We start from the raw sequence: 258114 nt of genomic DNA, 5'->3' as shown, positions 1-258114 counted from the left end.
AGAAGATGACATTTTAGCCAGACTCGAAGGAAGGGGAAGTATTCCGGGCCGCGGGGAGAGCCGGAACAACTTCGAGATGAAGTGTGTTGCGGAGGACGTCAAGGCAACATGTGGCCGAAAGGATAGAACTCTGACTTACGTCGCTCCTGACATTGTACAAATAAACAGAGGACCAAAAAGGAGAGAATAATTTGTGGAAGATCACCTTAGTAGCAGAGCCAGGACTCATTCATTCAGTAGATGTTTATCAAGCACTTCCTATGTGCCCAGCTTAGCACACTGTTAAAGTGAGCTGAGGATCCAAAGAAAGGTGGAGAAAAAACCCAGTCCCTGCTCTGAAGAAGTTCAGTCTAATGGGATAGAACATTAAAGCAACTCTGCACAAAATGAATGTAGAATGATTTGGACCAGAAAGAATGTAATAGAATTTAAAGGGTTAATTTTAATTAATTTTATTTTAGATTCATAAATTTGTATTTTATATTATAATATATTTGATGATACATATAAAATTATAATTATTAATTAACTTAATTAAAATGAAAAAAACCTTGTAGAAGGTCGGATTTTAGCTGGGAAGGAAGCTTTGAAGGAAGTCAAAGAAACCATAAGGCAGAGATGGGGAGATAGAACATTCCAGGAATTGGGCACAGCCGTGGAAGATGCATGGAGTCAGAGCACGGATGTCTTGTGAGAGATAGAGCCAGGAAGCCCCAGATCACTGGATTCACTTAGTGGGAATAAGGAATATAGTAGTGTAAGATGTAAGAATACTGGAAAAGGAGACATGGGAGCTCTAGGAGGCTGTGAAGGGCTTTGTATGACAAACAGATGGTTTTAAATTTTATCCTGAAGGTGTAATAAGGGACCCACTCAAGTAGGGGATGATATGGCTAGGGTAGCACTTTAGAAAGACCATAATGAATTGTTGTTGTTTGTCCCAACGTTAGGGAGGTTATGTTATGGCATGCAAGTGAATTGGATTTAAGTGAAAGTGGGCTGTGCAAAGTCACCTGCCTCACTTTTTCCTCTAGAGTTATCTGGCCCAGTGGCCAAGACAGAAATCAGAGGAACTGGAGTTGGTGGGGAGAAATTTGTGGAAGACAGACCACAAATTTGTGCTCTGACAAACTTTTAATTTGCACTCATATATCATCCACACTCATATAAATACCTTTGAGATTAAGTTTTTTCCTTTATGTCTCACCTATTCTTCATATTCAGGATCCATTGCAGAGTCTTCATTTGCAAGGAGGGGAGCTGTACATACAAAGTTGGGCAACTATCTTGGTGCCAGACAGTTTTCAGGGGTCACAGCTGCTGCTTTCCCCTCTCATTCTCACAGATTTTCCAGATATTCTGATATTCTGAATTGATCTGGAATTTCATGTTTTATTCCATTTCCAATAGGGCTACCTGTCCTCAAAATATCTCCCTCATTCACTTGTCACAATGCCCGAAATTCTATTATAAAAAGTGACATTACAGTATCACTGTTTCATTTCTCTTGGAATCTAAGACATCTGGAGTTTTCTTCAGGAGAAATAGAATAGAAGACACCATAAAAAGTGAACTTATCTAGTACAAAGAAAGGTCAGGGAAACTTCACTCTCTAAACTGTGCTTTAGCACCTGAAGCCATGCTAGAAAATAGAGTGAGTCTAGCCCAGTCAAATCAACAAACATTAAGCACTTCATTTGTACAAGGAAGGAAATGGCAAATCAATCCAGTATCTTTGCCCAGAAAACACCAAATGCAGTCATAAATAATCCGATGCAACAGAACAACAACACATGCAAAGCACATGTTCTAGGAATACAAAAAAAAAAAAAAAAAAAAAAAAAGCAAAAACAATCCCTGCTCTCAAGAACTTTTCAATCTATTTTTAAAAAAAATTTTAATAGCTTTTTATTTACAGGTTATATGCATGGGTAATTTTATAGCACTGACAATTGCTAAACCTTTTGTTCTAATTTTTCCCCTTCTTCCTCCCCCTCCCCCCAGATGGCAGGATGACCAATACATGTTAAATATATTAAAGTATAAATTAAATACAAAATAAGTATACATGTCCAAACCGTTAATTTGCTGTACAAAAAGAATCGGACTCTGAAATATTGTATAATTAGCCTGTGAAGGAAATCAAAAATGCAGGCGGGCAAAAATATAGGGATTGGGAATTCTATGTAATATAGTTCATAGTCATCTCCTAGAGTTCTTTTGCTGGGTGTAGTAGGTTCAGTTCATTATTGCTCCATTAGAACTGATTTGGTTCATCTCATTGCTGGAGATGGCCAGGTCCATCAGAATTGATCATACAGTATTGTTGTTGAAGTGTATAATGATCTCCTGGTTCTACTCATTTCACTCAGCATCAGTTCATGTAAGTCTCTCCAGGCCTTTCTGAAATCATCTTGTTGGTCATTCTTACCAAACAATAATATTCCATAATATTCATATACCACAATTTATTCAGCCATTCTCCAATTGATGGGCATCTACTCAGTTTCCAGTTTCTGGCCACTACAAAGAGGGCTGCCACAAACATTCATGCACATACAGGTCCCTTTCCCTTATTTATTTATTTATTTATTTATTTTATTTTATTTTATTTTTTATTTAATAGCCTTTTATTTACAGGATATATACATGGGTAACTTTACAGCATTAACAATTGCTAAACCTCTTGTTCCAATTTTTCCCCTTCTTCCTCCCCCTCCCCCCAGATGGCAGGATGACCAATACATGTTAAATATATTAAAGTATAAATTAAATACAAAATAAGTATACATGTCCAAACCGTTAATTTGCTGTACAAAAAGAATCGGACTCTGAAATATTGTATAATTAGCCTGTGAAGGAAATCAAAAATGCAGGCGGGCAAAAATATAGGGATTGGGAATTCTATGTAATATAGTTCATAGTCATCTCCTAGAGTTCTTTTGCTGGGTGTAGTAGGTTCAGTTCATTATTGCTCCATTAGAACTGATTTGGTTCATCTCATTGCTGGAGATGGCCAGGTCCATCAGAATTGATCATACAGTATTGTTGTTGAAGTGTATAATGATCTCCTGGTTCTACTCATTTCACTCAGCATCAGTTCATGTAAGTCTCTCCAGGCCTTTCTGAAATCATCTTGTTGGTCATTCTTACCAAACAATAATATTCCATAATATTCATATACCACAATTTATTCAGCCATTCTCCAATTGATGGGCATCTACTCAGTTTCCAGTTTCTGGCCACTACAAAGAGGGCTGCCACAAACATTCGTGCACATACAGGTCCCTTCTTTATAATCTCTTTGGGATATAATCCCAGTAGTAACACTGCTGGATCAAAGGGTATGCACAGTTTGATAACTTTTTGAGCATATTGAAGAACTTTTCAATTTAATTTGTAGAGACAATTATGTACAAACAAGACATAAAGAATAAATTGGAGAAAAGAGGTGAGTTAAGAAAGGCTTCTTGAGGAAAGTAGGATTTTAGCTGAGACGAGATGGAGAAATAGATGAAGAGGGAAAAGATTCCAAAAATGGGGAACAATTAGTGAAAATGCACTAGTAAATTTATGTTCAATGAGTGACAATGAATAGAAAATTAGTGAAAAAAAGGGTCAGAGAAACTGGAAAGTCAATGGATGCCCACTAATTGGATAAATTGTGGTATATGAATGTTATAGAATATTATTGTTCTGTAAGAAATGGCCAGAAGGATAATACAGAGAGGTTTGGAGAAACATGAATTGATGCTAAGTGCTTCCACTCTTTCTGTTATTGTTTGCTTGCATTTTTGTTTTCTTACTCAGGTTTTTTCTTTCTTTCCAGATCCGATTTTTCTTGTGCAGCAAGATAACTATAAGTATGTATACATATATTGGATTTAACATATACTTTAACATATTTAACATGTTCTGGATTACCTGCCATCTAGGGGAAGGGGTGGGGAGGAGGGGAAAAGTTGAAACAGAAGATTTTGCAAGGGTCAATGTTGAAAAATTACCCATGCATATGTTTTGTAAATAAAAAGCTATAATAAAAAAAAGAAAGAAAAAAGAGGTCAGGAAGTGAAGTGTCATGTTTGAGGAATAGCAAACAGACCAGTCACTGGATTGTCCTGGAGAATTATTTCATAAAAAGGATTAGCTGGTGCTTCTTTTTTTCAGCCTCTGATCTTGAGGTTCAGGGTTTTTGATTGCCATGAGAGTCTTTAATAAATAGTGGTTGATGTTGGAATCATATTTTCTGATAGCCAGATAGGTGAACTGAAGCTGACTTTGCATACTTCTAGGCTGCCATATTGACATGACAAGAGCTGACAGTAACACTACTGCATATTTTACCACAATTGGTTTCCTTTTCAGTCCTATGTATTTTATTTTATGTGGTTAGAGACAGGCAAGCCAGTATCATGTTAGTTCAGATTAAAAATAGGGATAAAATGAGACTTTTGAATCATTAACAAAAGGAAGTTTACTTATCTCTAACCTAGAAAGGATATTCAAAAAAGCCAATCACTCCCTGATGTCATGGTCATCTGAGAAAAATGGACAAGCAACAACATTACTTAGGGTAGATGAAGCTCCCCTCCCAACCTCCACTCCCCTTGCCTCCATATGGAAATAGGCTTGGATATCAAAGAAGAATGTGGTTATATACCAGCCCTGAAGGGTTCCAATTCCATGTAGATTTTTTTTATATCCTTGGACAACCAGGAAACCAGTATCAATATGGCCAGAAGTTATCAGGAAGCTACAAGTCATATGTACCTTAAATGTCACTAACTTAAATCTCACTTTATCCCCAAGCAAATCAAATCCCAGTCCTGCATCCTTTTGTAAGCTAACTCATGTTGTGGGGGTTTGGTGTGGATAGGAGAGTCTTTGTAGATATTGGACTTATTGTATATGTATTTAAAAACATTCTGGGAAGTGGTTCATAGTCTTTATCAAAATGCCAAAGGAGTTTCTGACACAAAAAAGGCTAAGAATCTCTTCTCTAGAGGGATATAAGGGCTTTGAAGATCAGGGCTGTCTTACTTCTGTGTTTCTATCCATATCATTAAGCATAGAGTCTGTTATTTAATAAGTACTTAATGTGGAGATTAAAATTATCCCATCTACAATAAGAGTGACTGAGGAAGGGGTCTGAGCCAATGGCACTTCATTAAAGGGTCCATGGTCTCCTCTAATAAAGTGGGCCTCAGATCTTCCTCACAATCTAAGATGTACTTCCAGGGCCCTATTTTTCTTTTTTTCTTTTTCTTTTTTTTTTTTTTTTATTAAAGCTTTTTATTTTCAAAATATATGCATGGATAGTTTTTCAACACTGATTCTTGCAAAACCTTGTGTTCCAAAATTTTCCCTCCTTCCCCCCATTCCCCTCCCTTAGATGACAAATAACCCAATATATGTTAAACATGTTAAAATATGTTAAATCCAATATATGTACACATAGTTATATAATAATCAGGCTGCACAAGAAAAATCAGATCAAAAAGAAAAAAATGAGAAAGAAAACAAAATGCAAGCAAACAATAACAAAAGGAGAGAGAATGTTATGTTATGATCTACATTCAGTTCCCACAGTCCTCTTTTTGGGTGTAGAAGGCTCTTTTCATCACAAGATCATTGGAACTGGCCTCAATATCTCATTGTTGGAAAGAGTCACAAACATTAGAATTAATCATTGTATAATATTGCTGTTGCAGAGCCCTATTTTTCTTGGGCTAGGTATCCAGTCATTCTGGAAAAGCAATACCAAATACAGAATAATTCCATTGAATAAATAAAAATGTCAGCAGGGTTACAAGTTGGGTTAAGCAAGAATGTCTCCATATAAGATGGATAAGCTTCTCCTTACTTTGGGCAGAATGAAATGGTAAAAGTTATCACAGTCAGTGGCCTAAGTGGACATAAATGGTCATCTGCTTTGAAATAACAATCTTTATAAAGGAGTTACTCAAAATAAAAAAAGCATCTTTGGAAAGGAAATGCATCAAAAATAATTTGCTTTGCTTCCTATTTTTTCTTCTTCTATGGATTGGAAGCAATTTCCTGCTCTAATAAAGTAACGTTTCTTCCTAGAGTAGAAGATTAACTCTCTCCAGAGCAGGTAAACCGCTAAGTCATTACCAGAGTCCCTTTAATCTTAATTCCTTTACATTATCTAATGCGTTGGTTCTTTCAACTCATTTCTGCTGCCTCTTCTTTTGTTTAGCTCTTTCCTTCGTGAGAGTAAGGGTGAGAGAAATTAGGATCCCTTCTCTTCCCCAGCAACCCTTCTCATCAACTGGCCATTCCTCAGAATCCAACATTTGGTCCAAGATCTTGACACAAAGAACTCTGAGAAACAGGTAGTTACTCAGCAGTTCTGAAGGAAACAAAAGATAAATTGCTTGTCTGACAGGACAAAGTCCAGCCCTAAATTCTCAGACAGAAACTATCTCTGCTTTCAACTGCTAATGGTGAATCTGAAAATGGGAAGTCTGTATTCCCATTGTTACAGAGTCCTCACTCTATATTCCCCCTCACCCTAGTCATCATTGTGTACTGATATTCCTGAGTTCACCTGTACTAGATTTTGGTTTGAATTTAGATTTTTCACATTCCCTCTTTGGAAAAGAGACATTGTTGACTGGAGGCTTGAGGGGATAGGAAAGAGAGGTGGATGATGGGCTTCCAGAGAGAATAAGTCCAGGAGGGATAAGGACATGAAAATAAACTTTAACTCAGTTTAGGGAAGAATCCTCAGCCAGAGAGGTCTCTGATTGACCAGCCCAGAAATCTTAGGGAAAAAGAAGGGGATGAAGATGGGGGGCTGAGAATCAAAGCTCAGGAAGAGCTTTGAGTTGAAGCAAAATCTTATGGGAGAAAACAAGCACAGAGTGAGACTAGAGAGAGGCAGCTCAGCTTCTTAAAAATTTCAGCCTTTGATCTTTTCCTGACTGGGACATTTCTTTAGGGAATTTCTGGAGGCAGAGGATGGATTCTGGACTTTTCCTTCCATTTTCTCAGGAGACCCCAGGGAAATGTCTTTACTAGAACAATTCATATGGCACTGGTTTTTAGAGTAACTCTGGTCATCATTGCACCAATAAAGACTATTGATCTGGAAGAGGCCAAAGTCTATGCTGCCATGAGCATTTTCATATTTCTTCATTGTCTTTAACTGGATTTCTATATATGCCAGACACATCCCTTAGATTGAGAAGTGTCAGGAATCAGAGAGGACTCAGCCAAGAGAACAAGGAAGAGAAGAAAGAGAGAAATGTGGAAAGAAGAGATGGATTAAAGAACCATAAAATAAGAGATAGAAAAGATGAGCCATCTTTGGAAAATCACAAAGAATAAAAAACAAGGGGATGTCACTTACAGTCCAAAGCCCATATACCCATCCAACTGTGCTTTATGCATCTCTTGGGGCAGTTCATAGTGTTTGAAGATTTTGGTGTGGTTTGCTACAGTGAGACATTTGATAAAAAAGAGATATAGAATACTCTTCACATAATTTAAGGGACTTGGTTGGAAGCTCCCAAAGATTCACAAAGCAGTTTGTGAATCTCCTGCTATTATTAGCTCAAAGATTGAATAGCCTAGAGAAAAGAGACCAAAATATCATGATCTAGATTAGAGAAACTCCTCCCCCCCATTTGGCCATCTCTATACTTTCTTTATCCAATCATGTTCAATGAGAATACCTAACTATAGAGGATTCTTAATCATCAGTTAGAAATCAGAATTGGTGCTGAGAGAGCAGATGGTGTAGAATGTTGGTCTGGAGTTCTGGCAAGTACATTTGTTTTAGTTTCAGTCTGGCTGGGGGAATCTGGATGACTCTCCAAGGATTTAGAAATCCAGATGGTTTCTGGGATAGGGGACAGTCAAGGTCAAATTTTCATCTTCTCAACATTTTATATCCTCCAACTTCTCAATTATTGACTTAGCATTTCCAATTCTTTCCTTCTCTTCTTTCAAGAAAGACCCAGGCAGAAAGTGTCTCTTTTCTTCCATGGTATATGGAAATTTCCCTTGATCTCTAAACAGGTACCTGAATGTTTAGAAGGCTATAGGATGGGTATCTTTGAGGCATATCTAAAGACTCCCCTCCTACTAGACAATTAATGTTGTGTGTGCTGTCAAAAGATAACTGAGTTTGAGTCCTGCATCTGATATATGCTACATATATGACCATGGGCAACTCACTTAACCAGCTTCAAATAACACCTCCAAGGCAGGAGTTATTTACTTTGTGTGTGTGTGTGTGTGTGTGTGTGTGTGTGTGTGTGTGTGATGGCTTAGTGAAGCCTATGGATGCCTTCTCAAAATAATGTTTTTCCCTCAATTATTTTTCCCCAATTACATATAAAAAGTTTTGCACATTTGTGTTTTTTAAAATTGAGTTCCAAATTTTATTCTTCCCTCTTTCTCTCCCCTCTCATTGAAAAGGCAAGTAATTTGAAATAGGTTATCCCTGTGCAGTTATGAAAAACATAGAATCATATTTTTAAATACACAAAATAAAACACATAGAATTACAAGGAAATCAGTTACTATATATGAAATGTGGTTATTAAAATATAAAAAAAAAACTAAGTTCATGGATCCCAGATAAAGAATTGTTCAGTCATTTCAGGCATGTCCAACTTTTTACAACCTTGTTTGAGGTTTTCTCAGTAAATATACTGAAATGGTTTGGCATTTCTTTCTCTAGCTCAATTTATAGAGGAGGAAACTGAGGCAAGCAGGGTTAAGTTAATTACCCAGGGTCACAGATTTAGTATGTAGACTATATATGTAGACTATAGCCTAAAGTCTTCCTCTTGCTCAGAATCATATTCATCTTCAAAACAACTGTTCTGAACACTCATTACTGACCAGTAACTAAATGAAGAAAATAGAGACCCAGGATCTATCTTACCCATCACCACTCTTCAGCCTATGTGGAGAAAGATACCAAGTTCCAGAACATTCAAGTCTTCACATCCTGTAGCAAGCTGCTTTCACTCCTTCTCTTTGTAATTATTCCTAGAGCAGAATTATCTTCTGAAATTCAACACTGCTCGAGTCTGGGGGTGGGTAGAGGGGCAGGTGCCTTTTTCCTGTGTCTGAAGTCTCCTCTGTCAGACTCCACTTGCCTTTCCCTCTTTCCAGACGGTACCACACTAGCTGGAGTCAAGGACCTGAATTCAAATATTAATTTTGCTGAGTGTTATCTTTGTGAACTTAGACAAGTCACTCAAACTTTCTTAACTGGACCTTAGTTTCCACTATTTATAAAATGAGGGGGTTGGACTAGATGATTTCTAAGGTCTCTTCTAACTTTAGATCTATGATAATGTGTTAGGAAGCAGAACGTTCCTTCTTGGCTTCCCCTTTTTCCCTTTTATTATTCCCCCACTTTTGTTATTCAATCATGTGGTTGTGATACCATTTGGGGTTTTCTTGGCAAAGATCAGACAACTGCTTTTTTTGCTTATAAAGCTAAAACAGCAATTCTATCAAAATGCATCTTTCTAGACCATACATTCTTCCTCTTGGACTGATTCTTCTTACTTGCTTCCTCTAATCTCTCTCTATCCTTCTCTCCAGATTGTGATGGAAGACTAGAACATTTCAAAGAAAGCATTTCCTCTAAAAATAATCTGGCAGTTGCTGTATGGGCTCATCTTAAATTAACATCTATACCCAGGGCCAGATCAGAGTTCTCCCTATTCCAAAAGCAGAAGCACCAAACTATCCTGGCCTTCTGGAATCCCCAGGGACTCTGTGACATCCCTTTTGGAAAGAAATATTTCTAAACCTGAGTAATTGTTAAGTCTGAATCTAATTCTGAAATATTAGAAAGATACAAGAGGTGTGGCAGGTGAAAGATGAAATAATTGAGGAAACAAAGGTTTGAGCTTCCTAGCTATCAATTTGTGAAGCAATGCATATCAATTGCATAACAAATAGTTATAGACCTTCCTCAGCTTTGGCACTTGGTCCTGAATATAGGGAGGAGACAGATTTTTATACATTAAAAACCAATCAAATAAGACCAATTAATTTATTTTTATTTTTATTTATTTATTTTTTATTTAATAGCCTTTTATTTACAGGATATATACATGGGTAACTTTACAGCATTAACAATTGCCAAACCTCTTGTTCCAATTTTTCACCTCTTACCCCCCCCCCACCCCCTCCCCTAAATGGCAGGATGACCAGTAGATGTTAAATATATTAAAATATAACTTAGATACACAATAAGTATACATGACCAAAACATTATTTTGCTGTACAAAAAGAATCAGACTCTGAATTATTGTACAATTAGCTTGTGAAGGAAATCAAAGATGCAGGTGTGCATAAATATAGGGATTGGGAATTCAATGTAATGGTTTTTTAGTCATCTCCCAGAGTTCTTTTTCTGGGTATAGCTAGTTCAGTTCATTACTGCTCCATTAGAAATGATTTGGTTGATCTCGTTGCTGAGGATGGCCTGATCCATCAGAACTAGACCAATTAATTTAAAGAAAACAATGAGTGTTTGAACATCCACAGCTTCAACACAACTTCATAACAGAGACTTAACAGAATAATGCTGACAGATGCATATGAACAGTTGAAAGCGGCTAAATTTAACAGAGATCATGGAAACTGTGACACCCCAACTCTATCCTTGACCCCGTAAAATTCAATTCAACAAATATTTGTCTACTAATTGCAAAGTCCTAGGGATTTAAAGAGAAAAATAAAATAAAGCTTCCCCTCAAAAAGCTTATGTGTATATACAAAGTAGATGTAGAGTAAATTCCAGGAAGGAGAGAACACTAGAAACAGAAACAAGAAAATTCTACTGTAGAAGATGATATTGGAGATGAATATTAAAGGAAGTTTAGTTTCTAAGAGGTGTGTGCAGACAAAAAAAATGCATTCTAGGAATGGGGTACAACTAGGCACAACCACGAGTTGGAAAATGAGCTATAGGTCAATTTTGGAGCAAAAAGAATAAGCCTCTGTGTGTGTATGTGTGTGTGAGTGTGTGTGTGTGTGAACATTTATTGACAAACAACAATGACTAAGGATGATACCATATTACAACTAAAATAATTAAATATCCTTAATTATTTTTCATTAATGTACTTTCAACTACAGTAGATATTAATCACCATATATATCCTTGAGAACACATACAAAAGAAATGGAGAAAAAGAGGGTTGAGGTGAAATCTTTGAATAGGGTGTTGGCTATATGTCTTTCTCTTTCTCATCTTCTACTTCTATAATAAAGAACTTCAACATACACTTTGACCCACACTTAATACGGTATACCAAGATAAGGTCAAAATGGATTCATGATCCAGACACTTAATCACAAGAAAACGCCTGGTTGTAGTTTGGCCATAAGCCACTAGAGGGAAACCCTAACACACTGGAACATCAGTTCCTTGCTCAGCCTTTTCAACAGCACAGTAGGAAGACTTATAAATACCTTGTGGTACAGCAGTCTTTGCCATTGATTTCATACTTACCCTTCTCATTTGTATATTCATAGTAGGTCTGTTCTGAATTGCGGAGGTGACTGAAAATGTCTGCTTTGCACCCAAACCTGTAATTGTCATTATCGTCATCACCATGGACATACTTATGCTATATGTGTGTATAAATGTCATATATAATATATTATTATATGTTATAATATCTACATATTATATAATATAATGCAATTATGTCATAATACAATACAATTATACAATAAACAATTATATTATGTAATACAATATTTCATATTTATTTATGTTTATGGATGAGTATGTGTGTACATATTATATTTCTGTTATTTAGTCATTTTCAGTCTGACTCTTCTTGACTCCATTTGAAGTTTTCTTGGCAATTATATTGGGGTACATTTTCTTCTCCAACTCACTTTACAGATAAGGAAATTGAGGAAAATAGTTAAATAACTTATCCAGGATCATACAGATTTGGACTCAGGAAGATGAGTCTTCCTGACTTCAGGCCCAACACTATTAACTGTGCTAATTAGTTGTCATCATCATCATTGTCATCATCGCTGACTTTATGTAGCATTTAAAAATTAAAAAAAAATGTTTTACTTCGAACTTACCCCTAAAAAGAATTTCTTCACAAGCTAGGGCAGGTAATAAGCATTTATTAAATGCCTACAATTGTATTAAGTCCTGGGTATACAAAGAAAGGCAATAGATAGTCCCTGCCTTTAGGATTCGTTATCTAATGGGAGAGGTAACGTGCTAGCCACTATGTACAAGCAAATTATATACAGAGTAAATTGGAAATAATCAACTGAGTCAAGGTTCTAGGATTAAAGGGGATTAAGAAAGTCTTCCTGTAAAAAGCAGGTTTTAGTTGGGAAGGAAATCAGGGAAGCTTAGGAGGATATGGGAAGGAAAAGAATTCCAGGTATGGAGGACAGCTGGTAAAAAAGCTGAGTTAGGAGATAGAGGATCTTATTCAAGGAGGCCATTAGATTGTAGTGTAGGAGTGAGCCAAATTATAAAGAGCTTTGGATGCCAAACAGAGGGTTTTATATATTTGTTTTTCAGTCAATAGGGAGAAACTGAAAGTGATTGAATGGGGTGAGGGAAGGAAGGTCTGCATGGTCTGTATTAGAAAGATCAAGTTGATATCTAAGTAGAGTGCACATTGGAGTGAGGAGAGACATGAGGCAGGGTAAGATACTGCAATGGTCCAGGTGAGGTGATGAGAGCTTGCACCAAGGATAGTAGCAGTGTGAGAGAAAAGAAGGGATCTATGAGTTAATTGGATCATGGTTTCATAAGTTACAAAAGTAAAACCAACAGATCTTGGCAATAGATTGTCTATGGGGGTATGGTGGGGAGAGAAAGTGAGGAGTCAAGAATGATATCCAAGCTGTAGATCTAGGTGATTAGGAAGGTGAAGGTATTTTTGACAGCAGTAGAGAATTTTTTAAAATTGTAATTTAGAAATTAAATTTTAAAATCTATTTTTTTTTAGAATTTAGGAGAATTATAATGAGTTTGAGATGTCTCATAAGCAGTAGGAAATACACATCTGGATGTTAAGAGAATTAGGGCTGCATAACTAGATCTGAGAATCATCAGCATGGAAATGGTCATTAAATCCATGGAAGCTAATTCACCATGTGAAATGGTGTAAAGGAAGAAGAGAAGAAAAAGAGTCCAGGATGTATTGATAAATAGTGAATAAATAGTTCTTTGGGAAAAAATGTACCACTGTCATATTTAAACTTAATTTGTTTTATTAACATTTTCTCAATACTTCCTCAACTTTCCTCAATACTTCAATACTTAAAAAAAATTCCATTGGACAACTAAGAGATCATTGGTAATTTTGGAAAGTTCGGTTTTTATTGAATAATAAGCTCAGAAGACATACTATAAAGTTAAGGAACTGGAGGCACCTATTGTAGATGACAAAAGGGAGAAGAAATATGTAATAATTGCTACTGAAAATAGATGAATCAAATGACTTTTTTTTTTTTTGAAAAATAGGGGAAGCTTGGGTCCATTTGTAGGCAATAGAGAATCAGTCACCAGACAGGGAGAGGTTGAAGACAAGTGAGAGAGTTGGAATAATAAAGGATATCATCTCCTGGAGAAGATAGGATGGAATGGGATGGCTTATATATCCAGAGGGGTCTGCCTTGGCAAGAGAAGGATTACTTCTGCATGTGAGACAGGTGAAAAGAAAAAACAGAGGCAGAAGACATCTGGGTGGCATGAAATGAATAAGAAGAGAGAACAGGGAGCTCTCAGTGAATGACTTCAATTTTGCCAGTTAAATATGAATCAGTGTTCTCAGCTGCGAAAGTGGAAGTCTTGAAAGATTGAAGAGGAGTGAAAAGGTTTGGAAGGTAAGGGAAATTAGGTTAATTGAGTGGTAGGGATTGCCTTGTAGCAGTGAGAGCCCAGTTGAGATTGTTTTACATAACAGTTCCTATAGGGTGGGCCATAAAACAATTACTGGGAACTAGAATAAGTGTTGTAACCCTCTCGTCTCAATATTCCATCCATTGTAACTTAATTTAGACTCTCACTGACTTTTTAAAAAAATTATTTTTTCATTGGAATTCCTTTCATTCTCTTTCAGTGTCTAATTCATCTTTCATATATCTGCTAAAATATTTTTCCTAAAGAGATATGAGAAAGTGCCTCTCTTCACTCCTTTGCAGAGATGAATGGTCCATGTATGTGTGGAATATTGCACATAATATTAGATTTTTTTCACTATATTGATTGGTTTGCTGATTTTCTTTCACTTCCTATTTTTCTTTAATAATTTTTTTTTTTTTTTGTTATAAGGGATGGCTCTTTGGGCTGGGGAAGGAAAGACAGAGAAAATCTTAGAAAATATAAAAACCCAAAATATATCAATAAAATTTTATTTAAAAATATTCATTCTCCTAAAGTGGAGGTCTGACCACATTGTTATTGTTGAGTCTGACTCTTTGTGACTCCATCTTGGAGTTTTCTTGGCAAAGATTCTGGAGTGTTTTGGCATTTCCTTCTCTAGTTCATTTTACAGATGAGGAAACTGAAGCAAAGTTAAGTAACTTTTCCAGGCTCACACAACAAGTTAATGTTTGAGATCAGGTTTGAAATGAGAAATATGAGTCTTCCTGACTCCAGGACCAGCACTCTGTGCATTATGGCTCCATGTAGCCCTCAATCCTGCTCAATCCTGCTTACTATCCTGCTCACAAATCTTCAGTAGATTCCCATTACTTCTAGGATCACTTACAATATCCTTATCTTGGTATTTAGGTAGTGTTGTAGACTGGACACATATAGTCAGGAAGACCTGGATATTCAGAGCACTGGACATCCAGTCAGGAAGACTTGAGTTAAAAATCTGATCTCAAATTTTTATCAGTCTTAGGCAAATCACTTATGCTTCATCTGCTTCATTTTGCTAGCTGTCAAAAGGGAATTATAACAGTAGAGCAGCAAATGGGGTGATATGCCATGAGAAGGAAGTCCTGAGTTCTCAGATATTTACTAGTTGTGTGACACTGGGCAACTCCATTTGTACTTTAGTTTCCTAATCTGCACAATGGGAACAATAATAGCATCTCTCTCCCAGAATTGTTGTGAGGATCAAATGAAATAATAACTGTAAAGCATTTAGCACAGTGCGTGGCCCAGAATAAGCCCTATATAAATGTTAACTATTGTTACAATAATAATTTTCATTGTTAAAGAATAATAATAATAATTATTTCCCCCATGATAATGAAAGTCCTCTGGAGAAATTCTAGAGCACATATATGGACATTTTGTAATTCCAATCTGCTAATCATCTAGTGAATAGTAACTTCTCTGATTGTCTAAACAGCTTTTCAAAAATCACTCATTGTCTGCTTTCTCTTGGTAGAATTTTGCTCTTGGTTTAATTTCTTTGCTGACAGTGTTCAATGAGAAACAATATAGTAAGATAGAGGTCCTTTCCATGGTTTGGCCCTATGAAAACAGATCCTGGTCCTTTGTATCAGCATTTATTCTTTCATTTAAGTGAAGAGATTGATCCTAGGATTTTGTGAATTTCAAAAGGTGTTGAGAGTTAATTGTTCAGGACTTCAGGTGTCTAGGAGTAGTGAATACAGTGCTGATAGAAAAGTCCATGCTGTGTTTTGTAGTCACCTCATTAATGAACCAAAGATGTAATCACCATCTTGATCCCTGGTAAGAAGAGGGATCAGACAAGGAAAATGGCTGAGGTTCTAGTCAGTTAGTGCCTTTTGAAGGCACTTTCAAATTCCTGCTCCTTAGCTGATCAAAGAGGCTGTCATTCACCAAGTGAATAGCAGATTGGAATCAGTCACAGAATGTCTAGACATGCTTAAAATTTATCCAAAGCACGTTTGTTACCCATCATCAAGATTCTCCCAGAAGCAGGCTCTACATCCTTTTCCATGTCTAGAGTATAGGGTGTTGAAGGAGGGATAGCATCTCTAGAGTGAGGGCTTGCTGAGACCTCTACAGGATTACTCATTCACCTTTGGTGTATACCTGGTATCTAACTCTCACCTGTGGCTCCAAGAATCTGTAGCATGTACAGCCACTATAGCCTGGCAAATTATTTTGGCAGATGGGTTAAACCAGATTGAATGTAATCTACAGGTTTCAAACACATCAGTGAGTTAGGGGGATGTCTACCCCAAGTATGTGAAGATTTTCTTTGGTGACATGAGATGAGAACAGTTTATTCCAATGACCATGAAAACAGCTGAAGGCAAACTAAAACATTGGGGAGTACTTTAGAGTTTGGTCAAGTATCAAAGGAAGCACAGTTATCCACTGCATCTGTCTTACTTTTGTCCTGTCACAGGGTTTTGATGACTGGAAAAGAGAGTGAGATTGATAACTTTGAGTAACTCTGCCCATTCCCAATTCACTAAAAAGCCAACACATCATCCATTACCCACTACTTAACCCCAGCATTGTGATGTCATTGGTCCTCTTTGAAATGAAGGATGAACAACAGTTACAGTCCCCATTACAATGGGACCATATTATTGTTATTCACCCTTTGTTTTGGAAGAGGACCAATGAATGATATCACAAAGTAATGTCTTGACTTGTGTGTGAATTGGATTTAAGGGAATAATCAGAAATTCAGTCCCAGAAGGGGCCTCCTCAGGATCTTTCAAGTACAAACCCTTTATTTATAGATGAAGAAACAGAAATATAGAAAAGTGATTTGAATTACCCACGGTCTCTCAGTTATCACATCACAGGCAAGATTTGTCTCACATTTTCCCACATCTTATGCACTATTGCCTGCTGCCTTTCTAGTCATCAGAGGAAGTCTTTAGACTTTTTCAGACTATGAATTGTAAAAACACTCAGATGGATTAAGAGCTTAAACCAAAATATCTTTCAGGAATATCAAGGTGAAAATCACATGATTTCTTACTTAGAAGTAAATATTATCATTCTATATATTTAGAACACCTCCTCTAGTCTCAGCCTCTTTAAAGCATGCATCAGAATATCTGTACTAAAATGTCTTTGCTCAAAACAGCCAGACCTATTCCAGATGGAGCCTTTCTTTCCATAGCCATAAAGATGCAGACACGTATCTTCAGCAGTGGATAAAAATAATTATCCAGGATGGGTGACAGATGGGCTGTGTTCCAACTCCTCCCAGAAGAGCTGTGACATCAACATCCCAGCATCCCAGCATCTTTTATAGTGGGTGCTGATATGAGGGTAACTCATTCCTCTAAGAAGAGTTTGGTGATCTGTGGTATAGGAACTTCTGGATGGCACCTGCTAGCCCTAGATCCTGTCCTCATATAGAATTTTCAGTTCAACAAAGCTGTCGAAGGAGACACTAAAATAAAAATGACACAGTCCCTTCAATCCAGAAACTACTGTCAAATAGGGGGAAAATGTAATCAGTCAATCAATGTATTTATCAAGGATTGGGTACAAATATAATTAACTATAATATATGATAAAATAATAATTCATGAGAAGTTAGAATGTACCACACTTGCAATTCCAGGTATGCATCTCTTTGCTTTCTCAACTGGGTATCTTTGTTTACCTCAATCCCTGGACCAAAATATCCTCCCCTCCCTCTCTGCCTATTGAAATCCTGCTTAACCTTCAGAGTCAATCCCCAATATCAGCTCTTATATTAAGCTTTCCTTAAGATAATGCTGTGCTGCAGGGTCTTAAATGACTTTTCTACTTAGCCTTCTATGTAGCATCTTTGCTTTTCCTATGTCTGCTGTTTATTGCTGTCAACTTTAAGACCTAACACTTACTTCTTTATTGTTTTCGGTCACCAATTAATGAATTTCCATTCCGACCAGCAAAATTTCTATCCCCAACTATATTTGTTCTTAGCATATGGGATAATCCTGAGCTGATATTACTGTTTGATTTGTGTATTTGTTAGGTCTTCTTGGATTTTTTCCAGAGAAGCTGTGGGTTATGGATCTAGATGAGCAAATCTACAAATATTATTTAAGAGTTTATTATGTACAAACTTTTAGGAATTAAAAAAGAGAAGCCCTGCCTTTAAGGGATTAATATTCTAACTGGCAACATTAGACAAAAATGGAAACTGAAATGGGGGAAGGGAAGGAGAAAATACCATAGGGTATAGATGGAGAAAGTCTGGAACCAGAAATTAATAAAGATTTTAAAATGGAGATTCCAGGAGGAAAACAAGCAATCAGAGCCAGCCCCTTTGTCTTCAAGGTTGATTGAAAGATTCATAGGTGTGGATTAAGTGATTCTAATTACAGAAAAATCTGTGTCCTACTTGAAACCAGATTTCTACTTCATGGAATTTCCTCTCCTTGTATCTTAGACAGGGAACCTGGCAGTAGAACAGTGTTGAGTATCATTTTGAAGCCCATTTGTACCCAATAGTTACTGAATTCTCTCTGTGGGCAGAATCTTGGACTGTGTTTAGGGAGATTCTGAGTTCTAAATGCTAAAGAAAGAAACCCTACACCAAAAGCCTTACATTTGAGACATTTCAAAGGCATTTCTCTTCTATAAATGTGAGAGAAAACATGTGGAGTTATGAGAGGGCCTTGAAATCTAGAAAAGTTGAGTGCAAGTTTAATGGCTTAATACATGCTGGCTGTGTGAACTAGGCAAGTCACTTAGAAGTGCCTGTATCATGCTGGGATTGTATTTACAAATAGGCAGAACTCAATCTCTGAACTCTGATACTTTAAATTCTCTGTCAGCTCTTTCTCCTCTCTATCCCCTGGCTCCCACTGGCTTGTCCTGTTGCCCAACTAATGTGGTCCCCAGTTGGGTGTGTGGAGGAGTCAAAAACCCAATGCCTTGATATTCCCTTATTCTTGATCTTTTGGGACCTCATGAGGGATTTCCAAGGTGCAGGTTGGAGCTTCTTGGGCCTGAGTAATAAGGAGAATTCTTTAAGGGAAGTTTCTGTATTAAAGAAGGGCCTGAAGCATTAGATTTGACATCGGGAATCAGAATTGGTTCCTTGAAATTTGGGCTACTGAACTGAGGGGGTCGAAAAGGAGTTGTTTGGATCAGAAGCAGGGGTCAGTCTAAGGAATGGAATCAGAGATGAAGAGATATGGTTTGGGTAGGGATGGCCATTTGGAAATTTATAACATCATTCATGGGTCATACAAACCTATCAGCTTAAAACCTCAAATAGTAGGAGATTGTACCAAACTTTCAGCTCATCAGTGACTGAGATTACCTTGGGAGGTTCTGACCAAAAGATTCTATGGGCTGGAATTCTTCATCCCTGATTTAGGGACTGGCTTAAAGATTTGTCACCAGGAGAATAAAGAAGATCTGAGTTCCACATAGAGCAAACACAATTTGCAGAACTGGATGGGTGCTCATGGTCAATTGAATGAGAACAATTCAATTTTCAGTTTAAATAATCTCAACTTCAGTAAATTAATTGGGACTAAATAGCTGCCTGCTGTTAACAATATTTTTTTTCCTCTAGGGACACAGCCATCTCTAAGAAGGAGTGAGTACAAAAACCTTACCTGCTTTGTTGTGAAACATAGCTCTTACCGTTACTTGGGGCAGAAGTTGTATGTGTTGTCATAGTATTTCATACAGATAGGATTAACGTTCAAGATTTTCCTAGTGAGGATGAGGAAGAGGGCTATGTCACAACATCTGGACAACAACTCTGGAGAAGTGAGGAATACATTAATAATAATAAAGTAATAAATAAGTAAATAAAAATAATAATTAATAAATAAGAATATTTCCATATATAAAGAACTTAAAAGGAAATTTATATGAAACTTGGAATTCTTTATGTATAACATTATTTTAAGATATGTGTGTATATTTGTATGCATATATATTTGTGTATATAAGCACTTGTATGTATGTGTATTAGAGTATCAAAATTCAATACTGTCTAGTCTGTCTGTGCCCCATTCTGGATTTCCTTTTGTTCTCTGTATTTTAAAAATATTTCATTATTTCTCTTTTTTTCTCCTCTTCTCTCTCTTCTTTCACTTTCTCACTCTTTTTCTCTTCTCTTCCTTACTTCCCTTTTCCTTTCCTTCTCTTCCCATAAGTATAATTTAATATAACCAATATGCCCATATTGATGTGAATTTGAAAAACCTATTTCTCATTCTGCACCTATAGACTATAATCTCCCTGTTGAGATTTAGAAAGCATCAGTCTTATGGAATTTAAATTAGTCATTGTATTGATAAGAGTTCATAGTTCCAAATTGCTTTCCAGAATAGTTAAGTCAATTCACAACTCCACTAGCACTAGTGGACTTTTCTGGAAGTCAGATCTTAATGGGCAAAAGTTGAGGGTAGAATGTTGTTTAAACCCAGAAGCAGTTTGCCTTTTGGGCAAAGTGCAGCTGATCTTGTTTCCAGGATAGGCTGAAATGTCAACTCAGGGACGCTGCTTAGTCACTAAATTTTTTGCTGATAGTTGTGCTAGATTTTAGGATGCTTAGGATACATTTTTGTGAGCTCGATAACTATATATCAATGAGTTTTTATTTTCTGTGAACTCATTTTATTATTTCTATTTTATTTTATTTACGTGAGAGTCAATGTGGTATTGATGAAGAGTTGGCCTTGGAATTAGGATGAATTGGGTTTATGTCTCACTTTTGGTGCATGCATACTGAGTGACCTTGGGCAAGTCAATTAACTTCTTAGTATTCCTGACAATTCTCTTTGACTATTAGTTGAAAAGAACTTGCTGATTTGCATTAGAAAAGGAAATTTTCTTACCAGAGAGTTCCCTAAACCTTTGAAATCACAGATCCAGTCCTTAATTCCTTTTCCCTTTATTTCCAGTAAAAAAAATTTTTATGCTTATTTTTTAACATTTGAAAAGTATTCCAAGCCAAAATTCTGTTTGGTTTAAAAATGTGAACCATTAAAATTTCTTTTTCTTGGCATAACTGCATTTGATTATTTATAACACGATGTTTTATAAAAAACAAATTTTCATATGCAAAATCTTATTATACATTAATGGCTATATTTAATAGATTAACTGTATAAAAGGATAATTGTACAATTGGTATAAAAAAGTTGCTAGGCCACAGAGTTTTGACAATTATAAAATTCCTTCCTAAGCATTTTCTTTACTAATTATATACTTTTCTATATGTATAAAATTACCAGGACAAGTCTCTTTAAGAAACCCAAACTTCATTTTCTGGGTGAGCAAGAAACAGTAGAAAGTGACTACATTGGACAACATATCCTCTAGTAGCATATCTAGTAAGGAGAGTTCAAAAAGAGATTACACCCCAAGAGCTTTGAGGAGTGTCTGCCAGAAATGTTAATGCTGATGAATAAATAATAAAAGAAATGGAAAATCTTGGAGAGATTCAGGATTTAGTTCTCTCTCCTTTCTGCTAACAACAGCAGCCACTTTATTCAATTCAGTTTAATCCACTTTTAATTCATTTTGATTCAATTTAATTTTTAAAAATGCACAAAGTTCAGAAATGTGCTGAGCAGGTTGCAAGGTTGATTGTTAAATTTTCAGCATTAGCATTTACATTTCAGAAACCAGCATGCCATACAAATCAGGCTTAATTTGTTTTTTTTGTTGATTATCCAGACTTAGAAAGTGATGGAGGAAATGTTAAAAATACATACTAAATTTACAAGTGTGTGATGTGTACATTTTTTTTGGAGGAGGTGAGAGCCTGTTGTTAAACATTAACCAGTGCATCACTGACTGTGCCTATTATATTGACATTTTTCTGAGCATTGGAAATAAAAGATAAAATAAGTCACAGCTCCTGAGCTAAAGGAAGTGCTAGTTTACTTGAGCTAGGGGTAAAGAGGATAGTAATGTACATAAATAAATATGACACAAGGTAGACAGAGATATTGAGATGGTCTAACATGATCTTATTGCATTATGGTAATCTGATGCTTGGGGCAGTTAAGTGGCAAAGTGGATAGAGTGCCAGGTCTAAAATCAGAAAGCCTGAGTTAAAAATCTGGCTTCAGATACCTATGCCTGTGTGATTCTGGGCAAGTCATTTGCCTCAGATTCCTCCTTTGTAAAATGAGCTAGAGAAGGAAATGGTAAACCCCTCCAGGATCTTTGCCAAGAAAACCCCCAAATGGGGTCTTTAAGAATCAGACACAACTGAACAGCAACAATCTAAGCAATCCTGGACAAATCATTGGACCTCAAGTTTCTTTGTCTTTAAAATTAGGGATTTGGAAAAGAGGAATTCTGAGATCAGCTATAGCTCTAGATTTAAGATGTCATGAGATTATAGTATATTAGATCTAGACAAAATGTATCCTGAATAATTTAAGTATGGAGGAGTTGAATTTTTTACCCAATGTGGCAATGGGAAGAAGATAGGTTGATGAATGTTTTACTGGGAAGGGGATTTCTGAGCTGAGTCATTTATATCTCATTCTCATAATTTAAATTTGGCATCAGTGAGATGGTGGGTGAAATTGGATGAATGTGTTATTTTTCCCACAAAACTATTTGACATGCCTTCTGGAAACCAGACCTTATGGAAAGGAGTTGAGTTTGAGGTATTTTAGAAGTCAGGAAGACTTCTAAATTTATCTGCACTACCCAACACACACACTCTGTGTGTGTGTGTGTGTATGTATTTGGCATAAAGCCTAAGGCTATTCTCTTAAATCACTAGTAATAGTAAAACATTCATTTTGATCTGGAATTTTGGACATGGTGAGAGGGTGGGAGCAGTTTAGAAGAAAGCAGAAGGTAAACTCCTTGAGCGAAGGGGATGTTTCTGTTTTGTCTTTATACTTCCCCCTTCCTCTCCACCCCCTCATACTCCCACCTCTAACCTCCAGTACCTAGTACAATGTCTTTATCAACTATGTTCTGGGCTCACTTTCTCAAAATAAGATTGGCTATATTCTACTTTTAGGGCTCTTGAGTGACCCTTGAGGTATTGGGCTATCTTCATCAATGCTATCAACTTTAGTCTTCATTCCTATATATATAGCCTTTATTCCTTCATCCCTATATATACAGTCCTTCATTCTTATATTCCTTTTTCTAGATAGTCTCCAGTGTCCAGCGCCCCAGCTCCATTTAACCAACTATTTTCTGTATTTGGTCACTCCTTTGGAGGCTTGTTGTAGGTCTGGTTTGATTCAGTTGAGTCAAATCCAGAGAAGTTTAAGTTCAAGAATGAAAAAAAATGTGGCAGTCATAGGCCATCTAGTAGTTAATTTATTTAGCCATTTAAAATTTGTTTAACCATTATAGAAAAGATACTCAGCAGGATATAGTATTGATTCAGTTGACTGGAGTTTCCTACTTCTGATGTTGATCAAGCTGGTATGTCAATCAAACATAAACAAGGAATTCTAGACTCCTTGACAGTAATTCTCTGCCATCTCTGCTTATCATTGGGTATGATCTTCTTGGATCTTTCTATTCTTGTTGTTTAGTCATTTTTAGTCATGTCTGATACTTCATGACCCATTTGGGGTTTTCTTGGCAAAGATTCTAGAGTGGTTTGCCATTTCCTTCTCTGGTTCATTTTATGGACAAGGTTATCTAGGCAAACAGGATTAAGTGACTTGCCCAGGATCACACAATAACTGAAAAAGTATCTGAGGCAAGATTTGAATTCAGGAAGATGAGTCTTCCTGATTCCAGGTCCAGCACTCTATCCACTGTGTCACCTAGTTGCCCACAGACCTGATAGCCATCTTTATAGATGATATTTTAACCGGGAACTGGTGAAATCACTCTCTCACATACAGAGAAACAAAAACAAAGATGGAAAGAAAAAGAAAAAGAGAGACTTGGGGAAAACAATCCCCAACCCCCACAGAGGAAATTCTTAATGAATTAGAGTCTGAAATAACTGAATAAAGTTTATTGTTGTTCAAGTAGACAGATTTCTAGAGTATATACATGTAGGTAGTCTTCAAGACACAAGGAATGCTTCTGTCAGTTCTTTCTTTATATAGGTAACGGAGTATATCAAACAATCCCCAGAAAAAAATCACTCAGATTAATAACAGACACTTTGTTTGGGAGTTGAGGTTGATGTACAAAGTGGATGTGTATTATTAGTTCACATCATCAGTTTGTATCATTAGTTCTGACTGAGCAATCTAAAGTTTGGAAGAACAATCCATTTTGCTCTAACATGAATTTATTACATGTGTCAAGTCTTTGGGGGGAACTGTGATATATTAAACAACTATGTCCTAGGATTACACGTATTACTTATTATTATTCAACAAAGAGAAGGATACACAGAGAGAGAGAGTGGAGAGAAGAGAGCTAAGGAACAGTAGTACAGCCCCCAAAGGGGTATGAAGAGAGTGTGGATCTATAGGAGTGGCCAGATATGTAAGGAGGAGATTCACGATGTCATGGAAAGCCAGAATATTGAGTACCAGGGAGAAGAGAGTAGTCAAAAATGTTGCTATTTAAGAAAGATCAAGAAGGTTGAAGATTGAGGAAAGGCCATGAGATTTGACAATTAAGAGATAATTGCTAGACAATGATTTTAGTTGAGTGAGTAAATTAAAGGGAGCAGTAAGTTGAGTGAGGTAATAAGAAATTGAAGGCAAGGAATGTAGGCAGCTTTTATTAAAAATCTGGCAAGAAAGAGAGGAAAGATATGGGATGATTGAGGGCATCATAAGTGAAAGGGTCTTAAGGATGAGAAAATATGGGCATGTTTTTAAGCAGACTGAAAAGATTCATTGGTTTTGGTTGGAAGTTTCAGACTTTTTAGCCCGGAATACATTTTTATTCAGATCTACGAATGCCTGAATGAAGATGGGTATGAAGTAGTTGCTCTGTCAACAAAAGACTGAAGATGAATTAGACTTTAGAGGAGGAGCGATTTTGGTTAGATTTAATTAAAACCTTAATTGTTAAGGATGGATCAAGCACTAGAGTAGCATAGGATGGAGAGCAGCTCAGGCCCGGGAGATCTTCTTGGAAGGAACAGGATGATTTAGACTTTCTCCTTCCCGAAGGCAGGGGGACAGAACCAGATGATCTCTCTAGGTCCTTCCCAATTTTAAGACTGTTTTCTTGATTCTCAGATGCCAAGCCGACGTCCCCTAGAGACCCAGCTGGCCGCCAGCGCGGGGAGGGGGAAATAGCTGTTGCTAGGTTGGGTGCGCGTTGTGTTGGGTGACAGTGGGGAGGTGGACGACGGACGGCTCTCTGAGGAGAGGGGCGGGGAGGGGAGCTACAGTCTGGGTGACTATTTCTCCGGCTCCAATTCCAGCTTGTCCCCGCGGCGGGAGGCACGGAACGTTCCAGCCTGTTGCTCGCATTCTCTGGGGCCACCCCCGCGGCTCCGTCCTGGGTAGGAGACAGAAATGTGAGCCAGTTCTCCTCCCATTTCTTTTCTCTTCACCCACCCCTAGAGCTGCTCTCCGCCTCAGTGTCCCGGCTAGCCTCCCCGCCCCCACTCCCTCAGCCTTCAAGTCTTCCCCAGCTCTCGGCGCCTCAGCGGGTCCCTCCAGAACCCGGACTTGGGCCCCGCGGGGCGGCCGATGGGAGAGGGGACACGGAAGAAACTGTCTGCTGGAGGTGGGGACCGCGCGCGGCTGAGTCCGGATCCGTTGGTCGGTTGACTGGGAGCACTAAGGAGCCAGATGAACTGGACCTTCTTGAATCAGAGCGCCCTGGAACCGGGAGGCAGCGGAGGCGGAGGAGGCGCCTACGGCAACCAGAGCCAAGGGCTGGACACGTGGCTGGGCTGCTGTCCCGGAACCCCCCCGCTGGTGGCGAGCGACGGGATCCCGGCGGGTCTGGCCCCTGACGAGCGGAGCCTGTGGGTGTCTCGAGTGGCGCAGATCGCAGTCCTCTGCGTGCTCTCCCTCACGGTGATCTTCGGCATCTTCTTCCTGGGCTGCAACCTACTCATCAAGTCGGAAAGCATGATTAACTTTCTAGTGCAAGAGAGGAGACCCTCCAAGGACGTGGGTGCGGCCATCATGGGGCTCTACTGAGGGCGCCCCGGGGACCCTGGGGCTAATCCTTCCCTCCTGGTCCGAGGGTCCCGCGTGGGCTGGCTCGGGCACCTATGAAGTCCGAAAAGATTGCTTGTTTGAGGGTGGAAGAGCAGCAGCAACCGGGCGGTGGGAACATCTTGGCTGAGGGGACCCGAACTCCCTGCAGGGCTGAAAGAGCACATCCTTCAGGTGGTCGTTTGGGAGTGTCTGGGTGCGCTCCATCCCTGCTGTGGATACTATGTGACTTGTTCTGTGCTAAACAGTCCATTGGGAATGTAGTCTTGTAAAGTCCTATTTGCTTTAGTAGCTTGGGGGAACGTTTGTAACAATTGTTATTTTAAAAATAAAAGGAGGGGGAAGAAGGCCGGGGGTGATGGGAATAGAGAAGAACCTAGCAACTGTCTTGCCTCGTTGGAGGGGAAGGTGTTTTGTTTGCTGAGGGGAGATAGGGTGGGAATTTGGGTGAGGGGTTGTAAAGGTATCTGGGTTCATAATTTTTCCATTTGCAAAGAAATCGTTTAATAAAACTCTCCCCATAACGGGGCTCTCAAGTTAGCCTTCTCCTGTGCATTCGTGTCAGTAAACTCACTCACTCTCTCTGTCTCTGTCTCTGTCTCTCTCTCTGTGTCTCTGTCTCTCTCTGTCTCTCTCTGTCTCTCTCTGTCTCTCTCTCTGTCTCTCTCTCTCTGTCTCTCTCTCTGTCTCTCTCTCTCTCTCTCTCTCTGTATGTGCGTGTGTGTGCGTTTCGGTTTCTCTCATATTTTGGAATTGGTCCTTGTGTAATCGTCTGGGGAAAACTCTGCTACCAGAGCTGATTAGGGCAGCCATCCGGGAATGGGAGAAGGCACTTGGAGTAGCAGAGATCTGAATGAGCTGTGCTGGAGTGGCTCTGCGCAGGAGGGTGAGGAAGGGGAGATGAAAAAATGATCGCTTTCCCCTGAAATCAGGAACAGCTGGTTGAATCAATCGGTTTTGAGAGCGGGGAATCGGTCAAATGAGGCAAGGAGGAGGAATTCTCCAGACTGTTTGAGGAGTTGCAATTTCACTTTTCTGGTGGTAGTTGTGATTTTGCCTTCCGAATTATATGGTCCTCGAATTGCGCCTGTTTTTAAATGAAGAAAAAGTGCCTATGATTTTTTTTTCCCCCGTAGGGAAGAGGAGCTGAATTCGATTTCTGGTTCCTCCCCTAACCTCTTTGTCTCAGTGATGTAAAGGCATGCTGGTAGAATGTGCTAGGGGGTTTACAGCATCTGTAGTTTCTCCTCTCCGGCCTTGGCTAGATATTTGTCAAGTAGAGCTGGAGAAGAATTTCCTCCCCAGAGGTCTTACTGAAATTTTAAAATTTGCCGATTAATTGATGGGTTGAAACTGGGTTTCCCTATCTCGTCCAAGCTGGAAGCCAGGGACCACTGATGGTAATCTCACCACTGATTTACAGGGAAGATTGGACAGCTCCATTTCAGATCTGACCAGTTTACCCCTCTTTAGGCAGCCTGGTCACACTCCACTGCCTCTCCCTAACATTGGTGCCGCATTTAATGGGGACACTCGATCTGCTTTAGCTCTACTGCAGCTCAAGCAATCTGCCAGCATCAGCTTCCTCCAGCACCAAGGATTGATTACAGGTGTGCATCACCGTAAGGTTAACTTGACTTTAAAAGAAAAAAAATGAAAACAAAGATGCTTCCAGGCTGTCAGTACTAGTGCCCAGCTATTCTTTGTATGGAGGGGTTATCCATCTGTGGGGGAGGAGAGGTTGTTTCTCCAAGGTGGGGATAGAATTGAATTAGATTTTCCCCAGGCCCCCTGATGAATGGTGGCAAGTATATGTGCAAAATAACTGTCTTGAATTGGGAGTGAAGACTGTAACCTTAGAAGAATAGGAGTGGAAAATTGAAAAACTGAATTCTTGGTTTTGAATATTGTGTGTGATTTTAGGTAAATTACAACCCTTTGAGCCTCAATTTCCTCATCTGTAAAATGAAAAGTTTGGACAAGATGATCTCTATGGTCTCTTTCAGGTCTCACAGCTAAATATTTTGGCTCATTTTACTGAGAAAATGGAAACCATTATGATGAACTCTGTTTTCTCTTCCTCTCACAACCCATTGACACCAGTTATTCTTCTCTCCTTTACTTCAATATTTGATGAAAAGTCCTTTCTACTTGGCAAATCCAACACCTCTAGATGTACCCTTGACAACATCCCTTCCCATCTTCTTAAGCAGATTGTCTCCATTATTTTTCTTTCCAATTTTCAATCTTTCCTTCTTTCCTGGTTCTTCCCCTGCTTCCTAAAAACACATGTGCCTCTCCATCCCTAAAAAAATTGTCACTAGAATTTACCATTCCTACAAGCTATCATTCTATATTTCTCTCTCCTCCTTCCTAGGCCAAATTCCTTGAAATGGCTGTTTGTACTCATTACCTACACATCTTTACCCACCCCCCTAATTTTCCTAAACTAGGATTTCATCACTCAACTTAAATTTCCCTTTCCAAAGTCACCAATGAGCTCTTAATCGCCAAATCGGTTTGCTTCTTTAAAAAAAATGTAGTACTACATCTTTTTGTGGCTTATGATGCTCTAAAATTTGTTTTAGAGGCATTATTCAAAAGTATTTGGAGGAGTCTGGGGGAGAACTTGGGTGAGTCCCTACCTTCATTCCACCATCTTGACTCTGTCTCCGCGATAGCTTTTTCTTAATCCATATCTTTGTTGACCTTTCTGTAGTATATGATACTGTTGACCACTTTCTCTTTTCCTGAATACTTTCCCCCCTCTTTTGTTTCTCCATTTGTCTAACTGTTTATTCTTGGTTTTCTTTGCTAGTTTATCATTCATATCTTAATCGCCAACTTTGATGTACTTCAGAGCTCTGTTTTGGACCCTTTCTTTATTTAACCTCATCAACTACCAGGATTTTGGCTAATGGCTTGCATGTCAATATTTCTAACATTGGTCTCTACTGAGTTCCTGTCCCATATCAACAATTATCTCCATTTCAATTCCAATGTCTATTGACACTGGAAATTCAGATCATACAAAACAGAACCCATCTTTATCTCCAAATTTGCCTTCCTGTTTCTGTGAAGGTCACTACTATCCTTCTAATCACACAGGTTTGCCAGTATCTTGATATTGCCTTTGATTTCTTTTTCTCTTATCTTACAATTTCAATTGTAAAATCTTGTCATTTGTATTTCCACACTATCTTTTTTCATTAGTCTCCCTTTCTCTATTTCCACAATAACCAGTTTAGTTCAGGTCCTTACATCTCTCACTTGGGCTACTGCAGTAAGCTGCTTATTGATTTCTGTATCTTGTCTATCCACTTCCAATCCATTCTACACACAGTTGCCAGATTTCCCTAAAGCTCAAATGTGACTATATCACTCCTCTGCTCAATAATTTCTACTGTTTCACTATTATCTCTAAGATCAAAAGTAAACAGTTAAAGTCCTTTTCAATCTACTTTTCTGGTCTTATTTCCTATTATCCCTCTCTACACTGCAGTACAGCTTAAGCACCCTTTTAGCTGCTCCTCATATATAGTATTCTATCTTACATCTCCATGCCTGTGCATTGGTTGTTCCTCATGTTGCAACCCCCTTTCATTACCTTGTCTCAAAATCCCTAGTATCTTTCAAGCCTCAGCTCAAGTACCACTTTTACATAAGGCCTTTCTTGATTCCCCCAGCTGCCATTGTCCTTCTATCACCTTGTATCTATTTTGCATACACCTATATTTGTATGTATTGTCTCTCTACTCTTTCCTTCAATGGTAAATTCATTAAGTTCTGGAAATGTTTTTGTTTTGCATATTATTTTTCCCCCATCCCTTGTCATCCCCCTCATTAGATTTTAAGGGACTCTCTTTTGCCTCTTTTTGTATCCTCCGCTTTTAACACAGTGACTGGCACATAGTAAGTGCTAAATAAATAATAGTTGTTTAACTGCTTAACTTAGAGATTTGAAATGATCATTTTGTCATGAGTCTAAATGTATTATTTCCCAATCAATGGGTCAAATTTTTTTTAGGTGGCTAACATACCCTGGGAGGAAAGTAGTCTCTACATCTTATATTTTCTAAGGGATATTAGTATTGTGTAGTGGCAGTTCCTTGGATTTAGGGTTTTAAAAATCTACTACTTGGGTTCAAATACCTATTCTTTTAATTTATTTCAGTTATCTTGGACAAGTCACCTAACTTCTCTGGGTCTCAATTCCTCATCTATTAAATGGGGTGGTGGGGAGTTGGACCAGATAACCTCAAAAGTCCCTACCTAAGTTAAATTCTCAGCTTGTCAATTTTTGACAAGAGATGGAAGTGGAGCTAAAAGTTATGAAGACAGAATATGTTACTTGAACAATAAGCTTTGGAAATAGAACTGTTAACTGAAACACATTAAGTAACATTAACAATTATTCTTCCCTAATGCAGACATTAATCATGACAATCATTTGAGTTCTGCAAGTGTGTGTATATGTTTATGTAAAGCTTATGTATATGTGTATCTGCATATAGTTTGCATGAATAGACAGGTGGTTCAGAGGGTAGGGAAGGTTCTATCCTCACTCTCTTCCTTACTATTCTAACAATTTAGCAGATGTACTGCCTCCAAAAGTTATGAAAATATTTATTAACTGGTATCCACATGCTTTTAGTCAATATTCATTAATCATCACAACTCCACTTCATCCTTCCACATCCTAGACTTGTGAGAGGTATAATAATAGGAATTATATAGTACTTTTAAGGTCTGCAAAATGCCTTGCAAATATATCATTACATCTTCACTGTAACCCTGGGAATATATGGAGTGCAGGGTTTAGGGAGGACCAGTACCTCTGGTGTGAGGGCTTGCTGAGCCCTTTTCAGGACTGCTCATCCATCTTTGATGCTACCCAATTCTCATCAGTGGCTGCAAGAAGCATACACGCTCTTCCCCCAGTAAAAACACCCCAGCATACTGGTTAAAACAGACTGAGGGTAATCAACAGGCCTCAAATCCCTCAGTGAGTTAGGGGGATGTCTACCCCAATTATGTAAAGATTTCTCCTGGCAGAATGGGTGGGTGGAAAAAATGTTCCAATGGCCATGAAGGCAGCTAAAGCAGATGCTTCCGAGCATTTAGAGCTTAATCAGGCATCTAAGAAGCCAAGGTCATCCAATTCATCCTAGTGACTTTTTTCTTGCCACTGGACTTTAATGCTCTGGAAGAGAGAATGAGTCTGAGAACTTTGTGTAACTCTGTCTCATTTAAATCCAATTCATGACAAATCAAGACATAACCCCATGATATTATTGCTCTTCTTTGAAAATGAAAGACAACAACTCTGGGAAGTAGGTGCTATTATCCCCATTTTTCTGATAAGGCAAATGAGGCAGATAGAAGTTAAATGATTTGCTCTAGATCACATAGCTAATAAGTATCAAAGGTCATACTTGAAGTCAAGCCTTCTCCAGGATCAGTGCTTGTTGTGCCACAGTTCTCTTATTATCCTGACTCAGTTTCCCTAATTTTCCTGATTCAGTTTTCCTAATTGGTTCTGCCTCAGTTTCCTTAACTGCTTGTTCTGCCTCAATTCCCTTAGTTGCAAAACCCCCCTCCAGTTCATTAAGACTGAGGGCCACTTGCTCTAAGGTTATAAATTGTTAATGTAAGACTCAAGATAAGGGGGAGTTCAGACTTCCTGGCTCCTAACTCCTTCTGTCCTCAAGAATTTATGGCACTACCCCCTCTAAATATTCCAAGAGGTAAGACTATCTGGGATACCTCATTGACATCTTTACTTCTGTTTATTCAGACATCCTGACTCTGGCTTCCTAGTTTCCTGCCCTTGTCAGAACCAGATTGATAATCCTTTTCCACTCTCAATGTTCTGACTCCGCCCCTGCCTTGGTCTACCCCCGTAGCTGAGCCATGTGCGTATATGTCATTGAGAACTCATATTCACCACTGGATACTTTGAGACGAGAGTCCTGTCCAGTCAATCATACTCTCCAATTAATAAAATATTAAAAACTCTCTAATCTCTATCTTGCCTCAGTTTCTCTGGCATTACATGCTCTCTTTCCATACCTGACTCTGTGTATGTTTTAGCTGAAATGTATAGGAAGCAGTACCACCTCCACCCCACCAAGGAGAGGACTTTTGGTAGAGTGATAGGTCATGCTGGTGAAGCATTCCTTATACTTTGTGTGATTACAACTCCATGCTTTTCTTCCAGTGTTATTCTTGTCCATACCTTTCTACAAATCATAGGATAATTTATTCTTAGAGACTAAAGACAACTTAAATATTAACTAATCTAATTTATTTTATAGGTGAGGAGAATCGTAATGTGTAAATTGTTCTTCCATAGAAAATCTTTTTAATGCATTTTAGACTTTTCTCTGATTCTTTCATTATCTCAGGGAGTACTCATTTAACACCTGGGCTCTTCTTTTGTCTCATTTTTGCCAAATGATAATAACAATAACCAGCATTTCTATAGCACTTATTATGAGCCAGACAGTTTGCTAAGAACTTTAAAAATATTATCAAATTTGATCCTCACAACCTCCCTGAGAGGTAGGTACTATTACTATTTTTTTTTATAATTGAGTAAACTGAAGAAAGCAGATTTTAAATAACTTTTACCAAGGTTAACCACTTGGTAAATGGATGATGCCAAATTTGAATTTAGGTCTTCTTGACTCCAGACCTAGTACTCTATCCGCTATGAAATGTAGCTGCCTCAGATCAGCTTACCTCCTCTTTCTCTTCCTCCTCTTTTTCCTCCTTCTTCTCCTCTTCCATTCCTCCTCCTCCTTTTTCTTTTCCTTCTCTTCCTCTTCCTTTTCTCCTCCTCCCCTTGTTTTTCAACTCCTCCCCCTTCTTCTCATTCCTTCTCCACCTCTTCCTCTTTTTCTTTATGATGTATTTTTGGTCACTTCTCCCATATAAATTACCATAGATCCTATGTTGCAGTCTGCTTATAGCTACCACTTGTCTCTATTGCCTTTTAGGTTACTTGAAATTTTAACTCATACAAAATAGTACTGTTCAATGACAGTTATAGAGCCTCACCAGGAGAATATTAATATCAAAGAAATGAATTTTTGAGTAGCAGATAATGGTATCATTGAAAGCATTTTACATTTCCTAAATTTGATCAAAATTGGTTTGTTCCTCATATATTTCTGGGTCTAGTTCATTGTCTATCTTCAATGCCTATCTGGTATATTCATATAGATGAATTAAAATTTCAGGTTATCTATCTACCTGCATACCATAATCAGGGTAATTTGCATTTTTCGTCCACTTTTTCTTCAGTTTAGACGGAAGTGTCTATATGATACTAAATATTGAAGATTAGTTTATCTGTAATATAAAAAATGCTTCAACCTTATGATAATAATCTGGATTGACAACTGATCTGAAAACCAGAGATTTCTGATTTATGGAGATATCAGTTATCAGTTCAGCCAAAACTCCAGTCAAACTGGATATTTGGTCTCATGTAGATAAAATGCCATATGCCTGAGCATCTGTTTGAACTGAACAGATGTTTGATGTGAAGGGGACATTGCTTTAGAAAACTTCAAAAAAGTATGCTTGATTCAGCTGAGAAATGAAGTATCCAGCATAGGTTTTAGCTTTATCACAGTGTATACATATACCTCTGTAGCTCAATAGGATACATATGAACATGCTGACACATGAAATGCATCCATGTATAAACTGCCATAATTCAGTATGACACATGTAAACCCACAGACACATGTAGAGACATGCAGATGTATACTCACACACTCACTCTTGTGGATTGTTATACATATAAACACAATGATACCCATATACATGTACATACATGTTCATAACATACAAACCTCACTAATCTTAACAAAATCAAGAAAATTGTTTTTGAATGAGGTCACTGGACTGGCTGAAGGATGAGAGCACTCCAGTATAGTTAGAAAAATATGAATTAAAGAGTCAGGAGATCCAGGTTCTGGTCTCAATTATGTCCCTAATGAACTGGGTGACATTGGAAAAATCATTCCTCTTCTTCATTCTTCAGTTTCCTCTGTTGTGTGTGTGTGTGTGTGTGTGTGTGTGTGCCATTATATAATCTCTAGAATTCCCTCGATAAGAGTCATAGGATAATAAGTTTAGAGTTGCAAGAAACCTTAAAGGTTATCAATTCCAACACTCTTATTTTATAGATGAAATTACTTGCCTCAGGGCACATAGATAAAGCAGGTGAACTCAGATTTTTCTCACTCCATGTACTGTCTGCTCTTAGCACTAAGGTTTCCAGCTGCCATTCTGGGTCTATGATTGGAGATGTAGGGGCAAGAATTGTCACTACATGAAAGGCAGGAGAGACTGCCAAAGTTGTAAGTGATTAGTCTTGTCTCCCTAATTCAGTGGCTCCTGATGGAGTGTGGGTGTGTTTGCACCAGTCTTAAATAAACTTGAGTGTGTGGGAGTTCTACATCACATAAAGGCCAAGAAAGAATTTCTCAGTAGAAGGTAGTCTTCATCTTCTCTGGGAGAAGCAGTGTTAAGCCATTATCTAGCTTTCTCTTTCCTGACTTTCCAGGCAGCTTATTATTATAACATATATTCCCTTTATACTTGGAGGGGAGAGGTGTCAAGCTCTTAAAAGCTCCTTTCCTTTTATAGCCTCACCCTTATGGGAGCTCTCTTCACTAATGTCTTTTTTCATTTTTCACTAGTTACTAGTTTCATTTTCCAGACTCCAAGTTGCTTTTGGAGTCCTGTGAAGTCCCTTTTCTGGAAAACAATAGGTATATAAGGTCACAGTCTTGGAAGGAAAAGATGAATTCAGGAGTCATGGGACCTGGGATAAAATCCTGGATTAGGTATTAGATCTGTGCCATCTCTAGTCATTCAAAATCTCTCTACCTCAGGTTTCTTATCTGTAAAATAGATTGAGTGTGGGATATGGATTAGATGATCTCTAAGGTCCTGTACAGATGTTCTGAGATTCTGTGTTTGGGATCTTATAGAAACACGTGAATATCAGTCCTTTTGGTTTCAAATTAATTAATGTATGTGAAGAATTTTAAAAATCTTACAGGGTTATATCAATGTTTACTATTATGATAATAATGATGAAGATGTCATCAAAAGTATCTATTAAATCTTTACTTAACACAGGCACTAGGTTAAGCATTCAGAATATAAAGAAAGGCAAAAACAGTTTCCACCCTCAAGATGTTTCCATTTTGAGAGATTGCTACTTCTATTAGAATATTTTAGGTTGATCACAAAAAAAGCCTTTCCTGATTGTTTTCTATGTACTTACTGCCTTTTCCTCTGTGGTTAGTGCTTTTGGGGATATAAAGAAGTCTAGGAAATCTCATTTTAGCCCTGAGGCATCTGACAATATAGCTCAGGAGATGAGACTAGCATACATTAAACAAGGAACATATAAGGGAGTATGAGAGGATGCAGTTGGAATTGTCTACATAAGTGTCAAGGAGAAGGAAGATAAATAAATTTCCAAATGTGTAGCAGAAAAATCTGGGAGGTCTGAGAGGAAATATGAAGTGGCAGAAAAAAAGTGGGAAGGGGATAACGTACAAGAAAGGTCAGGAGGCTCACCAGTTCTAGAAGTCAAGACGTCAGAGTAACAAAACTAGAGAAATAATGATCATGATCAGCTGGGAGTAGAATTGAAATGACAGATAGAGGAGTTTGAATCTGATCCCATGTGACTACTGCAGGTCCTAGAGCAGAAGAGTAACAGAGTATTTTAGGATAATGAAAACTATTTGAGGAGGATTAACTCTTTACTGGTCATGATTTCTTTAAATAGAAAAGATGATTTCATAGATTTAGAGCTAGAAAGGAACCTTAGAGGTCATTGAACACAACACAATCATTTTAAAGGTGAAGAAAATGACATGTTGACTGGCTTGGCTAGAATCCTACAGCTAATAAATGCTTGAATCACGATTTGATAGCAGGTCTTCTTAATTCTTAAATTTAGCAATATATCCATTACACCTCCCCTAATTGCCTTAACTCCTATAGCTGTTCTGCCTGATTATCACAAATATTGCCAATAACATTTATTAGGAATGTCTTATGTTCCAGGTACTATTCTAAGGGCTGGGGATTTGATAAAAGCAAAGTAAATCAATCAGTAAACATGTATTAAGCACCTACTATATTCTAGGCATTGGGCTAAGTGCCTGTTCTCAAGGAGATAATAATTTAATGGTCAAAACAATACCCTCCCCTGGTATGGGGATGTGAAGATCTGCAGCCAGAAATGATGAGACAGCAGTCTGAGTCCTCTCTTTAAGTAGTTCAGGGTCTTACCTAAACCTAAATATGAACGCACCAAAAGTAAAACTTTGGTGGTTGATCCCTGGGTGTGTTGCAGTTGGGATTTTTTTAAATATACATATTTCATTAAATATTTCTCATTGTAAAAAATTTCATATTCATTTAAAAAAATTTTGAACTCCAAATTTACTTTCAAGAAGGCAAACAATAATATATTGATTATACATGTGAAGCCATAGCATCATCTGTTCTTGATGAAGCAAGTCATTCAGCCTTTTTATGATCACTACTTCCCTTTCTAAAATATTAAACCATGGGATTAAATCATGGGATTCTTTTCAAGCATTGTTTGAGTTAGTGACCAGTGAAATCCTTTCCAATGTGAAGTTCTGTTTTACATTTAGAGACAGATATATCTCTCTAAATGGTGTTATTTCTGGTGCCTAATGGGTTCCTTTTTTTTTTTTTTTTTTAAAGAAAAAAGTCAACATGAATTGAATACAGGAGATAGGGCTTACATCATACCATCCACACTCTTTGCTCCATGTCCTTCTGGCCTAAATAAGACTATATTTGGTTGCTGGAAGTTGCCTCTTCCTGAGCTGCACTATAGAAACGAGGCTGGTGGTAGTGTCTAATCAGCAGCTGTGATCTCAGCTTTTTACCTGTCAGGTGATGCTCATTGAGTAGGTACTGAAGTACAACAGGTACAAACTCAGTGCTAGGTTGAATAGCAGACCTTTAAGTAAAGGGGATGATATAGTGGGAAAAGATGGTGCTTAAGAAAAGAGCAGGTAACTATCCAGAATTGTTACTTTTTTTTAGAAGGGCAACAGCAAAGATAGAGAAATCATTAACCTATGAGAAAAGTGGGAAAATCATCTAGTACCCCTGTTTGCCCCATCCCCCTTCAATTTGAGTGTACTGAGAGAATAGATGAACAAAGTGTGGAAGGTGAAAATAAGGGATTGCCATATTGTGCATGATGAAAGGGATGGCTTTAAAGAAACCTGAGAAGACTTGTTTGAAATGAGCAGCATCTGAATAGTTTATACTGTAACAACACTGTCAAAATGAGCAACCTTGAAAGACCTGAGAACTGTGTCTTTCAAAGCTGTAGAACTTTGATCAAGCCAATAACCAAGATTCTAAAAGTCGAATGATGAAGCTCACTATTCACCTCCTGACAAAGAGATGATGAATTCAAGGAAATATACATTTTCAGAAATGGCCAATATGAGAATTGGCTCCTGTTGAATTTGCACACATTTATTACAAGGTCTCAGTTCTTCTTTTTTCTTGGGCTAGGAATGAGATAAAGGAGGGAGAGAATATAAATGCTGGGCAATTTTTTAAAAAGGCAGAAAATTGAATTGATTATAAGATCTGAGTTTTACAGGAAAGGAAAGAAGAAATCCAACTAAAACTACTTGCAGAAAATTTAAGTAGGCAGGAATTCCCTCTTTCAAAACTAGTTGTTCCTCAGTCATTTTAGATTCTTTGTGACCTCATTTGAAATTTTCTTGGCAAAGATACTGGAGCATTTTGACATTTCCTTTTCCACCTTATTTTAAAATGAGAAACTGAAGCAAATAGAGTTAAATAACTTGCTCAAGATCACACAAGTATGTGAGGCCAGATTTGATCTGAGAGGTCTTCCTGACTCCCTATCTACTATGTCATTTCACTGACCATTCAAAGCAAGTAGGATGGAGGAAACCTTAGACAAAAGGATTTGGATCTGGAGTTAGAGAGCTTTCCTTCAAATCCTGAATCTCTCACTTAACCATTTACGTTAATTTGGGTGAGTTTTTAAACTTCTCTGGGCCTCAATTTTTTCACCTGTAAAATGCTAGAGTTGGACAAGATCATCTATGTCAGCAAGATTCTAGTTCAGAATCTATTTACTCCAGAGAAATCTCCTTTTCTGGCCTGTCATAGTAGCTGAAATTACACCATTTTGTTTTCGTTCCTTTGTAGGTTGTTAGGTAGGTGGCTATAGTACTAGACCCGGAGTAAGAAATACTTGAATTCAAAACTGGCTTCAGACATTTATTAGTTGTTATTCTGGGAAAGATATTTAACTTGTTTCCCTCAGTTTACTCATCTGTAAAATGGAGATAATACCTACTCTCCAGAGTTATTGTGAGGTTACACTGAAAAAAGCTTTACACTTTGCACAGTTCCTGGAACCTTATTTAGTTGTTTCAGGGCTGTCCAAATCTTCATGATCCCATTTGGAGTTTTCTTGGTAGAGAGACTGGAGTGATTTGTCTTTTCCTTCTTCAGCTTATTTTACAGATGAGGAAACTGAGGTAAATAAGTTTAAGTGACTTGCCCAGGGTCACATAGCTAGTGGTTTGTCATTTCTCTCTCCAGTTCATTTTACAGATGAAGAAACTGAAGTAAATAGGATTAAGTGACTTGCCCAGAGCTAGTAAATATATCTGAAGTTGTATTTGAACTCAGGTCTTCTTGATTTTAGGTCTGGTACTCTCTTCACTGTACCACCTAGCAGTCCCCAAAGTGCTATGTAAATGTTAGTTAATTGTTATTATTATCGTCATCATAATTATTCTGGGGAATATCCTCTTTGCTTCCTTTGTCTGGGGCTCTGTTTCTGAATCTGTAAAGTGAAAAGGATGTACTAGTTTGGTGACTCCCAACCTTTGGAATGTGAAGATCTCATTTTAATATAAAAATTTATTAAATTTCTTGGTTCCTAATTAAAATTCGATGGATCTCTCATATAATATATTAGTATCTACTGAATGAGAAATTACGAAATAGCTAATAATACCTAACAAATTATATATATTTTAAAAAAGTATACAAAGCAGTGGCCAGAAACTGGAAACTGAGTGGATGCCCATCAATTGGAGAATGGCCGAATAAATTGTGGTATATGAATATTATGGAATATTACTGTTTGGTAAGAAATGACCAGCAGGATGATTTCAGAAAGGCCTGGAGAGACTTACACGAACTGATGCTGAATGAAATGAGCAGGACCAGGAGATCATTATATACTTCAACAACAATACTATATGATGATCAATTCTGATGGACGTGGCCATTTTAAGCAATGAGATGAACCAAATCAGTTCCAATAGAGCAGTATTGAATTGAACCAGCTACACCCAGCGAACGAACTCTGGGAGATGACTATGAATCATTACATAGAATTCCCAATCCCTATATTTTTGTCCACCTGCATTTTTTATTTCCTTCACAGGCTAATAGTACACCATTTTAAAGTCTGATTCTTTTTTGTACAGCAAAATAACTGTTTGGACATGTATACTTGTATTTAAGTTATACTTTAACATATTTAACATGTATTGGTCAATTTTCCATCTAGAGGAGGGGATGGGAAAAATTAGAACAAAAGGTTTGGCTATTGTCAATGATGTAAAATTATCCATGCATATAGCTTGTAAATAAAAAGCTACAATAAAAAAAAAACTATACAAAGCATTTCACACTTAAATATTTTATTTCTTTAAATGTTTTCTTTTTAGCATTTATTTAAAGCATGAAAAACATTTTACAAATATTCTATCATTTTATCCTAACAAGAACCTAGGAATCAAGATGTTATTATTACCTCTGCCTAGGGTCCCATAGATAGCAAATGTCTGAGTTCAGTTCTGAATTCAGGTCTTCCTAACTTCAGAACCAAGACTTTATCCACTGAGATCCTAACTACAGACTTCCTGAACTCAAGACAACTGGAATGCTCAACCTCTCCCACAAGAGGGGTCCCCAGACCATGCAGACTAAGTTTGTTAATGAAGGAATTTTGGCTCAAAAGAGAGGTTAGATTCTTTTTACCCTTATCCTGGAGCTATAGGGGGGAAAATCATTAAAAGATTAGTTGTGACATGTCTATTGTCTACCCAAAAGGGAGCAGAATCATTCTGTACAATGTAGTCAGGTATAGGATAGCCATTTATTTTCTTAAACAAATGAAACATTTAAAACATGTATCTTAAGCATGTATCAAAAAAAAAACAACCCTTAAAGCACAATACAATACACTATAACTCCTTTTATTCTCTATTGGGAAGTGGATACTTAAAATACTGAAACATGAGATGATGGGATTGTTAAATAGTTCATTTTATTTCTGCACTGTTTCAACAACTCCCTCAGGGGCTATGCTTTCCAGAAATCCAAGCCAGCGATTGAGCTTAACTTCCTTTTTGTTGGTATCCTTCTCTTTTGAGAAATGTCATAATAACTGCAAGGAATATCTTCTACAGGGAAGCCAGCACCATGAAAGTCCCAGGATCTTCTGACTTACCTAAAGTCCTGAGTCAATTGCCCAAGCTGGAAATATCTCAGGGTCACTGTTAAGTTGCTCATGCTGTCTTTGAAGTATACAGACAGAGCAGGTGATTTTACCTACTTCAATGGCCTTCTTTAATGAATATCCTCCCTCTGCTACTGTTGTAGGGACTAAAGATTTGCTGCATCTTTCCTGTTGTGGTTCAGGACACGAGCAGAACTGATGCAGTTGGAATTAACCCTTTTCTTCCACAGTATCATCTGTCACATTCCCTGGGGAAAAGAATGTTTCTTGGGAATGAGGAAGCAAACATAGGAGAAAATGAACCCAAAGTAAGGATATTGGAACTACAGAATAACAAACTTCCAGTTTATAATTTTTCTGAATTCTGCTCAGAAGGATTCAGGGAGAGGACAACTCCTATTTTGAAATAGAAGAACAAAGAGGAAGAATGATTGTGAAGAAGAAAACAGGGAAGACAAAATTTTTAAAAGAGAGAGGTACTTGGTAATCTCTGAAATGATGAAGAACTTCAAAAGGGGAATATTCCGTCACAGTTCTCTACTAAATGAGGGAACGGGACACTAAGGAGCCTTTTTTATGAATGGTCGGGACACTATATAACTGCAGAGAATCCTTTTCCAGGATTACAGAATACTGACTCAACTGTTTCTCCCTTCTGGTCGCCTAAACTGTCAGGGTCACTTGAAGGTAGGTAGCTGAATCCTCTGGTTATAGACCAAACCAAAATGAGTATTCCCCAATTCCTTCTGCTCCAGACTTGCAACCTGTGAAGGCCTTAGAGCACCTAAGATCCTAGTGCCCAGGAATAAGGGCTAGTATGGGCAACAGTTAGGGCCCTTTGAGTAACTGGGTAAGTAATTTAATCTTGTTTACCTCAGTTTCTTCATCTGTAAAAATGAGCTGGAGAAGGAAATGGAAAACCACTCTAGTATCTTTGCCAAGAAAACCCCAACTGGAGTCATAAAGAATTGTATTAAGAGTGAAAATGACCCAAAACAACAACAAATTCCACTGGCCTCTGCCTTCCATGTACAGAGTAAGGACTGCAGGGTGTTTGCTGGAACAGAGGGTGCCCCTGGGAGTTAAAAAACAAAAAGTCTAATACATTCACACATAAAAGATATGATGCGCACACATGAACATGCTGACCAAAGATGACTAGATCTTTATATCTGAGAGAGTTTTGCCATCCATGGCTGTTATCACTGTATTTTTTGAGCATCTGTTAGGATAAAATGCCAGCTCTGGAGCCTGATATTTAAAGCCTTCACACTCTAGCTCTCACCTAACTCAAAAGACATTTCACAAACTGGATTATGGCTGGTCCCCAAACTAGATGTTTAATTTCCTGCTTCTCTGCATTTCACATAGTGTTCTTGATGGCAAGAATGACTACCTTCCTAATCCCTACCTCTCAGAATTCTTAGCTTCCTTCTTGGCTCAGCTCACATACCATCAAACCTTCCCTGCTCCTTCCATTGTCAGAGCTCTTCCTCCTTATAATATTATATTTACTTATCTGTGTATGTGTCATATACACCTTACCAATCTTTAGTTAGATGGAAGCTCCTTGATGGCAGGGATTGTTACATTGTTTACTTTCTATACAGTGCCTTGTATACATTAGATCTGTGTATGGGGGAATAAGCATTTATTAAGCAGCTGCTATGTACTATTTATTGATCAAAAGAGTCTTTAAATAAGAGACAGGCAGCACATGAACTGTGGCTTTCTAAGAAGTGAAGATTTCATTATAGCTTTAGATGATTAGATGATTGCTAAGGATCCTTCCAGCTCTGATATTCAAGTCGGTAATTCTAGGTTTAGTAGAGTCCTGAAAATGATACAAGATCAGGGTTCAACTTCCAAGTTCCTCTGCTTGTGTATCCCAAATAGGCTCTGTAGGTTCTCTGATCCAGGGCAGAAGAACATGCAGGTTATAGGTGTTAAGGCCATCTCTCCTTTGCTGCTAATTGCTTCCTGATCTCTCTGAGTCATTCATTCAAGTAATCTTGCTGACAGCATCTGACTGTGGCAGTCATCATGGATTTCTAGTTGTCTGGTGGATGTATTTGAATAAAATTGATGATCACAGTCACTTCCTTTTTCTTTGCAGATGGGTTTTCTTTCTCCAGTTTGGCTGTAGTGTTGTTATTCTGGAATTTCCTATAGGATTTTATTCTCAGAATCAAAGGTTTTCAACCTTTCAAATGAAGCACCAAGTTACTGAGCCCTAAAGGCAGAACAATGCTAGGAAAAGAATCAGAGGACCTAAATTCTGTTTTATTCCATTTAAAGAGTGTATGACTCTGGATAAGTCAACCTCTCTTCCTCATCTTAAAATGACTTAAAATGAAGTGCTGTTCACCTCAAAGAACTGTTGGAGGGTTCAAACATAAATCAACTCAATTTAACAATAATTTATTAATTATTTAAGATGTACTAGGCATTGTGGTGGGGACTGCAAATATAAAGATGGAAACAAAATAATTTTTCCCCTTAGAATCCTTAGTTTATTTCAAAAGCCAGCTAAAGTAATACAAAACCAATTTCTTCCTATTATTAAGATATTTCATCTACACTAGGGATTTTTAATCTAGAGTCTAGGAACTTTAAAAATATGTACACATTTACATACATGTAAATAACCATATTTTATTTTATGCATTCTGAGAAGGGGCCCAGAGATTTCATCATACTGCTGAAAGGGTCCATGGCACAGAAAAGATTAAGAACCTCTCATCTAAGGATTCACAGATTCATCAAAACTTGAGAGTTGCAAGGAACTACAGTGGCCAATCTAGTCCCTTCCATGTATGGAAGTGGATATAAAATATCCACTAAGTGGTCATCTAGCTCCTCTTTGAAGATTTTCCAGGAGGGAAACTTCTTGAGGCAGCCCTTTCCCACATTTGGATCAGTCTCCCCTGATTAAATTTAAATTTGTCTTTTTGAAACTTACACTTACTCAAGGGCAGTTAGGTAGCATAATGGATAGAGCAGTAGACTTGGAATCAGGAAAATCCATCTTCATGAGTTCAAATCTGATGACTCTGGGCAAGTCACTTAATCTTGTTTGCCTCAGTTTCCTTATCTGTGAAATGAGCTGGAGAAGGAAATGGCAACATATTTAGATATCATTGCCAAGAAAATTCCCAATATTACTGAAATAAATGAATGGCAAAAATATCTACTCACTTGCTCTCAGAATATAAAAAGAACAAGTTCTCAGAATATAAAAAGAACAAGTCTAAGTCTTCCTTCCTATGATAGCCTTCCCATTCTTGAAAACAATTGTCATGTCCTACCTATCTAAGTTTCTAGGTTAAAAATATAGAATTCCTTTAGAAAATTCTCATATGACGCATTCAAGACTCTTCACCATCCTGGATGCCTTTTTCTGAACAATCTCCAGTTGATTAATGGTCTTCTTAAACTACTGCATTCATAATTGAACACAACACACCATATATGGTAGAATACAGTGGGATTATTACCTTTTATTCCTGAAAGCTCTTGTTCTTTTAATTCAACCCAAGTTTATGTTAGTTTTTTTTAACCTGCATTGTATTTTTTTTCTATATTACATGTAAAGATCATTTTCAACATTCATTTTTTTTTTTTTGCTGAGGCAATTGGGGTTAGGTGACTTGCCCAGGGTCACACAGCTAGGAAGTTCAACATTCATTTTTAAAAATAAGTTTTTGTAATCCAAATTTTTCTCCCTCCCTGTTTCCCCTCTTTGTGCAATTATGTTAAACATATTCCTACATTAGTCATGTTATGAAGGAAGAAATAGACCAAAAGAAGAAAATCATGAAAAAATCCAAAAGAAAGGAAAATAGTATGCTTTGATTAGCATTCAGATTCTATCAGTTTTTTCTTTGGATATGGATAGCATTTTCCATATGAGTCTTTTGGAATTGTCTTGGAATTGAATTGTACTGTATTGCTGAGAAGATACCTTTTAATAAAGATTCAGTAATTCCTCGTGTTAGCCGTCCTTCCAAGAAAATTTAATGAGCATTACTACTTGTGACTTAAATCAAATGATTGATAAATATCATTGACAAAAATGATTGATATGTTAACAGCACAACACTAATCATAGATCTCTGCTTATTCCACCAAATACTTCCAACTATATTGACATTGAACCTTTAACGGCTACTGTTTGAGTGTAGACATCTAAACTGTTCTCAATCCATATGAATGTCATAATTTAACTCACATTTCTCCATCTTTGTAATCTTCTCTATAAAAAGAGTAGGATATACTTTACCAAAAAGTCTCCTTTTCAGTCTGGCCAAAACTCAACAGCAACAACAAAAACAACAAAGCTCTCTTAATGAGAATAATAAAAAAAAGTTCTTATTCATAGTTTGGTCCTCACAAACAAATTTAAATCTTTTCATTCCATGGAAATCAAGATTACTTCTTCAGCTTGTTTCAATTTTTTTACTTGAGATAACTTAAGGTCTTTGATTCAAGTGAGACTAAGGTCTTTTTGAACTTTTCATAGATTTTCTTTTCCCACAATTACATATGAAAACAACTTTTAGCATTTTTTAAAGTTTTTAGGGTCACATTCTATTCTCTCTCCCTTACTTTTGATGATGGTAAGCAATCAGATAGAGGTCATACATGTTAAATCATGTAAACATTTCCAATATTAGTCACAAAAATTGAGGCCTCAGAGCTAGATGTTTTAGATAACTAGAACTAGAACAGAGACATGGTGAACAGATAGATATCTGGTCAGGTTAGACTTGAATTGAGAGTGAATGAAAGGGAATAACATATAGTTTTGAAGATATTGTTAAATATCTAAGTAGTTTCTGTTCATACACCCAGAAACAGGAAGTGATGATTGATAGAATCTAGAATTAGGTTACAATGGCAACTGCAATTTCATTGGTTAGAAATTCATTTAGATTAACAAATTTCTCTTTTAAAATGTGAAGTGAAAGCCTTATCCATAAAATGCAAAGCAAGGAATTTTGATTTTTATGGAGAGTCATTAATTAACAAGGAGATAAAAGGAATCCCTCCAGAATTGAAAAAAAACAAAAACCTCATATATTGCAGAGATTTATTTATCGGGTAAAGAAGATTTCTCTTTTAAAGTAAAAATATTTCTCTGAGACAAACCTAACAGATACTTGCATCTTTTTAAAAGAATTTTCTTACTTTTCCCTATATATTTATATTTATGCTTAACATTCATTTAAAAAATTGAGTTTTGAATTCTTTTTCTCCTTTCCCCACCCATTTAAGAGGCAAACAATATGTACATTGTATATGTCCCTATGTCCATATTAGCTATGTTGCAAAAAAGAAGCAAAAATAATAAAGTGAGAAATTATATTTCAATCTTCACTCAGAGTTTATCAGTTTTCTCTCTGGAGATCCTTCATAATTGTCTTGGATCATTATATTGATAAGAGAAACTAAATGTTTCATAGTTGATCATCACTATAATATTGCCATTACTGTGCAAAATATGTTCCTGGTTCTGTCCACTTCACTTTGCATCAGTTCATGTGGGAATTTCCAATTTTTTGCCAACACAAAAAGAACTCATATAAATAATTTTGTATATGTAAGTCCCTTTCTTTTTCTCTTTTCTCCATCACTTAATAGTATTTTATTTTTCTCCAATTAAATGTAAAAATAACATTCAGGATTCACTTTTGTAAGATTTTGAGTTCCAAATTTTTCTCCCTCTTTCCCTCTCCAAGATAGCAAGCAATCTGAAATAGGTTATACATATACAGTCATAGTAATCATATTTCCACATTAGTCATGTTATGAAATCAGAAGAAAAGGGAAAAAAATGAGATAAAACAACAACAACAACAACACACACACACACACACAAGGTAAAAAATAGTATTCTTCAATCTGCATTTAGACTCTAAGGCTCTTTCTCAGCTGGGAATAGTATTTTCCATAATGAGTCTTTTGGAGTTGTCTTGGATCATTTTAGTGCCAAGAAAAGCTAAGTCTATCATGGTTGATCATTGTACAATGTTGTTGTTATTGTGTACAATATACTGGTTCTTCTCAGTTCACTCAACATCAGTTCACGTAAATCTTCTAGGTTTTTTTGAAATCTGTCTTCTCATTATTTCTTATAGCACAATAAAATTCTATTACATTCATATACCACAATTTGTTCAGCCATCCCCTAACTAAAAGCTGCTATGAATATTTTTGTACATGTGGGTCCTTTTTTCCTTTTTAATGATCTCTTTGAGACACATAACTCATAGCAGTATTGTTTGATTGTTTTTGGGCATAGTTCCATAATTGCACTCCAGAATAGTTGGATTTTTTGGATTTACAACCCCACTAACAATGCATTAGTATTCCATCTTTTCCATCATTTATCATTTTCCTTTTCTGTCATATTAGCCAATTTGATAGGTAAAACATGGCATCTTATTGTGAATCAAAATGTCAGAATTTTTGAGCTGGTAGAAACCTTATTTGTCTATTACAATCCTTTTTTTTTTTTTTTTTTTTTTTGCAGATGGGAAAGTTTAGGCCCAGGAAAGCTGGTGAAATGACTTGTACAAGAAGTCTTTTCCATTCTTCCTTAATATTAATGTCTGCCTTTTGAGATTATTTCCCCAATTTATCTTGTTTGTATTCCCTCCTTTAAACAATGAGCTCACGCCCAGAGAAAGAACTCTGGGAGATACTAAAAACCATTATATTGAATTCCCAATCCCTATATTTATGCCCACCTGCATTTTTGTTTTCCTTCACAAGCTAATTCTACAATATTTCAGAGTCTGATTCTTTTTGTACAGCAAAATAACGTTTTGGTCATGTATACTTATTGTGTATCTAATTTATATTTTAATATATTTAACATCTACTGGTCATCCTGCCATCTAGGGGAGGGGGTGGGGGGGTAAGAGGTGAAAAATTGGAACAAGAGGTTTGGCAATTGTTAATGCTGTAAAGTTACCCATGCATATAACCTGTAAATAAAAGGCTATTAAATAAAAATAAAAAAAAAACAGTAAAAAAAAAGAATAAAATAAACAATGAGCTCCTTGGAAGCAGGAACTGTTTTCCCATTCTTTGTATCCCTAACACTTAATACATTTCTTGGCATACACTAAGTACTTAATAAATACTTGTTCATTGGCTGACTAACCCCAGGCTACACAGATAGTCAGTAACAAGGCAAGAATCATACCCTAAGTCTCTCTTCTTTACAATCTTCTAGTTTTTAGATCATGATTCTATCATTCACTGGGTTAGCCATCCCTCCCAGGAGTCTTCTAATTGGCAAGGAATGGAGGAAAGACATGGAAAATAATTCTGAGGTTCAAGAAAAACAACTGGTTTATAAGGTCCCAGGATTAGAAAGTATTGGTGATGATGCATTTTTTTCACTTGTGTGATGGAATAACTTCTTGCTTTTGATTAGGGAGTGAGAAATAAAATAGAGAGTTGACTTGGGAAAAGAAAATAGACAGGAACATGGGCCTATTCCTTCCACCTTCCCACACACACTTTTCCCCTTTGGCCATTTTCTTCATTAACTTCTCTATTCCTGCTCCCAAACAGTTACACATCAGTAAGGACTTATCTAACTGCAGAACAATTGTATAATAATGTCCAGGAATGGGTGTTACAGATTTATCACAGATAGACTGCTATAGAGGGATTAAAAAAAAAAAGCTGAAGATGTAACCTTGCTTTTGTAGGACTGATCACAATGACGCTAAAAAAGGGGGATGAAATGATAAACCTTGGATACCTTTTTGGTGATTTTCCTGATGTGTCAGTGTCTCTACTATTGGTTAGCTCTGCCCCAGTTCATAGTGTTGAAAAGTGAGACACAGAGTTGGCTGGCTTTTTAGTGTGATTTCTGTCTGGTTTTTCTACGCACTGTCCTGTCTCAGGGATGCAAAAACATGCACATGTGCATGCTATATGTGTACAGAAGAGTGGAGAATACCAGAGAATTGCCATGGTGATAGAACCTGGAATTAGGTTACTATGGCAACTAAATTTGTTCAAGCAATGTTATATCATCCAGGTAGGAGCATCGTGTTATGCATAATATTAACTTCCAAAATCATATCTACCATGTTGCTTTTGGGACCAGATGCTTTTAAAATTTTTCTTTCTTGTTCTTTTTTTTTCTTTTTGTCCCTACTCTTGCCTCTTCGGTGATGTGAAGGATATTCTACAATTCCCTCCAGGAAGAAGATGGTCTCCCTGAGGGCTCAAAGTTGCAAAAGATCACCCATTCATTTATTTGTCCATCTATCTACTAAGGTATACCTCACAGAAGAGGATATCCTGATTTGTGCCTAGTTTAGGTCTTTCCTTGGAAATCTGCCATAGGGAATAGGCTAGCCCTGTATTAGCTGAGGCAAGAAAGTTGAACTATTACAGGCACTGGAACTAGGGAGCTACTTTTTTGTTTTCTCTGGTCATAATAGCTGTAAACCATGTTCTACATTGTTTAAGAACCTTCCTGCAAAGTTTACATCATACACATTCATGCTTCCTCCAGCTTTCCTTCAATGGTTTTGCTCACCTATTTATATTCTTTCCCTTTACCCCTAGTTTGTAACTCAGGATACTTGTCCATTTCAACTGTAGCAATACCTATACATTAATTATATCAACTCTTTTTCATAAGAATGAACTGAGGTATATAGAGTTTGGGCATCATTACCCATATTACATATGAGGAAACTGAGGAAGAGACATATGATTATAGAGTACAACTATCATGTTTTCCCACAAATCCTCTGTGGATTTCTTTATCAGAAAAATTGTTCTGACTCAGTAGAGGAGCTTAAAAATAATACTCAGTCTTCTAGATACAAGGACTGGTATCTTCCAGTTTTCCCCACATTCTTTGTCTAGCTCTAACCTGACGTGTTCCAACAATAGGTATTCAAATCAATGATAATATAAGTAAAAGAGCATCATCATCATCAAAATCATCATTAATCACTAGTGCTTAATATAACACTATTGTGTTCCAGGCATTTACTAAGTGCTTTCCAAATATTATCTCACCTATGTCACAACCTTATCATGTAAGTGCTAGTAATGTTCTCATTTTGTAGTTGAGTAAAACAAGGCAAACAGAGTCCATCTTTTGTGAACTTTGGGAATATAATTGGGTTGAATGCTGATCTTTTCTGTTGGCTGAGAATGAATCTGAAATTGGAAGAATGGATCTTTGATGTTAAGTATGGAGACATATACCTATAATTCCTAAAGAGGGATAAGTGGCGAACATAGGAAATGGAACAGGTAATTCAATAGTGGGATAAGTCCTGGCAGTGACTGTAGCCTGGGTGACACAGGTGTAATTGTATTGTATGTGTATGTGTGAATATGTATATATGTATTTACACAGATATACATTCACATATATATGTATGTACACACATATATGTGTGAATATATATGTGTGTGTTTATGTAACATATATTTTTTCAGACAAAAACACCTATGTGCCTAAATTCAGCTAGTGTTCTGGAGTGGGTATCATTTTTAGGAGTGAGACCATCATCTCAAGACTGGAGAGGATCATGTATCCTGCTAAGTCTGGAAAATTCTAGTTAATATTTAAATTAGAAAACATAGATGCCCTTTAGAATGGGAAGGGTAGATTCCTTCTGCATATATTATTTTACTCTAGTGTATTATTTCTGAAGTTGTGTGTTCTCTGTTTACTTATAAGTCTTAGAAAAATATTTTCTGATAGTCTGGATTATATGAAGATTCATGAAGGAAGGGGAAAAAAAGGAAATGTATACTAATAAGGTACTCTTGTAAATTCTGAAAGGAAAATGGATATTGGAGTTCAATAATGTCTGAATGTCTCCTAAATCCAAGGAGTCAAACTAACTTAGGAACCAAAAGTGTTGCTATTTGGGTTTCAGTAATCAATAAAGGTTTAGTAAACAATGAAAAAGGCTTACATCTCTATATTGATTCCAAGTGGATGACTTAGGACCCTTCAAGCTGATTTTGAGTCATCATGGACCAACACTTGGGGCTGTATTCTTTCCTTTTTACAAAAACTGAATTTCAGCAATAATATTTATTTCCATCTAACTCTCCTCTTTTCTATACAAAAACTCAGGTTATGTTTATAGAAAGGCCATTTCACATATACATACCTAGAACTTCACACCAAATAGTATATGAAGATGCTCAAAAGGTATGAAATACAGGGTATGAACACTCTGGAGAATATTGAAACATCCAGAAAATTGGACGGGATTCCATAAGCTAACAATTCAGCAGATATTTATCAAGTGCTTACTATGTTCAAAACATGTTTCTAGTCATATAGATGTGATTACAAAAATGAAATAATCCCTGTTTTGAAGTTGCATACAATCTAGTAGAGTCCCTCTAGATCTGCCTATGATTTGTTGTGTGACCTTGGACAAGTGATAGGATCATAAGAATATAGATTTGAAGCAGAAAGAGTTCTCAAATATCATTAAATCTAAGCCATTACATTTAGAGAATGGAAACTGTAGCAACATCCCATGGTCATAGAACTCAGAGATGAAGTGAGATTTAGATCCAGGTCTTCATGACCCTAACTTCAGTATTTTATTCACTACAACATCTTGCTGTCATTTGGGGGTTTTCTGGATCTGTAAAATATAGAGAGGTGAATTAGAAAATCATTTAAGGCTCTTTCCAACTCTGACATTCTAAGATTCTTTCCTCCTTCACATTCAGAGGCAGTCCTGTTCTCTTTCCAGGTTCAGTTTGGGAGCTCTCCCTGGTGCTGAACACAGAGTCATTTGGGTTTCAGAGCTGTGTTTCTTTCTTTCTTTTTTAATTATAGCTTTTTATTTACAAGATATATGCATGAGTAATTTTTCAGCATTGATCCTTGCAAAACCTTCTGTTCCAATTTTTCCCTCCTTCCCCCCGCCTCCTCCCCCAGATGGCAGGTAGACCAATATATGTTAAATATGTCAAAGTATATGTTAAATACAATATAGGTATACATATCCATAGTTATTTTGCTGCACAAGAAGAATCGGACTTTGAAATAATGTAAAATTAACCTGAGAAGGAAATAAAAAATGGAAGCAGACAAAAACAGAGAGATTGGAACTGCTATATAGTGGTTCGCACTCATTTCCCAGAGTTCTTTCGCTGGGTGTAGCTGGTTCAATTCATTACTGCTCTATTGGAACTGATTTGGTTCATCTCATTGCTGAAGATGACCAGGTCCATCAGAATTGATCATTATATAGTATTGTTGTTGAAGTATATAATGATCTCCTGGTCCTGCTCATTTCACTCAGCATCAGTTATTGTAAGTCTCTCCTGCCTCTCTGAAATCCTCCCATTGGTCATTTCTTACAGAACAATAATATTCCATAATATTCATATACCACAATTTATTCAGCCATTCTCCAATTGATGGGTATCCACTCAATTTCCAGTTTCTAGCCACTACAAAGAGGACTGTTACAAACATTCGTGCACATACAGGTCCCTTTCCCTTCTTTAAGATCTCTTTGGGATATAAGCCCAGTAGTAACACTGCAGAGCTGTGTTTCAATTCCCAAAGGTGCCTGTGGCTAATCTAACTCACTCTAAATATCTACAGAGTGACCCTCCCCTATAGACTGTGTTACGGCCAGGAGGAGAATCCTTGTGGATATGGGATGGGGAGATACCAGAAGATTAACAAGGGGATTTACTTGAACCCTGAGTAGGGAAGACTGGACAATTCTTGTTCTACTCAGATGTTTCATAGTTATCATTGGAAGCAAAGTTTTCCATTAAGGGGTTATTGTAGGTGGATGACAAGTTGAATTCCCTTATAAGGAACACAAATTCTTTTGTCTGAAGGAAAATATAGCTAGGCAGTAAATGGATGGGGAATTAGAATTTTCTTGCATGACAGCTGAACACTGCAGACAATTAGTGCTTGTTATGAAATATGTCAAAACTCTATCATCCACCTACATGTTTGCTCATCTTCCTAGGCTAAGCTTCCCTCCCTGGCAAATTGTGATTAAATGCAGGGGGAATTAACTATAAGAAGACTCAAAAGGAAACTAAATGAACTAGTCAAAAAAGATAGTGATCCTTTCTAAGTCATTTTGTGTTTTTCTCTTTTTAACACTCCCACTGTGCACCTGTTATTGTTCTATTCACCAAGGCACTGAGTACCATCTCTGGTTATATCTGTTAAAATTCTGGGAGATGCTTAAGATGCAGGCAGGCTTGCCTGAATCCTAGGTTTGGAGTCAAATAATTATAATGCAAGAAGGTCCTGCTCCCCTGTTGCAACATCAGAAGGAGGAATCTTCTTCTCTTTAGTCTATCTTCATTGCCATCTTACTTGCTTGACTGATATTACTTTGACCATCAACAAAACTCACATTCAGGAAAGGGACCAAAGTTTCTAATTCCTTTGTGTTCTACTACAATGCCTATCACAGGGTTTGGTATATAAAGATGTTCATAAATATGGGTTGACAGGGATGATGGTCATTTTAATAGTTATTCTGAGGATACAAATGTGTGTGTTGGAACAAAATAGTAAGATACATTACACTTATATGGTACTTTATGGTGCATAAGGAATGAGGCATTTGGTTATATTGTCTTAGTATAAATATTATTTATACTAAGGATATTAATATTCCTCTCTCTCTCTCTCTCTCTCTCTCTCTCTCTCTCTCTCTCATATAAAGAGGAGATTAAGGTTCTAAGAAGTTGAGCAACTTGATCAATGTCACACAGTCCATAGTTGTTGCAGGCAGAACTTAAACCCAAGCCCTTTGAATCTAAAGTCCAACTACACTGTGTAGTGTGTAAGATATTGCCTCTTTTGTGGAAAGTGTCATCTTTATATAGTTTGCTTCTATGATATATATCAGGATGTTTAGGAAAAGGAATCAGGCATAGATCATGGAACTGACACCAGAGGACAGAATCCCCATTAATGCTTCTATTCTAGGAATCCATCTCCTCTTGAATATTCAAAATTTTAGAATGAAATTAAGATAGAATTCCATTCAAAACAATAATTTCTTTCTCTTCCTCCTCTTCTTTTTCTTTCTCTTTCACTTCATCTTCTAATTATCATTGTTATTAATAGAATGATTATAAATCATAATATATTTATGTGTTTCTTTAAAGTTGTCAAAGTGTTTCCTCCATAACAATTCTTATAAAGTGGATTGTGTAAATATTATAGAATTATTTTACTAGTTGCTTGAGAAAATATTAAACAGATAACAGTGATCAATGAAAAAGAAGGTTTCAAAAGCATTTCAGAATAAGTCCAAACAAATCTAAAACAAAGAAGGATCTGGTATATTCAGTTCAAAGCCTGAGTTTTTTTCCTAAATGGCATCTGTATTCAACAATTACATAGATATTTTAAACTATGGACTGCCCTCTTTTATGTGAAATTTGTACAGAATTTTCAATTTACAGAATGGATAAAGCAGCACATTATTTCATTATACAAAACATAATTACCAGATCTTACCACACTGTCATGTTGGAGAACATAATGTGTAATACAGCAATCACAGTATTTTTAGATTTTATAATTACTAAACAAAAGGAAAAGGTAAGAAAGCAAATTCTAGCAACTGAGAGTGTAGCTTCAGGAGATTCCTCATGTATAGAAAAAATTTCTATGGTACAGGGAAGGAGAGGACATAGAATCTGGGAGTTGGAAAATTTTATGGCAGTGAGAACCACAAGATAGGAAAAGTGTTTAAAATACTAGAAAATCACTACCTTTTAGAATGCCTACTGTGTTCCAGTCACCATGTTAAGTGCTTAAAAAATCACCAAGTATTATTTTATTTTATTTTTACAATAACACTGCTAACTAGGTGCTATTATTACCCCATTTTACAATTGAGGAAACTGAGGCAAATGGTTTTTTTTAAAGTGCCTTAAGTTCATAAAAGAATAAATGTCTGGGACTAGATTTGAACTCAAATCTTCCTAACTCCTACTCTATCCTGCTCTATCCTTGTTGCCCCTAGCTGCCTCCTAATATCACTATTGTAACAAATTTTTCACAAAAAGTTTTCAATTCATTTATCAAACATTTATTTAGTAATGCTTACTATGTGTTAGAAATTGTGCTAAATTTAAATAGTCCCTGACCTCAAGAAGTTTCTATCAACTGGGAAAAACAACACAATGTATAGGCATGTAGAAAATGTCTGGGAATAGAGCACCAGCACTAGCAATTGGAAGGATTAAGGAGTATTTTATGTAGAAAGTGGCATACAAGTTGAACCTTGAGGAAACTGGATATTCTAAAAAGCACAGGTGAAGGAATACATTATGTGCATGGGGGACAGATGATGCAAAGATAAGAGAGGGAATGTCCTATTTGAGAATAATAGAGACAATTTGACTAGACCATGAAATGTATGAAGGGAATTAATGTATAATAGAGCTGGCAAAATCATATCGGGCAAGCTTGTAAGGGCTTTACATGCTCAGCAGAAGAGTTTAAATTTGTTCCTATAGGTAGTGAGGAGTAACTAGAACTTATTGAGGGAGTGACTTGAAATTTAAGAAAATCACTTTGAGTTTTGTCAAAGATGGGTTGGAAAGAAGGGGAGAATAATTAGACAATAGCAATAGTCCAAATGAGAGGAGATGAAGACCTGAACAAAAGTGGTGTTTGTGATGGGTAGGATCAGGGGGGCAAATGTGAGAGATGGTATGGAGGTAGACGACAAGATTCGGTCACTAATTTGATATGTGGAGTGAGAGTGAAAGATTAAGGACGGCTCTGAGATTGTAAATCTGGATGACTGAAATAATACTAGTGCCCTTGAAAGAAACAGAGAAGTTTAGGAGAGGGGCAGGTTCAGGGAGAAAGATGAACTCTATTTTGGTGATGTTGAGTTTGAGATGCCTATGACACAAACAATTGGAAATGTACAATTAGCAGTTCATTATGTGGGACTGGAGTTCAGGAGACTAGAGCTGGAATTATAAATCTGTGAGTTACCTGCATAAATCATAAAGTAAGAGAGCAAAGACAGAAAAGACAGAACCTTTTTGTAACTTAGTTGATGGGGAGGGAGAGTAATATTGTCCCTCATTGAAACAAATCTCCAATTTGATAAGAAAAATCTATAGTAAAATAAGATTCATTTTACAGCTGAATAGTTTGAGTCAACTCTATTCTGTAAAGTGAGGAATACCCACATGAGAGAACCAATTATTAAATGGGTCACCTCCTGAAGCTGGCTAATGCTTTATTTTTTCTAGAACTCACATTGCTAAGCCCAGGTGAGATACAGTAGAACCTTTCCTTTGCTCCTGGGACAGGATAAAAACTTGTTTCTTTTACTAAGTTTATAAAATAAACAGAAATACTGTTAGTTTCCCTAGAGACACAGCATGATTTGATCTTTGTTACCTGAAAAACTGCTAATGGTTCTTCAGGACTGCCTGACTGAGTGAAACAAAACAGAAAGATAGGAGGAAAAGATAACAGCTTCTTCTGTTCCTTTTCCTTTTGCCTCTCCTCTTATTCCTTCTTCTAGAAAGACCATTTTAGTCATAAGACCTGGATTCATATCTGAACTTGGCTATTTAAAACCGTTGTGACCATCTTCAGGCCTCTCCCTTGTCTTCTGTGAGTCTGATATTCCATATCTTTAAAATGAGGGCATGTGAATCTTCCTGTTAAGATGTTAATAGAAAATATCATGGAGAAGCTAAGACATAGCTTCCACATAAAACCCAGGAAATGTCTGGAAATAACCCCCAGACAGAGTTTTCATAAAAATAAACAGAGAAATAAAAGTAAGTTCTCTATCTAGTCTGGAATTGCAGATGGCCAGAAATGGGCGGAGACTAAAGGAGGGCCATACCAAGGAAATCAGATTTATCTTCTGTAATCTGTTGTAATTTTTAGATGGAAAATATTCTGATGTGGATGTGTGGAGAGAGATGTGGAAAGAAGGGAGATAAGGCAGTGTGGGCTCTAGTTAAAAAGCATGAAACCAAATCTCAGTCCTGATTTGTCTGAATAAAAGTGGCAAATAGAATCAACTACCCTAGCTCATTATGCAAAGTGACAGGTTTATGCATTCCTTGGATCACTAGGAGCCATGGCAGGAGGTGAGAACATCTTAGATCCAAGACAAATGTGTTATGAGGACTTGCAAGAGTCCCAAGATTAGTATGATGTCCAACATCTGACAAGAACCTGTCAGACTTACAACAGAATATGGAACCAAATGTGCAAGGAGGAGACAGAAAGTGGCAGAGACCAGAACTCGGAGTGGACCACCAGATAACAGAAGGAACAGAGACTGAGATACAGGGTCTCATCCATCCAAAATAGCAGGGGCAGTAACATCCAAAATATCTAAAGGAGAAAACCAAACAGGGATAACCCAAGCATGTAAAGTTAGTGGAAGTGGCTAGTCTCAGCACAAAGTCCCATTAAAGGATTGAGACTAAAAACCTAAATAAAAAAAAAAAAAAAAACAACACAGTGAAACGATAAAAATACTTTAACTAAAAGGTAAAGTCCCAAGGAAAGAATAACTTCATAGAAATTATAAGCACAGTCTCAGAACAAAAAAATGGTTTGGCCACAAGGACTAGAAGAATACCTAAGAAATGATGCAAAAAAAAAAAAAAATGAAAGTAAGGTTCTAAAAGAAAAAATCCAAGGAGAATAGATTAGAAAAAAGTAAGAAAATCTTGTCAAGTTAGCTGAAACCTTGAAATGCAGGATAATACAAACAGAATTCAATGACTCCACAAAGAAACAAGAAATATTATAATAAAATAAAGATGTTTTTAAAATAGAGGAAAATGTAAGATATTATTAAAAACAACCTGGAAAGTAGACTGAGCAGAAAGAAATCAAGAATCATTAGGCTCCCTGAAAGCCATGAACAAGTCAAAAATTTGGATTCCATAGTTCAAGAAATCATAGAAATACACTGCAATTTTACTAAAAACAGAATCTATGGGCAACTAAGTGATGCAGTGAATAGAGTACCAACCCTGAAGTACCAGGACCTGAGTTCAAATCTGACCTCAGACACTTAATACTTCTTAGCTGTGTGGCCCTGGGCAAGTCACTTAACCCCATTTGCCTCAGCAAAACAAACAAAAAACCCCCAGAATCTATTCATTTTCTGAAAGAAACTTCAAACTGAAAATCAGGAATAGACATTCCAAATCTAGATCTTCTGGGACAAAGAAAAAAAATATTATTAGCAACCAGAAAGATAAGTACCAAGGAACCACAGTCAGGATCACACAAGACTACATAGCTACTAAAATAAAGGAGAAAAAATTTAAGAAGATGATATTCATTTTGGGGGAAAATTGTTTTTAGTTCCAAATTCTCTCCTTCCCTCCTTCCTGCCCCACCCATTATAAAGGCAAGAAGTACAACATCCATTATACGTATGAAATCATGCAAAACATATTGCCAAATTAGACATATTGCAAAAAGAAGTGATAAAAATAAAAAGGAAAAAAAAAAGATATTACAATCTGCACTCAGAGTCCATTGTTTTCTGTAGCACCGGGGACAATCTCCAGTAGTTCTGATCTATTTATGGCCACTGGACCCAGATGGCTCTGGAGGGGAAAGTTAGGCAGGTGACCTTATATAGCCCTCCATCACTTAAATCCAATTCACTTGACATCATGGGTATCTTTAAGAAAGAGGGATAAAGAACAACAACAGACTACTTAGTAAAAGTTAACAAAACAAATCTTTGAAAAAGATTCTGGTGGGTATTAGGTCTGAACCAATATCTCATTTTACATATAGAGATAAGCTTCAAATAACTATTAAATCCAGATAAAAAGATCATGTAATGAACAAATTAACACCAATAGGAAAGGAACAAATTACACCAGTGTTTTTTTCACAATTATGAATGGGGAAGGAATTTTTAACCAAACAAGGGACAGAAGATGCACAATTTTGATTCACAAAATTGAAATATTTTTGCATGAGCAAAGTCAATTCCAGTTAGAATTATAAGAGGAATAGTTAACTGGAAAAAGTATTTGCAGCAAATTTCTCTGATAAAAGTCTAATATCTAAGATCTATAGGGAATTGATATAAAATCAAAACAAAAGTCATTCCATAATATATAAAAATGGTTAAAGAATACAGACAAGCAGCCCTCAAAATAAGAAAGATAAATTATCAATAAATACATGAAAAAATTATCAGAATAATGAATAATATTAGAAAAATACAAATTAACCCCTGAGATTCTACTTCTATTATATTAGCAAAGATGGCAATTAAAAAAGGAAAATGGCAATTGTTGGAGGGATTATGGGAGGATAGGCACACTAATGCACAGTTAATGGAATTGTGAATTGATTCAAACTATTTGAACTCTACTTAAAGATAACTAAATTATGCATACTATTTGACCTAGAAATATTACTATTATGTGTATAAAACAAAATATCAAAGTGAGAAGAAGAGAAAACCCATGAACAAACAATTTACAGAATTAGTTTTTGCAATGGCAAAGGCCTGAAGCAAGCTGGGTCTGCAGTGTTAAGTAATAAATGAGCAAATTATGTCATATCATTTGTGTTTTAAGAAATGATGAGAGGGAAAGATTCAGAGAACCTAAGGCGGAAATTATGTGAATTGAGGTAGAATGAAATAAAAAGAACCAACAGAACAATCTGAATGGCAGTAATATTATAGAGAACTGGAAATATTTAAGAGTAAGATCAATATGATTGTTTGGACTCCAAAAGACCTCTGAGTCCATATATCTTCACCTCTTGGTGTACTAGAGATTGAAGGGAGACATGCATATTTAGACACAGACAATATGTGGATTTATTTTGTTTGACAATACTTAGTTATTTTAAGGGAGAGCTTTCCTTTTTTTGTTTTTGTTTGGTAGAGAATAGTTAAGGGTGAGTAGAGGCGGGTTAGGGATAGTGATGCCAGTGATTAGATCCAAGACAAATGTGTTATGAGGACTTGCAAGAGTCCCAAGATTAGTAGATGTCCAACATCTGACAAGAACCTGTCAGACTTACAACAGAACATGGAACCAAATGTGCAAGGAGGAGACAGAAAGTGGCAGAGACCAGAACTTGGAGTGGACCACCAGATAACAGAAGGAACAGAGACTGAGATACAGGGTCTCATCCATCCAGAATAGCAGAGGCTATTCTCTGCCTAGAAGGAAGAAAGTTAATGAATCATTAAGAAAAATAAATAAGATATCAGAAAGAAATTTGTAAGGGGATATGGATTCAGAGGTATGGTGGAATTAACCCATTAAATTCAAAATATACAAAATAAAATATACAAAGTAGTGAATAGTTGAGCTTTCACATTGTCTTTTTTGTATTTATTACATGAGGAAATGTTCATATTTTCTGGTGTTTGTGAAATTTATATTAATCATTTTTAAATCAAGACGTTGAAAATATTCATAGCAACACTCTTTATGGTAGAAAACAACTGAAAACAAAATTCATGCAACAATTTAGGGAATTATTCAAGAAGCTATGGTATATTAATGAAATAAAATAGTAAGAAATGACCAACATGAGCTCATATAGTGTAGCACATATAAAGGTTCTAAGATTAGTCTCTCATCCTCAAATCTATTGGTAGTCTGGGTCCTCAGAGAAAATTTACTTCTCCCTTTCATAAACCTTCTAGGAGTACTTGTGTACTGCTCTTATTCTTGAACTTCCATCTGTTGTATTTCTTCCAATATCATCTAGTAATTGATTAGCACATCCAATATAGGAATTATTTTATTGTGGTTTGCTTTATTACACTTTGTAGATATTGTAATTTTTTTATGGTTTGTAGCAACCCTGTGTCTATTTTTTTAAATTTTATTAAAAAATGGAATAGAAAAAATAAAACAAGGAAAATAAAACAAAACAGAACATTGTTATATGCTCAGTAGAACACTAGAGACAATTCAAAATATATAACAATAAATTACCAGTTCAAGAAAGGATATATAATAATAGAAAAAATTATATCCATGAGTGACCATCTTTTCTTTGCTTTTTTGTAGGTTGCTCTTTTCTTTACTACTGTACAGTTTTAAAAACTTTATTCCTTTTACTCCTTTTCATCCTCCTGACCCCTAAGCAATCTATAGTTAAACACATATATGTATGTAGGTATATAAATATATACATGTGTGCCTTCATCCACACACACACACACACATATATATATATACACATTCACACCCATCCACAGACCCACTCACATATCCATATATCCATATATACATACACACATAGAGCAACATGCATACATATCTACATATACTCAGACACACATACATATATACACACACTCCATATGTAAACATGCATCTAAAATAATATTAGTATGGCTGACATATAATGTAGATTTCTCCCTTGATTGAATCTTTAAGTTTGACTTTGTCTAACATCAATAATTACTAGCTGTATTTTTTTCTAATAAATTCTACTCTTAATCATTGTGGTGTTTGTGTATATCTCTTCTTTCCTATCGCTGCTAACTTTTCTGCTTTAATTCTGCTCCTTAACTTGCCTTACTATTACTTAACCTCCCCCCACATATGGATTCCTCCTTTGTCTTCTTGCCCCTCTGTCCATTTCTCCCTCTTATTTTTTAAATCAAATTTGGAAGGTACTGTACTCTTCCTGGCATATATGTAATGTTGCTTATTTAATACATTCCTGATTAGCCATTCTCCAATTGATAAATGGTCAAAGGATATGAACAGACAATTTTCAGATGATGAAATTGAAACTATTTCTATCCATATGAAAAGATGCTCCAAATTATTATTAATTAGATAAATGCAAATTAAGACAACTCTGAGATACCACTACACACCTGACAGATTGGCTAAGATGACAGGAAAAAATAATGACGAATGTTGGAGGGGATGCAGGAAAACTGGGACACTGATACATTATTGGTGGAGTTGTGAATGGATCCAACCATTCTGGAGAGCAATCTGGAATTATGCCCAAAAAATTATCAAACTGTGCATACCCTTTGACCCAGCAGTGCTACTATTGGGCTTATATCCCAAGGAGATACTAAAGAAGGGAAAGGGACCTGTATGTGCCAAAATGTTTGTGGCAGTTCTGTTTGTAGTGGCTAGAAACTGGAAAACAAATAGATGCCCATCAATTGGAGAATGGTTGGGTAAATTGTGGTACATGAATGTTATGGAATATTATTGTTCTATAAAAAATGACCAGCAGGATGAATACAGAGAGGCTTGGAGAGAATTACATGAACTGATGCTAAGTGAAATGAGCAGAACCAGGAGATCATTATATACGTCAACAACGATACTCTATGAGGATGTATTCTGATGGAAGTGGATTTCTTTGACAAAGAGAAAATCTAAGTCAGTTTCAATTGATCAACGATGGACAGAAGCAGCTACACCCAAAGAAAAAAATACTGGGAAATGAATGTAAACTGTTTGCATTTTTGTTTTTCTTCCCGGGTTATTTTTACCTTCTGAATCTAATTCTCCCTGTGCAACAAGAGAACTGTTCGGTTCTGCACACATATATTGTATCTAGGATATACTGTGACATATTTAACATATATAAGACTGCTTGCCATCTAGGGGAGGGGGTGGAGGGAGGGAAAAAGTCAGAACAGAAATGAGTGCAAGGGATAATGTTGTAAATTACCCAGGCATGGGCTCTGTCAATAAAAAGTTATAATTATTAAAAAAAAATACATTCCTGATTTTGAGTAGATTTTCAGAACTGTAAGCTCTCCTCCCCCTCTAATGCCTCTGTGTCTATTCTTCCACTATATCTCATTTGTATAAAATAATCACTATTTTCTAGGCAGCTTTTTAGAGTTAGATCATACTCAATTCTATCCCACTATTTTCGAGCTACCCAATTACTGGTGTCAATCTTAAACATATGTTATACATTTCCACATTAAATAAACATAAACAATTTGTCCATGTTAAGTTCCTTGAAATCAATCTTTGGTATTGGCTCAAAGTTTTCTATTGAGTTTGAGTTTGGTTGAAAGAAAATTCTGAAAATCTGCAAGTTTGTTGAATGTCTATTTTTTTTCATTCAATATTATGGATAATTTTGCTGGACATGATAATTTTGGTGACAGACCTAGTTCTTTTGATTGCCAAAATATATGATCCCAAGACTTGTGGATCTTTTATTGTGGCTGATGATAACTCCTGTACAATTTTAATTGTAGTCTTTTTTACTTCAGTGTCCTGTTCTGAAGATGAATCATGGACTTTCCTATTTCTATAGTAAGTTTCTTGTCATTAATTTTTTTCCAAAAAAAATGAGAAGTATTAGCGTAATCATCTTTAATTATGGGGTGGAAGGATGGATGGTGCTTCTAGCATCACTTCAGTTCTCCCTTCTGACTTGGAATTCCAAATCAAAAGCTCCATTCTCCTGCAAGTGCCAGGCCCTCTGCCTCTGCCCTCATGGATATGCTGGCTTCTCCCCACCCATGGCCCTATCTCTGCAGCATAGCTGGGCCTGGTGTTTCTAATCAGCCGATGTTCCCTTAGTAATCCCAGACTCAGACCCATGACTCTGAATAGGAGCTCAGGAGGTGAAAGTTTCTATGGTTCCCTATAAGGCTCCAGTCAAACTCAGCTAAGCCCAGGGGTCCCCACTTGGTGTAATCGGAAACTAGTCTGGAAGTGTTGGAACTTCACACTGACTAATCGCTTGCCTAGAGAAAGACTCTTGGATTTTCTTGGGCTGTACCAGGAGAACTCTTTTCTTTTCCAAGTCTTAAACTTGATTTTTCATCAATCCATATTCATTCTGAGGGGCAAATTTGTTCTATTTGTGAGGGAGAGCATGAAATTTACTGATCTGCTCCACCATCTTCCCAGAATCCTCAACATTTTCAAATCTATTGATGCCATTTTTTCTTTTTCTTTTCTTTCTTTTTTTTTTTAAGTTTTTATTTTCAAAACATACGCACGGATAATTTTTCAACACTGACCCTTGCAAAACCTTGTGTTTCAGATTTTCCCCTCTTTCCCCCATCCCCTCCCCTAGATGGCAAGCAATCCAATATATGTTATACATGTTAAAAATATATGTTAAATCAAATATGTGTAAACATATTTATATAATTCTCTTGTTGCACAAGAAAAATCTGACCAAAAAGGTAAGTAAATGAGAAAAAAAACAAAATGCAATCCAATATATGTTAAATATGGTAAAAAAAAATGTTAAATCCAATATATGTATACAATTATCTTGTTGCACAAGAAAACTCAAATCAAAAAGGAAAAAAATGAGAAAAAATAAACGCAAGCAAACAACAACAAAAAAGTGAAAATGCTATGTTGTGATCCACACTCAGTTCCCAGTCCTCTCTCTGGGTGTAGATGGCTCTCTTCATCACAAGATCATTGGAATTGGACTCAATCATCTCATTGTTGAAAAGAGTCATGTCCATCAGAATTGATCTTTATAAAATATTGTTGTTTCCATGCACAATGATCTCCTGGTTCTGTTCATTTCACTTAGTATCAGTTCGTGTAAGTCTCTCCAGGCCTTTCTGAAATCATCCTGCTGATCGTTTCTTACAGAACAATAATATTCCATAATATTAATATACCACAGTTTATTCAGCCACTCTCCAATTGATTGGCACCCACTCCGTTTCCAGTTTCTAGTCACTACTAAAAGGGCTGAACAAACATTGTTGCACATGTGGGTCCCTTTCCCTCTTTTAAGATCTCTTTGGGATATAAGCTCAGCAGAAACACTGCTGCGTCAAAGGATGTGCACAGTTTTATTATGGCCCTTTGAACATAGTTCCAAATTGCTTTCTAGAATGGCTGGATCACAATTCTACCAACAATGCATCAGTGTCCCAGTTTTCCTACCTCCCCTCCAACATTTATCATTATCTTTTTCAGTCATCTTAGCCAATCTGAGAGATCTGGAGTGGTACCTCACAGTTGTCTTAATTTGCTTTTCTCTGATCAATAGCATTTAGAGCGTCTTTTCATATGACTAGAAATGATTTTAATTTCTTCATCTGAAAACTGTCTGTTCATTTCCTTGACTATCAATTGGAGAATGGCTTGAGGAATGTACCTTTTTTTAAAGAAAATACTATTGCACACTTTATAGACTACATTATAGTATAAACATAACTTTTATTTGCACTGGGAAATCATAAATTCATGTGACTCACTTTATTGAGGTGGTCTGGAACTGAATCAGCAATATCTCCAAAGTATGCCTATATAATTTTAACTAATTGATATAGTCTCAATGTCACTGATAAACAATTAATATGAATTAACTTTTACAAAGGGGTTATTTACTGAGACAATACTACTAGAATCAATGTATGAAAACATTTCACTTTTGCCCTCCTTACCCCTGAGCCAGGGAACACATTCTTCTGTCTTCAGATCCTGAGGGGAGGAATAAAACTTAAAGAGATAACTACAAAACATTTCTCCCACTGAGTTCACTTCTGGATGTAGCATAACTTATGGATGAGTCCATTATCTTCTGTGTCAATAAAATACTGAGTTGGGTCAAACCAGTCAATCACTGTCTCCTCAGCAGGTTCAGTTGGTGAGTTGACTTACAGCTGGTCTGGTCACACAGGTCATTCCTCAAGAACGGCTGCTCACCAGGCTTGCCTGGAACACCTAGCAGCTCCAGTTTCTGTGGAGGACCATAGAAGGCTCTACTGATCTTTTGAAGCTCACAGTCTTCTAGTCTTGTCTATTCTGTTTCAGATATTCCACTTAATATCTGAAAAGGAATATAGAGGCAAAATAACTATGTCATATATTCAGTCACATGGTGATCCAAGTGAGAAGATAAGACAGTTGGTAGCAGTTCCTACTACTTTTCTCACCGCTTGGAGGCTCACAACATTTATTTCTTGCTCACCACTAGGGAAAAGGGTAGTCAACTTTTTCCATTGAGTTTTTTATATGCCAAACACACAGTAGTCAACTAAGGTTTTTCTCTAGTGCACAGTGAGAAAGAAGCACAAAGTATTGGATTGTGCTCTGAAGTAAAGAGTAGAGTCCTTCATTTTGGATCATCATGAAATTCTATAACTGGCCTCCATAAACTTCCTTGTAGCTTGGCACCAGGAATATAGCACCAGAATTGTGTATGCTTAAAAGACTGGACCTCTTTATTGATCAGTTTCTTATTACAGTAGAAATCTGGGGAAGATCTATATGAACTTATATGGAATGAAATAAACAAAACTTTAAAAATTACTAAATTACTAAAAATACAATTACTACAATGATGAAAATGAAAAAAACAAACAAACAAACAAACCAGTAACAGGAAACCAATTTAAGTGACTAAAAGCCAATAATTGTTCAGGAGAATAGATGATGAATTGTATCTCATTTATCTTCCTACCTCTCTACTCCATTACCATTAAGAAAGGTGGAAATATATTTTCAAATAAGGAAATATATATTGGGCATTTTTGATTAATTATTTTTCTTTGTTACAAGGGAAGGTTCAGTTCTCTGGGTGGGAATAGGGTGGGAGAGGATGCATATAATTGGAAATAGTTTTAATATAAAAACAAAATGCATCAGTAGGAATTTTTTTAAAATAAAAAATGAGAGAATTGGATTAGATGATACATAATGTTCTTTTTAAGCTCCATCCTAGAAACAGAACATTATCTCCTGGGGTGGGTGTATTTGGCTCAGTGGGACTTGCCTTTGAGCTAGAGGTATCAATCTGGTTGTCTTTCTTTCATCTCATATGCAAAGAAGGAGCCATCCAGAATTCTCCAGACAGCTGCCTGAATCTCAAAAATCTTGTGAAGATTGACTAGGACCCATAAGCCTATGTCAGTGAAATCCTTCATTTTCCTGCCCTGCCTCCTCCCAAGTTCCCATATCTGAGTTTAAACCTACTTTCCCTAGGAAGCAAGGCTCCCAAGGATGAAAAGACAACCTTCTGATGTCAATAATTTTGATAGCTATCACTACCATTAACATTATATAACTATTAACATACTATCCCGAATTTGCATATCTTTATTTCTTCCAAAGCCCTTTTCCATTTATTTAGTTTCATGAAAACTTTGAAAGATAGGATGGAAAGCTTTACTTTGAAGCCAGGGGAAAGTGGGTCTAGAAAGATCAGATGACTTGACCAAAGTCACACAGCAATTTCCTGTCTGAACTCTGGGCTCTTTTTTCTTTGGTAATTCCAGTGACCCATGAAGAGTGATTCTTTTTTAAAATCTCCTATATCTAACTGTAGAATAATCCATGGTGTCCTGGGGAGAGTCAACTTCTCACTTTTTACTATTTTTATTTCCCTGGAGGGAATCCTACTGGAAAAACCCTTACACCTGAGAAGAGTAAAACTTAAATCTTTGGTACTGACTCCAGGAGACCATGACGAGCTGACCTCTAACTTTCCTCCTAACTCTTAGACTACAAATCTATGCTTCATCAGGCACTCAGGTTCCTACTCTTCCCATTTCCCTAAAGCTTGCACATAACACAAAACATCCTCCCACTGGGCCTCATTCTTCCTCCACCCCCAATGTCTGCCACTCCTGGCTCCTGCAGTTGTGCCTCCCAGAAGATTTTTTGGTAATTGTTGCCATGGAGACTGTCTTGAGTTATTGTACAAATGTGTTTCATCTCCCTCCTTATTTAGTGTTCAACATGGATGTGGGTTTTGCAGGGAAATTAGAACTCCTTCGCTGCCACTCCCTACTTCCCAGTGCAGATCACCTGGCCAACTGCCCTGCTGAATGACTGTCCTCCCATAACAGATGAAAGGAAGGTTAGGGTACTTACCAGGCTTGCTCATCAGGATTAGGGCTGGGATGTAGTATGTGACTGTGATATCTTTGATATCTGACCAAGCTCTGAACATTCCACGGTGTCTGAATTGATCAGCATTCTAAAGTCTTTCAAAGTTGCTTTTTTGTATAATTTTGTTATCATTGTATAAATTGTTCCTAGTTTAACTCACTCTAGCTCTATGCACAATTTTTGATTAGTACAAAGAAGCCATAATTGTTTTCTTACTTTTATATCCTATTTCTCTGATTACTTTGACCTAATAATGGCATAGACTGGACAAAGATTACACGTGGTTTGATAACTATCTGGAGATAATTCCAAATTGCTTTCCAGAATGACTAGACCAATTCACAGCTCTAGAAACAATGCACCAGCACAGCTGTACGTGTGGGGCAGCTAGGTGAGGTAGTAGATGGAGTGACAGTCCAGGAGTCAGAAATACTTGTGTTCAAAGAAAATCCCAAATGGACTCATGAAATATTGGACATGACTGCAATGACTGAACAAGAACAGGAAAACATCTGGTTAAATTGAATTGAATTAAATCAAAGTATTGACATTCTTCTATAGTTGCATAGATTTATGATCCTATTAATGTGAATTGCACTGGTACAAATTGAAACCTTATCCATGTCTTCTTATCCTATCCATTTTTGGAACTTGTCTATGTTTGTCATCCTTGTCCATTCTTGTCAATGTTCTGGACAAATACTGTCATGCACAAAATAACATCATATGAGGATTTCTACATTCACATTTAGGGAATATAAAAATGGGGTTAGGATAGGCTTTTTGAGAGGAGACAAGTTTGGGGAAAAGACATTGAAAGAAGTGATGAAAATGGTTTGGCAGAGACAGTGAAGGGAGAAGAACACTGAGCTACAGTGAATAGATCTAGAGTAGATGACAGAAAGGGGTTGAGATGGGGATAAATTTGAGTGTTATTAAATTAGAGTAAAAATGCACTTAGTTAAAGAACTAAAGGGAGAAGAGAGAGAAAGAAGTCAGGGTTTGAATGCTAGGTTGGGAAAGTTTGTATCAAATTAGGAAGTTACAAGTTGAATTTCCAATCTAGTAAGTGATTACAGTCATTTTTAGAGGGCTAGGCCAATTACCCAATGGCTCCCATAAAATTGTCATTGGAAGTTTGACAATTTATCATTAAATTCAGAATCTGGAGCTTTTGACTTGTTAGGTAATTTGGCCAGAAGCCCAGGACTGGACAGCCACACTGGGAAGCTAAGGATGCACAAGGAACTTTATGTTGCCATGGTAACTGCAATTAAAATTAGTGTCTGGGTGAATAAAATGCAGATCCAGGAATAAGCTACAGGGGAGCCACTGCCCGACCTCAAGGCTCCTTTATGATGTGTGGACATCCAGGCCTAGGATCTGAATGGGTATATGGAGACCACTCTCTTCAGCCTGCTCTCTGTACAGCCCTATCCATGGTTCCTTGGGAACCTTAGTTCTCAATTTCATGCTCTCAGGAGGGGAAGAGAGTATGGAAGACTCCTCAGCATTCTTAAGGAGATGATTTGCACTCTTCTTCCTTGTTTGCCTTGTCACTAAGGCAAAGGATTTGCACAAGGAGAGTGGTTTTGTCTGTGGACATGAGATGTATGGGACAATTAAGGCTGAGACTGAGAGCCATGGAGAACTTGCTCAAGATCATTTTGCTATTATGTGGCCTTGGATAAGTCACTTAATGTCTCCAAACCTCAGCTTCTTCATCTATAAAATGAAAAGCTTGGACCAGATGAACATCAGTATTTCTTCCAGCTTCAAATCTGTGGTCCTTTCAACTCAGATTCTAATCCAAAGGCAAAGATCATGGGATCACAGATTTAGAGCTGGAATAACCCCCAAAGGCCATCAAGTTCATCTCCCTCATTTACAGAGAAGGAAACTAAAACTTAGAGGTTACGGGACTTACTTAGAGTCACACAAGTTGGAAATGTCCGAGGGAAGATTTAAATTTATTTCTTCCTGACTCTAGGAAGACCCTTTTCACAATACTATGCTACCAGCTGGGCACAGATTGAATTTTTTTTAACAGCTTCAGTCACCCAATGCTGTGAAAGGTTAATGAGAGAATCTTAGGGATGTACAGACAGGCCAACTACTAGGAACCTGACTTTGAATTTGGCATCTAAGAGGAAGATATAGGGCAGCCACCTTTGCTCTTTGCTGGAGCTCAAAGAAGAGATAGGGAGATCAGAGATCAATGTTATTGCTGTTGTTCAATGGTCTCCCCATTTGGGATGTTGGGGTGGTTTTCTATTTCCTTCCTCAGTTTTTTTTGTTTTGTTTTGTTTTGTTTTTTACAGAAGAGGAAACTAAGGTAAATAGGATGGAGTTACTTGTCATAGGTCATACAGCAAAACTAACTGAGATAAAATCTGAACTCAGTATGAGTCTTCCATTCTATCCACTGCATCACCTAGCTATATGTCATTGGGACACAATAGATCTGACACTGAGAAGCTTGTCCAGTGGTTCATTGGACCCTGTTTCTGAGACATTCATTTGATAACTGTGATTATGATAATTCCATCTCAGAGAGATGCTATGGTAATTGTCTTTTTCTTTTAATTCCTCAGAGAGGGAAAAACAATTTAAAGGCTACTGATGCTGAGGATACCTAATACTGAAGCAATATTTTCCATTTTCTCCTTCTTTTCTCTGTTCACCCACTCTTTCCTTTCTCTCACTGCCTTTCCCTCCTATCTCCCACTTGCTATTTTCTTCCTCTTTCACAGAGTCTAGGCTGAGGATAAGGAGAAAAAAGAGGGCAAATTACTTAACACAATCGTTGGTCTCCATATACTGGGCAGCATCATGGGAATGACCCTGACCTGTCCTTTGGGGATTGACTTCCGAGACATAACAGCTTCTTCTAGCAACAAGATGGAATATTTTTTATCCAAAGCAACAGTTCTGGAGCTCTGTCTTTTATCTGTGCCCTGACCTTTACTTGTTTGTAGAATTCTAATCCCAAGTGTAGCAGTTTGAATGGAGGCAATATATAGAGAGATGACTTGAACTTAAGCCCTGCATGTTACCTCCCCCATGAGAGTAGTCTTTGAAGGCAAGTCATTCCTAGTGTTTGCCACACTTTAGCTCACGTCATGGCTGTTGTTGGGCCATGTCTGACTCTTGTCAGTTTGGCCTTCCCTTCTCTAGGAGATTTAAAGCAAACAACATTAAGTGACTTGCCCAGTCACACAGCTCGTAAATGCCAAGGCCAGATTTGAACTTGGGAAAAGGAATCTTCCCCATTTCCAGCCCAGTGCTCTGTCCATTCTGCACTTAGCTGCCCACTTGGAGAGATGCCAAATTCAGTACTTGCTTCAGTACTAAATGTGATGAGTAGGCAAGATAGGTAATGAAAAGCTGTGTGAAGTCAGAAGGAAAAAATCATGTATAGATTGGAGAAATCAAGGATGGTTTCATAGAAAAGGTAGTATTTAAAGAGGTACCCTGCAGGATGCGTGCAGTTTTGACAGGTGATAATTAACTCAGTCCAAAAGTATCATGGGCTTCTTTAGGAAGTCATGAGTTCCCAGTCACTGTAGGTCTTTGAGAGTCTGAATGAGCACATGTGGGCTATGAACAGAGCATTCTATGTATATACAAATGGGACTCCCTATGGTCTCTGATGGCCTTCCAACTCTGAGATTCTATGACAAATCTGAGACACAAATGAGAAATGCTTTTGCCTCTACAGCTGGGCAGAAATCCCAGGAGATCCAGCTTCTAGTTTAAGGAAAACCAAGTGTCTCCCTTAGGGGGTTCATTCATATCGGTAGGAACATAAGAGCCAGAAGCTTTTCCCCCTGACCCCACCTCCCCTTACCTTACAGAAGGGAAGTTTGGGTTTGAGAGTGAAGAATGACTTGCAAAAAATTATTAAGCCACTGAAATTTACTTTCTGCCACCCATAGTGGCAGCCCCCCTACCCATCCCCAACCCAAGCACCCTGTTGACCCATCCTCCCACACTGCTGGAAAACCCTGATCTCATCTTCTTCATTCAGCACATTAAGGATTAGTATTGGCCAATGAACCGAACCAGGCCAGGAGTAACCGACAGGTCTCAGAGCTGTCAGGGAGATGTCTACCCCAAGCATGTGAAGATTCCCCGAAAAGGCAGATGAGAACAATTTGCTTGAAAGGCCACAAAGATGGTCAGAGCAGGTTCTGTCCGCTGTCTCCTGGGCCGTCACCGGTCATCCCGCCTTTCATCTTGCTATGGGACTTCAGTGATGGGAGGGAGAGAGACTGAGGATCTTGTACAACTGCCTCACTTCAAGTCAATTCACACTCACTTCAAAACATCTTTCTGTGATGTCATTAGTCCTCCTGGAAAATCAAGGGTGAATAATCACAGTAATAATAAGAGGAGCAGCCAGCACGGCGACAACGATGATGCCAATTCATAGCACCTGAGTCTCTTTCCAAGTTGGTGGGGAATACATTTTGGAATTTAAGCTAACAGAATGAAGTTTGAGGGTGAAGTTCCAGGCTGTAGTCAGTGAGTGGGAGAGGACATCCTGAGACAATAGAGATAAAAATTCCACTAGCAGGGGAAAATAAGAGAGGGTGAGGTGAAAGGGGAGGAGAGGAGAGAGGAATACTTACATGAAGAAGGACAGAGAAGGAAAGAGGTTTCGGGAAGGTAACTGGGTAGTACAATGACTAGAAAGTGTGGGTCTGGAATAAGAAGACCTAACTTGAAAGCCATCTTCAGACATTTATTGTGTGTGTGTGTGTGTGTGTGTGTGTGTATGTGAGAAAGAGAGAGTCAGAAAGAGAGAGAATGAGAGAGAGAGAGAGAGAGAGAGACACTAAGACACAGAGAGACAAAGACAGAGACAGAGAGACCGAGAGACACAGAAACTGACAGAGACACAGAGAAAGACAGAGACAGAGACATGCAGAGGCAGAGAGACAGAGACACACAGAGATAAAGACAGACAGAGATACAGAGAGACAGAGAGAGACAAAGTCAGAGAGAGACAGAGGAAAGACAGGGAGACAGACAGACAGAAACAGAGAGAAAAGGAGGGAGACCGAGAGACATACACACAGAGATACAAAGAGATCCTGGGCAAGTCACGGATGTGCCTGTCTCAGTTTTCTTATAATAATAGCACCTACCTCCTGGGATTGTTAAAATGCTAAAATGAGATAACATTTATAAAGTGCTTACACCTAAAGAAGTAGGTAAATGCTATCTATTATAATGCATGGAGTAAGGGAGATAAGGAATGAAAAAAAGAATGATGAAAATGGTAATAGAGTATGGAATATTACTGTTCTGTAAGAAATGACCAACAGGATAATTTCAGAAAGGCCTGGAGAGACTTACACGAACTGATGCTGAGTGAAATGAGCAGGACCAGGAGATCATTATATACTTCAACAACAATATTATATGATGACCAGTTCTGATGGATCAGGCCATCCTCAGCAACGAGATCAACCAAATCATTTCTAATGGAGCAGTAATGAACTGAACTAGCTATGCCCAGAAAAAGAACTCTGGGAGATGACTAAAAACCATTACATTGAATTCCCAATCCCTATATTTATGCACACCTGCATTTTTGATTTCCTTCACAAGCTAATTGTACAATATTTCAGAGTCTGATTCTTTTTGTACAGCAAAATAACGTTTTGGTCATGTATACTTATTGTGTATCTAATTTATATTTTAATATATTTAACATCTACTGGATCCTGCCATCTAGGGGAGGGGGTGGGGGGGTAAGAGGTGAAAAATTGGAACAAGAGGTTTGGCAATTGTTAATGCTGTAAAGTTACCCATGTATATATCCTGTAAATAAAAGGCTATTAAATTTAAAAAAAAATGGTAATAGAGAGAGGCACTGAAGTATAGAAAGGGAGAAAAAGGAAAATGACTTTCTGGTTTGATTTCAAGAGAAATAACTTCTCTCATATTCAGTCTCAAAAGCCTTGCTGTCACCCTTCAATCCAACTTAGCCCCTGACATCTGCTTCACTGGGGGCTGTTGAGAAAAAGGAGCTGTTGGTATCTCAGAGATGCTTGAAAGGATATTTGCAAGTCATACTTCACATAAAAATGTGTTTCCTTGTACCAGTATGTTTGGGCAAATGAAGAATCTAAACAAGTAAAAAAAAAAAAAAAATGGAGGTCATTTTTGAAGGAAGCAAATGTGTTTGAGTAAAAGAGGGTGAAAATACTGTGGGACCTCACTAATTCAGATTTTGTGAAAGGAAAGTCAAACAGAATTATTCCCAAATTCCCTGCTGCCTTCTGGCAACCTCTTCCTGTATGCCCAATAAGCATTTCAAATTGAGTATGTTTTCATGAGGAACTGAATGTTCACTTGCTGGTAATGTTATCACGAGGATCTGAGGTTGGATTAAAATGGTTGCAGTACCTTTTACTTATAAAAATTTTATAATTCAGTGACCTGAAGACTTTTTTCTGACATCCACATTTGACAATTCAACATACCTGACAAGTAAGCAAAGTAAAAAATTTTTTCATTGAACTAATGTTTGGTTGCCTTCAAGAAATGACAAGTGACCAACAAATTCCTTCAATTCAATTTAATCCAAAAATATTTATTTTGTAACTGTTATATGCAAGCCATTGCAATAGAACGGAAGCTCAAGCATGGATAACCTAATTGTTCTATGTCAATTTTCACAGTTAGTGCCAAAGGATTTTTCAGTCCACAAGGACCTTTCAATTTGATCCAAGACTACAATTTGTCCATATTATGGCTACAGAAAATGTAAGTGGGAATTGGAAATATTTGTCAGACAAAATGGGGGCAGCCCATCCCCCAGAACAATGGTTTACATTTCCTTGTGTAATAGAACCCTTTGGCAGCCTGCTGAAACCTATGTACCCATTTTCAGAATAATATGTTTAAGTGTATAAAATATAATATGTAGAATTACAAGAGACATGTAAGAAAATATTGAAATTAAAATTATTTTTCCCCCTATCCAAGCTCATGGACAACTTGGGGGCCCAGAAGCATCTTTTTGGTTAATCCTCTTGGCAGGGTACTTGATTTGGCTTCAGTCCTGGAATGGGTTTGGCCTTAGTCAATTATAGCCACTGACTTAGAAAATAGTGGTGGGATGGGGAGAACTAGGTGACCCAGTGGGTAGAGTGCCAGGCCCCAAATCAGGAAGACTCATGTTCTCGAGTTAAAATATAGCTTCAGACATTAGCTGTATGATTTTTAGTCAGGTCATTTAGTTGCAATTGTCTCAGTTTCCTCAACTGTTAAATGAGCTGGAGAAGAAAAATGGCAAACCACTCCAGTATCTTTGCTAAAAAAATTCCAAATGGGATCACAAAGAGTCTGAAATGATTGGACGACAACAAAAACTGGCACATTAGGAATCCCAGGACAGTGTACACAGTAGCAAGATTATGTGATGATCAACTGTGATAGACTAGGTTCTTCTCAACAAGGCAATTACAATAGACTTGGGATGGAAAGTGCCAATCACATCCAGAGAGGGAACTTTGTAGCAGTATTTCATCTTTTTGGGTTTTTTCTTTCTCGTGGTTTTTCCTATGTGGTCTGATTTTTCTTGTTCAACATGACAAATATAAAATATGTTTAAAAGGACTGCACGTATTTAACCTATACCAAAATTTTTGCTGTCTTGGGGAGGGGAAATGTAAAGGAGGAAGGGAGAAAAATTTAGAACACATAGTTTTACAAAAATGAGTGCTGAAAACTATCTTTAGATGTATTTGGAAAAATAAAGTACTATTATATAAAAAAAAATCCCAGGAACAGATTCCAATTGCCTTAAATTCTGACATGTGTGAAAGGGACAATACAATCCTAAAGCAGGTGGTTGGTTTTTTTTTTTTTTGTTTGTTTGAAAGCAGGCATTTTTAACTTTTTTGATGTCATGGATCCCTTTGGCAGTTTGGTGGATTCCTCAGAAAAATGGGTGTAAAGGCAGAAAATACTTAGTGTTACAAATTATGCTCAAATATAATTATAAAAATGTTTTTTAAATGACAATGTGGGTTCACAAATCCCAGCTTAGAGCTCTATCTTATTCCCTGTGGGGCAACCTTACTACATGCTTCATATTAATTACTGTTTGAAGCTGAAAGTGCTCCTGGGGTTGTCTCATGGTACCTCTAAGAAAGGAAAGGCAGGTAGATGCTAGACTTGACATTAATACTTGAGGGCAAATTCTGACTCTGCAGGATGTTTCAAAAAAACTTGGTAAGACTTATGTGAACTGACACAAAGTGATGTAAGCAGAACCAAGAGAATATTGTACACAGTAACAAACAGTAATACTGTACAATGATCAACTGTGAATGATTTAGCTATTCTCAACAATGCAATGATACAAAAGAATTCTGACAACTTATGAAAAATGCTATCTACTTCCACAGAAAGAAGTGATGAATGTAGATTGAAGCATACCCCCACACACTTTCCGCCCCCCCCTTTGGTTTTTCTTACTGTTTTTATCTATCTATCTATCTATTTATTTATTATTACTTTAACTTTTAATTGACAGAACCCATGCCAGGGTAATTTTTTTTACAAAATTTTCCCTGGCACTCACTTCTGTTCCGATTTTTCCCCTCTCTCCCTCCACTCCCTCCCCTAGATGGCAAGCAGTCCTATATATGTTGAATATGTTGCAGTATATCCTGGACACAATATATGTGTGCAGAACCAAACAGTTCTCTTGTTGCACAGGGAGAATTGGATTCAGAAGGTAAAAATAACCTGGGGAGAAAAACAAAAATACAAACAGTTTACATTCATTTCCCATTACATTCTTTCTTTGGGTGTAGCTGCTTCTGTCCATCATTGATCAATTGAAACTGAGTTAAGTCTCTTTGTTGAAGAAATCCACTTCCATCAGAATACATCCTCATACAGTATTGTTGTTTAGGTATATAATGATCTCCTGGTTCTGCTCATTTCACTCAGCATCAGTTCATGTAAGTGTCTCCAGGCTTTTCTGAAATCATCCTGCTGGTCATTTCTTACAGAACAATAATATTCCATAATATTCACACAATTTATTCAGCCATTCTCCAATTGATGGGCATCCATTCATTTTCCAGTTTCTAGCCACTACAAACAGGGCTGCCACAAACATTTTGGCACATACACGTCCCTTTCCCTTCTTTAGTATTGCTTTGGGGAATAAGCCCAGTAGTAACACTGCTGGGTCAAAGGGTATACACAGTTTGATAACTTTTTGGGCATAATTCCAGATTGCTCTCCAGAATGGTTGGATTCGTTCACAACTCCACCAACAGTGCATCAGTGTCCCAGTTTTCCCGCATCCCTTCCAACATTCATCATTACTTTTTCCTGTCATCTTAGTCAATCTGACAGGTGTGTAGTGGTATCTCAGAGTTGTCTTAATTTGCATTTCTCTGATAAATGGTTATTTGGAGCACTCTTTCATATGAGTAGTAATAGTTTTAATTTCATCATCTGAAAATTGTCTGTTTATATCCTTTGACCATTTATCAATTGGAGAATGGCTTGATTTCTTATAAATTAGAGTCAATTCTCTATATATTTTGGAAATGAGGCCTTTATCAGAAGCTATAACTGTGAAGATGTTTTTCCAGTTTGTTGCTTCCCTTCTAATCTTGTTTGCATTAGTTTTGTTTTTTAGGCTTTTTAAGCTTAAAATGCTTAATTTGATATAATCAAAATTTTCTATTTTGTGATCAGTAATGGTCTCTAGTTCATCTTTGGTCACAAATTTCTTCCTCCTCCACAAGTCTGAGAGAGATAAACTATCCTATGTTCCTCTAATTTATTTATGATTTTGTTCTTTATGCTTAAATCATGGACCCATTTTGAACTTATCTTGGTATATGGTATTAAGTGTGGGTCCATGCCTAATTTCTGCCATACTAATTTCCAGTTATCCCAGCAGTTTTTGTCAAATAATGAATTCTTATCCCAAAAGTTAGGATCTTTGGGTTTGTCAAACACTACATTGCTATAGTTGACTGTTCTGTCTTGTGAACCTAACCTGTTCCACTGATCAACTAATCTATTTCTTAGCCAATACCAAATGATTTTGGTGACTGCTGCTTTATAATAGTTTTAGATAAGGTACAGCTAGGCCACCTTCATTTGATTTTTTTTTTTTCATTAATTCCCTTGTTTCTCACTGTTTTCTTTCACAACATGGTTAATATGGAAATGTTTTGCAGGACTCTACATAAATAATCTATATCAAATTGCTTGCCTTCTCAAAAAAAGAAGGGGGAAAAGATGGAGGGAAAGAATTTAGAGCTCAAAATTAAAAAAAAAAACAAAAAACAAATGTTAAAAATTTTTGTAATTGAAGAAAATATAAAAATTCAAAAACATTCTGACTCTGTCACTGACTAGTTGCATGACCATGGATAAATCACTTAATTTCTCTAAACATGTTTCTATTTATAAAATGGGAGTAAATTTACTTGTATTATTTATCTCAAAGGATTAAGTGCTTTGTAAAACTTAAAAGGATCACAGACATGTGAATTATGTTATCACAGAAAATTTATTGTTGAGTCATGTCTAATTATTCATGACTTTGGTGAAATGACCCTTCATGACCCTATAGTGAAGCTCAAATGGCTGCAACAGAGTAGAATGAAGTCAAAGCCTGGAGGTCTTGGTAGGCCTTAGACTATAGCAACTCATTATATAGACAGGGAGAGGCACTCACTGTTGGAACTAGACAGGAAGTGATGGGAGATAGGAGATCAACCTTTTTTGGGAACATTGGATCTGATTAAGAGCTAACAGGGCCTTCCAATCCAACTCAATTTTTGCAGATGAGAAAACTGAAGCTCAATGAGATTGCGACTTGTCCAGGGTCACACTGGAAGTGTCAGAAAAGGATTCAAACTCAAGTCCTTGGCCCTCAGTGCTCTTTCCACTGTTGCAGTTTCACTTCACTTCTGTAAATGGAGGAAGTTAGAGCAGTGAAGACACTGACATTTACACTGTGCTTTCCCACTCATTTTAGTTTGCTCTTATTTTAAACGAAAGTTAAAAAATTTATTTTAAAATATTTAAACGAAATTTTTATTTAAACGAAAGTCAGATCTCAATTCTATGAGAAAATTTGGGCACAGACAGGTTGTAATTTGCTCAAGATCAGGGTCAGAAATAGACACTAGTTCTTCTGGGTCTATCCATTTATAACTCCAGAACTAGAGTCATTTCATGACTCTTAGTCAAGTGCATTTGTCCCTTTAATATGCGGCCTATTTCTTCAATCTTCTCACTGAATGCTGTATCTACAGCTTCTAGGATTCACATTGGACAATTGTGATAATTCGCATCAAAGTGCAAAAGAATCATTTTCTCGGGGGGGGGGGGGCGGCAACTGTTCAAAGATTCATCCTTTTATTTTCTCTAGGGAATATATTTACTGAACCACCTGCCTTTTACTGCTTTGGCCTAGCTGAAATGTAGGCATTTTACCTTTAGAGGCCCATCAAATGGTCCCTGAAGGTACCAGTTTGGAAGCTAGTTTGCTCTTATTAGTTCTGTCCCAAAATTTTGGCCAATTAAAAAAAAAAAAAAAAAAAACTTGCAAATAAGGAGTATTTTATAAAAGATTTTCCCTCTAATGCTATGGTCCATCCTTAACAATGATGCTTGTTAGCTTTTTATTCCTGGTCAAGCCAGTTGTTGGACATATTTCCAGGAGGATTGTAATAGAAAAGGACTAATAATTGCTTTGCTCTCATCCCTTAAGCGAATTGGCAGACCTTCAAATAAAATGAAACAGTTCACCCACCTCAGAGAAAAACCTAACTTGCAGAATGTAGGAGTTCCCTTTTGAGATCATCCTAACACAATGGGATCACATTTATGCCCTTAAGTAGGCTTATTTTTAAGTCTTAGTGATAACATTCTGAAGTTACATGTATCATCTTCCCATATAGGGATGTGAAACTTAATTTTTATCAGTCCCTTATGATTTCTCTTTTTATATTGGCATCTGAATGTCAAATTTTCTATTTAGTTTTGGCATTTCACTTGAAAGTTCTTTATTAAATGCTCATTCTCTACCCCTACCTCCAATTATACTACTTATTTTTGCTGAATTCTCAGTTATAATCCTAAAATCATATTCTAAGCCTCCTGCTTTTCTAAGGTTGATAGCTGCTAAATTCCTGGAAGTTTTCATTTGGGGATTTCTTTTAGGGGGATGACAGATGAATTCTTTCCATGTCCACTTTGCTTCTGATTCTAATTCTGAGCACTTTTTCTTTTAAATTTCTTGGAATATGATGTCTAGGCTTTTTTGGGGGGAGTAAGGGGAAGACAGTGCACAGCTTTTAAGTAGTCCAATGATTTAAAATTCTCTCTGCAACCTTCAACCCCCTATGAGGTATTTCATACTTTCTTCTCTATTTTCAGTATTTTGACTGTTTTATTTTATCTTGAAGTCTCATGGAGTAATTAGCTTTCAGTTAACCAATACTAATTTTTAAGTATTTTCTTCAATGAGGTTTTGCTTTTTTTAAAAAAATCATCTGATTTAGATTTTTAAGGATTTATTTTTTGGGGGGGCACTGGGGGTACCTCTTTTACCATATGGTCAAATATGATTTTTAAGGAGTTATTTTCTTCAGTATTCTTTACTGTTCTTTTCACAAATTTCTCAAATAGCTCATATTTTTTTCCCCAATTTTTCTTTTGCTATTCTTTACAAAATTTATTGCCCTTTTAGAAAAAATTTTAATTCTAATAATTCTTGTTGGTCTTGTGTCCAATCTGCATATTTCTTTGAGATTTTGCTTGGAGATGTTTTCAGTTTTGGCTTCTGTGTTTGTCTTGAGCTTCCCTCTAACCATAGTAGCTTTTTATGGTGAAATTCTTTTATTTGCTCACATTTCCAGCCAACTTATTGACTTTGGACTTTGTTGGTGTTGGGCTCTGCTTTGTGTATGCACATTTGTATAAAACAATTAGCCTCGGCTTCTTTTTATGTTCTTTCGCTAGTTTCAGAGCTCAGTCTGAGCCTGTAAGTTTTAAGTGTTTCCAAAGTGGTATGATTATGGGACAGGTCTGCTCACTGCCCACATGTTTTGCAAGTTTCTAACTCTGGATCATGTTGGCTTTTGTACGATTGAATTTCTGTAGACTTGCTGCTAGGTTGAGTCACATTCCACTGGAAGATACCATAGGTTCATAGTGTCTGAACTGCTAGAGTTTTGTGGGCTTTGGTCTCCTGATTTAATCCACTGCAGGCTTATGTATAAAGCTAAAAATTAGAACCGAGGCCTCAATCTATTCTCGGGCTCAGAGCCACACAATAACCATCCTAGAATTTGTTTTTACATCAGTAGGGCCCCTGCAACTGGGTGATTGAGCTGCCAGATGGCACCTATTGCTGCTCCCTGTGTTAATAGTTTTCCCCGAGATCCTTTTGCTGAAGTGTTCAATCCCCTTGCCATCCCTGGGCCCTGGGGTGCCCCCTGCTTCTGTTGCTATCTTTAAAACCTTCTGCCAATTCTGCCTGTTATGGCATATACTTCACTACTGGCCAATGCAACATCCAACGACAAGTTTTCCTAAATTGCTCTAGGCTGAAAAAAATGATTCAATGATTTTTTTCTTGGATTAGATGTGTCTAATTATCTTGCCCTCTTTATTGGCAGTTATGCTAAGACATGAAGTAGCTACAGCAAAACTGATATATATTTAACCATCCTGATTCCACTCTAAGTTCAAGTTCTAGGTTAAACCTCAGCAAGTTCAACATAGAAAAGATTTAAAGGTGGATCTTCAAGGTCATCTGATCCAACCACCTTAAATTTGATAGTTAAGCAAACTGAGGCCCATAAAGATTAAGGCCCATCTTACACTCTGTGTTAAGTGATGCTTGTGCTTTGCCCCAATCCAATAAAAAAGTAAACTGAATTACATTAATATTCTGTCTTGGCTAACCTGTCTGCCCAAATGCACCCTCTTGGTCCCCTTTACTAATTTTTTTATCAATGTAATACCCACTAACCTTGGGGGTTGCTATCTTGGCTGTTCTTTTTAATACTCTACTATAATCTCATTAGCTCCCATGGGTTGGGTCTAAATGGGGATTTTTTTCAGTTCCAATAGATTCAGTTATTATCTCTATGTGGATGATCCCCACATCTAGTGTTAAGTCTGTCCTGAGCTATATACATGAATCTAGAACTGCATATCCCAAATTCAACATGTATTAAATAGAACTCATCTTTTCCCAACCCTTATTTTACCTTCTGAAGTGCACTATTCCTACAGAAAGCACTACTGCATCCTCCCAATTACCCAGACCCACAATTTTGGTGTTTCCTCACTTTCACACACCTCACATACCCAATTCAATGCCGAATCTTTTTGCTTCTAATTCCTTTACAGACATCTCAATCTTTTCACTTAACGAGTTCAGGTCTTTATCGCTGCTCACATGATTTGGTGTCTGCCTCACTTCTTTCCCTTTCTAAACCACCCTCTATTCTGCTCCAAGTTGAATTTCTTAAAGCATAGATTCGATCACATCACACACTCTTCCCACAACTTCAGTGGTTTCTTATTGTCTCTTTGATCAAGTTAAAAAATGTTCTGTTTGGCACTTAAAACTTTTCATGAGCTGGCTCCTTTCTATCTTTCCAGTCTTCTTATGCTCTATTCCCCTCCACATATTCTACAAGCTGGGCTATACCAACTTATTTTTGTTCATATGTATATAACACTCCACATAAATAGAAACAGATCAAGCCAAATGATGTACCTCTTCTGCATCCCATAATATCAGCCATTGGTAAGGAAAGAGAGAATGAGCTGGATATAGATCCAGTTGTGCTGAAGGATAGAGTTATATTGTCCTCCAATGGTGAGTCATGGTAACAGCAGCAGTTTAGTGTAGGGTTTTAATGGCACTGGGCTCTTCTCCCCAGCCTCTCTTTTGCCAATCAGGAGAGAGTTATGAAACAAAGAACCTCTAGTATATCATTAAAGTCTACAACATGTATTTTAGAGTCCAAAGATCTAATTATAAGCAAGTCATCTTTTTTTTTGTTTGTTTGTTTCCTGTTTAACACTTGTACTTGTAGATGAGGATGATCCCAAAAAGCTAGAAAAAGCAGCTCATATGCAACCTATTAAATCTGGAAGAGATCTTACTTATGATGCAGTTCAACATTCTCAACTTTCTTAAGAAGAAATCAGATTTGTGTAAGGGGCCAAAGCAAATTAGTGGAAGAGCTGAGACCAGTACTCAGCCCTCCTCTAATCCCTGTCAGCCCTAAATGCTCTTTCTTCTATACTGCATTCCCTCAGGAATCTCAGAGAACAAATGACTCCCTGTGTATATAAAGACATGGGTGGGGTAGTATGAATATATGTATACATATCTATATTTACCTACCTCTAAATACATACACACACACACACACACACACGCAAATTACTCAGGCATTTATAAAGTAATATGTTTGCACAAATTGGTCATGATGTCCACTCTCATTTTATAGTATTATTTCTTATGTAGCCCTGGTTAAAGACCCAACATCCACAGGTGGACAATTCAAGGATGATGTTTGGCTCCGCCTTGGCTTCCTAGATTATTTTCCACAAATTTTTTTTTTTCCACAGCAAGAAGCCACCTTAGCAAATATTTTCATGTGCTGACATCTCAGATATAAAGAAGGTAATTAATCACTAATAAAATGTACAGAGCAACAAAATGCATGACTATAGTGTTCTCCCCATTTGAGCATTAGCCATTGTTTAAGTTAATAGGAGGAAAGCCGGCCTGAGTTTTGGACTTGTCATCAGAGGGCCTGCATTCAAGCTCTGGCTTCACCCCCTTACTGGCTGTGAGAATTTAGGCAAGTCACCTGAGAATTTAAGTTTTATCTTCTCACTCCACCCCCCCCCCAAAAAAAAAAAGGGAGATGGACTAGATGAGGGTGGGAAGTCAGAGATGGTAACCCCTTTTTAATATTATGGACCTTTTTTTTTTTGACAATCTGGTAAAAACCCATGTAATCCTTCTCAGAATAATGTAAGTGCATAAAACAAAATGGGATTTCAAAGGAAATCCATTATATTAAAATAAAATTTACCTTTTTTTTTTTTTAAAAGGATTACAGATCCCAGCTTAAGAACCTTTAGGATAGAGGTTCTTAAAGATCCCTTCCACATGAGACAGTCTGTAATTCTGTGTCTTGGTCATTAACAGTAACAATGTCATATTCCTTTATAAGAAATACAATTTTTTTAGGCATAACTCATTTTATTAAACTGAAATATTGGTTATAAATCCAATGTCTGACAACCAAATCTGAAACCATAGAATATTACAGATGGCTTGTATTCCTATCTGATTATCTATTCCAATTCTCTCATTTAACAAATGTATTTTAAATTTAGTACAGGAATAAGCCATTTCATAGAAACAGAATTCTAGAGTTTTAAGGGTCCTTAGAGATCCATTCAAACTCATTCTAGAAAAGAGGAAACTAGGCTCAGAAAGGTCAAAGACATACACAGCTAGTGAATGGCAAAACCAGGTTAAGATCTCAGGTGTTCTGATTCTTAGAGAATCATTTTTGTAAAGCAAAGAATTCATTTATAATACCAATTATGAGCCACTGCTCCCTCCACTTTTTTTTTTTTTAGATTGGAAATATTTTCAGGCTGATATTTCTGAGAGCCCAATTATTTGAAAGAACTAATGTCACAAAATTCCTGTACAGACTAAGACAGACCCTTCCTCAGTTGCTGGTCTCCCAAAACAGAATTTTTCCTGTTCCACTAGAGGGTGCTCCATCCCCAGCAAAGAGCACAAGCTCACAAGAACAGGGCCACTGGTATTTCAGGAACAATGTTGCTGATGGGTATAAAAGAAAACCATCCTGCTAACTTTTCAGAGGTAGTTAATGGGTGGAGAGGGATGCATCCAGTGAGCTCCTGATAACATTCTTCCCTCAGTATTGCTTTACCACAGGCAAACAGAAATGGCTATTGAGGTCATCCTGCTCCTCAAGTCACACACACCCACTTCTGCACTGTCAGGTCTAGTAAACCTCATGGTGCAAACGAAAATCACTGCAATTACAAAGAGTGTGGAGGCCTGGGGATTTCTCATACTGCCAGGTTCTATGCCCAGAAAAGGTTTACACACCTATACCATAATCTAAAGTTCTCATCAAAGCAGTCTGATGATCTCAGCAAATTCAGAGGGTGGGGCTTCTAGGAAGCCTGGAGTCTAGAATCTATGCATTTCAAAGGGCCCTTCTGCAAAATGGCAAAAGTCTTCAGGTCTAAGGAGCTCCTCAACATCTACTGTCTCAAGGGGCATTTCCATCTCTTTAGCTAGGTTCCCAATCTGAAGAGCTATTTCCCTCCTTTAGAACCTGAAGACTTCCTGGCATAGATCACTGGTAACTCCAAAGACCACCATCTGTTGGTAGTCTGTCCACCAGTTGAACAACTGTGCATATAGCCCTCATTGCAGAGTGTTACAAATTTGTGTCATTTAAAAACTAATGGTTTTCATCATAAGAGTGGTCCCATACATATACTTAAGAGATGAAGATATATTTACAGAAGCAAGCTGAGGACAAAATATGAGGAAGGGAACTGAACCGAAAGGAAAAAAATAGAGAAGAGGCAATTAAATAGTACAGGTAACAGTAGAAAGAAGACTGACAAAGATATACAGTTATAGGACAATGAATTAAAAAAGTAGGTTAAAGCCTTGCTATAAGGCTATACAGCCTTGGAAGAGGCTATCTACCTCTTTAAGGAAATTTTTGCTGTGAAACTCTTATTTCCAACAATAAATCCCCTTAAATCGGGCCCAAGACAAATCTTTTGACATCCACCCTACCGTTAGATTCAGAGCCACTGGCTGCTATTAACATATCTTAGGGAAGAAGACTGTAGGTAAACTGGTGCTGTTACAAAATCAAAAATAATCCGAAATAGGTAAATTGTTATTCTGTGCTCAGAATTTGCCTTCCAATCCCACTTCTGTGGCTCCAAAGGAAGAGAGAATGGAAGGGAGAAATTTGGAAAAGTGTTTTTCATGTGGTATACTTTGTGAACCCCCAAAATCGAGTAAAACAAACCATTCTTTATATATAAATCAGAATACTAAAATCTTCGGTCTTAAATCCAATAATCCCAAATATTAGTTTCATTTTAAAAAAGAAAACACTGTAAAACTCTAATGTGTAAAAATTAACTCATTGTTAACAGTATCTTCATTTCCCCCCCCATTCTTCCCATGTTTATGGTTAATGACTCCAAGAGGAATGCTAGAAAATACTAGGCTGCCCTGGTAGCAGGGTGGGTTCAATCTGTACACTTATTTTTTGGGAGTAGAGGGTAGATGAAAGTTGGAGGAGGAAAGCAACAGTTGGGTGAGAGGCAAAAAGCAGAGAACTAATCTTCCTGCAACTGGTGTATGGAATAGATATCAAATTTTTCCCTTATGGACTTTGGAAGAGATACCTGTTCCAATCTGTTCACTGACCCCTCACTCTACCTCCAATCCTGTTCCACATGGCTAATTGCCACAAGTATTTGAGCCTTCTTGTCAATAAGGTTAATATCTTTAGATTCTTCAGACACAAAACACACGCTGTGTGGGTAAAATCATCAAAGCATTTCACTTTTTCTTTTCTTCTTCAAAATCAGGGTGAAAGAGGTTAGTTAACTTGGTTCCCAACAAAGCTTCTTGAGTGGTCTTGGCTTTCCCCTCCACGGGGTTAAAGAAAACTAGAGTTGTTTTGAAACTCCTGCTGGGTTATAGATGAAAATTTTTCTGAAGTGGCATTCACAGTTATGATAGGCAGTATATCTCAAAAGGCAGGCAGGCGCTCTGTCATTCACACACACACGCACACACACACTGACGCGTGCAATGGAAACACTTTCCAGTCATTGGGCTCTGCTTGCTCATGTCAGATACTGCACCACCAGAAACATGATCACACAGGTGAGAAGCATCCCACCTATCATCAAGTACTTGTCTTGGAAAGCCCGCTTCTCAATAAGTCGCATGACAGTGTTAGATAACCCCAGCGTGTTAGCAATATCCAGGATCTTCTTCTGAGTGCCCTGGAATCAACAAGAAGGAAAAGAAAAGAATGCATGAGCTTTTCTCATCCTGCACAGGGGTGTGTATATTTGTTTATAACTGATGGTGAAATTGGCTTTATCAACAGGCATCTTCTTGTTCATCCCAAAAAAGTAAATATTAAAAAAGGTAATCACAATAACTTTCCTTATATACAGGTTCCTTCTCTGCTGCCTGCAATAAACTTTCAGGTCAGCTGGTTCACCCACACTAGCTTGCTCAGTCTGGAAGAATACCACTAAGTTTAGTCTGTGTAGTAGGGATGGGACTGAAATGAAGAGCACACAATTCATGTGTACTATGAAAATCTAAAACAAAAATTACAACAGAAATCATCACCAAAGTACTACCTGATGCCAGGATGAAAAGGTTTTATTTTTTAAGCCAACAGACTAAGATACTCACTTTGCTTTGCTTCACAAAAAAATTTTTTTTAAAGCATTTTCAACTTTTCATGAAGTAATCTGTATAAATAAATCCTAAGATAGAAGTCCACAGACATAGAGGCAACATATGCAGATGAACCACTTGCATTCTTCCTGGACACCTAGGATAGCCTTGTTGCATAAAGCAATTGTTCTTAAGCCTGGAACTAAAAGAAATCTGAGCAATGTCCTTGTTTGTATTCTGTGGCTGGTAAGTAGTGGTGACATGTGTGAATATAATGATCTAATGAACTATTTACTTTTCTTGGTTCCAGAGGGCAAGTAATTTTTCTACTATGACTAGATACCAAAGCCCAAGATTTGCTGAAAATGGTCTCATATTTGAAAAATTGGTTTGTCATTTATGATCAGGATGCCTGCAGCCACTTCGCATCAGAGTATTATTCTCTGTCCTTTCAAATGAGAAAAAACCAAAATCCTCTGGCAGTAGAGTACTTTGAATTTTGGAAATCCCCTTTGGAGATGAATAGCAGCTTTTCATAGCAAGTAATGAACTAACAGGCAGGAGTGGCCAGTAGAAGAAGCAATATAATACCTTTATAAGCTTGTTAGGAGGTACAGTATTAACTCCTGCCTCAGAAGCATGTTTCAACAGCAAGATTTGACTGACTGTGAATTACTCAATAGCAATATATCATTGTTCTTGACTAGTGCTCTAAGAGACCAATAGCATAGCACTGTGGGGCTAAGATCAGAATAGCTCTAGGTGTCCCTGGCTTTGACTCAATCAATTCAACAAATGGGGAAGCATCCTTAAGAAGATGACAAAGACACTTCAAAATCGGGCAGAACCAAATGTGAAGCAACTCTGCCATTCCTGTGAATGAATGGGATGTACCAATTTCAGTTCCATGTAACAAAAAGATGAGGGTGATGGACTATTTGAATTTACTAGGCTTGTCTGGTCCAAAAAAAACTTAGATAAAAGGTCCACTTCCTAGTAACTGTTTCTCACATCCAGTGGCTTCATTCTCATGAGTCCCCCACCCTGATAATGGGCATAAACCACATCCTATTCCCTATCAGGGCCATACAGGAAAAGGGTTGGGGCTAAAATATCATAATTGACATCAGGAAAATGTAATGTTTTGGTAAAAAGCTCCCAAGGCCTTTTCACCTCACCAGTGCCATTGCTTCCTGGATTACCCACAACTGTAGAGAATGAGGGAAATATGGCTACTTATTGTAGATATGTAGAATCAGAATCTCTGAACCAGATCTTTGCTACAATTGTCAAATTTCATTATGAAACAGTTTGGAAATAAGTAAGTGGGACTTGGGAGATCTTGTTATTAGGTTGTCTTAGCATGATTTCTACAATAACATCAACGCACAACTGAATTTCTCACAATTTAAGCAATTATCCAAATGCTGATAATGAACTTTATATATATGTTTCTGAGGATCATAGATTCAGAGCAAGAGGCAAGTTTGAAGGCCTCTCATTTGGAAATAAAAGCCCAAAGATGCTCAGTGACTTGCCCAAGGTCTCACAGGTGGTATGGGGGATCTGGGACTTGAATCTAAGCCCTCTTAAGCCAAATTAAATGTCCTTTCTAGCACTATGTCACCTACCTGAACAGGTCACTTTCACTGACTCCTTATTATAAAACGCATTTTTATCACGCAGGAAATGAAAAGACTTTGAGGGCAAAAAAAAAAAACCAATGAAATATTTTTCTCAAAGTGTGGTCATATCATAGGTCTAGAGGCAATTTTCTACCACATGGGGCCTTTCTAAAGTCAGGCAAGAAAAGAACCAGGAAATGCTTAACAGCAAAAGGAGTCTGAGACTCTCCTAGACTATCCTAACAATTCACTCAAAGTCACTTTCAATACAAGTGACCAGTATGTGTCTGATCAGAAATTTCAAACTTGAAGGCTTTATCACACACACTAAGATTTAGAGGAAGCTTAAGTGAAAAACAAACCTGAAAACCCCACCACCAAAATCATCAGGGAAATTGAAACCACCTTAAATATTAGACAATTGGATGAGATCCAAGCAAATGGCCTTGGCCCCATTCCCTAGAAGGAGCCCCACCTTTAGGGTCATTCTCTGGGCCCTCAGTCCCTCCAGAATACTGTGCCCGCCTCCAATGAGGTCATCCATGCCGTGGTGAACTTTCTGGAGGGAGGAATTAAACTGCAGTGATTCATCCATGGGTATGGTGGTATCAGAGTCCTGTGGAGGAAATGCAGGGTCTCAATTAACGTTGCCTGCTTGCTTACCCATCCAATTTCCTAGGGCCCTACCACTGATCATTTTGGCTACATTAAACCCTAAAGTTGGCAATAAGCAGGGGAGCAAAATTCAAAAAGTATAGGGTAGAAAAACTCCAAAAGTCAAGGTTGGGAATGGCGTATGTTGATGTAGTGGAAGAAGAAATTCCCTTGCTACTCTCCAATTTAGGTCTTTACTATTACTGTACTGTACTGGCACATGTACTACTAAGGCTTGCCTTACTCCCCACCTCAAAATTTGGCCTGGGGAAAAAAATCCTCTCTTCCTCTTTGTAGATGCACATGTATCACTTTCTTGACCATATCAAAATCTTTTCATTTCACTTTTTCTCAAGAGAAAAAGCATTTGTTTCCATTCTTCAGTCACTTTGTGTATGGACTTATGGTCCTTTCAACAAGCTCTCTAACGGTGGTTTACTGTTTCTTAATTGCCTACATAGCCCAGCAGTGTTATATATCACATATGTGTCATAGAAGCATATTTTTGAGTGAATGAATTAAATGCAATGGTAGAGAGGAAAAAGTAAAACTTGATATGGATCTGTCCATTTCCAAGTCTTTGTGAGAAATTAACTGTTACTTGTGGTAAAGGTGACTCTGACACAGAAATGGATTACTATGAATAGCAATAATAAAGCTCCCAAATCACTAAACATTAGTACTGTTTTTTCAACTTAATCCTTTACTGGATCTGCCATCGAGATCAAAGCACTGACCCATGACCATCAAAGTCCAAAACAGCTGTTGTATGTGTGCAGATGTGACTCTGTTGTCACTATCCTGTTACAATGCTGAGGAAATAAAAGGATTTGTCTTTGGGATCATTTTCACCTTTGGGTATAATAGAAAAATCTTTATTTGCCTGTGATCACCTTTTTAAAAAAATTCCCTTCCCCATTTGGGAGATGGAAAGATCTGGTTAACTGAAAGATTTCATAGTAACAGAGGCAGAGCACTGAAAACTCCACTTGCATCCAGCAAGTTTCCAGTTTGGCTATGATAAGCATTTATTAAGTACTTCCTGTGCACCTGGCAGGCAGTCTGAGATTTTCAGACTCTCTAGCACAGATGGACTCTGAGATAAAGAAACAGACCAACAGGCTTGAGTCTTCGCACCCATGTGGGCCAACTCAAAATCAATTAAAAGTATTCAGAGAGAGAAAAGGCAGGCCCATAAGGAAACAAAATATTCAGCCTAGAGGGAATCAAGACAGATCAATCAAGGATCATGAAAATAAAGAGAATAGAAATAATAGTAGAGAAATTAGGTCTATCCAGTCTCAACGTAGGGTAGGGTTGGGGGCTACTTTCATTAGCATTTCTAATTACCCTTTCTTGGCATATTATTTCTAAATTTTTACCTTTTTTTCTTACAAGTAAGCCCCTGAAAATGTACTCTTGTCATCTGGTGTATGTAGCAACTTGGGGAGAAAGAAAAATGGTGAAATGGGCAGTGTAACTGGGACCCAAGATGGCGACAAATGAATGGGAAGGTAATTAAGATTGGATAAGTCATAGCATGGAATAGAAGGAGCCTTCAGAGAAGGTTCAGAGGCCAGAAGGTTCAGAAAATTCATTCCTTTAAGCTGGTTTTCTAGACAAGAACCCTATAAAATAACAAAAGGCAAAAACTATGGTTTCAAAGGCAAAGATCTCCTACATACATTTTAGGAAGAAGTTGGTGGTCTGAGAAGTTGATAAAGCTCAGAGTGGCCTAAAGTTATTTCAACAATGGATCCTTAGAAGCAGCAGTAGTCTAGTACTGTGCTCAATACAAGGCAGGCATTCATAAAGTGTTGACTGGCTGAACAAATCATAGTTCTTTCTCCATTTATTCAATAAGCATGGAGTACCTACCTGTTCTACACCTAGTTTTTCCTGGTTCTATACACTTCTTTTATGCTTAGATGTAGTAGAAAAAATATTTAGCTTGAGTCAAGAAATCTAGATTCAAATCCTGCCTCAACCACTTATTTGATCATGGGCAAGTCACTTAATCTTTCAGATGTAAGCATCCTCATCTATGAAATGGGATCAGCAGTCCTTGTACCTTACAAGGTGGTTGTGTGAAAAACTCTTAGTAATCCTTCAAATATTATGTAAATGTCAGTCACTTTTATTATCTTTAGCATTTCTAGATGCAACACGGCACAATGCAGAGCCAGCCCTGAAGCCAGGTTCAAATCCTGATAGTTCAAGTTCCTGGGATGCTTAATCTCACAAAGTTCCAGGCTTTTAAGACACATTGTTGAGGAACAGGTGTGAATTGGCTTGGCAGAAGAAATTCATTACTGATGAAATAACCAGTTCAGTTTAAAAAAAAGAGAAACTAGGATTATTAAGTTTAAAATGCCTATCCAACACTCAAAATAATCTTACAATTATGCCAAGTCTTAAGTTTTTTGGTCACACTGTAGAATAATTTACAATATACTTGGCAGCCATAGGAAACAACTTACTTTGAAGAAAAAAAAAACTAAATAGACTTATTTCAACACATTTGGGCAATTCCCTGTGATGAGCAATGGCAACAATGAGAATAATCCATCAAGTAGCAGGTCTGAATTATGATAGGTCTTTTTAGTGAAAATACAGGAACAATGTCATCATAATAACTCACCTTATAAAATATTTCATACATAGCAGTGCACAGACTAGTGTAATAGGGAGCTGTATATTGGACAACTTAACTTTTAAAAGTTCAAAATGTCCAAGAAAATTTATAAGAAATCTATTAATAAAAACAAATAGGTCACTTTTGAACCAAGCTCAATTCTGATAGTCCAAGTAAAACTAAACTGTTAACAAATGTCTCCAAATTGCTATTTAGTTTGGAAGCAAAAAAAAAAAAAAAAAAAAGAAAAGAAAAGAAAAGAAAAGAAAAGAAACTGAAACCAGAATCATATATCAGTAGGTGTAAAATAAGAGGCTCTAGGCTCAAATCTTAGATATATCATTCTAGCCATGGAAGTCACTTAACTTTTCCAGGACTCAGTTTCCGCTTTTATAAACTTGAGCTCATACTGTATTTTAACCTTATAGCAGGTATGGTGAGGATCAAATGGATGTATGTAAAAGTCATTATTAGTACTCTCATTATGTTAAGTATTTTAGCATCATAAATCATTAGACATGAGTCTAACCTATCTCACAGAGCACAATACTTGATGCCTGAAGCAGCTTTCAAATGTTACCTTCCTTATGAGCTGTTTAAGTCCTAATCATCTGACTTTATCTGATCAGAACATTTTTTCCCCACCACGTGAACTTCTATTTTCTTACACTTGAATAGTTCATCTAGGTAATTCTTCTATCCATTCTTTTAATTTAACTGCTTCTTTCTTAAATCTTTACATTTGCAAAAGAGTTCAACCCACATTGTTTCTCTGAGTCAATGCAAGCAGGTCCCTGTTCTTCCCAGTAGGCCCTTGCCATTGCTCCTAAAGTCATATCCCAGCAAAATACAAAGTGCCTGACTCTCCACCTGCCCTTCTCAGTGGCCCAGAACGACTGGCTTACATTTGTGGTGAAGGTTCTTGCCAGAAGCTCTTCTCGCTGTCTCTCCTGTTGCTCCCTTGCATATCGCCGATGTTGGAAGTTCCTCAATGCAGTCTGCAAGTGTTGTACATCATATTTTAACTGGTCAACACGGCTAGAAAGAAGCGATAAAGACAGAGATTAAATTCCAGAAAAAAAAGAGAAAAATTTGAAGTAGGCAAGATACTTATTTAGGATAGAACATTTTTTTTCCTTTCCTATCCCCACCCACTTCAGTAAAAAACTGATTTTGATCAATGATGTTGAAAACTGAAGTGGCCGACTGTGTCTGAGTTAGGGATGTACTATATCCAGGGACCAGCCACTCTACTTCAGTGTCTGCTGGCTCATGACTCTGAAGGCAGGACAAGGAGCAGGTGACAGGAAACAGGTCTGATGAACTCTTTCTGACCTTTCCTCTGTTCCTCTCTGTAAGGGGCCCAAGGGCAACATCAGCTCAAACTGTCAATAAAGATTTAGAAAACATTTGAGAGCTGGAGTAGTTTCCATTTTAATTTCATGGCCGGATAGCAAATGTTAGATCAGTATTTTAATTATGAATTGATTGGTGAAAAAGATTAAAAACAAGATTGTACTCTGTCCTAGGAACCCAGTGGGGATCACAAACCATAGCAAAGGTGACCAGGTAGTAGTCGCCCAAGGCCACAATTCTGACCCTCTTTTTTCCTACTCTGAGACCAGAAAAACCCTGCTTTGGAGGCTAATATGAATAAGACAGATGTGTAGCAGGAGAGCTAGCACCTGATTTGTGAGAAGCCCATCTCCCTGGCAGCCTCCCCTCACAGAGACTACTCCTGCTGCCCCTGTGAAGTACAGTTTCTACCACTATGAGAAAGACCTGCACCAGGGACTGACTGCCAAGGACCACAGTTCTCCCAGAGGCTCCAGCACTTACAGTTTGGCGTTCTGGCGCTTATTAGGGGGCTCTTTGCTGGACAAAATCTCCAGGCGTTCCAGGCTGCTGAATATCTGGTCTATCCTTGCTTGGATTTCATTTTCTACTACTACATAAAAGAGAAGAAATATAATTGCTGGAAAAAGATATAAGAAATTTCAAGCAAATATATCTTTTCCCTAAGATCCTAACAAACTAAAAAAACGATAATTTCAAAAGAAAAAAAAGTTGCAACAATGGAAATCAAAGAAGACTTTTCTTTAAAAAGAACTTCTAAAATGTTATTTCATCAAATAACTTCAGCACTCTGGATCTTTAGTTCCTGTAATATCAAGTGCTATAACAACTATATATATATTTTAAACAAAGTAACAGATTGAGAAGTAATTTTTCCTAATTTGAGAAAAGTACAATTAGTATCTGAAGCCAAGTGAACATTTCAAGCCAAATGCAATATTTGCTGATTCAGAATGTTATTCTGAAAAACCCAGAATTCCCACTGCACCCTGACCATAGGACCACCAACATCTTCCCAAGTCATGGGGTCAGGCTCTTCCAAATTCCCACCCCTGGAAACATGCATCTTCATGGACCTTGCCCTCCATTCAGCTGCTGAAACCTCCCCTTTGTGCTCTCTTCCAATTGAAGTGCAAACTCTTCTAAGAGCAGACTATCAACTTCTACTATTTATTCCAGTGCTTAGCATTTGGTATATACTAAATGCTTAGTGCTTAATAATAACACCCCTCCTGTTTTCAAAATCAGTTTCTACCAAAAATATGTGTGACAGAGAGAGAGAGAGAGAGAGAGAGAAAGAGAGAGAGAGAGAGAGAGAGAGAAGTAATGGAAGAAATGAAATGATTTTAGCTTGGAAAATACATATGAAAGGAAGGAAAGTATGAAGCAATTAGAAAAATGCTACAATTAAAGACTTCAAATCCTTATCTTGACACTTAATAGTTGTGTGAACACTAGCAAGTTTATTTTACACATTTCCTAATTTAGAAAATGGTATTAATAATATTTATAGTATCTATTTCATAGGACTGTTGTATAATCATTTCAAGGCTTGCTTTAAATAGCATAAGAAATCTCTACAATATAACAACAAATTTAGTAGTTGAGAAAAATCCCAGGAGGGAATCTGATCAACCCAACTATTTTCCTTGTCCCTGGAATTCCTTTCAATACCCAAACAGAAAGTAGAAGAGTAATTTCTAGGAGGCAAAATCTATCTGAATAAGGGCTAATCTGCACAAAAGGAGAGAAAGTTGTTTTTAAGACTTTAAAGTATAGTGACAGACTAGTATAAAATGTAGATATTGAACACTATATTCCATTGTTCAGCATCTCTCTAATGCTTCTATGCCCATAGCTAGTTAATTGTTATATCAAATTGGGACTCAAGGCGTGGAGATGGAGGTAGTGGGAGGAGAGAAAGCAAATGAACAAGATGTTGTTAAGTTGTAGAAAGGAGAGAAATTAATGTACCAGCAAACAGGGAAGAGGCAAGGAGGAGGTCCCTGGATACTGAGATGTGTAGATAATTAGAATGAACTATACCACTCTCTTAGAAAAAAGGATTTTTTAATAGAAAGAAATGACATTCTTCCCCAAAGAAATCATGGTGTGGGAACAAAACTAATTAATATTGCTATTAGTTTCTGAATAATCCTCCTGAAAGGTAGAGGTTTCAGCTTAGAAAAATCACCAATCCCAGAAAGTCTCTCTGAATTTTTACAGTGCACATTCCTCTGAGAACTATGTAATAAGATTAAGACAGATGAAGGAAAGGCACTTCCATTTCACTAGAACCATGTCAGGTTGAGTGGAGGGGTAATGGGAGATAAGACTTGTGGGATTCCTTGGTGCATAATCAAGGAAATCAGTGAATTTGCCATAGGCTTTTACTGCCCACTTTAACTACAAAACTCATTTCAAGCTGAATCATTTGGCCCCCTAGGCAAAAATGCAGTAAGGAAACCCAGCCCATTAACACTGTGTCATCAGAGCATGGGCTCCGGTCTCCACAGTTAATTACTCACGGTGCACAGACTCCTTGTCTGACGTCTCCAGGCGTCCCATGTGAGACTGGATTTCATGGACCTGCCTATCAAAGGAAGGGTAAGAGGAAATTGAGGAATTAGAATTAATCAACATCTATTCAGTCAGGAAAGACTATTTTAAATGCAAACAAGTAATAGATTTAAAATCTGGCTAGAAAACTGTACTAGAATGCAGGTATGCTGCATTAAAAGGCAAGAAAAATTTCTAATATTTTGACTCTAGTACCATATTTTTGGACAAAGAACTATTTCCAAGTCCCAATTTTTACAGTTACTCTTTGATATGAAGAAATTCTAGTCTCTTTCTCAAGATATTGTGATCTCAAAAGCCATTTATAAGATGTTTCACTAACCACTTGGCTCTGCCTATAAGTAAGACAAATGAAACTTTAAATCTTTTATAGGTGACATCCCTATGAAAAAAAAAATTGACCAAAACCTCCAATAAGTCCTGGCTGTCAGTGGAGAAAATGCTACAAAACTTACTTCCTTGTTCAGTGAAACGAGGATGACATCTACCGCTCTCTCACCTCCTACATCCAATAAGTTCCCAAGTTCTGTAGATTTTACATCTCTCACATCTGTTCCAATCTCTTTATTCATTCTAATTCATGTTCTGACCAGGACCCCCTGATAGGCTTTCCCTTTGAAAAGAGACTATTTTCAGTCTTTTTTTCTTGAATCATTGTCTTTTAACAGCAATCAAAATAATCTAAGACACAAATATGACTGTATGATTCTTCCTTCTCAAAAAATTTCATAATGCCTCTACAATAAAATACAAACTGCTCAGCTTGGCACTTAATTCCACCCAGTTGAGATCTGACCTATTTTTCCAAGGTCATTTCACATTTTACCCCCTCATTCACTTTATTTTCAGTCAATTAGCATGCTTGCTGGTCCTCCGACTGGGAATCCTACATCCCACTTCTGTGCTTTTGCATGCCTAGATTTTTCTCTTCACTTTAAACTCAGATTCTTTATGAAGCCTTCCTTTCTAGATTCCCCTAGCTGTTTTAAGTATTCATTCTTAAAGCCTGTTGTCTGATCTCTCATTTGTCTCATTCACTATCTAACTCTGCATTATATTTATCTGTGTATGTGCCTTGTCCCTCAGTAGAATATAAGTTCCTTGAGGGCAAAAATTTCTTGATTTTTATTTCTGTATTCCTAGTCTAGTACAATGCTGTGCATATAGCAGATATTAAATATAAAGCCTGTTTGATGACTTGACAAACTAGTTAATAGCTAAGACTCTGTATACATTGGCATTGAGTTAAAGTCTAAGGAAGACAGTTTTGAGATGCACAAGATGATTAGGTAAGGAACCTTCATGGAAGGAAGAGGTTTTGAATATCTACCTAAAGGCAGGAAAACCATGACTTGAAAAAGAAGGTGAGAATACAGTGATGAGAGTGAGCAAGTCATATAAGGATGACAAAAAGCAAATGTATGTAACTGCAGAAGAGGCTAATCCAAACAGCAGAGGGAGGGAGGGAATAGGAAGAAATAGCTCAGTATTTTGGTACACAGTAAATGAAGCTTGGACTTCACATAACATTTGGGAGCTTCTGTGGGATTCTAACAAGTCCCAAAACACCACAGCAATTTAATGATTTGAGGATAGCATACAGTGGTAGACTTTAGAGGTAGGAAATTGTTGCAGTAATTAGCATTTAAAGTGACCGATGTCTGGAACGTAGTACAGAACCGGCTGAGCATTAAAATTTTTAAAATAATCATCAAGGGCATGATGTCAACTTAGAATTAATGCCCAGAAAAGCTTTTAGCCTCTGTTGCTTAATATTTTTTTGGTCAATGACTTGGATAAAAGCAGAATTAGCAAACTTTTGATATTTGGACATGACAAAGTTTGGAAAGATATGCTGACAGTTTAGCATAATAGGATGAAATTAACAAAAATGAAATTGACCAGAAATAAAAGCAAAGTGCTATATTTGGGTTAAAAAAAATCAATTTCACAAATGCAAGGTGGGGGCAAGCAAGATTTAAAAACTACCTAGGGATCCAGTAAATGAAAACTAATGCAGCCTTGGCCTATATTAGGAGAGGCTTACGTATCCAAGACTAAAGGTAGTCCTTCACTACTTTGCCCTGGTCAGAACACATTTAAATAGGTCAGTTTTGGAAAAGACATTTTAGAAAGGATACTGACAAGCTAGGGATTATTCTCTGGAAGGAGCTAGGATGATGAAGAGACTAAAGACCACAGAATGAAAAATGGCTGAAGGAACTAAGGATGTTGAACTTAGAAAAGTCTTAAAGGAGACAAGATAGCTGTCTTTAAACATCAGAGAGGCTGTCATGTGGAAAAAGAATTAATTTGTTCTGCAGAGTCCACAAAGTCAAACTAAGAGTGATGAGTGGAAATGACAGAAGTAGATTTAAGCTCCATGGAAGGGAAGCTTCTGAACAATATGGGTTGGAACAAGCTGCCTCAGGGGTCATGGGCTTCCTTAGATTGGAGTTCTGAGAGTAAAAACAGTATCACTACTGGTCAGGAATGCTACAAAAGCGTTTCTATCCAGGTGAAGGTTGGTCTCTGGACCCCTTCCAACTCAAAATTAGGAATAGCATGATGTGGGGCATCAAGCCTCCCAGGAAGCATTTAATATTACTGCATATTGAGCTGCCTGAGGAGATGTGTAGCCCAGCAAAGACTTAGATAGGCATGAGGGAGAAGGGAGCCAGGATCATCATGTGCAACAGAGTGGATTTTATTCACTATTGATCCATAAGGGAGAACAGAAAAAAATGGTAAGTAAAACCCTTGGCCTCCAATATCTAAACACCAGATCTAAACCAGAACTACATAGGTCCTAATGCAAGTAGGCAAATTTACTCCAAAATTATCACTGAGAAGCGGGAGAAAGCTTGTAACTAGAATATGGTTTTGAATGGCTGCATCTTATTCAAAAGAAGTTACATGAATAAAAGTGAAATTAAAGGGTAGCACTACATTTTAAAACGACACATTCACAGGAGGAAAATCAGTTAACTAGAAAGGAGAATTATATAGTAGAGAGCATTTGGGTAAATAACAATAGAAGGAAAAACAAGCAAAATTGCTACTGGTGTATGATATAGACTACAGGGACAGGGAGAAGAAAGAAATGGAAACTTGAGAAACAGACCACAAGACCATATTTTTTCGGGAATAGAGTAGTGATGGAGAATTTCAATTATCCAGACATCTGTTGAAATTCTCTCTGCAAAAAAGATAGCAACTACATGCTTATTAACTTGCCTTAATGATAATTTCAACTTTCTAAGGTGGAAGAAGCAATAAGAAACTGGTAAAAGAAAAGAAAAATGGTAAACTCTAAAGAATGAAATTCTGAGACTATAAAAAGGAACAATTCTAATAAGGAGAAAAAAAAATGGAAGTTGTTCAAAGAGGTCAATGTGGAAGCTAGCATGGAAATTTAGACAATAAAAAAGTTTTAAAACTGTATCAGGAGAAGGGGGATACTAAGCGGGAGGATCAAAGAAGGGACAGGGCCCTTGCTTGAGGAAAGAACAAAGGTAACAGACAAGTTAGAAAAGACAAAGCTGTTTAATCTTTATTGTGTTTCTATTTTCTCTGCAAGAGTATGATCTTTGCACTGGAAATGGCAGGACCAAAATTACAAACAGGAACTTAGTAACCAAGATAAATAAAAAATATATAAAAGAATACTTGAGTGACTTGAATGAATTCAAGTTAACTGAATCAAATGATCAGGTACTTAAAAGAACTACCAGTTGTAACTGTTAAGTCCCTGTTAGTGATGTTTGCAAGACTGGTTGTAAAATTATCACTAATAATTGAAATAGAAATAAAAGTAACCCTGAGGTTTTACTTCACATCTGGCAAAATGGCAAAGAAGACAAAAGATGGGAACACAGTTTATACTGAAGGGGCTGTGGAAAAACTGATGCACTCTTGGAAGAGCAGTGAATTGACACAAATATGATGGAAAGCAATTTGGAACTATGCAAATAAAGTGACTAAAATGACGATTTGAGATAGAGTTTCCACTGATAGATATAAACTCTCAAAGAGATCACTGAAAAAAAGAAAGGGTCTACATAAAAATATTTATAGGAGTACTTTTTGAGGTAAAAAAGGAAATGGAAGCAAAACAAATGCTCATGGAATGGGGAAGAGTTAAACTGTGGCACATGAATTGTAAAGAAATATCACTAAGCTGAAAGAAATGATGAACATGAACACAAGCATAGAAAAATTTACATGAATGGATGTAAAATTAAGTAAGCAGGGTCAAGAAAACAATATATATACAACTACAATATAAATGGAAAGAACCACAAAAAAGTGAAAGTAAATGCTGCATGATTATTTAGAATACCTGCTCATAAGGAGAATATATTAGAAGACTACTCCCTCTGCTCCATTTTAGAGGTGGAAAGTCCAGAGATGTGGTACACTGCATATAGTAGACAATTAGGATGATGAAGAACACTGAGTTCATTTCATAGGAAGATCTGTTGAAGGAACTGGCAAAATTTAACTTGGAAAAAGAGGCTCAAGGATCATGTTACCTGTCTTCAAGTAGTTGAAAGGCTATGATGTGGAAAAGGGATTACATATTCTGTTTAATTCCAGAAGTTAGAACCAGGAATAATGAGTGTCATTCCAAAGAAAATTTCAGCTATTTGACCTGTCCAAAAATACCTGATGACCAGGGAAGTAGAGGATTGCTCCTCAATGGATGCTTTTGATCAGAAGTTGAATAATCATTTGTTGGGTATGTTATAATTTGTATGAGTATATCAAACCTTTTAAAAAAACTGTAATTCTGATCCTTCAATTGGCAAGTTAAAGGGAGACAGGTTTCAGTTTGATATAAAGAGAAACTGTCTAGCTGCCAGAAATGGGATGAGTTGCCTCACAAAAACTCTGCCATGGAAAATAGCAAGACAAGAAGTAGTAGGTAGATAGATTACATGCCATTTAAAATCACTACAAATTGTAATTGTGGATCCTAGGCATGGGAACTACCAAGAAAGCAAAGTATCACCACTGATAAGCCTTTATCATAGGTCCCCACCATATTTCTATCTGTTATATTAACTAAATCTTAGTCTAGGAAGGCTATTGCTTAAAAAAAAAAAAAGATGGCAGGGAAAACCACTGATTTTTCCTATTCTCACTTCAATGTGCTTTGAACAGTCCAATGGAAAGATAGCCAATAAAGAGGTTCTAGTTTTGATGTGGCATCAGTGAGGCATAATGGAAATATGTGAATATGTAATCTAATCTGATACCCTGAGTTCTAATTTCCACTCTACTATTTATTACTTGTGCGGCCTCTGATAACCTATCTGAGTCTCAATTTCCTCACCTGGATTACAGGATCTTTTAAATTCTCTTCCAATTCAAAATTCCACAATCTACAGATCTGAAAGGACCTAACTGCAAAATAAGGAGTGCAAAAAACTTATTATGGGAACAACTGATTTATATCCAGAAAGTCTGTTTTAAACCAAACTGGGAACCCCCCCAAACAACAAAAAGTATGGCTATCTGGGAGAGTAAGACATTAGAACTCTGTTAATTGGGAAGTACTATGAAATGGAAGTTTTTAAAGATCCATACTATGCTTAATTGATAACAGAAACTATCAGTATTGAGGGGTTAGTGAAACAACCAGAGAGCAACAAAGGAAAACAGAAATAATTCACTGTCTGAGGCCTTTTAGTTTGTTATGTGTTGAATGAAGATTTTAAGAAGAATAAAAAAAACTGACTTTGTGAAATCTATTAAATACAATCTCCACTTTACCTTGTAGCCCAAAGTTCAAAGTTGATAAAGCAAATGCAAAATAACCTATTCCACCTTCTGCTTGAAAGACAGATGATCTATAAATGCATTCATTTCTTTTATCTCATCCTATTGCTTCTACATAGCCTACTTGTCAAAGGACACTGTTCCCCAAGGAAAACTTAAAAAAGAAAAACTTTCTGGTCATGATGGGGAACAAAGTAGGATGTCTTTAACATATACCAGAATCTAACAAATGTAGATAAAACTAGTCTATTAATTTTATCCTAACATATAAGACCAAGCACACTATTATGTAGTAAAAAAGTTTACTTTTTTTGGCCCAATTTATTCTCTACGTGGGTTTGACTGAACTCAAATCAAGTTAGACAAGTACAGATTTCAGGTACCGTAACTAATTTCAGTGCTCCTTCAGACGTGGCAAAAGATAACAAGTTTGAGTTCAAAGTTCTAGCAAAACAAATAAGCCATTTCAATCATATGTTTTCAAGTATCCTCATTTACTACAATTGTTTCTGCAACCTCAAAAGTTAGGGACTGGCATTTGTATGGTTCAATACAGTATGATTAAGAAAGCTTTTTTTTTCTTCCTCTTTAAAAGATACTAAGAATCACAAATGTTAGAACTGGGATTAGTGGGGTCATCCCATTCAGTCTAATTTTACAGACAAAAAACCTAAGCCCTGAAGAGATAGAGTGCCTCGTTTTCATCCAGTTGGCACATTAGCTTCACTGTTAGTAGCAGAGCCAAGACTAAAATAGAGATCTCTTAACTCTGTTCATTATCTGCAAAGTAGTATATGAATTCAGGCCATCCAAGTGAACGCACATAAAGATTTTCTGGCAATTGCTGGAATATAATCTCAGCACTTACACTCCATGATACATATTATGGAGCACTTTTAGTTGTTTTTTTCTCCCTACTGGAGGTGATTTATGCTGAGCTACTCATACTAACCTTGAGACCAGTTGTATATATTTAAAGAAAACTGACAATTGGTCTAGAAAATAATCTGAAGGGCTTTGAATGGGTTTTCTTTTTACAAAACAAAATGGACTACAGACCCATTAATAGCATCCTCTAACCAAATAAGAGTAACTACGTGAGATGTCTTAATAAACTCTTAAGAGCCATACTCCTATAAAAGATAAATCCTTAGTAGCAATGAAATTATCTTATCTTAGATCACCAAAAATAATTATCTTTTAGATTATATCATAATTTGTTTTAGCACGAGAAGAGGATTCCCAACAGAGGCAAATCCTACTATTTTGAATAAAAAGAAGGCTCTATGGATTATCCATAGAAAGTTTTATACTGATTAGGTTACAATGAACTTTCTTAAAAATATGAAATGTTGAACTGAAGTAACTCTCCGGTTTTACCTTATATATTGAAAATTGATTTTAAAAAAGTGCTAAAACTTTTGTTTAGCTTTTAAAGTGCTTCATAACCAGATCCCAACCTATCTTTTCAGTCCCAGCTTTTATCAGAATGTGAGTCTTAAATGTTGAAAACTCTTAGTTCCTTTCTTTAAGCAGGAAAAAAAAATAACTGTTCATGGTAACCAGGGCAAGATAAAATATTACTCTCCTTGGGAGAGATTCTCTTCAATTGATATGCTAGTACTTTGCTTCTTTTTGAAGTTGTTTTAAACCCAGGAAACCAAAATGACAGCTGTTCATATACTGGGGTATTTACCTCTCAAGGCACTCTATTATGCAGTCAAATAAGCTTTCTCTGTGCCTTTGCTTTGGCTATTCTTCACATTTGGAATGCATCTTTGCTTAAAGAATCCCTCTCTTACTTCAAGAAGTACTTAAGTACTTCTTTGGGAAACCTCTCCTGATCACACTCCAACTGTTAATGCTCTCCTTCCCTGTCTTGTATTTATTGTCTTTATATTTAATTTGTACAGACTGACATATGTACTTGTCAACCCCAGTAGAATATAAAGCTTCTTGGGTAGGGATAGTTCCCCTCTTTATATGTGTATCACGTGTTAAGCACAGTCCCCAGTACATAGTAATAACTTCTACTTTATTAACTGATTAGAGAAATGGGAACAGTAAATGTTGGAGAGGATACAGAAAGACAAGCACACTAATATATCTGGAAGAGATAGGAACTGGCACAGCTATTTGGAATTATGCAAGGAAAGTGATTAAATTACACTCCCTCTAACTCACCGTTTCTAGCACAGGGCATAGATTCCAAAGAGGTTAGTTCCAAAAAGGCAGGAACAAAGGTCCAATATTTACCAAGATATTCTCATGAAGCATGTTTTGTGGTGGCAAAGAACTGGAAATAAGGTGAGTGTTCATCAACTAAAGAATGACTTTAAAATTATGGCATATTAATGTAATAGAATGTTATTGTGCCATTAAAAATGAAGAGAACTTTGGAGAAAATTTTTAGATTTGTATGAATTGATAGACTGAAATAAGATTACTCAAAATATAAGTAGAAACTAATGACAATGTAGAAGAAAAGATCACTAAAGAGAAGCCAAACTGAGGAAGTGAAAAACCAAGCACAGTCCTAAGGAAAAGAATAAAACATAAAATCATCTTCTTGTCAGACTGGGACAAGGGAGGGAAGAGAAGGGGAATGTCTATCAAGGCAGAATGCTCCATAGTTGTTAGTTGTCACTATATCACCTGCAACTTTTATTGCTGCCCAGCTCTCTCCTCCTCAGAACATTCCACCTGCCAAGCCACTTATTTAAGGAGTTAAAAAGCTATACAAAAAAATTCATGATCCCAAAAGAAGGAAGTGTGGGTATTCTTTCCCTTGACAAATCCAAATTATTTCTTTGCTTTACCTCCCAATCCTCTAAAAAGGGAAATGAGTTAGATAGTGATATACACATTAAAACAAAATTCTACCATAACACAATTTAGAGGTCTTCTGGAAGTCATCGAGATTTTAACCATTCTGCCATCACTTAATACTTGTTCAATGCTCTAAAAATCTATCCTTTCCAAGTAAAAAAAAGCCTTAGATCTTTCCATTAAGAATTTTAATTCTAGTTAAAATTGTTGTATAAGACAAATTTCAGCTTAGCTTCAGGAAGCCTTGGGGGTGACTAGTGTGGTGACATCCAATTTCCCTACACTGGAGTCACTTAAGTTATTATTATTAGTTATTATGAAAGACATTTTATTGATTTTAACTTCTCATCATCTTTAGTCTGTCTCCTCTCTCCTCACATTGCCACCACTACAGTTCAGTTCCACTTTATCCAAACTATTTCCCCTGTATCCAGTTTCTTCAACAATCCATTCCCCAAAAGTGGCATATTGAGATTTCTAAGAGATAGGTCTGATCATGTCAATCCCCTGCTCAAAAAGCTCCAATGGTATCCACTGCCTCTGGGATAAACCAACAAATTCCTCGGAATTTAAAATCCTTCACAACCTGGCTTCAACCTATCTTTACAGGCTTGTTACACACCACTCCCTCACCTCTATTCTAACTCTCAACCAAAGTGGACGACTTGCTATTTTCCATAGCCAATATTTCATTTCTGAACTTCTTTACAAAGGTTGTACCCTGTTGTCTGCAATGCTTCCACTCATTTCCTCTACTTCTTGCCCTATTTTTCAAAGTCCCCTCCTGACTCCTAAAAAGTTCCCAAGCCACCTAATTACCTGAAATATTACAGGTGCTTAATATTTGCTATCAAGGACTGAAGACTGCATTATTCTCTCCTTCCTCTGCCTTCTTGAAACTATCTATCTTAACACATTGCAACATTCTTAGTTACTCTAGCTTGGAAAGACTGACCCAGTGCTTAGTGACATCTTTTATCACGAAGGTTTCCCGTTTAACTAAACATTGTGTTTCACTAGAAAGCCTAAAGAAAGTAGACAGAAAAGGAAATGAGAGAAAAACAAAAAAGACCAAAGAATGGAGGAGAGGAAAAACTGAGGCACGGCAGTGAAAAAAACTCACAAAAAGTAGGTGCGCCTGTGGTACAAGCTGCCTTCAACTAATCACTGGATTTAAAGCTGGAAGGGACGTTAAGAGATCACTTTGCCTCAGACGCTTACGTTTCACCGGGGAGAAACTGATGCCCGGGAAAGTGAGGTCACTTAGGTAGGAGAACTGGGATTTGAACCTAGATCTCTGGACTCTAAATCCAGCACTCTTTTCACTACACCGCAACGCATGACGCCGCCAAGTTCTTCCCTGAAACAGACATTTATTAGGCGCCTGCTGAGCTCAAAGCCCCGGGCTGAGCTGGGCGGAGAGTACGGAGCGTCCCCTTCCCATGGACCCGTTCTGAGACCCGGGATTCTGAATGGTGAACTCGGGCCGGGGTCCTCCAATCTGGAGAGCAAAGGGGGCTCAGCCGAGGACTGCCCCTCCCACCACGCCCCCCACGGCTGAGAGAGCCCAGCCTGGAGTAGCGGCGAGAGGGAGGGGGATCCCGACGTCCTCGTAACCGATTGACCGACATCCGATGCCCTCGACCCACCACCCCACCCCTAGGCCCGGGGCTCCTCCAGTCCTGCGCCCCGGCCCCATCAGGCCCTCACTTGTGGGTCTGCTGGTACAGCGGCTCCATAGCTCGGTCCCGCCGGCTCCCGGTTCCCCTGAACACGTCCACCACAAACACACTTCCGGCTTCCGGTTTAGGGCCCAACACCATTTCCGGTCCTTACTTTGGGTTGGTCACATAGATACCTGGTAAACTAGCCGGAGAATAGGACCGAAAATTATGCCAAAGGGAAATAAGAAAAGGGTCTTTTATAGGTCTCTACTGTGGCAATGAGCAAGACTGCCTAGTTCATTCAGCAAGAGATGTCGAGGATAAATGACATATTTGAATCGGGCGATTATGACAGGTAGTCTTGGAGGACCCTCATGGGTCCTGAGTGAAAGGAGGAGACGGCGAGGAGGCGGGGAGCGCTTGTCTTCTGCTCTAGCCCCGCCCCTCCATGGGGCGGTCGCGTTCGGCGCCGGTACCCGCGATTCTTTGAGTGGGGCTTGGTGTCCTGGAAGTCCGGGTCCTCTGTAGCTCTTCCGCCCCTTCACGCTGCCACGTCTTTGCCCCTGCGCTCGCTTTCACGTTCCACGTCTTGCCGCCGGCAAAGACTGGGCCAACACTCTCCGAATCCCCTTGCGCCTTCATTGCTTCTCTTTATCCTTGGGCCAGAGATCCGCGCCCGTGTAAAACCTCGAGGCTGCCTTTCCTCGGTGCGCCTAGTTCGCCCGCTTTGTGTCGTTCGGCTCCCGGCTCGGATGGCGTCAGTGCCATCGCTGTCGCCGCGGGCGCGTCTGCGGACGCTTTGGCTTGTGACCGTTCCAAGCTCACAAGGCTGTCACTTGGTCAGGAGGGACGGAAAGAATGACCTGAAGTGATCGGAGTCTAGGGCCCGTTAGAAGGACCGTTTTGTTGAGATAGGTGGGTAGGTAGGTAGATGATAGACAAATGGACAAGTGCAAAACTCTGAAGTCGCTGTTGTTTTTTTGTTTGTTTGTTTGTTTGTTTCTTGGTTTTTTTATTTTTTTTATTTAATAGCCTTTTACTTACAGGATATATACATGGGTAACTTTACAGCATTAACAATTGCCAAACCTCTTGTTCCAATTTTTCACCTCTTACCCCCCCCCCCCCCCCGACCGCGGGATGACCAGTAGGTGTTAAATATATTAAAATATAAATTAGATACACAATAAGTATACATGACCAAAACGTTATTTTGCTGTACAAAAAGAATCAGACTCTGAAATATTGTACAATTAGCTTGTGAAGGAAATCAAAAATGCAGGTGGGCATAAATATAGGGATTGGGAATTCAATGTAATGGTTTTTAGTCATCTCCCAGAGTTCTTTTTCTGGGCATAGCTGGTTCAGTTCATTACTGCTCCATTGGAAATGATTTGGTTGATCTCCTTGCTGAGGATGGCCGGGTCCATCTGAAGTCACTTTGACATAGTGACAGGAAGTGCTAAAAATAAAAAAAATTAGATCGTTTATAAACATTTATTTAACTGACAGTGCTTTGAGGAAGGGCTCAGGCTAGCTGTATTTCAATATTCTTTTAGGCAAATTTCTGACTCTAGACTTAGACGTTCCTGCCTTCTACCCCATATACTTTTCAGTTTTCTTTTATATGTTGTCTTTCCCCATTAGAATAGAAGTTCCTTGAAGATAGAGACTTGTCTTTTTGCTTGTATAACTGTATCCCCAGGGCTTAGCATAGTGCCTGGTCATTGTATATATTTAATAAATGCTTGTTGATTGACCAAATGTAAGCTCCTTGTTCAGTGATTAATGAGTTGATATATTACAGCAAATTATTTACTCTAATAAAGTTAAGGTCTGCATTTGTGATTTCATTAGTAAAAGAAACACCCGGGGGGAAGAAACTCCCACTAATGCAGATCAGCATCTTTTTTTGCAACTCATAGTCTTAGAGAGTTGTCTAAAGGACTTGAAAGTTAAATGACTTCCGGGGTAATATAACTAATATATGTCCAAGTTGGGACTTAGGTCTTCTTGGATTTGAGTCTGGCTCTTTATCCATTATGCCGTGTTACCTCTACAAATACTGATAAAAATATCAGTCCCTCTACCTAATCATCCCACACCTATAAATGAAGCTACAAGTCAAAAGTAGAAGCATGGTTTGCAGGTCATCTCTGAAAAGACAAATAAAAGAGCTGGTTTCATGTTATGTTTAAAGGCAGCAAAAAACAATTTCATGAAACACTTGGTCATTTTATTCTGCAATGCTCATGGTGAACACAAGCAAAAAGTCTTCTGTAAAGATAATTGCAGCTTATGTACCAACGTCTGTTTCCTAAAGTAAACTTGACAAAATCCTTCAAACCAAGTTACTCACATTTATATTTATTAAGTGAATTCAATGCAAAAATAAACATAGGAAAGGATGATAAAAAAAATTATATTGGGAAACATGTTTGAAAGTTCTAGCTAAGATGACAAAAATTTCTAGGTATCCCTGAGAAATATTTACTAATAATTAATAAAATATCAGAGCTAAATAAAAAGACCATTCCATAATGAACTACACAAAGTGATATGACCTAGAGCTAAGACTGTTCCAGGAGTGAATGCCTCTCCATAGGTGATAATGTAAAGAAATTAAGGCAAAGTTTCAATATCTTGTGAGGAAGAGAGTCATCTACACCCAGAGAGAGGACGGTGGGAACTGAGTGGATTACAACATAGCATTTTCACTCTTTTTGTTGTTTGCTTGCATTTTGTTTTCTTCTCATTTTTTTCCTTTTTGATCTGATTTTTCTTGTGCAGCATGATAATTGCATAACTATGTATACATATATTGGATTTAACATACATATTTTTTAACATGTTTAACATATTGGATTACTTGCTATCTAGGGAGGGCATGGAGGAAAGGGAGGAGAAATTTGGAGCATAAGATATTTTAAGGATCAGTGTTGAAAAAGTATCCATGCATATGTTTAGAAAATAAAAAGCTGTAATAAAAAATAAAATTTTAAAAAAGAAATCAAGGCAAGCAGAGTTAAGGATCTGGGGAATCTCCCAGGAGATATGCTTAAAGTTACTTCTGTCTCAGGTGGAATTTCAGATTTTGATATAGGAATTACAGTGGGAGAGGCTGAATCAAAATCCAGCTGCCCAAAGAAAAACTGACATAGTTAAGATGACAATGGATTGAAGTAGAGAAGAACATAGCGCTTATACCACATTATCCCTTCTAAAACTGTAGCAAAAGATAGTACCTCTACCTAATCATCCCATACCAGAGTATAGGGAGAGAATAGATACTACTGGCTCTGCTAAAAAGACAATCCAAGAACTGAAACTGATGATATGATTGCTCAGTGGTTTTTCAGTCATGTCCAAGTCTTCATGGACAAGAGGTTTTCTTGGCAAAGACACCAGAGTGGCTGGCCATTTCCTTCTCCAAATCATTTTATAGATGAGGAAACTGAGCAAGCAGGATGAAGTGACTTGCTCAGGGTCACATGAACTCCAAAAGAGAACTCTTCCTGATTCCCAGCCAAGGGCTCCATCCGTTGCAATACCCAAGCTGCTTCCATAAATCTCATACCAAAAAAATTTGTCATGGGTTAAAAGAACCCTATGATAGAATTCCTGAGAAAGAAACTAACTCTAAAATCATCATCAGAAACCAGGACAGAAAAAGGATTGATGACAAAGACTCTTTGAATGTGGAAGAACTAAGAAACAAATGATTTTAATCCTAGAGAATAAACAGCTTAGAGCAGAGGGTGGACAAACTTTCCCCAGAAACTGTTTCTTTGAAAAATAGAATGGAGCATAAGAGCTCAATGATTTGATGTGTCAACAAGAAATATTACAATAAAATTAAATGATTGGAAGAACAAATAACTGGAAAACAAAATAAGGAAGGATAACTTAGGAATCATTAAATTCTGAAAACCATGACAAATTTAAAGAATTGGGATGTAAAGAAATCATAAAAGAAAACTGTTCAGAGCAATTAAAGCCAAAGGGCAAAATGAAAATAAAAAGAATTCACTGATTACCTTCTGGAAGAAATATCAAATTAAATACAAAAAAAATGTTATAATAAAAATTCAGAATTTCTAGATCAAGTAAAGAATAATACAAATACTGAGGAAGAAAGAGATCAAGTACCAAGAAACCACAGTCAAGATTAAAGAAAAAATGCAAGAAAGGAAATAACATCTTGAATGTTATAACAAAAGGCAAAACAAAAAGGCTTACAAGCAAGAATAATTTATTTTGTAAAACTATATGATCCTATGGAGTAAAATAGACCTAAAATTGAATAGGGGATTTGTCTCCTAGAGTCATTGAGTAATTTTGCTAAATACTAATTCTTAGAGAGTCAGGTATATAGTATAGCAGGATGATTTAGGAAGCAGAATTTAACAATATGTTGTTTATAAGTAACAACCTTAAAACATAAAAATTCACAAAAAATAGATACTATTGGTATTATTATCATTTTTACTTCACAGAAACAGAACATTGAGAGAGAAATTGAGTGACTTTATAGAAGAATTGCATGTTTAACATATATTGGAATACTTGCTTTCTAGAGAAAAGGGATGAGGGGAAGAGAGGGAGAAAAATTTGGAACACAAGGTTTCTCAAGGGTGAATGTTGAAAATGAACTTTGCCTTATTTTAAAAGTAAAAAGCTGTTATAAAACAAAGAAATTAAGTGACTTGCTTAATCTAAGTGAATGTGAGTGTGATGTAACCTTTTGGTTCCTCAGTTTCCTCATTTGTACAATGATGAAGGCTAGATTAAACATCCCTCAAGGATTGTTTCAGCTCTGAATCCTGTGTTAGGAGTATAGACTAGAGCTAATATCAGCTGGCTCTTACAGTAGTACACTAGAATCATGGAATGCCATAGAATTTGAGAGTTGGATGAGACCTCAACCTCCATCTAGGCAACTCACAATAGAAAATAAATCCCTATTAAAATATATTTATTGAGTGATTATTCAATCTCAGCTTGAAGACCTTCAATAAGGGACAGCCCCCTATTTCCTAAGGCAATCCAATGCATTTTTGCACAGCTCTAATTATTAGGACAGTTTTCCTGACATCAAATCAAAATTTGCCTTTATAATTTTTTCCAGTTGTTCCTGGTTCTTCCCTATAGGACCATATGGAATAATTCTGATCCCTCTTTCCTAAGAAAACCCTTTACTTATTCTGCACTCCCTCAAGTCTTCTATATGCTAATTACTTACAATTCCTTCCACTGTTTCTCATACTGCATGGATGCAGGGATCCTCAAACTTTTTAAATAGGAGGCTAGTTCGCTGTCCCTCAGACTGTTGGAGGGCCGGACTATAGTAAAAACAAAAACTTTGTTTTGTGGGCCTTTAAATAAAGAAACTTCATAGCCCTAGATGAGGGGGGTAATCGTCCTCAACTGCCACATCTGGCCCACGGGCCATAGTTTGAGGACCCCATTAAAGGATATCTTGGTTGCCTTCCTTTGGGAACTTTCCATCTTCCAGAACATCCTTTCTCAACTATAGTGCCACAAAATATCCCAGTATAGCTTTCCCAGGACAAAATACAACTATCCTTTCTTTGCTGGATAGTGCATATTTACTTTCCCATTCTTTAGTCCCTATGAGGACCAGCATCTGGTCTCTCCTAAATTCAGGGACTTATAACATTTACAACAATATCAACAGTTTGTTGTTGTTTGTGTTTGTTGTTGTTTTTTCCCCTATTTCTGGTTTTTTCCCCTTTTGATCAGATTTGTGTGTGTGTGTGTGTGTGTGTGTGTGTGTGTAGCATGACAAATAAGGAAATATTTTTAGAAAAATTGCACATTTAACCTACATCGAATTGCTTGGAGAGAGAAGGGGGAAGAGAGGGAGAAAAATTTGGAACATAAGGTTTTGCAAAGGTTGAGAGCTATCTTTGCATGTATTTAGAAAAATAAAATACTATCTAAAAAGAATACATTTTTAAAGCCTTAAAAAAAACCTCTTAAACTTTTCTGCTGTTCTTTTCCTCGATCCCTTTCCCTCTATATATAAGAAAAACCTTAAAGGGCAATGACCTTTCATAGGAGAAAGTGTTGCAAGAATATTTGCAAGATCTACTGTGGGCAGCAATAGGTAATGGTTTTCTCCAGTACCTGCCAGAGGGAGGAGATGTTGGTTTAGGGAGCTACAGAAAGGAGACATTAGAGCTCTGCAGGGGAGGTATGGGAGTGGGGGGATGGACCCTCCCTCCTGGGAGAAACTATCAGCAAATTGTCTTGTGTAGCCACAACAGCCAGGAGCAAGAAGGGCAAAGAGGGTTTTGTGAGAGGAAAGCCAATGTATTCTAAACAGGATAAAAGGAGATGGGAATCACAACTTATCACTGTCTGATGTGTCCCCAGGTCATTTTGGAGCTGGACCCCCACCAGTAGTAGTGAGGAAAGGAAAGAGGATTCCCTATTAACCCCGTCATTTGTTAACGGGGGAGGGCAAAGGTCCCAATTTTCCTCTTGCTAAGTGATTCCCAGGGTCATTAGGAGGACTCAGGTGTTTCCACTATTTCTAAGAAGCCAAAAGTCATCTGGATGGAAGGGAGATATTGCTAGGGCTTCCTTCTTACCGTGGCCTTGCAGATCAGACTATTTGGGAAATAGTGAATGGTATGAGAAAGGAAGAAGCATAGAGGGGCCAGGAGAGAAGGAGCGGGATAGCAAAAGGAGATGGATATAGTTGTGTTAGAGTTAAGGTGGAAGGGTAAGGGGTAATAGAAAAGAGAATTCAGAATCAGGGGACCTGGATTTGAATCCAGAATTTGTTATCTCTATGATCTTGGCCATTTCCTTTGCCCTTTCTAGGATGCAGTTTCTCAGTTTATAAGTATAATATTGTTATTGAGTTGTTTTTTTCAATAGCTTTTGACTCTTCATGACCCCATTTGGGGTTTTCTTGGCAAAGATCTTGGAATGGTTTACTGTTTCCTTAATTCAGCTCATTTTATAGTTGAGGAAATTGAGACAAGTAGGGTTAAGTGACTTGGCCAGGGTCACACACTGAGTAAATTTTTGAGGTCAGATTTGAATTTAGGAAGATGGACATTCCTGACTTCCTGACTACTGGGCCTCCTAAGTGCCCCCAGAAGAATATTAGCTAATATTTATGTAGGGCTTTAAAGTCTGCAAAGTGCTTTACATATAATATCTAATTTGTAAAATGAGGGTGATGGACTAGATAGTCTCTAAGATTTTTTCTGGCTCCTAAGTGTGATTTATACCCCCTCTGATCTCACCTCCCCCTTTCAACTTCCCTGTCCTGAAATTCTAGGGAAGGAAGAATCCAAAGCACAGTCACATGGCCCAGATTTTCTTTGGGATCTAGGAGGCTGATAATTTGTTCTGGGACAAGAGGAGAAGAATGTTGGTTATCTTCTTGAATATCAGCCCAAATATACCAGGTTTTCTAGCTCGCTACCTCAGAGGATGGTAAATTCACAATCAGACTAAAGTGTGCTAGTGATCTCTAAAAACAGAAAGTATTTAATCAATTCCAGGAAATCAGTCCAGTTCAACAAACAAACAATAAATAAATATGTGCTTATTATAAATAAAATACTATAGACACTAGGCTCCTAAGATTAAGGAGGAAAAGAAACTGAAATAGACTCTGCATTCAGGGACCTTACTTTCCACTAGTGGGATCTGATAATATAGGTAATCTGAGAAGGCAGTGATCACTAACTACTTGGGATAGGAGTGGGGCAGATCAGGAAAAGTTCTTCATAGTAGATAATACCTGACTTGGGCCTTGAGAGAAGGTAGAGATTCTAAGAGACAGGGAAGGATTGAGGAGGTGGGGGTAAAGAGCTGCCTTTCCATTATGCACTTTTAGAAATCCAATCTTCCAAAAAAGCTTATTCCAGGCAAAGAATAATGCTCATGCTTTCTTTCTCTCTCTCTCTCTCTTTCTATATAAGAACCAGCTTCTACAAAACCATACATTTGTCAGGTGCTTCCTTATATGCAAAACATTATGATAAAATAATAAAAAGGAAACTATTCCTGCTTGCAAGAAGCTTATATTCTATTGGTAGAGAAAAACATATACAAGTATAGTATAGATATGGGGTTCAGGCTCTCTGTCTCTTTCTCTGTCTCTCTGTCTCTGTCTCTCTGTCTCTCTCTGTCTCTCTCTGTCTCTCTCTCTCTGTCTCTCTGTCTCTCTCTCTGTTTCTGTCTCCCTCCCTCCTTCACTCCCTCCCTTTCTTCCGCCCCCTTTCTTTCCCTCTCCCCTCTCTCTTTCCCCACCTCCTCTACCTTAGTAATCTCATCATTACCGCAAATCTATCGATTCAATTACTTCTATGTAGATAATTTTCAACCTTACCATCCGTCCTGAATTCCATTTTCATATCACCAATTGTTTATTGGGCATCTCAAACTGGATTCCTGTAGGCATCTCAAACCCAATACCTTCAAAAAACAAACAAACAACTTATTGCCTTTATTCCCAAAACTTCTTCTTTTCCAAACTTCTCTGCTATCCTTTCAGTTTCTTACACTCATAACTTCAGGGTCACCCTGGACTCTTCTGACACTCATTCTATACATCAAATCAAACCATTGCTTGGTATTGTGTCTTGGTTGCCCTCCCCACTATTACCCTCCCTCCAGGGCTACTCCTAGACTAAGAATTAGAATTTGCTGTTATTCAGTAAGGCCTGACTCTGTGTAATCCCATTTAGGATTTTCCATTGCTCTGCCCTCTGAAACACCTAGCTACAATAGTTAATCTGTTGGGGTAGAAAAGCAGATTGTTGTTGTTCAGTCATGTCCTACTCTTTGTAGCCCTATTTGGGAGTTTTTTGGACAAAGATACTGGAGTGGTTTGCCACTTTCTTTTTCAGCTTATTTTACAAATGAGGAAACAGGCAAACCAGGTTAAGTGACTTATCCAGGGCCACAGAACTAGTAAGTCTCTGAGGCTGGATTTGAACTCAGAAAGATGACTCTTCCTGATTACAGGTCTAGTGGTCCACCCACTGCCTCATCTAGCTACATACAATTATTATATCCATTTTGCAGTTGAGGAAGCTAAGGCTCAAGTAGTTCAATGATTTTTGTCCAGAGTCACATGGTTAATAAATGTCTGAACTCAAGTCTTCCTGACTGCAGTCCTGGAGCTCTATACACTATACTACCCAGCTGCTTGACCACATATCCTATTAAATTATTTTTTTTGTTATTGTTGAGGTAATTGGGATTATATGATTTGCCCAGGATCACACAGCTAGTAAGTTTATGAAGCTGGATTTGAGCTCAGGTTCTCCTGACTCCAAAGATGGTGTTCTATCCATTGTACCACCTAGTTTCCCTTTCACTTTGTTTTTCTTCCTTTTAAAATTCTGAGCTAAGCTCCTTGTCCCATCTTCAGAGATATTAATTAATCGACGGTTTCCGTTGATTGTTAATCCAGCTACATAAGTGAGGATTTAACAATCTATGTGATTTTAAGTCAGTTATTTCTCTCTGGGTCTCAGTTTCCCTATATGTAAAAATGAAGGAATTGGACTCTGAAAGAAGGAGGAAAGGGAATAAGCATTGCTATAGCACCTACCATGTGCTAGACACTGTGTTAAGCCCTTAAAAAAACAACTAAACAAACAACTAAACATTTCATTTGATCCTCGCAACAATCTTATAAGATAGATGCTATTATAGTCCTTATTTTACATTTAGTAAAACTGAGACAGAGGTAAAGTGACTAGCTCAGGGTCATACAGTTTTTTAAGTATCTGAGATCAGATTTGAATTCAGATTTTCCTGATTCCAGGCCCACTGTTGTAGCCACTGTGCCACCAAGCTGAGGTCCCCTTTGACCCTAAGATTTTATAACTGATGGATGTGCAGAACCCTACCTTCCCAGTCATATCTCTACATCTAGTGGGGGTAAGAGCAGAGAAATCCATTTTTCTATGAAGCCATTCATACATTCTCAAGCTTGTAGTGGCCTTTTCCAGTTGTTCATTGAGGTTTTCCTTCTCACCACTCCCTCTCCCAACAAAAATCCAATGTTCAGTAGCCATCTTGACCCACCAGGTGCTCTCTCTGCTCCTTACTGTGCCAAATTTATTTTCTCTCTCTTCCCTGCCATAGAATTTCTCAGGGTTGCCTCAGGAGGTAATGAGTCCTTCACTCACTACAGGTCTTCAAGCAGAGATTGAATGAATGAAACTTGTCCAGGGTGGGGTGTGTGTGTGTGTGTGTGTGTGTGTGTGTGTGTGTTTGTGTGTGTGTGTGTGTGTTGGGGATACTTCTTGTTCAGGTAACTTAGGAACTAGATAGTCTTTGAGTTCTCTCCAGCTCTTGGAATCTGTGATTCTAATCTAACTAGTCCACCCTGCCCCCTACCCCCATACATTCCCTCCTTACCTGTGCCCCCCTTCTGTCTTCCAGCCCTTATTTTCAAGACCTCCTGGAGACAAGCCACCTTAATAGCAATATGTTGTAGCTTTGAAAGCAAAGGCATGCAGGACCCGAGGGCATAGAGCAGGAATGAGTGAAAGAGCTTGAGAAGGTGAGGGAGAGGGAGATGGAGAAGGAAGGCCAGACAGTATTTCTGATGGAAGCTCCTGCCACAATCCTGCTGCAGGCCATGGAGTTGACGTGTCCTGACACTGACAGTCTTTCCTTACACAAGCCAGACCTCACAGAGTGCCTGGCAGCACTTGGGGGTAATGATGGGGACTGCTGGGAGATGGGGAGAATAGAGAGGAGCCCTAGAGACAGAGGAGACTTGACAAGAGTGTCGGCAGCTCATCCATCAGGAGCTTTCAAAAGCAATGGATCGGCCCTTCTGAGCATTTGGCTTTTTAAAGGAGGGTTCATTGCCCCCATCCCCCTAACCCCCCAAGCCTCAGCCTTTCTGAATCAAGCACATTCCACTACCTGAAGAAGGATTACAGGGTTGCCAACCCAGGTTGCACCAGCCCCCAGCTGCATCCCCACAATTCTCAGACACTGTGCCTCCCCCCAACTGTGGTTAAGGGGCCCTGGGCAAAGTATAAATCGTGGTCCCCTTTGTCTACTCTTTTGCTTTGGAGTTTAAGAAAATAAATCCATTAGTGGGGGGGAAAGGATCAAGGAGGTAGGAGGTGTCTTCCTTGGTGGTTCAAAATCTATGGAAGGAGTCCCTAAGAAAATAGAGTCCCTTGCTCCTCCATCTTGTTACTTTCAGTTATCCTGCATTGGACTGCTGTTCCAGACCAAATCTGCAATGCTATTGTCAAGATACCCCTGCTGGCCTTCCACCTGAATGGATCTGTCCTATCAAAGCAGTCCCCTTAGGGAATTCATAGAGAAATTTCATGGCAGAGTTCTCCCTTCAGGTGTCTGAATGCTACAGGCCAAATGTTACTAAGCTTCAAAATAGTCTTTTTTTCAGGAGGACTCTAATTTGGGTTTCTCTCAGATTTGGACCTAGAATGAAGTGAGCAGAAGCAGGAGAACATTGTACAGTGTAACAGCAAGATTATGTGATCAATTATGATACTTAGCATTTCTCAGCAATACAGTGACTCAAGACAATTTCAATAGACTTGGGATGGAAAATGTTATCCACATCCAGAAAGAGAACGATGGAGTCTGAATGTAGATTGAAACATAGTATGTTTATCTTTTTTTTTTTTTTTTTGCTTTTTCTATCCCTTTTCATCTGATTTTTATTGTATAAAATTAATAATATGTAAATATGTTGAAAAGTATATATCTAACCTATATCAGATTGCTTGATGACTTGAGGAAGGGGAGGGAAGGAGAAAAAAATTTGGAACACAAAATTCTGACAAAAATGATTGTTGAAAACTATCTTTATATGTAATTTGGAAAAAATAAGAAAGTAATAAATTCTATGTTATTTTTAAAACTAAAAAAAAAACACAAACAAGAAAATAAACTTGCCACAGATCCAAAAGAATTACTCAAATACAGATAATAAAACACTGACTTGCTTCCCATATCATAAAATGTTAAAATGGGATGAGACCTTAGAAATCACTTAGCCTAACTTCATTATTTTATGAGTAACATTTTACATGTAACATAGGTAAACCAACCTGCTCACCAGCAGGTGAAAACATACTAAGCTGGATATATTTATTGGTGAGAACACATCTAACTGGGTTTGAACTAGGCCTAGATACCTTCTTAAATAAGACAGGAAGTCTGTTGAATTGACTGAGGGACTCTGTTGGACCCTCTGGGGAGTGTAGACAAAAGACTGAGCTAGTTGAATTTACAGACTTGAATCTGGCAACAGAGAGGAGGGAACATTCCAACTAAACACCTAAAAAAAGCAGAGGCATAGGCCTTGTCCTTAGCTTTGGTGTTCCCCTCACCATACCTATAAAATTCATAATAAAATTTATAATGTCGGGAGAATTTTGGACTTTCTGCTTTTCTGAAAGCATCCTAGCCCCATCCTTATATTAATTGAAAGTCCTGTCTGCATCAAGAGCTAAGAATAGACTGGGTATAGATTTAGAGTTCTACAAAGAATCCAGTAAAAAAGCTACAATATATAACAGGAAAATCTTAAGGAATCTAGCAAAAGGATTTCCACAATTTTTTTTTTTTATCATGGAGCCTACTTTTCCCTAGGCTTTGTATGCATTGGTGGGAGTCTTTTGGGGGATTAAAAAAATACCAACTCTTCTTACTTGTATCATCTTAGTAAATATCCTTTTTTTTAAAAAATAACTTTTTATTGACAGAACCTATGCCAGGGTAGTTTTTTACAACATTATCCCTTGCACTCACTTCTGTTCCGATTTTTCCCCTCCCTCCCTCCGCCCTCTCCCCAAAGATGGCAAGCAGTCCTATACATGTTAAATAGATTGCAGTGGATCTTGGATATAATATATGTGTGCAGAACCGAACAGTTTTCTTGTTGCTCAAGGAGAATTGTATTTAGAAGGTATAAATAACCTGGGAAGAAGAACAAAAATGCAAGCAGTTTACATTCATTTCCTAGTGTTCTTTCTTTGGGTGTAGCTGCTTCTGTCCATCCTTGATCAATTGAAACTCAGTTGGATCTTGTCTTTGTTGAAGAAATCCACTTCCATCAGAATACATCCTCATGCAGTTAAATATCCTTTTCTTAAAAGATTATTAAGTCTGACTAACTGAAATCAGTTGATAATCTTGGTGAAAAATACACTCATGGAGAGACCATAAGCTATAATTCTGAAAAATCAATACCCTCCAGTCCTAAGGGCTATCCCCTAGAGCCCTGATGAGAGACATAGTAATCATTCTCTGGGCAACTGCCTTGAGAGAGCCAAAGTGAGTTGGATGAACAGCTCCAGAATTTTTATGTGCTACATATAGTTAAGGATACTTGAACCCAGAAAGGGGGCCAGACCTGTTCTCAGATTTTAGACATTAGAGGCATCCATTAAAGGTTCTATTGCTGACTCTATTTTAGGGTTATTGCTGTATGCTGTCTTGTTTGCAGAGAAAAATCTTTTTTATGAACTTTTCTGACTTGTTAGGGGGGAAAGTGGGATGCTGGATACCCCAGTGCATAGATTGCAGTGGAAAAACACACACACACATACACACACACACACAAGAGAGGGAGACAGAGAGAGAGAGAGAGAGAGAGACAGAGACAGAGAGACAGAGAGACAGAGAGACAGAGATAGAGAGACAGAGAGAGGGTGAGATAGATACAAAGAGAGACAGAGAGACAAAGGGAGGGAAGGAGAGATGAAGATAGAGACATAGATACACAGAGATACAGAAAGAAGGAAGAAGAGAAAGAGAGACACACAGAGAGACAGAGAGATATTGAGAGAGACAGAGAGAGAGAAAGAAAGAGAAAGAAAGGAAAAAAGGAGATAAAGGGAGAGAAAGAGAGAGGAAAAAAGAGACAGAGACACACACAGAAAGGGAGAGAGACACCCACCCACAGAGAGAGCCAGACAGAGTCAGAGAGAGAGAGAGAGACAAAGACAGAAACAGAGAGACAGAGAGAGAGAGACAGAGCGAGCAAGAGAGAGACAGAGACAGAGAGAGACAGAGAGACAGAGAAAGAGAGAGACAGAGATAAAGAAAGACAGAGAGAGACAGAGGCAGAGACAATAGTTTGGATGGATTCAGAAAATGATTCAAATACTCCTTCCTTGTTAGTTGGCAGTCATTCTGCTGCAAGGGCAGAGACAATTCTTTCTTCCCTTGTGATCCTTTTCTCTTGGAGGGAAAGTGTGTGTGTGTGTGTGTGTGTGTGTGTGTGTGTACTGGTATACATATATTTTTTTGCTAATCAGGAAAAGAAGACAGGCAGGACAACTCATTTGTAACCAACCTGACAATCAGTCCAAAGGTGGAAGCAGGAGGAGCTTCCTCTCAGGGAGGAAGGGAGAAGCCCCAAGAGTTCACTTCCTGCCCTGCCTGTTCCTCCCCAGATTCTATGGAAAGATGTCCTGGTAGCTTCATTAGCACTGGGTGGATGCCTTCCTCCATTGCGTAGCCCAAGCAGACATTGGCTGTCAGCCACCCAGGCTCCCCAGCAGGACCCCTCCCCAACCCCCATTTTAATGCCAGACTTTGTGGTGTGATGGACACTACTTTGGACTGGTAATACATGAGTCAAATCATAAAACAAAAAAAAAACAAAAAAAAAAACTCCATTCTCTCCTTCTTTTCAAGTTATGAAATTTTCTTTTAAGGAGTTACTCCCTTTAACACCTTAGAGCTTCTTGGGCAACTAAGTGTACCTTGGAAAGAATTTTGGATTTGTAGTCAGGAAGATCAGAGTCGAATTCCAGCCTCAGCCGCTTACATGTTATGGGATTCTGGGCAAGCCTGTGCTTCAGTTTTCTCATCTGTAAAATGGGGATAATAATAACACCTACTTCCCAGCATTGCTTTGAGGAACAAATGGGATCATATTTGTAAAGTGTTTTGTACACTTTAAAGCACTGTATAAATGCTGTCTGTTAAGTTTCCTAAGAAAAAGTCCAGATTAGATGTTATTGATTTGGAAGGTTTTTAAGTGGAGGCTAGGCAACCATTTTTCAGGAATGGTATTAGTCAATTAGTCAACTAATTATTTTGTTTTTGAGGCTGGAAATGTAGTTCTGGGCCACTCATGGACTTGATCCTAACACTGATTGGCACAGCAGCCAGCTTGCCCCAGCTTGGCAGCCTGGTGGCCTTTGTTCACCATATTGGTGCTGGACTGAATGTAAATACCCAATTAATCAGCTGTCGTTGATCTGAACTTTAGCTATGAGCTCAGAGTTTCTGAAGTCAGGTGATCCAACTCTGCAGCAGCATGTTCTACAGATATGCACCACAACACCTGGCTTCCTCAGCTAGATAGCTTTGCAGTGGAAAAACACACACACACATACACACACACACACACAAGAGAGGGAGACAGAGAGAGAGAGAGAGAGAGAGAGAGAGAGAGAGAGAGAGAGAGAGAGAGAGAGAGAGAGAGAGAGACTGAGACAAAGAGACAGAGATCTGCCAGAAAACTAAGAATAACTTAGTAAAACTCAAGATCTATCAGGGGCGAAAATGGAATATTTACTGAAGTAGAGGATTTTAAAGCATACCTAAAGAGTCTAGAGTTGAATAGGAAATTTGATATACAAATACAAAATTCAAGAAAAGTATAAAAAAGGTAAACATGAGTGAGAAATAATGAGATACTTGAAAAGGTTAAGCTGTTTCTAATATGATTCCCCTAAGAATTTTATGATCATAAGAGTAATTGGAAGGAGACAATTTATATGGAGGGCAGGGGTATGAGTCTATTGTGGAAGAAAGAAGAAGGAGGAGGAGGAAAAGGAGAAGCAAAAGAAGAAGTGTTATAGAGCAAATAACAATAAAGACAATAATGAAAATAATAGCAATTAGCATTTATGTAGAATTTAAGGTTTTCCAAAAGCTTTCCATTTCTTATCTCAACTGAACACAGTAATCCACAGATGGCCTGATTAGTATAAAATATCAGTAGCTCCTCAATGCAGACTATATACTATTAGAAACTAGGCATCTCAATTCCTCCTAAGATTTTAATAGCTTGTGCTGCTATATCATATAATTGAGTCATATTGAAGCTTCAATCCACTCAAATTCTGTTTTTTTTTTCCTCCTGTTAAATTGTTGTCTAGCTGTGCCTTTCTCATCTTGTACTCATGAACTTAATTTTTTTTAAAACATAAATTTTATTGATGTCTTTTATTTTTAGATCATAGGTATTTTCCAGTTTATCTGCCCCCTATAACATTCCTTTTGACAAAACATAAAGAGAAAAAAAATCAGGAAAACTAAATACCAGATTCAAAGATGAAGCATTCTGTATAGTATTCTGTAAACTATGGTTCCTCACTTCTGTAAAGTAGGAGACATGACTTCTCACATTTCTTTAGAGCAAAGCTTGGTCATAATAATTTTAAAGCAGTCAGTTTGAATTGTTTTGTTGTTTTTTGTGTATATTGTTTTCCTGGTTCCACCTGGTGAAATCGATTGTTTTGAAACCAAATATGAGATGTTACATTGTGTCTATTAAATGTAGTCTTATTTTATTTGGTCTAGTGTCCTACCATATTGAAAACTAACAAGACAATATTTATTTTGTTTTTAAATAGTATTTTATTTTTCCAAATACATGCAAAGATAGTTTTCAACATTCATCTTTGCAAGACCTTACATTCCATTTTTTCTCCCTCTCTCCCCACTCCCCTTTTCCCAAGATAGCAAGCAATCCAATGTAGGTTAAACATATGCAATTCTTCTAAACATATTTCCATATTCATCACACTAAACAAGAAAAAACAGATCAAAAGGGAAAAACATGAGAAAGAAAAAAACCAGACAAACAACAACAACAAGATGAAAATACTATGATTTGATCCACATTCAGTTTTCATAGTTCTTTCTCTGGATGCAGATGGCACTTTCCACCACAAGTCTATTGGAATTACCTTGAATTACTTCATGTTGAAAAGAGCCAAGTACAAGGCAATATTTGTGAAGCATTTACTACAGTGCCTGCCACACAGCAGGTGTTTAATAAATGCTTATATGTTGACTATACTTCCCACGTTTGTTAACTACAGTTTTGATAAGCATGCAATCTATTGTTTTCATCTAAGTTATTAATAAAATGATTACATAGTGTGGAGCCAACTATAGATTGTACTCCACTGAAGACCCCTTAGAAGTCTCTGTACTCCAAATGTAATAGAAAGATTGGCATTATGAACTAGGTCCTAAGGGGTAGTGAGGAATGTGTGCCGTAGAGTGCCAGGTTTGGAGTAACGAAGGATCATGTTCCTGAGTTCAGATCTGGTCTTAGCTTTGTCACCATGGCAAGTCACTTAACCCTGATTGCCTCAGTTTCCTCACCTGTAAAATGAACAAGAAAAGGAAATAGCAAATTATTCTAGTATCTTTGCCAAGAAACCTCTAAATGGGGTTACAAAAAGTTAGGTACGATTGAAAACATCTTAACAATGACCTCAAACTTCAAATCCACCACTCTTCAGCCCTTATTCTCAAGAAACTTACATATAGTTGGAAAAACAAGGTAAAAGCGCACAAAAGGCTAACCAGCACTGTGTGCTAGTCCCAATGCATTGTTGTTCATCCTTCGTTCTCAAAGAGGACTGGTAACATCATGAAGGGGATGTCTTGACTTGTGAATGAAATTGGATTTATGTGAGCAGCCTCATCCTCTCTTCCAGAATCACTGAAGTCCACTAACAAGACAAAAATTAAGATGACCAGTGATGGCCTGGGAGGCAGTGAATGACTTCATTCTTTCTAAATTAAAACCAGACTGTGAATTCTATAGGTGATCAAGAAAATCTTCATAGAGGAAGTGAGACATGAATCGGATTTGGGGTGAGGAGGTGGGGAGGAAAGGAGAGACAAAAATATGAAATAAGGCATAAATGAAAAAATTTTTAAATTTCAATTCAGTCCTCAAACTTCTATATCATGCTTGTGAAAAGATTATGAGAATGTTTCCTGCATCATTTTAGGTTTAATATATGTGAGATGGAGGGAAGCTGTCTCAGGATTTCAGGGTTCTGAATTTGTCCCATTGACTTTTTCTTCAGGTAAAATGAAAACAAGAAACTTTGGTCAATGAGTGAGTATCATTGAACTGCTTAAGTGAATGACATAGTATCATTTATGCTTTTCCCCCAACATATAAGACAGAGAATTCATCTCCAATTTCAGCTCTGTTTATTTTTCTCCTTGGTAGATTGACCCTTCCACCACAAACTGCTCCATGTTTGTTGTTAAAACCTGATCGAATGAAAGCTTCCTGGCACAAGCTGTCCTGACAGATACAGTTGTGGGATGCTTGTGTGCATGTACACAAACTCACACACACACACACACCACACACACACACACACACACACACACACACACACACACAAACACCCTTGGTTGGTTTTAGGTTAACCTAGCCTTAAACCTACATATGTGACAGGTAAATAAATGCCTGCCTCAAGCATTGTTTTCTCTGATTCTCTGTTTTTGAAAAGGACAATTTGGGGTTTAAAAATAAATGCATTGAAGATCAGTGGACAGGGATATGAGGTATTGGATCTATAATTTCTTTGGCATAGGAAGTTCCCATGTGAAGAAATTCCTTCTACCAATGCAGGCTGGAAACTCCTTCTCCTTCTACCAAGCATTTATATAGCACCTACTATGTACAAAGCACTGTATGCTAAGCACTTTACAAATATTACCTAATTTGATCCCCATAATCACTCTGGGAGGTAAGCACTATTATTATCCCTGTTATACAATTGAGTTGAGAGATCTATGGGCTGGTCAGAGAATATTAGAACCTGTGGTGTGAGGGCTTACCAAGCCCTTTTCAGAGCTGCTCATCTACCTTTGGGGTCCACCTGGCACTCAACTAGACCTGTAGCATTCACAGTGGCCACATCCTGGCAAACAATCTCAGCAGATTGGCTAAATCAGGTTGAGGGTAACTGACAGGTCACAAATCTGTTGATGAGTTTGGAGAGTATTTACCCCAAACGTGTGAAGACTTCTCCTGGTAGAATGGGAGGATGAGAACAATTTGTTCCAGTATTTACCGAAGGGTCAAAGCAGGTTCTGTGGAACACTTAGAAGTTGATCAGGCACTGACGACACCAAGGTCATCTACCACCAACCCAGACCATTGCCAATCATTTTGACTTTTGTCTTGCCATGTACCAGTCAAGACATCACCTTGTAATGTCATTAATCATGTTCGAAATGAAGGGCAAAATGAACAACAGTTGAATAAACTGAGGCAGAGGCTAAGGGTGACATAGCTAGATATTGGAGGTTAGATTTGAACTCAAGTTTTTCTGATTCCAAGACCAGCACCCTATCTACTGTATTACCTACTGTCTTTTTATCCCCAACTTAATCTTAGAGCATCACCTAAAGCTTCAATATGTGTTAGAGGCAAAACTTGGACTCAATTCTTCAGTTCTTAATCCATTAAAGTCAAAAGACCTGAATTCAAGTTCTTTATTTGCCACTAACTAGCTGTGTGACTCTAGGAAGATAATTTCATTAAGTCTTAATCTCATCTATAAAAGATATGATAATAAGGGGTAGCTAGGTGGATAGAGCATCAGCCCCGAAGTCAGGAGGACCGGAGTTCAAATCTCACCTCACACACTTAACACTTCCTAGCTGTGTGACACCCTGGGCAAGTCATTTAACCCCAATTGCCTCAGCAAAAAAAAAAAAAATAATAATTTAAAAAATGATAATATATGGAGGCATATTTGTGAGATACAAATGAAAAACAATGATCTATCGAAATGAGCTATTATTATGCAAATGGTACTTTGGGAGATTGTATTCTTTTTCCAATGGTAATAATTGCTAACACTTATATTATACTCTGTATCAGGCACTGTGTTAAGCACTTATAATTATTATCTCATTTGATCTTCATGACAATCTTGCAGGTATTATTATTATTTCAATTTTGCAGATGAGTAAACTGAGGCAAATGGGAATTAAATTATTTGCCCAGGGTCATACAACTAATAAGTATCTGAGGCCAGATTTGAACTCAGGGCTTCCTGAGTCCAGGTACCTAGACACTTAGGCTAGTCACTTAACCCTATTTGCCTCAATTTCCTTATCTGTAAAAATGAGCTGGAGAAAGAAATGACAAACCACTCCACTATCTTTGCCCAAAAAATCCCAAAATAGGGTGATGGAGAGTTGGGCATGATTGAAAATGAATGAACAACACAAAATATTAAGAGCCTTGATTAGTAAATAAATAAGGGATCGAGTCAAGTAATACTGATTGAGAATAAACACACACAACAACAACAACAACAGTAAGCAGCAGCACATCCTTTTCATAGAACACTTGGGGGTAATGAAGAGAATATTGAATAGACAGTTGAGATACATGGGTTCGAGTTCTGACTTACTCATTAGCTATGTGACTTTTGTTAGTCACTTTTCATATTTATGAAAGCTGGATTTGATTCTATGATTCTCCCTTCACTGGGAGGCACAAAGCTGTGTGTGTGTGTGTGTGTGTGTGTGTGTGGTATGGGGGGAACATAGGTCTGGGAAGAGATTCTGACAAGCCGAAGCAAAGTGTTTGGAGGTTTTTCTCCCCCTTAAAGACTCAGCTGCTTAATGACTGCTTTTATGACAAGCATGAAATTAAATAGAAGAGAAAATTTGCAGCGTCTGGGAGTGAATGCAGGTACAAAGCTTCTTGGCCAATGGCCATCTCAATACAGGTGGGCCTCATTCTACTGTCAGTAGGTTTCTGAAAAGGCATGTGCAAATTAAATTTTTATAAAGTAAATGATATTTTCCATGTGCTCATATCATCATTTTTTATCATTTTCATCTCTATCAGATCTTAAGCTCTAAGTTGCTCTACCTACCTTCTATGCCATCATTCTCCTGTAAGATAGCATGAAAATAAAACTGGGATGGAATGAGGATGGGGAAATTATTCAAGGGACAATTCTGTGAAATGAAGGATATCTTTGTGATTTAAATAACCCTCAAGGTGTTCATCTATTAGTATTGGTTGTATAAATTGTATAGGAATGTAATGAAATACTATTATAAGAAATGACAAGCAGAATGCTTTCAAAAAAACCTGGAAAGATTTACATGAACTGATACAAAGTGAAGTAAGCTTACGGTATATAGTATGAGCAGCATTTTGCAATGATTAACTGTGGATGATTTTGCTCTTCTTAGCTACACAATGATCCAAGAGAAGTCCAAAACTGGAAAATGCTGTCCACATCCAGAGAAAAAATTGATAAATGCAGATTGAAGCATATTATTTTTACTTTATTTTTTTCATGTTTTTTTTTCTTTTGGCTTTTTCTTTTTTTTTTTTTTTACAACATAACTTATATGAAAATATGTTTTACATAATTGCACATATGATCTGTATCTAATTGATTACTGTCTTAAGAAGAGGAAGCAAGAAAATTCAGAACCCTAACTTTTTTTTAGATGAATGTTAAAAATTGTCTTTACATGTAATTAGGGAAAATACTATTTAAAAAGAAAAAATTAAATAAATAATCCTTAATCTGATTTAACCCAATTTAAACAGTAATTATTTAACATCCGTTTTATACTTAGTCCTTTATAAACTAACTTAGGGGATATAAAATTAATCAATTAATTAGTTAAACAAAAACATCTACTAAACATCTACTTTATACCACAAGTCATATTTGGCTATAGAGACAGAATAGAATATGGAGACAAATGATACAGTTCTTGCCTTCTCTTATCAGAGAAGGAAACATGTTGATGTATAAGTATATATGTAATACTTTGTATTAGTTGATGAGTCGTTTCAGTTGTGGCTTACTCTTTGTGACTCCATTTAGATTTTTCTTGGCAAAAACAATAGACTGATTTGCTATTTCCCTTTCCAGTTCATTTTACACATAAGGAAACTGAGGCAGATAGGGTTAAATGACTTGTCCAAAGGCACATAGCTAATAAGTGTCTGAGGCTGGATTTGAACTTACAAAGATCAGTCTTTTTGACTCCAGGCTTGGTGTATTATGTCATCTAACTGCCTGTAGTAACCTTACTTTTGACCAAACTTGATGTAATTTTTCTCAAGAATAACTCAGTAACTTATCTATGTAAAGGAAATATATTCTGAGCTTTCTGGGTGGAGAAAAGATTTAGCTTCAGTTTGTTGAACACAGTTTGTTGATCTTGAGAGAGACAGATTGAAAGAGATATAAAACATAGATTTTAAATGGTGGCCTAGAGCCCTAAAACTGTAGAAGTACATAGGGGTCAGTCCTCATTCTGTCCCTTAACTTCCATCACAAGAAATTGAACAGAACATATTTCCTCTTGGAGAGATTTTATCTTGCTCCTAGTTAGAGTTAAATTTTCCTTATACATTCTTTCTGTATATTCTAATTTGCATAGCTTCCCCAGTTTCTGTTTGCTGCTTTCTTGAAAAATAGATTTATTAGCTATTTGTTATGCTCTTTCATACAATCATTGTTTGGTGGATGCAGCTAAACTGGTAAATGTAAACTAAAGATTATCCTCTCCTCTGGAAATGATCAGAAAAGTGGCTTTTATTAGGAACCCAAACTCATTCTCCTAGACTATTTTGTTGTTATTCAGTTGTTTTTCAGTTGTGTTCAATTCTTCATAATCCCATTTAGGATTTTCTTGCCAAAGATACTAGAGTTGTTTGCCATTTCCTTCTCTAGCTCATTTTATAGATGAAGAAACTGAAATACACAGAGTTCAGTGACATGCTCATGGTCACAAACCTAAGAAATGTTTGAGATCAAATCTTCCTGACTCTGGATCTGTACCCTATCCACTGTACCACCTAGCAGCCCTAGAGATATTTAAGAGGTTGCAAATAGCTATCTATGAATTGAAATCAAATTCCTCTTGGAAATAAGAGAAACTAATTTCAGCAATGCTGGATCCTGTCTGCCTTTCTTTTTCCAATTTCCCCAACTAGGCTATTGATGATATTCAGAACATGGTTCTCTTCCTCCTTCCCACAAAGATGAATCAGATCCTGGTTTATATCTATCAGTCTCATTCATTTACAATATTTCTATATAATATGGTGTATTTAAGCTTGAAAAGGTTACAATTTCTCCAAGACTTTTAGATACTGTATATATCATATGTGTATCTGTATCTGTGCATGTGTACAGATACTTTGTTTTATTGTGTTTTGCATTTTTGTGCTTCACAAATATAGAGTGTTGTTTTGTTTTTTGTTTTTTGTATTTTATGTCACAGCATGGGCCCTGAAGACATTGTCATAATCATACATATGTGTACTTTGGGAGCACTTATATCTGAGTATAAATGTTGGTGGGACAGGAAATGTGTTCATTTACTCAACTATATGATGCAGATGCTGTACAATGTATGTATATATCTATATCTATGCATATATGTATATATGTAATACATATATACATATATTTATATAAAAGCATCTGCATATTTTTTATATAAATGCATCTGCATATATATGACAATACATAGCCCCGTCCTAATCACTCTAGGATACCTAAAATTCCAAACGGGATTACTATCACTTCAATTCTTCCCTAATTTTACCACTACCATATGCCTGGACTGCCATCTGCCCTTTCTTTCATATTCAAGCAAATAATGTGGTCATTGAATTTCTACCCATCCTTAACTCTAAATGTTTCTCACTGTAAGGACTGGGGGTTTGAGGCAGGGTTGTTGAGCAAGAAGAAAATGAGATAAGAGCAGAGTACAATATAAGAATAAAGTCTTATCCCTTCTTTCTATCTGAAAATGGAGAGTTTCTAGCAATCAGGTCACTCAGAGTTAACAGCCTCCTCTTTCTTCTCTATACTGGATAGTCTTACTTAGGCATTAGTCCAGCCCATCCTAACCCACTGTATTAGAGTATTTACTGACCCTTTAGGGACCTTACGCTAAGAAACACTGAACTCAAGAGCTTCTATGGTAGTCTTCTCAGTCTCTTAAGTTGCTGGATCCATGTTGTGGAAGTTTTCAGTTAAAGGAAAAATACTTAAGATATATAGCCATAGGCAGGCTGATAGCTCTTGAGAGCTGATTGTTAATTTTTATATTTATATGCTAGAAATTGGAAAATGCTATGGATGAGGGCTTGATTTTTTCTTTTGTTAGTTGGTCTTAAAAAAATGATGGAGAAAATGTTAATAATACAAATTAGACCTAAAAATGGAGCACAAACAGCTCTAAAACTATACTATAAAGTGGCAGTTATCAAAACTATTTGGTACTGGTTAAAAATTAGAATGGTAGATCAGTAGAATAAGTTAGGTACACAGAACACAGTAGTCAATGATTGTAGTAATCCACTGTTTGATAAAACCAAAGACTCCAGCTTCAGGGATAAGAACTCATTATTTGACAAAACTTCTGGGAAAACTGGAGAATAATATGATAGAAACTAGGTATTGACTAACATCACATACTCTATACCAAAATAAGGTCAAAATGGGTACATGGATTTAGACATAAAAGGTGATAGCATAAGCAAATTAGGAGAGTAAGAAATAATTTGCTTGTTAGATCTATGGAGAAGAATTTATGACTAGAGAATATTATGAAATGCAAAATGGATCATTTTGATTAGATTAAATTTTAAAAGTCTTGAATAAACAAAACCAGTGCAGTCAAAATTAGAAGGGAAGCAGAAATCTGGTAAACAATTTACAGCCAATATTTTTGATAAAGGCCCCATTTCTTAAATATATAGATAACTGAATCAAATTTATTAGAATATATGTCATTTCTCAATTGATAGCTGGTCAAAGGATATGAACAGGCAGTTTTCAGATAAAGAAATGAAAGTTATAGTCATAAAAATGCTTTAAATCATTTTTGATTAGATGAATGCAAATTAAAATAATTCTGAGGTGCTAACTCACGTATTTCAGATTATCTAATATGACAGAAAAGGAAAATGATAAATGTTGGACAGGATGGGGGAAAATTGGAACTCTAATGTATTATTGGTAGAGTTGTGAACTGATTCAACCACTTTGGAGAGCAATTTGGAACTATGCCTTAAAGGGCCATAAAACTTTGCCTAACCTTTGATCCAGCCATACCACTACTAGATCTGTATTCTCAAAAGATCATAAAAAAGAAGAAAGAACTTATATGTAAAAAATGTTTGTAGCAGCTCTTTTTGTGATAACAAAGAATTGGAAATTGAGGGGATACTCAACAACTGGGGAACTTCTGAACAAATTGTGGAATATGAATGTAATAGAATACTACTGTGCTATAAGAAATGATGAGCAAGGTGATTACAGGAAAAGCCTGGAAAGACATATAAACTGATGCTGAGCGAAGTAAGCAGAACCAGGGGAACATTGTTCACAGTAACAACAGCATTGTGTGATGATCTATTTTGATAGACTTGGCTCTTCTCAGCAATACAATGATCTAATACTATTCCAAAAGACTCATGATGAAAAATGCTATCTGTATCCAGACAAAGAGGTATGGAATCTGAATGCAGATAAAAGCATACTATTTTTACTTTTTAAAGATTTCTTGTGGTTTTTCCCCTTTTGTTCTGATTCTTCTTTTACAATACAAGTAATATTTAAATATGTTTAATATGATTGTACATGTATAATCTATATCAGATTGCTTGCTGTTTTGGAAAGGGAAGAAAAGAGGGAGTGAGGGAGAAAAAAATGTGAAACTCAAAATCTTACAAAAATGAATGTTGAAAACTATCTGTACATGTATTTGGGGGGGGGCGGGAACCCTATCAAGTGGATGGGGGAGAGTATGCCATGCAAGCAAAATTTTTTTTTACACCTGGGAAGCCGGTTATTAAACATTTTCAGCACAAAAATATCCTGAAGTTCTAAGCTCCTGGAAAGAGATATTGTTGGAAATTATAGGGCCCAACGCCATTCCTAATCAGGGTACATGAAGTCGGTTTACAATCCAGATCAGACTTAAGGGGATGTCACAAAAAGGTCAGCATGCAACCTGAGGGCATTATAAAATAGGGAAGGCAAGAAATCACCTCTGTTCTCTGAGAGTAGCAGTAGAGGGATTTCTCATATAGTCAAGAACTGGAAGAGATCTGAAAGATCATTTGGTCTAATCCCATCATTTTTCAGGTGAGAACTCTGAATTGGGAAGGGTCTCATAGGTTAATGGTATTTATATAAAGACTTAGTCTTTTTTCTCTTTTAACTAATAGCTGGCAGGATCTGCCTTCACCTTATCCTTTGGTTGCCCCATTAGTTGCTATGTGTTGGGAAATAATATAGCATTACTTAACTGTCTTCTCAGATTAGCTCTTACTCTGGGAAATTAGAAACTGAGATAGATGCATAGATTAATTTAGTTCCCGGTTAATTTGGACAAGTATTCTCTTCTCTTGACCCATCCATCCCAGAGGAAGGAGCCATCATGACTATGGTGACCTGTAGTTGAACTTTAACCAACTGTTTTTTCATTTCCTTAAAAAGCTAGAAAAATGTCCCCTTCCCTTTCCTTTTTGGTCTCTTGGGATGCAAGAGAGCCTCAGATCCTGTCTGGCTGCTGCTCTTGGGAGAAGCAGCTACTCTTGGGAGAGAGCTGCATAGGGGAGGTAGCTCCTGAGTCCTCCCTGTTGGTTGAGGAAGGTGGGATCCAGCAAGTCTGGGCAGGTCCAATCTGCTTAGATTAGGCCCATTTCCTCCATTAGCTCTTGGGTGTGCTAAGGATAGGGAATGAGATAGAAAGTATGCATGGAGACCCCCTATAAGGCTCTACTAATGACTGACCACATTCCAGAATGCTGTGGGTTGAAAAATTGGCTGAGGGCTAGTTAGCCCATTAGCTAGACCTCCCAATACACTTACATACATCAGAGAAATAAATAAGTGTGTGGAAGGGAGGGGGCAGGGTGGATGGGGAAGAAAAAGTGGAAAGTTGAAAAAGGAGCTAATTATCGCTTTTATCAGACTTGGTGAGTTGATGGGTCCAGCCCTGGGGCACTTGGGGCCACATTAAAGATTAAACAAGAAGGGGAGGAAAGGAGAAGCTGGTGGCTGAGCAAATGGGCTGAGATTGTTCAAATAAGTAGGCCATATCCTCTCTCAAGAGGGGGTGAGAGTGCTGTGGTAGGTGGCCCAGACTTTAGATCTCTCAGCCGAACATTAGTCCCATTCCTGAGATGAGGCTGGAGGAATGCGGCAGGGTGGTTTGCTTTTCTCCTCAGCTGCCTCCTCTTCTGGCTTCATTCTACCAGTTAGTCTCTGCAGAGGAGATAGGATGACTAAGGTCTATTGGCATGGATATCCTGTCCTTCTCTAATCTTGTATAAACTTTTGCTTCTTGGTTTCCTACCCTTCACTCCAGATTCTCTCAATTTTCCCTTAAAGATCCAAGGAAAGATATTCCTACCCAACCCTATTGTTAGAATTATTAAGGTTATTTGGAACCTTTTCTTTAGGAGACCCAAATCCCTGTTCTACACGATGAAATTAGGACATAGGTGTTAGCCAAATTGGAAAGGATAATCTAGCTCAAACTACCCATTTTATAGATCAATAAACTGAAACCCAGAGAGGGGAAATGACATGCAGAGGCCAAATATCCATTCAGTGAGGAAGCAAGGACTTAAATGACAAGTTCCTTTATGTCTAGAACCATATCTTCTAATTTTTCCTCCTCAAACTTGATTAATTGAAGTTAAAAGAACTTGGGTTGTTTAGCTCAGAAACATGACAATAATTGACTCTGAATTTTAACTAATTCTTTGCCAACACCACATCCAATTCATAGCATCCAGAACTGTGCTCTTCAGACAGCATTCACTCAGTAAAGGCACATTAACTAATTCACAATGGCAAAGAGTAGATGAAGATCAATACTATCTTTTTCATTTTCTGGGGAAACTGAGACACAGAAAGGAGAATTGATCTGCCTACTATCACACAGCAGATCAGCCATGCAAGTGGTCATTAAGTCAGTTTTAAATTTAGATTTCTAGTAGCTTGGATTTCTTGTACAATAGAGTAATGTGGTGCAGCTTCTAGGGGAGATGTAACAATAATCCTAAGGCCTTGGGAGGGATGTAGTTGGAAATGATGTATTTCTTCCCCAAGATTATCCTGCCCCAATTTTCTGTATATGACCAAGATGCTATAACTATAAATATGACTGTCAGATAACAGCCTAGTGGTCAGTGACAACAGAGTTTCTGAGACTAATTAGCAACAATAATAAGGTGTTTAAGTTGAAGCAGGTGCAGAACAAAATTGGGTGCCTTCCACTTGAACTAGTGATATTTCAGGCCTAAAAATACACTTCCAGAAGGTTCCCTGTGAGTTCTACCCAGAGAATTATGGGTATTGTACCTGCACACAAAATCAGAACCAGATCACTCCTCAACTCTACTTCTAAATCATAAAATTAGCCTATCAGTGGCATGAAACACCTGTTTTCTCTAATTTTTTCCTATAAATTTATCTTCTTGCCCCTGTTCTTTGCTAATATCTCTTGAAACTTAGCCCACTTTAATTGGCATTACAATTATAATAAACTGCCCCTTGACTTGGAGATGGGTCCAAGTATGCAAATTCTTTTAAAACACCTCGTGACATGGATCTTTTTTGGGGTCCCTCTTGAGCCCCAACAAGAGGTTGTTGTTTTTTGCCTTTCATTGCAAGAAAACCAATGATTTCATGTGGGTGATGCCTTGACTTGTCCCTGAATTGGATTTACGTGAGGCAAAGTCGTCAACTTCATCCATTCCTCCAGAATCATCAAATTCCACAGTTTATTGCCCTTTGGGTATCTGAAGAATGATCTTTAGTACAAAGCTGCATCAATAACAAACAAAAGAAGCAGAGAGGAAAAAAGTCCACTAATTACTCAGATAGAAGATAAGGAAATAATAAAGTCTGTGCAAGTCAGGATGAAGATTATCTGAGATTCATGATGGACCTCCAGCTGAAGTTGTAGTTTGAAGCTTGAGTCTGATTCGGTATAAAAATCTCAATCTTAGTAACTTAAAGGTGATTTTGGGATATTCTACATTGCTTCTTGGAAGAATGCAGCATATAGTACTGGGCTTCACAAATGAGATGAAGGGGGAAAAATTGAAGAGAATTCCAAATATCTAGGTGCTTCTCAAATTCCACATGCCATTCCCCACCTGCTTTCATTCTTATAGTCCATCTCATGTCTTGAAGGCATTCCTTCCTCATCTTGAACTTCCTTATCATCCTTCATGGCTCATTTCAGGTGCCACCTCCTCCATGAAGCTATCCCTAATCTCTTCCCAGTTGCTACAGTGTCTTAACTGTGTATATTATGTAGCCCTAGTAGAATGTAAGCTCTTTGAAGGTCAAAGACTGCTTTGCTTTTGTCTTTGTAGCTTTATGGTCTTGCACATAATTCATAGAGAAATGTTTATTGTTGAATTGAAGAGAAGTCCTAAAGAGAAGAAAAATTGGGACTTTGACTATTTTTGTTGTTTAATCATTTTTCAGCCAAGTCTGACTCTTTGTGATCCTTTTTGGGGTTTTCTTGGCAGAAATACTGAAGGAGTTTGCCACTTCCTCCTCCAGCTCATTTTACAGATGAAGAAACTAATGCAGAGTTAAGTGATTTATTCAGGATCATATTAGCGAGTAAGTGTCTAAGGTCAGATTTGAATTTAGGTCTTCTTGACTGCAGGATCAGTACTCTTTCAACTGAGCCACTTAGTTGTCCCAGAGGTTGCTTAATCAACTTTTACTGGCTGACTGACTGGACTGGGGAGAGACTTGAGGATGAGAACCCAATTAGAAAGGCATTGCAGTAATCTAAAGGCATGAATTAGGATAGTGGCTCTGTAAATGGAGAAGTACATATATCTCATATATTTGGTGATGTGGGACTGTGGATCAGAAAAGAGACTAGGATTGGATGTCAGAATTGTCTGCATAAAGATGGAAGCTGATAAGGTCACCAAGTGAGAGAGTATAGATTAAAAGGGTCAAGGATAGAGTCTTGGGGGACTCTTCAGTTACTATGTGCGATATGGATGAAAATCCAGCAGAAGAATTTGAGAATAAATAGTTAGAAAGATGGGAGGAGAATCACAGCACAGGGGATAGAGTGGCAGGACCCAGAATGAGGAAGACCTGAATTCAAATCCCACCTCAGACCCTTACTAGCTTGTGAAGTCCGGGTTAGCTCCCTGTTGACCTCAGGATCAGCCAGAGTCAGGATAAGCAAAAGTCTTTGGTCTTTAGGGGGAGAAGTGAAGGGGATCACTCACGCTCTCCACCAATGGACCTCCCTTCTCTTCTTTTACCCAAAGTGGCTCTGGCTTGTCTTACTCCACCCCCTAATCCCTCCTACGATCATCTGTATACACCAAAAGATCAAGCCGGCACAGAATAGTGGGAAGGGCCATTTTCCCAAGCATATGCTAATAGAGTATTACCTAATAGGTAATTAGCCTTAAGTGCTCGGTTGTCTGATTCCAGTGCACCTGTTCAGAGTTTCAGCCCTTTATACTACCTGTGTGACCCTGGGCAGTCACTTAACCCTCTTGCCTCACTTTCCTCATCTGTAAAATGAGCTGGAGAAGGAAATGGTAAACCATTTCAGGATTTCTACTAAGAAAACCCATGAAATGGGGTCATGAAGAGTCAGACATGACTGGAGGAGCTGAACAAAGGAGGAAAACCAAGAGAAAAGAGATTTAGGAGACCTCAGATCTAAGGGAGAAAGTGGCCAACAATGTCATAGGCTGTAGAAAGCTCAAGAGAAAGGAGAACTGAGACAAGGGCATTAAATTGAGCAGTTAAGAGATCATTGTCAACTTTGGAGAGAGCAGTTTTACTTGCATGATGAAGGCAGAAGCTGGATTGCAGAGGGTTTCAAAGAAAATGAGAAAAAAGGAAGTAGAAGCACTGAATCTGCATTCAGAAAGAGAACTATTGAAGGTGGATCAAAGTATTTTCACTTTTTGTTGTTGTTATTTATTTGCTTGTGTTTTTTCCCCCTTTTGATCTGATTTTTCTTGCCACAGCATGACAGATATGGAAATAGGTTTAAAAGAACTGCACATGTTTAACCTATATCAGATTGCCTGCTGTCTTGATTGGGGAGAGAGGGAGAAAAAATTTGGAACACAAGGTTTTGCAAATGTGAATGCTGAAAACTACCTTTGCATGTATTTGGAAAAATAAAATACTATTTTTAAAAAGGCCTTAGTTTTAAAAGACCAAGGTCTCCTGCTGCATCCAGAGCCATCTCCAGTCGTTCTGACCTATATTTGGCCACTGGATCCAGATGGCTCTGGAGGAGTAAGTGAGGCTGGATCTTGCACAATCCTCCCTCACTTAAATCCAATTCACTTGCATATCATTGCATCACCTCTGTGATGGCATAGTGGTCTTTGATAATGAAGGACAAACAACAGCAGCAATAACAACAACAACACTCTAACCCAGGGGTCCTCAAACTTTTTAAATAGGGGGCCAGTTCACTGTCCCTCAGACTATTGGAGGGCCAGACTATAGTAAAAACAAAACCTTTGTTTTGTGGGCCTTTAAATAAAGAAACTTCATAGCCCTGGGTGAAGGGGATAAATGTCCTCAGCTGCTGCATCTGGCCCGCTGGCCATAGTTTGAGGACCCCTTAAACCAAACCCCTCTCCTGCACTCTTTAGTCCACTGCATTGACCTCTTTACTATTGCACCAAAAAGATATTCCATCCCCCAATTCCTTCCCTTTTCACTGATTATCCCTCATGCCTGAAATTCTCTCCTTCCTCATCTCTGCCTTCTATCTTTTCTAGATTCCTTCAAGTTCATGGTAAAATCCAATCTCCTAGAAGAAGCCTTTCCTCATTCCTCTCGATTCTAATGCCTTCTCTTGATTATTTATCTATTTAGTTTGTCTATAGCATGTTTTTTCCTTCTTTTCTTTTTTTATAGGATTTTAATTTTTCCAAATCAATATCCACCTTTGCAAAACCTTGTGTTCTGAATTTTTCTTTCTCTCTCCCTCCCTTCTCTCTACCCAAGACAGCTACAATCTTATATAGGTTAAACATGTACAATTCTTCTCAACATATTTCCATATTAGTCATGTGGCACAAAGAAAATCAGATCAAAAGGGGAAAAATACTAGAAGGAAAAAAGTAAATAAACAACAATAACAACAACAAAAGGTGAAAATACTATGCCTTGATCCAGATTCAGTCTCCATAGTTCTCTCTCTGGATGTGGATGGCACTTTTTATCACATTAAAACATGTTTATACATGGTTTCTTGTCTTCCTCATTAGGTTCTGAACTCCTGGAGAGAAGTAACTGTCTTTTTTTTTTTTTTTCTTTTTAATACTAGTACTTACTATGGTGCCTGATAAATTTTGTTCAGTCCTTTTTTCAGTATTATCCAGCTTTTTTGAGACCACATTTAAGGTTTGCTTTGCAGAGATATTGGAGGGTTTTCCATTTCCTTCTCCAGCTCATTTTACAGATTAGAAAACTGAGACAAACAAGTTGAAGTGATTTGCCCAAGGTCACACAGTTAGAAAGTGTCTAAGGTCAAGTGAACAATAAGAGATTAATAAATGTTTAATGTTTGGCTGTCTGATCGCTTTTGACTTTTATTAGCTGTATGATCTTGGAGCAAGTGGCTTAACCTATTATCTTGCTTCCTTATCTGTAAAATGGATATAATAATGCACTTAACATCTAATTTACAGAGCTGTTGTGAGGATCAACACTGTATTTCAACTATTATGCAAAAAGACAGGACTGGAGCTGTGATAAAGAGAACTCCTGGTAAGGAGAACTCCTGCCAAAGAAGATCATCACCTCCTCTGTAACTTATAGTCTGAAAGAATTGCCAAGATCATTGAGAAATTCAGTGCCTTGCCTAATGTAACAGAGCTAGTAAGTATCAAAAGCAAGACTTGAACCCAGATCAGCTTTCCAGTCTCTATGCTATAGTATTTAGGAGGAGTTGTGGACAGAACACCAGCTTGGGGATCAAGAAGACCGAATTCAAATATGACCTCAGACACTTATTAGCTGTGTGATTCATGGCAAGTCATTTAATCTCTTTTTGCCTCAGTTTCCTTAACTGTGAAATGGGGACAATAATAACACCTATCTTTCAGGGTTGTAAAGTTTTTGAGATAATATTTTGTAAAGTGCTTAACACAGTGTCTGGAATAAATGTTAGTTATTATTGTTGTTTTTGTTCTCATTGTTATTATAGAAATGTCAACTATTATTAGTTCTTCTTCCATCTTTGTTCTCTTCTGCCTGTGTTTCGTGTCTGCCAGTGGTACCCATGGGGCTTTCTTTTTAGTGATATTGGGGGTACTCCTTAAAGTTGGAGAGGTTCCTGAGTCCTAGGAAAGTGCTGCATTTCTGGATGGTTGCAGCCACTGATTCTTTCCACACACTCCTTATTTCAGAATCATGCCAAGTGAAAATTACTTGAATGAATAATGGAGATTTTGCCTGGAAAAGAGAATGTGTGGGGAGGGGGAGCTGGGAAGGAGAGGTGGGTGGAACATGATTGCTGTTTTTAAATATTTGAATGGCTGTTATGTGAAAGAAGGATTAGGCTTGTTCTTTTCAGCCCCAGAGGGCAGGACTTGGAGCAGTTGGTGTCCAATTTGGACTTGAGGTCAGGAAAAAAACTTCCTAACAATTAGAGCTGTCCCTGGGTGGAATGGATTGCCTCAGGTAGTGGAAAGTTCAACCTTGCTGGGGGTCTTTAGACAAGGTCTAGGGGATCATGTATAGAAGAAGTTAGTTTTTATTTCTGTATGGATTGAATTTGATGGATTTGGCGGAATCTTTAGTTCTGGGTTAATCGATAACCCATTATAGATACCTTGCTTCTCACCTGTAAATAGAGAATTCAGTTCAAAGGTATTATATTCTTTATCCTAGGGTGGAAACAAAGCCTTCTTGGTCATGTTGAAAGAAGTCTGGCTTGTTATGCTTTTGTTAATTTGTTTTAGTTGTCCAATTCTTCCTGACTCCATTTCAGTTTTCTTGACAAAGATAGTGGAGTGGTCTGTCATCTCCTTCTCTAGCTCATTTTACAGATGAGGAAACTGAGGCAAACAGAGTAAAGTGACTTGTCCAGGGTCAAACAGCTGGTGGTTTGCCATTTCCTAATTCATCTCATTTGACAGGGATTCCAAGGGGACACAATTAGTGGGTGTCTGAGGTTGAATTTGAACTCATCAGAAAGATGAATCTTCTGATCTGACACTATTTACTGTGCCACGTACCTATCTGTCTTTTCTTTGATGGTACTTGGTTTGTAATGAACATATTAAAAATATTGATGAGGAGACTCAGAAGAAAATCAGGTGGAAAAGATACAAACTGAAGAATGTAGATGCCAGTAACCATCCCTTCCTCAAAGGTAGAGAAATATCTGAGCCTGAGAGAGTGGAGAAGTCACTGTGATGAGGAGATGTGACTTTGGACATAAAGAAAACATTTTTGAAAGAGAGAGGAATAAAATCCTGGAATGAGATATCTGGGAAAGATATGAAATCTCTTGTTCTGAAGCCCACTCAGAGGAGAAAGCACAGTATTAAATCTTGATTGGTTTAGATATTTATCTAACATGTTGAAAGCTCCCTGGGAACAGGATTTGTGTCAAAATTATTTTTGTATACCCCTTACTGAGTAGCAAGCACAGTGCTTTGTGCAATCTATGAGACTGGACTTGGATGCAGAAGGAATTTGGGTTCAAATTCCACTCCCGATACTTACTATGTGGCATTGGACACATTACTTAACATTCTGAGTGTCAGCTGGTGGACCTGCAAAATAACGATCCTATACCCCATTGTCCCCATATCAAATATAAATCCCCTTTTGGGCATTTAAAATCACTTCCCACCTTTTGGTCATCTTACATTTGTTTCCCTTTCATTTTCTCTACATTCTCGAATGAGACAATCCATCTCCTGACTAGTGCTTTTTTTTTTTTTTTTACTTTAATAGTATTTTGTTTTTTCAAATACATATAAAGATAGTTTTTAACATTCATTTTTTTTTTTTGTGCTGAGGCAATTGGGATTAATTGACTTGCCCAGAGTCAAACAGTTAACATTCAGTTTTATAAAAGTTTGTGTCTCAAATTTTTCTCCTTCCTTCCCTCATCCCCAAGATAGCAAGTAATTTTATAAAGGTTTAATAATGCAATTATTTTAAATATCTTTCCATATTTATTGTGTTGTTTAAGAAAAATCAGATCAAAAGGGGAAAAAACCATGAGGGGGGAGGGGGAAGCAAACAAACAACATAAAAAAATTGAAGGAGGAAGCTAGATGGTGCAATAATAGAGCACTGACCCTAGATACAGGAGGAGCTGAGTTTAAACACAACCATCCTAGAAAAAGATACTATTCTTACCATCTTTTTACAGATGGAGGTGTAAAAGTTCAGAATTAAGTGACTTGCCCAGAATCACAAAGCTAATTAAGTATCTAAGACATGATTCAAACTCAAGTCTTCTTGACCAAAAGTGCTGCATCCTTGTGTTACCTTATTTCTGATTAGTAGATGATTTCCCAAAGTTGGCATAGCCAAAACATTTCTTTACCTGCAGATGAACCTCTCTGAATTTAACCAGATTATTACTTTCTTCCAAACTTAATTTTATTTTTATGATTATCAAGCATTTAGTTTTTTTATTATAGGCTTTTTATTGATAAAACATATGCATGGGCAATTTTTCAACATTGACCCTTGCAAAAACTTCTGTTCCAACTTTTCCTCTCCTTTTCTCCACCCCTACTACATAGCTGCTAGTCCCAATACATGTTAAATATGTTAAAGTATATGTTAAATACAATATATGTTGTACATATACAGTTATCTTGCTGTACAAGAAAAATCAGATTTAGAAAGAAGGTGAAAATAACCTGGGAAGAAAAACAAAAATACAAGCAAACAACAGAAAGAGAAGCATTTAGTTTTTCTCCTTCCTCCCCCCCCCGCAATGAGCAAAAATTTAAAAAAGAAAACTATAACCCTCATAACAAATATGCATAATTATACAATTCTCACAACAAATATGCAGAGTTATACCAAATAAATTCTCATCTTGACCATGGCCAAAATGCCTATCTTATTCTGCATATTTAGTCCCATCCCCACCTGGCAGGACATTTGATATGTTTAATTTCTGGTCTTAGGGACTCATGTTTTGACATTGAGTTGATTAGTAGATTCATAGTAGTTTTTTCTTCTAATAGTAATGTCATTGCATAAATTGTTCTGCTCACTTGTTTCTATATTGGGTCACAGAAGTCTTCTGAGTTTTCTCTGAAACTGTCCCATTTTGTTATTTATATTTATATATATTATTTTATTATTTCTTATTGCACAATAATATTCAATTAATCATATACTATAATTTGTTTAGTCTCTCCCCAGTAGAAGATGCCTTAGTTCTCAGGTTGGAGTAATTATGAATAGATCTGATACAAATATTCTTTTGTATCTATAGGTCATTTCCTTTTTCTTTGATGTCTTTGGGGGCATATTAGGGTACTTCTTGAATGACAGCTAAATAATTTATCCCTAGACCTGACTTCGAAGCCTTGGCAGGACCCAGCAGACCCTAAATTCCACTGGCACAGCCACCAAGAATCCAGGGCTGCCTCCATGCTCTCATGTCAGAGAAGGACTTAGCAGAGGCAATGCAAGTCAGACAGTTTTCAGACTTGAAAGGACTCTATAAATGTCAATTATTTCACAGAGTAGACATTTAATACATGTTCATAGGCTCATAGGTTTAAAGCTGGAAGGGGCCTTAGAGGTCATCTAGTTCAAGCCCCTCATTTGGCAGATGTTTGTTGGATTGAATTACCTGCCCGAAGGAGGGAGGTTGAGCCATACTATCTCTCTAGGTCCCCTTGAGTACAGATTTAACATAGAATAAGAGGAGTTTGGCTTTCACCTTTAAAAATGTGTTTGATATTGTATCTGCTTGCATGTCTCTTCTCTGTAACAGTGTTGCAATACAGGGATAGGATTCTCTGACTCTCTGATTCTATAGCCGATTCCCAGACTCTGGAACTTGTCAATACCTGTTGTTTCAAGGACCTGGGAGACAATACATGTAATGATTCTGTGCTCAAGCCTTTGATATAACTGGACCAAACACCAAAATCGGTGACTTTGCTTTCTGAGATTGTCACACTGGCACAGCTGACTCTATTGATGGGCTCATTACTGGAGAATAGCAGTGTAAGGAGCTATTATCCTCCTCCCCTTCTTCCCTGATTCTTGCCCTTCTGTAATCTACTAGGAATCCAGCAGAGACCACCTCAGGAATTCACAGAAACACATTCCTCCTCCTGAAGTGTCCTCTGTCTGGATGTAACTCTTTAGGCAAAATAGGAAACCACAAATATTTTAAGCTGAGATGAAGGAACGTAATGGGCTCTAATCTGAATTGACAGGAGCATTATTAGCCAGTAAAAGAGCAGAGGAGCAGCAGGGATGAACAAGGAGAGAAGGGGGGCAGGGCGGGGAGATAGGAGGATCTGGGAATGTGGCAGGTACCAAGTGAGGGAAAGTGGCAGGCAGGATTAATTGTTCTGCCCAGGTGGAAGAAAATCTATCCTATGAGACTTAGGAGAAATACAGCCAACACAGGCTGGGCGGGAGCACAAAACTGGGTTAGGCAGTGACCTTGTAGGGATCTTGCCTTTCAAAAGTCAAAGGTCTAATTTTAAAAGCTGCAGATTGAATACATTATGTACTAAAAAGCAAAGCAAACTGCACCCAATAGAAGCCTGTAGATTCATGTACAATCATCTTTTCCTTTTTTTACTATGTTGATGGAAACACTCATTTTATTTGGTGCTTGTTAAGCTTGGAATTAAAAAAAGTTAAAGCTTTTAGTTTATCTTTCAGAGTCAATTAAATTAAATAAATGTTGCATTGATCAGAATATATAGTAGGCTTTCTCTCAATATAGGCCACAACTAGGAGTATGCTAATAAATATCTAACAACCATCTTTCCTCTAAAAAATGTACCTAGGACACACTTTTAAGCTTGTTTTGCATTATTAACATTTTCTCTATTACTTTTTGAAGTCTGGACAACCAACAAAACAATAAATCAATTTGTGTTTTGTAGCTGTAGCTGATTCTTGAGGTGTAAATGCCTTCACTGAAAATTTAACAGTGGCTTCTATTGGAACTGGCACTTCCCTGGTCAGGCCACATCCCCTAAAATAAAGCCTTTTTGAAAAGAAAATTATATATAAGATGTCCCTAAAGTCTTAGTAATGTTCTAAGCTATTAAAGATTAAAACTACACTGAAACTTTTGGGATATATTGTAGAATTATAAAATGAACACAATTAAAGGCATCTGGGTAGCAGTGGGGAGAGTGTTAGACCTATAGATCTATGTAAATGTCAGTTATTTTTAATATTGCAATTATTATATAAAATTATAGTAAATATTTTAAATATATTAAAAAAGAAATATATTTTGTTGTTGAACTGTTTTTCAATCAGGTCTGACTCTCCATGATCTCATTTGAGGTTTTTTTGGTAAAGATACTGGAGTAGTTTGCCACTTCCTTCTCAGTTCATTTTACAAATGAAGAACTGAGGCATGTGGAAGTAAGTGACTTGGCCAGGGTCACATATCTAGTAAATGTTGGAGACTAGATTTGAACACAGGAAGATGAATCTTCCTGATTCTAGGCTCAGCGATCCATTCACTATGACACCTACCTGCCTCTAAATAAATATATACAAAATAAACAAAAATATTTTTCTATGAGGAGTTTTAAAAAACTTTAAAAAAACTCCAATTATCTAAATGTTTTATTGATTTTTTTTTCATTTTGACTTTCTTTCCATCTGTTATTTATCTTAAAGTTCTTTTAGTGAGACAACTTCTGAACTAGAAATGGGATTGAGCAAGAGTAGATTGGGGCTAGAATCTCACCTTTGATCTTTAGTAGTTTATGATCGAGTCATGTCACCTCTATGAATCTCAGTTTCCTTATCTGTAAAATATGGTAATACTTTTAGCAGTATTATGACAAAGAGCAAAGGTGAAAATATATATTTATATTTTCTGGGAAGGGAAGAAATAAACAGATGAAGTTTATTTAAGAGATTAAATGACTTGCCTGAGTTTTTCTTTCTGACTACAGGCCTAATGCTGTAACTGCTGTACCACCAAGCTGTCTGTAGTCAGAGATATATAAATGCCCATTATTATGATCAATGGTGTGATTGTTGTTTTGTTATTATCATCTTCTTCTCATATTGTTTGGTGGCGTTCAGATAAAAATGACCCTGGGACTAGTCATAATTCAGTTATTATACTCTTATACTTAATAATAGTTAATGTTCCACAGACAATTGCATAGGTCGATAAAATGACTGCTTATTGGAATTGAATATGAAATACAGGGACGCAAACTTATCTTGAAAGCAGGAAGGGATGTGTTATTCAGCCTATACACTTGAGTCATTTTTTAGTTGTGTCTGATGCTTTGTAACCCTAATTTGGATTTTCTTGACAAAGATACTAGAATGGTTTGCCATTTCCTTCTCCAGCTCATTTGACAGATGAGGAAAATAAGGCAAACAGAGTTAAATGACTTGCCTAGAGTCACACAGCTAGTAAGTCTCTGAAGTCAGATTTGAACCCAAGAAAATGAGACTTTATGACTCCAGGCCCAATATTCTATGCAGTGTACAACCTAGCTGCCCACTAGATGGGAATTTATAACTTATCATTTTATGAAAGCTTCTGATGTCGATTTCTAGCTACCAGGAAATATCTTATCAAATATTCAGAAGATGCTAAATTTTTATAACCAGGAGTAACAGATTGCACAAATACTACCATCTTTTTGCACAATCTGTATTGACTGATAAGTCTAGAATCTTTACAGAGAATCTGTCTATAAAGAAGATGCAAGAATTTGGTCCTGAATTACCAACTGTTTCCATAAACAAATTTGCATGACTCAATTATTTTATTACTAACATTTGTAACATATTGATGACTGAGTTCATCCACACCATACTGTCTCTATCCTGACCATGATCCCTATTTCTCACACAAATAAATTCCACACTGAAGCTTTTACACTTTGCCCCTGGATTCTCAGACTTTGCCTAGTAAGTATTCACTTTATTTTAACTAGAAGGAGTAAAGCCTCTGTACTATTCCTCAGCCATCTCCCCATTATGCTACACCATCTCCTTTATGTGCTCTCTTTCCCTATTAGAATGTAAGTTTCTTGAAGGCAGAGATTCTTTTGTATTCTTGTATTTGTATTTCTTGTATTTGTATATCCCCAATGCTTAGCAAACCCCTACTCAGTAAACTCCAATGGCTCCAGGAACAACTACAAAACGCTCCATTTGGATTCAAAGTCCTTCATAACCTAGTCCCCTCCAACCTTTAAGTCTTTTTATACCTTACTATTAGAAAGATACTTTTAGGGGGTAGGCTTCAGACACTTAGCATTTCCTAGCTGTGTGACCCTGAGCAAGTCACTTAATCCTAATAATCTTAGCCAAAAAAAAAAAAAGATACTTTTAGGTCTAGTGACATTGCCCTCCTTGATGGTTCACAAATAAAACATTTTATCTTTCAATTCTGGTAATTCTCTTTGATTGTCTCTGATATCTAGGATGTTCTCCCTTCTCTGATCCAATTACTGACCTCCCTGGCTTCTGTTAAGTCACAACTAAAACCTCATCTGCTACAGGAAACCTTCCCCAACCCTGTACCTTCCTTCTTTTAATTATTTTCTATTCACATTGTATATAGTTTTCTTTGTATATATTTGTTTGCATCTTATCTCCCCAATTAGATTATAGAATCCTTATAAAGGGAAAGACTTTTTAACCTGTTTTTTTTGTTTGTTTGTTTGTTTGTTCGTTTTTTTGGTATCCTCCTCTCTTAGCATAGTGATTGTCAATAGTGCTTTAGCATAATAGGCACTTAATAAATCTTGATTAATAGCACAGTAAGTTTATAGAAGGCCCTTAGTAAATGTTGTAGTTATGTACTTGAAACTGGTACTCATAGCCATTTGCATAACATCTCCTCATTGGAGGAGATCCTAGTCTCATGCTCCATGTATATGAGGGACAGAGATTGGGAGAAGAGAAATTCTGGCGTTCTGGTTTTCAGCTTCAAGAGAAAATATACATGGTACTATCCAATGAAGAAAGAGAAAGACTCTGGGAAGAAGCCAACATATAGAGGAGCTTCCACCTTGATCATATTCTTGTCCCCAGGTTACCACATCAAAGACTTGGAGGAATTTCCCCTTAGTTGAGATCTGGAAATTTTTTTTGGTTGAGTTGAGTTATCTCAATACTAATGGGAAAGCTCATTCACTATGTGTATTTTCTACTGTATTTTCATTTCTGTATCTACTTTAATTTATGTTTGCTATTAATTTGGATATGGATTTATTTCCTATTTTCTATGTGTGGTCTCTATGGAACTGACATTTGGTAGGAAAAGAGTCAAGCCTCTAGATACATAGCTTGGGGCAGGTATTCCCTTTTTAACCATTTGGGGCAGCTAGATGGCACAGTGAATAGAACACTGGCTCTGGAGTGGAGGAGTGAATCCAAATCTAATCTCAGACACTTATGTACTAACTGTGTGACCCTCAACAGATCACTTAACCTCAATCGCTTTGCCAAAAAAAGAATAGTGACCAGGAACACAGCTTAGATCTAAAATTATTTCTCCTAAACTAAAATTTAGTAGGGTGGCAGATGTAATTCCAGCCTGGTACTACTGTCTGAGGAGAAAGGAATGGCCAATTTTCTTCCCCTTCTGGCAGAAATCAGTCTACCTTAGAAAAGGATAAAGAGAGGAGACTCCAAAGATATCTATTCAAGCTTCTATTTGAGCCACATCTACATAGATCCATGTGTATGCATGTAACCTACATGAACAACATATATCTACATACATACATAAATACTTTACATATCTATTTATTTTAGTTGTTTTATAGGCTCCATATGAAAATAAATCACTCACATTAGAGATACCCAACAATACCCATCCATTATTAGCTTTTACTACTGTTTGATGGTGTGAAGAACATTGATTCCAAAAGCTTATCTGTAGCATTCATGACCTAAAAATGTATATCAATGTTATTTTTACTTTTTGACAACGAGACATTAGTCTTTCTATAGTCATCATAGGATGATGAGGCCTGTGTTTTATTACTATGGTATGCACTTTTATTAGATTAAAAGTCTATATTAAGGCTGAAGTTGCATCAGGTATCAATTGCTGCATATATGTTTTTTCCATTAAGCTTTAATTTCAGGATTCCAATATATCTCAACATATGCAGCCACAGCTTTCTCCTTGATGGCTTTATGCTTGCTATCAATCAATAGGCATTTATTAAAGGTGTCCTCAATTCCAGGCTCTGTACTGAGTATTAGGGACACAAAGAAAGGCACATCTGTATCTGTGGATCTTATATATTAAGCAAGATCTTAGTCACTTCCAGTGGCAGAGCTACAGCTAAGAATTTTTGTGCCTAGGACATGTACCACAAACCATGTCAGGAACAAGGCCACAGTCTAAAGGTCTCCACTGAAAAAAAATTTGGGTGGGGCAAATCAGGACAGGGCATGGGAGTTTACCCCATCTCTCTTTTAGGTGACTTTTTTTTTTTTTTTTTTTGAGGAATTGTTTTTGTTTTTCTTTTGCTAACTAGGTCCTAAGTTCTGGTATTTGTGTGTGTGTGTGTGTGTGTGTGTGTGTGTGTGTGTGTGTGTGTGTGTGTGTGTTGTTGAAGGAATCCAAGAATATCAATTCCCTCTGAATTCAGTATCCTGCGGCAAAAGTTGATTGCCCCACCTTAGTTACCATGATCCAGAAGTTAAGTGATTCAGAATCAGAAATCTTCTCTTGATGAAGTGCTCAGGTTTCCAAGATTGTGAGACAGGATGTTTATTCATTCTTTCATTCAATGTATATTTGCTGAGCATCTAACTTATTTAAGGTACTATATTGGATATTGAGGATTGGGAAAAAAAAGATAACTGAACCTCTCCTTATAGACTTCAAAGTCAGGAGTGATTCTTGTAACTCTGGCTAGGAGGTTCTTAATAGAATTTACAGCTAGCAGGCAACCTAGAGATCATCTAAGTAAGAACATGAGGATCTGAGAGATACAGAAATTTACCCTAACACACACAGGGAATAGTGACAAATATTCAAAACTAGGTTCTCCTATCCAATATTCTTTTTACCAGACCTCTGTGTCTCTGTAACAGAGTGAGATTTGGGTGGGGCCAGGGAGGGGAGTAGGAAATTCTAGGTGGGAATAGAAAACCCCAGGTGTAATGCATCCAATACTTAATGAAGGATGCTCTCTTTATTTTGAAACCTCAAGAATTGTGAGGTTGGGTCCTGATCCCCAACTTCCTTCCTAATTCAGGGGTTCACCCCCTGGCTCGGTTTTCCATGCCATAGCCTGCCCACCTGGAATTACCCTAGTTTTGGACCCCTAATGGGGGAGACACTCCTAGACTATTTCTAGTTTCCCTCCATCCTCTTGTCCCCACCCCAATCACTCCAGGGAAACATGAGAAGCAAAGTTGGCAGCTCAGGACTCTAATGGGTACCACCCTCCCCCAAGTCATCTCCTAATCCTTTCTCTGAACTTGCTGGTGGTGATGGGGGTGGGGATCAGGGAGCTGGGGAGGAGGAGGGGGGCAGAGAGTATTCACCACACCTGTGCTCATTCTGACATTCCGTGCCTCTGGGGAGAGAAAGCAATTTCAAAAATGACATGTTGCCGAAAAGAAGAAATCAGGTTCTGAATTAAAATGTGTTGGTGTCAAGTGACCCCTGGGGTTGGAGGCTTGGTTTGATGAAGACAAGTGAAAAAGATTAGAGATTGTCTGTTGCTGTGAGGGAGCTTTGGAAGAGTGGAGCAGGCCCTCAGTCATCTGAGATTGCCTACCCAGCTCTACCACCCGCCCTGGACTTGTTCAGGCAGAGGGACAGGAATTCGGTGGCCGTGTCAGGTTTATATCTTTGACCAGTCCCTTCCCTTCCTCACCTGTCCAGTTTCCATTGGGAGGTCCTGGCCCTCAGATCCCCAGGGACATCAGCAGCATAAACACACTAATGGGTCTGACATCTCTAAAAGAATGTATTCACGACCATCAGCTTAGAGTGCTGGTGTCTGTGGTGTGTGTGTGTGTGTGTGTGTGTGTGTGTGTGTGTGTGTGTGTGTGTGTCTGTGTCTGTGTTGGGAAACATGGAGAAGAGGGGAGGAAGCCGGAGAGAAATACCTCTGGAGAAGCGTTTCCAACCTTGCAAGCTGGCAAGGTAAGCGTTAGCTTTTTATATATGTTTGCAAGCTTGCAAAGCTTTATATATATTATCTCATTCAACTCTCACCAGTGAAATACTCTTTATTATTCCCACTTGAGAGATGAGGAAAACCTCATGACTTGGTCCAAACCAGATAGTATTGGAAATAGGATCTGAACTCAGGTGTTCCTGGTTCCAAGTTCATTGCTCTATCCTCTGAATCACTTAGCTATAGAAAAGCAGGTTGTTGTTGTTGCTTCTCTTAAATCCAGTTCATTCTCTAGTCAAGACTTCACCCCATGATGTCATTGAGCCTTTTCAAAAATGAAGGATGAACTATAATAATAGCAACTCTTATTGACGCCGATTTGAAGATTTCAAAGAATACATTGTTCAGGCATTTCAGTTTTGTCTGATCCTTTGTAATTCCATTTAGGGTTTTCTCAACAGAAATAATGAAATGGTTTGCCATTTTCTTCTCCAGTCATTTTACAAATGAGGAAACTGAGGCAAACAAGGTGAAGTGACTTGCCCAAAGTCACATAGCTAGTAAGTGTCTGAAATATAATTTGAACCCAGGTCCACCTGATTCCAGAATGTGTGCTCTATCTACTGCACCACCTAACTGCCAACAGCTCTAACAATCAAGCTTACTTCCACTCTGAGGATGCTTATAGGTAACAAAAAACAAGGGGAGCTGGAATCTCTGGACTGATCTTGTTCTTCAAGCTGATTTTTTATACTGTAGTTTCTGAGTAATATTAGAATGTTACAGTTACGGTGTGTATCCAACTGTGGCTAATCAGACCAATATAAACTCGGAATGCTCTGCCACAGATCCGGCACAAATAGTCCATATGAATATTTTTGAACTTTGTGCATTTCGCATTTCTTTTGAGCTGATTCAATTCTGCTTTGCTCTTAGAGACAGCACCTTCTCTGATGAGAGCGCACCATGGTGGGCAGTTTTGTGCCAGTGTCTCCAACAGAATTATGTTCTCTGATGTAAAGTCTGAATGTTTGCTGTTTTAGTCTAAGGAGGGACCTCAGTGTCTGGTATCTTATCCAGTCAGGTGATCTTCAGAATCTTCCTAAGATATTTCAAATAGAAGTGATTATTTCCTGGCATGGCACAGCTATACTTTTCAGGTTTCACAGGCATACAACTATGAGGTCAACATAATAGCTCTGTAGACTTTCGGTTTGGTAGTCAATCTAAATACCTCTCCTCTCCTAGCTTTCCTTCAGAGCTTTCCAAATACTGACCTACCTCTGGCAATGCATCAACCTCATTATCAATATGGATATTCTTGGAAAGTGTATTGCCTAGGTAAGTGAACTTATCCTGAACAATCAAAACTTTCCCCTTTGCTATAACTGATGGTTCCACATATGGATGATGTGTTACTGGATGAACACCAAGAAAATACAGATAATAATAGAATGTGAAAGCAAAAAAGCATCTTTATGTCAAAGCAGGGTATTTGGATCTAGGAGCCTAATAAATATGGGTGGTCTGTCTATGATAAAGTCTTATGTCTCAGGCTGTATTGTAAGCGGCTTGAGGTTTTGGGAACAGAGAATACAGAGGAGTTAATGATAACTTGGCTTCACAGGGTCAGTGACAGGTATGTCCTCAACATATTCTGAGCCTTTTCATATTATTTACAGTTAGTCTGCATCCGAAATTAAAGGGTTCTGTCTATAGATTTACAAGTGAATTCCACCAACCACTTAAAGAAGAATTAATTCCAATATTATATGAAGTATTTGAAAAAATAGATAAAGGAATCCTACCAAATTCCTTCTATGATACATATATAGTTTGTTACCTAAACCAGGGAAAGCAAAGACAGAAAAAGAAACTTCACACCAATTTCCCTCAAAAAAATTGATGCAAAAATTTTAAAATAGAAATTAAGGGGTTCTGGGTGTCAGAGATTATAGGATCTTTATAGTAGCACCAACATATTAGGGTGTCTGCTTTCTCTACTCCTAAAACATTGGATGCCTTGATAGGGATAGGTCAAAGCTTGGGAATACTATTGTTAAAATAGTACTAAATTATAGGATCAAATCTCATCCTGAGTGAGTTATATTCATTGTATTGTACCCCACTCCCTTGATGTACATTCTTGTGACTGAAGCCATGATGTCTTCGTTTTGGAGACAGCAGGAAGCAATATTTTTGTCTTCCTTAGTCTACATCAGCTGGTCTTTGACTCAACCCATCATCTTTTCCATCAGTTAAGGCATGTATGACATCAATCTTAGGATAATTGGGAAGGATAGCACTTGATAGAAGTCTTTTGTTAGAATAGTGGTTTTCAAAGTGTGGTCTAAGGATCCCCAGGAGTTTCCTAAGCCCCACTTAGACCATCTACAAGGGCAAAAGCATTTTCATAATAATACTCAGGTATTGTTTACTTATCAAAATGTTCTTCTTTTCCCCAATTACAGTTGTGCAAGATTAGATTTTTTCCATATACTTCAACTTGAACAACACATCATAATACTGAATGCAGAAGTAGATATGAGCAAATTACATATCTTATAGAGAGGAGAGGGAAAGCAGGGAGGTAGAAAATTTGGAATTCAAATTTTTTAAAAAGATGAGTGTTACTGATACATTGTTGGTGGAATTGTGAAATGCATCCAACCATTCTGGGGAGCAATTTGGAACTATGCTCAAAAAGTTATCAAACTGTGCATATCCTTTAATCCAGCAGTGTTACTACTGGACTTATATCCCAAAGAGATCTTGAAGAAGGAAAAAGGTGCAAAATGTTTGTGTCAGCCTTGTTTGTAGTGGCTAGAAACTGTAAATTGAATGGATGCCCATAAATTGGAGAATGGCTGAATAAATTGTGGTATATGAATGTTATGGAATATTATTGTTCTGTAAGAAATCACCAGCAGGAGGATTTCAGAAAAGCCTGGAGAGACTTACATGAACTGATGCTGAGTGAAATGAGCAGAACCAGGAGATCATTATACACATCAACGACAATACTATATGATGATCAATTCTGATGGACGTGACTTTCTTCAACAATTATATGAACCAAGTCAGTTCCAAGTGTTCAGTAATGAAGAGAACCAGCTACACCCAGCAAAAGAACTCTGGGAAATGAGTGTGGACCACAACATGGCATTTCTATTCCTTCTATTATTGTCTGCTTGCATTCTTGTTTTCCTTCTCAGGTTATTTTTACCTAATTTCTAAATCCGATTTTTCTTATGCAGCAAAATAACTGTATAAATATATATATACACATATTGGATTTAACATATTCTTTAATGTATTTAACATGTATTGGTATACCTGCCATCTAGGAGAGGGAATGGGGGAAGGAGAGGAAAAGTTGGAACAGAAGTGTTTGCAAGGGTCAATGCTGAAAAATTACCCATGCATATGTCTTGTAAATAAAAAGCTATATTAAAAAAAGATGAATGTTAACTATTGATTAGAGAAATGTAAATTGAAACAATTGTGAGATACCACTTCATACCTCTCAGATTGGCTAAAATGACAGGAAAAATAATGATAAATGCTTGGAGGAGATGTGGGAAAATTGGGATACTAACACATTGTTGGTTGAGTTGTGAAATGATCCAACCCTTCTGGGGAGCAATTTGGAACTATGACCAAAAAGTATCAAAAGGGGCATACCTTTTGATCTAGCAGTATCTCTACTGGATCTGTATCTCAAAGAGATCACAAAAAAGGGGAAAGAACCCACATATGCAAAAATATTTGAAGTAGCCCTTTTGTAGTGAAAAGGAACTGGAAATTGAATAGTTGCTCATCACTTGGAGAATGGCTGAATAAGTTATGGTGCATAAATGTAATGAGATATTATTGTTCTATAAGAAATGATGAGCAGACTGATTTCAGAAAGGCCTGGAAAGACTTAGATGGATTGATGCTAAGTGAGGTGACTAGAATCGAGAGAACATTGTACATAGCAATGACAAGATTATGTGATGATCAACTATGATGGAGTTGGCTCTTTTCAACAATGAGGAGATTCAAGGCAGTTTCTTTAGAATTGTGATAGAAAGAGCCATCTACATCCAGAGAGAATTATGGAGACTGAATGTGGGCCAAAGCATAGTATGTTGTTATTTGTTGGCTTGTTGTTTTTCTTCTTTCTTGTGTTTTCTCCCCTTTTTGATCTCAGTTTTCTTGCACAATATAATGAATATGTTTAGAAGAAATATGTTAAGAAGAATTGCACATGTTTAACCTTTAGTGGATTGCTTGCTGTCTAGGAGAGGAGGGGAGATTGGGAGAAAAATTTGCAACACAAGATTTTGCAAAGGTGAATGTTGGAAACTACCTTTGCATGTATTTTTTTTTTGGGGGGGAAAGCTATTATAAAAAATTTTAAAGTGTATTCATAATGTCTTTTTCTTTTGAGAGCTGGTTATTAAACATTTATAAGCATATTCTGAACTAAAGGGATCTTCCATAATGGTAGGATCATAGATTTAGAGGTGAAAGAGATCGCAGGAATCATCTAGGCTAAGTCCTTTATTCCAAGAAACTGAGATTTTAGTTGACATCTCACTGAAGGAAGTTAAGGAAGCCAGAAAATGCAGAAGAGAATTCTAGGCACATGAGTAAATTATTTAAAATGTCTGGAGTCAGGAGGTGGAGTATCCTATTTAAGGTATAATGAGGAGGCTGTTATCACTGGATAAGAGGGGAATAAAGTGCAAGAAAACTGGGAAGGTATGAACGAGTCAAGTTCTGAAGGACTTTTAAAACCAAACAAGATTTCATATCTGATTCTGAAAGTAGGAAGCAACAGGAGTTTACTGAGCAGTGAAGTAGCATGATCAGAGCTGAGCTTTAGGAAGATCACTTTGACAGCTGAATGGAGGAAGGACTAGAATAGAGAGACTTGAGACAGGGAGACCTTTCAGGAGGTAAATGCAACAGTCCAGGTAATAAGTTATGGTATATGAATATTATGGAATATTATTGTTCTATAATCTATAAACAATCAGCAGGATGATTTCAGAAAGGTCTGGAGAGACTTATATGAATTAATGTTAAGTGAAATGAGTAGAACCAAGAAAACATTGAACACAACAACAAGAAGATTGTGAAATGATCAATTCTGATGGATATGTCTCTTTTCATCAATGAGATGTTTCAGGCCAATTCCAATAGACTTGTGATGGGGAGAGCCATTTGCATCCAGAAAGAGGACTGTGGGGACTGAATGTAGATCATAACATACTATTTTCACCATTTTTGTTGTTTGCTTACTTTTTGTTTTCTTTGTCATTTTTTTCCTATTTGATCTGATTTTTCTTGTGTACTATGATAAATGTGGAAATATGTATAAAATAACTACATTTTAAAACAAATATTGGATAATTTGCTGTTTAGGGGAGAGGAAGGGGGAAAGAAAGGAGAAAAATTTGGAACACAAGGTTTTGCAAGAGTGAATGTTGAAAACTATCTTTGCTATTATTTTTAAAAAATTCTTTTTTAGTCTCAATATATTCTGAGCTTTATGACTTCTGACACTATTCAGGACCATCCCATACTTTCACATTCATCTCTCATTATTGGCCCTAGATTCCATCTTAGTTTTATCCCCTCTTGGTTAATGAATTTCCTGTTCATCTACATTGGCCTTTTCAAACAACTATCTCTTTTTCCTTAGCATTACACTTATTTTTTCTTGTGTAGTCAGAATTTCATTTTGAAAGCCTTTCATTTCTTCTGGGGTAACAATTCCTATAAAATTCAAGTCCATGGAATCCAACTAAACCTTTTCCTGAACACATGAAAGTAAGTTGTCCCAAAACTTAGGGGGCATATCAAACTATGTTCATATTTTCTGTCTTCTATCACAAATCCTAAGATGGAGTGGTTACTTCCATCTTCTTTCTACCTTCCCCATATCCTAGTGCACTATCATTTCCATTCAGAAATCAATTCTTCTTTATTGAGAATCAGGGTCATGATAGAAGTTCCAATGTCAGTTCCCCTATCAGTTAGTTAATCAATACATAGGGCATTGTGCCACTTTCTCAGGATACAAAGACTAAAATGAAGCAATTCCCGTTCTTAAATAACTTATTGTGTAAGGGTAACAATATGTACACATAAAATATATATATGTATATGTTAAAACAGTCAAAACATATACAATATAATGTAGGAGGGAAAGGCATCAGCATTAGAAAAGGTCAGCCACTGAAGGGGTATTGTGGAATAGTTTCACATAGAAAATGGTACTTGAGTTGTATTTCAAAGGAAACCAAGGATTCTAAAAGATGGAAGTGAGGATTGAGTTTATTCCAGACATGGGATGCATCCAATGGAGAAACACTAAGAAGAAGAATAGTAGCATTGTTGGTTAAAGGGCATATACAGCTTTATTATTCTTTGGACATAATTATGGATTTTCTTAATATATTACCCAGGATATACATTTCCAGACTATATTTCACAAAGTCTCTTATCCCACAAAGTCTCAATGATACCCATGTGGTGAAATTATCCTCCTTAAATTTCAATCTCCATCTTCTTTCCTATCTATACTCTCTGTCTTTGTGCATAAATAACAAGTCATGGGTTTTATTGTGGTTTTCCAAGTTCTCTGCTGCTATTCAGCCATATGTAACATTTAACTTAGTAAATATAAATAAGCAATCTTTTTTCTCTTCCTTTTCTATATAAAATTATTATAATTATTAAAATTATTTTATAATAATTTAAATTTTGAAGCAAGGCTTCAAAAAAACAATTTTTTTTTGCCAGTTCTTTTTAGGTGTGTGCCCTGGCCAGGAGTTTGTCATTTATATTTCATGAGCTGTCATCCAGAAACAGAAGGGAACCTTGGGAAGAAAGGTAATAGTTGGGCAGTAGATTGATAGATATGGACCAGAGACTTTAGTTTCTCTGACTAAAACCATGGTGTTGGACTTGCCATGACCTGTGTTGTTGGCACAATAGTACGGGTCCCTAAGCCTGATGGTGCAAGGCAGCAGGATCTGAACTGAAGTGAAGATCAGTACAAAGTGCCTTTCTCAAACTGGGATTGCTTTACAAGTTACTCAACCTCCATTATAATTCTTTTGCAGCAGAATCCAAGGTGACCTAGGAAAAGGGTTGAAAGGGCTAAGAAGAAATCGCAAGATGTCATATTACTAATTAGTTTCTCCTAGTTATAAGAAGATTGTCCTAAGAGTTTTTTTTAATATGGAATCAAGAAAAATCACTTGGAATTTTAGATTTCAATATAACAATGAAGTGGGAACAGACTTGGAATTAGAAAATAAATAGGTTCAAATCCTACTTTGGATACTACTACTATGAGATCTTGGATAAATCAACTAACCTCACAGGCCATTTTCCAATCTGTAAAATGGGGATAATAGTATCTGCCTCATAAAATTGTTGCATGAGATAATATATGTGAAGTGTTTTGAAAACTTAAAATGCTTGATATGTTTTGGTTATTATTATTATTTTTACCCCAGCGGAGAAAAGAAGATACAGGGTGCACCCTTCTTGGTAAACCCTTAGAGATACAAAATTAAGTAGTAGTATAGTGAAAGGGGCTCTGGATTTCTGGGGAGAGATTCTGTGTTCAAATTCTGACTCTGCTATTTACTACATGTGTGACTTAGAGTAAGTTATGTTATTGCTCAGTTTTCTGACTTGTAAAATTGGGGCTACTGAACCAATCAGAAACGTCAAATTTATGGCTTACAGGCTGTCTGGAGTCTACAGCCTCCCAAGACAGGCCTGAACTGATTAAAATATAATTGGGAATTGTTTAACACAACAGTTAGTTATTGCAGTGGATAGAGTGACAGGCCTGAAGTCAGATAGACTGTCTTCTTAAATTCAAACCAAACATTTACTTGCTATATGACCTTAGGCAAGTCACTTATCCCTGTTTACCTCATTTTCCTCATCTGTAAAATGAGTTGGAGAAGGAAATGGTAAACCTCTCCAGTATATCTGTCAAGAAGACCCTAAACAGGGTCACAAAGAGTCAGGAGAGTGAAAAAAAAACAATTTAACAAAATAATCAGAATACAACATAAATAATGTCAACTTGTGATTTTCTAAATCAATATACAGTTTACAAGGATTTTTTTTTTCTTGAGTTTGACATCATTGAACTAGAACATCTCAAAGGATCATCCTCATTTTAAATCCTCCAGTCTACATATGATCATCTCTTTGGTATTTTTTTTTGGTTATTGTTTAATTGTTTTAGCCTTGTACAACTCTTCATGACCCCTTTCTAGGGTTTTCTTGGCAGAGATACTAGAATCATTTGCTATTTCCTTCTCTAGATCATTTGACAGATAAAAAAGCTGAGACAAAATGAGTAGGTGACTTGCCCAAGGCCATATTTAATACTTGCTTGAGGCTGGATTTGAATTCAGGTCTTCTTGACTACAGGCCAGGTACTCTATCCACCATGCCCGCTCAGCTGTGCCCTCCACTATTCTACTTAGCCCAGTCATTCTGGAGGAAAGAACCAAAGACTCAAAGAAAGAGCAGGGAGCTTTGAACTTCATTGTCATCCATCTTAAAGACCTTTCCATGTTCAGAGCCAACAGTGCAGGAGAAGACATTTTTACAGACTGGAAATAATTTCACTATCTCCATTCCCACCCCTAAGGGAAATATGAAGAGGAAAAGTTACTATTTCCTTTCTCATCCCCTCCCTTTCCCCAGAGTGTTTATAGCAAGGTAAAACACATTAGCTTAAAGGTCAGTAGATAAATCCTAAAGATTTATGCAAATGACCCTTGGGAGAACCCCACAAAGATGGTATTTTAGGATCAGAGCTAAAAAACGAATCTGAGTGCAGAGTACTCTAACCACTAGGGGATGCTTGTGAGCCAGGCTAATTTCCTTCCTTATCCTGGTCACCAGCATTCAATCATTTCTGCAAATAAAAACCATCCTCCCTTTGTCTTATCTCATCTTAAAAATATGATAGTATTGACTACTCAAATCCAACATCCCAAACCAAGGGCTGCCTAAGTCTTGGACCTCTGGCAGAGTATATTTGTTTACTTGAATCCTTTTGTTCAAAATATGGTAGTCTCTGCACAGCCATATCTTTTCCCTCTCCTTTCCTGCTGTAGGCAATATCTATAGGCTATCTATCCATAGGAGTTAGTCGAGGGTATATTCCACATCACGCCGTGAAATTATTTTTGTCTTCTGGCTGGGTTTCTGCTTCAACTGATCTTTCTACTCTTCTACAACTGTTGTTCATCCTTTGTTATCAAAGAGGACCAGTGACATCATAGGGTAGTGTCTTGACTGAGGGTGAATTGGATTTAAGTGAGGGAAAGCCAATAGTCGCACTTTTTCTTCCAGTCATGGAAGTACACAATGGCAGAACAAAAGTTTAGATGATTGGCAATGACTTAGGATGCAGTAGATGACCTTGGTGTCTTCAATGTTTGACTAAGCTCTAAGTGCCATCTTCATAGCCATCACAACAAATTTTTTTCATCTGTTTATTCTACAGGAGAAATCTTCACATGCTTGTGATAGATATCCCCCTAACTCATTAGTGATTTTGAGATCTGTTACCCTCAACCTGGTTTAACTCATCTGCTGAGATGGTTTTCCTGGGACGTGACATGCTCCAGCTTCTTGGAACCACAAGTGAGAATTGGGTGATTGATTGACTAGCAACCCATGAACAGCCCTGAAAAGAGCTTGGAATTGTATGAGACATTTAGGAGGACTGGCATCTCATACAGAGAAGTTCTTCACTGGAGGTAGAGGTGGCCAGAAAGTTATACATTATTTTTCAGCTACAGATAACTCATTAAATTATAAACTCTGCAAAAGAACTATTCAGATCAGTAGAAGGAACACATTCACTGATGAAATTGTATATCTTTTAGCAATGAAGCATCCATTCATACACTCAATCTGTGAAGTGGCTTGAGTTTTACTTGTGATTTGAGGCACCAATTTGAGGCACTCTGACTAAACTCAGAGACTACAATACAAAAAAAAAGTAAACCAGGAAGCCCACCTTTAAGCATTATACAAGACAAAGATGAATTAGACTATTCTCAGAGACTTTGTATTCTGCTAATGGAACATAAAATGCACAGAGAGAAAAGTCCTCTTAGCTATGCTCTATTTTTGATATTACATTTCCCAATTCAAAGCCTTTGTACAGGCTGATCTCTTGCCCTCCTTGATCACTTGTCTCTTGGAATATATGCCCAGCTTTCCTCAAGGCTTAGTTCAGAGATCACTTCCTATTTATGATAAAATAAAATCCACTTCTGGAGAAAGAACTGATGGAGTCTCATTGCAGATTGAAGCATGTTTTTTTACTTTCTTTTTTTGTTTGTGTTTTCTTTTGCAACATGACTAATATGGAAATATGTTTTATATGACTTCACATATATAATCTATATCAAATTGCTTGCTTTGCCAAGAAGAGGGAAGGGAGAGAATTTGGAAAATCTTTAAAAAGAGTGACAAAAAATTAAAGATTTTTTTCTGATACTAGTCACCAAAGTCTAATTTCTCAGGATCCACTTCTGAATTTTAAGAGCTAGCACTTTCATGATGTTCACTAACTCTTGTCTTTCTTCTCTTATAGGCTTCCACACAAGCTGCATATATGACCAAAGTATATAAAATGCTGTATTCCAGTTTACTACTTAGCATCCTGAGAGTATTTTCAACAGGTTTCTTCCAATCAGTGCTCACGGTAGTGGTTGGTATGTCTGAAATTACCAGAACTATGTCATCTACTTTCCTGTTTCCCCAATACCTCCCTTATGAAATTTCAAACTTAATCTGATATATACCCGAGAATATATGTACCAAATACCAGATATGAATGATCTTTGTTATTTATGCCTTCATATTTTAATTCTTCCACAGGATATAAAGATATTCTCAAATGTATGATTGGAATAGGGTAGTAATTTGATAGATGCTTTCCAGAATCACATTGCTCATTTTCAATGTTCACCATCACCTCTAGTAAGATAAAAATAGACCCATTAGAAAATGATCTTAAGATTATTCTGGGGGTCTAGGGTGACTTCCCTCCCTAGCCCCATTTCATGTTCTGTTCCAATTGCTCAGTCTTGAAATTAAATCTTTTACACACTAACTCTGCTAGTATTCTTTCCTTGCTCTGTCCTGTTGGTGTTGTTCACGTATAACAATGTCACAAGCTTCATTTTCTTGGCTCTTTATCTTGCCGAGTAGGGGTCCTATGATTTCATCTCTGAACAAGATTTATGTGGTTTTCTGCCTTTCAATTTGTGTGGTCAGTACAGTTTTCTTGCTTTGCATCCGTGGCCCTGCTCTAGAATTTGTCCCAGGAGCAGTTGAAGGTGAAGCTTTTGTGGTGTACTCTTTACCCACTGTTCAAATGCTTCTACTTAAAAAAAATTACATTGCGGACTTAGAAAATTATCCTTCAATACAAAATTCTTAGCTGTGTTCTTAAATCAGATCACATTTGTAGTTCTTGGGCAATTAGGGGCATCCTTACTGTGCCTATTCTTATTTATTCCTTGTTCTATCAGTCTCAATAGAAAGCTATCCACCCATACCCCAGATCTGGAGGATGATTCCCCTCCTGTTAAATGATCATAGTGAACTTAATAAATATCATTTCAGCAGCTAAACCAGGTCATAGAACTACTCTATGAATGAATGATTGAATAAATGGGTGATTGAATGAACAAGCATTTATTATACCAAGGACTATGTAGGGGCTGAGGATACAAAGATAAATACAAAAAAAAAAAAAAACTAAGATATTCCCTGTTCTTATGGAAATTATATGAGAGAAGAATGAGAGAAGAAAAGACATATGGGGAAATTCATAACCACATGTGGAAATATGCTTACATGTTTGTGAGGGGGGGGGTTGTGATGGCATAACATGAATATAATTCTGAAATAGTACTGGCGAATGCTCACAAGTCAGAAGCTCAGGGGTCTAGGGCAGAAAGAGAGAGCCAAGTTGAAGGCAGCAGCCAAGCATAGTTTAATAGCATAGGATGAAGATGACCAGAAAGTGGCAAATCTCTTTCTCCTGAAAGCACTTATGAAATGCAATTTCAAGGTTTTCTGCTTTCAGAGATTATACAAATTGGATCCTCTGACACTAATCAAATACATTTTATCCAGCTTAAGAACCCTTTAGTAAATTCTGATGCATACTCAGTCAAACCACTACTGATTATTTTCCAGGCAGACAAGTATCCTGTTCTGAGAAAATTCCTAATTTAAGCCTATATCTCTCTGAATTGAGATATCTGTCCACAGCTGAGGTTTCTCTCTCTGCCATCTGGGATCTAGCTATCAATGAGATTTATTTTTCCCACTTCAATACTCCTATCTATCTCTCTGCATTCAAGGCCTCTTGTTCATTAAGACCTTTGTTCTCCTGACCAACTGCTCATTCACAACAAGAGTAAAACTCTAAGGATTAATTCCCAGATGTGATTTCCCATTGTCATTATATCAATTAATTTCGAATGATTATACAAATCTAAGAATTCACAGAGTACTTCCTGAGTGGTGTCTGCAGGCCCAATCTACTATATATTACCTTGCAATCTCTTAACTCTCACACTTTTTTTACCATGTTTTGTAATGTGGTTATTTTCACCACTCAGTATGGTTAGTCATGCCCATAATGCTATATTACGTTTCAACCAAGAAAGTTCCCACTTTTTAGAAAAAGAAATTGTTCCACCATTGTAGTATTTGGAAAACCAGTAGTGCTAGGTTAACACTAGACATCAGTTACATACCACCAAAACCCAATGAAGTAATGCTGTAAGCAGAGAACATTCAGTAAACATTGAGCAAGTATGTAAATTTAAGGCAGTTGCATTCCTCTATCAATAATTGGCATATTAACTAAACTGTAACACCCAATAAATCACATTCAATTGCACATGTATACCATGTCAATAGATATTAAGGTGATTGTCAATAGGATTAAAACAGATTCTTCAAATTTATTATCATTTTATGTTCGTAGCAGATTGATTCTGAGAAAAAAGTTTATCAGTTGGAGAGTTGGAGAGACTAATAATACCAGAGCAAAAAATAATTAAAACTTAATTATGTCTTTAATTTAAAAAAAAAATCAGGATTAGGAATAAAACACAATGAATAAACACAATTTTTAGAAATTGAGCACTTTCAAAATGAAAAGCAAGGTGAAGAACAATCAGGTAATATTGAACCAATTAAGAAATAAAGAAAAAAAGGTATTTTGCAGAATGAGAGAGTCCAGTGGCTTCAGTGATACTATGTAGCATGAAACAAAAATATTAAATCCCAGAGGAGTGTTCATATCTAACCACCAGGGGGAACTCCTGAGCAAGGCCACGGGTCCTCTAGCTCCAGGCACTGACAGCTTGGATAGAGGTAGAGCCTGAGGTTTTGAATCCTGGATCTTAGACCAATTGCAACTGTATGAAGTCCTCATCCCTCCATTTTTGGACCAGATTATCCTGAGCAAAACTTGCTCATCAGCTGCACAATTCAATTGGTCTTCAGTCTTCTTTAAAAAAGGAAAAAAAGTCAGCCTCTGATACAATTTGGGACTCATGTAATCCTCAGAGTTATGTAAATATTAGATGGCTTTACTCCCTTACATTAGAACTACTCCCAGGTTAAACTGCGGGGAAACCAGCTGACACTTATAAAAGAACAGGGCCCCAGTGCAAATAGCTGATTTTATTAATCAGTGGGTTTTTTTTTCTATTTTTAAATGAAAACACATTAAATGGCATAAATATAAAATGAAATGGGGAAATGGAAATTCTCAAGGGCTGCTGAAGCAGTTGGGTAGAAACAATGGAAAAACAGCAAGTGAAGGGATTAATTGGTAAATAAAGAAGCTCAACGTCTTCCTGGAGGAAAGAAGGAAGAAGATGTTCACCACATTGTCCTCCCAGCTTGCCCTTGGTTGGCAACAAATGTTTTAACTGGTCAATTCCCCAGTTGGTACTCTCCTGTTTATTATTATTCCCCATGATGCCATACTGTGTTCTGAATGGGAAATCGGCGCTATCTGGTGACTCCCCTAAAGCTGTTGCTATGGCTTCCTCCTTCCCAGAAACAAACCCATCCCTAATGAAGGTATGGGAAATGCTGATGTGTGATATGCTCAAAAGAATACTGGAAATCTAAAGACCAAGATGTCATTTGATCTGAATTCTAAGAGGTGTAGGTAAACATAATATATTCAAGCCCTAGCCACTTTCCACCTGCCTGATTTTGGACCTGTCACTTCACCTTTCTTAATTCTAAAGTGAGGCATTTTGATTAGATGATCTCTCAAATCTTTTCCAGGTTCAGAATCTATGATCCCGTGACTCCAAATAACCCTTTTACACCACAATGTCTCACAACCGCATCTCCAAGTTTATAAAAGTAGGGGCTCCTTGAAACTAGATAATCTACAATGTGGCCAAACTGTCTTTCTGATTATTCTTTATACATAACCCTTTATCTTCCATCTCCATACCTTTGCATTGTCTGGCTCCTATACCTGGAATATATTCTTTTTAGCCACATATCTTAGAATTCCTTGTTTGCTTCAAAATTCAGCCCAAGTGGCACCTATATTGTCTTTCCTGATCCTCTGAGTATCATGCTTTCTACTCTCCAAATGATCTTATATTTATTTTGAATTTACATATATATAGTATATATATTATGTGTATATATACACACACATATGTGTGTGTGTGTGTGTGTGAGAGAGAGAGAGAGAGAGAGAGAGAGAGAAAGAGAGAGAGAGAGAGAGAAACAGAGACAGAGACAGAGACAGAGAGATTGAAAGAGAGAGAGTGTGAGTCTGTCTTAGAGTCAGGAAGGTTCAAATCTGGCCTCAGATACTTACTAGTTGTGTGAGCTTGGGTAAGTCACATATCCATATTTGCCTCAGTTTCCTCATCTGTAAGGTGAGCTGGAGATGAGAATAGCAAGCCACTCTAGTATCTTTACCATGAAAACCCCAAATGAGGTCATAAAGAGTTGGATACAACTGAAATGATTGAACAACAACAAATATACACACATACATACATATTTTGTCTTCTCCCATAGAACATAAGCATCTTGGGGCCAAGGAATGTTTTGTTTTTGTCTCTATGTTCCTAGCAAATAAGACAACTTTGACAAGTCATTTTATTGCTATGAGCCTCAGTTTTATAAAATAAATATATTGAGATATATTATGACATTATATATATCTATATATCTATATATCTATATATCTATATATATATATATATATATATATATATAGATGTCATAAACCTTTCTGGTGTCAGTCTGGCAAAATCTATGGGCCCCTTCTCACAATAAAGTTTTTAAATGCTTAAAATAAAACATATAGAAATAAAACAAACAATTCTATTGAAATATAAAATATTTTGTTAAAGTTCATGGACTCAAGGATGAGAGTCCTTGGATTAGGTATAATCCCTTCCAACTTCACGATTCTGCAACCTTTTCTCTCAGTAGTTCTAGAAAAGGAATACCAATCCTCCTTCATTAAAAGTGCCTTTTAATGCAGGTCTGCAGGTGACGCTGCATTCTCAAAAGTCATTTCAGTGGAGTGTGAGTTCTGGTAGCTTAAAGAAAGTTAAAACATTTTGAATGTGAACCCCTTGCCAGAAGGCAGCTGTTTTCTTAAGACCAGCTTGTCTAAGTTCAGAGGTGTTCATTGCCAGGTGACCATAGGATGATTAATATTAAAGATGCTGTAACTTTCAAATGCTTTCTGAGTGTTTATTATTATGATCTCCATTGGTGTCAAAAATCATAGGTTCTTGAAGTATTGAAATAAGCAACAGCCCTACCCACCAGTCTATTATAGAGACTTTTTTGGTTTTTGGCTGGAAGACATAGCAGTAAGATTCAGATCATTGAATCCAACAGTGTGGTATGTTTCTAGCATGAAAAGTTCACCCCTTTCAATACAGACCAACAACTCCATAATCAAGTTTGGAAAAAAAAAACAACTTAAAAGTGCTATGCAAATCTGGAATATCATTATTATTATCATAGTCAAGAAAGACATACATGGAGAATGACAGGGTCAAGGACAAAGGTGTGATAGGGAATGGACAAAGAATCACAGCTACCAAAGAGGTGAACAGAGGGGATTAATGAAATTCATCTCTGGGATAGAACACACACAAGAGATACTTAAGCTAGACATTTGTTTTACAAGGATGTGAGATGTAAAGTTTAGTAACAATAATATTCTTGTTTAGTAATAAGAAATAGGGAAGTTCTCTTAAGGCATGTACACATGCATACACACCCCTCAACATTTCCCCCCCCCATGAAATATAGAAATGATATAAATAATATAAATATTTTCTTATATTTCTTGTCTATATAAATTATTCTCTTTTGCCCTAAAAGCTGTACATGTGAGGTAGAAAAAAAAATACCCTGTCTGACTTTCTCTTAAAGCGCCAGAATGGGAAAAGCAATCCTCTTAGTTGGGAGGGCTCCAGTGTGTCAGGTCTGAGTCAGAGAAAAATGCAGGAAAAGATGTTAACAATGGGAAGAGAGCGTCACCAATAACTGTTTCAAGTATATCTTGGTGGTTGTCCCTCAGCCATCACTTGCCCATTGCTTACAAGTCAACTTGAATGCCATCCTGTCTTGTCACTGGGCCTCCAGGATTGTTCCTCAGCCTTTCCCATCAATTTCCCTTGGAGATGGGGTCATCCATCATCATAGTAGTGACTCAGAAGGAGTGAGATGAGAGTGGGTAGGAGATATCATCATCAGGCATCCCAACATCCTCCCTACTTGGTGAGTCCAAGTCATAAACTTCAGGTGAAAGGCTGATGAGGGCTTTTGCTGGGGTAGATGGAGCAAGAGAGAGCCCTGATCTGGAAACTGGCCAACAGTGGAGGAGGGTGCGAGGGACATATTGAATTTGTGTAGACTTTTTCCCTGATGGAGGAAAAACATAAAAATCTCCCCTTCAGCCCCTTTTCCTCTCAACTCATGTTATTGCTTGTTGGTTGATTTCCAGCAATAGTGTCCATCCATATATTTGAAGATCTTATAAAGTAGTTTCTGGCTGCCTTCAAAGCTAGTTCTGCTTATCATTTTATTCTATGCTCCTAAAGACACAATCATCAATCAAGCCCATATATTGCTGTCACAAAGGACAAGTCTTTAGCTCCTGGGTTCTCCAGAGTAGGTCACCAGGAAGATGCCCTTGTGTTTCCCGTCATGATGGTACCAAGTACACTTCTGATACTTCTGCTTCCCTTGAGTATTATATTAATTTCCTGGTTTCAACCATGGCCACATGGGGAGGGCGAAAAACAGGAAAGAGAAGAATAAGAAGTCTTCCAGAAAGCCAGGTACTTCCCAGGGGAAAGACCACTTTCCTATAGCTTATTTGGTAGAAGTGATCATTCACTCAGCCATATAAGCATTTCAAGACCCTAATTCTGGTCTTTGCTTATAGGCGACTCTTAATTTTAGTAGCATAAGATAGATATGTGTATGATTCTGTCTCTCAGTTGTTATCCCATGACTAACATCCAAGGGATGATGGAAATGAGGAAACCAAGAACTGTATTTCTGCCTACACTTCTATTACAAAGGTAATTCATAGACTTCAGAACTAGAATAGACCTTAGAGACCTTCATTTATATGACATATGAGGAAACTGAGCCCAGAGAAGGGGAGTGATTAGAATACTCTCACAGAGGTAACAAGAAGTTGAGCATGGATTGAGATTAGGTCCTCAATTCTAAAACTAAGACCTTTCCCTCTCTATAACTTCCTCTCCCACACCACTCAATCTAAATAAGAGCTTTTGTCTTGACTGTGGCCATTAGCAAGTGAGGGATATTTGCAGTTGGCATCAGGGTGCCCAGCTTGCCAAACTTCTGGTGTACTAACATCTGATCAGGTTAAAAAGCTTGAGAACAAAAAGTAGAACTTGTAAATTAGCTGTGAAACCATTAGATTGTAAGTTATTTGAGGTCAGGGACTGTCTTTTGCCTCTTTTTGTATCTCCAGCACTTAACATAGTGCTTGACAGATAGTGAGTGCTTAATAAATGTTCATTGATTAATTGATTTGGTGACTGCACACATACATACATGCACATGTGCATACATACACATATATACAATATCCCCACACCACATAACTGCACATGCAGTCGTCTTTGCCCATCACATTCATGGATACTTCCACTGAATATGAGTTCCTTATTTCCTTCACACATAATATACAATTAACATTTGCATTTGTGGCTTGGCCCAGTGTTATTAGTCTACTTTACTGGCCTCAGCTGCCTCAATTGAAGCAGCCCAGAACCCATATTAATTTACTCTTTCAGGAGAGGGCTTACCACTTTTGCCTGCTTTAGCTCTGGGCTGGAAGCTAGTGTTCTCCAAGGCAAGTCTCCAGTGTTCACTTTCCCTTCCTCTCTGGGAACTCATAAGAAAACAATATCTAAGTTTTCTTAGATCTTTTCATGTCATTCTGCTTCTCTATAGACAGTCCACAGGATTCCACCTTCATTGGGAAAACTTGGGAAAGCTAGTATTCATCTTTCAACAGAATGGCAGAGAAGGAAAAGTTCTAGATTTGGTGTCTAGAGGAACTGGATTTCAAATCTTGGTTTTTCCATTTTGTGATTAAGAGCAAATCACTTACTTTTCTCTGGGATTCAGTTTTCTCATCTTTAAAATGAGGAAGTTGGGCTAGAGGATATTTCAGGTCATCTCCAGATCTAAATCTATAACTTCTAAAAACAATATCTCACAAAAAATAACTACCCATAGTTTCTCATCACATACCCCAAAAGTGCCACTATTCATGATGGCCACCAGATGGGTGGCCACTGGGGTATTTATCTTCTTTGGAGTGTTTGTGAAATGGGGCAGTAGATCAGAGGAAGTATATAGGAATCAACTTTTTAAAAAAATTAGAATTTCTTTGTGCAGGTGATTTCCAGTTTGAAAATTGTTAAAGGCAACTCCTATTATCCAGGTCTCTCTCCTTACTACCATTTGGGTATTATTATAAAAGATCAAACCAGATCCTTGGCAAGGACACCCTGTCTCAGCAGTATAACATCATTGCAAACCCAGCTAATAATATTAGAAAAAGCTGTTGACTCACCCTAGCCAAGCTCTCCTTTCCCTCCTAATAGCAACTGGCTTCCTTTCCTTTCTCATTATAGAATTAAAAATTCCTGACTTTACTGGTCTAAATTTCCTGACTGAAAATATCAGGATGACATTTTCTCATAGCTGGACTGAATTTTAGAGGTCATCTAATCCTGAATAGGAACATTCACTTTCTACAATATCACTGGCAAGTAGTCATTTACCTTGCCCTTGACAGGACACTCCCTTTCTAAGGTAGCCACTTATGGACAGTTCTAAGTGTCAGGAATTCTTCTCTTTATATGGAATATTTTTTCCCAGGGCCCAGGTATTTGTAACTGACTGTCAGCTTCTGTGGATTCCCAGTGTTTATGTCCACGAAGTCCTATCTTTGCATCTTGTATTTAATACAGCTAAACTCTTCCCTCTGTGAATTTTACTCATTTCTCTTTGGGGATTCCTCCTGACTGCTCGAGCTCCCAAACCTCATTCATCCTAGATAGACTCCTCAGCATCCTCCTGGTCACCCCTGTCCTACACCCCCTTTTTCTCTGGTCCTCCAACCTCCTGGGATCCTTTGGCACATCAGGGACACTCACACACAGTGGGTCCTGCGTCTCCTCCCTTCTCCTTGACAAGTTTTGGGCAGGAAGGGGAAGGAGCCAAGGTAGAAAGCAGCAGGAAGGTGTCAGAGCGAGCAAGAGTCCATCCAGGTGCCCGCCCTTAGCAGGGGCGGAAGCCGGGCCAGAAGGAGCGTCTCCGATCCCTGACACGCTCGGGAGGGGAACCCAGGCCTACTGCTTGCAGGTGTAGGCCAGCTCCTCCTGCACACACTGCTGGCACTCCACATAGCAGCACCACTGCACATGGCAGTGGCAGGAGAAGGCCACAAGTCGGCTCTGGGTGTTGTGGCCCCGGCCGCAGCACAGGCTGTCGCAGCTGGCCTCCCGGGAGCAAGTGCGCCCGGCCGTGCCCGGAGAGTACTTGCTGGGCCGGCAGAAGCTGGGGGAGTCGTCGATGTACACCAGGTCTCCGGGCCTCGGGGCTGTGCCCTTCACCGGGTGCCCGGGCCGCGGGGGGGCCCACAGCTCCAGGCGCCCCAAGGCCTCGTTGCTGGTGCTGGAGACCTTGACGGCAGAGTCATAGCGGAGCTTTAGTAGCTGGCCCGTCTCCCGGAACGGGGAGAGCTGCTTCCAGCAGGTCCGAACGGCGCAGGAGCCCGAGACACCGTGACATTTGCATGTAGTCTTAAGACCGTTCCTCACAGCCTGGGTGGGAAGGGAGAGAGAAGAGTTCCTGTTGGTTTGGGCTTCCTTCTCCCACTGTCAGAGCCATCCAAAGACACCCTTTATATCCCCCTAACATTCCCTGAAGGGGACGTATCAACACTCTCTGGTAATATGACCAGAGAGAGGACTAGGGAGCGAAGTGGAGGAAAGACAGAGAGAAAGGGAAGGAAAAGAGAAAGAAGCTCAGCTCAGGAGCCTGGGCAAAGTGGGGCAAACAGGATTGAGTTGTTTTTTGGGGGCAAAGTTACTGGTGTGGTTTTTTTTCATTCCTCTCTTCAGTTCATTTTACAAATGAGAAAACTGAGGCAAAAGGGGTTAAATGACTTGTCTGGGACACACTCCTCCAGGAAACCTTCACTGATTTTTGTTGGGGATCTCCTTCCTCACTTACCCTATATGTTCCCATTAAAACCCCCACAGGGGTATGTAAGCTCTTTGAGGACAGAAACATTTTTTATTCATGGAATTATCGCTTTAGAATTGCAATGAATTGTAGAGGTCATCGGGCTTAGTCTTCATTTAAATAGATAACCTTTGAGAAGGGTAAAATAATCTCTTCAAGGTCATATAGGCTGTTAAGCATCTGATAGCTTTAGAGTTGCAATGGATTATAAAGGTCATCTGGCTTAATATTCATTTAATAGATAACCCCTGAGAAGGGTACAATGACCTTTTCAAGGTCATATAGGCAGTTAAGTAGTAGAATTAGGATATTGCTCATTAGCATGAGAAAAATCTCCAAAGTCACTTAGCTCAAAAGGAAGACCCAGAAGTTAAATAACTTGCTGAGGGCATCTAGCTACCAACTATCAGAGATTAGATTTAAACCCAGATGTTCTGCCTCCAAATTCAGTACTCTCTATATCACATGATGCTATCTGTCTCTGTCCCCAGTGCCTAGGTCAGTACCATGTAAATGATAAGTGCTTAATAAATGCTTGTTGAATTTATTTAAAAAAGACTAAGTAGAAAAGAGGGAGACTTTCTAGAGTATTCTGTGCAAACCTATAAAAGAAGGAGCACAACTAAAATTTTACCTGAAATAAACTACCCCTATCCCTCCTTTTTCTGCCTTAAATCCTACCCCTGCTCAAAGGCTCATAGGCTTTCTAGCTAGATGTAACCTTAAAGATTAGCCAGTTTTTCAGCAGTGAGGTGGCTCAGTAGTAGAGACATGGAATCAAGAGGACTTCAGATCAAATCCTGCCTCAGACATTTTACAAGCTATGTGATCTTGGTAAGTCACTTACTCAGCTTCTTCATCTGTAAAATGGGGAAAATATACCTAGCTGCCAGAATGGTTGTGATAACATATGTAAAGCACTTTGCAAATCTGAAGTGCTTTTGTTCTTGTTCAGTTATGTCTGACTCTTTGCAGTTCCACTTAGGGTTTTCTCAGCAAAGAGACTGGGGTGCTTTGCTCTTTCCTTCTCCAGTTCATTTTACAGATGAGGAAACTGGGGCAAACAGGATTAATTGAGGGTTTTTTTTTGGGGGGGGCAAAGTTATTGGAGTGTTTTTTTAAATATCTTTAGTTCATTTTACAGATGAGGAGACTGAGGCAAACAGGATTAATTGTTTGTTTTTGGCAAAGTTACTGGTGTGGTTGTTTTTTATTCCTCTCTTCAGTTCATTTTACAGATGAGAAAACTGAGGTAAAGGGGTTAAATGACCTGCTGGGACACACAGCTCGTTAATTCTGAGGCCAAATTTGAACTCAGGTCCTCCTGATTCCATGCTTGATACTCTATCCACTATACCACCTATCTGCCCTTAAAGTGTTATAAGAGTGCTTTTTTGTTAAACTATTTTTTTTTAACCTCACAAAGGAAAAAGTTGAGGTCCAGAAAAGGAAAATGACGTATTCAACATCACTAAGTAGTAAAGTCATAATTCATAATCTATTCTGTCTCCAAACTCAGCGTCTTTTCCATCATACAACCTATACTGAAAATTGTGTATTGAGTGGGAGGTAGGAAATACAGGAATTTCTATGATGTCCTGAAGCAATTTAGTTCACTGCTGGTTCCTAAGCCGGTGCTCAGGCTTTTTCCTGAGACAGCCCGGTGGAAAAGAGCCCTGACACTCAGCTGCTTGATCCTATATTCTGAGAGAGACGGAGGCTGCCGGGGGATGCCCACCTTGATGCCCATGTTGGTATTGTGAGCATCCATCCGGGCGCGAAGGTCCTTGCTTCCCTTCTTGGGCCCCAGGAAGTTGCTGAGGAATTTGGTGCTGTATTTGAGGTTGTCCCCACACACACCCCACTGCCAGGCTTGGCGGTTCTCCAGGTCAGGGGAGTCATCACAGGTGCAGCGTTCCATTCGGCCCGCGCTGCAGGCCCGGGCCAACGCATGGGTGAGGGCTGCTGAGGACACTGCGTAGAGGAAGGCGGTCTCCTTGAAACCTACACCAGAAAGGGAAGAGAGTGAGGGAGAGGAAATGAAAAAACTGAGGTCCTAACAATATATGTCTGGAAAAAGGAATGCCACCTGACCCTCCTGGGACCCTGAATGACAGCAGAAAGGAAAGGTACTCACAGACTAGCAGAGTAGTTGTGAATTGTACTAAATAATCAATCAATAAATATTTATCACATATCAGATTGTGCTAAGCCCTGGGGATACAAAAAGAGGCAAAATACAGTCCCTATTTCAAAGATCTCATAATCTAATGGATGAGGACTAAGAAAAAAAATGCATGAACAAGTGACATATGGATTAAATAGGAAATAATTAGTAGAAAGAAGAAGAAGGAAGAATTAAGAGGGGTTGGAAAAGGTTTCTTGTAGAAGATAGAATGTTATTCAGTGATTCAAGGCAATTCCAATAGACTTGGAATAGAAAGGGCCATTCACATCTGCAGAGAGAACTATGAATGTGAAGTGAAGCACTTTTGTTGTTTGTTTGCTTGTTTTTTTCTTTCTCATGATCTCTCTTGATTTGATTTTTCTTGAATATAACCAATTTGGAAATATGTTTAAAAGAATTGCACATTTTTAATCTATATTAGATTGTTTGCTATCTTGGGGAAGAGAGAGGTGTAGAAAAATTTGAAACATAACATTTCCAGAAATGAATGTTGAAAACTATCTTTACATATATTTGGAAAAATAAAATACAACTGAAAAAAAGGGATTTGTAGGATGCCAGGGAAGTCAGAAAGAGGAGTTGAAGAGGAAGAGTATTACAGGAACTGGTGACAGTCTCATTTTATAGTGACCCAGAGGGAAGGGACTTATCCATAGCCAAACAGCAAGACAGCAATTATGGGGACATGTAAGACCCCAACCAGAAAACTGAAAATGTTTCCTTTTCACCCCTCTCCTTGTTTCCTAAGATGTGACACAGAGCAAATGTGCAAATTATATCTTTGAACCTAAATGCTGGAGAGGTGGAATAACAGCATCCATCCTCTATGAACAGGGTTACTACTGGCCCAGATCTGCCATTGGAGGTTCCTCCCAAAGCTTTCTGACTTCTACTTTGACTCTGATGTTCTTGAGATTTGAAGTCACCAACTCTTCCATGTGCAATCTGACTGGTGACTGTATGATGGCCCTTCAAATATGTCAAGATTAATATCATGTCCCTCTCATCTTTTCTTCTTCAAGGTATATATTCCAAATTCCTTTCGCTGATCTTCATATAAGGACTTAAGAGCCTTCCCTATCTTGGTTGCCCTCCAGCTTATCAGTGTCTTTATTAAATTGTGGCCTCTAGAACTGAACACAATGATCTAAATATGATCCTACTGGACAGATAACCTCAAGTCATCCTAGAGGAGAAAAAATGGACCTTTGATGGAAAAGAAAACTAATGAAAACACACAAAGTTAATAACTATATGTGAGCAAGTTTGAAAGTAACTGGGGTTATATATAATGATGTAGTGCTACTAGTAAGGGAGAAGAAACAAGTGTCTCTAGAACTCTAGTATTTTAAAGGGTGTTCAGGGAGTTATATAAGAAAAACAGAAGAACTGGGGCAGGGATTGGTTCTGTTCTGAGGATTTTAAGAGAGGAATGGTAAAGGAAAGTGGGAGTGTAAAAAGAATATGCTATTATAAAAAGGAAGAAATTAAAGTTGGAATTTACTATTTCTCATAATAGCAAATAGAATATAAGGGAAGAAAAATGTACATACATAGAGGGAGAAGTAAAGCAACTGGCATAAGATGAATATCATCTTCTCTGAACTGAAGAAGAGTCAAACACAAACATAGACCCCCACATGCAGAGATACACATATACCCACATCCACCCTCACATACCCTTTTGGTATAAAAATATATTGCATGCAAAGAAACAAGCAAGGAAGATAGGGAATCTATTGTTCTCTTATAAGAAATGATAAAAAGAAAATTTTAGAGAATCTTGGGTAACATGAACTGATACAGAAAGTTGTGAGTAGAACTGGGAGAACAAAATATACAAGGACAACAACAATGTAATCAAAAATATCTTTGAAAGACTTAAGAACTCTGACCAAAGCAATATACAGCCATGTCTCCAGAGGACCCATAGTGAATAACTCATGGATCTTCTCTCTGAGAGGTAACAGATTTAAGGTACAGAAGGAAACACATTTTTTGAAATGATCATTCTGTATTTGTCTTACTTGACTATATTTATTTGTCACAAGTGACTATTATTTTTCTTTGCTTTTTAACTGGAGTGAGGAATTAGCAATAGTGATGTAAAAAAGAAGAAAACTGAAAACTTTTTTTAAATGCAGAGAGGAATAGAAAATTCAGAAGGAAGCACAGATTAACAGGGTAGTTTTGAAATTAACATGGACTTTATTACATACTTTTAAAATACTAAGTGATGAGGATTCACAGTTTCATATGCAATTGTCTTTTTGTGTTCATGCAGAGAAATGCTTGTTTTATGGGTATTTAGGCTCAGAATTTTTAAAAATTAAAAAATAATTAAGAGATTTAGGGAGAAAAAAGGAGTCACTCTGAGATTACTTTCTATTTGTAAAATATATGTTATATTCTACATTCTACAGGAAGCCTTTTATAATCCCACTTAGTTCTAGTGCTTTCCCCTTTTTAAATGATTTACTATTCATACAATATATAATTTGCTTTATATAGGTCTGTATGCATGTTGTCTCAGCCATTAAATGCGAATTCCTAAGGGGCAGGGATTATCTTTTGCCTCTTTTTGTATAGTGCTTAGCACAGTGCCTGGAAGCACTTAATAAATATTTATCAAATAAATGTAACTATGTATATTTTTATATATAAATAAACTTATTATAGGTGTCATATACATATGTTTTATATGTGCATGTATATTATATTTATTGTATTATGTAAATACATACATATATCTACAGATATATTTACATACACATATGCGGTCGGTTTTCTTTGTTGTCTATGCCTATCATTCTCATTCTTACCATTATTTCACTTAATTGCTATTATTTATATTTGTATTATTGTTATTATTCCACTTAATTGATACTTTGGTATCCTGAAAAAAAATTATTGAACTGAGATTTGCTGAACTGGAATCATAGCATATCAAAGTTATAAGGGTCTTTAGAGACAATCTGGTCCAACAGAGGAGAAAACTGAAGAGAAGGGAAAGGATTTATCCAAAGTCATATACACAAACATGTGTATATGTATACAATATATATCCATGTATACATATAATAGATGTATAGCACATTTATATAGCTACAAATAACTATTTAAAGCAACATATATATGACATTAAACAACATAATTATATAATATTACAAATCCAAATGTTATTATCCCCCCAAAACACTCATTTTTCAGAGAAGAAAACAGAAGCCCAGAAAGAGCTCAACAATAAGCAGCCTTAAAGTAATATAATAATTACTATATTACAATGCATAATGTTATATTATAATAATATAATTCTTATAAGTATTATAAAATATTTTGTTATATAGATATATCTATGTGTTATATTACATAGTTTTTGCAGGGCTTTTCCCCATTAGAATATGACTTCCTTGAGGGCAGGGACCATGTTTTTACAGACTTCATGTAGATCTTTAGCACTTAGATTATGACTAGATACAAGGCTCTTGATAGGCTGAAGGAAGCACATACCTCTTTTTAGGAGCGCTGTTCTCCCCTCCAGACTACAGTTCCAGCGCTCATGGCGGAATTGGGCCTGGCACTCAAGGACACCCAGGTGCACAGCATCGTACAGGGTCTCAGCTAGGCCTGGCTCTCGCCGACATAATTGCTTTTGCTTGCGGGAAAGTTTTAACAGGTCACACTGTTTCAGGTGGGCTCTGCTTTGCAGGGGAGCCGTGGCTGAACCCAGTCCAGGGAAAGGAGTTAGAGCTTCTCTTCCTGTCAGGCTAGTGGGAGCCAGGGAAGAAAAAAAAGTTTGATTAACTCTCAAGAGGAAAAGGGAACTAATGGAATGGCACCAGTCTGGGGACATTGAGCCATGGTGGCCTTGTAGAAAGAGCCTTGGTGCATGAGTTTGATTCCCTCTCTTGCCACTTCTAAGCTGCATAGACTTGGATAAGTCATTATGTCTTGCTGAAGCATAAATTTTCTCTATGAAAAATGTATGTGTATATATAGGTAGAATGGACTAATAATACTTAGAATTACTAATAATACCCAATACTAATTAATTGACTAATAAAATACAGATAATACTTAGGCTTACAGTGGGGAGAGTAATACTATTTAGGCCTAAAAATTATATAAATGTGGAGTGTCAGTATTATGAGTACAGAGTGTAATATAGAGAATTAGTCTTGAAGTCAAATTCCTTCTTTTGGCACCTATGAGCTTAATGATTATTAACCCTTTGTACCTGAGACAATCTGCTAAGACTATAATTTGCAGATGAGTTGACAGTATGCATTGGAAGAGATTCCATGATGAGTTTCTTATACTGATGAAAGCACAAGTTCAGCCTCCTAAAATATTATCATGACTGAGATGGAACAGACTTCCCAAAGAGTAAGTCTCAGAACCAATGTTCTGTTGCTTCTCAAAGTACTAATCCTTTGCAGTCTAGTCTCTTGAGGCCTTTTTCAATGTTGCACAGTTGTTGTCTAATTCCTTTCCCGTAAATGGTTGCATTCATTTTGATTCTTTCCATTTCACAATGTCTCCCCATTGAACAGATGAGCAGACTGAGGTTTAGGAAGTGACGATGATCTATGTAAGGGCACATCTTGATTGTAGAGATGGAACCAGAACACTAACTGAAACTGATCCTTCTCATTGAGATCAGATTGGGATTGAAATCCAGAGTGACTATGATTAGTCATAAAGTGATGAAGTTATGAGAGACAAGTGGAAAAAATTCTGGAATGGGAATCCACTGACCTGGGTTCCAATTCTGGCTCTATCAATAATTAGCTGCATCATTTCCTTTTTTTCTAGACTTCAGTTTTTTTCCAGATTATCTCTAAAGGCCCTTTCAGAACTGATAAGTTGTGTTTCAAATCCACTGAATCCAAGATTTTTGCAGCATATCAGAGTATAAGTATAAATAGGATAACAAGTGGAGAATCAAACATAAGTAGGAATAGTAAGAATGAATATAAGGCGCTTAGGGGAAAAGGAGACTATTTCTTTAAGACTGGTGATAAGTTTAGTTTTAAGACTTTTAATTGCATAATCATTGCTTGTGTTCCCCAGCTAGGATCTTTGATTACTTGTATCTATCTTCTAATCTTTTTCCTCTCCCTTCTCTCCCCAATGCCTAGCACAATGTTGATCATACAGTGATAATTGAATTGATAAACTTAAGAGTTTCAGCCTGTTCCTTTCTTCTGCTACAAAATATTGGAAAAGTATAAAATAAATTGGGCAAAAGATCCTATAGCAATGGGGGAAAGGTCTAGACTGGCCAAGGAAAGGCCTAGAAGGGGAGCCAAATCTATACCCTTGTAAGCTGTCATTATCTCTTCCCATTCCTGGGGCTATCACAATAGAAAATGAGTCCTCAGGATATTGAAAGCAAGACTGCAAGAACAGGACCTAGGATGAGATTGTATGTGCAGACAGGCAGCTCAGTTCTTCCTCCTTTTACTTTTACACGGATTTTATCCTTGGTTGCCTGAGGCTTTTGAATACCCAGTTTTCATTCCATCGATCCTTTTGCAAAACTTGACTATATTTTAAAAAACCAAAGGTTCTCTGAAAAGGCATTGATCTTTTAAATGAGGCTGATGGACAGAGAGAGGAGATTAGGCAGCAATACAGGTGGGAGATGGAAGTAGGTTCTCCCAGGGAATTCCTCTCCTTCCTTCAAGGAGCATTCTGAGAGTTTTTATTGCTGGTTCCAATGACCATAGGGGTGCTATGGGACCTCTGTCCAGCTATGTATGGCCTGGTGCTAAAAGACAGCTTGGACATATTAAGGAAGGAACTGGGACCTAGGCTCATGAAATTCTCTATGCTGTTTTTCTATGGCAGTGCTTTGCAAGACTTTCAATAATATTATTAATAACAATGATAATTAGCATTTATATAGCATTTAAAAATTTGCAAAGTGCTTTACAAATTTTATCTCAATGATCCTCACAACAAACTTGGAGGGTGTGGAGTGGGTATTATTATTATTACTTTCATTTTACAGATGAGGAAACTCAAAGTCTCACAGATGGTTAAGTATTTGGGGCATAGTTTGAATTGAGTATTTCTGACTCCTGGTCCCCTTCCCCTTAGCCGCCCACCAGTCATATTAATAAGACACCTGTGGAGATCTACTGTTATCCTCTACTCCTTATCCTCAAAAGTCAAAAAACTCTGGAGGGAGCAACTAGCTAACTTTAGCCAACTCCACCTGATTCTGTCATGTCATCGAGAGAGTCTAGAACCTCAACTGTAGTCTCCTATAGGGAGGCTGTGCCTTCCCTTTATAGCTAGGGAATATATTATATATCTTATACCCTTTATACCTCACCTTGATCTAAAGAAGAGAGATGGGATGATCCCATTGTGCTTTATGCAAGATTTGAATAAAGGAATATTGCAGTTGCAATGGGTATTTATTGATATAATGATGATAATAGCACTTATAATGTCCTTTAAGATTTGCAAAACTTTAAATGTCATCTCATTTGATCCTTCAAACAACTTTGTAAAGTACTGCTAAGAGCACTCCCATTTTATAGAGGAGGAGACAGAGGCTGAGAAGGATTAAATGATTGAGACCCATATCACGCAGCTGGTAATATCTGAAGGAGAACACAAGCTCAGGTTACCCTGACTTTAAGTCTATATTGTATGTCACCTAGCTGTCTGTAAGGCTATATAAAAACCATAAATATAAAAAAATGTAAAATTGCTCTGTGTAAAAAAAAAATTCTTCTTCATTTACTCCACCAGCACCATTCCTTGCTCTCTCTTTCTCCCTAGACACTCAATAAGACATTAATTATGGGAGGGTTCCAGTCCCCTAGACCCTACCCCAAGAACCACTGCTCTATAGGGCCAGTTCCCTGAGGAAATCTGCAGCTTTTTTCTCCTTCCTTCATTCCCCACAATCTTCAGCTGGATTAATCTTTTTAAACCCAGCTTCTATCATCACATCCTTTATCTGCCCAAGTCCTTCAAAGTCTATAATATAAGCCAAAATCCTTGGCATGGCATCTGAAGCCCTCCATAGTGTGGTTCCCCGATACCTTACTAGGATTACCTCCCCGTACACCCTCATACATTAATAAGAGTTCACCTAGATAAGTCTTTACTGTTCCATAAACATAGCTTCCCTATCCCCAGCTTTGCTCCTTTCCTCACACATTTCTCCCTGCCTTTGCTCAAACTATCCAAACCTTATAAATGTTTCCAGTCCCATCTCCTCACTGAAGGTCTTTCTGACCCCACAGTGACTACCTCTTGCTTCTCTGAACTTCTGCAATGACCATTATCGGTTGTGTCTGACTCTTTGCGACCCCATTTTGGGGTTTTCTTGGCAAAGATATTAAAGTAGTCTGTCATTTCCTTCTCTAGCTCACTTTATATGTGAGGAAACTGAGGCACACAGGGTGAAGTGACTTGCCCAGGGTCACACAGCTAGTAAGTATTTGAGATCAGATTTGAACTCACAAAGAGTTTTCTTGACTTGAGGCTCACTACAACCTAGCTGCCCCATATTTTGAAATATCTTGTGTATATAATAGATACTCAGTAGAGGCATTTATTGAATCAAGAAATTAATAAAATTAACTAAAATAAGATTAACAAGGTCTGTTCCTGAAGCCAAGTCATCCAAACTAGGAACCCATGGGACTCCAAAGCCAAGATATATTTCCTCCTTCCTTGAGCAGTTTCTGGAAAGCAATGAAACAGCCTTACTTTTCAGCCACTTCAAGTGTCTTCCCATAACCTTTAAGCCACTTTCTTAACAGTGGGGCAAAGATCCAAAGGAATGGACGACCAAGCTCCAGGCTGGTTCTGACCTTCCTCAACTAAGACTGACTTGTTGAATGGCCACCTTCTCTGCAGGACATAATGCAGAAAGCCCCACAGGCAGGTGTAGGACAAGTCCACCCCCATTCAGGTACCTTCAGAGAACTCCCATGGATGGAATCTACCAGGTGCAGCCAACTCAGTGGGGAGCTAATCTCTAAAACCACCAAGCAGGGACAGATCCTATCGGACTCCATCCCAGCCAGCCGTGGCCCTGGGCGGCAATCCCAACCTGAGGGGAGGGAAGGAGCTGGCTAATAATTAAGCTGGGGGCCAATGGGTAAATTTCCAGTCCACTGCTGTCCAAACCAAAACTCTTCCCTGAAACCTGGCAGAAAACCTTCAGAGTTTCAGGATTCTTGCTTGATCTTCCCCTGATCCCCAGTAAAAGCCATGGTTCACCTCAACTGACTGGTACCCACTTCAACTGAACTGCTGAGGAGATTAATTTCCAGCATAGAAAGTGGGCTATGAATAGGCTGCATCCCCATCTTTGAAGAGAGAATTTGTGATTCAAATAGGGGTAGGACTTAGATGACCTCTAAGGCCTTTACCTTGTTTTAAGAGTTTGTCCCTTATGCACATTGGGCTGTGGCTCAGATGATTCTGAGGCAACTGAGAAGCTGAAGGGACCATGAAGTTGTGCAATCCAGGAGCACAGTTCCAGAGGAAATCCAGTGAGAGGACATGAGTTCATGGCATTCCCTTCTATACAAGCTCCCCTTCCCTACCTTGAGCCCTGAAAGTCACACCCAGAAGGGAAGATATACTATTGACATATCTTCTTTTTTTATGGACCCAGCTTCTTCTCTGTAAAAGAAAAAACCTTTCCCTTTCTGCTATGCTTAGAAACTTGGAAGAAAAACTGTATTAATACAGAAGAAAATAATGTTCTGTAGTGTCCTGATTTAACACCTAGCACCAGAATTGTGAAAAGAAGTATAAAGCTTGAAGAATTAGCCTTATGAGTCTTACCTTCCATTCCTACATCCAATGGTTAGCTTAACAACCTTTGTGTCTCTAATGCACCATTGGTGGAGTTGTGAACTGATCCAACCATTTTTGGAGAGCAATTTAAAACTAGGTCCAAAGGGCTATAAAACTGTGCATACCCTTTGATCCAGCAATATCATTAGTAGGTCTGCATCTCAAAGAAATCATAAAAAGTGGGAAAAAAAACTTATATGTACAAAAATGTTTATAGCACTTCTTTTTTGTGGTGGCAAAGAACTGAAAATTGAGGGGATATTCATGAATTGGGGAATTGCTGAACAAGTTGTGGTATATGAATGTGATAGAATACTATTGTGCTATTAAAAAAAATGACAAGCAGAATACTTTCAGAAAAACCTGAGAAGAGTTGTATGAACAAATCTAAAGTGAAGTGAACATTACCAAGAAAATATTGTATATAATAACATTAATATTGTATAATGATCAGTTATGAATGACTTAGCTATTCTGATCAATACAATGACCTAAGATAATTTCAAAGGACTTGTGATGGAAAATGCTATCCATCACAATATTATTTATAAATAAATAAAAACTAGAAAAAGCAACCTTTGTGTCTTATCCAAATTTTGAATTTCTCTTATGTCTAGCCAAACTATTATTCTGTATGGATTATGCATTTCATATGTATCTTTATATGCTCATAGATCAAAACTGTTGGTGAATTAGTGTAACATCAGAAGACAGTCAATGAAATATATTTCACTCCTTTTGGCAGAGAGGCGGTGAACTATAGATATAGAATTGGTCATGTGTTGTAAATAGCTAAGTGGACAATAGACCTGAAGTCAAGCAGACTTGAGTTCAAATTTAGCTTCAGACAATAGCTATGTAATCAGTATCTGCCTCAGTTTACTCATCTGTAAAATGAGGATAATATCTACCAAGAAGGGTTGTTGTGAGAATCAAATGAGATGATATTTGTAAAGCATTTGGCCTAGTGCTTGGCTTAGAGTAGATGCTTAATTAATGTTTGTTTCTTTCCTTGGCAGAGAAATAGTAGATGATAAGGGTAGAATTGGGTTTACATGGTCAGCTCAGATCAATGTGCTGATTCATTTTGCTTAATTGTACTTTTTTGTTATGAGAGATATCTCATAATGTTATAGATAAGGGGGAGTTAGGAATTCATATTCCTAACTATAGAAATAGTATTGGATAGGGATGTTAAAATAAAGAGCACCAATGAAATAATTTTTAAAAAAGAAAACAAAAATAAAAATAAGTCAAATTGTACTTAGAAATCCTAAATCTTAAGCTGTCAACAAGAAAATCTATGTTCAGGTTTTAAAGAAGCTCTTAAACAAATATCTGTCATTTACTAAATTAAGTGGAACTCCTGTGACTGACCGTAGGAGTCCAATAAAAAGTGAGTTAATTTTATTAGCAATAATGATGTCTAGTAGCCCTTAATGATCAACAAAGGCAACCAACCGGACAGAGGCCTCAGGAGATACTTGGCCCCTGCTCTGCCAGTTGCCCAGAAGAGCTTTCCCTTAGGGAGGGAGATTAAGGCAAAAGCTGTTATAGAGAATCAACTTGCTTAACACCATTACCAATTACTAAGTATTAGTGTAAAGGTCCTGGACCCTGGCATTCTAGATTTGTTACACATTCCATCCAACTGATCTTGCACCCGATTCTTGGATGAAGTAAGAAAATATAACAGAGAAGACAATTTCCCTCCTACTCCCAAAACCCACCCTCACTGGTTCTCCAGCCTTCCATCTGGGCCCTATTTCTAACCAGGTCACATTTCCCCTGTGCCTGCCCCCCATTTCAATAATCTTATTTGAGTGTTAGTATAAAAACAAACTGACTGAGTTCCCCATAGTTCATAGATTTGGAACTGAAAGGGGCCTCATATAGTCCAATCTCCTCATCTTATATTTACTCATTCGTGAGGTCTAAGATAGCTTAGTTGATTTGGCCAGAGTTGTTCAGTCATTTTTAAGTCATGTCTGATTCTTCATGACTCCCTTTGGGGTTTTGTTGGCAAAGATATTAGAATGACTTGCCATTTTCTTCTCCAGTTAATTTAATGATGAGGAAACTGAGACAAACAGGGTTAAGTGACTTGGCCAGAGTCACACAGCTAGTGTCTGTGGCCAGATTTGAACTCAGGAAGATGAGTCTTCTTGCCTTCAGATCTAATACTCTATCCAGTGTACCACCTAGCTGCCCTGTCACACAGGGAATAATTATCAAATAAGGGAAATTAAAACTTATGCATTCAAATATGTTTGCAAACTAACTTTTAATGACCAACTATAATCACATGAACTGTAATCCATGAATTAAATCACTTAATTCTCAATTTCCTCATCTGTAAAAAGAAGCTATACATATTTATACTGAATACCTCATTGGGCTGCTTTTTTTTTCCTTTTGGGAATTGCTTTTATTACTGATGTCTATTTGTTGCTAAACATTATACTATTACACAAAGTGACTGAACATAGGATATGTAAATTCAAATAATAGAATTATTTACTAAAAGCATAAGCCCTTATAATGGTTTCCTACAATTTTTATGGTAAATCAAAGATCCTTTATCAGTTCATTTGCTGGTTTCTCCCTATGACCCATTAAGCTTCATTTAATTCTGTATATCAGACATCCCTGTTCTGAGGAAACGGCATTCTAAAATGTATATATTTTGTAAACTATTATTATTAAGTTAGAAGCTATTAGGTAAACAATTAACTTTCAGAGGTTCATGAACTTGTTAATTTTTTCCCTTGGTTATGAGAGACTTTATGTACTCTTCAAGATCTAAATTATTGGACCCAAATCTGAGTTCCAGTCTGTCTTGTTCAGTCCTGCTCAGTGATTTATTCCCTGACGTAAGAAATCAACCCTGCTAATTCAGCTGGTTATGTGGTTTTCCCAGTCCAGGCAGTGACCCTCTTCCCATTCCATAATCCCCAAGGATTCAGGTTGTCACCTATGCTGGAAGTAATCCTGGTTCTTAGATATCCCATCAGTTTTGAATCTGAACAGCTCCCTTTGAACACCTCTCTCCCCTAAATAGAGAAGACAGCCTCCTTCCCAAATCTCTATTTCCCCCAATTTTCATCTTGTGCCAGCTTTCCATTTTTATCTTGACTTTCTCTTTTTATTCACTCTCTCCCCACATCCCTTAATACTGTCTATTTCTCCAGAGGCCTCCCCAGAGTAACCTTTTTCTGCTCTATTGGGAGAGAGATAGGAACAGGGCTTGGAAAGGCTACAGAAAGAGAAGTCCAAACATTATGTTGCCTCAAGTGGACAACAGTTGGTTTTTTAATTTCTCTGGGCCTTCAATTGGTTGATTGTCTTCTTAAAGCAGCCCCAAATTCTAGAGGATAGAGTGGTTGGGAAAGGAGAGATGGGCCAAAAAAAAATGCCCCTAAAACCACCCTGACTCTTGGAAGAATTTTTGGAGATGGGCTTGGAGCCTTTGCAACTGACCAAAGGTTCTACCAAATATTTAAAAATCTGAATGATGTAATTACTTTGATTATGAGTGCATAAAGAATGGAGCAATCCAATGAAAACTACCTAACACAAAAAAGGGTCTCTTGCATTGACCACTAGTAGGTATTTGCACATAGTAGGTATTATTATAAGCAATAATAATATTAAAATTCTTTACATATTGTCTCATTTGATCCTCACAACAATCCTGTGTGGTAGGTGTTATTATTTGCATTTTACAGATGGAGAAATTGGGATGGAGAGAGGTTGAGTTACTGTAGGTCACATAGTATCTGAGATAGAATTTGAAATCATTTAAGTTGATTCAAATATTTTAATCTATTCTTTATCTCTCCAAGTCCACTTATCTTTCATAGTATCCATTAAGTTGAAAACTAAGATAGCAAAAAGGACCTTGTAGACTTTGTCATCTTTTAGCTAGCTCCAAAACTTCTAGGTACCTGAGCCAGGTTAACTGGGACTCTCCCCTAGACAAGTTCTGATCTCAAGCCCCTTTTATTGTTGTTGAATCATTTCATCATGTCCAACTCTTTGCGATCCCACTTGGATTTTTCTTGGCAAAGATAATGGAATGGTTTGCCATTTTCTATTCCAGCTCATTTTACAGATGAGGAAACTGAGACAAATAGAGTTAAGTGGTTTGCCCAGGATAACACAATTAGTAAATGTGAGATCATATTTGAACTCAGGAAGCTGAGTCTTCTCAACTCTAGACCTGATGCTCTATCCACTGCATCACCTAGTTGCCCAATTATTGGTATTTTTCATATTAGAAATTGAGCTGTCTTAGTATTACTATGTAGTATATATTTATAATATTATATAATTATGTGTATTATAATTACTTAGTATTATTATGAAAATAGTTTTGACCTTATAGACAGGAGTCTTCCAGACCCTTGGGCATCCCTGGACCACACTTTAAGAAATATTATCCTAGAGTCCTTAGAGTATCCCTGCTGAGGACTTCCCAGGAGGTAGGAGATTAGTTGGAAGGGGACCAAGGCAATGGTTCTCACAGGTGCAGGTCATGTCAGGAGGGCCTAGAAGCTTTGCCTGGCATTAGATCCCATGCCAGCCATGGGCTGACACCCAGAAACTAGTAAAGCCTCCTTGTTGTGTCCGGAGCTTAATGCCTGGGCCCAGTGGGCTAAAAAACACCCATTAGATGCTCCAGATAACAGGCTTCCTCTACTGGGGCTGATTTGCATAGAAAGCATTCACAGTGTGCTTTCATCTCCAAAATCTAGGTCTGCCCCTCACCCCCTAGTCTGGGAAGCGGCTCCAAAGTGGCTGCCCCCCCCCCCAGAACAGGAAGAACCAATAACTTATCCTTACCACATTCCCCTTTGAGATAGGGGGCTCCTGCTACCCAAACCCCCAAGAGATTATAGGTGCCTGGAGGGAGAGAGGCTCACTTCTTCTATCTTGGTAAGACTTAAAATTTAAGTCACCTCACAGGTTTCACTTGACTAGTCAGTTCTCCTTTCCCTTAGGCTAACCGAAACCTAAGAATTGGCTAAAGTGCTGGACTTTGAGTCAGCAAAGACTAGAGTTTCAATTCTCCCACAGGGACTCACCATGTGATCTTAGGCAAGCCAATTAAATCCTCAATGCTTCAGTTTCCTCATCTGTAAAATGGGGTGAGAACATTTACCTCAAAGAGTTGTTATAGGATTTGAGGGGGAGAATGAATATATATATATATATATATATATGTGTGTGTGTGTGTGTGTGTGTGTGTGTATACATATATATGTATATATGTGTGTATACCCTTTGTAGACCTTAAAGTGCTCTATAAACATCAGATCATATTGTAAAACTCTTTTTCTCCATCAAGCCTTCCTGACTACCCCAGCCCATAGTTTTTCAATCTTACTTTCCTCCTTAAATACATCTCCTAGATTCCTTTGTTTCCAGCTAAACAAAGGAGGTCAGCAATATATATACATTGATATATAGTTGGAAAGGGGAGAGAATTTCAAAGGGCAAATAATAACTTAGTATTATTATGAAAATCAATTTTTTCTTCAAGGATCTCTTGAAAGACTCAGAGACCCCCATTGTCTTTGTATTACATTCTAAGAACTTCTATCTCTGGGCTGTCAAGATTTTTTTGGATTCTGGTGATAGATCATCTATTATATTTCTCCTAGCTGAGCTATGCAAAGCTCAGAAGGGATGCCTTCATCCAATTCCTTGATAAAAATATTAAGCAATATATTCTAAACTTTCTATTTCTAGTTTTAGTGTTAGATCCTCGTCAGGGCTTTAGACTAGACTGGAGTCTCAACCCACTAATGGATTTCTATTTTTATCAGGAATTTTTCACTTGTTCATGAAGGTTTCTTCCTATTGGTCTTTCCCCTTCTGGTCCCATCTGTTCCTTCGCTGTCTTATTGCCTTTCCTGGTCTTTGATTCTCCTCTTACTTTGAGAGGTAGTATATTTCAGTGGAAAGACCACTGGATTTGAAGTCATAATCTTTAGTACTATCTATGCAATATTGAGTCATTTTACTAGCTTCATTCCCCTCCTATCCCTGCTTATTATATCTGGACAACAAACTCACACCTTAGCAACTATCTCATCCTGGAATTTCTCTCAGATGAGTAGGGCCATCTTGCCTTGGAATATCTAACTCATCCATGCATTCTTCTCACCCTTGACTATCCCAGGCCAATCCCTTCTTTCCTTCTGGGGCCTCCATTTTGTGGAGAGATCTGGACCAACCAGCTCTCATTCCCCTCCTGACTTTGCTCCTGACTTCTGAACTTCAGAACTGCATCCTTTCATTCTTCCCCAGAGCTTTTTAAAATTTCCTTCTGTGTATTATCTTCTGTTATTAGAATGTAAGGTTATCAAGAGACAGAGACTGACTTTTTGTTTCTTTCCTGAACTTTTGTTATTCAGTAATTTTTCAGTCATGTATGACTTTTTGTGAACTCATTTGGGATATTTCAGGCAGAGACTACTAGGGTAGTTTGCCATTTCCTTCTTCAGCTCATTTTACAGATGAGGAAACTGAGGCAAATGGGTTAAATGACTTACCCATGCTCACCTAGCTAGTAAGTGTCTGAGGCCAGATTTGAAGTCAAGCAGATGAGTCCACTTACATCAAATTCTAACCACTGTACCATACACTACAACACTATCACATACCCAAAGGATTGTCCAACTTCTGCCTAAAGATCTTCAAGGAAGGGAAACCTACTAGAATCGAGCCATTTTATTTTTGTTTGGTGTCAGGACCTCTTTACATTTTTAAACATTACTAAGAACCCCAAAGAGTTTTCTATTTATGTAATTTATACTTATTAATATTTACCATATAAGAAATTAAAACTAATAAAAGTTTAAAATGTTTACTTATTTATTTAAAATATGCATTATGCATAATTAATAATAGACACAATCCTACTTCCTTCCTTCTATCTTTTCTACTATAAAATGAACTTTGTTCTGTTGTTGTTATTCAGACACTTTCAGTTGTGCTTAACTCTTTGTGAATCCATTTAAGGTTTTCTTGGAAGAGATACTAGAGTGGTTTGCCATTTCCTTCTCCAGCTCATTTTACAGATGAGAAAACTGAAGCAAACAGGGGTAAATGACTTATCTAAGGTCACACAGCTAGTTAAGTGTCTGAGTCTAGATTTAAAATAGAGAGAGCTTCACCTCAAAGATGACTTCTAAGTTATCTTCCAGGTCTAAATCTAGTTTCCTTTGAGTTACTAACATCTATAAGCTCAGAAGGGAAATAGTTTTGGTGCATAGGTTTTAGAATTGGAAGGAACCCTATAGATACAGATCTCCATTTGCAGAAGAGGGCATTGAGGTCCAGACAGTGGTTGTGTTTTACTCAAAGTCACACAGCTACTAACAGAGCCTAGATTCCCTCCAGGATTCTCCAACTCCAAATGCACCCTCTCTATATTCCCTAAGTAGGTAGTCAATACTCTCCCTACAATCCCTCCTTCCATCTCCCAAATGGGTTGACACTATAAGAAAAATCATGACAATAACAATAATTTAGTCCACATTTATATGGCATTTGCCACTTACAAAACAATTTTCTAATAACCTCATGAAACAGCACCAGGATTATTTAATCCATTTTACATAGGAGGTTTAGACAAGCTAAATGACTTACCTAAGATCACCTGGCTAATAAGAGGAGAAAAAGTCCAGTGCTCCTCGCACTACTTTCTTAAGAGTCACTGGGTTTTGCCCTTATGCCCAAGATTGGCATGTGGGCCCTCACTGCCAATCCCTCAATCCTCTTATGTTTCCTTCTCCTACCATCTAGTTGTAAAGGGGGGAAATGGGCTTTATCCCAGCTGTGAGCTTTGTGTTCCTTGCTGAATAGATCCATTTCTTGTCTCAAAGCCAGCAGGCTCAACTGCTTTCCTATCCTGCATGCAGCAGCATCAATAAAGAAATATGCATATGTACAAAACACTTCAGCAGTTCCGTACAGATGGACATATTTTGCATCTCAACAACTCTCAGTATTTAGAGTGTGGGTAGTTTAGCACCTGCAGAGGAAATGGTTCTCTTCCTCCATTCTTCCTTCTCTCTCTTTCCTCTGGCAGTGGTAGGAGGGAGTGGGGGAGAAAAGGCTCAAGTTGAAAGCAGGTCAGTCTTCTCAGAAAGCCCAATTTTGATTTTGATCAGGTTCTGTTTTTATCCCATTTAGGGGTAGCCATATATAAGGATTATGACTTAAAGAGCAATAAAAAGTCTCCCACCTTGACCTATCATATGTCCCCAACTCCTGTCATTAGAGGCGGAAAGGATGTGATACATACTACTTTTTCTCCGTTTTCCCCCTTTAAAGCTTAGTTGATATAGCCACATAATAGAGTCACACACAGGATGAGATTTTAATATGTTAACAAGACTGAATATCCAATGACACCTTTATGAGGACTAAACATTTTCAGATTTAATCAGGAAAGGGATTGTCTGTGCAAATAAATTAGCCAAGACCCTAGAGGCTTTAAATTGCTAAACACTAGAGGAATTTCAGCAGATAGTGGGAGAAAGCCCTACACCTGTGAGTCAGTATGTGAAAAAGATCCTTGCTTGGGAGGAAAGTGGGAAATTTCTCTCTTCTTCTCCCCAATAGGCCATATAACTTTGAAATGAGCTACCTGACTATTAAGTGGCACTGTACCCAGCAGGGAAAAGAGACATATTCCAGACTGAAACAGAAACAGAGACAGTCATTTGAAGAAGGAAGCAGTTTCAAGGATTTTAAGTCCTGTCAGCAAAAAGAGATCGAAGCTTTTGAAAGGAGTACCTACTGGGGGAAAAACAATTGAACAACTCCTTAGCTGAGACATTGAACCTAAACTGAATTTTGTAAAGACTCTACAAAGAGAAAAAAAGACTTTCCAGGCCCTGAAATATTAGCAATTGTAAACTGCCATTGCCATATTTGTATTCTATATATGTTCTTCACTCTCATCACATTTTAAGTTTGAGCCCATTCTTCCCAGGAGCGTATGAGTGTTTGTGGGAGAATGTATAGGGGTAATATTTTTAGCTATAATTTTACTATGCCATCTTAATAAATGTTTTTGCTAAGAGTTGATTGTGTCTTCTAGCTGATTGCTAATAGCAATTACACCAGTGGGGACTCTAATATTTATCCAGGACTTAACCAAATAAAGCCCTTAGAAACTTTGCCTAATTTGCTCGCTCTGCCAATTAAATTGTTACTTACTTGACTCAATCAGAGAAATGTTCCTTCCTCATAAAGGGATCACAGGATAATATGCCTTGTTAACACATTAAAATCTCATCATGAATCACTACATTCTGTGAATGAACTGTGAAAGGAGCAGTGTAGGAGGATCCTATCTCCTCTATTATGCTGAAAAGAAAGAGATCTGATAGGTCATTTAATTTAGTGTTGCTCAAATTAATTAAAACTTCACTTTGAGGGTTTAAATATATTAATGGAACCTGTAATATGGAAAACTCATATTCTAGAGGGAAATCAGTGAAATTTGGGAACCAATAGAGCTTTTGTTCATACTGAAAAATTGTCATACATATACATCTTTGCTACATACCAAAACATTACTAGTCTTGAAATTTTTGCAGACATATTGTCTGTTGATCCTTCATATCACTGCCAGAGTGGTCTTCCTTAAGCATCATCTGATCATGTCACTCCTCTGCTCATTTAAGGCTTGCCATATTCAAAGAAATATAATAACTTAATCCTGCAAAAGTATTGTTCAGTACTATGCACTTCCATGTGTTCTATATTCCCTCCCAATTCTCCCTCCTCCCCCACTCCCAAGTCTTTATTCATACTGTGCCCTATTCCTAGAGTGTCTTCCCTCCTCCCTCTGCAAGATGGTTTTCAACTGGTGCTTCAAAGTCCAACTGAAATATTACCTCCTCCAGCACTTCTTTCCCTGATCTCCTCTTTTCAGTTCCTCTCCAAACACCACATAATACTTTGCTTTGACTTCTCTCTGTACTCATTTCACATTATTTTGCATTAATTACTTAACTGCACTCTTTATGAGGGTAAGGACTAATCTTTAGTCTGAGTCTAAGATGGACCCTCTGAAATACAGAGAGGGAAGAGGTTAAAATCTAGAGGTTTTTGGCTCCCAGCCCAGGGTTGTGTTCATTTCATATTGCATCTGGGTTGAAGATCCCTGTTAAAAACCAGAGTTACCTTAGAGATGGGTAATGGCTAACAACTCAGCAAGCATTAAAATAACATTAGCTACAGGCCTAGGAAAGCCTGAACAACTCCAAGATACAGTGGTTAGAGCTCTAGGTTTACAGTCAGGAGGAACTGAGTTTAAATTCTGTCTCAGATTCTTCTTGAATAAGTCACTTATCATGTCTCAGCCTCAGCTTCCCCATCTGTAAAGAGAGGGGGTTGGACTCAATGACTTTTAAGGCCCCTTCCTTCTAGTTCTAAAGCTATAATACTCCTAGTATGAAATGGGAATACAAGACAAATAGTTTTGGATGTCTGGATGAGAAAGGTCTGAAGTATGGGCCATATTTTAGGAGGTCTTGAGAAGCTTTACAATCTCTGTCTTTCCCTTCACTTACTCCTTAGAGGCAGCAGTAGAACTCTGTCTGAAAGGAGTAAATGGAATGAACAGATAAAACTCTCCTATTTAACTCCCTACAGATGGAAGCATTCATATGCTACTGACTTGTTCTAGGCTTGATTTCTAGGAGCACTGATGATGACCATTCCCATTCTATTCATATGTTCGTTGGTTCACATTTTCAATTGGTTCATAGAAATAAACTCACCCCAACCACAGTTCCTATACCAGAGAGAGAAAGGTAATTTTAGAGAGAGGACATTGATAAATGACAATTCAGAAGTAGACAACCAGGATGGGCAAGGGACTTGAGATCATGCCGCATGAAGACCAACAGAAAGAAATAGAGATATTTAGATTAAAGAAGAAAAAACATAATAAGCAAGATAAATTTTTTCTTGTTCATTCCTTTTAGTCATGTCAGTGTCTTTATGACCCAATTTGGAGTTTTCTTAGTAAAAATCCTAGAGAGATTGGCTATTTTCTTCTCCAGTTCATTTGTCAGATGAAGAAACTGAGGTAAACAGGATTAAGTGACTTGCCCACGGTGACACAGCTAGTGTCTGAGGCTGGATTTGAACTTAAGACTTCCTGACTCCAAGCCCAACACTTTATCCTCAGACACTTACTAGCTATATGATCCTAAGCAATCTATCTGTTGCAAGAAAAAAAAATTGTCTTCAAGTATCAGAAGGGCTTTCATTTGGAAAAGAGACCAGATTGACCCTTACTCGCACATGAAGGCAGAGCTAGAAGCACTTATAGAAATTTGAAAGGGGTAAATTTAGACTTGTGGTCAGGAAAAACTTCCTAACAATAAGAGCTGTCCAAAAGTATGGGGTTCTTCAGAAAGCTGACAGTTCCCCCTCACTGGAAGTCTTTAAGCATGAGGCTGAGAGATTCTCGGGAAGATGCCATACAACTCCCTCTCCCCTGAAGTCTGTAATTCTTCATCATTTCTCGCTACAAAAAGAAGTCGGACTTCACTGTAAAGCCTGGAGGAAGGAAGCACCGAGATTGACTGGGGAATCACCTGTGCTGCTTCCTTTCCTGAAAGCATGTTTGGATGAGGAGAGAATAGAACACTGAGCATCTGGAGCCACAATGGAGGCATGAAGCATGTCACAGGGAAGAAGAGATAGTTTTGGAAAGCTAGAAAGAAAACCTAACATACCCTGACAAGGCTAAAGAAAAATAGACTAGTCATTGTGCTGTCTCTATATTATGCTTCCTCCAGAAAGCTTTCTGGATTAATCTCTCACTCCTACCACTCTCCTTGGCTCTTAGATCAATTTGTTGTTGATATGTTGCAAATTTGTTGTTGTGGATATATACAGTTGCATCTTTGTATCTCCCCGGTTGGATTAGAAATTTCTTGAAAGTAGGAACCAGATTGTGATGAAATACTGCTGTACTATTAAAAATGATGAGTGGGACGCTTTCAGAAAAATCTGGGAAGATTTATATGAACTGATGCAAAGTGAAATGAGCAGAACCAGGAGAACTGTACACGGTAATAACAATATTTTGTGATGATCAACTGTGAATGGCTTAACTATTCTCAGAAATAAAACAATTCAAAATAATTCTGAAGAGCTTAAAATGAAAAAAAGCTATCTACCTCCAGAGAAAGAACTGTGAAGTCTAAATGCAGAATGAAACATACTTTTTTACTTCATTATGATTTTAGGGTGGGTTTTTAGTCTTTATTTTCTTTTGCAACATTGCTAATATGAAAATGTCTTGCATGATTGAACATGTATAATCTCTATCAAACTGTTTGCCTTCTCAGGGAGGAAGGGTATAAGAAGTAAGGAAGAGAATATGCAACTCAAAATTAAAGAAAAATCTTTTAAATGTTTGTTTTACATGTAATTAAGAAAATAAAAATTAATGTAAAAAAGAAAATAGGAACCATATTTTGATTCTTGTGGGGTCCTTGGAGGAGGGAGAAGAAAAGAGTTCATCATTTTCTATCTTCTCCCCCTCCCCATAGAACCTAAATACAAAGCTTAGTGTGCTAGAAGTTTTTAAGTAGTTAGATGAGTCCTCCTTACAGGTTAGAATCATTCATTCAACAAATATTTATTAAGCCCCACTATGTGTATTAGTATATGTCACATACTAGATCTGTGTTAGATTGTGTCTGACAGTACATATACCACTGAGATACAGAGAAGAGGAAGTAAGATACCAAATATTTCAAGATCCTGGAATACTTCCATGCTTCCTTCCTGGACTTAACAATTTGTCTAACAAACTCATATCATCTTCTTTTCTCCCAATCCTTGTGATGAAAAATCAGACTTGCCCCAAATTGTTATCCCTCCCCAAAGCCTATATCCCATTCTTTCATCTGTATTCATCTCAGCCCTATCCTCTTATATATTACTCTAGCCTGCCCCTTTCACAGTGTCTTCTGGAGTTCCCATTCCATTGATAACAAAGCACTCTTAATTTTAGGCTTCTTCCTCTCAGGATCCATCTACCTTCTCATTCTCACATCCCCCTAATGACAATGCACCCCTAGCCATCTTCTCCAGCATAAACTACACTTTTTCTCAAACCTGGTGATGAGAACAATACCCTAACATTCTGTTCCTTCTTGTTTTAGGTTAGGCTAGTTTTTCCTTAAAAGCATGCTAAATTCTCATCAGCTCAGAGAACTAAATCAGCTACTTCCAAAACTTCCTTGTATCCTGAGCACAAAATAGCCACAAGAAAATTCAGGTGTGATACTTGGCTGGCAAACCACAATTGGTAACTCAGAGAGGGAGCTTCACTCAGCTGAGCAACTCAAAGTATCCTCAATTCATATCCTTGTTGAATATCCTTCTTCTGTTATTACTAAATAGAACTCCTTTTGTTAACTATTAAATGGTATCAGAGAGGTCTCAACTCATTCAACTATTGAGCCTAAACTCAGGGAATTGGCCTGCATCGGGACCAAATCAGAAAATACTCTATCTACCAATTCTGGAGGAGAAATCAGAATTCTTCTTGCTACTTAATGTCCCTGTGTCAGTACTTTCCCTTTGCTATCATCATTCAGCAGCTTCTCCTGCATTGAGGGTCAGTCCATTCAAATATATCACCCAATCTATATCTTGGGATCAGTTACCTATCAGTTTCCAAGTAACTTTAACTTTTCTTTTCAAGGGGTTCAGTACCTGGCTCACTGTCTTTCTTACCACCCATTATACTGTTGTTCAGTTATTCAGTTATGTCAGATTGATATGATATGACCTTATAGGGATGTTCTTTGGGATTTTCTTGGCAAACATAGTGGAGTGGTTTGTCATTTCCTTCTCTAGGTTGTCCCCATTTTACAGTTGAGGAACTGTGGCAAATAAGGGTTAAATGATTTTCCCAGGGTCACCACAGTTAGCAAGGATCTCGGGCTGAATTTTAACTCATGTCTTCCTGATTCTAAGTCTAGTGCTCTATCCACTGCACCATTTAGCTGCCCTGCCATAATACTAGGCAATTTCAATATCCTTCAAACACCTAGTTCCTCAATCTTCCCAACTCCCAAGACCTACTCCTCGACTCCACCTCAATCCACATCTGCAGATGGTCACACCCACAAGTGTTCCATTTCAATGATCAAACATTCTGAAATCCCTTTATCAAATTGATCATAACCTCCTATCATTCCTCTACCTATGACTTACCCCATCTAAAGCTAGTCTTGTCTTCCCTGGGATCTCCAATCTCTTCATATCCCAGTACTCTCCTAAGCTGTCACCCTTGCTTTTAATCTCACTTTCCTTCCTTGCCAATTTCTACTATATAATTAATCAGGTTGATGTTATACTGTCCTTTATAATACAATAATACTACGAGAACCTCCAAGTGCTATCTGATCTTTGGCTAGCAAACTAATACTTATCTAACAGGTTTGTTTTGAGGACCAGTTGAAATAATGTATGTAATTTGCTTTGCAAACATTGGAGCATTATGTAAATATTATCAATTATTATTTTAGCTCTAGTCTCAAATCCCCTTGACCTCCTGTCCTGAAATTCACATTCTGCCAAACTCCAATTCTGGATTATTCTCACTTTGCTCTTTTACATAACCTTGCTGACTAGACCCTCCCCAAATTTACCTAATCCCAGCTGGATCCTTACTTCAGTTAGATAGTCTCTTCCCTAATGCATTTTCCATTCCATGAGTTATGGATGGCTCCAAACTCTCTTCAAGCCTCCCATAATGACTTCTCCCCTGACACTCTCAGCCAAAGATCTCACCTCATACATTACTGAAAAAATGGAGACCATTCACCATGTTTCCTCTTCTTTCTTTTTCTTTCTCTCAAAATCCTGGCACATTTTCCATCATTCTCTCCTATTTTATTTAAGATGAAGAAGTGATCCTTCTTGTCAAGGTCAATTTCTTTCCATGTCTCTTTTATCCTAATTCCTCCAGATGTCTTTAGCAAATTGCCCTCCATAATCATATCTTCTTACATTCTAAACTACACTGTTTCCCTAGCTATTGATTCTTTCCTTAAATATAATTCTCCCAAATTTTGAAAAACAACAACAAAAAACATTGGATAGAGCTCTGGGCCTGGAATCAGTTAGACTTAAATTTAAATTCAGCATTAGACACATGCTAGCTATGTGACCCTAAATAAGTCACTTTACTTTGCCTCAGTTTTCTCATCTGTGAAATGATCTGGAGAAGGAAATAACTACTCCAAAATTTCTGCCAAGAAAACTTCAAATGGGGTCACAAAGAGTCAGATGTGACTGAAAATGATTCCACAAAAAATAAATGCTCTACTATCTTTTAAAACTATTTTTCTAAATTTCTTTTTCTCTCTTTCATAGTCAAACTCCTATGAAAAGCTATCTATAGTCATTGTCTTCATTTCTTCTTCCTTCACTCAGTTTTTAGTCCTTTGCAATATGATTTCCAACCTCATCATTAAACTGATAAAACAAACCCCCTCCAAAGTTATCAATGGTTTCTTACCCGTCAAATCTCATGACCTTTTATCAGTCTTCCTTCTTGACTTCTGCAGCATTACTCTAGAATTCCCCTCTTCCCCCGCTTTCTTCCCCCACTTTCGGTCTATCCTCTTCTCCCTGCATCACTCTTTGTCTCTTTCTCTCTGCAATCAGGGTTAAGTGACTTGTCCAGGTTCACAGCTAGTAAGTATCTGAGGTGGATTTGAATTCAGGTCCTCCTGATTCCAAGCCTGGAAGTTGACCCATAGTGTCACTTAAGCTGCCCTAATACTGTTCTCTTTTCTCTCCTCCTGCCTGCTTGCCTGACTCCTCAGTCTCTCAGGCCCTTTTGTTACTTCCACATACATATAAAGATCTCTCACTATAGATATTCCCCATGTTTCTTCCCTGGCTCCTCTTTTGTTTTCTTTATAATACCGTGTCATTTACTAACCTTGTCTCTTCTCATGAGTTTAATTATCATCTCTGTGTAGAAAAACCCCAAGATGTATAGATCTGAATTTTAGATGTATAGATTTAGAATTTTATTCCTGTACTTCCTACCACTTATATTGGATATTTCAAATTGGATGTCCTATGGATATCTCAAACTCAACATATCCAAGATAGAACTTGTTATCTGTCCCCTTCTGATCCTCCCCTCTTCCATACTTTCCTATTACTACCAAGAATACAATCATCCTTCTAGCCACCCAGGTCTGCAAACTTGGTGTTGATTGTCCCTTCTGTCCTCCCTTTCCTTTAGTCCATATAGCCAACATGTTGCCAAATCTTGTTATTTCTGCCCCTTCTGTGTCTATTGCATTCATCCCCTTCTTTCTGCTTACATAACCACAACTCCATTTTGATCCCTCATTACCTCTTACTTGTAATATTCCAAAAGTCTTCCAATGGGTTGAACCATTTTAAGTCTTTCCCCATCTCTAATCCATTTTCCACACAATTGCCAAAGTGATTTTTCTACCGGACAGGTATTACCACATCACTCCCCTATTAAATAAATTCAAATGACTCCCTACTTAATACCTTTACAAACAAATATAGATTTTTCCTAATTTTTTAGGCAAGATAGTAAGTGACTTGACCAGGGTCAGTTAGTAAGTATCAAAGAGTCTCAGGAGAGATTTAAACTCAGATCGTCATGATTCTAGAGCTGGTGCTCTATCCATTGTACCACTTAGTTGCCCCCTTTTCCAATCTTTTTAAAAAATTATTTTATTGGTGTCTTTTTATATCATCATAGTTTCAGAATCTCTACCCCCTTCCTCCCAGAAACCAACCAATATAACAAACAATATTTGACAAAAAAAGAAAAAATCAATGTAACATCAATATATCAAAATTCAAAAATAAGTTTGGAAAGTCCTTTGTGATCTGGCTCCAATTTTTCTTCCAGACCTTATATAATACATTGATCTCCTTCTTAAATTCAATATGCCAACCAATGGTTTTTTGCTTTTCCTCGTGTGCCAATCTACCTTTAAACCTTTGTATTAGCCATCCACCACATCTGGAATGCTCTCTCCTCATTTCTGCATCTTGGAATTATTTTTTTCAAAACTCTGCTTAAACTCTACCTTCTTCTACCTGAAGTTTTTAATTCCCAAAACAACTCTAGATCTAGAAGCTAATTAGGGTCCCCTAATCCAAGTAACAGACTTATTTCTGTGAGAGGTATTATTTGATTTATTTGGGAACTGTCTCAGCTTTGAATAAAACCTATTCCAATATTAACTTCATTTTGAAAAATAGAAAAGATAGGTGTCTTCTCTCCATTCAGATTTTCTAAGTCAAACTACACATTAGCAAATACGATGGCAGAATTTATAGACTTATGGGGCAGTGAGAAAAGAGAACTGGTTCTGGAGTTAGAGAATTTTACTACCTCTATGAAGGATACTTCTAACTGTGAGACCTTGGGAAAGTCACCTAACCTGCATATGCCTCAGTTTTCTCATCTGTAAATGGGGATAATAATAGCCTTTAACCTCACCCCTTTGGCTTGTTATGTGGATCAAATGAGAGAATAAATGTGAAACATTTAGCACAGTGCCCTGTATCATATAAATGTTAATTATTCTTATTATCATTACTGATAATGGGTAAATTCTTTAAGTTTTCTATGCCTCAGTTTCCTCACTTGAAGGATGAATTACATAGATGATCTCTGAGATCAAGCCCTATATTAATTAGCCTATGAAACTAATAATTGAAATGAAGAGGAGATAGGATCAACTTGTATCTCAGCAGGAATACTCTCAAGGTTACCCGACAAGCAACCATCTAACTTGTGCTTGAAGACTTTCAGGGAAAATGAACTTACTACCTTCCACTTTCCACTTTGAGATGTCTCTAATTCTAATTTGAACAAACACCCTCAATTATCCAAATAAGCCTTTATAAATGACTCCCAGAATCCTGTATCCTCAGGACAACCACTTTTCCTAGGCTCCAAACATCATCACCCCAATCCATTGTAGGCACAAGTGTTATGTGTTACACAAACTACCAAATGACCAAGGAATGGCATTTGCCACCAGAAACATCTCTTTCTGACATCTGCTTTAAAACCGAGAAATGTCTACTTGTTGGGATTTTCAAGGACTGTCCCTGGGTACTGGGGACATGTGTTCATTAAAGAAATTAATTGTTTTTGGAATAATTAGTCTTCATTGAAAACAAAAAGCTCTAGAATTTTGTTGTTTGGTTGTCCAACTCTCTATTTAGGATTTTCTTGGCAAATATATTGAAGTGGGTTGCCATTTCCTTCTCCAGCTCATTTGACAAATGAGGAAACTGAGATAAGCAGGTTAAAATGACTTGTCCAGGATCACACAGCTAATACGAATTTGAAGTCTTCCAGTTCCCAAGCCCAGTCCTCTATTCATTGCACCATATAGCTGCTTCTACTTCTAGAGTAAGGATGGTAAGAAGCTAATATAGGAAAAATGAAATATTATCCTTAGAGGATCTTTTTCGTGGAGATTCAGAGGACCCAATGACTGATTTGGGGCAGTCCAGTATAAATGTAAACAAGGTTCCCTTAAGATCAGGAATTCATCTTGTCCCCACAAGGATCCTCCCCTTACCTTTTTTCTCCCCCTCTCCCTTTACACCTTACAGGATTGTCATGAAGATCCAATGAGATTTGCAAAGCACTTAGTACAGTGTTTGGTGCATAGTATGTGCTTAAGAAATGCGTATTCCCTTCCCCGAAACCTCTCCCTTATCCCTAGTCAGAATAGTTCCCAAGTGCCTAACTAAGGTTGATTCCAGCAATAATAACAAAAGCTTGTAGGTCACTTCCCACCTGATACATCCATAAAAAGGAAGACCTTATTCTGTCACTTCCTACCTATGTGGCCTTTGGCAAGCCATGTGTTATATCTAAATCAGTTTCCTCACTTAAAATGAAAGCATCAAACTAGATTACCTTTAAGGTCCCTTCTATCTGTAAATCATGAACCTCTTGCCTCTACTGAACCCTAATTTCCCTTCTCTGGACTTCAGTTTTGCCAATTTTGTAAAATGGGGATATTTAGATTGAGAGGGTCTCTTAAAGTCCCTTCCTACTATGTCAGTCAAATCAATGTGTATTTATTATCTATTTCATATAAGGCATCATGAATATTATGATTCAACATCATTATTCTGGTTTTTTTTCTCCAAAGATCCATCAGATTGAATGATAAAACAGGATATCTCAACCAAAAGGATTCCTAAGCATAATCTTATTCTAATCTTCTAATTTTACACATGATTTCCTCTGATACTTAGGGAAGGGAAATGACTTCTCCAAGATCACCTACCAACTGGCAATAAAATTAGATCTTTTGCTCCTTAGGTTAGTGCTCTTTGCACAATAAAGTACCAAGAAAAAAGGATAGGATGGCACACCCTTAAACTCTTCTCCCTCCATCCCCACCCTCTCCCCATGTTGTGGTTAATGAATTATACTAGCATCTGTATTACAACTGAACCATACTAGGCTTCTCATCTGCTACATGTAATTACTATATGAGATGGTGTTTCCCCACCTCCCCCACCTGATCACAGAATCACATTTTAAGCTGCAGAGTTCTTAAAGATCCCAGAGTTGCCTTCATTATTTTTTTGATAACAAGCCATCTCATATCAGAATAATAGTTTAATAACCATGAAAAATAAATTACCCTTTTTAAAAAAGAAAAGAAAATACCCTCATTTGCCCAAGGCCCTTTCAGATCCCAGTCACAAGCCTCTCATCCCTTCACCTCCAACCCTGAGGGCTGGACTGTCAGCCTGTATCTTGATCACCCCACTGGCAAGTTTCCTTCTTTGAAAGCATCCAGCAGTTCATTCCTTATCCTAATGTAGCCAGTCTAGCAAACCTCTCCTGTTAAATCAACAAACTCCTTTACTAGGATGATTTGTTCAAGCGAATTTGGAACTAATTCATGACAGGTGTCTGAAGCAGGGACCCTTCGTTAAATCAGATTCTTCCTCAAATTCATTATCTTCTCTCATTTCCATTCCTCTGCATACTGAGAACTCTGGGTGTCTACCAGGTACTAGGATGGGGGATGGGATAGCAAGAAAGAAAGTGAAGATACAGACCTGGGATAGCCCAGTCACAGAGCCCCAAAGGGAGGGAGGATTCCTGCCTCTGAGACTCCTTGAAAGCAATAAGGAATCTTTTTTGCCAACCCAAGTAAGACAAAGATGAAGGGAAATGAAGTGGGGGAAAAAGTCATTACCTAAATTTTCCTATTCCAACCTAATCTTTTTATCCTCCCTTATGAAACTCTGACTGATTCTGTTTCTATTTCTATGTTTGTCTTTGTCTCCGTGTCTCTGTCTCTGTCTCTCTCCTCTCCCTCCACATGTTTCTCTGTATCTCTCCTCCCTCATTCTGTCTGTCTGTCTCTTACCGAAGACCCTCTTACCCAACCCGATTTCTCCCCCCTCCACTATACTTTTGAAAGGGATGTAGTGGATGGGATACTAGGTCTGGAGTTAGTAACTATATCTGTTAGCCTGGACAAGTCACTAACCCAGTTTGCCTCAGTTTCTTTGACTGTAAAATGAACTGGAGAAGGAAATGGCAAATTGTTTCAATATCTTTGCCAAGAAAACCCAAGAGGTCAAGAGGAGTCTGAAACGACTGAACAACAAAAGCAACCCAATTCTTCTACGGCTCTAGACTCCAAGTGACTTCTCAGGCAGATAAGACCCAGAAAATCCTCTCCAAATTTTCCATTCCTCACTACTATACTGAATTCCTTCCCATTCTCATTCCCCTTTTTAGTAATTCTCTCGGCTGTGATTCTGTTCCCATCCCAGGTCCCCAGAACTTTTTTTTTTTTTTAAACTATACATCTCCGCCTCTCCCCAACCTGTCCTTCTTAAGCAAACAATAATCCCAAGCAATACAGGGCAGAGAGGAGGCAAATATAGGGGTACTACTAGCAGGAGAAGGGGCAAGAGCAGAAGCGGGATGGAGACACAAGCACGGATCAGAGAGAGGAACCCGAGGGAAGAACAAACAGAAATGGAGGGGGGGAGGGGCCAAAGATCAGAGAAATACAGGAATAGGGTTAGAGATGAGTGTCGAGGGAAGAGCTAGGGTAGGGGATTAAAGGGAAAAGATCTTTTAGAAGAGACAAAAATGAGAGTTAAAGATTGGACGGAAGGGTGGGATCAGAGAATCTCAAGAGAAAAATCAGGATGAAGATCAAGTGGAACGAAGATGATGAAGAGAAAGTGGGGTACCGAGGACAGACAGATGCGGGTCTATACCAGAGGCCAGAGAGTAGAGAAAGGAATCAGGGTTTGACACTTCTGTGTAGGCACCGGGGCAAGACATAGTTGGTAGACCAAGATAAGGATGGGACAGAGTACCATACAGAGATAGGTACTGAGACCGGGAAAGGAGAAAGAACAGAGTCGACTGGGCAAAGAAAGTTGCTGTTGGCGTGGCAAAGGATGAGAAAAGGAAGAAGTCAGAGGAAGCTGAGGATGGGGCAGGGAAGATGAAGGGGGGAAAGGGAACTGACCCGAAGTAGGCGACGACGGCTGCTGGCAACGCCAAGAGGCAGAGTGCGGCCAGGGGCAGCGGAGGCGGGCGGCGCATGGTGCCGGCGGCGCCGCTCCAGCTCTCATCTCCTCCCTGGGCGCCCGGCTGCTGCTGCTGCGGCGGCGGCGGCGCTCCTCAGCTTGGCTACCCCGACCGCCACCTGCTCCCCGCGGGGCTTTAAGACAGAGTGGGTGGGGGTGCGGGAGCAGAGGGGTGCGGACTCAGCCGCTTCTTCCAGACAGCTAGCCCCCCTCCCCATTGGTCCCTCCGCGCGCAGCCCCGCCCTCTTTCCCTGGGAGGGGAGGCCGCGCGCATCCCGCGCCCAGCCCCTGCCGAGCTTCCCTCTCCGCAGGTGGAGGGAGTCTCACCTGGCGCCGCCCGACGAGCCTGGGGGGATGGCGGGTCTGTTACCCCGGGGAGGAGATGGAAGGGGGGAAGGGGTGGGGAGGCCTGGGCGGGGGTCAGTGGGGGCAGCGGATGGGGGAGTAGGAAGGCTGGGACATTAGCCTGAGGCTTTCAGCTTGAAACACTTCCCTGCAGATAACTTTACCTCCTTCCCACTCCTCGGGCTGGAAATGTGAGGATTGTAGTCAACTTCTGACCATCCTTGAGGTCTGGGGACTGGGGATTAAAAAAGTAAAAAGGATTCGAAACTTGGAAATTGGAGCAACGGCTGGAGAGGATTTTAAGAGATGCCTTGCCCTATCCCAGGCCAAATGTTTTGCTACTTTGGAGGGGGATCCCTGCTACTAGGGAGTGATCTCTGAACGTGGGAGTCAAAAACCTCAGAAGTCCTGCCTTATTCAGAAGTCCATTTACTAGGTGTGTGACTTCCGTTTCACCTATGGAATAAGAGAATTGGACTGAATAACCTCTAAGATCTTTTCAACTGTATTTAACATTTTGTGATTATGAATCTGTTAGTCACCTGGACATACAGGCTTTCTTTTTAACTTACTGAGCTGAACAGTGACCTGCACTGATTGTTGACTAGAAAGGAAGGTGGGAAGGAAGACAACACGCATTTATTAAGTGCTTTCTATGATAGATACTCTGCTAAGGCTTTACAAATATTATATCATTTGTTCCTCACCTACCTAGGAAATAGGTGCTATTTTACAGTGGAGGAAATTGAGACAAAGACTAAGTCATGGAAATGCCAAAGACTGTATCTGGATTTCTGAAAGATATGGCAGCCATGGGGTCACAGTATTATATATTTGAAGCAAAAAGGGATCTTAGAGATGATCTAGTTCAATCCCCTCATTTTACAAATTAGGAAACTGGGGTCAGAGGACTTAATTGAATTGTCCAATAACACACAAGTAGAAAAATAAGAAATCTAGCCTCAAAACTCAGGTTCTCTTTGGTCCTCTCCAAATCAATGTTTCTCTCCCCCCCCCCCCCCCCCCCCGACCCCCCCCCATCCATTCCATAGTACTCTTTCAAGACATTCTTTATGTCCTACACTTAGATGAAGAGATGTGAGCTGGATCTTAGGCCAATTAAGTGGATTCCTAGCTGGTTGAATAATTGTAGCCAAAGAGATAAGGTTAATGGATCAATAGAACCCTAGGGCCACAAGGCATTCTATAGAGCCAGTTCTTTTAAAAGAAAATTTTATCATGAGTAGTTAACTTATGCTTATTAAATCTACAGGTGACACAAAGAGGGTGGGATAACTATAATAGGATGAATTGTGGCATCAAGAATTCCTTGGCAAATAAGGATCTAAAGCAACAGAATGGAATTTAACTAAGATGAATGTGATCTTGAATATAGGTTTAAAAAATAGTTGCATGAATACTGGTTGGGGGAGAAATGGCTTTATAGCAGGTCATGAGGAAAAGATATGTTTTAGTTGGCTGCAAGTTCAGTATGAGCCAATACAGAATGAATTAAAGCTAACAAAAGAATAATGTATGGTCAGGAAGAGAGAAGTTGGGATAGGAGAGATGTCTTCAGTCATTTAAAGGGCAGTCATATGGAAGAGAAAGTAAACTTGTTCCACGTGACTTCAGGAAAGAACTTATGTGTGTGAACTCTCCAGAGATGTCAATAGATGGAACGTCTATGTGGGATGTTGTATTTGGTTGCCTCAATTCAGGAGTGAGCTTTCCAGCACAAACAGTATTCTGGCAGAAACTAAATGAATTTTTTGCATTATGTAGGAAGTGAGACTAAATGTCCTCTTGGACCCTTCAAAACCCCTAATGCTAGTATCTCCTTTGAATGTAAGCTATAAAGGATCAGAACTGCATAGGGGATAAACCAAGGGAGGTAAGGCTGGGAAATGCTTCTAGATGCATCTTGTGAACCCTGAAACACCAGTTCTGACTCTCCCTGAGTCATCCCATTGTCACTTAGCATCCAGGAAGCTAGATAGAGACATAATAGTGGACCTGGAGTCAAGACTCTCCTACAAATCTGGCCTCAAACAGTTGTGTAACCTTGGGCAAAGAATTATATAATTTTGGATAAATCACTTAATCCCTGCTGCCTCATTTTTCTCACATGTAAAATGGGGATATTGGACCATCTCAGTCATCTTGTCTTATGTCTTGCCACTGGTCTTTGATGACTCTGGAGAAGAGACTGGGACTGATGACTTTGTTCAGTTCGGCATTACTTAAATCCAATTCACTTATGAGTCAAGATATCTGACGTCATTGGTCCTCTGAGAAGAAAGGACAAACAACAAAATGGGGATAATAACAGCACCTACCTCCCAGATCCTGTTTATCCCAGGATAAAAAGATATTTGTAAAGTGCTTTGTCAACCTTAACTATCATCTAAGTTTTAGATATTATCATCATTTTTACTTTCATCATCAATAATTTTCCTGGACAAAGCAACAGTTTCTGGGTCGAGGCAGGGAGAATTTTTGCTTCTGTGTCAGCATCCTTTGACTAATCCATTGTCATGGAAAACAGTTCATTTTCAACATGCCATTGTATCTCTGACTCTTTGACCTCTCACTTTCTCATCTTTCTAGAGAAAGATACATACACATCACCTACAGTTAAAATACTTGTAGGCATGAAGTATCACTTCCCAACATTCCTAACTCCATCTTCTATTTATTTTGTTTCTCTCCCCACTCAAGGTACCTAGTTTAGGGTCATCCTTAGAAGAGGGACTTGGTTGGTGCCTTGGTCAGATACCAGAAGCATCATCATTTTTTAAATGGGTTGTTGTTCACTTGTGTCCAACTCTCTATGACCCCATTTAGGGTTTTCATTTAAGATTGAGAAGATTTACCTCTCAGACTTGTGAAGGAGGAAGGAATTTGTGACCAAAGATGAACTATAGATTATTATTGATCACAAAATTTTGATTATATAAAGTAAAAAAGCTTTTGTACAAACAAAACCAATGCAGACAAGATTAGAAGGGAAGCAATAAACTGGGAAAACATTTTTACAGTTAAAGGTTCTGATAAAGGCCTCATTTCCAAAATATATAGAGAATTGTCTTTCCATTCTTCAGATTATTTTACAGATGAGGAAATTGCAGCAAACAGGGTGAAGTGACTTGCCCAGAGTCACCCACCTAGGAAGGGAAGATAGATTTGAATTCAGAAAGAAGAGTCTTCTTGATTTCAGGCTTGGCATTCTCTTTGCTGAACCACTTAACTACTTATTAAATCCAGGAAGACCTGGATTTAAGTTCAGCCTCTGATACATACTGGTTGTATGACTCTGGGCAAATCAGTCAGGCTTTCAGTGATCTAGACAACTTTTTTAAGTCTACAAGTTGCTGACTTGCATTAGTAGAGGTAGTTTCTTTACCTGAGAGTTCTCTGTACCCACGAAATCACAGGACCAATCCTTCCTTATCTATCATTAAGCTAGGGATAAAAGTTAAAATGTCATTTTCCCTTAGTTGTAATCTAAATTTGGGGTGGGGAAATGGAACACAGATTGAAAATCTTTAAATTCATTGCCTAAAAACACTTGTTGAGGAAATGCTCTATGCAAGGTACTATAATAAGTACTATGGGGGCTACAAAAAAGTAGAAGACATAATTCCTATGCTCAGGAAACTTCCACTCTAGTTGAGATTAGATGTCCTCATGAAGTAAGACATGAAAAGTGGATGTAGTAATTATTAGCATAGAGGCACAGGGAAGGAAGTGATCATGAAGGACAATATCTGGAAAGTCTTTGTGGATGGGATAGGACTTGAACTGGGCTTCAAGGAGAGGTGAAATGTGGATAGATGAGGAGTCAGGAAGGCCATTCCAGTTTGGGTAATAGAATGAACTCAGGCACAGAGTTACAGAAGATGAGGGATCAGAATCAGCAATCTAGTGATAGTGTTAGCATGCAGCAATGGCAATCACAGTACAAAGGGATAGCCTTTCATACATGTGTAGCTATAAGGGAGGAAAATTCTGGCCCAGAAATGAGCTTTCCAGCTGCACATGAAAGAAGAATGACCATAAGCAATGAAACAGCCATAAACAATTAAATGACCATAAGCAATATGAGCCTGGACCCTGCTCTGGCTCTGCAAATTCTTTTATTTAGTCTGGTAATAGAGACCAAGTTGGCACCATATCCTGACTATATGCTGGAAGGCAAGCAGAAAAGTTTTAATTTTTTCTACCTTTTGGTCAGTTGGTACTTCGAGTTTGTGTTTTAATTTTGATTTATACATTTGTTAGCTTTGTGACCATGGACATGTCATAAAGTTTTGGGGTTTTTAAATCTGTAAAATGGATAAAATAGTCTCTATCTCAAATTTTATCTGCAAAATGGACAAAATTGCCCCTATTTCACAGGTTTATTGAGAGGATCAAATTAAATAATACATGCAAAATAATGTGAATTTAAAGCTGCTATATAATCTCTCTATCATCATCATTACTATTGTTAGTGTTATTGTTATCTTGCTATTTTTTATAATATTCATATGTTGTTGTTTGTCCTTCATTTTTGAAGAGGACTATGGCATCAAGGAAGTGATGCTATGACATGCAAATGAATTGGATTTAAGTGAGGGAGGGCTGGGCAAGGTCACAGCTTTACTTTCTTCTCCAGAGCCATCTGGGTCCAGTGGCAAAATATAGATCAGGATGACTGGAGATGGTCCTGGATGCAAAGGTCCTTGGCCTTTTAAAGCTAAGGTCTTCAACAGGTCTCAGTTTGATGAGGTCACACCCATTCAGTGATTAAGGCTAGGCAGCAATTGATGCAAAGAAAGAAAACAACAAAAACAAAACGATATAGAAATGGTCTAAAGACAGACCACTATCCTAATATCACTCTTTTATCTTTGATGTTTTACCAGGTTTTTGTAAAAGTGAACGAAATGACTTATTTTGTAGTTGATTTAGAATATTGGGCTATTTACAATCTAGTGTTTGACAAACCCAAAGACCCCAATTTGGGGGATAAGAATTCACTATTTGACAAAAACTTCTGGGAAAATTAGAAATCAGTATGGCAGAAAATAGACATGGACCTACACTTAACACCATACACCAAGATAAGATCAAAATGGGTTCGTGATTTAGGGATAAAGAATGAGATTATAAATAAATTAGAAGAATATAGGATAGTTTACCTCTCAGTCTTGTGGAGGAGGAAGGAATTTGTGACCAAAGAAGAACTAGAGATCATTACTGATCACAAAATTTTGATTATATCAAGTTAAAAAGCTTTTGTACAAACAAAACTAATGCAGACAAGATTAGAAAGGAAGCAATAAACTGGGAAAACATTTTTTACAGTTAAAAGTTCTGATAAAGGCCTCATTTTCAAAATATATAAAGAATTGTCTCTAATTTATAAGAAATGAAGCCATTCTTCGATTGATAAATGGTCAAAGGATATGAACAATTTTCAGATGATGAAATTGAAACTATTTCTACTCATATGAAAGATGTTCCAAATAATTATTGATCAGAGAAATGCAAATTAAGATGATTCTGAGATACCACTACACACCTGTCAGATTGGCTAAGATGACAGGCAAAGATAATGACGAACGTTGGAGGAGATGTGGGAAAACTGGGACATTGATGCATTGTTGGTGGAGTTGTGAATGGATCCAATCACTCTGGAGAGCAATTTGAACTATGTTAAAAAGTTATCAAACTGTGCATACCCTTTGATCCAGCAGTACTATTACTGGGGCTTATATCCCAAAGAGATATTAAAGAAGAGAAAGGGACCTGTATGTGCAAAAATGTTTGTGGAAGCCCTCTTTGTAGTGGCCAGAAGCTGTAAATTGAATGGATGCCATCAAGTGCATATTGGCTGAGTAAATTATGGTATATGAATGTATGGAACATTATTGTTCTGTAAGAAATGACCAGCAGGGTGAATACAGAGAGGCTTGGAGAGACTTACATGAACTGATGCTAAGTGAAATGAGCAGAACCAGGAGATCATTATAGACTTCAACAACAATAATATATGAGGATCAATTCTGATGGATGTGGCCATCTCCAGCAATGAGATGAACCAAATCAGTTCCAATAGAGCTAGCTACACACAGAGAAAGAACACTGGGAAATGAGTATGGACTGCTTGCATTTTTGTTTTTCTTCCCAGGTTATTTTTATCTTTCTAAATCCAATTTTTCTTGTGCAACAAGTGAACTGTAGAAATATGAACACACATATTGTATTTAAGATATACTTTAACATGTTTAATATGTATGAGACTGCCTGTCATTCAGGGGAGGGGGGTGGAAGGAAGGAAGGGAAAATTGGAACAGAAGTGTTTGCAAGGGTCAGTGTTGAAAAATTACCCATGCATATATTCTGTCAATAAAAAGCTATAATAAATAATAAAAAAGAATATTGGCCTATTTAGTTCATCTTCTATAAAGTCAGTGAAAGTAGCTTTGGGATCATTCCAATAATAGCCATTATGTCATTATCTATATATTACTTCAGGGTTTATAAACTGCTATATATATGTGTGTGTGTGTGTGTGTGTGTGTTATCATCCTTGATCCTCACAACAATTCTGTATGGTAGGTACTATTGTTATTTTCATCTTACAGATGAAGAGACTGAGGCTAAGAAGTTAAGTGACTTGTCCAGGGTCACATAAGAATTAAGTTTCAATAACTGGATTTTAATTCAGATTTTCCTGACTCCCAGTCAAGTGGAGTCTTGCTTACTATACCACCCACCAACCTCTGGACAATTAGTAACAGTAGGATGATAGAGATGGCACATACTTTTCATGTTTTCTTTTAGTTTTATCTTCCACCAATAGATTTCTATAATTTGAAATTATCTGTTATTTGAATATTATTCAAATAACATATTCAATATTATTTTGAATATATTATTTGAAAATCTGTGTCCTCTCAATATGGTATATGGTATTTTGTATATGATCATCCTGTATAGTATATGGTTACATTGTCCATTTACATCATTATTTCTATATACATTGTAATTGCAGTTATTATACACACACACACACACACACACACACACAAGCAGTCCATACTCATTTCCCAGTGTTCTTTCTCTGTGTGTAGCTAGCTCTATTGGAACTGAATATATATACTTTCCCTGGTTCTGCTTATTTTACTTTGAATTGGTAAATCTTTCCATGCATTCATTTTATTTTTCATTCCCTTTAGTACAGTAATGTTGCATTGCATTCAAGTACCATAATTTACTTAGCCATTCCACAATCAATGAAATTTACTTTGTTTACAATTCTTTGCTATTATGAAAATTACTGCCTTTAAAATATTGCTGTATATGGAGTCTTTTTAAATTAATATCCTCCTTGGGGTATACACCTAGTAAAGAAATTTCTGGATTAAAAGATTTGAAAAATATCATCCTTTGATTAATTCCAAATTGTTTTCCAAAATGGTTATACTAATTCACAGCTTCACCAAAAAATTGTATCCATTCTTGATGATTATATCAGATACTATATTTAAAAAATGACTCAATTTTTGTATGGTTGGTCTATTAATTGGATTCATGCCATAATGAATCATAAAGCAGTAAGGCTCCCCGAGGGAGGGACAGGAAACAGCATGTGCCAGGCAAGTCAAGCCACCATCACTGCCTTGATCTCTACCTCCCAACACCCTGATGGAGATAGCTGAGGACCCTGAATTCAAACACCTAAGTAAAGGGATCCAAAGACTATTGACCCTATTTTCAGCCCAGAATTCTCAACTTCATTCATAGAAGCAACTTTTGGAGAAAGGAAAAATGGCAATTATTTCTCTGGTTGCTGCAGCCCTGCTTCCTCCATAGCTATAAACTATGAAGACCAGAAAAATAAAGATCTTGCTGCCAAAGTCATTGATATTGCCAAATAGATCAACACAAGAAATGGATGTGATTTTATAAGAAAAGGCACTAAAGAAGATTGTTCTTCAATTGTTTCAGTCATGTCTGATTTTGGGGGACTCCATTTGGGATTTTCTTGACAGAGATGCTGGAGTGGTTTGCCATTTCCTTTTCCAGTTCATTTGATAGGTGAGGAATCTGAAACAAGTGGGGGTTAAGTGACTTGCCCAGAGTCACACCCCTAGTGTCCAAGGCCAGATTTGAATTTAAGAAGATAGGTCTTCCTGACTCCAGGAACTCACACTCACATTGAACCACTAGCTGCCCTAAAGAAAATGCATTACTATTTAGTTGTTTTGTTTCCCCTATTAGAAAGTGAACATAAGAGTAGGGACTGTTTTGTTTTTCTATTTGTTACTCCAACCAAATGCTTTTCTCATTTATTAACCAATTACAAAACGGTTTTTTTTATTATAGCTTTTTATTTACAAGATATATGCATGGGTAATTTTTCAGCATTGACAATTGCAAAACCTTTTGTTCCAATTTTCCCCTCCTTTCCCCCACCTGCCTTAGATGGCAAGTTGACCAATACATGTTAAATATGTTAAAGTATATGTTAAATACAATATATGTATATATGTCCATACAATTATTTTGCTGTACAAAAAGAATCGGACTCTGAAATAGTGTACAATTAACCTGTGAAGGAAATAAAAAATGCAGACAGACAAAATAGAAGGATTGGGAATTCTATGTAGTGGTTCTTAGTCATCTCCCAGAGTTCTTTCACTGGGTGTAGCTGGTTCAGTTCATTACTGCTCTATTAGAACTGATTTGGTTCATCTTATTGTTGAAGAGGTCACATCCATCAGAATTGATCATCATAGAGTATTGTTGTTGAAGTATATAATGATCTCCTGGTCCTGCTCATTTCACTCAGCATCAGTTCATGTAAGTCTCTCCAGGCCTCTCTGAAATCATTCTGCTGGTCATTTCTTACAGAACAATAATATTCCATAATATTCATATACCACAATTTATTCAGCCATTCTCCAATTGATGGGCAACCACTCAGTTTCTAGTTTCTAGCCACTACAAAAAGGGTTGCCACAAACATTTTTCCACATACAGGTCCCTTTCCTTCTTTAAAATCTCTTTGGGATATAAGCCCAGTAGAAATACTGCTGGAGCAAAAGGTATGCACAGTTTGATAACTTTATGAGCATAGTTCCAAATCACTCTCTAGAATGACTGAATGTATTCACAATTCCACCAACAATGTATTAGTGTCCCAGTTTTCCCACATCCTCTCCAACATTCAGCATTATCTTTCCCTGTCATTCTAGCCAATCTGACAGGTGTGCAGTGGTATTCAAAATGGGCTTTTCAAATTTATTTTCTAAGTATGTCGATGTCTTCTGCAGAGTTGTTCATGACATTAACACTATTTTGGTCATCCATTTTATAATTAAGCAGCATTTTAAGAATTTCTATTATCTAAAATTATAATGCCTTCAGCTTTTTCAACTTTTTCTGCTTCAGATTTAAGTGTCTCCTTAATTTCCACTTATTTCATCTAATCTGGGATTAGGAATTAAATTATTTCTTTTGATTGCCTTGTATGGATCTACTAGTAGTGTGTCCCTGGGCAAATTTTTTATCTCACTTTGCCTCAGTTTCCCGATTGAAAATGGGAATAACAATAGCATCTGTTTCCCATAGTTCTTATGAGGATCAATGAGGATCACTTGCTTCCCTCCACTACATTGTGATAAAACTTGGAGTTAAAGATATTGTTGAAACAAAGCAGCACAAACTCTTATCTACTATTGCTAAGGTTTATTTCTAAGCAATTCAAAACTATGCCTCAAAAATCAATGAACTGACCCTTCCTCAGCCATGATCTATACTTCAAAGAAATCAAAGATAAAGAAAGAGGACCCATATGTTCAAAAATATTTACACTAGCTCTTTTTGAAATAGCAGACAAATTGGAAACTAAGGGGCTGCTATCAATTGGAGAATGGCTATATAAATTATAGTATATAAATATATTACATTATTGTGTCCAAGCAGCGATAAAGTAGGCAGTTTAAGAAGAAACAAGAAGACTTATCTCAGCTGATTTAGAATGAAGTGACAGAAGTAGGAGAAAAATTTTATGACAAAAATACAATTTTGGGAGACATTAAACATTGATAGACTGTGATGGAACCAATGATGAAATATGATAACTACCTCTTGCTAAAAAAAATGATACATTTGTGTCTAGGTAGTTCAAAGGATAGACTTAATGGATCCAAATTCAGGAGCCTCCGAGTTCAAATCCTGCCTCAAATGCTTATTAGCTGTGTGATGCTGAACAAACGACTTAGTCTCTATCCACCTCAGTTTCCACATAGGTAAAATAGGGGTAATGATTGTACTTACCTCCCACAATTCTGAGAATAAAATGCGTTAATATCATGAAGTGCTTAAAGTGCTACATAAATTCAAGCACAATAGATAGTGTACTATTTCTGGAGTCAGGAAAACTCATCTTCCTGAATTTGATCTGGTCTCAGACTCTCACTATCTGTATTACCCTGGGCAACTCCCTTTACTTTGTTTGCCTCAGTTTCCTCCTTTATAAAATGATCTGGAGAAAGAAATGGAAAACTATTGTGGCATCTTTGTCAAGAAAACGCCAAATAGGGTCCCAAAGATGATTACACGCTCATTGGGTATACCCCCCTCCCCCCACACACATGTATATGTGGTGACAAAGAACTGGAAATCAAGGAGATGCCCATTAATTGGTGAATGAATGAACAAGTTGTAGTACATGATTATGATAGTATACTACTATTGTGTGTATTATAAGAAATGATGAGCAAAATAGTTTCTGAAAAACCTGGAATGCTTATATGAACGGATGCAAAGTGAAGCAAGCAGAAGCAGAAGAACATTGCATATAGTAACAATAATATTATATGGTGATCAACTGATTATGGCTTAGTTTAGTTATCCTGATTAAGATAATGATCCAAGACAATTCCAAAGGACCCATGTTAAAAAATTCTATTTACTTACAAAGAGAGAATTGATGAACTCTAACTGAATATTGAAAATATTACTCTTGGATTGTTTTTTTGGGAGAAGGGAGGAATCTGGGTTTTTTTGCAACATGATTAATATAGAAATGTGTTTTGCATGATTTCACATATTTAATCAACATCAAATTGCTTTTCTTCTCAAGAATGATAGATGCAGGAAGGAGAAATATTTGTTTAAAAATGAATGTTAAAAAATTTTACATGTAATTGGGAAATATTTATTGAAATAAATTTTAAAATGGGATATACCTACATGCAATTGTTTATATCTATATATATACTTATATAGATATATACATATATAGATAGATACTTATGCACTCACAAGGTAGTAGCCTTGCCTGCATAGACACATCTCCATAACCACTGAAGAATTCACAGACACAAAGTTGAACCCTCTCCAGATATATCCTGATTAAGCATAGACACTTGCCTCCAGCAAATTCCTGTTGTCAGGATAACAGGTGGTTCTGTGCTCCTAGGGAGACCAAGGAGTTTAAAAAAGTTAGGATGAGGAAAAGCATTTATTTATTAAGTGCCAACTATATATGCTTTATAATTATTATTTCATTTGATTCTTACAACAATACTGGGTGGTAGGTACTATTATTATCTTCATTTTATAGTTGAGGAAACTGAGACAGACAGGATAAGTGACTTGCCCAGGGTCACACAAATAGTATTTGATAGAGAATTTGAAATCAAGTCTTCCTGACTCCAGGTTCAGCACTCTCTATTGCAATACCCAAATGCCTCATGATTTGATATCAAATAGGATATTTGATATGATATGAAAACATGAGTGGAAGTACAGTGTCCAATAAACCCACAGTCTAAGTTGGCCTCTTCTAGTCAAGACAGATCATTCTGATGAGAGTATACTGGCAATAAATATTCCTATGAATTGTCCAGGTCGGACCCTGTCAGACTCCTTCCCTAAGTCCACCCGTGTGAGAAAATACTGTGAGGCCTTTAACCTGGGCTTTAGGCCAAAAGGCGAGTTCATTTACAAATGGAAATGAGAAATTTAAGCCCTTGCTATCTTCCTGTAATCACCAATGGGGCTCAGGCCAAATGACTGAGGGGGTGGAAATGGTCTGTGGACAGGACCGGAAGTGGGGTCAGGACATTGCTCCTGTAGTCCTGAGAAGAAACACCCATTCCAAGCACAAGGCAAGACATTCTCTTGCTGCCTCTTCTCAAACCTTGCTCCAGGCAAACTGTGGATGTGGTATTTCGGTTGGGGATTAAGGTAATTCTGTCCCCTTTCTCAGCCATTTTAGAATTCTACAGAATCACAGAACCCAGAAGAAACCATAAAGATCATGTAACATAACCTGTTTGAAGAGGATTCCCTTCTATAACATACTGCTATTCAGTCTTTGCTTGAATACTTCCAATGATGGGAAACTCATCACCTCCCAGGGCAGTCCATTCTACTTTAGAACTGTTAGGAAGTTTTTCCTGGTATTGAGCGTCTCTCTGTTTGTGCAGCTTTTACCCTATGCTCCTATTTCTTTCCTGTGGGGCCAAGCAGAACCAATCAATCAATCAACAAACATTGAAATGCCAAACAAGACTTTATGGTTGATCCTGGAGATAATAGGGAGTTCCTGGAATTTATTGAGTAGGAGAGGGACATGGCCCGATATACACTTTAAGAAAATTACTGTAGCCACTTAGTGGAGGATGGATTGGAGTGAGGAAAGACTTGAGGAAGTAAACCCAACTAGAAAGCTAGTGAAATAACCTACGTGTGAGGTGAGGGTTTGAACTCAGCAGTGAGTGCAATGTTTGGTGCAAGGTATGGCTGGTAGGGAAGCCTAATGAATATCAGGACTTGGTCTGTTCCAGTCTAGAATCCTGGAAGCTTTCTATATAAATCACCTTTCAGACACTTGTTGACAGCTGCCACGTATATTCCTTTCAGTCTTCTCCTCTTTAGGTGAAAGAATCATCTCTATTTCCTTCGGGTGATTTTCATAAAATTTGCTTTGCTGGTATATCACTATGATCCTCAGCTCTAGTTTGGAAGTATTCCAGTTTGTCAATATTCTACATAAAATGAAGCACCCACAACTAAGCTGGATGATGAAGTAAACAGAGCACTTGGAGTTAGGAAAATTCATCTTCCTGAGTTCAAAACTTACCTCAGACACTTCCTAGCTGAATGACCTTAGGCAAGTTACTTTAGCTTGTTTGCCTTAGTTTCCTCATCTGTCAAATGAGCTGCAGAAGGAAATGTCAAACCATTCCAGTATCTGCCAAGAAAACCACAAATGGGAGTCATGAAGAGAAAGACATGACTGAAAAATGATAACAACAACAACAATTCTAAATGTGGTTTGACCACAGCAAAATACAATGTAACTATCACTTTCCTTATTCTGGACATAACACTTCTATTAAAGCAGCCTAAAATCCTTTTTGCTTCTTCTGGCTGTCGGATCACACTGTCGATTCCCCCTGAACTTACAGTCCCCTAAGAATTGCCCCCCTCTCTAGGATCAGTCTGAAATCTAGTCATATTTCCTCCATCCAATACTGGTGCAATTGATTTTTTTCTATTTAGTATCCTCCCCACCCCCACTAAATACATGTAAAAAACACTTTTTTAAACATTTGTGGGTTTTTTGTTTGTTTGTTTTGCTGAGGCAATTGGGGTTAAGTGACTTGCCCAGGGTCACACAGCTAGGAAGTTTAACATTTGTTTTTAAAATTTTGAGTTCCAAATTCCCTCCCTGCTCTTTTTCATTGCCATTGATTTTTTTTGGACCTAAATAATAGAACTTTGCATTTGTCTTTGATAAATTTCATCTGATTGTTTGGCCCATTCTTTATTCTATGGAGACTAATTTTGGATCTTAATTCTGTGAAATAATGTGCTACCTAATACTTTCCAGCTTCATGGGCTGGGGATATAACACATATCTTCCTCAGACATGGGTTAGAATAGGTAACCTTATTAGATTTCCACCACAACTCTTTAAGGATCTGTGATTCTGTCAGAGGGAAGCTTTTGATCATTTCATTCATGCTAAAAACTTCAAAGAATTTATGCTTACCCCATTCCATAGGCATTTGAAAAGAGTACCTCAAGGCCATCCTTCATTTCATGTAGAATGCTCACAAGTGAATGAATTTAATGCCAAATGATCCTAAAATGGTAGAATTTTAGGCATTAAAGGTGTAGCTTACTCAGCTCTTGAAATCATCTCTCATAAGTGACTACAAATTCTGTCTGTTCATATGTTTGGCCCTATCTCTGTCCCAAAGCCCACTTTTTGGCTGATGACTTGGGTCTCTATTTTTCTTGGGAATGGTTGTTTCAGAGCTAACAAGACTCTCTCTGTTCTTCCCACAAAGCTTGCTTACCTCCTCTCAGCTCCCTTCCCCCATCCTATGCCCTATCCACTCATCCCTTGCTCAATGACAATCATTGTGCTGCTTCTTAGAAACTTTCATGGTTACATTTGGAGTCAGATAGATATTGCAGATATGTTGAACTGGGAACCATCCAGTCTGCACTTCATCCGATTTGGGTCTTTCCCTAACCTGTAGTATAACGGGGTAAGTTGCTCCTACCTCAAACCAAAATAAAGATTTGTCAGTAGCTAGGTGGTACACGGGGCAGCTAGGTGGGAAAGTGGATAGAGTGCCAGCCCTGAAGTCAGGAGGACCCGAGTTCAAATCTGGTCTCAGACACTTAACACTTCCTCTCTGTGTGACCCTGAAGTCACTTAACTTTAATTGCCCCAGGAAAAAAACAAAACAAACAAATTAAAAAAAAACAAAAACATTCCTCAGTGGTTCTCTCAGCTTCCAGAAATTCCCTTACCATTTTCCTTGGGTGGGATAGAAGACTATCCTTTCATGATATACCACAAATGCAGATTTCTTGGATTATGAATGATCAAAGGAAGGAAGTGGGAAAAGTATGACTATTTATTTGATTAATTCTGGAGGTATATCTATTGCCCTGACTTGGAAAATCCCAAATTGCCAAGCGTATTGAAATGTCTATTCAGAGATAGCTAACTACCAAATTATCTGTCCTAAGGGAGAAAATATAGTTGATCTGCATTTCAGACAGGAGATTGATTAGTGTCAATAGAGGATCTTCACAAAGAAGTTCTATTTCAAAGACCCCATTTCTCCCCTTCTCTCTCTCTCTCTCTCTCTCTCTCTCTCTCTCTCTCTTGTTTTTATCCTCTTTCAAAATCCAACTCAAAACACTAGAAAGCCTACTCTGAACATTATAAAGCTCTCATTATGAACCTAGTCTGCTTCTTTTTAGCACATATGAACTAAAGTAATTATATTAGGATGCCATGTACATAAAAGTCTATACTGTAGAAAATATTATATCTTTTTCTCATCTATCCTGCATTTTTTATTAAGAAAAAAAAAAGAAGAAAAACTCAAACTCTTTAAATATTAGAAGCTGGCAAATGATATCCTAGAACTCCAGGGGAGAAAGGAATTGTTGATACTATTTCAACTGTCTTATTTTGTAAATAGGGAAATTTAGGCTCAGATGGATATTCTTTTTCTTTTTTTTTTCCTTTCCCTAGAGAAACATCTTGATATTGTGTTTTTTTAAATTATGTATCACTTTATCCTTGTTGAATTTTAAATGATAATTAGTAGAGAATTCTTTTATAGTTTGGGATAGCTGGTGCTTGAAGGTTTTGCAAAAAGAAAGAGCAGTAGCTACATTAAAGCAGTTTTAGCTGACATCTTCCAAAAATGCAAAATTTCAGGGTACAACCTACTTTACTGACAATAGCAGTGTTTTGCTAACATGGTACAAAATGGAAAGGATAGTTGACTTGAGGTCAGAAGACTTCAGTTCAAATCTTACTTATATGATTCCATCAACTCACAATTTCTCAGTTTCAATTTTCTCATCAGCAAAATGAGAATAACGTATTTGTACTACTTACCTCATGGGGTTGTTTTGAAGAAAGGGCTCATTAACCTTAAAACACTAGAGAAAAGTGAATTATTATTATTGCCTCTAGTTCTGACCCTTTTGTATAATAGCTTTCTAAGCATTCACAACTCTGGCTTTGGTCCTTGATTTGTTCAGTTCAATGCAATTCTAAATTCTAGAATCCTATTATCTTTCTTTTAAAAAGATTAAATGAGATAGTAATTATTTTTTAAAAATATTTTATTTCCCCCTAATTACATGTAAGAACAATTTTAATATATTTTAATAAGTTTTGAGTTCCAAATTTTAGGCCTCTTTTCTTTCCCTTTCCCTTCCCTGAAATGGTAAGCAATCTGATATAGGTTATATATGTGCAACTATAATCTTATTCTCTGACCTCCATAACTTATGAGTCTACTATCATGATGTAAAAATAATTATACGTAAAAACTATTTTTAATGTTTTTAAAAAGTTTTGAGTTTCAAATTCTATCCCTCCTTCCCTCCCTTCCCCTTCCCTGAGATAGTAAGTAATCTGATATAGGTTATATATGTGCAACTATAATCCTATTATCAATGATTCTTTGACCTCTATAACTTGTGAGTCCACCAATGACTCTGTCTCAATATTCAGACTCAGTTCAACTTTGGATTTCATTACCCTGAAGGTCTTCAGGTACTCAGTATTTGGTACTTCCTGTGCTTTAGCTATACATCTACCTATGAGGAAGACAAGGCTCAAACTTGTCATTTAGTTAGGAGGATGTATATCCTTAGTATATGAAGACTTTCCCTGGCAGAATGAGTTGATGAGAGCAATTTTTCTGATGCTCCTCAAGGTGCTGAAAGATACCAACATTATCTACTGCATCCTGGGTCATCAGTAATTGTCCTGACTTTTGTCCTGCCACTGGATTTTGATGACTCTGGAGAAAGAATGAGGTTGTTTTGTGCAATTCTGCCTCGCTTAAATACATGTCCTACTCAAGTCAAGACATTACCTTTTGATGTTATTGGTCCTCTTCGAAAACAAAAGATGAACAACATAACTTTGAAAAGCCCGAATTTAGCCTTATCTATAAGAACTTTAACCTTTGCCTGGACATAATTATCCATTAACACATTTAATATGTGGGTCCAAGACGCTCCTGTGAGCCATAGGTGAGCCATAATTGAGAAGTGACAAAAATCTAGGCTTATTATTGGAGAATAGTATATACAAAGGTAACCCATCTAAAATCTGGATGACCAGTCCACTCTGCCACAATATTAACATTTCCTGCCAACTATATTATTATTTTGGGGCACCCATTTCTCAGTCTACTGAATCAGATTGCATATAAAGCTAGTGATTGAAAAGGCGTCCTATAATCTCACTAAACCTCTATTGTAAATTGGAAGTATATATATCCTCATGGGCCAAATGCTTCAACCAACTGAATTGATATTTTGGGGAGGAAAATAGAGTTAAAACCCTAAAACATTAGTATAATATTCACTGGTTTAGGTAGGTCAGAAAACCCTGCTTTGTCCTCTAGGCTTCAATTTTCTTCTTTGTAAAATGAAGAAATTAGACTACATGATCGCTAAGATCCCCTTTATCTCTGAATATCTGTTCTCTGAATTTTCATAGTGTTGAGTGTTACAATATAAGGAATAAATTTGCAGCAAAGCATTTCAGAGCATGTTACTAATCCTGCAATCTTAGTTTCACCATCTTTCTTTGTACTGGCCACTTTCTTTAACTTTCAGGCCCTCCCCTTCCAGTCTCTAAGTCCCCAAAGCCTCCCATTAAAATTTTCCCCGGGGCCAGGGATCCCACACTCAGGTCCTGCTCCTCTGTTGTGAGCTCTAAGGGGGTGGAAGTCAGATCCTAATTATCCTTGCATTTCCACTCTTCACCCCTGCAGGCCAGATTTTTGCCTATAGGAAGCATTTAATAAGTAATTGTTTTATGAAAGAATATACAAACAAGTGAATGAATGTTATTTAAGACTTTAGGTCCAGTAAATGCATTAGTTCTCTGCTTGATTCATTCAGCATGCTAAGGCATTTATAAAGTGAATTTATGTAAAATGAGGGATACCAGTAGCTTGGGATGGAATACCTTACAGAGTGCTTTTGAATGATATGTTCCCTAAACCTGATTAATATCTGGGGAACTTTGATGCAATCATGACATCAATGTTTGGTATTCCCTTTACCAAAGCAGAATTCAACCCATCCATAGTTACATGGATAGGATGGATCTAGAAAGGACATCAGAAACCATGTAGTCTAATCCCTTCATTTTACAGATGAGGAAACTGAGGTCTAGAAAGAAGAAAGTTACCCAAGGTAATAAACAAAGGAGGACAGTTAGGATTTGAAACCAGTTCCTCAGGAGTTCCATGACATCATGATGCCTTTCTGTAGGAGTAGGAATAATATTCATTCATATCCCTTCCCTCCTATGAAAATGTTAAACTATCTGCAACTCTTTTCCCTCACTTTCTCCCTTCCCTGCCTTTTATATAATCCAATGATTCCCAACTTTTTTTGTTTCTTGAATCCTTTTAAACAACAAGAACAAAATTTGTTGTGAACCTCAGGGGAGGGATGGTGGTAGTTATATATAAAAAATATTTGTGACATAATCATGTAATTATTTACTGCTTCAGGCACCATTAAAGAATTTTTAGCAGGAATCCCAAAAGAAATTTGAAAACTACTAAATAGAAACAACTGGTATAACCTACAATTCTGCTGATAGCAGCAGAATTTGATTCAGCCACACCCCTCAAGAAAGTAATTATAGCCTAAATTCATATAATACTCTTAGATTTGAAAAATATCTTACATTATCCTAATTAACTCTCACAACAAACTCGATAAGGTATTCATAGAAAATATTGTTCTCCTCTTTTACAGATGAAGAAATTGAGATTGAGGAAGGTTACACCACTGGCGCCATCACATAACTGATAAATTTTAGAGGTTACTGCTCTTAACATCACAAGAAATAGTGAGGTGCCATGGAAGGAGAGAGAGAATGGTGGTATACTTCTACATCTACTGAGACTCCTGAAATAGCTGCTTCCCTTCAGGTCTAACTTTCACATAGGGATAGGGATAGGGATGTCAAGGATCCAAGGAGTTATAAAAAACAAACAAAAAAAAAAAAACAAAAAAAAAAAACCATGGTTCCTCCTAATTCCAGATATGCTAGGTAACACCTCTCAGAGAATAAAAGAATGTGAGCCTTGGAAAGGACCACTGAATCCAATCCCTTCATTTATACAATAGGAAATCAAGGAGGGAAATTGGCTTGCCCAACATCATACAATAAGTTAATAACAGAGCCAGGGCTGAAATTCAGGTCTCTTTTCATGGCAGTAAGCACTCAGTAATAGCCAGTTTAAATAGTACATTTCCTTCTTAGCTTCAGTTTTCTTAAGTTTGAAGAGCACTTCACCGACTTGGTCTTCTTACATGAACTGATGCTAAGAGAAATGAGCAGATCCAGGAGAACATTGTATACAGCAACAACAAGATTATGTGATGATCTAACTTTGTTATTTTCAACAATGAGGTGATTCAAGGCAGTTTCAATAGACTTGGGATGGAAAGTGCCATTCATAGCCACAAAGAGAACTATGGAGACTGAATCAAAACGTAGTATTTTCACCTTTTTGTTGGTGCTGTTGTTTGGTTGCTTGTGGTCTTTTTCCTTTTCATGTTTTCTTCCCATTTGATCTGATTTTTCTTGCACAGCATGATGAATATGGAAATGTTTAGAAAAATTACTAATATTTAATCTAAAAAAAACCCCAAACCAAACCAAACACTTTATCTTCTTAAATCTAATAGCCCTGTGAGATAAGTACAATAGACATAATCTTCCCCATCTTACAGATGAGACAAAAGGGGACTTGCAGGGATCGACAGAAAAAATATTAAACAAACTGTATAGACCAGAGAATCATGATTTCATCTGTGATCTTTGTAGAGAGAAATGATTATATCTGTTAATGTTTAACAAAGTCCATAAAAAGGAAAATTCAATTAGCTTACAATGAAGAAAATGCTGAATTTGAAGTAAGAAGACCTGGATTTGAATCCTGTCTCTTGACATTTCCTACTTGTGTGATCTTGGACAAATCACTTAACTTTTCTGTGCCTCAGTTTCCTCAGTTGTAAAGAGAGTTACTTGGACAAGATGATTGACAAGATTCCTTCCAGCTCAGGATCTCAGATGCTTTAACTCGTCTCTAGGTATATTGTGTTACAGATCTAAAAACAGATGTCTCCAAGTACTGTCCTCTTATCATGATACCACATTGCTTCTTTATAGGTATTGTAGGTTGAAACCTTCAATCCTGGTCATGCTTTCTTTGGTAGGGTTGGTAACTTACTAGATCATAAGGTCATGGGATTTACAAGTGGAGGAGAGCTTTGGCATTTTGCATACACCTCAAATAGGGATTTTCCTAAGGATAGGCTTGGCTGGAATGCCTCAACTTATCCATCCCAGACTACTGGCCAGGTTGGAAAATGAAAAAGGGCTGTTAATTTACCATTAGCTCACAAACATGGAACTTCATCTTCTACAGGAGCTCCCCCTGCTGGATATCAGCGAAAATTGCTCAGGTCCAGCCACGGAATTCTGGATGCATCTGAGCTCCTAGTAAGATGGACACAGAACACAGAGTCCTAGAATGTTACGGCTGGAAAGATCATAGAGACCATCTAATACAAAGATTAATTTTACTGATCAGGAAAACTGAGGGAATTCCCCTTATAGAGAGGAAATGATTTTCCTAATATCACACACCAGTTAACAGTAAAGTCAGGACTAAAACCCAGGAATTCTAACTCCCAGACCAAGAAGCATACTTTGAATCATTCATCTAACTTCAAAATGGCAACAGAATTTCTAAATCAGGGAATTCTTGTTCAGTTTAATATCTTCTTCACTGGTATGGTGGTCTATGTGAAAGATTCCTCGTTGCTAGGGATCTTTTTTCTTCCATTTTTTCTTTCTTCTCCAAATCTGACCTATCATTTAAGACCCACATCAAGTACCACCTTCTTCCTGAAGTCTTCCTTGACCACTTCTCCTTTATCTGAAATACTATTGCTCCTATTATATACAATATATTAAGTTATAGGCTGAGAATACAAATGTGGGAAAATGGTATGACTCTTGCCCTCAAGGGTTTTTTAATCTAGTGGTAGGGGGGAATGGGAAAGTGAGATATGTATACAAATACCTTCAATACAAGCTAGAATGTATAAAGAAGAAAAGTAGAGTAGCATGAGCTTTAGCCAGGGTGGGGCATTGCTTCTAGGTGGGATGATTAGGGAAAATTTCATGAATGAGGCAGCCTTAAAGGAAGAGAAATATTTTAACAGGTGGAGTCATGTTTTAAGCACGATAAATAGCCTGGAAAAATACATGGCAGTGGGAGAGTACAAGGCAAGATCAGCAGTCCTATTTGGATTCTAGTTGGGATTCTGAGAACTATGAAGATATGAGAATGAGACTGCTGGGGCTGGGAACATTATAGACTCTAAATGAGAATGTTCTGATTTTCCTACTTTAACAGAAAATTTTCAAGATTGGTAAAATCGATGTTTCTGGATCATGCCTTTGCTTTCTCTTGCCATGCCCATCAGTCACCACTCTCCATTTTTAGGGAAAAGCTCCTCAATCATGACACTCCCAAGAGAATTCATAGTATTTTTATAAGATTTGGAACTATAAGAAACCTTATTGATTATTGAACTCAATTACCTTTTAATTTATACATAAAGAAATTAAGGCCCAGAAAGTTAATTACTTGTTCAAAAGAATATAGGTAGTAAATAGCAGACTTCTGATTTCAAATATAATGTTTGTCCTGGTACATTATAGTAATACTTTTCTATCATCAGGTCCTCAAGATTATGCCCTTGCACTTAGAACCATGTCTGCTCTATCTCATGTACAGGCTCTTTTTCTGGCAATTTCAGGGTCCATCCCAAGACCTTTTGTCATTTGTTGTCCAATAAAAATACATTTCTCTTCTCTCATTTTTTTTACATACCTAGGATATATAATTTTAAATGTAACAGTGTTACTACAACATTCTTTCCTTTCAGTGAAAGCTAAATGAAATGAAGGGGAAAAACAAAATTGTAGGACACCAAGAAATTGTAAAAGTTGTACTTGGACACAGAGGATTTGGGCTTTTCCATTTCATTATTATTATTTTTATTAATGACAAAAATTGGAGACCAATCCTACAAAATCCTCAAAAGAGGAGCAGAAGCAGAGATTGAACAAAGAGAAGATCCTCAATGCTGGAGAGCACCTTTTATTTTACTCTTTTACCAGATCATGCTACCAGCTAAGAAGTCTTGTTAGAATCTCTCTGGCTTGTCCATGGGAGAACCTACCATACCTCTATACCTCAAAACTCTTCACAATTAAAACCAGCACAGGATGAGTTATAAATTCAGACTAAAGAATACGAATTATTACTTAGAATTATTTTTTGAAAATAGAAAAATCTTTGGTTTCATTATCACCTTGCATATGGAACTTCCTTTCTGTTAAATCACTTTATAGAACAGACAATCAACATACTATGCCTATGTAATTTATTAGACATAGCAAAAAAGAAAGAAACTCTAAATCCCCTTTGAAAAGCCCTGATAGAAATAGAAAATTTCTAATTATCAATTTGCTATGCTTTGGGTAGTATGTTTGGGAGAAGGGTAGAGGGAAAAGGAACAAAGCATCCTATAGAATGGCCCAGTTATCTGTTCCTTTCTCCCTAATTATAAATGAATCAACTTTTATACAGTTAAATTCCAGAAAAAAATTGTGTCAATTAAGTTACTTGCAAATTGAATTAATATCCTAGAATATGAGAGCTGGAAGTCCAACCTGTTCACTCTATAGATGAATTTTCTAATTTTAGTCGCACAGGGAAGCTCATTTTAAAGAAACAAGATTGTAAGCTCTCTGAGGGAAAAAGATCTTAATTAATTACTTTTGTGTCTTAATTACCATTTTATTTTAGTGTTTTACAGAAGAGTACTTAATGAATGGTTATTGTAAGAAGTAAGGAATTGGATTCATCTTCCTGAGTTCAAATCTGACCTCAGACAATACTAGCTGTGTGACTTGGGAAAATAACTTAACCCTGTTTGCCTCAGTTTCCTCATGTATAAAATGATCTGGAGAAGGAAATGGCAAATCACTTCAGTATCTCTACCAGGAAAACTTCAAATGGAGTCATGAAGAGTTAGACATAACTGAAAAACATAGGAATGAATGGATGAATAAATGAATAGGGAGTGCTGTGTTGAGATTATGAATAAAGTGAAGCATACTTTTTGTAAATTAAGTGATTACACCCTGTTTTATTTGTTTTGAAAAATTCATTTCACATTTTGGGGTTACTTAAGCAGGATATACCTGTACACTAAATAGACATTAATCATCAGAGAATTCTCCAGGAAAACATTACCTCAGAATCCACAGATTGAGAGGAGGTCACCATCACCCTGGATTCATTCTTCAAAAAGATGAGAGATCTTTTAGATGGCTGCTTTAAAGGATGTTGGTGGGACAAGGCATTGCTAAAGCCATTTTGGAAGGTGGGGGAAATGGCACAATGCCATAAATGGACAGGGAGCAGGGGAGTAAGGAGAAAAAAAAAAAACAACCTTACATTGAAAAGAGTTCTTGAGTCAAAGGACCTGAACTCTAAATCCTATTCTGTCATTTACTAGCTGTGTGACTTTGAGAAAGGTGCTTAACAATGATTAAGCCTTGATTTTTTTCACCTGTAAAAAAAAATCAAAAATCAAAAAAACAAATTAAGAAAGTTCTACTAGTTGATCTTTAAGGTTCCTATGTACTTAAAACTTATGGATCCTGTTTAGGTACTGATTCCTTCAGCATCAATTCGAATAAGTCACCTTCCTTTCCTCTGCACAGACTTCCCAAGAGCTCTAGTTCCCTGTTCCCAGGCAATGCATATGAAAATTCTTAATCTTCTGAAAAAAGTACATCCTCTACCTGGGTTTCTGGCATCTCTGTGGCTGCTGCTATTTCTTGGCACCAGCAGGTGTCAGTGTGACACAGACCATCTTTGAGGTCTCCTGCCCTCCAGGTTCTGCACCCAGCTGGGTTCCCAGTCTCACCCTCTTCACTGTGGTTGGGGCTCTGTGTCTCTGTGTCCATGAAATTCCCTTCCTGCCAGGCCCCTGACCTTTCTCCACCGAAGGATGTGATGGAAGGATGGTGAAGTTAGGGCAGACACAGAGGAAAAGATCAGTCTTTCTGTAAGCTTCCCCAGGGAGAGTGGCCAGTTTTCATTTGTGAGATTGTTGAGAAGACAAAGGGCAATCATTTGGCCTGGGAAGTTTCCATGATCTCAGACCTTCAAGGTTGGGGGAAGGGATTGATCCTCCATCTCCTTCCCCTCTTTTCTCACTGACTCTTGGTTTAGAAATAGAGTCTTAGCATCACTGGTTGGAAACTACATGAATGTTTCCCATGAGTATTCAATCAACTAACAAACATTTTAAAATTATCTAACATGATCCAGGCTCTGTATTTTCACAGGTAAGATAGTATTCACCCTCAAGGAGTTTATGTTCTATTGTGGGGATCCAGATATAACTTATTTACAGATAAATAAAAATAGGATAAATATAATATGAATATAATGTATTAGTGGATATAACCTGGCCAATGGATATGGTATTAAAATAATTAACAGATATAACTAATAAATATAATATGGTTATAGTATGAATATAATTAATAAACAGTATAAAATGATATATTTTAACTATAATATAATTAGTGTAATATAACTATAATAACAAATAATATAATTGATAAATATTAATATTATATATAATATAATTATATTATATACATATACACAGGATATACATGCATATAAATATAATTAACAAATATAATATAAATCCACAATAATATGGAGAGAGGGAACAGAACTAATAACTGAAGTTATAAAGAAAGGCTTCTTAATGGAGGTGGCTCTTGAGCTAAACCTTAATGGGAACAAGGAGGGTTAAGGAGCCGTAAAGAGGAGAGGAAGCATTCCTGGCTTAAAGGGTACTCTACACCAGGCCTTCTTAAATTTTCCCACTCGAGACCCCTTTTTGCCCAAGAAATTTTTTCAACAAAATAATTACTGATGATTTCACAATTCCCACACTTGGTTATAAAACTCCATATGAGGTTGTGACCCACAGTTTAAGAAGCTGTATTAGACAAAGCAGGAATTGGAATATTGTATATAAGGAACAACAAATATATCACTTCAGCTGGAGCCCAGAGTCCCATAAGGGCGAATAATGCATAATCAGCTTAGAAAGAGAAACTGGATGCAGACTGTGAAGAACTTTAAATGCCAAACATAAACATTTGTGTTTTATTTAAAGACAATTCAGAACCACTAATAGAAGTCTCTTGACAGAAGAATGACACAGGCCAACCTGTGCTCTGAGGCACAACAATTTTATAGTTGTGTGAAGGATAAATTAAAGCTGGGGAGGGAAAACATTGCATGCACAAAGTTAGGAAGTTTTTACAGTAATCTTAAGCATGAGTCATGAGGGCCAAATCCAGGTTGTGATGCAAGTGGAGAGATACTGAGGTAGTGGAATTGACAAGATTTAACAATTGATTCTGTATTGGGATGAGTGAAAGAGTACTGATGATTACATTTTGAATAGGAGAATGGTATTGCTCTTCATACAGAAGGTAATTTAGAGTGGGTTTGAGATCTGTTTTGAGCAAGTTGAGTTTGAGTTTGTGGGATATCTAGTCTCAAAGAATGGCAGTTCATTGGAAAGGATATTATTAGAGATCGTTGAGTCTAACCTGCTTTTCCAGAGAAGGAAAGTCCTGTCCCCAAAATGATAGGAGTTTAGTGCCAGGAATAAGATAAGAACCAAGTTTTCAGACTCTCTAGTCAGGATTCTTTCCACCATATCTTGTTGTCTCTTAGGAAAAGAACAGCATAGGGTTTGAACCACTTCAAAAAGCTGATAGCTATGTTTTTATAGCTTTTATAATATGGAGCATTTATAATTTGGAAATCATCAAATGCTATCAATCAGAACTTGATTTATTGTTTTGTTGAATAGACTTTAAAAGTGATAGAGAAAATGTTAATAATGCAAATTAAGAGTGTGAACTATGTATTTTTCCCACCAAAGACCTGGTTATTACATACATAATAGCACATTACTCCTGAATAAGGACTTTCCATCTAGAATCTTTGAATCTCCATATAATGCCCTGAAAAATTATTTCAAATTTCTAAGTTCCCCAGATAGGTATATAGTAGGATAGCAGAAGGAGAAGGGTGATCATGGGGGATTAAAAACAAAGGAATATGACAATTACTGGTTCCCACCCATAATCCCCAACCTTCAAATACACAGGAATCTCAGGCAGAATTTACAAGTCTACTATGAATCAAAGAGGACCAAGATCAAGCATTTACAGATGGTAGGGGTGGGAAAAGATACCCAGAACAGGGGAAAAAAGGTCTCTGCCTTCAGAGAATTTACAGTATAGTTTTAGGGAGAGGATTAAGAAAACTGTTTTAAAATTAAAAAGTTTAAGAATGTTTGCCTTAATCCTTTAGTTCTCAGGATCCCATTACATTCTTAAAAATTATCAAGGTACCTCAATTTTCTTTATATTTTACATTTTACAAAACTACATTTTCCTTATGTAAATTTTAGAACTAATATAGGTATTATATTTATTAGATTGTATTATATGATATATATTATATTATACTGCATTGTATTAAATCATCATATCATATTAAATTATGCAATATTAGTTATATTATATTTTATTACATTGTATTGCATATACTATGTTACATTACATTGTACTGTATCATATCACATCTATTATATCATATTATTATCTCATTACATTATGTATTATATTATATTATGATATTGTTATGAAAATAGTTTGGCTTTAGACTTTCCAAAAGGGTCTTGGAGATCCCTAAGGGTCCACACACCTCACTTTGAGAACTGCTGGATTAGGGAATGATGATAAACTATCCCTAATAAGAAGATCTAGATGGCAGAGTAGTCTATCTCTAGTAATTAAAAACAAATCAGAGAATTGGGGAATTTGGTTTTTATTCATTCATTTATCACATCTTTGTTCAAATCTACTGTATTCAACCAACATCTATCAAAATGCCTATTAAGTATAAACACTGTGATGGATATAGAGGATAGAAAACAAAACATTTCCTGATCTGGAGTTTACATTATATCTGGAGGATAGAGTATTGACCCAGATAAATACATACAGGACAATTTAGGGAGGGAGAGCCCCCAACAACTTTGTAATCAGGAATGACTTTCTCTACACCAATGGTTTCTAGACTACATGTAACTATTGTTGCATTCTACACACACACACACACACACACACACTATTGTTACATTCTACACACACACACACACACATACACACACACCACAAATCCTACTTGCCCTCTCAGCTCATATTTTATTTAAAAGGGGGAATTCACCACAATTTTATAACAGCACACAAGCAAATCTCAAACACAATAAAATGATGTAACATGCACATATTTATTGATGGATAAAATACCTGAAAATTTTCATATTTCTGACTTATAGACATAATTATCATGGTGGTATTCTTAATGTGCAGAATGGGTATGATTTTTAGCCAAAATTTATCATGCCTAAAACATGACTCCAACTGTTGAAATCTTTCTTTTCCTTCAAGACTGTCTCATTTATGAAATCTTTCCTGGAAGCAATGCCTCACCCCTGACCAATGCTCATTTTACTCTTTTTGACTTCTTTATATACTCTAGCTTGTATTGCAGGTTTGTATACATGCTTCATTTCCCCACCCCACCCCAACTAGACTCCCTGAGGGCAAGCACTATACCATTTATTCAAATTTGTATCTTCAGCCTAAAACTTAATACATTGTATATAATGGGAACTTCTGTGGTGGAATTTCAGATAAAGAAGAAGTAGTCAAGGAAGAATTTCTGGAGAAGATGGTACTTAATGTGTGAGAAGAAAGAAAAAAAAAATAGAAAATGGAAGATCTCCAGTAAAAAACGAATATTCAATTTTTGTGATAGTCTTTGTGTAATGCCTGTAACTAACATTTTTAGTGGGGAAAGGATCACCCTCTAGATATATTCTTTCCTCTTTAGGGATAATAGCCAGAAGAGCAGTATAAACCTAAAAGTCATTTTTCCTCAGAATAACATTATTGGGGGAAGATGTAAAAGATAAATAAAATTCTTGTCAGGTATCCCCTATCTAACCAGAACAGAGAGGTCAGGTTCATGGCTCTAGTCTCCTGCTCCCCTTTAGGCAGGATTCAAACCCTCCCTTAGAGATGGGTGGGGAAGATTCCAGAGATATCTATTCTGGTTCTTGTGTATTGTGTTTAGACAAACTCATGTAGAAAAATATAAGCTACACTGGGAACACACACACACACACACACACAGCCCTATATACATGTTGTGCAATTGTTATCTTTAATTATAGCTGTAGTTTAATCAAATTGCAATACAATACAGGAAATTAAAAAATTTTTTCAATTAATAGCTCACAAAGGTTTTCAAATATATGGGTATTTCTCCTTCCCATTGTATTTTCTGTAAGTCGAGTTGTTTTCACTTTCCAGGGAATTTCTACACTACGATCTCTTTTTTTTTTTTTTTTTTTTTTTTTTTTAAGATTGGTCCTTCTTTCTCTGAATATATTTGTCTCCTTTCTGATTCAATCCAGTTTTCTTCATCTGTCTCCTACTCACCCCTCTACTGTATTCTTACTATATTTCAGTAACTACCCCTTTCCACCTCCTCACTGACCGCTGACCCAAGGATCCTTGGGTCTCTTCTATTCATAATGTAGTGGGAAGAGCACTGTCCACTAGGGTCAGGAAGGTTGGCTTTTAGTCCTGGCTAGGATAATTCACTGGATGACCTCAAACAATTAGTTGTCCTCCCTGGACCTCAGTTCCCTGATCTGTAAAATGCCAGAACTGGACTAGGTCAGTGGTCTCACACTCAAATTGCATGTTTGTTAAGTTTATAACTAATCTGTTTGCACTTCTACTTCTCAATCTTTGTTTCTCTTCACAAAGAGATGCTAATCCTATTACATATTTCCTTGAACAAAGAGACAAAGGGCTGCATAATATACCTTCAGAGGCTGCAGTCTGCCGATTCTTGTCTGGGCCCTGGGTCTGAGATTCCTCAGACTAGATAATCTCTGAGATTTCTTCCAGTTCTAACAATCTACATTTCTAAAACTGGTCATTTAAAAATGTTGGATGATCTTTTGGTAATACTTGATCTTCTGCTGAAAAATCTCTGGAAATAGAGAGTCTGACAATGGGGAAAAAAAAGAATAAAAAAGGAATAACAAGTGTATGATGAAAACCAAAAAGGAAAAAAAAAGGCACACTTCACAAAACAAATTAGATCAAAAGAGAGAAATCAGAGCTTCTGAACTGGGGATCATCAATTCCTTTCATTGGCCAATATCATCTTTTCATTCTTCTGGGTGCCTACTTTCAAGTTATATTTGTTTGGGTAATATTTTTAGTTAAAACCACAGTAGAAACAAACAGAGTATCAGGCTAAATTTTGGATCTCTACCAAGAAGGTGGAATTAGAAGTGTGGTTCTAATAGCAGGAAATAAATTATTCCCCCTTGGATGCCTATTCTCAACTCCTCCCTTCAGCTGACCCTGGAGGTTACTCAATTGCTTCTATTCCATCCCAGCCTTTATTTACTCCCTCCTTCAAGGTTAGATGGAGCTTGTGAGTCTGCCAGGAGAGAACAATGTAAAGAATATTTTGCCTGAGGAGTCCTTTCTTCTCCTGATCGCACTGTTTTAACTTGTTTGTAACCAGTGAGAAATCATGAAGTTTACTTGGTTTGTCGGGCTGCTTGGGAGTTTATAAAAGTATTTAAAATCAATAAGCTTCTCTCTCTTATATCTCCTGAGCCCCCAGCTAAGAGAGGACCTCTCTACAAATTACACGTGTTCCAACTTCTCTCCTTTTTACTTTTATTCTATATAGTTTGTCCTTACCTCCCTTGTCATCTTGCCCTTGGCTTCCCTTTTATAACATTTGAAGTACATGGATCAGGAGTATACTCTCTTGGGAAGGAGAAAGAGGGTTATGGAGGAAAAGGAGGCAATAGAATAAAGAGAAAGTTCAACACTGATAAGACAGCCTCTCTAATTTCAGGCTATGGTGAACAAGGTGGTAGTGGCAATGGAGGAGCTGAATATCCTTAAACACCAGGAATACCATTTGTTTCCTGTCTTTAATGTGTCTCTCCAGTCTCCATTCTGAGTTCTTGTTCTCTCTTCTGACTCCCAATCAAATTGGATGTTCAGCATCTCTGTTCACTCCCATGTCTCATAACTGCCTTATCACAAGATTTCTATCTTTCAAGTTAAGAGAAGAAAGGGCTGAATTTTTGCTGGTGGCAGTGCTAGCCTCCATAGTTTCCAAAAGCTCCTATAGACAAGCACTAGAGAACTTTTCTTGCTTCCCAAAAGGGAGAATTGGCCTTCAATGTCTTCCATATAGTTCTTAGAGATGATACACACACACACACACACACACACACACACATATATACTTTTTCAAAGCACTTCTACATAAATTCATTTGTTTGTTCTTTATGAATGGTTTATGAACTTTTTGAATGGTATATGTTCTTTATGAACCACAAATGGTGCTGAATAAGGAAATGAAAAAGATTATATAGAAAATTTATGCCTTCCTGCTATGAACATATACTTTAAAAAAAAATGGGGAGGACAATGACTATGGCAAGCACCAACTACCATTACAAAGCACAAAAGTGACTCTTTTAACAGACAGGAAAAAACTTACTATTGATGGGAGTTACCCCTGAGTCAGCTATCTGTGTATAGCCAGACTACTAGTTCATTAGAGTTGTAATGAAGCTCTGGCACATATGCAACGTGTCAGCTTGACCTGACTTCTGACATGCAGAACCTGGGAAGCTTGCTTCTTAAGAGATGGGATAATGTATTTGGTAAAAATACCTTAGAGAGATTCTGGTGTAGACATTCTGTAATTAGTTCTGGTCAGCTAACCACTTGGTGAATGGTAGGCTTTTTGGCCCTTACAGACACTTTTATAGTCTCCCATTTGTACAACAAAACCATTCAGAATTCCTTGGAGGATGTCAAAATAGAAATAATGATCCTCTGACAAAAGAAACATAAAACAAGGGTATGTTTTGTTTGTCAAAGGTATTTGCTACTGTGCTAGAGGAGAAGCAGTTTTAGGGGGGATTCCCTGTATGTGACAAGGTCTCCAAATTGTCTTATTTGTGCATGACATTGTTTAATTGTGCCAAGCTCCAAGATAATGCAGTTTCCTGAAAGAAATCTATATTTCAAAGGAGTTTGGTCTGCCATCTATACAGGAAAGATTAAATGGACCAAGTATAGCCATTGCCCAGATTTCAGCATGCATTTGCCTGAGCATCCATCCACAGGAGCTTGTTCAACTATATACACACACACACACACACACACACATATCTGGAACCAATAGCATAGACTGACACTGAGTTGGACATCAAGTGGAAAAGGAGGGGAACTACAAAGTTCATTTGCTGACCCCAAGCTTCCCATGAAAACAAATTTGCTTCAATACTGACATCCTACCAGTGTTGCTATAGAACAGTAAGATATGTCAACATCACCTTCTCCAAAATAGAAAGATAAGCATCACCATGGTATAGTGGATGGAACTCCGGGCCTGGGGGTCAAAAAAACCTGAGTTTAAATCCAGTCTCAAATACTTACTAGCTGGGTGACTCCGGGGTCAAATGAAGTAACATATGAACAGGACATAGGACATAGTAGGCAATTAATAAATGCTTGTCTGAGGGGCAGCTGGTGCAGTGGATGGAGCGCCAACCCTGAAGTCAGGAGGACCTGAATTCAAATCTAGTCTCAGACACTTAATACTTCCTAGCTGTGTGTGACTGTGGGCAAATCAGTTAACCCCAATTGCCCCAGCCCCCCCCCCAAAAAAAAAGGACTAATAAATGCTTGTATGCCTTCCTCTATTCTTTCAATTTTGCACGGCTCTATTTGCTTAGTGGATATTTCTGCTGGAAATAGAAGGTGTCAAGAACCTTTCCTGGTGTAGACTCTGAAGAGAGGAGGGAAGAATTTTGGGGAAGATGTTTGGTGTTTAGTGACAGTCAACCCCATTATTACTCTGCTTCATCTGCTTTCTTTTGATTTCAGTGGACAGGGTACTCCTAACTATTTGTTTTACATTGGATTATAACAGTAGTTATCAGTGACATAGCACTTTAGATTTTTTCTCATTTTATCCACAATAGCTCTGGGAGATAGATGCTGCTGTTATTGACTCTCTTTACAATGAGGCAATGGAGGCACAGAGTGATTATGGGACCGACTTAGGGCCACACAAGCTAGTAAGTGACTGATATTGGATTTGAAATTGAAACTCCCTGGCTCTTAGTTCTGTCTGCTATACCATAAGGTTTCCCTGGTCTCATTGATAAAGGACACTACAATGGGTTTCTATTTTGAAACTCAAATGCCTTCACTGAGGATATTGTCGATGGTCAGGAAAAGTCTAATTTCACTAGGGGGAGGGAAGGAATAAGCATTGATATAGTGCCTATTCATACACCAGGCACTTACTAAATGTTTTACAAATGCAAAATGTTGATCTTCACAACAATCTTGCAAGGTAGATGCTATTATTCTCTTCACTTTACAATTAAGGAAACTGAGGCAGAGATTAAGTGACTGATCCAGGGTCATAGATACATATTTGAGTCCAGGTCTTCCTGATTTCACACCCAGCATTCCACCCACTATACCAGCTATCTATTCCCACCACATAATGGTCTATTTATCCATTCACAACTTGACCCCAACCTACCTTTCCAGCTTTATTACACATTGCTGGCATTCCTATTGCTCCTCACAGGTCTTACTTACTTGATCTCCCAGACTTTTCTCTAACTGCCCCCATACCTAGAATATCCTCAGTCCTCCTCTCCTAACATTTCTAAGATCGTAAGCTCCCTAAGGACAAGAATTATTTCATTCTTTGTACTTGAAGCCCCATAACTTAGCACAGTACCTAGCACATTGCAGCTTTTTAATACATGCTTATTGATTAGTTGTTTAATTAAAATTCTTAGTTTCATTCAAAGTTCAGTTCAAGTACCACCTTTTATAGAAAAAGGCCTTTTCTGATCTTCCCAGCTGCAAGTGCCTCCCTCACACAATTACTTTCATAAATTTTACATCTACTTACATAAATATGCAACTAGGTGGTTCAGTGGATAGAGCATTGAGGTGGGAGTCAGAATGACTCCTGAATTCAAATCTGGCCTCAGATATTTACTAGCTATGTGACCCTGGGCAATTCACTTAACCTTTTTGTCTCAATTTCCTCAAATGAGCTAGAGAAAGAAATGGCAAACTTCTCCAGTATCTCTGCCAAGAGACTCCAAATGGGGTTACAAAGAATGGAACATGACTGAAAATGACTGAACAACTATATATATATATCTCATATATATATATAATCATGGAAGATAACATATGCATATATATATATGCATATGTTATCTTCCATGATTGATGGTAAGCTCCTGGAAGACAGGGATTGTTTCACTTTTGTCTTTGTATCCCTAGTGCCTACTGCAATCCTGGCACATAGTAAGTGCTTTAAAATGATTGTTGACTGAATGATTGATTTTTTTGGGCCAATGAGGAGCTAGAGAGGTCAGAATGAAGTCTGTGGTTAGCTTCCTAACTTTCCCAGATCTGTTATATCGCTTCATTGCTTTGCCATTGCATAGGAAAGGGGAAGGAAATAAACATTTATATAGTACCTACTATGTGCCAGGCAGTTTGCTAACTGCTTTACAAGGTGTGCCAAAAGTCTTAATGTAGATTCAGCTATTAAATCAATCCCTTACCCTTACTAATACCATCATGGTTTGGAGGGGAATAAAGTAACTTGTCTGAGTAGGTGACAGAATCTTAATGAGCCCAGGACTTCAGTTCAATTCCATTCAGTTCAACATTCATTTAAGCACCTACTATGTACCAGGCAATGTGATAGATAGTTTTTTGAATTGATACTTGTAAAATGTCACTTTGAACAAATGTTATCCCCTTCCTTTTTTATCCTCATTAGGCCATGGAGATACAAAAATATAAATGAAAGAATTCTTGTCTTAAAGGAGCTCACTTAGTACTGAGGGAGAGGAAGAATATACACACAAACAAAAGCAAAATGCATGTTTTTAAACTTAAAATCACACCAAAACTTTTGGAATACTTCATTACACAAAATCCTCAGATGGAGAAGTAGTAAAGTGCATCCATAAAGAGCTAGACTCGGGGTGACAAGAATTTACATCTTGCCTCAGACACTAACTGGCTGTGCAATCCTGGAAAAGGTACCTAACCTCTCTGCTCCTCAGTTTTTTCATCCGTACAACCGGGATGAAAGGCACTTTCCTTCTAGGTTTATTGTGAGGATGACATGAGATAACATTTGTGAAGTGCTTTATAAACCTAAAAACATTATTTAAATCCTAGTTATTGTTATTTTTATGTTATTATTATTACAAAGATATTTCCATGGAGTAGGAGAATACCAGTAGACCTACTGACTCCAAAAAAGACTCTTTGCACTTTATTATAAGGTTCTCCCAGAATATCATGCAAGCCATAGTTCAAGAGAAGCCCGCCAATCTACCTCCAAGCCAAAACCAAATGATTTCTGGATCAGCTGCTTTCAGTTTCTGTGTGCCTCAGCCTGCTTCCATTAGTGCAGACAATTGAGAGGAGACCTTAAAGGCTTCCTCCCCTGCCTCCCTCTGGTGGCAGTTGGCTGAAGCTCCTCCAAGCTCCTTCCTCCTCCTCCTCCTCTTCCTTCATCTTTTCCTCCTCACCCCCTCCCTTTCCTTTCCAGTTGCTTTCCACTCAGATCTCATTCATCCCTAACCCCCCTGGAGGCAGAGGGGAGACGGGGTATGAGGTGGAGCGAGGGGTTCTCTGGCCCTAACTGCAGGGGGGTTGGGGGCCAGGGGGCTCTCTCTAACTGCCGAGGATAGCCCTTACACACCCAGCAACACATGTCCCCCTTTATGGCGGCGGCTTTCTCTCTCTTGATGCTTAAAGGCGACTGTGAAAAGAGCAGGGCTGATTCAGGCTGCCTTGCCCGTCTCCCTGGCAACGGGCCTGGCAGGAGGTCTTTCTTCCTCACCCCCTCCCTCCTTGGCTCTTTTTCCCCCTCTCTCCTTTTTTCTTTTTTTTCCCCCTTGTGTGTTGTGTTGTGTTTCGTTAAAACTTCCCTCCCAGCCACTTTGCAGGCAGTGGCCCAGTCCTCTCTCTGCCTTTCCCCACCTCCTCTCTGGGCAGCTCTACCCAGTCTCTAGTTGGGGAGTGAGGGGGTGGGGAGGCTGAGGGAAAGTAGCTTCAGAGGTCAAGAGCCCAGAGGTAAGGCACCAAGGGTTGGAACCAAAGTTTGAAGAGAACTTGACAATCTATGGCACAACCACCAGGACCGCTGTTGGTGGTCTTCCTCACAGTAGGTATCACTTGTTTCTCCCTTTTCCATCCTTTCGTCTTTTTCCTTCTCTCTCCCTTCACCCCCCCCTTTAGAATGCAAGCTCCTCAATTTGGAAGTATACCCAAAGGGCTATCAAACTGTGCCTACCCTTTGATCTAGCAAAGTATAGGGGACTGTACCCCAAAGAGTTCATAAAAGAGGAAAAAGGACCTACAAGTGCAAAAATTTTTGTAGCAGCCCTTTTTGTAGTGGCAAGGAACTGGAAGTTTAGTGGATGCCCATCAAGAAATTGCTGAATACGTTATGACATAGTATGTTATGGAATATTATTGCTCTATAAGAAATGATTGGCAGGATTATTTCAGAGAGGCCTGGAGAGACTTACATGAACTGATGCTGAGTGAAGTGAGTAGAACCAAGAGAACATTGTATACAGCAACAATAACATTATGTGATGATCAATTCTGATGGACATGCTCTTTTCAATAATTAGGTGATTCAGGAAAATTCCAATAGGCTTGTGATGGAGGGAGACATCTGCATCCAGAAAGAGGGCTGTCAGGGCTGAGTGTGGATCACAACATAGTATTTTCATTTTTTTTGTTGTTGTTTGCTTGCTTTTTCATTGTTTTCCTTTTTGATCTGACTTTTCCTGTGCACCATGATAAGTGTGGAAATATGTATTAGCAGAATTGTACATGTTAAATGTATATTGGATTACTTGCTATTTGGGGGAGGGGAGAGGAGAAAGGGAGAGAGAAAAGTTTGGAACACAAGGTTTTTCAAGGGTGAATGTTGAAAATAAAAAGCTATTATTATTTAGAATGCAAGTTATTTGCTAGTAGAGAGAATTTCCTCTCTACTATCCCTAGTGCCTGGTTCAATCAATATCCAGGTTCCCAATATCCAGAAGAAGATGACACACCTTCCTCCTATAGGCACTTACACCATACATTCTATCAGTTATAAACTCTTGCTGCTTTTACCTTCACATCTATAATACAGGTCTCCTTTCCAATCAGTCAACCACCACCCTAGTTTAGGTCCTCATCACCCCTTACTTGGACTATTGTTTCTTCAAGTCTCTCTCTCCCCACCTCAGTTCATCCTCTACTCAGTCAAAAGGATCTTCTAAAATACAGATCTGACCCTGTCATCCCTCTATTTAACAAACTCCAATGATTTCCTATTACCTTTATTATTTTAAAAATCTTCTGGCATCTGAAATCATTTATAAAACCTCTCCTTCCATTTCTCAAATTTAACCAATACTGCTCTACTTGCTATTCCTCACATAATAATACTCAGACTTTTATATTCCTCCATTTTCCTAGGCCGCTCTCCTTGCCTGAAATAATGTTTTTCCTCACTTCCACCTCTTAGAATACTGGGCTAACTTCAACATTTGACTACAATGATCCTTTCTGCAGGAGGCTCCACTCTCTCCAGTTGTTCTAATTATTAGCCGATTAATTGTGATCCTTCCATTTTAAGCTGCTCTACATACATCTTTTTAAAAAATCAGAGCAACTCTAAAAAAGAGAAAGAGAAACAAAAAAAGAGAGAATACTTCCTTATACAAGGGAAACAGAAAAAGAGGGTTACATGGGAAATTGTAAATAATAGAGATTTGTATATATGTGTGTTAAATTCTGAAAAAAGTTTACAATAAATTCAACATATTATTGTCCTTTTTGTCTTTTGAATCTTTCTGCTCTGCTCTGTGCATTAAAAAAATACTTTGATGACTCTCTCTCCTTTTTAAAGGAACACTAATTGCTTCTCTCCTCACCAAATCTACCATTCTCCAATGAAAAAAAAAATCTCACAATTTTGACAAATAAGCAAAGTCAACCAAACTAAATCCATGCATTTGCCATGTTCAAAATCATATGTCTCAATCTGCATCTTGAATCCATCACTGCTCCATCAAAAGGTAAAGAGCACACTTCATCATCATTCTCTGGGGTTCTGGCTAATCAAATGCACTGATCAAAGTTGTGAAGCTTTTCAAAGTTGTTATTCTTTACAAAGTCATTGTTACTACATTAATTTATTTTAGTTCTGCTCCTTTCAATATGTTTCAATTCTTATTAATCCTAAGTTTCTTGGAATGTCTCCTTTTTATCATTTGTTAATGATGATATCATTATATCATCAATAATATTTTATTATATACATATGACATAATTTGTTCAAGGATTTCCATAAGTAATGAGCATTTTTTTGTTTCCAGTCTTTTGCTATAATAAAAAAGCTGATAGCAATATATATGTATAATTATCATATGAATATTCACACATACACAAATCTTTTTCTCCTTTTTTTAACATCTTTAGAAAATAGGTCTAGTAGTGGCAGATCAAAAATATGGGTAGATTAGTAACTTTTTGGGTATAGTCTTAAATTGTTTTTTTAGAAAGACAAAATCAAACCATAACTCTGTCAACAATGCTCTTATTATTCTTATCACTTATTAGTGATTTATAAAATGTTTCTATGTGACTATTGATAACTCAGATGTATTATGTTTCAGGAAAATTATTACAAATAGAAAAAACAATCATCTTAGGGCAACAGTAAAAGATACATATGGTTAAAAAGATAAGCATGAAAGCTACATTGTGCTTAAGGTGACTATAAACAATGAAATAATGTCAATACTTAATACAAGTACAACAAATAGGATAGCATCTAAAGGATAAAATGAAAAGCTAATATAATTACAGGAAGAGCAAAGTAGGAAAATTATAATGGTTGGGAATATCAATATGTTTCTTTCAGAGTTAAGCAAATCTTACAAAAGGACAAACACGAAAACATTTACAAATTTAGAGTACAATTTTTAAAAATTAGTTGTGAAAGATTCCTGATGTTTCTTGAATGCAAATAGAGAGGAATATACATTTTTACTTTGCAAAACATGACTGTATGCTAGGATATTAAAAACCTGATTAATAAATGAATGACATAGAAGCAGCTAGGTGATACAGTGGAAAAAATGGTGGGCTTGGAATATATGATTTCAAATTTATCCTCAGACACTTATTCTTTGTGCAACTCTAGGTCATTTAATATTTTTGCCTCAGTTTCCTCATTGTAAAATGGGGAAAGTAACAGCATTTACCTCCCAGGATTATTGTAAAGATAATATGAAGTGATATTTATAATTCCATATAAATACTAGCTATGATGATGATAATGATTAATGTATGAATAATACATTTATTTTGTGTCAGGCACTGTGATAAATATTGGGGATACAAATACAAATAACCAACATATTTCCTAGCTATAAGAAACTTGAATTCTTTTCTTCAGTAAATTTTTGTATCTCTTTTTTTCATTTGACCAATTCTGGTTTTTAAGGTGATATTTTCTTCAGTAATTTTTTGACATTGCTCCTTTTATATTGACTTTCTTTTCAAATTTTCTTGTATTACTCTCATTTCTTTTCTCATTTTCCCCTCTACCTCTCCTATTTAATTTTTAAATTGAATGCTTTGATGAGTTCTCTGAGAAATTCTTGTTTGATTTGTAATAATTTATTTTTTCTTTAAGGTTTTGCTTGTACCTACTTTATATTCTTTTGGGTTTCTGTCTTGATCCTCTCTATCACCATAGTAACTTGTTATGATCAGGCTCTTCTTTTAAAAACATTACTCATTGGACAGTTATGAATACAATGTGTTTTATTATTATAAATACTTTATTGAAATGGAAATTTATTGTTACATATTTTAAATCTTTTCATTTGTTCTACTATATACATGACAACTTTTTCTGTTTGTTTTCTATTTGTTTAAAAATAAATAAAAAACATGTAAAAAATATTACTCATTTTCCAACACATTTCTTGACTTCCAACTTTATGCTAAAGTTCTATTCCCAGAGTGGAGGGGACATTGTTCTAAGCTTCAGGCCTTTTGTGCTGATGTTTTCAAAGCTACCTTTGTGGGTATGTAAGTTTTTGATGCTTCTAAGGTAAAAATGAAATGACATGGTCATTGCTTTCCTGGCCTGTGTTGTAATCTTTACCAAGGAAAGGACTTTATTTCCTTGTAGCCAGAGCACTAGCACTCTTCCTGACTCTGGGACTGTGACTAAGAACCCCGCTCTCCTGCAATTACAATTGCTAGTGCTCCTCTCTGGCTTGGAACTGAGCAACCAGTGTGTGTGTGTGACATTCTTCTTTATCAGGGCCCCAGCTCCCCTGTTGTTACAAATGCTGTTGATCCTTTTTGGTCCAGGACTCTGATCCAACCCAGAATTGCATATGTGCATTGTAATAGGGTCTTGAACCCAGTGTCAACCAAAGCTTGAACAGCGGTGTCAGTGCAGGTCCCCCTGCAATCTCCTTCCAACCAGTTGTTCAACTCCTTCACTCCATTTTGTCACCAAGCTCTATAGGCTGATATCTTCCCAAACTGCTGCTGCTGGCTCCTCAGCATGTTATTTGCTGTGCTCCAGGCTCAACCACCACTCTGGTGATGTGGACATTTCCTGCTGATCTTTTAAGTTGTCTTGGGTTGGAAAATTTTTTCACCCAAACTTTTGTGGTCCTGTTGCTGTCGAATTTGATTTGAAGCATTATTTTAGAATTGTTTGGAGGAGATTTCCTCAAAATACTTCTCAACACTCCCATCTTGGCTCCAGAGAGCCCCTCAGAAACTTACATTCTAATAGAAGAAAGATAACATATACAAGAGTGCTAAATTTTAAAAGTAAGGGGAAGAGAAACATATTGTACAGTATATTTGCAGATGTCCTGGAAGTTAATGGTTTTGTTTCAGGGTAGAATAGTTGAAAGTTCATCTCCCAGAGCCCAGAGTTCAAAAGTAGAAATCTAACTTCTTGTACAAGGAGTACGACCAGGGTCTAGGTAACATGGTTTGAAGAAATTCAGAGAAACAGAAAAACTAGATATATTATTTATTTGATACAATGGAATAAAGATATAATCAATAAGAGGTATTTGAATAAAAAGTTCAAACCTAAATGGAGATCAAGTTTAAATATTAAAAATTAGTATGTAAAAAAAATCACAGAAATAATAGAAAGAAATAACAGCAAAGAGACAATATGTCAAAATCTTTATGATATAACCAAAGCAGTCTTAAGGACTTCATCACACAAAAGAGAAAATAATGAATTAGTCATGCCACTTTAAAAAGGTTAGGAAAACAGCAAATGGAAATACTCCAAATAAACACAAAAATCAAAGTTCTAAAAATCAGTGGGGTTAAAATTGAAATTAAAAAATATTAAACTGATAAATAAAAATAGGAACTTAAAGAAAACCAATAAAATAAATAAATAAATCATTGATTAATCTGATTCCTAAATAAAAGAAAAAACAAATTTCTGTTAAAAGAATAAACAATAAATGAAGGGGAAATAAAATTTACTATTAGAAATTAATTTCCTCAATTATAAGCCAACAAAATCAATAATTTAAATTAAATTAAGTCATGAAATAGTAAAATATTTAGATTAACAATACAAAAAAGAGAAAACTGAAACCAATCTTAGAAAAAGAAATTGAACAAGCAATAAAAGAATTTCAAAGGGGGAGAAAAGATTCTAGGATGGTTTCAGAGAAACCTGGGGAGATTTGTATGATATAGACTGGAATGCACAAAATTAGGAAAATAATTTATATAATAAAAACAATATTGTAAACACAACAACTTTGTAAGACTTAAGATTTCTGATCAATTCAATGACTAACCGCTATTCCAGAGGACTCATGAAGAAACATACTATACACTTCCTGATAGAGAGGTGATGGACTCAGAGTGTAGCATATATACTATACATTCCCAACTCCCCACAGTTGTGTATGTATAAATTCAGGTATATACAGACATGTGTGCATGCCTACATGTATATAAATATATGCATGTATTTGTGTGTTTATATGCACATATATACATATGTATTGTATATGTGTGTGAGGGAGCAAGAGATAGAAAGAGACAAAGACGTAGAGAGACAAAAAGAGAGGCAGACAAACAGAGAGGGGGGAGAGAAAGAGAGAGTGTGTGTGTGTGTGTATGTGTATATGAGAAAGAAAGAGAGACAGAGACATACACAGAGAGATGTAATCAGGACCTCGGAGAGAAAGGGTTTTTATTTGCTCCCTGAAAGAATTCTACATACATATACATATAAATACATGTATATACACATATATAAATATATGTATACATGCATACATACATACATGTATACACACATATAACACCTCAGACATTCTTGCCCTTTGGAATAATGAGTTCAAGACTAAGAAGGTCTTCTTCAATATCCATTATTCAGTATTATATTATTCATGGATGGTTCTTTCTGGGAGCAGATAGAAATCTTGTCTCAAAAGAACCTGATCATATCCAACAATACCGCAGTCTAGTTTTTACTGGAATCATTTTGCTATTGTATCTTTTCTCTTTTTTTTTTTACTGCTTCCCATGGCTTCTTTTCTTTGGAACAATTTTGACTTACAGATCGAACCACTGTTCAAATAGCATTGGTGTTTTATAAAAGAGTTTGGTAACAAATCAAGTGTTAGATAACAGAAAGGACATTAAATATACTTATCCAGATCACATGATCCCTGGGTTCAGAGTGAATCTCAAGCCAAGCACATGATACGTGAAGACCTGGACTTGGAGTCTGAAAACCTGTATTAGAGTCTTGGTTACAATTCTATCTGGTCCAACAAACATCGAAGGGCTTATTACCATATGTACAAAGCCATAGATATATAAAGGGGAAAAAAACCCAGTCCCCATCCTCTGGGAGTTTTCTTTCTGCTGAAGAGACAACTGTAATTACTGGTGAAAAGTACCTCCTACATATTATTTACACATATAAATACATATGTGATAATTTTCTTTTGGGGGTGGAGGAAAGAATCTAATGCCTAAAGATATAAGAAAAGGCTTCCTGCTGGAGATAGTACATGGGCTGAGCTTTGAAGGAAATTGGAGTTGCTAAAAAAGTAAAACAGATGAGAAAATGTATTTTAAGCCCAAAAGGGACTGCTTTTGGAAGAAAGGTCAAAGGTGAGAGATGAAGTTCTATGTTTAAGAAGCAATAATAAGTATGGGAGCAGTTAGGTAGCACAGTAGATAGAACACCAATCCTGGAGTTAGGAGGACCTGAGTTTAAACCTCAGATATTTACTAGCTGTGTGATCTTGGGTAAGTCACTTAATCTCACTTATCTTAAAAAAAAATCACAAGAGTCACTATGAAGTTCTATTTGGCTGGATCTTACAGTAAATGGGGATGTATGTATGTAATGAATTGAGAGAGGTAGGTTAGAACTGAATGGTGAAAAGCTTTCAATTCCAAGCTGAAGAGTTTATTTCTTATTTGAGAGGAAAGAGAAAATTATTGAAGGTTCTTGAATAGAAAAATGATATAGTCACTATCTATATGACTATACCTAATCAAATGAGATAATCAGTATAAAGTGCTTTGCAAATCTTAAAGCTCTAATTAAGTTCTATGATTATTATGAAAGTAATTTCATTTTCTTGAGTCTCAATTCCCTAATCTGTTGATTGTTGTTGTCGCTCAGTCATTTCAATCTTGTCTCACTCTTCATGATTCCATTTTTCTTGGCAGAATACTGATTTGTCATTTCTTTCTTCAACTCATTTTACAGATGAGAAAACTGAGACAAATAATTTAAGTGATTTGCCTAGGGTTACACAGCTAGTAAGTGTCTGAGGTGAGATTTGAACTGGGGAAGATGTGTCTTCCTGACTCCAGGCTCCTGACACTCTATTCACTTTCCCACCTAGCTGCCTCGAATCTGTAAAATGAAGGTGAAAATACTTATACTCAAAAAAGATATTTCAAGGCTCAAATTATAACATATAAGGAGCTTGTAACCATACAGAATAAAAGTCCTATATGTGACTTCATGGTAATGGAACCTCCTATGTAAGGAAACTCCCCCTATTTGGATTGTTCTGATGCAGCTGATCCAGGAGCTGATCATAGTCATTCTGAAACCAACCAGATGCTGTACACTCTTCTTAATTTTATTCCCTTCCCTTCTTTTAATTGTTTCCTATTCATCCTGTATATAGTTTGCTTTGTATATATTTGTATTCATGTTGTTTTCCTCATTAGATTGTAAGCTTCCTGAAGACAGGGATGATGGTCTTTTGTTTCTTTTTGTACTCCTAGTGCTTAGCACAATGCCTGTCACATAGTGGATGCTTATTAAATGTTAACTAAATGAACTGAACAAATGCTACTTGCCCTTCAATAGCATGGGTTACTAAGGTTATTTCTCTTTGAGATCAAGCATTGCTTTGGCCAAAATTTCCCCAGTACCTTATATGTATTACACACAGTCACAGTTAAATACACTGAACATTGACTCCAACATTGTGATGTCATTTTGATCCTCTTTGCATATGAAGGTTATACAACAACATATATTAACTGAATATCACATGAACCTCATCAGGTGGATTAAACAGGTATCTACTTTTTAAAAAATATAAAGTTGAGACTCTTAGATATTAAGTGACTTGAAGATTAAATCACCCAACCAGTAAGTGGCAAAGATCACATTTGAACCCAGGTCTTGTAACTCAAAATTTGATGCTCTTTCTACCAAATCATAGGAGATATGACATCACCAACACCACTACCACCATCATAATCATCATTTATAATGTCTAAGTTTCAGATACAGGCTAAGCATTTTACAATTATTCCATTTGATCTTAACAACAACCCTGAGATGTAGGCACTATTGTCCCCATTTTACAATTGAGGAAACTGAGGGGAATAGAGATTAAATAATTTGCCTGGAGTCACACACTGAAGTTGGTGCATGACTTTTTGTCTGCATTCAATGCAGACTCTTGAGGCTGAGTTGTGCAAATCCAGAGTCACTTTCACTCTAAATGACCAAATGGACCACTTGTGCCTGATCTGTGGTAGTGCCTTGTCTTTTAAATCTTTCTTTAAGGAGTTTAATTCTAAATTGCTTCAAGATGTATATAAACTTCATTTGATAGACAAATCAAACCCATTCTACATTATAAATAAGAAAATTTGTACCCTTGTTTTGTATAATGATCCCCCCATTTTGTATCCCATTTATTCAAGAATTCCACAACATAGACAAGGTCTATTTGGTAGTGCTTTCTCAACTCATATTGGTTAGATCACCCATCATAACCTGACTCCAACATTGTCATGTCATTGGTCTTCTTCAAAAATGAAGGATGAAAACCGACAAATGTCTAATATCATTGCAAGCCTAGCCTGATAAGGAATCTGAACAATCCCAAGAAAAAGGAGATGTAAACTATTTCCATTAAGATGTGTAAAACCCTCTGAGAAGACAGAATCCTCACTCTCAGCCAACTCTACACAAAGAATATAATAAGGAAAAGCAAGCGAGGGTCAACTAGATTTATTTCAAAAAGCAGTATAACTTTGTCAGGTGTTTTCCTGGAGGGCTGATACAAAACATCACTCAACTGAAGAGTGTTTCCCCTTCTTAGTTTAGTGCTAATCTTTCATATACATGTCTTTTGGGATGTGGGACACTCAAATATGATAAACAGAGGCATGATGACAAAGTTGTCACTTAGCAGGAATAAAATTTTTGGCCTAAAATGGGGGAAGTGATTCAATATAATCATTTTTTCAGTTGGAGGCAGGTTGGAACCATGCAGAAAAAATAAGAATTTCATTAGGTACCAGGATACCACTGACCTCAGATTTGGGTAGGAGGCTCATCTGGTTCTGCATCCAGTGCACTATGATGTCATGGTCCCCATGTCTAGATAGGCAGTAGGCTCTATACAATATCTGCCATTCTCTTAAGGGTATTAGTCTGTTTTTCTGTTCAGAAAAGGGTGTGTATGATATCTTTAAAGGGAGCCAATATATCACCCACAAAAAAATATGCCAGGGGAAATAATGGGCAAAATGCATCTACTGATATTTATCCCAAAGAAAAAAGCCTTTAATTGTTCAGTCCTGTTATTTGCAGGTCCAACACTATTCAGATGCATCCATGGCCCACAAAACATGAATCATGGACCTCTTTATCAGTCTAGTGAAGACTATGAACCTCTTCTCAGAATAATATATTAAATACATAAAATAAAATACCCACAATTACAGAGGAAACCAATTAATGTGAAAAGAAAGATGTATCGAATTAATGCTGAGTGAAATGAGCAGGACCAGGAGATCATTATATACTTCAACAACAATATTATATGATGACCAGTTCTGATGGACCTGGCCATCCTCAGCAACGAGATCAACCAAATCATTTCCAATGGAGCAGTAATGAACTGAACCAGCTACGCCCAGAGAAAGAACTCTGGGAGATGACTAAAAACCATTATATTGAATTCCCAATCCCTATATTTATGCCCACCTGCATTTTTGATTTCCTTCACAAGCTAATTGTACAATATTTCAAAGTCTGATTCTTTTTGTACAGCAAAATAACGTTTTGGTCATGTATACTTATTGTGTATCTAATTTATATTTTAATGTATTTAACATCTACTAGTCATCTGCCATCTAGGGGAGGGGGGGGCGGGGTAAGGGGTGAAAAATTGGAACAAGAGGTTTAGCAATTGTTAATGCTGTAAAGTTACCCATGCATATAACCTGTAAATAAAAGGCTATTAAATAAAAATAAATAAATAAATAAATCACAAAAAAAAAAAAAAAAAAGAAAAGAAAAGAAAGATGTATTTTCCCCGCATCCAACTTCATGGACCCTCTGAAATCTATTCATGGTCCTCTTGGGTATCCATGGACCCCAGTTTAAAAATTCCCCTTATAGATGAAGGGTCTTATCTTTCCAGTGCTAGCCTTGCACATGCAGGTCAAGCTACTCACAGCTCAGCTTTCTAAGAGAATTTTTTTTAAGACCCTTTATTCTTCAAGGGTCCCTATTATTGGATTGACAACTTCCAAGGTCCAGTTACACATGCCTCAGTTGAATGGGGGTGAGTCATTGGCGAAAGGCAAAATGATACTCAGGATAGAAGACTTTTGTGGGCAGAACCCATTGTATGACTAGAGGAGATTTCAGCCCTGTGACTGGAAATCTCACAGTCATAAGCTATAATGGGTTCAGAATCATTGAGGCAACAACAACAATTGCTACCAATTATATAGTGCCTACTATGTGTCGGGCATTCTAAGTACTTTATGATTGCTATCTCACTTGATCCTCATCACGATTCTTAAAATATTATTATCTTCATTTTACATATGAGGAAACTGAGGCAAATAGAAAACTTTTCTGTTTCAAATATCCCAAAGTTAAGTGTTCTGCCCAGGATCATACAGGTGAGATTGGATTCAAACTCAGGTCTTCTTGATTAGGCTCAGCACTTTGTCCATAGTGCTACTTAGCTGCCTCTAAGTGCTGCTATTCTTCCCATCCACTATATTCCTCAACATTCAATGATGTGAGCTGGAACCTAGATTTTCTTAGGACTGATCTCCTCCCCTATGTCGATTATAGGCACCAGTCATCTAATCTAAGAGTCTGGCAGAGGGATCTTGCTTGATGCTGTCAACATTATATTCATGTGGCAGCAAATAAGACTATTACAATACCACAGGACCCATGACAGGTTCATTGAAGGGCACCAGTCTTAATGAGAAGTTTTAGAGAATCTTACAATTGAGGGAATGGGTATCACAAACCCTTGGAGACCAGTACTTGTATAGATGTTTATGGCAACTTCTATGTTGGTTATTGTGGGTAGGATGAAATGGAAACCTTTGAAGTTGCTTGAGACATTCAGTGTAGTTAACATCAAACAACAGCAGGTTCTGGGAGGGAGGAAAACTATTTTCTCTCTGGTCATGGAGATGGAGGAGGCTAGAGAGCGTGGATATATTAACCTTCTTTTAAAACAATCCTATGTGGTTGTTAAGGAAGGGGATGGCACCTGGCTTTCCTATTCTTGAACGGTGTTTGTTGAGGGATCCCTATGCCTAAACCCTGATGATATTTGAGTGGATCTCTGCCCAGATGAGGGATTTAGTCACTCTTATGCAGGCTGGTCACAGGGCATGAGGCATGTGTAGAGAATCATGAAATCAGTCCATCAAACTCATCTCTGAAGAATTTCACCTCATCCCTAACTGACCCCCATCGGAAAAGTGCCTACAAAAGAAAGTCATCTTTTATTAAACCAGTCAATTATGTACAACTCTTCATCAGATTCACCTAAAAAAGATCAAAGGACAGTCCTCATCTTAGGAACCTAACTGTTAACTAGCTTTGCAAAGCTGAGATCAGTAAGACTGTCAATTTGATGGAATTCTACTAGTATTTCAATTTGGCCCCATTGAACCAATTGCTTTTCAATCCCTTGTTCTAGTGACTCATCTTTCCTGGTGAAAGCTCTCCAACTCTTGGACACCTGTGTGAAGAAAGTCACACCCAGGGGGTAGTAATAGAATAAATTGAGGCTCTTATCTCCAGGGTGGGTTCTCAGTTTATATCCTCCCTCCTACACTCTTTTTCCTTACTACTGTACTTTATATTTTGAACTTGAAATCTGGTCGACATCATAAGCTTAACATATCCCAATATGAACTCATTTTTTCCACTTCACTCCTCAAATTCTCAAAAAATGATTTCTTATTTATTCTTTCCTTCATCTCCATCTCCTGGTTTCCTGCAAGTTCTGGCTAAGATCCTGTCATCTACAAGAAGTGTCTTTCAGACCCTAAATTTTAGTGCCTTTTCTCTGAGAGTGCCTCTAATTTCTCATATATATATATATATATATATTTATATAGTATATAAATATGTGTGTGTGTGTGTGTGTCTTGTTTGTCTATAGTTGTTTGCAATTTCTCCCTGGTTAGACTGTGAGCTTCTGGAGACCAAGGGGAGCTTTCTGTCTTTTTCTTTCTTCCTTTTCTCCTCCCTTCCCTCCTTCCTTCCTCCTTCCGTCTCATCCTTCCCTCTTCCCTCCCTCTCTTCCTTCCTTCCTTCCTTCCTTCCTTCCTTCCTTCCTTCCTTCCTTCCTTCCTTCCTTCCTTCCTTCCTTCCTTCCTTCCTCCCTCCCTCCCTTCCTTTCCATCCTTCCCTTCCTTCCTCCCTTCCTTCCTTCCTTCCCTTCCTTTCCATCCTTCCTTTCCTTCTTCCCTCCCTCCCTTCCTTTCTTCTTTTCTTTCTTCCTTCTTTTATCCCCAACCCTTAGCACACTAGTGCTTAGGCACATAGTAAGCCCTTAACAAATGCTTGTTGAATGATTGCTCTTAGTGAGGATCAACACATTTTCTAGCAAGATCTCTGGATCAGAGACCATACTTGTCAAATGAAGCTAATCCACACTTCCCATAAGAATAATTCCTTTTAACTTGTGTTGTTACTAAATCCATGAGCTGTCTCTCTGCTTTCTGAGCAAAGTCCTTAAAGACTATGAGAATATACACAAGCATTTCTAGCAGCTGGATAAATGGAGATTGATTACTTTCACTTTCCATTAGATTGTGAACAAGGACTGTTTTCACCTTTCTTTGTATTTCAGAGTTTAACATAATGTCTAGCACATGATAAGCACTTAATAAATGCTTGTTGATTTGACTTGACATGCTAGAGATCCAACTTTTCTGGGCTTGTGAGGAAATGTGGACCCTAGCAGTAATATCTTCCTTCTTCCTCTTAATTTGCTTCAACACCAGCAGGTTAATCCTACCAGGTTAGTGGGGATAACCTTCCTATCACATTGAGAGGACTTTATGAACTTCTAAATTAGATTTCCCAATCTTTAAGTTTCCCTTCTCTCTGCACTGCCTTTCTCCTCTTTCAGCCATGAGATCAACCACAAGGCTGTTCAAAACCAATCCTGTTAACTACAAAAATATAATAGTCAAGTTCTGAGGCTGGATTTGAACTCTGGTCTTCCCGATTCCAGGTTCAGTGCTCTGTCAATTGTACCACCTAAATATTTTTGTATCATATAATTTCTAGCAAAAGGAAAGTACCATGAAAAAGATAGTCAGCAAAGATATAGCACTGATGCAATTGGGTGCTTTCTCCTTACCTACCAGTTGACCAAAACTTCCCAGTTGGAAAGAGGTACTGACTTAATAAGACAATGGGAAATCTGTGAAGCTTGAGAAGCAGAGAAGAGAGATGGGGCAGAGATTTTGTTAATGGGGGAGAGGGAAGAGGGAGGGAAATTTCCATTTGTATCTTATCTGTGTTCCTAGAACAGCTGCTTCGGGAGCTGAGGACAAACACATGGAGAAAAAACAATTTCAGAATTGTACAATGAGCCACACCATGCTCAAGATGAACTTCATGAGAATTTTACAAAGGGAGAAAAGAACTTCCATCTAACCAGTAAGCATTCTCTTTGCACATATACTCTATAAGCTTGAACCTACTTAGCTCTGGATTCTTTATGTGCTTGAGGCAAAGTGAGCCCCAGACTTTGGGGGTATAATTTATATTAATTGTACTTACAATTCGACTTAGGAAATACTTCTAACTAAAAGCTAATCTTGGTTAGTGAATAGTAATTGATAATCACTGAAAGAAACACACTGCTAGGGCTCATGAGCAATAACATTTGAAACAAAACTCCAAACCCCTTATAGTTACCTCTAAGATCCACGGGGAAGCAGTAGCCAACTGCCTTTCGAAAAACAAGTCTGTCAATACAAATAAGGGTTGGAAATAATGGTTTTAGGTTAATTCGCAAGATCTTATATTTTAGGAGGCTTTGTGTACTTCATTTCCATCTCCCATCTCCAATCATTCTCTAACCCTTCAACAAAATCTCTGCCCCATCCATCTCTCTGTTGCCTTGCAGCAATCACAGAATTCACATGGTCAGGAACCCAGAGAAATAATACCATTATTTTGACTATTATAAATACCCAAATTAATGATTAAAGACTTTCAAAGGAAGTTGCTATCTGCATTTAGAGAAAGAACTGATAGATAGAAATACATATAGAATGATTTTACATATATATATGTACACATATCTTTGTGTTTAATGATAGCCATCTCTAGGATGGGGGAGAAAGAAAAAAACATTACATGATAATTTCACATATTTAAAAGGTACAGCAAATTGTACACAATAGATTTGCAGTTTCATCTTTTTATAATCATCTTTTGAATACATTTTTCCTATAGTATAGACATGCTTGTTTTATCCATAAATCAAAAATAAAATAAAAAATAATACAATCATAGTTTTAGAACCTCAGTTCATTTTCATGCAGGGAGGGTTGCCATAAGGTTATAGCGTCTTAGAACTGGAGAAAACCAAAGACACTTTGTATATAATCCTTTCTGCAACAACCCAATAAGGCAATGCTCACACAATTTCTGCTGAAAAATTTGTGGTAAGAGACAGCAAACCTCTTCCCAAACATGTCATTGCATTGTTGGACAGGTTTAATTGGTAGGAAGTTTTCCTTGCATGAAATGAGGTATGTCCTACAAAGAGAGTTGGATTTAGAGACAGAGGAGACCTCGCTAATGAATTTTGGCAAGTCACTTTCATCTCTCTAATGATTAGAGATCATCTTGTTTTCTTATCTAATGCCCTTTCTAGCTCTAACTTTGATGATCCTATGAAGTTTGCCTGTTTATAACTGACACCTATCTATCCTCACGGGGAACACAAAGTAAGTTTGTCTTGAATTGAATCTGACTGGTGGGTGAGTGAGTGAAAACTTACCTAAATCACTTAATCTATCCAGCTCTATCCTTTGTTTCTCCTCTCAATCAGTTTATCCATCAGAAAGAGTCCAATCAAATTAATGGTATCACTGCTTCTGGGAAGAGTATGTTCATTGTCTGCCTGAGGGCTTTACTAGTAAACAATTAACTACTGTAGGGAGGAAGTGGGAACTTGTATTCATTACACACTTTTAGATTAATCAACATTAACTTTTTCTCCATCACTTTCTTAATTCAAGAAAATCAACAAAACAGTAAACCAAATCTTAATTTGTAGCATTTCCTTTTTACTGAGATGGAAAGCTGGTTCTAGCATACCTCTGACTTAACCTACGGCTCAACTCAAAAAACCTGTGACTGCCCAAAGCAAAACTTTCTTTCCTAGCCCATAGCAAGACTTCCTTTCCTAGTCCCCTCTCCCTTATCTAGTCTCTACATTGAAATGTAAACTTGGTTATTATAAATATCCAAGTTAACTTAAGACAAGTGAAGGAAGAGGTTATCTGCATCCAGAGAAAAACAGACAAATAGAAACCTGTATAAAATGATTTTGCATATATACATATATATAATGCATATATACAAAAATACACATATTTGCATCTAGTAGTAGCCATGAGGGGAAAGGGGAAAAATACATAATAGTTTTATTATATTTTAAGAGTTATAGCAAGTTGTTCAAAATATATTTACAGTTTCATGTACAATCTTTTTTTAAAATTATACTATGTTATGGAAATGCTTGTTTCATTCCATAAATTAAAAATAAAATAAAGAAAAAGAAATGTAAGCTCCCTGGAGGCAAAAGCTAACTCAATTTGTATTTATATCTCTAGGACCAGCACTTAGTAGACAATAAATGCTTATTCATGGATTCATTTATTCATTAATTTCTACCACATCACATGCGTACAAATATTAAAGACAAGGATCATCTCTCTTCAGTTTTCCATATCTATGTCTTCTCTTCTCTGTTAATCAATAATCATTTTGAAGTCAGTATATTCCAAATCATGTTTCTTAAATATGTGTCCCCACAATATTCCTTAAGTACCAACTAACTGATTGGTTCCTCGAAAGGTCCCTAGGGGGCCTGATAGCCCTGCTTGATGTTTCCCAGGGAAGACAGGTCCCTGCCTGTCTTGAAAAAGAGGAACAATACTTATCCCTCCTAACATACCACTCATTGATGTGTTTGATTCCTCGGGTTTCAAGAACTGAGTACTAGATTGAGTTCTGCTAATGGAAAGCAATGGGAAGAACATTAGATTTGGCACTAACAGTTTGCTTTGCTAAGTCTGTTATATTAGACAAATCTCTCTGGACCTCAATTTCCTCAAATTAGATAACTTTAAGGTTCCTTCCAGGAATGAATGTGCTGGAGCCAGCTCTTACCAGCTGATATTAAATTTTCACCATAAGCATTTACACCTCAGAAACCAACTAAAAATTGGGGCTTGATTTATTGTTAAATCTTAAGAAAGTGATGGGAAAAATATTAATACTGCAGATGAAACTTAAAAGTGTGCCAAGGCTTTTAGAGAGATGGTTGTTAAATAATTACCAGCACCTTACAGTTCTCAGGTTTAAAACCATGATCTTAATTAACCGTGTGATCTTGGGCAAGTAAGACAGGTTTTCTGTTATAGCTGGACCATAGAACTGGGACTAAGTTTAGTCATCTCTAAAGTGAGGAGTTGAACTAAATGATCCCTTTCAACTATGGTTTGCTTCTAGGTCCTTATCCTTGTTTTCTAACCTGCATTTTTTTTAAACCTAGTATAGTGCTTTAGTATTACACAGTCATAAATTTAGAATTGAAAGGTAGAAGCCATTTGTTATGTAAATGACTTGTAAATAATGCCTTCACTATTTAAGATAGGTACACAATTCAGATTTGCTAATGAAATTTTTTCCTCAGCTTCTTCTTTTGTCTCATATTGAAGGTAAGGATTGAGGGAGGGCTTTTGCCCAGGTTGGTAGAGCAGCTTTGCTCTGAAAACACCTCTTCTCTGACTCTACCACCTTTGTAAACTGGTCACTCTTATTCTAATGTCCCTAGCTTGCCCTAAATGTTTGTGGCAACCCTTTTTGTAGTGGCTAGAAACTGGAAATTGAATGAATGCCCATCAATTGGAGAATGGCTGAATAAATTGTTGTATATGAATGT

At 37.5% G+C, this 258114-nt stretch overlaps 3 protein-coding genes and 1 long non-coding RNA gene across 6 annotated transcripts; 2 read left to right on the top strand and 2 right to left on the bottom strand.

Moving 5' to 3' along the window:
• The first annotated feature begins 25208 nt into the window (after window positions 1–25208).
• Window positions 25209–26647, top strand: RPRML (reprimo like). The gene has a single exon (XM_031965970.1). The coding sequence runs from the start codon at window positions 25636–25638 to the stop codon at window positions 25990–25992; it is 357 nt and encodes a 118-aa protein (XP_031821830.1). The 5' UTR covers window positions 25209–25635; the 3' UTR covers window positions 25993–26647.
• Window positions 26648–84176: 57529 nt separating this feature from the next.
• On the bottom strand, window positions 84177–106458 carry GOSR2 (golgi SNAP receptor complex member 2). 3 transcript variants are annotated; one of them, XM_003768414.3, is made up of 6 exons: window positions 106245–106458; window positions 95870–95934; window positions 93825–93933; window positions 92891–93023; window positions 89172–89312; window positions 84177–86662 (listed from the first exon to the last, which is right to left on the bottom strand). In XM_003768414.3, the coding sequence occupies exons 1-6, from the start codon at window positions 106355–106357 to the stop codon at window positions 86501–86503; spliced, it is 723 nt and encodes a 240-aa protein (XP_003768462.2). In that variant the 5' UTR covers window positions 106358–106458; the 3' UTR covers window positions 84177–86500. The 3 variants fall into 3 exon arrangements, with proteins under 3 accessions (XP_003768462.2, XP_031821828.1, XP_031821829.1); XM_031965968.1 differs by lacking the exon at window positions 106245–106458 and adding an exon at window positions 105658–106018; XM_031965969.1 differs by lacking the exon at window positions 89172–89312.
• A 534-nt stretch (window positions 106459–106992) lies between these two features.
• On the top strand, window positions 106993–161681 carry LOC116423287. Its single transcript, XR_004233839.1, has 4 exons — window positions 106993–107113; window positions 157434–157523; window positions 160180–160319; window positions 161281–161681. It is a non-coding gene; the product is annotated as an uncharacterized LOC116423287 (long non-coding RNA).
• A 7703-nt stretch (window positions 161682–169384) lies between these two features.
• On the bottom strand, window positions 169385–204446 carry WNT9B (Wnt family member 9B). Its single transcript, XM_003768438.3, is given in 5 exon segments — window positions 169385–171103; window positions 173266–173531; window positions 177226–177482; window positions 204168–204305; window positions 204307–204446. Coding segments are annotated over 5 exon segments (1275 nt in total). The 3' UTR covers window positions 169385–170629.
• Between the last annotated feature and the right edge of the window lie 53668 nt (window positions 204447–258114).

Source organism: Sarcophilus harrisii, chromosome 4 (genome assembly GCF_902635505.1).
Source record: "Sarcophilus harrisii chromosome 4, mSarHar1.11, whole genome shotgun sequence".
NCBI lineage: Eukaryota > Metazoa > Chordata > Mammalia > Dasyuromorphia > Dasyuridae > Sarcophilus > Sarcophilus harrisii.
The sequence above is the reverse complement of the archived record's forward strand: the minus strand, read 5'-3'. Positions and strand labels throughout refer to the sequence as shown.

Bases quoted from the DNA above. Each gene is read 5' to 3' on its own strand.
- RPRML (XM_031965970.1), top strand. From the start codon at position 25,636: ATGAACTGGACCTTCTTGAATCAGAGCGCCCTGGAACCGGGAGGCAGC.
- GOSR2 (XM_003768414.3), bottom strand. From the start codon at position 106,357: ATGGTGTTGGGCCCTAAACCGGAAGCCGGAAGTGTGTTTGTGGTGGAC. The intron at 93,024-93,824 runs GTAAGTGCTGGA...GCTTCTTTCTAG, and splicing joins AAGCGCCAGAACGCCAAACT to CCGTGTTGACCAGTTAAAAT. The intron at 89,313-92,890 runs GTAAGCCAGTCG...TTTCCTCCACAG, and splicing joins CAAGAACCTTCACCACAAAT to GACTCTGATACCACCATACC.